At 43.7% G+C, this 261,380-nt stretch overlaps 1 protein-coding gene and 1 pseudogene across 2 annotated transcripts; both read left to right on the plus strand.

The window, feature by feature from the left end:
* Nucleotides 1-3,815: 3,815 nt before the first annotated feature.
* Nucleotides 3,816-151,520, plus strand: LOC122945192 (cytochrome P450 2K6-like). Of its 2 annotated transcripts, XM_044304137.1 has the most exons (15): nucleotides 3,816-4,047; nucleotides 13,481-13,643; nucleotides 14,986-15,135; nucleotides 16,466-16,626; nucleotides 51,075-51,237; nucleotides 52,584-52,733; nucleotides 54,066-54,226; nucleotides 124,808-124,970; nucleotides 133,050-133,199; nucleotides 135,032-135,192; nucleotides 143,537-143,710; nucleotides 144,011-144,152; nucleotides 149,210-149,397; nucleotides 149,559-149,700; nucleotides 150,541-151,520. In XM_044304137.1, the coding sequence occupies exons 1-15, from the start codon at nucleotides 3,853-3,855 to the stop codon at nucleotides 150,726-150,728; spliced, it is 2,451 nt and encodes an 816-aa protein (XP_044160072.1). In that variant the 5' UTR covers nucleotides 3,816-3,852; the 3' UTR covers nucleotides 150,729-151,520. The 2 variants fall into 2 exon arrangements, with proteins under 2 accessions (XP_044160072.1, XP_044160073.1); XM_044304138.1 differs by lacking the exons at nucleotides 124,808-124,970; nucleotides 133,050-133,199; nucleotides 135,032-135,192; ... (3 more) ...; nucleotides 149,559-149,700; nucleotides 150,541-151,520 and adding exons at nucleotides 70,872-71,045; nucleotides 71,357-71,498; nucleotides 82,218-82,405; nucleotides 82,570-82,711; nucleotides 89,619-90,600 and having other exon boundaries at nucleotides 3,817-4,047.
* Nucleotides 151,521-163,498: 11,978 nt separating this feature from the next.
* Nucleotides 163,499-221,275, plus strand: LOC122945193 (annotated as a pseudogene).
* Nucleotides 221,276-261,380: the final 40,105 nt, after the last annotated feature.

Here is a 261,380-nt window from a genome sequence, read left to right on the forward strand (position 1 = left end):
CATATCTGGCATAAGTACTGTAAGGGGGCACATATCTGGGCATAACTACTGTGAGGGGGCACATATCAGGGTATAACTACTGGGAAGAGGGCACATATCTGGGCATAACTACTGTGAGGGGGCACATATCTGGCCATAACTACTGTGAGGGGGCACATATCTGGGCATAACTTCTGTGAGGGGGCACATATCTGGGCATAACTTCTGTGAGGGGGCACATATCTGGGCATAACTTCTGTGAGGGGGCACATATCAGGGCATAACTTCTATGAGGGGGCACATATCAGGGTTTAACTACTGTTAAGAGGGCACATATCAGGGCATAACTACTGTAAATAGGGCACATATCTGTGCATAACTACTGTGAGGGGCCACTTATCTGGGCATAACTACTGTGAGGGGGCACATATCTGGGCATAACTACTGTGAGGGGGCACATATCTGGGCATAGCTACTGTGAGGGGGCACATATCTGGGCATAACTTCTGTGAGGGGGCACATATCTGGGCATAACTACTGTGAGGGGGCACATATCAGGGTTTAACTACTGTGAAGAGGGCACATATCAGGGCATAACTACTGTGAGGGGGCACATATCTGGGCATAACTACTGTGAGGGGGCACATATCTGGGCATAACTACTGTGAGGGGGCATGTGTGAGCATCACGTCTGTGAAGAGGGCACATATCTTGGCATCATTACTGTGAGGGGGCACATATCTGGGCATAACTACTGTGAGGGGGCGTGTGTGAGCATTACTACTGTGAAGATGGCACATATCTTGGCATCATTACTGTGAGGGGGCACATATATTGGCATTATTATTGTGAGGGGGCATGTGATGTATACATGTGTGTAATGTTTGTAGTGCAGTATGTGATTATCACACACTGCACTACATACATTACACACATGTATACATCACATACTGCGCTGTCACCTTCTTCTGCAGGTCTACCTTGATGTCTGGTCTTTAGGCTTCAGTCAGATCTTCCACCGCCATGCTTGCGCCGTGTGCCCAACACCACCAGAATCTGGCCCCTCCTCCTTTCATCTCCTGCTGGCTTTTCCTACAGCAGGGCGCTCTATCGCTCCAGTGCCCGCCCAATCTTACTAATCAGGGGCGTAGCTAGAAATGACTGGGCCCCATAGCAAAAAAATGTATGGGCCTGCCCTCCCGGATCTCCCACTCCCACATACCTATCGGACCTCCCACCCCTTCCAGAGCTCCCACCCAAACACCCCTCCAGGACCTCCCACCCCAACATCCCCAGACCCCTTCCTAGATTCTCCTAAGTGTCTTTCACAGATCCCCCCCTCAGTGTCGTCCACAGATCCCCCCCTCAGTGTCATCCACAGATCCCCCCTCAGTGTCATCCACAGACCCCCCCCCTCAGTGTCATCCACAGATCCCCCCTCAGTGTCATCCACAGATCCCCCCTCAGTGTCATCCACAGATATCCCCCCTCAGTGTCATCCACAGATATCCCCCTCAGTGTCATTCACAGATATCCCCCTCAGTGTCATCCACAGATATCCCCCTCAGTGTCATCCACAGATATCCCCCTCAGTGTCATCCACAGATATCCCCCTCAGTGTCATCCACAGATATCCCCCTCAGTGTCATTCACAGATATCCCCCTCAGTGTCATCCACAGATATCCCCCTCAGTGTCATCCACAGATATCCCCCTCAGTGTCATCCACAGATATCCCCCCTCAGTGTCATCCACAGATATCCCCCTCAGTGTCATTCACAGATATCCCCCTCAGTGTCATCCACAGATATCCCCCTCAGTGTCATCCACAGATATCCCCCTCAGTGTCATCCACAGATATCCCCCTCAGTGTCATCCGCAGATATTCCCCTCAGTGTCATCCGCAGATCTCCTCCCCACCCAGAGCCGCTTCCTAGCTAATTTATTCACTGCACATGCCTCTGTGAAATTGAAGAGAAGCGCCGTAATCTCGTACAGGCACACTGGCAGAGGCAGAGCCATGAAGACGGTGCATGCGTACTTCGATGCCTCTGCCAGTGCGGTTGTGCGAGATTACGGCACTTCTCTTCAATTTCACAGACACAAGTGCAGTAAATAAATTAGCTAGGAGGTGGCGCTGGGCGGGGAGATTGCAGGCACAGGCAGCATCGCTTTGCTGACTGTGCCGTTCGCAGCGCGCCCTGCGCTGATAAAGTCCTGTTACTGCGTGGGCCGCATGACACGGCTTCGCGGGCCGCATTTGCCTGCGGGCCGTAGGTTGGGCATCACTGCTTTAGAACATATAACTGCAACACTAAACAGCAAATACATTTTTCACCTTATACACTCCACAAAAGGCTTTAGAATATATAACTGTACTGCTGAACGGCAAAAATATTTATCTTTTTTCCACTTATACACTCCATAAAAGGCTCTAAAACATATAACTCCACCACTGAACATCAAAAAATATTTTTCCACTTATGCACTCCACAATAGGCTTTAGAACATATAACTGCAACGCTGAACTGCAAATAGGCCCTTATTTTTTTCCACTTATACATGACACAAAAGGCTTTGGAACATATAACTGCAGCTCTGAACGGCAAATATATACATTTTTCCCCCCACTTATACACTCCACAAAAGGCTTTAGAACATATAACTGCACCGCTGAACGGCAAATATATTTTTCTTTTGACACTAATACACAGCAAAAAGGGCTTTAGAACATATAATTGCACCGCTGAATTGCAAATAGACCCTTATTTTTTTCCACTTATACACTACACAAAAGGCTTTAGAACATATAACTGCACCGCTGAATGACAAATATATTTAAATTTTTTCCACGTACAGATGTAGCAGGGTTAGCACTCAAGCTCTTAACTCAAATTTTTTAACTCATCGCGTTATCAACTCTGACCAGCTCCCTGTCCCTGCTGAAGAAAAGCAGCCCCACAGCATGTGACCCTGTGTGTGATATTCTGTCAAGGTTGAGCAGCCTGAAAAGAATGGGGAGCAGGATTGCTCTACAATAGATGCAGATGATGCATTTATTCTGCCCGTTCCTGTCAGGCTGCTTAGCCATGATGGCATATCGCACACAGAATCTCATCTATTACTATCTATTGTTGAGTTGTAATGATGCATCTCTACCTTAGAGAAGTTATAAGGCTGAGCTGCCTGATAAGAATGCTTGACAGTTGGAGATGATGGCAGGTGCTTAAGCATAATGCATAGTAAGCTTCCCCCTTTATCACCCCACGACAGCTCTGCAGTGGGACACAACCTATCCTATTCACATTCTGGGATGGGATGCTGGCAGCTATTTTCAATAATCCCAGGATAGCCCCTTTAAAGAAGTTGTCTGGCATTAAATGGAAGGATTTTCTTTTCCATCGTCTTTATTGGTACAACAGTGACTCTCTTTCTAAAAACAGATGAATTAGTCCTTCAAAACACAGAAGAACTTTAATCTGTAGACAAATAGTTAATTATATTATACCCAGGTATCAATTCACTTACTTGTCCTCATATTACCATGTGAACTTGTGGAAGTGGTACAACTACCTCAATAGATAGTATTATAATTGAAATCATATTCCTTTATGCGGCACTATAATATTGCAATACTTTTTAGCCATTTTTTTTTAAGGTGAACTCGAGCGAAACAAAATGTAATACCTATGTAAATATAACATTGTGGACTAAAAAACAAGAACCACTACCCTGTTGAATGGCCATGGGCCAATCAGTTTGTCATAGGTCATTTGCACCCTAGTAAAGATTAACATGCTTAGTGGCTTAAGTCCATGTGTATAAATATCGTAACCACAGTACATTCAGAACAGATTCCTCACCGTGCTTCACTATGGCTTTTATTGCCTACTTTTTGACTAGAGTCGATGTGTTAATATATTTTGTAATTTGTGTCGCACTGTTCATCTACTGGAGGAATGGATCTAAGAAGAGCACGCCAAACATGCCTCCTGGACCTACCCCTCTCCCTTTCATTGGTAACATTAACCTGTTGGACCTCAATCGGCTACACAACTCATTGATGGAGGTAGGACATTTTGAACCTTAATGGGAACATTATTGTGGATGTTGGGTTGATGAATGAAAAATGAGGTCGGACGTAGACGAAAATATAATCTACAAGATTCCCTGAACCGAACAAAGTTATCACTTCCGCAAAAAACCTATCTGGGAGAGCGACCTTAGGTTCAAGGCTGGCCTGGTTCCCACCAGCGGAGCCAGACGCCAGGAATATCTGACACAGTACAACAGAATTACGGAGGTCAGCTACCTCCCAAGATAATTTCTGAATGCGGTCCACCAGTACATTAACAGCTTCCATTTTTCACAGAGCAAGGAGATAAAAAAATGACAGTATGGGCGGTTTATAATGCAACAAAAAATTTGATTCTCAACTAATTCGAATTTCCTTGCGCTTCGTGGGAACGAGTCATTTTTTTCCTAAAATATATGTTGCACATGTTACAAAGTGAAAGTAAGAAGCCCGGGAACGTAAGATCACCCATAATTCCGTGCAGACAGCCAATCAGCAGCTAGCCAGCCACTGTGAGCAGAGCATAGGGAGAGATGGGACAAGCGCTAGGGATGGTGTTGCTAAAAGCTTTTAATTGTGGAATATTGGATGAGGAGAGTGCAGGGACAGTGTAGGGAGATGGGTGGGAGAGTTTTTACACACTGTAGGGAGAGCATAGGGAGACTGCAGGGACAGTGCAGGGTTTGTAATCTGAAGCTGAAGGGATCAATAGAGAATAAGCTTTTAATTTCACTGTTATTGGGGTGTCCACCTTGTTTAATAGATAAGCAATTTTATTAGGCCTTGGTTCTTAAATTGGGGTGAATACGATTTCTAGTTCTATTGTTATTGGGGTTCCACCTTGTTTACTAGATAAGTAATTCTATTAGGCCTTGATTCTCAAATTGGGGTGAATAAGCTTTCTAATTTTACTGCTATTGGGGTGTTCACCTTGTTTAATAGATAAGCAATTGTATTAGGCCTTGATTCTAAATTTGGGGTGAATAAGATTTATAGTTCTATTTTTATTGGGGTTCCACCTTGTTTACTAGATAAGCAATTCTATTAGGCCTTCATTCTCAAATTGGGGTGAATAAGCTTTCGAATTTTACTGTTATTGGGGTGTCCACCTTGTTTAAAAGATAAACAATTCAATTTTGTCTTGATTCTTCAATGGGGTGAATAAGTAGTGTAATTTAACTGTTATTATGGTTTCCACATTGTTTTATAGAGAAGTCATTCCATTAGGCATTGATTTTCAAATTGGGGTTAATAAGCTTTCTAATTTTACTGTTATTGGGGTGTCCAGCTTGTTTGATAGATAAGCAATTTTATTAGGCCTTAATTCTCAAATTGGGGTGAATAAGATTTCTAGTTCTATTGTTACTTTTTACTAGATTCTATTGTTATTGGGGTTCCACCTTGTTTACTAGATAAGTAATTCTATTAGGCCTTCATTCTCAAATTGGGGTGAATAATCTGTCTAATTATACTGTTATTGGGGTGTCCACCTGTCACGGTAGGAGAGGGAAGGGAAGCGAAACAAATACAACAAAAGCATATAGAGAAGTCATTCCATTAGGCATTGATTCTCAAATTGGGGTGAATAAACGGTGTAATTTACAGTATTTTCTGCCTAAAAGATGCACATCTGTTTACTAAAATAATAGGAAAGAGTTACCGGTAACTGTTATTCTGGTGCCCACCTTGTAAAATAGATAAGCAATTCCATTAGATTACATTAGACCTTGATTCTCAAATTAGCGTGAATAAGCTGTCTCATTTAATAGTTATTGTGGTGCCCACCTTGTTTTACAGATAAGTAATTCCATTAGGCCTTGATTCTTAAATTGGGCTGAATAAACTTTCTAATTTTACTGTTATTGGGGTGTCCACCTTGTTAAATAATTCTATTACGCCTTGACTCTCAAATGAGGGTGAATAATCTGTCTTGTTCTACTGTTAGTGGGGTGGCCACATTGACATTGAATAACTTATTTTACATATAGAGTTACGGTTACTGTACAGTATGTCCAACAGTTGCCCTCCAAAGGAACGGGCAGTGGCTAAAATGTTGCTGGAGCCGAAAAAGTAGCACCAGAGGGAAGGAGGGTGGGGGTGGTAGCCGCAGCAAAAGACGAGAGCTGCCACTGTCTTCCAGAGGTCGTGTTTTGACGACCAATCCCGCTGTCCTGGAATGGTTGACTCGGTCTTCAACTGATCTCAACTGACATCCGACAGCCAGAACTCGATGGGTTCATCTGACACCACACTTAGTTGGCATGGCCCAGGAACAAGCTCTGTGCCCTCACTTATTCTGAACTTGCCTGTTTCTTTGCTGCTCCTTCTGCCAGGCAAGTAATGCATGCCGCCGGCTCTGCTTCATTTTTCAAGGAGTAAGATATTATTTAGGACAGTCAGCATCTACTAGCCAGCCCAGATTTTGAGGAGAGGTTCTTCTGTAGGCATGCAAGTAGCGAGAATGACAATCGCGTGGGAGCAGAAAGACAATCACGTGGCAGCAGGTGTTGTCAGTGGCCAGGGACGTGGCCATAAGACTGGTGAGAGTGGCATAAGTGATGAGCAGACAGTAGTAGATGATTATGTAGTTGATCACTAGGTGAAGATGTGGCTTTATAATTATCATCAAGGAATGAGGGTAGCAGCTTGCCTGCAAGACAGGGGCAGGTTGACAGCGTGCGGCTGAGCCAGTAGGATGCAATTGTGACCGTGAGCCAGCAGTGTGATATCTGGAGCCCAACGTGCCTGAAGTAGACTGTCTGCTAACTGTCTGGAAACAACTAGCGGTGCACAGCTCCATAGAGGCAGTAGCAGGCAGTCAGCACAGAGTTATAAGGGTAAAATGCCATACTCACCAGCATGGGAATTTTTCATCAGTAGTGATGATCAAGAATGTGTTCGGTTCTCGCCGCCATGCTCGTGTCTACTCCTCGCACGTTTCTTGGCTGCTGTGTGCACCCTCACCCTGATGTGTGGCCTAGTGGGAAACATTTTGGAAGATGGTGAAGGAGTACATAGCAGACCGTGTCAGCATCCTCAATGATCCCTCAGTGCCTTACAACTACTGAGTGTCCAAGCTGGACATGTGGCACGAACTGGCGCTCTACGCCTTGCAAGTGCTGGCCTGCCCTGCCACCAGCGTTCTGTCTGAGCGGGTATTTAGTGCTGCTGGTGGCATTATAACAGATCAGTTTTACAGGATCAGCTCACCAGCAGGCCCTCGGCATATAATTTTATAGAGGGTCAGCTCACCAGCAGGCCCTCGCATATAATGTTTTACAAGGTCAGCTCACCAGCAGGCCTTCACCTACAATCTTTTACAGGGTCAGCTCACCTGAAGGCACTCCCATATAATGTTTTAGAGGGTTAAATCACCTGCAGGCCACCAGCCACAACCTTTTAGAGGGTCAGCTCACCAGTAGGCCCGCACCTAAAATCTTTTACAGGGTCAGCTCACCTGCAGGTTCTCAAATAATTATACCTAATTGTGGCGAAACCAACATCGCCACTGGGTTTTGGAGGGGCCTGGCTACCAGTTGGTCCTGCTCCCCAGTGGCAGCATGTTTTGCAGGGAGAGGAGAGCATCGTCTCCATTCCCCAGCGGAAGTGTACCTTGAAGGGAGAGGAGACAATCGGTCTCTCTCCCCAACCACAGGGGGACAGCACCCCTAACTCCGATGGGGCAGATGGGGCCGCAGTCTCTGCACCCGGCCTACCGGCAGGCTGGACGGCCAGTACGGATCCCCCACCAACCCCGCAGGAATGCCAGGAGGAGAAGGTAAGCGATCCCTCCTCTCCACAGCTGATCCGCAACAAGGTCTTGGGGGCAGGATTCCCTGACCCCATCCCAGCGGAAGAGCTGGCATCTGGGCAGAGCGCAGTTGGCCTCTGCCCTCCTCTATCCTCTTCTCCAGAGGCTGACTCCACACCGGCTTCCCCAGCGGAAGAGCTCTCTCACTCTGATTCCCCATTACTCGTAGTCACCATGGTTTGCGCTGACAATAACATCGAAAGTTGATAGGACAGACACCCGAATGGATCGTCGCCGGGGACGTGCGATCGGCCCCAGATTATCTAGAGTCACCAAAGGGGCAGTAGGCTCTCACCCATAATGTTTTAGATGGTCAGATCAGCAGGCCCTTGCTCGAAATGTTTTTGAGGGTCACTAGCAGGCCATCAATCATAATTTTTCAAGGCTGTGTATGATGCTCTCCTTTATTTGTAACAGGTGTATTGTAGTGCCGGTTCCTTGTAATTTTTGAGTGTAGGAGTCGCACTACATGAACAATTGTAGAATGTTTCCTAACAATGTTTCCTCTAAAATCGATTTTATGCGTATTATTGTCAGTCTGTAAAAGTGGCGTACTACTTGGACAACATCGTTCCCAGCAGCGACCTGAGAGTCCAAGATGCATCCAGACATCCTCCCCATGCTGTTCCCTAACCATTTTGGTGGTGTTTCCATCAATTTATGACCTTTTCTTGTGAACCAGACACCCTCCCCTCTTCAGAGCAGGGGGTGCCTAGTTTAATGCTCGGGTTCTCCCGTTGACTTCCATTGCGCTCGGGTGCTAGGTAGAGCACCCGAGCATCCCGAGGTGTTCTACTCGAGCACCCGAGCACTTTGGTGCTCAATCAACACAAGTGGCTAGTCAAGATAGCTCTCTCAGACCAGCCCTGGCAGACTCCTTGTCTGTCTCCTACTTGTATATACTGTAAGTCACTGTATATACTGTTACTGTACGGTATATAATGTTATTGTATAATACTGTTGAGTGGGCCCTGACAATAAAATCTTTTAGTCTTCCTCCTGGGTGGGCCCTTCTGGGGTAGGGCCTCAAGGCAACCGCTTCCCATGCTACCCCTATAGCTACTCATATTGTTGCCATCCCCCCTCCACTCTGTGGGTGTCACCACCAGACATCTGAGAAGCTCAGACGTCCTTCAGAACCTCCTCCTTGAGGTTCCTTTTGTTTTGCTTTCATTTTCTCATCTCGTTAGCCTCTCTAAGCTGTCATGTAGTTGCACTGATTGCATCCCTTTAAATCCCTTCCCATACTGCATCACTTTGCAGTTTATATTACTTTCTGGAGTGTGTGCATGCTGATCCTACTACTGAATCTTCTACAGATAAGTTTTGTTCAATAATTTGTGTTTTCCTGTTTGCTGGATCCCAGGTGACCCTGACTCCCTCCGTATCTAGTGTAGGGAGCCGGTGGTCGTGTCCCCTCACTATTATAGGGTGTTCAGGTGTTATACAGTCGAGGTACGAGGATATGCGATCATCTACCATTGGGATTTTTGCATAGGCTGAGCAGTTAGGGAGAGAGTCAGGTCTGATGCAGGGCTCTCCCTTTTGTTCCTTAGTTTTGGATCCAGTCAGTCGGATCTTCTAGTTTTCTGTACACCTTCCGTGACAGTGGGCCACTAGAGTCCCTGTTTGGACTTCATGACATCAGTTTATTTTACCTTTCTTCTGATCCATCAGAAGAAATGAAAAACACTACAGTTCCTGTCTTTGAAGCATCCATACGGCCTCGATCACACGGTCAGTATTTTGCATCAGGATTTCATCATAATTTGTAAGCCAAAAGATGGAGTGGGTCCAAAACACAGAATATTTCCTTCACGTGTTATCTTTGTTTCGGACCCACTCCTGTTTTTGCCTTACAAATACTGATCAATTAGTGACCAAATACTGACCACATGAAGGCTGATGCTCAAAAGACAGGATCTATTTTTTTGGGGGGGGTTGTTCTTATGACGGATCAGAAGAAGGGGAAAATAACAGGGATGTCAATGCAAACTTAATTCTGCCCCCCCCCCCCTCCCAGTGACTGGGCCACTATTTGTATCAGTGGCTAACAAAATAGGCTATTTATCAATCTATGTGGAAGCAGCAGATGGTGTAAAATGAGACGCTTTCCCACTTTAGTGGAAGCAGTGGCTAATGGAACTGGTTATCTAGCAATTAATGTGGACACCCCACAAACTGTGAAATAAGACAGAACTTTCCCACTTTAGTAGAAACAGTGGATAACAGAACAGGCTAACCAGCAGTCTATGTGGAAATAGCATACTTTTTTTGTCTCAGATGATAACATCCCTTTACATTTCATTGTGGCTGGCCCTTTGGAGTGGTTCAGTCAGATAATGTGGTCCTCTGATCAGATAAGATTCCTGCACTGGAGGATAATTAATATTCAACATCTGAAAATACTTTGGGGCAAAACACATAGGCATTTGATATGACTACATAGTTCATTATCAGTGTCCGTATTTACACTCGTGAACGCAATTAAACTCGAAAAAAATTGGTATGAATCCAAGTCTTAGGGAATTTGTATATTCATAGCAAACAACTCAAGTGCTTTACAGAGTTTCATCAGACTGTAGATTATTTGTTGCTTTTAAATCTTCTTAATGAAGGTGTGTTTGCACTGGATCAGTGAACAGGCACATAAGACAGCTCAATGGAGTACATGCCATTACATGAAACCTTGGAATTATTCATGTTTGATGTTCCTCGCCTTTTAGAGACCTGAAATGCCACTTTCCCACTCATGTGCCCTCACAAAATGTATCATGAAATATAAGAGTAAACAGAATATAGGTAGGAGGAGGAGGGTGCAGCTGCAGCTTCTCTGCTTTTCTTATGTTGTGAGGAGAGGATGCAGAAGCTCATGAATATGGAGGACTATTGAGCTTGTGGACATCATTGACAGGACTCCAAAGGCTTCAGCTTCTTATTTACAGTTTCCCATAAGGAATGTCTGTGAATTTGTACCGTTTTTGCCTTCTCCTATGCCGGTAGGAGATCGTGGAGGAGCGGCCCACCCGCTTCCTCTGTTAGTCCCAACGGTCCCATAACCGCTGGGTGTCTTGGGGCAGGACCAGAGCTGCAGGGTCTAAGAAAAACTAGATCGGCTCTGTCTGTGTGTAATACCCCTCAGGGGGCTGTTTCCCTCTATAACCTGGGGCTCCTGTGAAAACAGTGAATTTTTTTTTTCAGTGTTCTCCAAAGGTCTTCTAATGACCTCCTGGGGGACATATTATGTGCCAAAAATAAATTAAAATATAAGTAAAAAAAATAATAAAAAATACTAATAAAAAAATGATAAAATAATGTAATGCCATTGCTAAAGGAAACATCTCCATAGTCTCCCCGTTCACTCAAACTTATACATGCTATATCAAAATGATCATCACACAATAGGGAATCCATTGCAATAATTCATTTTTGTGTCAGTTGTAATATTTAAGAAATAAAAAGCTATAATAAAAAAATAAATTTTTAATAAGAGCGGTTTTCCTCCAAATTAAACCTAAAAAAACAAAAAATATATATAAAAAATGCTAATATAAGTCGTATGTGTCAAGTAAAAAAAAATGCTAATTTTATTTTGATAATCCAACAAATAAAAAGTTAGGGTCACTAAACCAACACGTGCAGAAAACCACAAAAAAATTGCCTGGACATTCAGGCCTTTAAGCCCGGTCATGAAAGGGTTAAGAGGAACATTTATTAAGACAGGCGGTTTACACACTGGTCTTAATCTATCCCCCGCTGGCGTCAGATGTGCCATATCTGTGCAGGCCTTTGCGCCAGAACAGAAATTTACACGAGCAAGGGAGGGTAGTAAAGAGTTTAAGTAAAATCTATATTCGTTTTGAGAGGTAGAGCATAATAAATGTGCAGGGCTATCTATGCCAGATCTCACACCAACCACTCCCCACCCACTCCCTCTGCTGTTTGAAAAGTGGCAAACAGGGCTGAAATTGCCCAAAAAGCCACAATTATACGGGATGATACATTTCCCTAAGCGTCCATTGTTTAAAGGGAAGATTGTTACTTGGCCCCTTATCAATATTTAGAACAAAGGAAGTGTTACAGTCCCCTGAGCACCATGACCTTCATCTTCTGGCTTAGAGAGCTCTAGATTTAGTCCTTTTCTCTATAGTCTGTGCTTACTGGCCTTAAGGACTATTGAGCTTATCTTTTGCCATGTCCCACTTTTCAGTGTCTCTTGGCAGATCTAGGAGTATTATCTCAGGTGCATGATGACACCGAACACAGTATCTTGCCTCAAATGTATAGTCCGAAAATGAACTTTTACCTGAATAAAATTTTTAACATACTATAGTTTTAAGACTTTGTCAATTTTTAAAATTCCATGTCAGTACCTATAGTTAAATAATCTGGAAATTCAGCAGTTTTCACTCTGCCAATTAAGCCTTCTAATAGGATGACATTTCCTAATCTGTAATATAAATTTTCAGTAGTCATCTCAATATCATCCAAGGCAGGACTACAGTAACAGATATCACCTACTGTATTTATAGGATCCAACATTCACAACAGGGGATGATTGCAGCTCCCCTCCTCTGCCTCCCTGCACAATGACTTCTGCACAGGTCACAGAAGATAGCCACAACACTCTCCTATAGGAGTCAATGAGTCATCTCCAGATTACAGGTTTCAATGGTCCATGTGGTTGCTGTAAAGCATATCTCTAAGCAGCAGCTCGGGTAAGATGGCTACCCTCATAATCTTGTGCAGAAAATTGGGGGAAAAACGACAATTAGAAAATAAAATACTGATTTAAAAAAACTAATATATCAGTATTTCAAGGTTTCTATTATTAAAAGGGTATAAGTGATATATTCCATTTAAAGAGGGGGTGGCCAATTCTTGCAGTTTTTTCCCTAAATGCTGGTAAAATGTCACTAGCAGCTGTTCAGAGGCTTATAAGTGACCTAAAGATCTAAGTATGCTGTGTGAGCCAAAGTTGACTACAATATCCTAACTATATTTGTTTAAGCCAGCTAGGTGATAGACATTCATAGGAATGTATTTTTGGATCATATGCATTGCAGGGGCACAGTAATCTGGGTAGTGTACGGTGTTAAAACACAAATGCAATCGCACTCTGCAACCAGCACTCTGCCCTGCCTCTATGCTGGATGTTGAATGAGGCATTGGTGTACATTTTGGCCAAAGCGTAATAAGCCCCTCACCACGTCAAGGTCACCTCCATGAGTTCCTACCTGTTATGGGCCATGACAGCCACACAAAGTCCAGGGAGCGCAGGTACAGACAGTGTGGCTGTCATGGCCCATAACAGGTAAGAACTAGTGTTAGGAACCACTTATGGAGGTGACCTTGCGTTTGTATCTGTATTTCGACATAGCAATGTGCACCTGCATTCAGTGTTGTGCTGGCTGAACCCCCACATTTTTTCTAGTGTATGGTGTAAGGGACAACTACACAAAGGCTTTGTTACCTTAATGAAGCCCTCGAGAATATATACATATGTCATGCTGAATACATACTGCATTCATCCCACACTTTGTGGACTCCAATTTCATCTTTATGGAAAGCAATTCATATAAATTTATATTTAAATAAAATTATTTTATTTTGCAGCTGTCTGAGAAATATGGGGAAATCTATACTCTGCATGTAGGACCCAGAAAAATAGTGGTACTTTCTGGATATAAGGCTGTGAAGGAAGCACTTGTCACCCGAGCTGAAGATTTTGGAGAAAGAGCAAATACTCCAATATTTGACTTAGCCTTCAACAGACATGGTATTTATATTGTACTTTCCATGAATCCTACAAGTCATCTGCAGAAGCGCGTTATTAGAGTAGGATATATTGCAATCTACTTTTAGATACTCTAGCAACTGTTGCTGATCCTGCTAATTGAAGAATCACATAAATGTCACATTGATGTATGTAATTTTGTGCAAATACTGTAAATAGGAATGAACCGCCCTGAAGAGGAACATCCTACAGATCTTACGTAAAATGTTTTAAATGTTGTGATCCTTCTACAATATAGCCAGTTGTGACCTGACATTGGCCATGGTGTACACGTGTCTCAGATAAAGCCACACCTAAACTGAAAATGTTGGCCACAAGGAGAACACTCCAAACATCTGACCAATTTTTAGAAATGAATTGCATAATAAATGCAAATAGAAAGCAACAGTGGTGATTGTCACTCTTCATTCAGTAACTTCATTTTTCTTCCATTTTGTTCTTTATCTTTTTTTCTTCCTTATCTTCCTTTTCCTTCACTTTCATCTATTTTTTTCTTCCTATACTTTATTATTACCATTAACTTCCCTCTATTTCCTTTTTCTTCTTAACTTTGTTATCATCTTCCTTTTCCTTCTTCTCTCTACTAAATCATCAACACCTTCATTCTACTTTCCTCTTTCTCTTTTCTTCAGTTATTACCTACCTTCTACTTCTTCCTTCTTCGGCCTTCTTTTCCATCACTGTCAATTTAATTATTTCTCCTTTTCTTTTCTTCCTTCCCCACTTCCTTTTTTGTCTTTGTTTTGTTTCCTTCCTCTACTCCTTCTTCATCTTCATTATTCTACTTACTTTAGTCTGCTTTTTCTTGCACAGCTTCTCTTAGTTTTTGTTCCCTCTGCTTCATCATTGTCAACATTTTCTTTCTTCTTCCTTTTTCTTTCTTATGTTCCTTCTTCTTCTTCATTATCTTCCTTCTTCTTCATCATCATAACTCTCCTTTACTTTTCTTTTTTTTCTTTTTCATCTACATTCTCCAGCATTCTTCTTCCTTTTCATTCCTTACTCTGTTTTGTTTGCTTATCTTTCTTTTGCTCTTCTTGGCTTTTCTTCACATTCCTTCATTCACCTTTTCATTGCTTCCTTTCTTCTTTCATTTTTCTCCTTCCACTTTTCTTCTACTTTATTTTAGATATGATTTCCTGTTTGTAGGTCATTTTAAATCCACTTCACTCTCACATTTAAACAAGAATAAAAAAAAAATATAGTTTAGAAATTCATGTTTGATTTCATTTTCTAGTTATATTCCCACAAGGCTATGTTCTGCCCAGTGTGATTGGTTATCTCATATACGTTTTATAGTTGTTCACATATAAAAATATTTCAGGTGTAATATTTTCCAATGGAGAACTATGGAAATCTATGAGGAGGTTCACACTATCAACACTTCGAGACTTTGGAATGGGGAAGAAATCCATAGAAGCCAAAATTCAAGATGAAGTAATTGCCCTTACAGAAAGCTTTAAATCTCACAATGGTAAAATATATGCCTATACCAATCTTACCCTCTGTCTATACTTCCCAAATTCAAAGCCATGAACTGAGTTTTGTTGGGATTGTGGGCCAAACATACACGTACATATTCCACCTTCTAGATTTGATAGGTCTATTTGCACAGAGAATAGTGACTTAGCTTGAATATGGGATTCAATTTTGGACACATTTTAAGTCATTGTTCACATTTCTGTTTTTCACTGACGAGTGCTGTCCGCATTTTCTGTGGACGGCACATGTACCCATTGAAGTTAATATGTTTGTTCACACATCAGTATTTTTTTAATGATCGTGGGTAAGTGAAAGTATCAAGGAGACATGCACTACTTTGGTCCATGATGGCATCTGTGTTTGGCTGGTTTTTCACTGACCACTGATAGGACATGCTCTGGAAATTAATTTTCAGCTGAGCAGTGTTCATGGAATACAGATGGCGAAAAACAGATGCACGGACAAAACACGGATCCTTCATTGACCTCTTTAAGGATGAAACACGGATGGATTTTTACACGGACGTCAAACGGACACGGAAATGTGAACAAGGCCTAAAAAGGATATGGGAATGCTGAGGAGGGTTGAAAGGTAGAAGACTAGATTATTAAATAGAAAAATTTCGATTATTCAGCTTGGAATAGACCCTTAGAGGTGATCTCATTTACATGAATGAAAAAACGTGGTGAATACAGAGAACTGGCACAATATATTTTGATCTAAGACCTGTTCAAATGACCAGGGGATCATTCATTATGTGTGGACTCTGGGGTAAAGATGATTTGGTCACCAATACGGGAAAGGATTCTTTACAGTTACAGCAGTCAGACTATGGAATGCCCTACCCCAAGAGAAAGTAATGGCAGATACTAGGTCAGCATTTAAAAAAAAGACCAAACACTTATCTACTAATAATTGGCCTTGAGTGTTCTAATTAATCTTACAGTTAGATAATCAAGAAATGTAGAACTTGATGGACATATGTACAGTAACTATTTACCCCAAATTGAGAATCTGCAACAGATGTACAATACAGTGCTACAAAACCGCATTCACATGTAGCAGATTTTTCCATTGATGGTTTGCTGTTAGGATTTTCACATCTTCAGCTTGTTTATACTGTTCATTGTGGATACATTATAAAGTTGAAGTCTGCTGCAAATCCGCAACAAAATCTGCATGTAGCACTTTGGAGATTTGCTACAGATTAGCTTTGGAGGTTGGAGAAGAACCCTTCTGTCATAAATTAACAGTAATGACATTTCATAGAATATAATCTTTTTCACTCTTTTTATATGATTTCTATATTTTTCTTATTTTAGGCACACAATTCAATCCACACCTGTTAGTAAACAGTGCAGTATCCAATGTAATCTGCTCGATTATCTTTGGGAACAGGTTTGAGTATGGTGACCCAACATTTGGAAAATTAATCAGATTGTTAGATGAAAATGCCAAACTGTTTGGTACACGCAAAGTGGTGGTAAGAAAACTTACTGATGTTATGTATTCAGTGTTTTAGCATTGGTCTAGGTCTGTGATGGCTAACCTCCGGCACACCAGCTGTAGTAAAACTACAACTCCCAAGATGCACACTTTGCTGCTGTTCTCAGAACTCCATAGAAATGAATGGAGAATGCTGAAAGTTGTTAGTGCCAGCTCTATCAGTCACCAGTCACAGTGCCTGTGGTCTCAGCACCACCAGTCAGTGCCAGCCATATCAGCCACCAGTCAGTGCCAGCCCGATCAGCCACCAGTCACAGTGCCAGTGGTCTCAGCACCACCAGTTAGTGCCAGCTCTATCAGCCACTAGCCACAGTGCCCGCCTTCTCAGCACCACCAGTCAGTGCCAGAAGTCAGTGCGAGCCGAATCACCCACCAGTCACAGTGACAAGCAGTGTCAGCATCAACAGTCAGTGCCAAGCGTATTAGCTACCAGTCACAGTGACAGTGGTTTCTGCACCACCAGTTAGCGCCAGCTCTATCAGCCACCAGTCACAGTGCCCGCCGTATTAGCACCACCAATCAGTGCCAGCTATATCAGCCACCAGTCACAGTGCCAGTGGTCTCAGCACCACCAGTCAGTGCCAGCAGTCAGTGCCAGCTGATTCACCCACCAGTCACAGTGACAGCAGTCTCAGCATCAACAGTCAGTGCCAAGCGTATTAGCTACCAGTCACAGTGACAGTGGTTTCTGCACCACCAGTTAGCGCCAGCTCTATCAGCCACCAGTCACAGTGCCCGCCGTATTAGCACCACCAATCAGTGCCAGCTATATCAGCCACCAGTCACAGTGCCAGTGGTCTCAGCACCACCAGTCAGTGCCAGCCATATCAGCCACCTGTCACAGTTCCAGCAGTCTCAGCACCACGTGTCACTGCCAGTCGTCTCAGCCACCAGTAGGGGCCAGCTGTTTCAGCCATCAGCTGCAGTCTCAGCACCACCAGTCAGTGCCAGCAGTTCGTGCCAGCCATCTCAGGCACCAGTCACAGTGCCCACAGTCTCAGCACCACCAGTCAGTCCTAGCAGTCAGTGCCAGCTGTATCAGCCACCAGTCACAGTGCCAGTGGTCTCAGAACCACCAGTCAGTGCCAGCTGTATGAGCCACCAGTCACAGTGACAGCAGTCTCAGCACCACCAGTCAGTGCCAAGCGTATTAGCCACCAGTCACAGTGACTTCAGCACCACCAGTCAGTGCCAAGCGTATTAGCCACCAGTCACAGTGCCAGTGGTCCTCAGCACCACCAGTCATTGCCAGCCGTATCAGCCACCAGTCACAGTGACAGCAGTCTCAGCACAAAAAATAAGTAGAATACGCCACGGCACTCCAAATGGATCAAATTAACTTCTTTATTACACCTTGTGCAGCACAAGGTGTAATAAAGAAGTTAATTGGATCCATTTGGAGTGGCGTGGCTTATTTTACGTATTTTTTGTGCTGAGACTGCTGTCACTGTGACTGGTGGCTGATACGGCTGGCAATGACTGGTGGTGCTGAATCAACAAAAAGAGTAAGCAAAGAATATATTATATTCGGACATTCCTTTGCATTATGTGTTTGACTCTCAAAATTGTTGTTGGAAATTGCTTCAACGTGGTGCAGAAAAAGTTATTGGACGAATGTATTCTGTCAACTTAATATCAGATGCAGAGCGTTACTGTCTGCGTCTACTATTGCTGCATGTGGCTGGTGCAGTATCCTTTGAAGATCTGAGGACAGTACATGGTAATGTCTATACCACTTTCCAAGAGGCTGCAAAAGCAAAAGGACTTATTAATGATGACGATGTGTGGGAGAACACTCTGGAAGATGCTGTCCACTTTACAATGCCTAAACAATTTAGGAAATTATTTGCATATGTCTGCGTTTTTGCATCATTACAAAATATGATGCACTTTTTCTAAAATATGAGCAATATCTCATTGAAGATTTAGTTCACAAACAACACAATGATGATTGTACAATTTGTCGTAAGATCGCACTTAAAGAAATAGCCAACATTCTGGTAATACATGGCAGAAAAAAGGGGAAGATTTTGGATTGCCTTCCACAATGCCAAATACTGATCAACTTTGGAATATGTATGATAAGGAACTACAAAAATACAGAGCTGAAGAAATGGAGAAAACATTAAACAGAGAACAAAAAAGAGCTTCAGAAAAAATATTGTCTGCAAGCAAAATGACAACCTTTGCAACCATTGTTTTGCTTGGATGGTCCAGGAGGTAGTTCGTGTAGAAGGTAACATTGCACTCCCTGTAGCCTCAACAGGTATAGCAGCCAATCTTCTTGAGGGTGGAAGAACATACCACTCTTAGTTCAAATTACCTGTTCCAATAGTTGAGAACTCAATATCAAATATGCGTCTCAATTCTGCTGATGTTAAAAATTTGAGATCATCTACAGTGCTCATTTGGGATGAGTGTACAATGGCTATTGCTCTTACAGTGGTTGACAAACTGCTAAAAGAAATAATTGATACCCAGAAAACCTTTGGAGGAGAAGTTTTATTACTTGGTGGAGATTTTCAGCAAACACTTCCAGTGGTTCCTCATGGTGACTGGACAAAAATAGTTGAACCATGTATAAAGTATAATAAACCTTACAAACAATATCCGTTCAGTTGATACTGAATTCAGCAATTGGTTGATCCAAGTTGGCAATGGTGATACACCACACATTGACGGTTTGCCTGAAGACATAATTGAAATCCCTTCAAAAATGTTATGTACAGGAAATAGTGTCAACAACTTTTTTGGAGAAAGAATTTTAGTTGCTGATGTCTCAAAGATAACAAAAAAATGTATTCTTTGCCCAAAGAACTCTGATGTTGATAGCATAAATGAAGAGGTGCTAAACATTTTGGAAGGAGATACTGTGACATTCCTTAGCTCAAACTCGATTGATGACTCAACTGAGGAAGATATGCAGAACTATCCTATTGAGTTTCTTGATGAGTTAACTCCAACAGGAATGCTGAGGCATAAACTGAACCTTAAAAAGGGAGCAATAATTATGCTCCTCAGAAATATAAACACTAAAAGAGGATTGTGTAATGGAACCCGCCTCTTTGTTAAAGACTTGAAAAGAAACCTCATTATTGCTCAAGTAATAATAGGTTCAGCGGAATTGATTTATTGAATTATCTCCATCCTCTACTAATTTGCCATTTACCTTAACCCCTTAAGGACACAGCCTTATTTCATCTTAAGGACCAGGCCATTTTTTGCTAATCTGACCAGTGTCACTTTAAGTGGTGATAACTTTAAAACACTTTGACATATCCAGGCCATTCTGAATTTTTTTCCCCGTCACATATTGTACTTCATCACACTGGTAAAATGAAGTCCAAAAAAATCATTTTTATTTATAAAACAAATATAAAATTTACCAATTTTTTTAAAAAATTGCAAATTTCCAAGTTTAAATTTCTCTACTTCTATAATACATAGCAATTGTCACGGAAGGTGTACAGGAAACAAGACAACACAAAATGAATATACGACTCACTGAATCCAAAACTAAGGAACAAAAAGGGAGACCCCTGCATCAGACCTGGCACTCTCCCTGACTGCTCAGCCTATGCGAAAATCCCAATGGTAGATGATCGCATATCCTCGTACCTCGACTGTATAACACCTGAACACCCTATAATAGTGAGGGAACACGACCACCGGCTCCCTACACTAGATACGGAGGGAATCAGGGTCACCTGGGATCCAGCAAACAGAAAATCACAAATGAATGCACAACACTTATCTTGTAGAAGACCGGGAAGTAGGATCAGCATGCACACACACTCCAGGAAGAACTATAAACCGCACACTAATGCACTATGGGGAGGAATTTAAAGGGATGCAATCAGTACAACTACATGACAGCTGAGAGAGGCTAACGAGATGAGGAACTGAAAGCAAAACAAAGGAAGCTCAAGGAGGAGGTTCTGAAAGGCATCTGTCAGAGCTTCTCAGATGTCTGGTGGTGACAGTACCCCTCCTTCTACGAGTGGACTCCGGACACTCAGAGCCCACCTTCTCAGGATGAGACCTATGGAAAGCCTTGATGAGACGAGTGGCCTTAATGTCCGTCACTGGGACCCACATCCTTTCCTCAGGACCATAACCCTCCCAATGAACGAGGTACTGGAGAGAACCGCGGACAACACGAGAATCCACAATCCAAGAGACCTGAAATTCAAGATTACCATCAACCATAATCGGAGGAGGAGGCAAAGACGAGGGTACAATGGGTTGGACATAAGGTTTTAATAAGGACTTATGAAAAACATTATGGATCTTCCAAGTCTGAGGAAGATCAAGACGGTAGGCAACAGGATTGATGACAGACAAGATTTTGTAAGGCCCAATAAACTTAGGACCCAACTTCCAGGAGGGAACCTTCAATTTGATATTCTTAGTAGACAACCACACCAGATCACCAACATTCAGGTCCAGACCAGGCACACGTCTCTTATCCGCCACATGCTTATATCTCTCACTCATGCTCTTTAGATTATCCTGAATATTTTGCCAAATAGATGACAAAGACGAGGAGAATCTGTCCTCATCAGGTAAACCAGAAGACCCCTCTCCCGAGAATGTCCCAAACTGCGGATGAAACCCATATGCACCAAAAAATGGTGACTTATCAGAGGACTCCTGACGACGGTTATTTAAAGCAAACTCAGCAAGGGACTAAAAAGAGCACCAATCCTCCTGATTCTCCGCCACAAAACAGCGCAGATATGTCTCCAGATTCTGATTGACGCGCTCTGTCTGGCCATTCGACTGCGGGTGGAAAGCAGAAGAGAATGACAACCGAACCCACAAGCGAGAACAGAAAGCCTTCCAGAATCTGGAAACAAACTGCGTGCCCCTATCAGAGACTATGTCGGAAGGAATACCATGCAATTGTCACGGACGGTGTACAGGAAACAAGACAATGCAACATGCATATATGACTCACTGGATCCAAAGCTAAGGAACCAAAAGGGAGACCCCTGCACAAAACCTGGCACTTTCCCTGGCTGCTCAGTCTATGCAAAAATCCCAGAGGTGGATGGTTGCATATCCACGTACCTCGACTATATAACACCTGAACACCCTACAATAGTGAGGGGACACGACCACCGGCTCCCTACACCAGACAGGGAGGGAGTCAGGGTCACCTGGGATCCAGCAAACAGAAAATAACAGATAAATGTACAGCACTTAACTTAGTAGCAGACTGGGAAATAGGATCAGCATGCACACACACTCCAGGAAGAAGTGTAAGCCGCCCAGTAATGCATTATGGGGAGGAATTTAAAGGGAAGCAATCAGTCCAACTACATGACAGCTGAGAGAGGCTAACGAGATGAGGAACTGAACACCACAACAAAGAAAACTCAAGGAGGAGGTTCTGAAAGGCTTCTGTCAGAGCTTCTCAGCTTTCTGGTTGTGACAGCAATTTGACAATGTGATCAATAAATGCCTGCGCCAGCGTCTTAGCATTGGGCAAGCCAGGAAAAGGGATGAAATGCACCATTTTGCTAAAACGGTCCACCACCACCAGAATCACAGTCTTCCCCGAGGAACGAGGCAGGTCCGTTATGAAGTCCATGGACAGATGTGTCCAAGGACGGGAAGGAATGGGTAAGGGAAGGAGAGGACCTGATGGCCGTGAATGAGGGACTTTGGCACGAGCGCAGGTCTCGCAGGCTGCCACAAAACCCTCAACCGACTTACGAAGCGCAGGCCACCAGAATCTCCGAGCGATGAGATCCACTGTGGCTCTTGCCCCCGGGTGCCCAGCAAGGACCGTATCGTGGTGTTCCTTAAAAATCTTGTGTCTTAAAGCGAGAGGCACAAACAACCTCCCAGGAGGACAAAGATCAGGAGCCTCTGACTGGGCTACCTGCACCTGTGCCTCCAATTCAGGATAAAGAGCAGAGACCACCACACCTTCAGCCAAAATGGGACCCGGCTCTTCAAAATTCCCACCTCCCGGAAAACAACGCGACAGGGCATCTGCCTTCACATTCTTAACCCCAGGGCAGAACGTGACAATAAAATTAAACCTTGAAAAGAACAAAGACCATCTGGCCTGTCTCAGGTTCAGACGCTTGGCTGACTCCAAGTAGGCCAGATTTTTATGGTCAGTAAACACGGTAATAGGGTGTCTGGCTCCCTCTAACCAATGGCGCCATTCCTCAAAAGCCAACTTGATGGCCAACAACTCCCTATCTCCCACATCGTAATTTCTCTCTGCGGAGGAGAGTTTCTTCGAGAAAAAGGCACACGGTCGCCATTTGGCAGGAGAGGAACCCTGAGACAATACCGCACCCACACCCACCTCAGAAGCATCAACCTCAACTATGAAGGGTAGAGAAATATCAGGTTGTACCAAGATGGGAGCGGAAGCAAAACTCTCCTAGATATTAGAAAAGGCCTTACGCGCCTCTACCGACCAGGAAGAAAAATCTACCCCCTTTCTGGTCATATCAGTGAGTGGTTTAACAACAGAGGAATAATTCAAAATAAACTTCCTGTAATAATTGGCAAAGCCCAAAAAACGCATCAGCGCCTTCTGATTCTCAGGAAGCTCCCACTCAAGCACAGCGCGGACCTTCTCGGGGTCCATGCGAAAACCAGAAGCGGAGAGAAGAAACCCCAGAAATTGAATTTCTGGAACCGCAAACACACATTTTTCCAGTTTCGCGTACAATTTATTCTCCCGCAGGATGAGCAAGACCTGACGTAAGTGTTCCTTATGAGTTTTGAAATCAGGAGAAAAAATCTAAATGTCATCCAAATACACTAATACAAATTTCCCCATTAAATGATAAAAAATGCTGTTCACAAAATGATGAAAAACGACTGGGGCATTTATCAAACCAAAAGGCATAACCAAATTCTCAAAATGGCCCTCAGGGGTATTGAAGGCCGTCTTCCATTCGTCTCCTTCTCTGACCCTGACCAGGTTGTATGCCCCTCTTAGATCTAATTTGGAAAAAACTTTAGCCCCAACAATCTGGTTAAACAGATCCGGGATCAGAGGAAGCGGATAAGGGTCACGAATTGTGATACTGTTCAGCTCCCTGAAATCCAGATAAGGTCTTAAAGAACCATCTTTTTTCTTAACAGAAAAAACCAGCGGCAACAGGTGACTTCGAGGGTCGTATGTGTCCTTTTCTCAGACTCTCAGAGATATAAGCATGCATAGCGACCCTTTCAGGTTGGGAGAGATTGTATAAACGAGATTTAGGCAGCTTGGCACCTGGGATGAGATTAATAGGGCAATCGTACTCCCTGTGCGGGGGCAAATCCTGAACTCCACTCTCAGAGAAGACATCCGAAAATTCAGAGAGAAAGGATGGTACAGTCTTAGTAGAAACCTCATAAACAGATGTCGTGAGGCAATTCTCTCTGAAAAAGTCACTCCAACCATTTATTTGCCTCGCTTGCCAATCAATGGTGGGGTTATGTTTAGTGAGCCAGGGTAGCCCCAACACTAGAGGAGTAGGCAATCTGCTAAGGACGAAACATGACACATCCTCAACATGAGCATCACTCACAATTAAACGGATATTGTGAACTATGCCCTTTAATGATTTCTGAGAAAGTGGAGCGGAATCAATAGCAAAAACAGGAATATCCTTTCCCAAAGTGCATACCTGGAAACCATGAGTTATCGCAAATTGATTATCAATGAGATTGACAGCTGCTCCACTATCTACAAAAATCTCACAAAAAATGTTCTTGCTCTCTAGCGCCACCCTGGCAGGCAGGACAAAACGGGAACTACAAGCAAACGGAAAACCTTCAATTTCCGCCTCAACCCTGCCAATGGTAACAGATGGAACATTTTTAAAGGATTTTTTCCTTTTTGTTTCTTTATTACTCCCAAAAAACTGCCTGAATCTCCTAGAGGGACAAACATTTGCCAAATGATTTATACCTTCACAACAAAAACAAACCTTCCCATGCGGGCTGAATCTTCTATTGTCAGAGGCAATCAACCCCAGCTGCATGGGCTCCTGCTCAGAAGGGGTTGACAGCGACTGAGACCCCTGCGCACAGAAAGAGACCGCTGCACTGTCCTGGGATTGAGTATGACAGGAAGGAGTGATCTCTCCTCTCTCTCTAAGACGCCTGTCAATACGAACAGCCCGAGACATAGCAGAGTCCAGGGAAGTAGGCCTCTCATGAAAGGCAAATGCATCTTTCAATCCCTCTGAAAGACCATGGAAAAATTGACTTCGGAGTGCAGCATCCTTCCAACCAGTATCAGCTGCCCATCTCTGAAATTCTGAGCAGTATATTTCTGCGGATTGTTTACCCTGGCATAACAGACGTAGTCTAGACTCAGCCAAAGCAATACGATCCGGATCATCATATATCTGACCCAGGGCTAAAAAGAATTCATCCACTGAACGGAGGGGCCGTGCCCCCACCGGCAGCAAAAAGGCCCACGACTGAGCGTTACCCCTGAGCAGCGATATAATGATCCCCACCCTCCGTTCCTCCCTCATCACCAGAGGAATGGGGAAGAAGGCGAAAATGGAGTTTGCAAGCCTCTCTAAAACGCACAAAATTCTCACTACCCCCGGAGAAAGGATCCGGGAGCGAGATCTTAGGCTCAGAACAAACTGCATGAACGCAAGCTGAACCGGTCACTTGAAACTGAGAAAGAGTCTTACGGAGATCAGCTACCTCCAATGAAAGACCCTGGAAGCGTTCAGTCAAAAGTGAAACCGGATCCATGCTTGAGACGGTTTTGGCGGTTTATAATGTTATGGAAGGTGTACAGGAAGCAAGACAACACAAAATGAATATACGACTCACTGGATCCAAAACTAAGGAACAAAAAGGGAGACCCCTGCATCAGACCTGGCACTCTCCCTGACTGCTCAGCCTATGCGAAAATCCCAATGGTAGATGATGGCATATCCTCGTACCTCGACTGTATAACACCTGAACACCCTATAATAGTGAGGGGACCACCGGCTCCCTACACTAGATACGGAGGGAGTCAGGGTCACCTGGGATCCAGCAAACAGAAAATCACAAATGAATGCACAACACTTATCTTGTAGAAGACCGGGAAGTAGGATCAGCATGCACACACACTCCAGGAAGAAATATAAACCGCACACTAATGCACTATGGGGAGGAATTTAAAGGGATGCAATCAGTCCAACTACATGACAGCTGAGAGAGGCTAACGAGCTGAGGAGCTGAAAGCAAAACAAAGGAAGCTCAAGGAGGAGGTTCTGAAAGGCATCTGTCAGAGCTTCTCAGATGTCTGGTTGTGACAGTAATACCTACAAATAGTTATTATTTTACATACCCCATATGTCTACTTCATGATTGGATCAATTTGGGAATGATATTTTATTTTTGGGGGATGTTACAAGGCTTATAAGTTTAGAAGAAAATCTTGAAATTTTACAGAAATTTTCAAAAAACCACTTTTTAGGGACCAGTTCAGGTCTGAAGTCATTTTGTGAGGCTTACATAATAGAAACCACCCAAAAATGACCCCATTCTAGAAACTACACCCCTCAAGGTATTCTAAACAGATTTTACAAACATCATTAACCCTTTAGGTGTTCCACAAGAGTTATTGGCAAATGGTGATAAAATTTTAGAATTTAGATTTTTTGCCAAATTTTCCATTTTAATAAAAAAAATTCCAGTAACAAAGCAAGGGTTAACAGCCAAACAAAATGCTACATTTATTGCCTCGATTCTGTAGTTTGCAGAAACATCCCATATATGGCTGTAAACTACTGTACTGGCACACAGTATGGCGTAGAAGGAAAGGTGCGCTGCATGGTTTTTGGAAGACAGATTTTGCTGGACTGGTTTATTTACACCATGTCCCATTTGCAGCCACCCTGATGCACCCCTAGAGTACAAACTCCATAAAAGTGACCCTATCTAAGAAACTACACCCCTCAAGGTATTCAAAACTGATTTAGATAACTTTGTTAACCCTTTAGGTGTTGCACAAGAGTTATTGGCAAATGGAGATGAAATTTGAGAATTTCAATTTTTTGGCAAATTTTCCATTTTAATCCATTTTTTTCAGTAACAAATCAAGGTTTAACAGCCAAACAAAATGCTATATTTATTGCCCTGATTCTGTAGTTTGCAGAAACACCCCATATGTGGCCATAAACTACTGTACGGGCACACAGTAGGGCGTAGAGGGAAAGGTGCGCCGTTTGGTTTTTGGAAGGCAGATTGTGCTGGATGTTTCTTTTTGACACCATGTCCCATTTGAAGCCCCCCTGATGCACCCCTAGAGTACAAACTCCATAAAATTGACCCCATCTAAGAAACTACACCCCTCAAGGTATTCAAAACTAATTTTACAAACTTTGTTAACCCTTTAGCTGTTGCACAAGATTTAATGGAAAATAGAGATACAATTTCAAAATTGTCACGTTTTGGCAGATTTTCCATTTATTTTTATTTTTTCCAGTTACAAAGCAAAGGTTAACAGCCAAACAAAACTCATTATTTATGGCCCTGATTCTGTAGTTTACAGAAACACCCCATATGTGGTCGTAAACTGCTGTACGGGCACACGGCAGGGCGCAGAAGGAAAGGAATGCCATACGGTTTTTGGAAGGCAGATTTTGTCAGACAGTTTTTTTTGGACACTATGTCCCATTTGAAGTCCCCTGATGCACCCCTAGAGTAGAAACTCCAAAAACGTGACCCCATTTTAGAAACTACGGGATAGTGTGGAAGTCTTTTGTTGGTACTAGTTGCTCTATATTATACACTACGTGCAGAATTATTAGGCAAATGAGTATTTTGACCACATCATCCTCTTTATGCATGTTGTCTTACTCCAAGCTGTATAGGCTCGAAAGCCTACTACCAATTAAGCATATTAGGTGATGTGCATCTCTGTAATGAGAAGGGGTGTGGTCTAATGACATCAACACCCTATATCAGGTGTGCATAATTATTAGGCAACTTCCTTTCCTTTGGCAAAATGGGTCAAAAGAAGGACTTGACAGGCTCAGAAAAGGCAAAAATAGTGAGATATCTTGCAGAGGGATGCAGCACTCTTAAAATTGCAAAGCTTCTGAAGCGTGATCATCGAACAATCAAGCATTTCATTCAAAATAGTCAACAGGGTCGCAAGAAGCGTGTGGAAAAACCAAGGCGCAAAATAACTGCCCATGAACTGAGAAAAGTCAAGCGTGCAGCTGCCAAGATGCCACTTGCCACCAGTTTGGCCATATTTCAGAGCTGCAACATCACTGGAGTGCCCAAAAGCACAAGGTGTGCAATACTCAGAGACATGGCCAAGGTAAGAAAGGCTGAAAGACGACCACCACTGAACAAGACACACAAGCTGAAACGTCAAGACTGGGCCAAGAAATATCTCAAGACTGATTTTTCTTAGGTTTTATGGACTGATGAAATGAGAGTAAGTCTTGATGGGCCAGATGGCTGGATTGGTAAAGGGCAGAGAGCTCCAGTCCGACTCAGACGCCAGCAAGGTGGAGGTGGAATACTGGTTTGGGCTGGTATCATCAAAGATGAGCTTGTGGGGCCTTTTTGGGTTGAGGATGGAGTCAAGCTCAACTCCCAATCCTACTGCCAGTTTCTGGAAGACACCTTCTTCAAGCAGTGGTACAGGAAGAAGTCTGCAAGGTAAGAAAAACATGATTTTCATGCAGGACAATGCTCCATCACACAAGTCCAAGTACTCCACAACGTGGCTGGCAAGAAAGGGTATAAAAGAAGAAAATCTAATGACATGGCCTCCTTGTTCACCTGATCTGAACCCCATTGAGAACCTGTGGTCCATCATCAAATGTGAGATTTACAAGGAGGGAAAACAGTACACCTCTCTGAACAGTGTCTGGGAGGCTGTGGTTGCTGCTGCACGCAATGTTGATGGTGAACAGATCAAAACACTGACAGAATCCATGGATGGCAGGCTTTTGAGTGTCCTTGCAAAGAAAGGTGGCTATATTGGTCACTGATTTGTTTTTGTTTTGTTTTTGAATGTCAGAAATGTATATTTGTGAATGTTGAGATGTTATATTGGTTTCACTGGTAAAAATAAATAATTGAAATGGGTATATATTTGTTTTTTGTTAAGTTGCCTAATAATTATGTACAGTAATAGTCACCTGCACACACAGATATCCCCCTAAAATAGCTAAAACTAAAAACAAACTAAAAACTACTTCCAAAAATATTCAGCTTTGATATTAATGAGTTTTTGGGTTCATTGAGAACATGGTTGTTCAATAATAAAATTAATCCTCAAAAATACAACTTGCCTAATAATTCTGCACTCCCTGTAGAGCAGGTAACACATCCCCAGCTCAGTGATGAGGACAGGAACCTATTAGAGGCTGATATCTCATTAGAGGAAAGTCAGATGGCAATGACGGAGCTGCCAACAGGCAAAGCGCCAGGCCCCGACGGGATTCCAGTAGAAGTATACAATAAATATACTGAGGTATTAGAGCCCGAGCTTCTAAAACTATACCAGACTGCACAGCAAAGAAACAGGCTACCAGACTCTATGTATGACGCTACCATAGTGGTGATCTTGAAACCGGATAAGGACCCCCTGGAGTGTGGGTCTTACAGGCCGATATCGCTCCTGAACTTAGATTATAAAAAATACTCACAAGACTACTGGCCTCCAGGCTAAATAAGGTAATAGCTACCATAGTACACAAAGACCAGTCTGGCTTCATTCCCGGAAGATCAACAATCAACATCAGACAACATCAGACAACATCAGGAGGGCGCAGGTCATAGCACAGGTAGGAGTGGCAAGAGATAAGCATTGGGCCCTGGCTTCACGGACACAGCCAAAGCCTTTGACTCAGTGGAATGGGTATACCTAATAGAAGGGTGAACGCATTGCACCTGCACTGAATCCGTACCCATTCACTTCAATGGGGCTGTGCAGATGAGCGGTGTTTTTCACGCATCACATGTGCGTTGCGTAAAAATCGCAGTATGTTCTATATTCTGCGTTTTTCATGCAACGCAGGCCCCATAGAAATGAATGGGGCTGCGTGAAAATCGCAAGCATCCGCAAGCAAGTGCAGATACGGTGCGATTTTCACGCATGATTGCTAGGAGATGATAGGGATGAGAAACCCCGGACCCCATTAAAAGTAAATTCACTGTATTATTTTCCCTTATATTAGTTTCCCCGCAATGCACACGTGACGCATCCAGAGCAAATCCAGGACACACGTGTGAAAGTGGCCTTAGAATTTGCCAGACATTTTGGCAAAAGGTAGCTTTAGAGAGTACTAGCAAGCGGTTATACAATTTACTACTGGGAATAATTACCTGTACAAATGCGGCCAATGCCCGCTTCTGTAATCACCCTAACGGGTAGAGATGCCTGAAGATGGGCGTGCTGCGACTGAGTAGTTAGACATGTGATTATATGCAAGACCAAATATGTTGTATATATAATTCTCTGCAATTGTGGTCTCTACTACGGTATATAGGAAAAACTATTCGGTCAATGCAGATGAGATACGGTCAAAATATGAGATACTTACCCCAGTTTTTTTATGATATGAGAACATTTTATAATGAAGATGCCAGACATATGAAGTTTATGGGCCTTTTAACTGTACAACATTCCATTGTCGGGTGCAGCAGACACTCTGAACTGCTATGTAGGGAAGCTGAATAGATTATCATAGCTCAGGCACTAGGAATGGCCTCAGTGTGTTTCTATTAAACGCTTATACAAGTAGAGCCCCCCGACAGAGTGGAGAGGGTGTCAGCAGTAAGTTTCTGTTGACATCACTGATTATTTTGCCCTTCCTCTGATCCGTCAGAACAATATCCCCAAAAAAGGGATCCTGTCTGTGGAGCATACGCCGTCACTCGGTCAGCATTTGTCCAGTAATCCATCAGTATTGCTAATGCCCAAAAAAAAACAGGATTGGATCCAAAACAGAGATGACACGTGAACGGAATATTTTCATGTCTTCTGTGTTTTGTACCCACTCCTGCTTTTGGCTACCAAATCATAAGCCAATTCTGATGGGACCATAGAGGCCTTACAGCTGTTACATACAGGGCCGGCGCTTCCATTAAGGCAAAGGGGGCAATTGCAGGAAAGTCACACAGGGAAATGAGCGCTCCTCTCCATAGTCATCTGTATAGCCGTCCTCAGGACAGTGATACAGATGCCTGTGCTGTGGGACAGGGGAGGGAGAGGTATGCCCCTTCCCTCTTCCTCTGATAGGCTGCCGGCACTCGGCTGAGTCCTCTTCTGCTGTGGCGTCTGGCTGCACATCAACTGAATCCCCCCCAGCTCCCCAGTGGCTATTCCACATCACGGATACGACAGTGTCACGCTGTCTTGGGGTTGACTTGCCTTAAAGCAGAGAGCCACACCGAACAAGCACTCCTGTCCGCCCTGAACGCACAGGTGGATCAGTGACTGACCCCGCACCAACTGGAGATCGGTAAAGTGGTGTGTGACAATGGAAGCAATTTGTTGGCGGCATTGAATTTGGGCAAGTTGTCACATGTGCCGTGCATGGCACATGTGTTGAATATCATCGTACAACGCTTTGTGTCTAAGTACCCAGGCTTACAGGACGTCCTCAAGCAGGCCAGGAAGGTGTGTGGCCATTTCAGGCGTTCCTACACGGCCATGGCGCACTTTTCAGACATTCAGCGCCGAAACAACATGCCAGTGAGGCGTTTGATTTGCGACAGCCCGACACATTGGAATTCAACACTCCTAATGTTCGACCGCCTGCTCCAACAAGAAAAAGACGTCAACGAGTATTTGTATGACCGGGGTGCTAGGATAGCCTCTGCGGAGCTGGGAATTCTTTTGCCACATTACTGGATGCTCATGCACAAAGCCTGTAGGCTCATGCGTCCTTTTGAGGAGGTGACAAACCTAGTCAGTCGCACCGAAGGCACCATCAGCGACCTCAGCGACCTTTTCTTCCTGGAGCGTGCCCTGCAAAGAGTGCTGGATCAGGCTGTAGATGAGCGTGAAGAGGAAGAGGAAAAGTTGTGGTCACCATCACCACCAGAAACAGCCTTGTCATCATCGCTTGCTGGACCTGCGGCAACGCTGGAAAAGGAGTATGAGGAAGAGGAGTCAGAGGAGGAATGTGGCTTTGAGGAGGAGGAAGACCAACCACAGCAGGCATCCCAGGGTGCTCGTTGTTGTCACCTATCTGGGACCCGTGGTGTTGTACGTGGCTGGGGGGAAGAGCAGACCGTCACTGACATCAGTGAGGACGAGGAACGGGAAATGAGTAGCTCGGCATCCAACCTTGTGCAAATGGGGTCTTTCATGCTGTCATTTCTGTTGAGGGACCCTCGTATAAAAAGGATGAAGGAGAACGACCTGTACTGGGTGGCCATGCTACTAGACCCCCGGTATAAACAGAAAGTGGCGGAAATGTTACCAAATTACCGAAAGTCAGAAAGGATGCAGCAGTTCAAAACCAAACTAAAAAATATGCTTTGCACAGCTTATAAAGGGGATGTCACAACACAACGGGAATCTAACTGGGGAAGAGGTGAAAGTAATCCTCCTCCTACCACGACCACGGCGGCAAGGACAGGACGCTTTACAGACGTGTTGTTGATGGAGGACATGCAGAGCTTTTTGAGTCCTACACATCGCCACAGCCCTTCGGGATCCAGCCTTAGAGAACAACTCGACCGACAGGTAGCAGACTACCTCGCCTTAACTGCAGATATCGACACTCTGAGGAGCGATGAACCCCTTGACTACTGGGTGTGCAGGCTTGACCTGTGGCCTGAGCTATGCCAGTTTGCGATAGAACTTCTGGCCTGCCCCGCTCAAGTGTCCTGTCAGAAAGGACCTTCAGTGCAGCAGGAGGCACTGATAAAAGAAGTCGCCTCGGTCAAAAAAGTGTTGATTACCTGACCTTCATTAAGATGAATGAGGCATGGATCCCGAAGGGACTGACAGTGGGGTATACGTTTGACTAACAAAAGGCCTGATGACGTGCCTTGGCCTCAAAATGGTCAACACGCTGCTGTATTTAATGTCTGCATACCGGATGATTTTTGTGAATTCTCCGCCACCAACTAGGGTTCAAGCCGCAATGTTTTAGTCACCTTTCTGCCTGGAAAACATCAATTTTTCCGGCCGCTGCTACAGCAGCGGCTGCAACAATACCTAGTTTTTCAGGCATGTGTGCATGCCTAAATGTTCTGGTCTCTGGTGCTGCACTGTGGCTGCAAAAACAAACAGGGGACGTAACAGGGATTAAACTGATGAGAAGAGAGAACTACAGGAAATACCACTCATATCGGGTGTGACAGTAAATTGCACGTTGCAGACGCAGTGACCGTGGATTCAAACAAAGGGGAGGGAGCCAGCGGTTTTTTTAACCATCTCCCCGTTCTAAAAATCAGTTCACTTCACCTTTCGGGGACCCTTGGTGTTGTACGTGGCTGGGTGGAGGAAGAAACCTTCAATGACATCAACGGGACATGGCTAGCTTGGTATCCAACCTTGTGCAAATGGGGAGTTTGCGGTTGGGCAAATGGACTGTTTGCGGTTGTTTGCGGTGCATTAAAAGGGGAGTTTGGTCTGTCAATGTCTGTGAAGCGGGCGTAACCCTTACACTACCTGATCGATACAACATCATACCTGATCGTATACACACACTGGATGTTTTAAACCACGTTGTTCAAAATATTTTAGGATTGTTAGGTGATTTATGCCCTTTATGGATTAAAATCCAACTATGTAATTTTCAATGGGAGTTTCGCCATGGATCCCCCTCCGGCATGCCACAGTCCAGGTGTTAGTCCCCTTGAAACAACTTTTCCATCACTACTGTGGCTAGAAAGAGTCCCTGTGGGTTTTAAAATTCGCCTGCTTATTGAAGTCAATGGCGGTTCGCCCGTTCGCAAACATTTGCAGAAATTCGCGTTCGCCGTTCGCAAACGGAAAATGTTATGTTCGCGACATCTCTACAGGTGAATAAAGCTGCTCATCAGTGACTCTAGACTCAAGTTGCTGCTGATGGAGCTGAAACTGCTCCTACCACCCACCATGCCAGAGGAACGTGAGCACAGAGGACCCCCGGTCAGACCTGCGAGAGGATGGACGGTGGTGGAGATAGGCAGCGGCCAACTTACTACATAGGATGTCTCTATAGTAGTTCAGTTTGTTCTCCCTCTCAGCGGGTGTAAAAAGGCCCCCCTATTTGGAGTGGTAGCGAGGGTCCAACAAGGTGGAGAGCCAGAAGTCATCCCTATGCCGAATGGTGACAATTGGGCTGTCACTACGCAAGCAAGTGAGCATGCATAGGGCCATTTGTTCAAGTGACTCGAAGAGACTCCCTGCCTCAATCTCCACTGCATACTGCCACGGTGTGTCTGGGTCCTCTGCCTCGTCTTCCTAATTGCCGTGTAGCTCCTCTGGCTGCTCCTGCTCCTCCTCTCCTGTCACCTGTGTGTAAAAACCACCCATTTCGCTACACATTGCTTGTGCTCCAATGTCCTCCTCCTCCAGTTCATCCCCCACAGGGCTTATGTGGCCGTGAGATAGAGGTGCCACGTCTCCAGTCCACTGACCAGCCAAATTTACCAGCATCTGTTCCAGGACATGAAGCAGTGAAATTACGTTGTTCATCCCGTAGTCCTGGCGACTGACAAATAACGTGGCCTCCTCATAGGGCCTGAGCAAGGTGTCACGCATGAGCTGCCACTGACTGAAATCATAGTTAAACAATGGAGTACTCCTGTCCGCTTGGATCATCAATAAATGGTTTATGGCCTTTCTCTATTCGTATAGTCTGTCCAACATATGGAGGGTGGATTTCCATCGGGTGGGAACATCGCATATCAGCCTATGTTGGGGGATGCCATTCTGCTGCTGCAGATCAAGGAGGGTGTGCTTTGTGGTGTACGAGTGGCTGAAGTGCATGCAAAGTTTCCTGGCAATTTACAGGATGTCTTGCAGATGGGTGGAAGACTTCAGGAACCGCTTGACAACCAGATTGAACACATGTGCCTTGCAGGGCGCATGGCTCAGCCCTCCTTGACGCAACACCATAGTCTTCCCGTTGTCGGTCACCATGGTTCTGATTTTCAGTTGTCGTGAAGGAAGCCAGGATTCAATTTCTTGGTGAAGGACACAGAGCAGTTCCTCCCCTGCGTGATTCCGTTCGCCTAGGCAAACAGGGTGCAAAACAGCATGACACCGCCGTGCCCCGCACATGTGGTATGCTGGAGGGGCACTGTGAGTTGTCCCTGCAGTGAAGGCTGAGGACATGGTGGAGGATGAGGAGGCAGAGGCAGACATTGTCGCAGGACCAACGACGTGAGAACATGGAGGCAGAAGCGCGTCACCTGGCCAAGTTGCTGATGTGGCTGTGCAGGAACCACATCCACCCAGTGGGCCATAAAGGACATGTATTGTCCCTGACTGTGGTTACAGCTTCATACGTCGGCACTGCCGTGCACTTTAGCAGAAACCGACAAGCTCAAGGATTGACCCACCTTCTGTTTTACAGGTGTGTGCAGGGCTGGTACTGCCTTTTTGGCAAAGAAATGAAGGCTTGGGACTCTCCACTTCGGCTCGGCAATAGCCATCAGTTCTCTGAAGGGTGCAGAATCCATCACTTGGAAACGGAGGGACTGCAGTACCAGTAACTTGGACAGGAGCACATTCAGCTTCTGCACCGTTGAATGAGTGCACGCATACTGTTGTCTCTTGGCAATCGCTTCGATGATCGATTGATGGCAGAATGACTGATGAGGAGTAGGAGGAGGAGGAGCAGGAGCATCAGGACCAGCAGATGATAGGAAGGACAGACAGCTATCTTCTGCTGAGATGGTAAAGCCTTGACTACCTGAAACCTGGTGCATGGACCACCACTTCGGAGCCACGATTCTCCCAGGCCATTTAATGGTGACGCTGCATATGTTGACACAGGGCCGTTGTGCCAACATTGGCACCCTGGCCACGCTTCACCTTCTGCCCATGCACTATGCACTGACTCACTGCTACTGCCGCTGCTTTTGTGAACTTGTGCACCACTACTTTCCGGGCAGGTAGGGTCTTGCGAAGCAGGTGGTCTACCCCAGGCTACCGACCTCCCACTGCTGCCACTCTGCTGACTCCCGGCCACTCTAGCGACTTGCTGGCTCCATCGCTGCCTCACGGGCAAGCTGCCACCCTCTTCTCCCGATGATGATGAAGCCCCTTTGTTACCAGGCTCCCAAGCGTGATCAGCTACATCATAATCATCATTGAGTATTGTCTGCACGTCACTTATGTCCTCCTCAACAGTCTCTAGGTCAGGAGTCTCCCCGCTCGTAACACCAGCTCCCACGCCACTCTCCTCATCACTACTTGTCCGCCTAGCGGAGGAAGCGGCGGATGTCTCCTCCACATCTTGGCTGTCCAGTAGCTGCTGACTGTCCGCTAGTAGCTCGTCCTCGCTGTATATAATACTTTTCTGGCTGAGGGAACAGAAAAGGATAGAGGCAGGTTGAGGACAGATCAGGGCACAGGGCCTGCTACTGGGCCATGCCAAATAAGGGTTCTGTCTGAGGAACCCACCTACTCTTTTCTGGGGCTGTCTGATGTCACTTGGGACGAAGTGGATGACCGAGTCAACCATTCAACATTCTGGGTTGCTGGTCAAGACACGACCGCTAGATGACACCAGGAGCTCAGGCCTCTTGCTGCAACTCCTGCTGCCATGCCCCTTACTCTGCTGCGACCTGTGCCTGCACCAGAAACATTTAGGCCTCTGCCACTCCCCTGTTCAGGGCCTGGCACTTCTCTGTCTGACATACTGTTAGATCACATAAATAAATAAAAAAGAAATTAAAACATCCCAAAAAGTCTGTAATTTTCGCACTTCACCACACAACGGCAAATACTTTTTTTGTGCCATTAATGCATTAAAAAAAAGGCTTTAGAACATATCACTGCACCGCTGAATGGCAAATATCTTATCTTTTGCCACTAATACACAAAGGGCTTTAGAACAGTGGTGCCCAACCATTTTTCATCTGAGGGCCGCACTAGACTTGGTATAAATTTTGCGGGCCGGAACCAGGTAGCTTTGCCAGAAAGAAATGCAAACGCTCAAGGGGCACGTGTGAGCATTACTACTGTTAAGAGGGCACATATCTAGCATAACTACTGTTAGGGGGCACATATCAGGGCATAACTACTGTGAGGGGGCACATATCTGGGCATAACTACTGTAAGGAGGGCACATATCAGGGCATAACTACTGTGAAGAGGGCACATATCAGGACATAACTACTGTGAGGGGGCACGAGTGAGCATTACTAGTGTGAAGAGAGCACATATCTGGCATAAGTACTGTAAGGGGGCACATATCTGGGCATAACTACTGTGAGGGGGCACATATCAGGGTATAACTACTGGGAAGAGGGCACATATCTGGGCATAACTACTGTGAGGGGGCACATATCTGGCCATAACTACTGTGAGGGGGCACATATCTGGGCATAACTTCTGTGAGGGGGCACATATCTGGGCATAACTTCTGTGAGGGGGCACATATCTGGGCATAACTTCTGTGAGGGGGCACATATCAGGGCATAACTTCTATGAGGGGGCACATATAAGGGGTTTAACTACTGTTAAGAGGGCACATATCAGGGCATAACTACTGTAAATAGGACACATATCTGTGCATAACTACTGTGAGGGGCCACTTATCTGGGCATAACTACTGTGAGGGGGCACATATCTGGGCATAACTACTGTGAGGGGGCACATATCTGGGCATAACTACTGTGAGGGGGCACATATCTGGGCATAACTACTGTGAGGGGGCACATATCAGGGTATAACTACTGTGAAGAGGGCACATATCAGGGCATAACTACTGTGAAGAGGGCACATATCAGGACATAACTACTGTGAGGGGGCACGAGTGAGCATTACTAGTGTGAAGAGAGCACATATCTGGCATAAGTACTGTAAGGGGGCACATATCTGGGCATAACTACTGTGAGGGGGCACATATCAGGGTATAACTACTGGGAAGAGGGCACATATCTGGGCATAACTACTGTGAGGGGGCACATATCTGGCCATAACTACTGTGAGGGGGCACATATCTGGGCATAACTTCTGTGAGGGGGCACATATCTGGGCATAACTTCTGTGAGGGGGCACATATCTGGGCATAACTTCTGTGAGGGGGCACATATCAGGGCATAACTTCTATGAGGGGGCACATATCAGGGTTTAACTACTGTTAAGAGGGCACATATCAGGGCATAACTACTGTAAATAGGGCACATATCTGTGCATAACTACTGTGAGGGGCCACTTATCTGGGCATAACTACTGTGAGGGGGCACATATCTGGGCATAACTACTGTGAGGGGGCACATATCTGGGCATAGCTACTGTGAGGGGGCACATATCTGGGCATAACTTCTGTGAGGGGGCACATATCTGGGCATAACTACTGTGAGGGGGCACATATCAGGGTTTAACTACTGTGAAGAGGGCACATATCAGGGCATAACTACTGTGAGGGGGCACATATCTGGGCATAACTACTGTGAGGGGGCACATATCTGGGCATAACTACTGTGAGGGGGCATGTGTGAGCATCACGTCTGTGAAGAGGGCACATATCTTGGCATCATTACTGTGAGGGGGCACATATCTGGGCATAACTACTGTGAGGGGGCGTGTGTGAGCATTACTACTGTGAAGATGGCACATATCTTGGCATCATTACTGTGAGGGGGCACATATATTGGCATTATTATTGTGAGGGGGCATGTGATGTATACATGTGTGTAATGTTTGTAGTGCAGTATGTGATTATCACACACTGCACTACATACATTACACACATGTATACATCACATACTGCGCTGTCACCTTCTTCTGCAGGTCTACCTTGATGTCTGGTCTTTAGGCTTCAGTCAGATCTTCCACCGCCATGCTTGCGCCGTGTGCCCAACACCACCAGAATCTGGCCCCTCCTCCTTTCATCTCCTGCTGGCTTTTCCTACAGCAGGGCGCTCTATCGCTCCAGTGCCCGCCCAATCTTACTAATCAGGGGCGTAGCTAGAAATGACTGGGCCCCATAGCAAAAAAATGTATGGGCCTGCCCTCCCGGATCTCCCACTCCCACATACCTATCGGACCTCCCACCCCTTCCAGAGCTCCCACCCAAACACCCCTCCAGGACCTCCCACCCCAACATCCCCAGACCCCTTCCTAGATTCTCCTAAGTGTCTTTCACAGATCCCCCCCTCAGTGTCGTCCACAGATCCCCCCCTCAGTGTCATCCACAGATCCCCCCTCAGTGTCATCCACAGACCCCCCCCCTCAGTGTCATCCACAGATCCCCCCTCAGTGTCATCCACAGATCCCCCCTCAGTGTCATCCACAGATATCCCCCCTCAGTGTCATCCACAGATATCCCCCTCAGTGTCATTCACAGATATCCCCCTCAGTGTCATCCACAGATATCCCCCTCAGTGTCATCCACAGATATCCCCCTCAGTGTCATCCACAGATATCCCCCTCAGTGTCATCCACAGATATCCCCCTCAGTGTCATTCACAGATATCCCCCTCAGTGTCATCCACAGATATCCCCCTCAGTGTCATCCACAGATATCCCCCTCAGTGTCATCCACAGATATCCCCCCTCAGTGTCATCCACAGATATCCCCCTCAGTGTCATTCACAGATATCCCCCTCAGTGTCATCCACAGATATCCCCCTCAGTGTCATCCACAGATATCCCCCTCAGTGTCATCCACAGATATCCCCCTCAGTGTCATCCGCAGATATTCCCCTCAGTGTCATCCGCAGATCTCCTCCCCACCCAGAGCCGCTTCCTAGCTAATTTATTCACTGCACATGCCTCTGTGAAATTGAAGAGAAGCGCCGTAATCTCGTACAGGCACACTGGCAGAGGCAGAGCCATGAAGACGGTGCATGCGTACTTCGATGCCTCTGCCAGTGCGGTTGTGCGAGATTACGGCACTTCTCTTCAATTTCACAGACACAAGTGCAGTAAATAAATTAGCTAGGAGGTGGCGCTGGGCGGGGAGATTGCAGGCACAGGCAGCATCGCTTTGCTGACTGTGCCGTTCGCAGCGCGCCCTGCGCTGATAAAGTCCTGTTACTGCGTGGGCCGCATGACACGGCTTCGCGGGCCGCATTTGCCTGCGGGCCGTAGGTTGGGCATCACTGCTTTAGAACATATAACTGCAACACTAAACAGCAAATACATTTTTCACCTTATACACTCCACAAAAGGCTTTAGAATATATAACTGTACTGCTGAACGGCAAAAATATTTATCTTTTTTCCACTTATACACTCCATAAAAGGCTCTAAAACATATAACTCCACCACTGAACATCAAAAAATATTTTTCCACTTATGCACTCCACAATAGGCTTTAGAACATATAACTGCAACGCTGAACTGCAAATAGGCCCTTATTTTTTTCCACTTATACATGACACAAAAGGCTTTGGAACATATAACTGCAGCTCTGAACGGCAAATATATACATTTTTCCCCCCACTTATACACTCCACAAAAGGCTTTAGAACATATAACTGCACCGCTGAACGGCAAATATATTTTTCTTTTGACACTAATACACAGCAAAAAGGGCTTTAGAACATATAATTGCACCGCTGAATTGCAAATAGACCCTTATTTTTTTCCACTTATACACTACACAAAAGGCTTTAGAACATATAACTGCACCGCTGAATGACAAATATATTTAAATTTTTTCCACGTACAGATGTAGCAGGGTTAGCACTCAAGCTCTTAACTCAAATTTTTTAACTCATCGCGTTATCAACTCTGACCAGCTCCCTGTCCCTGCTGAAGAAAAGCAGCCCCACAGCATGTGACCCTGTGTGTGATATTCTGTCAAGGTTGAGCAGCCTGAAAAGAATGGGGAGCAGGATTGCTCTACAATAGATGCAGATGATGCATTTATTCTGCCCGTTCCTGTCAGGCTGCTTAGCCATGATGGCATATCGCACACAGAATCTCATCTATTACTATCTATTGTTGAGTTGTAATGATGCATCTCTACCTTAGAGAAGTTATAAGGCTGAGCTGCCTGATAAGAATGCTTGACAGTTGGAGATGATGGCAGGTGCTTAAGCATAATGCATAGTAAGCTTCCCCCTTTATCACCCCACGACAGCTCTGCAGTGGGACACAACCTATCCTATTCACATTCTGGGATGGGATGCTGGCAGCTATTTTCAATAATCCCAGGATAGCCCCTTTAAAGAAGTTGTCTGGCATTAAATGGAAGGATTTTCTTTTCCATCGTCTTTATTGGTACAACAGTGACTCTCTTTCTAAAAACAGATGAATTAGTCCTTCAAAACACAGAAGAACTTTAATCTGTAGACAAATAGTTAATTATATTATACCCAGGTATCAATTCACTTACTTGTCCTCATATTACCATGTGAACTTGTGGAAGTGGTACAACTACCTCAATAGATAGTATTATAATTGAAATCATATTCCTTTATGCGGCACTATAATATTGCAATACTTTTTAGCCATTTTTTTTTAAGGTGAACTCGAGCGAAACAAAATGTAATACCTATGTAAATATAACATTGTGGACTAAAAAACAAGAACCACTACCCTGTTGAATGGCCATGGGCCAATCAGTTTGTCATAGGTCATTTGCACCCTAGTAAAGATTAACATGCTTAGTGGCTTAAGTCCATGTGTATAAATATCGTAACCACAGTACATTCAGAACAGATTCCTCACCGTGCTTCACTATGGCTTTTATTGCCTACTTTTTGACTAGAGTCGATGTGTTAATATATTTTGTAATTTGTGTCGCACTGTTCATCTACTGGAGGAATGGATCTAAGAAGAGCACGCCAAACATGCCTCCTGGACCTACCCCTCTCCCTTTCATTGGTAACATTAACCTGTTGGACCTCAATCGGCTACACAACTCATTGATGGAGGTAGGACATTTTGAACCTTAATGGGAACATTATTGTGGATGTTGGGTTGATGAATGAAAAATGAGGTCGGACGTAGACGAAAATATAATCTACAAGATTCCCTGAACCGAACAAAGTTATCACTTCCGCAAAAAACCTATCTGGGAGAGCGACCTTAGGTTCAAGGCTGGCCTGGTTCCCACCAGCGGAGCCAGACGCCAGGAATATCTGACACAGTACAACAGAATTACGGAGGTCAGCTACCTCCCAAGATAATTTCTGAATGCGGTCCACCAGTACATTAACAGCTTCCATTTTTCACAGAGCAAGGAGATAAAAAAATGACAGTATGGGCGGTTTATAATGCAACAAAAAATTTGATTCTCAACTAATTCGAATTTCCTTGCGCTTCGTGGGAACGAGTCATTTTTTTCCTAAAATATATGTTGCACATGTTACAAAGTGAAAGTAAGAAGCCCGGGAACGTAAGATCACCCATAATTCCGTGCAGACAGCCAATCAGCAGCTAGCCAGCCACTGTGAGCAGAGCATAGGGAGAGATGGGACAAGCGCTAGGGATGGTGTTGCTAAAAGCTTTTAATTGTGGAATATTGGATGAGGAGAGTGCAGGGACAGTGTAGGGAGATGGGTGGGAGAGTTTTTACACACTGTAGGGAGAGCATAGGGAGACTGCAGGGACAGTGCAGGGTTTGTAATCTGAAGCTGAAGGGATCAATAGAGAATAAGCTTTTTAATTTCACTGTTATTGGGGTGTCCACCTTGTTTAATAGATAAGCAATTTTATTAGGCCTTGGTTCTTAAATTGGGGTGAATACGATTTCTAGTTCTATTGTTATTGGGGTTCCACCTTGTTTACTAGATAAGTAATTCTATTAGGCCTTGATTCTCAAATTGGGGTGAATAAGCTTTCTAATTTTACTGCTATTGGGGTGTTCACCTTGTTTAATAGATAAGCAATTGTATTAGGCCTTGATTCTAAATTTGGGGTGAATAAGATTTATAGTTCTATTTTTATTGGGGTTCCACCTTGTTTACTAGATTAGCAATTCTATTAGGCCTTCATTCTCAAATTGGGGTGAATAAGCTTTCTAATTTTACTGTTATTTGGGTGTCCACCTTGTTTAAAAGATAAACAATTCCATTTTGTCTTGATTCTTCAATGGGGTGAATAAGTAGTGTAATTTAACTGTTATTATGGTTTCCACATTGTTTTATAGAGAAGTCATTCCATTAGGCATTGATTTTCAAATTGGGGTTAATAAGCTTTCTAATTTTACTGTTATTGGGGTGTCCAGCTTGTTTGATAGATAAGCAATTTTATTAGGCCTTAATTCTCAAATTGGGGTGAATAAGATTTCTAGTTCTATTGTTACTTTTTACTAGATTCTATTGTTATTGGGGTTCCACCTTGTTTACTAGATAAGTAATTCTATTAGGCCTTCATTCTCAAATTGGGGTGAATAATCTGTCTAATTATACTGTTATTGGGGTGTCCACCTGTCACGGTAGGAGAGGGAAGGGAAGCGAAACAAATACAACAAAAGCATATAGAGAAGTCATTCCATTAGGCATTGATTCTCAAATTGGGGTGAATAAACGGTGTAATTTACAGTATTTTCTGCCTAAAAGATGCACATCTGTTTACTAAAATAATAGGAAAGAGTTACCGGTAACTGTTATTCTGGTGCCCACCTTGTAAAATAGATAAGCAATTCCATTAGATTACATTAGACCTTGATTCTCAAATTAGCGTGAATAAGCTGTCTCATTTAATAGTTATTGTGGTGCCCACCTTGTTTTACAGATAAGTAATTCCATTAGGCCTTGATTCTTAAATTGGGCTGAATAAACTTTCTAATTTTACTGTTATTGGGGTGTCCACCTTGTTAAATAATTCTATTACGCCTTGACTCTCAAATGAGGGTGAATAATCTGTCTTGTTCTACTGTTAGTGGGGTGGCCACATTGACATTGAATAACTTATTTTACATATAGAGTTACGGTTACTGTACAGTATGTCCAACAGTTGCCCTCCAAAGGAACGGGCAGTGGCTAAAATGTTGCTGGAGCCGAAAAAGTAGCACCAGAGGGAAGGAGGGTGGGGGTGGTAGCCGCAGCAAAAGACGAGAGCTGCCACTGTCTTCCAGAGGTCGTGTTTTGACGACCAATCCCGCTGTCCTGGAATGGTTGACTCGGTCTTCAACTGATCTCAACTGACATCCGACAGCCAGAACTCGATGGGTTCATCTGACACCACACTTAGTTGGCATGGCCCAGGAACAAGCTCTGTGCCCTCACTTATTCTGAACTTGCCTGTTTCTTTGCTGCTCCTTCTGCCAGGCAAGTAATGCATGCCGCCGGCTCTGCTTCATTTTTCAAGGAGTAAGATATTATTTAGGACAGTCAGCATCTACTAGCCAGCCCAGATTTTGAGGAGAGGTTCTTCTGTAGGCATGCAAGTAGCGAGAATGACAATCGCGTGGAGCAGGTGTTGTCAGTGGCCAGGGACGTGGCCATAAGACTGGTGAGAGTGGCATAAGTGATGAGCAGACAGTAGTAGATGATTATGTAGTTGATCACTAGGTGAAGATGTGGCTTTATAATTATCATCAAGGAATGAGGGTAGCAGCTTGCCTGCAAGACAGGGGCAGGTTGACAGCGTGCGGCTGAGCCAGTAGGATGCAATTGTGACCGTGAGCCAGCAGTGTGATATCTGGAGCCCAACGTGCCTGAAGTAGACTGTCTGCTAACTGTCTGGAAACAACTAGCGGTGCACAGCTCCATAGAGGCAGTAGCAGGCAGTCAGCACAGAGTTATAAGGGTAAAATGCCATACTCACCAGCATGGGAATTTTTCATCAGTAGTGATGATCAAGAATGTGTTCGGTTCTCGCCGCCATGCTCGTGTCTACTCCTCGCACGTTTCTTGGCTGCTGTGTGCACCCTCACCCTGATGTGTGGCCTAGTGGGAAACATTTTGGAAGATGGTGAAGGAGTACATAGCAGACCGTGTCAGCATCCTCAATGATCCCTCAGTGCCTTACAACTACTGAGTGTCCAAGCTGGACATGTGGCACGAACTGGCGCTCTACGCCTTGCAAGTGCTGGCCTGCCCTGCCACCAGCGTTCTGTCTGAGCGGGTATTTAGTGCTGCTGGTGGCATTATAACAGATCAGTTTTACAGGATCAGCTCACCAGCAGGCCCTCGGCATATAATTTTATAGAGGGTCAGCTCACCAGCAGGCCCTCGCATATAATGTTTTACAAGGTCAGCTCACCAGCAGGCCTTCACCTACAATCTTTTACAGGGTCAGCTCACCTGAAGGCACTCCCATATAATGTTTTAGAGGGTTAAATCACCTGCAGGCCACCAGCCACAACCTTTTAGAGGGTCAGCTCACCAGTAGGCCCGCACCTAAAATCTTTTACAGGGTCAGCTCACCTGCAGGTTCTCAAATAATTATACCTAATTGTGGCGAAACCAACATCGCCACTGGGTTTTGGAGGGGCCTGGCTACCAGTTGGTCCTGCTCCCCAGTGGCAGCATGTTTTGCAGGGAGAGGAGAGCATCGTCTCCATTCCCCAGCGGAAGTGTACCTTGAAGGGAGAGGAGACAATCGGTCTCTCTCCCCAACCACAGGGGGACAGCACCCCTAACTCCGATGGGGCAGATGGGGCCGCAGTCTCTGCACCCGGCCTACCGGCAGGCTGGACGGCCAGTACGGATCCCCCACCAACCCCGCAGGAATGCCAGGAGGAGAAGGTAAGCGATCCCTCCTCTCCACAGCTGATCCGCAACAAGGTCTTGGGGGCAGGATTCCCTGACCCCATCCCAGCGGAAGAGCTGGCATCTGGGCAGAGCGCAGTTGGCCTCTGCCCTCCTCTATCCTCTTCTCCAGAGGCTGACTCCACACCGGCTTCCCCAGCGGAAGAGCTCTCTCACTCTGATTCCCCATTACTCGTAGTCACCATGGTTTGCGCTGACAATAACATCGAAAGTTGATAGGACAGACACCCGAATGGATCGTCGCCGGGGACGTGCGATCGGCCCCAGATTATCTAGAGTCACCAAAGGGGCAGTAGGCTCTCACCCATAATGTTTTAGATGGTCAGATCAGCAGGCCCTTGCTCGAAATGTTTTTGAGGGTCACTAGCAGGCCATCAATCATAATTTTTCAAGGCTGTGTATGATGCTCTCCTTTATTTGTAACAGGTGTATTGTAGTGCCGGTTCCTTGTAATTTTTGAGTGTAGGAGTCGCACTACATGAACAATTGTAGAATGTTTCCTAACAATGTTTCCTCTAAAATCGATTTTATGCGTATTATTGTCAGTCTGTAAAAGTGGCGTACTACTTGGACAACATCGTTCCCAGCAGCGACCTGAGAGTCCAAGATGCATCCAGACATCCTCCCCATGCTGTTCCCTAACCATTTTGGTGGTGTTTCCATCAATTTATGACCTTTTCTTGTGAACCAGACACCCTCCCCTCTTCAGAGCAGGGGGTGCCTAGTTTAATGCTCGGGTTCTCCCGTTGACTTCCATTGCGCTCGGGTGCTAGGTAGAGCACCCGAGCATCCCGAGGTGTTCTACTCGAGCACCCGAGCACTTTGGTGCTCAATCAACACAAGTGGCTAGTCAAGATAGCTCTCTCAGACCAGCCCTGGCAGACTCCTTGTCTGTCTCCTACTTGTATATACTGTAAGTCACTGTATATACTGTTACTGTACGGTATATAATGTTATTGTATAATACTGTTGAGTGGGCCCTGACAATAAAATCTTTTAGTCTTCCTCCTGGGTGGGCCCTTCTGGGGTAGGGCCTCAAGGCAACCGCTTCCCATGCTACCCCTATAGCTACTCATATTGTTGCCATCCCCCCTCCACTCTGTGGGTGTCACCACCAGACATCTGAGAAGCTCAGACGTCCTTCAGAACCTCCTCCTTGAGGTTCCTTTTGTTTTGCTTTCATTTTCTCATCTCGTTAGCCTCTCTAAGCTGTCATGTAGTTGCACTGATTGCATCCCTTTAAATCCCTTCCCATACTGCATCACTTTGCAGTTTATATTACTTTCTGGAGTGTGTGCATGCTGATCCTACTACTGAATCTTCTACAGATAAGTTTTGTTCAATAATTTGTGTTTTCCTGTTTGCTGGATCCCAGGTGACCCTGACTCCCTCCGTATCTAGTGTAGGGAGCCGGTGGTCGTGTCCCCTCACTATTATAGGGTGTTCAGGTGTTATACAGTCGAGGTACGAGGATATGCGATCATCTACCATTGGGATTTTTGCATAGGCTGAGCAGTTAGGGAGAGAGTCAGGTCTGATGCAGGGCTCTCCCTTTTGTTCCTTAGTTTTGGATCCAGTCAGTCGGATCTTCTAGTTTTCTGTACACCTTCCGTGACAGTGGGCCACTAGAGTCCCTGTTTGGACTTCATGACATCAGTTTATTTTACCTTTCTTCTGATCCATCAGAAGAAATGAAAAACACTACAGTTCCTGTCTTTGAAGCATCCATACGGCCTCGATCACACGGTCAGTATTTTGCATCAGGATTTCATCATAATTTGTAAGCCAAAAGATGGAGTGGGTCCAAAACACAGAATATTTCCTTCACGTGTTATCTTTGTTTCGGACCCACTCCTGTTTTTGCCTTACAAATACTGATCAATTAGTGACCAAATACTGACCACATGAAGGCTGATGCTCAAAAGACAGGATCTATTTTTTTGGGGGGGGTTGTTCTTATGACGGATCAGAAGAAGGGGAAAATAAACAGGGATGTCAATGCAAACTTAATTCTGCCCCCCCCCCCCTCCCAGTGACTGGGCCACTATTTGTATCAGTGGCTAACAAAATAGGCTATTTATCAATCTATGTGGAAGCAGCAGATGGTGTAAAATGAGACGCTTTCCCACTTTAGTGGAAGCAGTGGCTAATGGAACTGGTTATCTAGCAATTAATGTGGACACCCCACAAACTGTGAAATAAGACAGAACTTTCCCACTTTAGTAGAAACAGTGGATAACAGAACAGGCTAACCAGCAGTCTATGTTGAAGTAGCATACTTTTTTTTGTCTCAGATGATAACATCCCTTTACATTTCATTGTGGCTGGCCCTTTGGAGTGGTTCAGTCAGATAATGTGGTCCTCTGATCAGATAAGATTCCTGCACTGGAGGATAATTAATATTCAACATCTGAAAATACTTTGGGGCAAAACACATAGGCATTTGATATGACTACATAGTTCATTATCAGTGTCCGTATTTACACTCGTGAACGCAATTAAACTCGAAAAAAATTGGTATGAATCCAAGTCTTAGGGAATTTGTATATTCATAGCAAACAACTCAAGTGCTTTACAGAGTTTCATCAGACTGTAGATTATTTGTTGCTTTTAAATCTTCTTAATGAAGGTGTGTTTGCACTGGATCAGTGAACAGGCACATAAGACAGCTCAATGGAGTACATGCCATTACATGAAACCTTGGAATTATTCATGTTTGATGTTCCTCGCCTTTTAGAGACCTGAAGTACCACTTTCCCACTCATGTGCCCTCACCAAATGTATCATGAAATATAAGAGTAAACAGAATATAAGGAGGAGGGTGCAGCTGCAGCTTCTCTGCTTTTCTTATGTTGTGAGGAGTGGATGCAGAAGCTCATGAATATGGAGGACTATTGAGCTTGTGGACATCATTGACAGGACTCCAAAGGCTTCAGCTTCTTATTTACAGTTTCCCATAAGGAATGTCTGTGAATTTGTACCGTTTTTGCCTTCTCCTATGCCGGTAGGAGATCGTGGAGGAGCGGCCCACCCGCTTCCTCTGTTAGTCCCAACGGTCCCATAACCGCTGGGTGTCTTGGGGCAGGACCAGAGCTGCAGGGTCTAAGAAAAACTAGATCGGCTCTGTCTGTGTGTAATACCCCTCAGGGGGCTGTTTCCCTCTATAACTGGGGCTCCTGTGAAAACAGTGAATTTTTTTTTTCAGTGTTCTCCAAAGGTCTTCTAATGACCTCCTGGGGGACATATTATGTGCCAAAAATAAATTAAAATATAAGTAAAAAAAATAATAAAAAAATACTAATAAAAAAATGATAAAATAATGTAATGCCATTGCTAAAGGAAACATCTCCATAGTCTCCCCGTTCACTCAAACTTATACATGCTATATCAAAATGATCATCACACAATAGGGAATCCATTGCAATAATTCATTTTTGTGTCAGTTGTAATATTTAAGAAATAAAAAGCTATAATAAAAACATAAATTTTTAATAAGAGCGGTTTTCCTCCAAATTAAACCTAAAAAAACAAAAAATATATATAAAAAATGCTAATATAAAGTCGTATGTGTCAAGTAAAAAAAAAATGCTAATTTTATTTTGATAATCCAACAAATAAAAAAGTTAGGGTCACTAAACCAAAACGTGCAGAAAACCACAAAAAAATTGCCTGGACATTCAGGCCTTTAAGCCCGGTCATGAAAGGGTTAAGAAGAACATTTATTAAGACAGGCGGTTTACACACTGGTCTTAATCTATCCCCCGCTGGCGTCAGATGTGCCATATCTGTGCAGGCCTTTGCGCCAGAACAGAAATTTACACGAGCAAGGGAGGGTAGTAAAGAGTTTAAGTAAAATCTATATTCGTTTTGAGAGGTAGAGCATAATAAATGTGCAGGGCTATCTATGCCAGATCTCACACCAACCACTCCCCACCCACTCCCTCTGCTGTTTGAAAAAGTGGCAAACAGGGCTGAAATTGCCCAAAAAGCCACAATTATACGGGATGATACATTTCCCTAAGCGTCCATTGTTTAAAGGGAAGATTGTTACTTGGCCCCTTATCAATATTTAGAACAAAGGAAGTGTTACAGTCCCCTGAGCACCATGACCTTCATCTTCTGGCTTAGAGAGCTCTAGATTTAGTCCTTTTCTCTATAGTCTGTGCTTACTGGCCTTAAGGACTATTGAGCGTATCTTTTGCCATGTCCCACTTTTCAGTGTCTCTTGGCAGATCTAGGAGTATTATCTCAGGTGCATGATGACACCGAACACAGTATCTTGCCTCAAATGTATAGTCCGAAAATGAACTTTTACCTGAATAAAATTTTTAACATACTATAGTTTTAAGACTTTGTCAATTTTTAAAATTCCATGTCAGTACCTATAGTTAAATAATCTGGAAATTCAGCAGTTTTCACTCTGCCAATTAAGCCTTCTAATAGGATGACATTTCCTAATCTGTAAATATAAATTTTCAGTAGTCATCTCAATATCATCCAAGGCAGGACTACAGTAACAGATATCACCTACTGTATTTATAGGATCCAACATTCACAACAGGGGATGATTGCAGCTCCCCTCCTCTGCCTCCCTGCACAATGACTTCTGCACAGGTCACAGAAGATAGCCACAACACTCTCCTATAGGAGTCAATGAGTCATCTCCAGATTACAGGTTTTAATGGTCCATGTGGTTGCTGTAAAGCATATCTCTAAGCAGCAGCTCGGGTAAGATGGCTACCCTCATAATCTTGTGCAGAAAATTGGGGGAAAAAACGACAATTAGAAAATAAAATACTGATTTAAAAAAACTAATATATCAGTATTTCAAGGTTTCTATTATTAAAAGGGTATAAGTGATATATTCCATTTAAAGAGGGGGTGGCCAATTCTTGCAGTTTTTTCCCTAAATGCTGGTAAAATGTCACTAGCAGCTGTTCAGAGGCTTATAAGTGACCTAAAGATCTAAGTATGCTGTGTGAGCCAAAGTTGACTACAATATCCTAACTATATTTGTTTAAGCCAGCTAGGTGATAGACATTCATAGGAATGTATTTTTGGATCATATGCATTGCAGGGGCACAGTAATCTGGGTAGTGTACGGTGTTAAAACACAAATGCAATCGCACTCTGCAACCAGCACTCTGCCCTGCCTCTATGCTGGATGTTGAATGAGGCATTGGTGTACATTTTGGCCAAAGCGTAATAAGCCCCTCACCACGTCAAGGTCACCTCCATGAGTTCCTACCTGTTATGGGCCATGACAGCCACACAAAGTCCAGGGAGCGCAGGTACAGACAGTGTGGCTGTCATGGCCCATAACAGGTAAGAACTAGTGTTAGGAACCACTTATGGAGGTGACCTTGCGTTTGTATCTGTATTTCGACATAGCAATGTGCACCTGCATTCAGTGTTGTGCTGGCTGAACCCCCCACATTTTTTTCTAGTGTATGGTGTAAGGGACAACTACACAAAGGCTTTGTTACCTTAATGAAGCCCTCGAGAATATATACATATGTCATGCTGAATACATACTGCATTCATCCCACACTTTGTGGACTCCAATTTCATCTTTATGGAAAGCAATTCATATAAATTTATATTTAAATAAAATTATTTTATTTTGCAGCTGTCTGAGAAATATGGGGAAATCTATACTCTGCATGTAGGACCCAGAAAAATAGTGGTACTTTCTGGATATAAGGCTGTGAAGGAAGCACTTGTCACCCGAGCTGAAGATTTTGGAGAAAGAGCAAATACTCCAATATTTGACTTAGCCTTCAACAGACATGGTATTTATATTGTACTTTCCATGAATCCTACAAGTCATCTGCAGAAGCGCGTTATTAGAGTAGGATATATTGCAATCTACTTTTAGATACTCTAGCAACTGTTGCTGATCCTGCTAATTGAAGAATCACATAAATGTCACATTGATGTATGTAATTTTGTGCAAATACTGTAAATAGGAAATGAACCGCCCTGAAGAGGAACATCCTACAGATCTTACGTAAAATGTTTTAAATGTTGTGATCCTTCTACAATATAGCCAGTTGTGACCTGACATTGGCCATGGTGTACACGTGTCTCAGATAAAGCCACACCTAAACTGAAAATGTTGGCCACAAGGAGAACACTCCAAACATCTGACCAATTTTTAGAAATGAATTGCATAATAAATGCAAATAGAAAGCAACAGTGGTGATTGTCACTCTTCATTCAGTAACTTCATTTTTCTTCCATTTTGTTCTTTATCTTTTTTTCTTCCTTATCTTCCTTTTCCTTCACTTTCATCTATTTTTTTCTTCCTATACTTTATTATTACCATTAACTTCCCTCTATTTCCTTTTTCTTCTTAACTTTGTTATCATCTTCCTTTTCCTTCTTCTCTCTACTAAATCATCAACACCTTCATTCTACTTTCCTCTTTCTCTTTTCTTCAGTTATTACCTACCTTCTACTTCTTCCTTCTTCGGCCTTCTTTTCCATCACTGTCAATTTAATTATTTCTCCTTTTCTTTTCTTCCTTCCCCACTTCCTTTTTTTTCTTTGTTTTGTTTCCTTCCTCTACTCCTTCTTCATCTTCATTATTCTACTTACTTTAGTCTGCTTTTTTCTTGCACAGCTTCTCTTAGTTTTTGTTCCCTCTGCTTCATCATTGTCAACATTTTCTTTCTTCTTCCTTTTTCTTTCTTATGTTCCTTCTTCTTCTTCATTATCTTCCTTCTTCTTCATCATCATAACTCTCCTTTACTTTTCTTTTTTTTCTTTTTCATCTACATTCTCCAGCATTCTTCTTCCTTTTCATTCCTTACTCTGTTTTGTTTGCTTATCTTTCTTTTGCTCTTCTTGGCTTTTCTTCACATTCCTTCATTCACCTTTTTCATTGCTTCCTTTCTTCTTTCATTTTTCTCCTTCCACTTTTCTTCTACTTTATTTTAGATATGATTTCCTGTTTGTAGGTCATTTTAAATCCACTTCACTCTCACATTTAAACAAGAATAAAAAAAAAATATAGTTTAGAAATTCATGTTTGATTTCATTTTTCTAGTTATATTCCCACAAGGCTATGTTCTGCCCAGTGTGATTGGTTATCTCATATACGTTTTATAGTTGTTCACATATAAAAATATTTCAGGTGTAATATTTTCCAATGGAGAACTATGGAAATCTATGAGGAGGTTCACACTATCAACACTTCGAGACTTTGGAATGGGGAAGAAATCCATAGAAGCCAAAATTCAAGATGAAGTAATTGCCCTTACAGAAAGCTTTAAATCTCACAATGGTAAAATATATGCCTATACCAATCTTACCCTCTGTCTATACTTCCCAAATTCAAAGCCATGAACTGAGTTTTGTTGGGATTGTGGGCCAAACATACACGTACATATTCCACCTTCTAGATTTGATAGGTCTATTTGCACAGAGAATAGTGACTTAGCTTGAATATGGGATTCAATTTTGGACACATTTTAAGTCATTGTTCACATTTCTGTTTTTCACTGACGAGTGCTGTCCGCATTTTCTGTGGACGGCACATGTACCCATTGAAGTTAATATGTTTGTTCACACATCAGTATTTTTTTAATGATCGTGGGTAAGTGAAAGTATCAAGGAGACATGCACTACTTTGGTCCATGATGGCATCTGTGTTTGGCTGGTTTTTCACTGACCGCTGATAGGACATGCTCTGGAAATTAATTTTCAGCTGAGCAGTGTCCATGGAATACAGATGGCGAAAAACAGATGCACGGACAAAACACGGATCCTTCATTGACCTCTTTAAGGATGAAACACGGATGGATTTTTACACGGACGTCAAACGGACACGGAAATGTGAACAAGGCCTAAAAAGGATATGGGAATGCTGAGGAGGGTTGAAAGGTAGAAGACTAGATTATTAAATAGAAAAATTTCGATTATTCAGCTTGGAATAGACCCTTAGAGGTGATCTCATTTACATGAATGAAAAAACGTGGTGAATACAGAGAACTGGCACAATATATTTTTGATCTAAGACCTGTTCAAATGACCAGGGGATCATTCATTATGTGTGGACTCTGGGGTAAAGATGATTTGGTCACCAATACGGGAAAGGATTCTTTACAGTTACAGCAGTCAGACTATGGAATGCCCTACCCCAAGAGAAAGTAATGGCAGATACTAGGTCAGCATTTAAAAAAAAAGACCAAACACTTATCTACTAATAATTGGCCTTGAGTGTTCTAATTAATCTTACAGTTAGATAATCAAGAAATGTAGAACTTGATGGACATATGTACAGTAACTATTTACCCCAAATTGAGAATCTGCAACAGATGTACAATACAGTGCTACAAAACCGCATTCACATGTAGCAGATTTTTCCATTGATGGTTTGCTGTTAGGATTTTCACATCTTCAGCTTGTTTATACTGTTCATTGTGGATACATTATAAAGTTGAAGTCTGCTGCAAATCCGCAACAAAATCTGCATGTAGCACTTTGGAGATTTGCTACAGATTAGCTTTGGAGGTTGGAGAAGAACCCTTCTGTCATAAATTAACAGTAATGACATTTCATAGAATATAATCTTTTTCACTCTTTTTATATGATTTCTATATTTTTCTTATTTTAGGCACACAATTCAATCCACACCTGTTAGTAAACAGTGCAGTATCCAATGTAATCTGCTCGATTATCTTTGGGAACAGGTTTGAGTATGGTGACCCAACATTTGGAAAATTAATCAGATTGTTAGATGAAAATGCCAAACTGTTTGGTACACGCAAAGTGGTGGTAAGAAAACTTACTGATGTTATGTATTCAGTGTTTTAGCATTGGTCTAGGTCTGTGATGGCTAACCTCCGGCACACCAGCTGTAGTAAAACTACAACTCCCAAGATGCACACTTTGCTGCTGTTCTCAGAACTCCATAGAAATGAATGGAGAATGCTGAAAGTTGTTAGTGCCAGCTCTATCAGTCACCAGTCACAGTGCCTGTGGTCTCAGCACCACCAGTCAGTGCCAGCCATATCAGCCACCAGTCAGTGCCAGCCCGATCAGCCACCAGTCACAGTGCCAGTGGTCTCAGCACCACCAGTTAGTGCCAGCTCTATCAGCCACTAGCCACAGTGCCCGCCTTCTCAGCACCACCAGTCAGTGCCAGAAGTCAGTGCGAGCCGAATCACCCACCAGTCACAGTGACAAGCAGTGTCAGCATCAACAGTCAGTGCCAAGCGTATTAGCTACCAGTCACAGTGACAGTGGTTTCTGCACCACCAGTTAGCGCCAGCTCTATCAGCCACCAGTCACAGTGCCCGCCGTATTAGCACCACCAATCAGTGCCAGCTATATCAGCCACCAGTCACAGTGCCAGTGGTCTCAGCACCACCAGTCAGTGCCAGCAGTCAGTGCCAGCTGATTCACCCACCAGTCACAGTGACAGCAGTCTCAGCATCAACAGTCAGTGCCAAGCGTATTAGCTACCAGTCACAGTGACAGTGGTTTCTGCACCACCAGTTAGCGCCAGCTCTATCAGCCACCAGTCACAGTGCCCGCCGTATTAGCACCACCAATCAGTGCCAGCTATATCAGCCACCAGTCACAGTGCCAGTGGTCTCAGCACCACCAGTCAGTGCCAGCCATATCAGCCACCTGTCACAGTTCCAGCAGTCTCAGCACCACGTGTCACTGCCAGTCGTCTCAGCCACCAGTAGGGGCCAGCTGTTTCAGCCATCAGCTGCAGTCTCAGCACCACCAGTCAGTGCCAGCAGTTCGTGCCAGCCATCTCAGGCACCAGTCACAGTGCCCACAGTCTCAGCACCACCAGTCAGTCCTAGCAGTCAGTGCCAGCTGTATCAGCCACCAGTCACAGTGCCAGTGGTCTCAGAACCACCAGTCAGTGCCAGCTGTATGAGCCACCAGTCACAGTGACAGCAGTCTCAGCACCACCAGTCAGTGCCAAGCGTATTAGCCACCAGTCACAGTGACTTCAGCACCACCAGTCAGTGCCAAGCGTATTAGCCACCAGTCACAGTGCCAGTGGTCTCAGCACCACCAGTCATTGCCAGCCGTATCAGCCACCAGTCACAGTGACAGCAGTCTCAGCACAAAAAATAAGTAGAATACGCCACGGCACTCCAAATGGATCAAATTAACTTCTTTATTACACCTTGTGCAGCACAAGGTGTAATAAAGAAGTTAATTGGATCCATTTGGAGTGGCGTGGCTTATTTTACGTATTTTTTTGTGCTGAGACTGCTGTCACTGTGACTGGTGGCTGATACGGCTGGCAATGACTGGTGGTGCTGAATCAACAAAAAGAGTAAGCAAAGAATATATTATATTCGGACATTCCTTTGCATTATGTGTTTGACTCTCAAAATTGTTGTTGGAAATTGCTTCAACGTGGTGCAGAAAAAGTTATTGGACGAATGTATTCTGTCAACTTAATATCAGATGCAGAGCGTTACTGTCTGCGTCTACTATTGCTGCATGTGGCTGGTGCAGTATCCTTTGAAGATCTGAGGACAGTACATGGTAATGTCTATACCACTTTCCAAGAGGCTGCAAAAGCAAAAGGACTTATTAATGATGACGATGTGTGGGAGAACACTCTGGAAGATGCTGTCCACTTTACAATGCCTAAACAATTTAGGAAATTATTTGCATATGTCTGCGTTTTTGCATCATTACAAAATATGATGCACTTTTTCTAAAATATGAGCAATATCTCATTGAAGATTTAGTTCACAAACAACACAATGATGATTGTACAATTTGTCGTAAGATCGCACTTAAAGAAATAGCCAACATTCTGGTAATACATGGCAGAAAAAAGGGGAAGATTTTGGATTGCCTTCCACAATGCCAAATACTGATCAACTTTGGAATATGTATGATAAGGAACTACAAAAATACAGAGCTGAAGAAATGGAGAAAACATTAAACAGAGAACAAAAAAGAGCTTCAGAAAAAATATTGTCTGCAAGCAAAAATGACAACCTTTGCAACCATTGTTTTGCTTGGATGGTCCAGGAGGTAGTTCGTGTAGAAGGTAACATTGCACTCCCTGTAGCCTCAACAGGTATAGCAGCCAATCTTCTTGAGGGTGGAAGAACATACCACTCTTAGTTCAAATTACCTGTTCCAATAGTTGAGAACTCAATATCAAATATGCGTCTCAATTCTGCTGATGTTAAAAATTTGAGATCATCTACAGTGCTCATTTGGGATGAGTGTACAATGGCTATTGCTCTTACAGTGGTTGACAAACTGCTAAAAGAAATAATTGATACCCAGAAAACCTTTGGAGGAGAAGTTTTATTACTTGGTGGAGATTTTCAGCAAACACTTCCAGTGGTTCCTCATGGTGACTGGACAAAAATAGTTGAACCATGTATAAAGTATAATAAACCTTACAAACAATATCCGTTCAGTTGATACTGAATTCAGCAATTGGTTGATCCAAGTTGGCAATGGTGATACACCACACATTGACGGTTTGCCTGAAGACATAATTGAAATCCCTTCAAAAATGTTATGTACAGGAAATAGTGTCAACAACTTTTTTGGAGAAAGAATTTTAGTTGCTGATGTCTCAAAGATAACAAAAAAATGTATTCTTTGCCCAAAGAACTCTGATGTTGATAGCATAAATGAAGAGGTGCTAAACATTTTGGAAGGAGATACTGTGACATTCCTTAGCTCAAACTCGATTGATGACTCAACTGAGGAAGATATGCAGAACTATCCTATTGAGTTTCTTGATGAGTTAACTCCAACAGGAATGCTGAGGCATAAACTGAACCTTAAAAAGGGAGCAATAATTATGCTCCTCAGAAATATAAACACTAAAAGAGGATTGTGTAATGGAACCCGCCTCTTTGTTAAAGACTTGAAAAGAAACCTCATTATTGCTCAAGTAATAATAGGTTCAGCGGAATTGATTTATTGAATTATCTCCATCCTCTACTAATTTGCCATTTACCTTAACCCCTTAAGGACACAGCCTTATTTCATCTTAAGGACCAGGCCATTTTTTGCTAATCTGACCAGTGTCACTTTAAGTGGTGATAACTTTAAAACACTTTGACATATCCAGGCCATTCTGAATTTTTTTCCCCGTCACATATTGTACTTCATCACACTGGTAAAATGAAGTCCAAAAAAATCATTTTTATTTATAAAACAAATATAAAATTTACCAATTTTTTTAAAAAATTGCAAATTTCCAAGTTTAAATTTCTCTACTTCTATAATACATAGCAATTGTCACGGAAGGTGTACAGGAAACAAGACAACACAAAATGAATATACGACTCACTGAATCCAAAACTAAGGAACAAAAAGGGAGACCCCTGCATCAGACCTGGCACTCTCCCTGACTGCTCAGCCTATGCGAAAATCCCAATGGTAGATGATCGCATATCCTCGTACCTCGACTGTATAACACCTGAACACCCTATAATAGTGAGGGAACACGACCACCGGCTCCCTACACTAGATACGGAGGGAATCAGGGTCACCTGGGATCCAGCAAACAGAAAATCACAAATGAATGCACAACACTTATCTTGTAGAAGACCGGGAAGTAGGATCAGCATGCACACACACTCCAGGAAGAACTATAAACCGCACACTAATGCACTATGGGGAGGAATTTAAAGGGATGCAATCAGTACAACTACATGACAGCTGAGAGAGGCTAACGAGATGAGGAACTGAAAGCAAAACAAAGGAAGCTCAAGGAGGAGGTTCTGAAAGGCATCTGTCAGAGCTTCTCAGATGTCTGGTGGTGACAGTACCCCTCCTTCTACGAGTGGACTCCGGACACTCAGAGCCCACCTTCTCAGGATGAGACCTATGGAAAGCCTTGATGAGACGAGTGGCCTTAATGTCCGTCACTGGGACCCACATCCTTTCCTCAGGACCATAACCCTCCCAATGAACGAGGTACTGGAGAGAACCGCGGACAACACGAGAATCCACAATCCAAGAGACCTGAAATTCAAGATTACCATCAACCATAATCGGAGGAGGAGGCAAAGACGAGGGTACAATGGGTTGGACATAAGGTTTTAATAAGGACTTATGAAAAACATTATGGATCTTCCAAGTCTGAGGAAGATCAAGACGGTAGGCAACAGGATTGATGACAGACAAGATTTTGTAAGGCCCAATAAACTTAGGACCCAACTTCCAGGAGGGAACCTTCAATTTGATATTCTTAGTAGACAACCACACCAGATCACCAACATTCAGGTCCAGACCAGGCACACGTCTCTTATCCGCCACATGCTTATATCTCTCACTCATGCTCTTTAGATTATCCTGAATATTTTGCCAAATAGATGACAAAGACGAGGAGAATCTGTCCTCATCAGGTAAACCAGAAGACCCCTCTCCCGAGAATGTCCCAAACTGCGGATGAAACCCATATGCACCAAAAAATGGTGACTTATCAGAGGACTCCTGACGACGGTTATTTAAAGCAAACTCAGCAAGGGACTAAAAAGAGCACCAATCCTCCTGATTCTCCGCCACAAAACAGCGCAGATATGTCTCCAGATTCTGATTGACGCGCTCTGTCTGGCCATTCGACTGCGGGTGGAAAGCAGAAGAGAATGACAACCGAACCCACAAGCGAGAACAGAAAGCCTTCCAGAATCTGGAAACAAACTGCGTGCCCCTATCAGAGACTATGTCGGAAGGAATACCATGCAATTGTCACGGACGGTGTACAGGAAACAAGACAATGCAACATGCATATATGACTCACTGGATCCAAAGCTAAGGAACCAAAAGGGAGACCCCTGCACAAAACCTGGCACTTTCCCTGGCTGCTCAGTCTATGCAAAAATCCCAGAGGTGGATGGTTGCATATCCACGTACCTCGACTATATAACACCTGAACACCCTACAATAGTGAGGGGACACGACCACCGGCTCCCTACACCAGACAGGGAGGGAGTCAGGGTCACCTGGGATCCAGCAAACAGAAAATAACAGATAAATGTACAGCACTTAACTTAGTAGCAGACTGGGAAATAGGATCAGCATGCACACACACTCCAGGAAGAAGTGTAAGCCGCCCAGTAATGCATTATGGGGAGGAATTTAAAGGGAAGCAATCAGTCCAACTACATGACAGCTGAGAGAGGCTAACGAGATGAGGAACTGAACACCACAACAAAGAAAACTCAAGGAGGAGGTTCTGAAAGGCTTCTGTCAGAGCTTCTCAGCTTTCTGGTTGTGACAGCAATTTGACAATGTGATCAATAAATGCCTGCGCCAGCGTCTTAGCATTGGGCAAGCCAGGAAAAGGGATGAAATGCACCATTTTGCTAAAACGGTCCACCACCACCAGAATCACAGTCTTCCCCGAGGAACGAGGCAGGTCCGTTATGAAGTCCATGGACAGATGTGTCCAAGGACGGGAAGGAATGGGTAAGGGAAGGAGAGGACCTGATGGCCGTGAATGAGGGACTTTGGCACGAGCGCAGGTCTCGCAGGCTGCCACAAAACCCTCAACCGACTTACGAAGCGCAGGCCACCAGAATCTCCGAGCGATGAGATCCACTGTGGCTCTTGCCCCCGGGTGCCCAGCAAGGACCGTATCGTGGTGTTCCTTAAAAATCTTGTGTCTTAAAGCGAGAGGCACAAACAACCTCCCAGGAGGACAAAGATCAGGAGCCTCTGACTGGGCTACCTGCACCTGTGCCTCCAATTCAGGATAAAGAGCAGAGACCACCACACCTTCAGCCAAAATGGGACCCGGCTCTTCAAAATTCCCACCTCCCGGAAAACAACGCGACAGGGCATCTGCCTTCACATTCTTAACCCCAGGGCAGAACGTGACAATAAAATTAAACCTTGAAAAGAACAAAGACCATCTGGCCTGTCTCAGGTTCAGACGCTTGGCTGACTCCAAGTAGGCCAGATTTTTATGGTCAGTAAACACGGTAATAGGGTGTCTGGCTCCCTCTAACCAATGGCGCCATTCCTCAAAAGCCAACTTGATGGCCAACAACTCCCTATCTCCCACATCGTAATTTCTCTCTGCGGAGGAGAGTTTCTTCGAGAAAAAGGCACACGGTCGCCATTTGGCAGGAGAGGAACCCTGAGACAATACCGCACCCACACCCACCTCAGAAGCATCAACCTCAACTATGAAGGGTAGAGAAATATCAGGTTGTACCAAGATGGGAGCGGAAGCAAAACTCTCCTAGATATTAGAAAAGGCCTTACGCGCCTCTACCGACCAGGAAGAAAAATCTACCCCCTTTCTGGTCATATCAGTGAGTGGTTTAACAACAGAGGAATAATTCAAAATAAACTTCCTGTAATAATTGGCAAAGCCCAAAAAACGCATCAGCGCCTTCTGATTCTCAGGAAGCTCCCACTCAAGCACAGCGCGGACCTTCTCGGGGTCCATGCGAAAACCAGAAGCGGAGAGAAGAAACCCCAGAAATTGAATTTCTGGAACCGCAAACACACATTTTTCCAGTTTCGCGTACAATTTATTCTCCCGCAGGATGAGCAAGACCTGACGTAAGTGTTCCTTATGAGTTTTGAAATCAGGAGAAAAAATCTAAATGTCATCCAAATACACTAATACAAATTTCCCCATTAAATGATAAAAAATGCTGTTCACAAAATGATGAAAAACGACTGGGGCATTTATCAAACCAAAAGGCATAACCAAATTCTCAAAATGGCCCTCAGGGGTATTGAAGGCCGTCTTCCATTCGTCTCCTTCTCTGACCCTGACCAGGTTGTATGCCCCTCTTAGATCTAATTTGGAAAAAACTTTAGCCCCAACAATCTGGTTAAACAGATCCGGGATCAGAGGAAGCGGATAAGGGTCACGAATTGTGATACTGTTCAGCTCCCTGAAATCCAGATAAGGTCTTAAAGAACCATCTTTTTTCTTAACAGAAAAAACCAGCGGCAACAGGTGACTTCGAGGGTCGTATGTGTCCTTTTCTCAGACTCTCAGAGATATAAGCATGCATAGCGACCCTTTCAGGTTGGGAGAGATTGTATAAACGAGATTTAGGCAGCTTGGCACCTGGGATGAGATTAATAGGGCAATCGTACTCCCTGTGCGGGGGCAAATCCTGAACTCCACTCTCAGAGAAGACATCCGAAAATTCAGAGAGAAAGGATGGTACAGTCTTAGTAGAAACCTCATAAACAGATGTCGTGAGGCAATTCTCTCTGAAAAAGTCACTCCAACCATTTATTTGCCTCGCTTGCCAATCAATGGTGGGGTTATGTTTAGTGAGCCAGGGTAGCCCCAACACTAGAGGAGTAGGCAATCTGCTAAGGACGAAACATGACACATCCTCAACATGAGCATCACTCACAATTAAACGGATATTGTGAACTATGCCCTTTAATGATTTCTGAGAAAGTGGAGCGGAATCAATAGCAAAAACAGGAATATCCTTTCCCAAAGTGCATACCTGGAAACCATGAGTTATCGCAAATTGATTATCAATGAGATTGACAGCTGCTCCACTATCTACAAAAATCTCACAAAAAATGTTCTTGCTCTCTAGCGCCACCCTGGCAGGCAGGACAAAACGGGAACTACAAGCAAACGGAAAACCTTCAATTTCCGCCTCAACCCTGCCAATGGTAACAGATGGAACATTTTTAAAGGATTTTTTCCTTTTTGTTTCTTTATTACTCCCAAAAAACTGCCTGAATCTCCTAGAGGGACAAACATTTGCCAAATGATTTATACCTTCACAACAAAAACAAACCTTCCCATGCGGGCTGAATCTTCTATTGTCAGAGGCAATCAACCCCAGCTGCATGGGCTCCTGCTCAGAAGGGGTTGACAGCGACTGAGACCCCTGCGCACAGAAAGAGACCGCTGCACTGTCCTGGGATTGAGTATGACAGGAAGGAGTGATCTCTCCTCTCTCTCTAAGACGCCTGTCAATACGAACAGCCCGAGACATAGCAGAGTCCAGGGAAGTAGGCCTCTCATGAAAGGCAAATGCATCTTTCAATCCCTCTGAAAGACCATGGAAAAATTGACTTCGGAGTGCAGCATCCTTCCAACCAGTATCAGCTGCCCATCTCTGAAATTCTGAGCAGTATATTTCTGCGGATTGTTTACCCTGGCATAACAGACGTAGTCTAGACTCAGCCAAAGCAATACGATCCGGATCATCATATATCTGACCCAGGGCTAAAAAGAATTCATCCACTGAACGGAGGGGCCGTGCCCCCACCGGCAGCAAAAAGGCCCACGACTGAGCGTTACCCCTGAGCAGCGATATAATGATCCCCACCCTCCGTTCCTCCCTCATCACCAGAGGAATGGGGAAGAAGGCGAAAATGGAGTTTGCAAGCCTCTCTAAAACGCACAAAATTCTCACTACCCCCGGAGAAAGGATCCGGGAGCGAGATCTTAGGCTCAGAACAAACTGCATGAACGCAAGCTGAACCGGTCACTTGAAACTGAGAAAGAGTCTTACGGAGATCAGCTACCTCCAATGAAAGACCCTGGAAGCGTTCAGTCAAAAGTGAAACCGGATCCATGCTTGAGACGGTTTTGGCGGTTTATAATGTTATGGAAGGTGTACAGGAAGCAAGACAACACAAAATGAATATACGACTCACTGGATCCAAAACTAAGGAACAAAAAGGGAGACCCCTGCATCAGACCTGGCACTCTCCCTGACTGCTCAGCCTATGCGAAAATCCCAATGGTAGATGATGGCATATCCTCGTACCTCGACTGTATAACACCTGAACACCCTATAATAGTGAGGGGACCACCGGCTCCCTACACTAGATACGGAGGGAGTCAGGGTCACCTGGGATCCAGCAAACAGAAAATCACAAATGAATGCACAACACTTATCTTGTAGAAGACCGGGAAGTAGGATCAGCATGCACACACACTCCAGGAAGAAATATAAACCGCACACTAATGCACTATGGGGAGGAATTTAAAGGGATGCAATCAGTCCAACTACATGACAGCTGAGAGAGGCTAACGAGCTGAGGAGCTGAAAGCAAAACAAAGGAAGCTCAAGGAGGAGGTTCTGAAAGGCATCTGTCAGAGCTTCTCAGATGTCTGGTTGTGACAGTAATACCTACAAATAGTTATTATTTTACATACCCCATATGTCTACTTCATGATTGGATCAATTTGGGAATGATATTTTATTTTTGGGGGATGTTACAAGGCTTATAAGTTTAGAAGAAAATCTTGAAATTTTACAGAAATTTTCAAAAAACCACTTTTTAGGGACCAGTTCAGGTCTGAAGTCATTTTGTGAGGCTTACATAATAGAAACCACCCAAAAATGACCCCATTCTAGAAACTACACCCCTCAAGGTATTCTAAACAGATTTTACAAACATCATTAACCCTTTAGGTGTTCCACAAGAGTTATTGGCAAATGGTGATAAAATTTTAGAATTTAGATTTTTTGCCAAATTTTCCATTTTAATAAAAAAAATTCCAGTAACAAAGCAAGGGTTAACAGCCAAACAAAATGCTACATTTATTGCCTCGATTCTGTAGTTTGCAGAAACATCCCATATATGGCTGTAAACTACTGTACTGGCACACAGTATGGCGTAGAAGGAAAGGTGCGCTGCATGGTTTTTGGAAGACAGATTTTGCTGGACTGGTTTATTTACACCATGTCCCATTTGCAGCCACCCTGATGCACCCCTAGAGTACAAACTCCATAAAAGTGACCCTATCTAAGAAACTACACCCCTCAAGGTATTCAAAACTGATTTAGATAACTTTGTTAACCCTTTAGGTGTTGCACAAGAGTTATTGGCAAATGGAGATGAAATTTGAGAATTTCAATTTTTTGGCAAATTTTCCATTTTAATCCATTTTTTTCAGTAACAAATCAAGGTTTAACAGCCAAACAAAATGCTATATTTATTGCCCTGATTCTGTAGTTTGCAGAAACACCCCATATGTGGCCATAAACTACTGTACGGGCACACAGTAGGGCGTAGAGGGAAAGGTGCGCCGTTTGGTTTTTGGAAGGCAGATTGTGCTGGATGTTTCTTTTTGACACCATGTCCCATTTGAAGCCCCCCTGATGCACCCCTAGAGTACAAACTCCATAAAATTGACCCCATCTAAGAAACTACACCCCTCAAGGTATTCAAAACTAATTTTACAAACTTTGTTAACCCTTTAGCTGTTGCACAAGATTTAATGGAAAATAGAGATACAATTTCAAAATTGTCACGTTTTGGCAGATTTTCCATTTATTTTTATTTTTTCCAGTTACAAAGCAAAGGTTAACAGCCAAACAAAACTCATTATTTATGGCCCTGATTCTGTAGTTTACAGAAACACCCCATATGTGGTCGTAAACTGCTGTACGGGCACACGGCAGGGCGCAGAAGGAAAGGAATGCCATACGGTTTTTGGAAGGCAGATTTTGTCAGACAGTTTTTTTTGGACACTATGTCCCATTTGAAGTCCCCTGATGCACCCCTAGAGTAGAAACTCCAAAAACGTGACCCCATTTTAGAAACTACGGGATAGTGTGGAAGTCTTTTGTTGGTACTAGTTGCTCTATATTATACACTACGTGCAGAATTATTAGGCAAATGAGTATTTTGACCACATCATCCTCTTTATGCATGTTGTCTTACTCCAAGCTGTATAGGCTCGAAAGCCTACTACCAATTAAGCATATTAGGTGATGTGCATCTCTGTAATGAGAAGGGGTGTGGTCTAATGACATCAACACCCTATATCAGGTGTGCATAATTATTAGGCAACTTCCTTTCCTTTGGCAAAATGGGTCAAAAGAAGGACTTGACAGGCTCAGAAAAGGCAAAAATAGTGAGATATCTTGCAGAGGGATGCAGCACTCTTAAAATTGCAAAGCTTCTGAAGCGTGATCATCGAACAATCAAGCATTTCATTCAAAATAGTCAACAGGGTCGCAAGAAGCGTGTGGAAAAACCAAGGCGCAAAATAACTGCCCATGAACTGAGAAAAGTCAAGCGTGCAGCTGCCAAGATGCCACTTGCCACCAGTTTGGCCATATTTCAGAGCTGCAACATCACTGGAGTGCCCAAAAGCACAAGGTGTGCAATACTCAGAGACATGGCCAAGGTAAGAAAGGCTGAAAGACGACCACCACTGAACAAGACACACAAGCTGAAACGTCAAGACTGGGCCAAGAAATATCTCAAGACTGATTTTTCTTAGGTTTTATGGACTGATGAAATGAGAGTAAGTCTTGATGGGCCAGATGGCTGGATTGGTAAAGGGCAGAGAGCTCCAGTCCGACTCAGACGCCAGCAAGGTGGAGGTGGAATACTGGTTTGGGCTGGTATCATCAAAGATGAGCTTGTGGGGCCTTTTTGGGTTGAGGATGGAGTCAAGCTCAACTCCCAATCCTACTGCCAGTTTCTGGAAGACACCTTCTTCAAGCAGTGGTACAGGAAGAAGTCTGCAAGGTAAGAAAAACATGATTTTCATGCAGGACAATGCTCCATCACACAAGTCCAAGTACTCCACAACGTGGCTGGCAAGAAAGGGTATAAAAGAAGAAAATCTAATGACATGGCCTCCTTGTTCACCTGATCTGAACCCCATTGAGAACCTGTGGTCCATCATCAAATGTGAGATTTACAAGGAGGGAAAACAGTACACCTCTCTGAACAGTGTCTGGGAGGCTGTGGTTGCTGCTGCACGCAATGTTGATGGTGAACAGATCAAAACACTGACAGAATCCATGGATGGCAGGCTTTTGAGTGTCCTTGCAAAGAAAGGTGGCTATATTGGTCACTGATTTGTTTTTGTTTTGTTTTTGAATGTCAGAAATGTATATTTGTGAATGTTGAGATGTTATATTGGTTTCACTGGTAAAAATAAATAATTGAAATGGGTATATATTTGTTTTTTGTTAAGTTGCCTAATAATTATGTACAGTAATAGTCACCTGCACACACAGATATCCCCCTAAAATAGCTAAAACTAAAAACAAACTAAAAACTACTTCCAAAAATATTCAGCTTTGATATTAATGAGTTTTTTGGGTTCATTGAGAACATGGTTGTTGTTCAATAATAAAATTAATCCTCAAAAATACAACTTGCCTAATAATTCTGCACTCCCTGTACTTTTTGTGAGGCAAGGTAATTTACAACATTCATCTGACAGGTTAGATCATGTGGTATTTTATAGAGCAGGTTGTCACAGATGCGGCGATACCTAATATGTATACAATTTTTTTATTTATGTAAGTTATACACAATGATTTAATTTTTGAAACAAAAAAATCATGTTTTAGTGTCTCTATAGTCTGAGAGGAATAGTTCTTTCAGTTTTTGGGTGATTATCTTAGGTAGGGTCTCATTTTGTGTGGGAGGAGATGACGGTTTGATTGGCACAATTTTGGGGTGCATATGACTTTTTTATCGCTTGCTATTACACTTTTTGTAACATAAGATGACAAAAAATGGCTTTTTTTACACTGTTTTTATTTTTATTTTTTTACGGTGTTCACATGAGGGGTTAGGTCATGTGATTATAGAGCAAGTCGATACGGATGCGGCGATACCTAATATGTATATTTTTTATTAATTTATGTAAGTTTTACACAATGGTTTCATTTTTGAAACAAAAAAAATCATGTTTTAGTGTTTCCATAGTCATACCAAGAGCCATAGTTTTTTCAGTTTTGGGGCGATTATCTTGGGTAGGGTATGATTTTTGCGGGATGAGATGACGGTTTGATTGGTACTATCTTGGCGTACATGCAATTTTTTAAATCACTTTTATTACCTTTTTTGGGAAGTAAGGTGGGCAAAATTTCAATTTCCTCATAGTTTTAATTTTTTTATTTTTATGGCGTTCACCGTGCGGGGAAAGTAACATGACCGTTTTATAAATTACGTCATTATGGAAGCGGCGATACCAAATATGTGTAGTGTATTTTATTTTTATTCAGTGATAAATGTGTGTTTTTTTATCTTTACTTTTTTCAAGTTTTTTATAATTTTTTTTGACCCAGACCCACTTGGTTTTTGAAGATCCAGTGGGTCTGATGTCTGTATAATACAGTACAGTACACTATATAGTGTATTGTACTGTATTTTACTTACACTTTGTCTGAACAGATCTCTGCCTTTAGCACAGATCTGTTCAGCACCATGGACAGCAGGATGCCTGAGAAGGCATCCTGTTGCCATGGGAACCTTCCCCGTCTGCCACAACTGAGCAGATGGGGAAGGGGAAGGAGGGGAGCTCCCTCCCTCTGTGACCCCACCCTGTCTGGGGGCTGCAAAGGCGCAGCAGCCGCCCGATGGGAGAGGGAGGGAGCTCCCTGACTGGTAACCCTTTCCATACAGTGGTCCGTACGGACCGCTGTATGGAAAGGGTTAAATGGCTGACATCACAGCACAGATGTCAGCCATTTATACCAGAGTGTCAGCAATGATTTCAGCGGGCATCCTGTTCCAATTAACCCCCGCAGCGCTGCGATCCCGTTTTAAACTTATGACGTACCGGTACGTTATGTGTCCTTAAGGACTCGGGAAACATGCCGTACCGGTACGTCATGTGTCCTTAAGGGGTTAAGAAGACGATAATTTCCAGTTGCATTAGCCTTTGCCATGACAATTATTAAAGCTCAGGGGCAAACCTTAGAAAAAGTTGGCATTTACTTGCCAGAACCAGCATTCTGCCACGGTCAGTTATATGTTGCATTATCTAGAGTTAGAACTTTTTCAGATGTGGTTGTAAAGGTTGTAGATGGCAAACTGTTGCCAAATTTAGATAGAATATTTACAAGAAATGTTGTGTGTAAAGAAATTTTATAGAAAAATTTCAAGAGGTTAAAAAATTACCTTTTTCCTGAATGTCTGATTCATGTATTGTATATTGCAGATTGTTACAAACTATACTTACTGTATCGTGATATATACGTTTCCATTTTATTTTTATTATTAATTTACTTTTGACTTCTTTCCAAAATATTTTTGACAAAAGAAATATTATATTGTGTGAATTACAACTTAATGTCTTGTCAAGTACAGATGCACAAAATAACATCCAGTTCAGGCTTTATCCATGTCTCGAATTCTAGAAAGATACCTAATGAAGGGCTATCAGCTAAAATGGAGACGTGCGATCTATTCACTGCAGGCCACTGAGGAAGGAACACGTAGTTCCGTAATGCGTATGGTCAGAAGCTAACTGCAGTGAATTGACGTCTATTACATCCCTTGGGGGCAATATACCCCTTTGAAAGTCTCGAGAACCTTCAACCGGTAGTGCTCCGATATCAACGCAACCAACTCCTCCATAGCTGTTGAACGCGACATCCCCTGACCACGTGGGTCGCCACTCGGGGAGACAGCGTGTCACAAACAAAGATGGGGAAATGAATTATAATCTTGAGACACCAATCTCTGTTTGAAAACCCTCCTAGTTATATGAGGAACTACAAGTAAGCGGTCATACTTAACCACACAACGTGACTAATATCCAGCTGTCCCAGCGCAACCATCTACAGGAGGGGTGATGTAATACCTCACAGCTATATTGTTCGCTATCAGTAAGGTAACAGCCATATTGCTACATTGACTACCAGACATATTGGTAGTCAATGTACCAATAATGGTTATATTTTATATTGCAATAATCGCTAAAAGGAGAACACTTGCGAGCATATTATGCCTATTCTACTGCAATTGTGCAGATATCAACCGAACAGTCCACCATTTGAGTAAAACTGTAATATATTCATCAATATCGCAGCATATCAGCAAGACTCCATTATAAAGAACTGTGTGTGGACAAATATAAATGTACAAGATTATACCAATTGCTGTTGGATGTTTGGACTGTGGCCTGATTAAATCACGTATCACTTTTTTAAATATTTAAATTTATATATATATATTTTTTTTTTTAGTTGATCAACTAATGACTATGGGTATTTTATAGTGTTTAGGATCTACAATCATGACTGTTTAGATATTTAGATAATAAATATATCATTTTTCCTTTCACATCTTGTCTATCTATGCATTTGCCAGATATTTGAGCGCCTCCCTAATATATTTATTACTTATCCTCATTTTACTTACGGCGGGTGTACCGTGGGATTGTGCACCGAACCATTGGTGGAGCCACTGTTTTCTTTTCTTTTTTACCCATATATGAAGAATATTAGGTATCACCTTGTCAGTTTCGGCATGGGGTTCCTTGGGCCCACCAGAGGAAATTATTCTTAGGGCCCAACCTCTATATAATCAATAAAGTCTAAAAGGTTTTTAATTAAAGAAATAAACCCTAGCGGTAAGTGATTAGTTCCAAAGGCAGCTCCAAATGGAAATTTTGTCCTGGAACTTGGGGGCCCACTATGGTTTCAGAGACAGGCCCACCAGAGGCTCCTGTGGAGCTCTGGTGGGCCCTTCTGACCTTACACCTTGCAGTGCCTTGTAGGTCAAAGAAACTTTGTAAAATTCCTTAAAGAAATAAATGAATTTCAAGGGGTTGTCTGGAAAGTGATTTTTTTTTAAGGTTCAAAATGGCCCAAAAAAACAAAACAATATATTCTCACTTTTCTGGTCCCCTGCCTTCTGGTCTCTACTTACTGGCCCCTTCTGACACACAGGAAAAGACCACTCAGATCAATCACTGGCAGTTACCTCTGCAAACAGTTTTTGGCTGAGGGGTGATTTAAAGACAATCGGGGACCTGGGTAGCATTGGATTTGGAGCAGGTGATCACTGAGGTATCAATTCTTTGTTATGCCATTTTGATAATTTTGTTTCATTCATTTCTAAAAAAATAAATAAAAATACTGGCCAGATAGACCCTTTAGGTATGTATTTTTTGTGGTACTTTTTATTGTGCTTTTATGGGAATTGGTCAATAAAGATGTTGTGCCTTTTTAAATTGCTCTACATGATTTCTTTACATTTGTGCACATGCAGGTAGTCAACTATTTTAGTTGGTTTTCCTGTTGAATATATAACAACCACTTATTCTATAGCAGCCACATATGCTACAGAGATTGCAATATGTGGCTTACAATCTAATTTTCCTGCCTCTCACCCAAATACATACTGGAAACAATTTCATATGTCTGCAGATCAATATGCTTTTTTAGTGTGGGACGAAAAGTGTAGAATCCACAGGAAAACCGAGCAAAATAGGGAGAACATACATACCAATGTAGATGTTGCACAACAAATAATAATAAAAAAAAAAAGAATAAAGAACGGCTGGTATCTGGGCTCATCCCTGAACCCAGACAACTCCTTTAAATATAAAATTTGACAAATTAGGAAATTAAAAATTTGTGCTACTAATGTGCTCTATATCTGAAGGCAGCTCCAAAAGACACATTTTATTAAACAGGTCTGTATTTATTTATTCTTTTACAATAAGATCTATTTATTCCAACAGCTTTATAATTATTATCCCTTCATTGGATCACTTCTGGGCCTGCACAACAAAATAAAGCAGAACATACAAAATCTAAAAGATTTTATTCTAAACTTTGTAAAGAAACGAAGAGTAGAGTTCAGTGCCAATGACATCACCGGATACATCGATGCATATCTTATGAAACAGGAACAGGTGAGTTATGTTTGATTCCCATAGAAGTGCATGTCAGCACAATCTAACGTTAATAGATCGACATTACCATCACCTCACAAATATTGGCCCATGCTGTATAGCCTTAGTCCTTTGCGCTTGAAGAATCATGAGGAAATTACACTTAAAACCTTACAGTTTTCTGTAAAACACCATAAGAGGTAAAGATTCCAAAAAGCAGAGGAGATAGGTTTTTATTAGTTTGATGCAAAGAATTTACTATACAGCTTTGGAAATGGAACCGACTATGGATAGTGAGTAACATGTAGAATATTCATGTGATGTGTTTTCAGGAATCAACAAAAACTGAGACATATTTTGATGAGAAGAATCTGATTTATACAGTCATGGATCTTTTCGGCGCTGGTACTGAAACGACATCTACAACGATCCGCTGGGGAATTTTGTTGATGATGAAGTACCCGGAGATTCAAAGTACTGTAACTGTTGCTAGATAGTAGCTGTTGATCATTGAATATTACTATGTGAAGCCTCCAGTTACTCTAATAATCCCCTTCTCATTTACTTGCCTTTTTGTGGTTTTGAATTGGTGTGAATTAATATGGGAAAAAAAACATAAAGATAAAAAACTGAATGCATATGTAATTACCTCATACAAGTCAGCAAAGCCACCTTTGGTCATTATGACCTTCAGTTGATGAATCTGCTCCAGCTTTGTATTCCCAAACGTTATCCAAGGCTACTGTCACATCTGTGTTTTTGCTGTCCAGTTTTGAGATCTGGTATGGGATCTCAAAACCAAAGCAAAGCGCTTACATTATAATAATACAATACCGGCTGCATCTGTTCTGAACTGATTCATTGTATTATATCAAAAATTAAGAAGCCGTCACTAAAACCATTGTAAGTCAATGGGTACCATAATTTTTTGTGTCCGAAAAAAAGCTGTTCTGGCACCATTGACTTAGACAGTTTTTGGTGCCACATCCGGCTTCTTCAGTTTCCCATGCCGCACACAAAAACGCTGCTTGCAGCAGTTTTGTGTCCGGCATGGGAAAGCAACAAACCAGAACGGAATGCATTCTGGTGCACTCCGTTACGGTTCGTTCAGTTTTATCCCCATTGACAACGCAGATGTGAAAATAGTCTTAGACTATGAATGAACAGAGGTACCTCTCCAAACGAGCACTTCTTTGATAAGAGCACCCCTTTTTCTTGACTAGATTTACTGTGACATATTCCATGTATAGCATATTGGCCATCTTTATTGAGAAGATAATTTTCTAGAAGACCATTTATCAATACATTTTTGGGTGTGGAACTCCAAGAGATTTCACTGTTTTTTCAGGTCGAGCCACAATTTATCAATTAGAATGAGACCATTCCAGTGTAGACTTGTTCCTTATATTGTATTGTCTACATTTCTAAATGTTCCAGGTCACCACCGTGTTCAGTAGATATACAGTATGTGTGTGTCACAGACGTACTGAGACATACAGACGTCCCGGCGTCAGTGAGTGGCAGGAGATTTGTGAGACTGGCAACAAGTGGTTTAATCTGACAGGTTTTCCTTGTGGATCAATAGGTGTCTGTGTTGTGTCTGGTAATGGCCACACTCCTTGCCTCCAGGTGTTGCTTATGTGGTCATTTAACCTTCCTTATTTATAGTTGCTTCTCCCACTATACTGTGCGCTTTATAGCTTCTGTGCCTGTAGTTTGTTTGTGGTTGGATCTCGGCTGAGTTCCTGGTGCTTTCATAGCCTCTTTGAAGTTAAGTCTTTCCTTTCCCTTTTGTATTTTGTTTGGGTTCTGTGTGTTGCATTTCCCTATTGTTTATATTAAGCATGAAGTAGACTCCTGTTTGTCCTTCCTTTTGGAGGAACAGGTAGTCTCGTCCCTGCCATTAGTACCAGGGTCCTATAGGGCTAGATAGGACTCTAGGTATTCCTGCGTAGGAACTCACCTACCTTTGGGGTCTGTTCAGACTGGTAGTCAGTCAGGACTTTGGTTAGGGTTTTCACTAGGAGGTGTCCATCTTCCTTCCCTAGTTCTCAGGCCTGATTCCCTGTTTTTCCCTTCCCTTCTATGCTCAGTGTGGTGTTTCCCTCCAACACCGAAGCGTTACATTATAAACTGCCTTAACCGTCATTTTTTGTTTGTTTGCGTGCAGCCATGGATCCTATTGCTGCCCTGGCAGGTCATCTGCAAGGGCTGTCTTTGGAGGTAGCTGAACTCCGCACGAACATCTCGCAGATGCGGAGATCAAAGGCTGTTGGTCCTGGTGGTAGTGGTGGAGACCAGGCCTATCTGGAGCCTAAAGTTGCCCTCCCAAACAGATTCTCTAGGGGACATGATAATTTCATTTTGTTTAAGGAGGCGTGCAAACTATATTTTAGTCTACGTCCACACTTATCTGGGGATGAGAAACAGAGAGTCAGTGTGATTATTTACTTTCTTAAGGGGGATGAACAGTCATGGGCTTTTTCTCTACCGACCGGATCGTAGTCTCTCCGGTCGGTAGATTAATTTTTCTAAGCTTTAGGTCTTATCTATGATGATCCAGATTGGACCTCTCTAGCCGAAACCAAGCTGTGCTGCCTTCATCAGAGTGATTGTTCCACTGAGATTTATTGCTCTGAGTTTAGGAGGTGGGCTAAGGAATGATCCTGCCCTCCGTAGCCAGTTTTGTCAAGGGTTATCAGAGAGGCTGAAGGACGCTTTGGCCTGTCATGAAACCCCAGTGTCTCTGGAGTCTGCTATGTCTCTGGCTATACGCATTGATAGACGCCTGAGAGAGAGAGATCTAGGGGCCCCCACTCTCAGGACATACTATCTCCCGGGTTTATGTTTGGGGGCGAACCCATGCAATTAGGGGGAGCTACTCCTGGATCCGCTTTTTAGCATACTTCTAATAGGAAGGTAGTGTGTTTTTTTCTGCGGACAGAAGGGACATTCAACGGCAAAAAGAAAAAAAAGAGGGACATTTAATTCCCATCTGACTCTTGGAGGGGTGAGAGGAGAGTCAGAAAATGTGCATTTGTCTTTGACTTGGTAGTATCCGATTTTTCCTGACTGCTGAGCTGTCGCTAGAGTCAAAAACTGTGAGGATTGAAGTGTTGGGGTGAACTTGATTGATGCTCAGTTCATCTGTATGCACGGGTTGTCACCGAGTGCATTAGAAAAAAACATTTCCATTTTTGCTATTGATTCAGCACCTCTAACTCAGAAGTGTTTATCTGAAGTGGTGCATGATATCAGATTAAGAGTGGGTGACTTTCATCAAGAATTTATCTAGTGTTTTTTGTTGTTCCTGCTCAGTTGGTTCTGGGTTTACTGTGGTTAAGCAAGCACAATCCAACCATCGATTGGCAAGCTAGACAGATTCTAGATTGGGGTAATTATTGCATTGACAATTGTCTGAATACATCTTTTTCTGTTTTAACTACTAAAACTTTGCCCTCTTTTATATCTGATTTTGCCTATGTATTTTCTGAGAGTGGATGCCAGGATTTTCCTCCACATCGGGAATATGTATATAAGTTACCAAAATCTAGATTGTATAACCTTTCTGGACCTAAAAGACTGGCCATGAGAGAATATATTGCCAAGAGTTTGGCTAAAGAACACATAAGACCTTCCAAGTCTCCAGTGGGAGCAGGGTTCTTTTTTTGTTAAAAAAAAGGACGGAGGTCTTCAGCCATGTCTGGATTTCCATGAACTCAATTGGATTACTGTCCGTGATCCTTACCCTCTTCCTTTGATTCCCGATTTGTTTAACCAGATTGTTGGTGCCAAGTACTGATGGACGAACATCAGCCGGGACGGTTCGCAAACACGATCGCACGAAAAACCTTCAGGTCATATTTGCAGCCAGCAAACACTTACTAGAAGTACACAAATAGTCCCACAACATGGACAGTGATATACCAGAGGGGGATTATTGGCAAAAAATTCCCACAAAAAATATGTATTTTATTAGGGGCCATTTTTAAGCATCTTAAAGGGAAACTGTCAAAAATGTGCCCTGCTGGAGCCTAGAAAAATGTTATTTCCTATCGGTTTGATGTATACAAATGTGCAGTACTCCACGTTTTTTTATCCTGCAGAGTCTATTAAAAAAATACATACGTTAACGTAAATTTATTTCCTACCATGGAACTGTTTGGTGAACGGACGCCACTGTACGGCATCTGTCTGAGGCATCTGTTAACGCATACATTTTTGGTATGCATTAAATGGATGGCAAAAATAGGAGTTGAACCCAGCCCTAGTGTCAGAATAACCACCAGTACACAGCGGAGCAGCGTGGCGGATAGGGGAGGCCGCCATGTACTGACAGAGCGCTACTTGGTTCTGGTTGTCAGGGATGAGGACTGTGTTTCTCAAGGATCATTTTCTACTGGGAAATACAGTGCACAGTATAATACACTAGAATCTATATAATATAAAGATATTAGCCCTACCCCTGAATGATAATACAATTAGGTGATCATTTATTATATAGAAATATGTCTATGTTAGGTGCATTTCTGACACAGATTGTGGCACAAAGGTCCTTAGCGCTGCAATCTGCATATTTTTTCCGCTCATGCCAGGTCTAAAACAGGATGGCGTTGGCAGGGAAACGTATACAGTTATGGCCATCCAGATATTGGATACCACCGCCATACATTGACCGGATAACACCTCTGCACAGTGACCGGATACCACCGCCATACTGTGACCAGATAAAAGAGTATAAGAGGGCACAGTACAGGGTATGACTAGGGGCACTGCACAGGGTTTGGTAAGAGGGCACAATGCAGGGTATAGGGGGACACAGTACGGGGTGAGGGGCACAGTACAGGGTGGGGGCACAGTCACATGACCCTGTCACATTAGAAGGTCCTTATGGTGAATGCGGTTCATACGGCACCATAATGAGAGGCAGAGGAGTGAGACAAGGGTGTGATTATGTGGCTAGAGATAAAAAATTACTGTCGGCCTGTACAGGCCCCAAAAATTAGGCAATAGACATTTACCTGACAACACAGAACTTTGGATTCTGTGGCTGGAGGTACAATAGGCGGTCACAGGATAAAAATTTAACTGTCGGCCAGTACAGGCCCCAAAAATTAGCCAATAGGCATTTACCTGACAGCAAACAACTTTGGATTCTGTGGCTGGAGGTACAATAGGCGGTCACAGGATAAAAATGTAACTGCCGGCCAGTACAGGCCTCAAAAATTAGGCAATAGGCATTCACCTGACTTAAAAGAACTTTGGATTCTGTGGCTGGAGGTGCAATAGGCGGTCACAGGATAAAAATGTAACTGTCGGCCAGTACAGGCCCCAAAAATTAGGCATTTAACAGACATAAAAGGCCTTTTATGCCACTGTATTTACCTGAGACAGGGACCATGATTTGTTCTGGGTGGTTGCGGATATTTGTGGGCTTTCATGAGGAAATTCAATCAATCGTGGTCGACTCATCACATGTGTTGAATTCCTCCAAGATCCATGCCTCATTCATTTTTAGAAATGTGAGGTAGTCGTGAGTTAGGCGAGTACGCTTATAGGTCATGGTGGTAACATTTCAGCCATTTTATGTTTGTACCGGGGGTCTAAGTATGTTGCCACCCAGTACTGGTCCTTGCCCTTTATGCATTTTATACAGGGGTCCCTCTTCAAACACTGGAGCATGAAGGCCCCCATTTTCACTAAACTGCAAGCGGTGGAGTGGCCTGGCTCCTGCTCATAATCCAGGATAATGTCGTCCTCGTTCTCCTCCCCCCAGCCACGAACAACACCAGGGATCCCAGAAAAGTTTAAAGCATGCTCTCCTTGCTCATCCTCTGCCCTGGCACCATCCTCCTCTGACTCCTCTTCAGATTCCTGTTGTTGACTTGCTCAGATGGAGTAGCCCCCCCCGGGAATTCATCCAGCATTGCGACTTCCTCATCTTCCTGCTCCAGCTCCTCAACGGCTTGATCAATGACACAACGCAATGCACGCTCCAGAAAAGTATGCATAAGGTACGATGTCACTTATGGCGCCCTGGCTGCGTATGACCAGTTTGGTGATCTCATCAAATGGCCGCAGAAGTCTGCATGCGTCGCACATGAGCAGCCACTGGCGCGGTGAAAAAAAACAAGCTCCCCAGAACCTGTCCTGCCGCAGAGTTCGTACAGGTAGTCGTTAACTGCACGTTTCTGCTGGAGCAGCCTATCAAGCATATAGAAGGTGGAGTTCCATTGCGTTGGGTAGTCATAAATCAGACGTCTGACGGGCAGGTGGTGTCGCAGTTGAATGTCAGCAAGGCGAGCTATGGCAACGTAAGATCTTCTAACCAGAGATTTTCCTGGCCTGCCGCAAGATGTCCTGGACACAGGGGTATTTGACAACGAATCGCTGCACGACTAAATTCAGGACGTGTGCCATGCACGGCACATGTGTCATTTTGCCCTGTTTCAGCACGTTCAGCAGATTGGCACCGCTGTCGCACACCACTTTACCAACTGTCAAATTGAGCGGGGTTAGCCCCTGATCAGCCTGTGACCTCAAAGCTGAAAGGAGTGCAGGACCGGTGTGGCTCTTATCTTCCAGGCACAACAGACGCAGCACAGCATGGCAACGTCTCACCTGGCACGTCGAATAGGTTCTGGGGAGCTTGGGGGCGCAGCAGAAGAGACGGTAGCAGTGTGAAAGGAGGAGTCAGCCGAGGAGGAGAGGGAGGATGGAGGAGGAGAAGAAGAGGCAGGCCTGCATGCAATCCATGGCGGTAACACCAAATCTACACAGGTGCCACGCGTTGCTTGCTTGACGGCCGTCAGAAGGTTCACCCAGTGGGCAGTAAAAGTTATGTACCTTCCCTAACCGTGTTTGCTAGACCACGTGTCTGTGGTCAGATGTATCTTGGCACCGACACTGTGTGCCAGAGATACATTCACTTGCCGCTGAACATGGCCATATAGCTCTGGGATGCCCTACTGGGAGAAATATTTCCTTTCACTGACCTTCCATTGCGGTGTTCCAATGGCCACAAATTTTCTAAAGTCCTCCGAGTCCACCAGTTTATATTGCAGTAGTTGGCAGGCCAGCAGTTCTGACAAGCCAGCGGTCAGCCATTGGGCAAGAGGGTTATCCGGCGTCATCATCTTTTTTCGCTCGAACATTTGGGGCAAGGAAGCCTGCCTTTTGCCAGATGAACGCGACGACGGCACGAATAAAGGTGGAGTGGAGGACAATTGGAAGGAGAGAGGACGGTAAGTGCCGGGAGTGTGGCTTTGTGGGTTCTGAAGGTTTTGCTCCCACTGGGCTCGGTGATGGGAGGCCAGGTGCCTTCTTAAGGCAGTCGTCCCTAGGTGAGTGTTGGGCTTACCGCAACTTATGCGTTGACAGCACAGGCTGCGGATGGCAACACTATTGTCAGCAGCGGACATGTTAAAAAAAGCACACACTGCGGAGTCATGTATCGGCGTCCTGGGAGCGCTGTAAGTTCTGCCTGCTTCTCCTCCTTCTTCTCCCTATCTGCTGCTCCGTCTCTCCCTCTGAACTCCCCTCCTCTTCCTCTCTTGTGGGAACCCATGTGACATCAATCAACACGTCATCATCGGATTCGTCACCTTTACCACCACTGACATCTCGGAGTAGGCAGCAACAGTGGGGACCACCCTCCTTGGGCTGATCTGGGTACTGTAGTCAGACTGCTGGGTGGCGACTGTTGATACCTCCTCTTCCTGATCCGATGCCAATAATGGCTGCGCATCGGTAAGGTCTTGTAATGGATGGGAAAATAATTCCTCTGACTCGAGCAGAGAGGATATGGTGGTGGTGGTGTCTTTGGGGGTGCACACAGCAGAGAGTGAAGAGGGTGCAGATAGAGAGGATGAGGAGGGTGCAGAAGTGGAAGGCTAGTACGTCCTTTGACGTAATCGCACGCACCTTCTGCAACTTCCCACTTAGGCTCCGGCCTGGTGCACCTGCCCGACTCCTACCACCCCTGTGGAATGGCCTGCCTCTTCCTATTGGTTGTTTTCTGGGGCCTGTACTGGCCGACAGTTACATATTTATCCTGCGACCGCCTAATGTTCCTCCAGCCACAGAATCCAATGTTCTTTGCTGTCAGGTGAATGCCTATTTGCTAATTTTTGGGGCCTGTACTGGCCGACAGTTACATTTTTATCCTGTGACCGCCTAATGTACCTACAGCCACAGAATCCAAAGTTCTTTGCTGTCAGATGAATGCCTATTGGCAAATTTTTGGGGCCAGTACTGGCCAACAGTTACATTGTTTACCTCTAGCCACATAATCACACCCCTGTCTCACTTCTCTGCCCCTCATTATGGTGGGGTATGAACCTCATTCACTATAAGGACCTTTTAATGTGACAGGGTCATGTGACTGTGCCCCTCAGCCCGTAATGTGCCCCCTTATACCCTGCATTGTGCCCTCTTATCACACCCTGTGCAGTGCCTCTAGTCATTCCCTGTACTGTGCCCTCTTATACCCTTTTATCCGGTCACAGTATGGCGGTGTTATCCGGTCAATGTATGGCGGTGGTATCCAATATCTGGATGGCCATAACTGTATCCCTTTCCCTGCCCACGCCATCCTTTTTTAGACCTGGCATGAGTGGGAAAAATATGCAGATTGCGGTGCTAAGGACCTTTGCGCCACAATCTGTGTCAGAAATACGCCTAACATAGACGCATTTCTATATAATAAAGGACCACCTAATTGTATTATTATTCGGAGGTAGCGCTAATATCTTTATATTATACAGATTTTACTGTATTATACTGTGCCCTGTATTTCCCAGTAGAAAATGGTCCTTGGGAAGCACAGTCTTCATCCCTGACCACCAGGACCAGGTAGCGCTCTGTCAGTACATGGCGGCCTCCCCTCTCCGCCACGCTGCTCCGCTGTGTACTGGTGCTTATTCTGACACTAGGGCTGGGTTCACACCCTTTTTTTGCCACCCATTTAATGCATACCAAAAATGTATGCGTTAACAGATGCCTCAGACTGATGCCGTACAGTGGCGTCCGTTCACCATACAGTTCCATGGTAGAAAAAACATTAATGTATGCATTTTTTTAATGGACTCTGCAGGATACAAAAACTTGGAGTGCTGCACATTTGTATACATCAAACTGATAGGAAATACCATTTTTCTAGGCAGGGCACATTTTTAAGAGTTTCCCTTTAAGACTCATAAAAATTGCCCCTGATTAAAATACATATTTTTTGTAGAAATTTTTGCCAATGATCCCTCTCTGGTATATCACTGTCCATGTTGCGGGACTATTTGTGTACTTCTAGTAAGTGTTTGCTGGCTGCAAATATGACCTGAAGGTTTTTCAGGTTCGCCTGCCATTAAAGTGAATGGGGCCCGCCGCGAATACATTTGATCGTGAACGTGCGTTTGTGAAAAGTCCCGGCTGATGTTCGTCCATCACTAGTGCTAAGGACTATATGTCAGCTTGTAGTACCTGTGCACGCGCTAAGATAACACATACTCAGCCTTCCCGATCTCTACTTCCATTGCCCATCCTGTACAGACCATGGAATCACTTATCCATGGACTTTATCACTGATCTACCTAATTCTTCAGGAAAGACAAATATTCTGGTGGTAGTTGATCGCTTAAGTAAAATGGTGCACTTTATAGCGTTGCCGGGCCTACCTAATGCTAAAACACTTGCAGAAGTGTTTGTTTCCAGATTCTGGAAGTCATTCTATACTCGACTGCGGGTACACCTGTCCTTTTCTTTGGCTTTTCATCCTCAGTCAAATGGATAGATGGAGCACACTAATCAGAGTCTAGAGACTTAGTTGAGATGTTTTGTCTCTGAGAACCAGGAGGAGTGGTCTTCGTTTTTGTCTTTGGCAGAGTTTGCCATAAATAATCGTAGACAGGAGTCCACTGGGAAATTGCCTTTTTTTGGGGCATATGTGTTTCATCCGCAGTTTTTTGGTTCAGATACTTCTGGTATCCCTGAGGAGTAACATTTTTTGTCATCATTGTCATCTATATGGCGGAAAATTCAAGATAACTTGATGAATATGGGCAACAAGTATAAAGTTGTGGCTGACAGGAAACGTATAAATGGTCTGGACTAGTGATGAGCAAGCACCAAAATATTTGGTGGAAGTTGGAAGTCAATCAGGCACCCCCTGGTCAGAAGAGAAAAGGGTGTCTGGTTTATAAAAAAAAAACAAGCATTAAGAAGATAGCTGGATGTGTCTTAGACTCCCATTATGTACAACATACAATAGACAACCACACAACAGCTGTATGCCAAAAGCCAGGTAGGTGCAAGTCATCAATCTATCCATGAGACAGATGACAGGCTTAGTCAGCATACCTTGCAATGGCAGCCTTGTGCACTATGAGATATTCCAAACCAGCTCTCATCTGACTGAGAACCAGTAAACCTCAAAGTTATTTTGCATCTGTTGGATGGCTTGGGTGGACCTGCACACCTAGATCAATATCATTAGGGTGACAAAAAGTTTAGCGATTGTCCTAACATAATATTCAATAGCATTTCTATACAGTTTTGTCATGTAAAAACTCATTTGCATAAACATGGGCATATGGGAACGACATGCAAATGAGCAGACTCTGCCTTGTTTCTCAGCTGTCATAAGACTATGAAAACCAATAGAGGGAGCTATGCATAACTCAATTGCGCCATCTATTGTTTTCAATACGAATAGATGGAGAGAGTTGGGACCTCATATATGGGGACTCCTGAGCTTGTTTAGCTTGCTGCTAAGCTTGTGCTGGAGATGCAGAAGGGTTATATTGATGATCTATCCTCAGGATAGGTCATCTATATCAGATTGGCAGGGACCCAACTGCCAGCACTTCCACACATCAGATGTTTAAAGAGAGCACATTGCTCATAAAAGCGCTGTGTTCTCTTCTCACTTTACCTGTTGAACTTCAATATTGCAGCAGCAAGCAGGTGAAATTACAGTTCCATCATCCCATTCACTTCAATGGGACAGTTTCCTCCTATTCACTTGAAGTAGACAGAAGGAAACTGAATAAAAACATGGCAGCTTATCCCTTAATTAAGCTATCTCTGGTGTAGTAAGTACACGTTACAGTGGAACACTATGTACATACATTGAATTGTATGGGTATGATTGTGCCAGTATATACCACTATGTAGCAAAATAATTTTACTTTTGCTTTACAGAGAGGGTACAGGATGAAATTAAAACACATCTTAAACCAGGACAGTTGCCGACAGTAGAAGATAGAAAGAAAATGCCTTATACTGATGCAGTGATACATGAACTACAAAGGTTTGGCAATATTGTTCCACTGAACCTGTCACACACGACTCCAACGGATGTGTATTTTCGGGGTTACTGCATCCCAAAAGTGAGTTTAGTAAAGAAAATAACCCTATAATAATACCTCCTAACAAGTATGCAATGAGTGTTAATGAAAGAGACTGCAATGGGGTCCACTGCTATCCCAATAATTACAGAATATGACAATTAAATAGTAAAAAAAAAAGATAACTGATGATTTATTGTTCACAGGGTACAGAGGTTATTCCATTGCTGACATCAGTTCTGTATGACAAGACTCAATGGAAAACTCCATATCAGTTTAATCCCAATCACTTTTTGGATAAAGATGGGAAATTTGTCCGAAATGATGCATTTATGCCTTTCTCAGCAGGTTTGTAATGACCATGAAATAAATAATTGTACAGTTAACTTTCCCTGACCTCATGACTATAATAACAATGAAAATAATGGGGCACATTTATTAAGGCTGGCATTTTAAGAGCAGGTCTTAATAAAGCCTTAAGCTGGTGGTGGTTCTGATGAAGTTATGAAGATGGGCAGGCCTCTCCATAATTGGGTGCATCCAGCGTCAGTTCTAAATGTAAGACAGCTTCCGAGCTGTCTTACATTTAGACCTTGTTCTAAGCCTAAAACAGGCGTAGAAAATGGTAAATAAGACGGGTCTGGTTGGCCCGTCCCCTTCGCTGCCCATACCACATCCAGAATTTTTGACCTGACGTGAGTGGGAATAAGTCGCAGATTGCGCCACAAATAGTAAGGCTGTTAACAGCCTGCGTTTGTGGGAGGGGCGTCTGGTACTTAAACCCCTACCAGCCGCTCAACCCAGCGCCCGAGCCTCACGCATTACTTGCGATTCGAGCTCCCTCCTCTTCCGGCCGATACGCACTTCCGGGTTCGCGCTCACGTGCCGCCGGCGTCCTTCGCAACGCACAGGTAATGGAGGCGCAGCTGGCTCCGTCCTAGCTGCGTCTCTCTCCCGACCGGTCTCTCGCCCCCGGTGGTGCTGTCTTGGTTGCCGCTCTCCCCCAGCGTGATGCGCTCGCACGGGTGCGGGCGTCAGGGCTGGGGGAGCGGCATCCCGGTTTAGTAAACTGCCGGTTACATTCCGGCTCTGCATGAGTGTCCAGCGCACAGGTGGCATTTCAGCGCCAGGATTCTCAGGTCAAACTGTATATGGGGGACAGGACAATCAGCTGCAGCTGATCACCATGACATCACAATATAATACACTGTATACAAGTGTCAGGACAATCCGCTGCAGTTGGTCACCATGTCTCCCTATATGATACACTACATACATGGGACAGCAATCTGCTGCCGCTGGTCATTATGACATCCGCTTTTGGGGGTCATCTGTGGGGAAGGCTATTTCAAGGGCCTTGAGGTATAGTTGGGTTCTGGTTTGGGGATGCAGGCAGCCCTCCCCACTTTTTCAGGAGGGGGCGTAGTTTTCTTTATTTTATCTGCCTTGCATCGTCAAATTAGAATCTGCGGTCTACACCTTACTGTTTCAGGAAGCAGGGGTCTTGTGTCCTAGTTCAGTCCTGCTCCTGTCTCCGGGTTTTGTATGGCCAGGGTCCCCTGGCCCTCCCGGGGGCTCAGGGCCCCCGGGTCACCCAGGTTGCCAGTGTTCCTGGTTCGCCCAGGTTGTCAATGTTCCTGGATCGCCCAGGTTGTCAGTGTTCCTGGATCGCCCAGGTTGTCAGTGTTCCTGGATCGCCCAGGTTGTCAGTGTTCCTGGATCGCCCAGGTTGTCAGTGTTCCTGGATCGCCCAGGTTGTCAGTGTTCCTGGATCGCCCAGGTTGTCAATGTTCCTGGATCGCCCAGGTTGTCAATGTTCCTGGATCGCCCAGGTTGTCAGTGTTCCTGGATCGCCCAGGTTGTCAGTGTTCCTGGATCGCCCAGGTTGTCAGTGTTCCTGGATCGCCCAGGTTGTCAGTGTTCCTGGATCGCCCAGGTTGTCAGTGTTCCTGGATCGCCCAGGTTGTCAGTGTTCCTGGATCGCCCAGGTTGTCAATGTTCCTGGATCGCCCAGGTTGTCAATGTTCCTGGATCGCCCAGGTTGTCAGTGTTCCTGGATCGCCCAGGTTGTCAGTGTTCCTGGATCGCCCAGGTTGTCAGTGTTCCTGGATCGCCCAGGTTGTCAGTGTTCCTGGATCGCCCAGGTTGTCAGTGTTCCTGGATCGCCCAGGTTGTCAGGGTTCCTGGATCGCCCAGGTTGACAGTGTTCCTGGATCGCCCAGGTTGTCAGTGTTCCTGGATCGCCCAGGTTGTCAGTGTTCCTGGATCGCCCAGGTTGTCAGTGTTCCTGGATCGCCCAGGTTGTCAGTGTTCCTGGATCGCCCAGGTTGTCAGTGTTCCTGGATCGCCCAGGTTGTCAGTGTTCCTGGATCGCCCAGGTCGTCAGTGTTCCTGGATCGCCCAGGTTCTGTCTTTGTTTCTAAAAGTTGTCACACATGTTCTGATGTCAGTTGTTCCTTCCCTTAGATTGGGGCAGTTGTTGTTTTCCTTCCTGTCTTTCGTGTCATCTAGGAATTTCAAGGCAATATCAGTTCCATTCAAACGTTCGGGGGTTTTTTGGAGCCGTGTTTCCAATCCGTCCTAATCCAGTCAGGTAGGTTCTCACGTTGGCCTCTGTCACACACGTTCAGTCTCACACCTTCTCTCGACCGCCTTCTTCGCATCGTCTGTGTCTCTCTCCGTTATTTAGGTAGGCATAAGTTCGCTTTTGTTTCTCAGGTCGACATGTCTCATATGTCCGAGTTGGATGACAACCTCTCCTTGCCAGGATCGGCCATTTCGGAGCATAATAGCTGCACGTCTCTAAGGAGTTGGACGGTGCCGAAGTTGATCGCCGAGCTCAGACGCAGGGGGATTCGGCATCCCGCAACTGCCCGCAAGGCTGAACTATATCGCCTGCTGATGACTACTCCGGGTTCGTCAGCTGAGCAGTCCGATAACGACTCCATCCGGCTGGCACTAGCGCAGATCCAGTCATCCATCACCGGACTCGTTAGCTCAGTCGCGGACATTCAATCCAGGGTCGCGGTTTTAGAAACCAGGCCAGCGGCTTCACCGCAATATCCGGGTTCGGCAGTCATCTCTGCCATTCCCCCGGACGTTGCAGGTAGGCCTTCTGCCACCCCCCAAATTGCTCCTTCCCATTTTGTGCCAGAACACATTAAGAAGGATATCCTGGCAGGCAAGGACGTCAATTTGGCATCCATTTTGATTGCCTCCCAGGATATTTCCGAAAACCGGGTGATCAATTGCGGAGAGGTTTCCGTGGTTTTGAAGGCCAAGGATGCTCGTCTAAACAGGAAATTGTCCGTTTCCGAGTTCGTCCTGGCCTTCAGCCTCTACAGGGACGTGGTGTGCTCCGCCCAGCCTAACCGCAGGGAGGAATTGGATACCTACTTGTACCGGATTGCGGATTTAGGGCATAAATACGGCGGCTCGGCATTTTACGATTATCATCGTTCGTTCTCTGCCAAAGCCGCCGCAGCCCTGCATCAGTTTCAGTTCATGTCCAATTGGGCAGACTTGGACATGGAGTTATTCTGCCGGCACTTCGCGGGTCTGAAGGCTCCTTTGTGCGCTATCTGCCAGTCTATCTTTCATTCTACGGAATGGTGTCCCAATCCGGTACAAGATCCACAGTCAGCGGCCAATCCAGGTCCTTCCGGGTCCTCCAGGACTTCCTCTTCAACAGACAAACTGGGCAGGCCAATTGTATATCTCGGCAGTAGCCAGGTATGCAACAATTTCAATGCCAAGGGCTGCGCCTTCAATGCTTGCCGAGCACTGCACATTTGCTCCCTTTGTTTTCGGGCCCACCCTCGCCCTTCCTGTCCCAGGAAGTCAGCCAGGGACTCCTGACTAGCCGACCTCAACTTGGATTTACTGGCTGCTCTCCTGCAGGGCCATCCGGATCGTTCCTTTGTCACCTTCTTGTTGGATGGGTGCAGAGAGGGGTTTCACACCGGCATTATCACACGTCCCCAGGGCTGCTGGCTGGGCCCCAATCTGCTTTCCGCCTCCAGTGACCCTGAGGCGGTGACCACCCTCATTCAAGCAGAGGTTGACAAGGGGTTCGTCATTGGTCCCTTCCTAAAAATCCCGTTCCAGTCATGGCGCATAAATCCCATCGGCCTTGTCACCAAATCTTCATCTAATAAAAAACGTCTCATCTACGACCTCTCTGCGCCTCATATGTCCTCCATCCCCAGTCTCAATTCACTCATTCCCTCTGAGGAATATTCCATGCAGTATTCCTCAGTTGATGAGGCCATCCAGCATATCCTTCAAGCAGGTGCCGGGGCTTGGCTGGCCAAAGTAGACATTGCCGATGCTTTCAAGCTGCTCCCAATACACCCTCAGCTTTGGAAGTACTACGGCATTCAGTGGGCAGACAAATTTTACTTTGCCAACCGGCTCACCTTCGGGTCCAAGAGCAGCCCCTGGCTTTTTGAACAACTGGCCAAGGCCCTGCACTGGATTCTCATCCATCACGGTGGCTTATCCAGGGTCGTCCACTACTTGGACGACTTCCTTCTCATTGAAAGACCCAGTCAGGTCCCGTCCATTCCCCATTCACTCCTGGACATTTTTTCCCGCCTTCAGGTCCCTGTGGCCACGGCCAAGACGGAGGGCCCGGCCACCAAGGTCACCTTCCTGGGCATCATTCTGGACACCATCAAAATGGAGGCTAGCCTCCCCAGCGAGAAGTTGCTCAGGATTCGCTCCGCTATTTCCCGGGCGGTCCAGTCTCATTTCCTTACCAGGGCGGAGCTTCAATCCTTGCTGGGGATGCTCAACTTCGCCTCCAGAATTATGCCTCAAGGCAGGGCCTTCCTTTCCAGGTTGTTGTGTCTCCTGCCCTCTGCCCCAGAGCAGGATTCTGTCGTCCATCTGGACGGCCAGGCCTTTGCAGATCTTGACATGTGGAGTAGGTTTCTCTCTGATTGGAATGGCATTTCTTTGTTCGTTCCTCAGTGGGATTCCTCTTCCCCCATGGTTTTCTCAGACGCCGCGGGTTCCTCCGGGTTCGCTGCCATTTTCAGGTCTCATTGGCTGGCCGCCGGATGGCCGCTAGAATTAGTCGCAGACACAGCAGCGCTCAAATCCTCCCCTCTTTTGGAACTATATCCCATTGTGGCGGCTGCTCAGGTCTGGGGTCACCATTGGGCCAACTCTTCAGTAACGTTCGTTACGGATAGCCAGACTTTGGTGGACATCGTCAACAAGGGCAGGGCCCAGTCTCCCAGGATCATGGCGTTGTTGCGCAAGCTAGTCTGGTTATCCCTCCTCCACAATTTTCACATGCGCTGCGTACACATCTCAGGCGAGCAGAATAGGGCCGCAGACGCTCTTTCCCGTGCTAATTTTGCGTTTTTTTTCCAGGAAATGCCCGACGCGGATCAGTCAAGCACGCCGGTGCCCCAATTCAGCACTCTCATCCTGGCTTAAATTCACTCCTAGAGGAGGCCAAGGGTCTGGTCGCAAAATCTCTGTCGCCCAATACGGCGAGGAACTATCAGGCTGGCCTAAGGGCTTTTGAGAAATTCACTAAGAGTCATCCGAGGGGTCAACACTCCGAAATCTCTCACATCATGGCTTTCTTGGCCTATTGTCACTCGCATCTCTCTCTATCACACAGCACCATCAGACTCTATTTAGCCGGCATTCAACATCACGCCATGCTGACCACTCCTCACCGCAAATCCCTCTTCTCCGTTCAAGCCATCAAGGCCACCCTTCGGGGTATTCAAAAGGAGGGGAAAGGGTCCGTGTCCCTTAGGCAACCGGTATCCAGCAAGTTGTTCAGGGATCTCTCCTCTTCATTGGACGGCAATCCTTTTGGGCCCTCCACTAGCCTGATCCTGAAAGCAGCCATGTATCTGGCGTTTTACGGGTTCCTTCGGCCCGGAGAGGTTTTGGCCGGTCCAAATCGACATAACCATCCTCTGAAGCAGCACCTGTTATGGGGCCAGGGCCATTTCACTCTCCTGCTGCCCTCCACTAAAACCAATCAGACGGGTCCCCCGTCCGAGGTCAAGTTCTATCCAACATTGAACGACTGGTGCCCAGTTCAAGTGCTGCATCAACTGCTGGTACACATCCGTGATTCATCTCCTGACAGCCCGCTCCTGCCACAGGCAGGCAAGCCTCTCGGCGCCTCACAGTTCGTAGCGTACATCCGGGCCCTCGCCCAGGGTCTAGGCTATGATCCCAAGGTCATTTCGGGGCACTCATTCCGCATAGGGGCGGCCTCCGCTGCTTCTCGGCACCGGGTGCCTGCCCACGTCATCCGGTCCATGGGGCGGTGGCGGTCCTCCTGCTTCACCCGGTATATCCCCAATCCTCAGGTAGAGATTTCACGTGCCTTTCGATCTCTGGCTTTGTAATTGTAATAAAGCATTGTACCTAACCGATGGCTTTTTGCCCCCTTTTTCACTGGTGTACCCGCGCCCGTGGCTCCCGGCACAATTCAGCCACTATGTTCAGGGGCAGGTTTCTCTGCGTACGCCGACGTTGTCCTAGCCCTGACCATAAATAGTAAGGCTGTTAACAGCCTGCGTTTGTGGGAGGGGCGTCTGGTACTTAAACCCCTACCAGCCGCTCAACCCAGCGCCCGAGCCTCACGCCCCTCCCTCCCGCCCTTTTTCTCAGGCTTCCATCAGGTATGCCCCCTTTTTCACTGGTGTACCCGCGCCCGTGGCTCCCGGCACAATTCAGCCACTATGTTCAGGGGCAGGTTTCTCTGCGTACGCCGACGTTGTCCTAGCCCTGACCATAACTAGCCGTTGCACCGCAATCTGCACCTGTAATATGCCTAATTTAGTTGTATTTCAGAATGATAAATGACTCCCAATATCTTCATGACATTTTATTTTTACTTCTTACCAATATTTTAGTTTCCAATTACAATCACGTGGAATAGGAACCCATAGTTATAAAATGTCCTTAAATGCATACCCTCAAGTACCTCTATTCATGAAGATCAGCATCAGCGCTGGAGAGCACATTATATCACCCCAACAGAGCAAATATTACAGTCCCTCACAAAATACTGCCGTCAGAAGCATAAAATACATCCCCAAAAACTTCCACTGGCCAGCCATGAGGAGGTCTCAGGCGGCCCCCTGGGCATCTGACCCCGGGAAATTTCCCTATAAGGTCTATGGCCAATCCGCCCCTGCCTACAAAACTAATGTTTTTATCTCAAAATGACATGAAACCAATATGGTTCAGTTATTATATTCTGTTTCTGCAGGAAGAAGAGCTTGTGCTGGGGAAAGCTTAGCCAAGATGGAACTTTTCCTGTTCTTCACTGGACTTCTTCAGGCATTTACTTTCTATCCACCACCAGGAGTTTCCAGAGAAGATTTGAGCCTCGTTCCCGGCATTGGATTCACATTGGTCCCCACACCATACAAGACTTGTGCCAAGCTAAACTATTAGTGCATGCAGAACAAGCAAGACAACACAAAATATAATGCTGCTGTTGATTATATTTTTTCTATCAGATTTTATGTAGTAGTTTTTTAATGTTATTTTCACAAATTTTAGGGTAAAACAGCTATGTTATTCAATCAAACAATGCACGGCTTACAATTTATAGTGGACCAGGGGCCAATGATCAGTTATGAACATTTGTTTGCCCGACCATTGCTGTGTATAATCATGGTGCGGATTACCCAACAAATGTTTGGTCTTTTATTGAGGGAACGACTCTTGTACGTGGTATTAAAAATGTATAAACAGCGTATGTGCTGCAGGCAAACTGAACCTGTATGGGATCGAACAATGGTATTTCCCATTGTTTTTTCTCATACTAACCAGCATCCAGTTATCATAATGTACCTTAATCGGAAGTTGTTGTTTAGTTTCAGTGGCATTGATAGCTTTGCTAAAATGTATCTTCACCCAAAAATAAAAACTGAAATATGTAAGATCCCAGCACGCCCTTTGCTTCTTAAAGTAAATGAATACATACTGGTAAATTCAGGATACATTGAGGCCCATCCACAAGCATCTATTAACCAATATATGATGATATAAAACAGTTGACAAACGTTTATGGGCAGGTAACAATACACTGTGAAGCTAAAGAAGTAAGAAGTGTGTTTCTAGATTGCTTTTCTTGTATAATTCTGTCTTCTGGAGTGTACTCACACTACATTATTACATGTACCACAAATACTATACGGAGTGCTGTCCAATTCTACTAGTTGAGAAATAAAGACTTGACGGTGCTCTTGATTCCTTATGTGTAGTAACTACAGTATGCGTGGTATCAATCTTTTAGGCTCAGGTTTTTATTCTCCAGACTCTTAGCTTCTTAACTTGGGTCCTTCCTCCCCTAGGCTTGCAGTTTCTCTGGAGAGAGGAGCCCTACACAGGTTCATGCCACAGAATAACAAAAGTGAAGAAACAGCTGCCATGGGGTATACACAGAAATCGTGGAAAATTTAGAACGGCCCCACCACAAAGCTAAAGTCAACCTGGAACAGCTTCCAGTGAGCGACAGCGCTCCAAAAAGTTATATAGCTTATATGTTTATTCATTTCTCCATTAAAGTGTGCACTGTGAACAATGTTTCTGGCTCTACATTAAAGGGACACTGACAGGGCCAATAAGCATATTGAAGTATATATGGCACTACAGGTCTTATAATGGGTATTACAATCATATAAGTATCCCCCCTGTCCACATTATACATACAGTAAACTTTAAGTTTTATAACCTGCTCCAACGGTCTTCAATCTGCCCAAGGGGCGGCGTTTCACTTCTCTTGCGCCCAGCCAGCCTCCCCAACTGCCGCTTTGAAGCGCCGCCCAGCTCATGAATATTCAGTTTGCTGGGCGGCTTCTGCGGTCCCCGCTCTGAAGCGCTGCGCTGAACAGTGCCCTGCGCATGCGCAGGATCTTGTGAAGTCTGGGACTGTAAGCACCGCCCAGCGAAGTGAATATTGATGAGCTGGGCGGCGCTTACTGTACCGGACTTCACAAGATCCGGCGCATGCGCCGGGCACTGTTAAGCGAAGCGCTTCAGAGCGGGGACTGCAGAAGCCGCCCAGCAAACTGAATATTCATGAGCTGGGCGGCGCTTCAAAGCGGCAGTTGGGGAGGCTGGCTGGGCGCAAGAGAGGTGAAACGCCGCCCCTTGGGCAGATTGAAGACCGTTGGAGCAGGTTATAAAACTTAAAGTTTACTGTATGTATAATGTGGACAGGGGGGATACTTAGATGATTGTAATACCCATTATAAGACCTGTAGTGACATATATAGACCTCAATATGCTTATTGGCCCTGTCAGTGTCCCTTTAAGCTGAAAATACATCATCACAAATATTTCACATAACATAATGGATATTACAAAGAAAATAATATTAAAAGGGTATAGGTACATGTTAGGGGGGCTGCCGGAGAGTGTGTGGAGGATGGGAGCGGTAGTTGCCATGAAGATGGCAGTGGTACTTACAGATCACAGTGTCAATCTCCCTGTACAAGTCAAATATCAGAATGAGAAAGATAGGGGCCTCCATGGTCGTACACTTACTTGGTTCTAACAACAAAGATAGCCGGCTGAGGTTCCAAAAACTAAAATCTTGCACTGACATAAGTATTCAGACCCTTCACTCAGGATTTAGTTAAAGCACCTTTTTTTTTTTTTTTTAGAAACTACAGCCTCCAGGCTTCTTCGGTATGATACCACTAGGTTTGCACATCTGGATTTGGGGATTTTCTTCCATTCTTCTCTGCAGATCCACTCCAGCTCTGTCAGGTTGGATGGGGACCGTCAGTGGACAGACATTTTTAGGTCTGTCCAGAGATATTTAATTGGGTTCAGTTAGGGCTCTGTCTAGCCCCATCAAGGACATTCACAAGTTGTCCCTAAGCCAATCCCATGTTGTCTTGGATGTGTGCTTAGGGTCATTGTGTTGTTGGAATTAAAATCTTCATACCAGATCTAAAACACTCTGGATCAGGTTTTCATTAAGAACATCTCTGTTCTGTGTTCTATATACAGTTGCAAGAAAAAGTATGTGAACCCTTTAGAATGATATGTTTTTCTGCACAAATTGGTCATAAAATGTGATCTGATCTTCATCTAAGTCACAACAATAGACAATCACAGTCTGCTTAAACTAATAACACACAAAGAATTAAATGTTACCATGTTTTTATTGAACACACCATGTAAACATTCACAGTGCAGGTGGAAAAAGTATGTGAACCCTTGGATTTAATAACTGGTTGAACCTCCTTTGGCAGCAATAACTTCAACCAAACGTTTCCTGTAGTTTCAAATCAGACGTGCACAACGGTCAGAAGTAATTCTTGACCATTCACTGTTTTAGTTCAGCAATAGTCTTGGGATGTCTGGTGTGAATCGCTTTCTTGAGGTCATGCCACAGCATCTCAATCGGGTTGAGGTCAGGACTCTGACTGGGCTACTCCAGAAGACGTATTTTCTTCTGTTTAGGCCATTCTGTTGTTGATTTACTCCTATGCTTTGGGTCGTTGTCCTGTTGCAACACCCATCTTTTGTTGAGCTTCAGCTGGTGGACAGATGGCTGTAAGTTCTCCTGCAAAATGTCTTGATAAACTTGGGAATACATTTTTCCTTTGATGATAGCAATCCGTCCATGATGCCCCCACCACCATACTTCGCAGTTGGGATGAGGTTTTGATGTTGGTGTGCTGTGCCTCTTTTTCTCCACACATAGTGTTGTGTGTTTCTTCCAAACAACTCAACTTTGGCTTCATCTGTCCACAGAATATTTTGCCAGTACTGCTGTGGAACATCCAGGTGCTCTTGTGCAAACTGTAAACGTGCAGCAATGGTTTTTTTTCTGGACAGCAGTGGCTTCCTATGTGGTATCCTCCCATGAAATCCATTCTTGTTTAGTGTTTTACGTATCGTAGATTCGCTAACAGGGATGTTAGCATATGCCAGAGACTTTTGTAAGTCTTTAGCTGACGCTCTAGGATTCTTCTTCCCCTCATTGAGCAGTCTGCGCTGTGCTCTTGCAGTCATCTTTACAGGATGGCCACTCCTAGGGAGAGTAGCAGCAGTGCTGAACTTTCTCCATTTATAGACAATTTGTCTTACCGTGGACTGATGAACAGCAAGGCTTTTGGAGATACTTTTATAACCCTTTCCAGCTTTATGCAAGTCAACAATTCTTAATCGTAGGTCTTCTGAGAACTCTTTTATGTGAGGCGTCATTCACATCAGGCAATGCTTCTTGTGAAAAGCAAACCCAGAACTGGTGTGTGTTTTTTTATAGGGCAGGGCAGCTGTAACCAACACCTCCAATCTCATCTCATTGATTGGACTCCAGTTGTCTGACACCTCACTCCAATTAGCTCTTGGAGATGTCATTAGTCTAGGGGTTCACATACTTTTTCCACCTGCACTGTGAATGTTTACATGGTGTGTTCAATAAAAACATGGTAACATTTAATTCTTTGTGTGTTATTAGGTATTAGTGCATGAGCTGCCACTGGCTTACATCGAAGTTACACAGAATACTCCTGTCCGCTTGGATCATCAAGAAATCGTTTATGGCCTTTCTCTGTTCGTATAGTCGGTCCAACATTCTGCTGCTGCAGATCAAGGAGGGTGTACTTTGCAGTGTACGAGTGGCTGCAGTGCATGCAAAGTTTCCTGGCCATTTATAGGATGTCCTGCAGAAGGGTGGAAGACTTCAGGAACCTCTTGACAACCAGATTGAACACGTGTGCCATGCAGGGTGCATGGCTCAGCCCTCCTTGATGCAGCGCCAACACCATGTTCTTCCCATTGTCAGTCACCATGGTTCCGATTTTGAGTTGTCGCGGAGAAAGCCAGGATTCAATTTCTTGATGTAGGACACAAAGTAGTTCCTCCCCTGTGCGATTCCGTTCGCCCAGGCAAACGAGGTGCAGAACAGCGTGACACCTCCGCGCACTGCACATGTGGTATGCTGGAGGGGCACTGTGAATTGTAGACATTGTAGCACTACCAACTGCGTGAGAATGTGGAGGCGGAAGCAGCGTCACCTGGCCAAGTTGCTGGTGCGGCTGTGCAGGAACCACATTCACCCAGTGGGCCATAAAGGACATGTATTGTCTCTGACCGTGGTTACAGCTCCATACGTCAGAGATGCCGTGCACTTTGGCATACACTGACAGGCTCAAGGACTGGCCCACCTTATGTTTTACATGTGTGTGCAGGGCTGGTACTGCCTTTTTGCCAAAGAAATTACGGTTTGGGACTCTCCACCTCAGCTCGGCACAAGCCATCATTTCTCTGAAAGGTGCAGAGTCCACTACTTGAAAAGGGAGGGACTGCAGCACCAGCAAATTGGACAGGAGCACATTTAGCTTCTGCGCGGTTGAATGAGTGCACGCATACTGTTGTCTCTTGTTAATCGCTTAGGTGATCGATTGCTGATGGAATGACTGACAATAAGTAGGAGGAGCAAGAGCATCAGGATAGCAGATGATGGGAAGCACCGACAGCTCCCTTTGGCTGAGATGGTGGAGCCTTGACTGCCTAAAAACCGGGTGCATGCCACTGAGTGATGCAGAGGTTGGTGTGGCAGGCTGGACCACCACATAAGAGCCACGGTTCTCCCAGGTCATTTTATGGTGACGCTGCATATGTTGATGCAGGGCCGTGGTGCCGACATTCACCTCCTTTGACGGCTTAACAAACAACTGCCACACCGCCGAGTAGGTGATTTTACCCCTAGCACTATGCACTGACTGACTGCTACGGCCGCTGCTTCCGTGAACCCATGCACCACTACTTTCCGGGCAAGTAGGCTCTTGCAAAGCGGTTGGTCTACCCCGGGCACGTTTGGCTACCAACCTCCCACTGCTGCCACCCTGCTGACTTCTGGCCACACTAGAAACTTGCTGGCTCCGCCGCTGCCTCACAGGCAAGCTGCCATCCTCTTCTCCCGATGATTATGAAGCCCCTTCGTCACCCGGCTCCAAAGTGCGATCAGCTACATCATCATCGAGTACTGTCTGCACGTCACTGATGTCCTCTTCAACAGTCTCTGGGTCAGGAGCCTCACCGGTTGCAACACCAACTCCCACGCCACTCTCCTCATCACTACCTGCCCGCCTAGCGGAGGAAGCGGCGGATGTCTCCTCCACATCTTGGCTGGCCAGTAGCTGCTGACTGTCCTCTAGTAGCTCGTCTGCATATAATACTTCTCTGGCTGAGGGAACAGAAAAGGACAGAGGCAGGTTGAGGATATATGAGGGCACAGGGCCTGATCCTGGGCCATGCCAAATAAGGGTTGTGTGTGACAAACCCACCGACTCTTGTCTGGGGGTGTCTAATGTCATTTGGGACAAAGTGGATGACCGAGTCAACCATTCAAGAACCGCTGGGTTGCTGGTCAAGACACGACCGCTAGATGACACCAGGAGCTCAGGCCCCTTGCTGCGACTCCTGTTGCCACACCCACTTACTCTGCTGCGACATGTGCCTGCGCCAGAAACATTTAGGCCTCTGCCACTCCCCTGTGCGGAGCATGGCACTTCTCTGTCTGACATACTGTTAGACCAAATAAATAAATAAAAAGGAAATTAAAACACCCCAAAAAAGTCTGTAATTTTCTCACTTCACCAGACAACGGCAAATACTTTTTTTGTGCACTAATGCACGGAAAAAAAGGCTTTAGAATATAGAACTGCACAGCTGAACGGCAAATATATTTTTCTTTTTTCTACTTTAGAACATATAACGGCACCGCTGAACAACAAATATATTTTTCTTTTTTCTACTTATACACTCCACAAAAGGCTTTAAAACATATAACTGCACCGCTGAAAGGCAAACATATTTTTCCTTTTTCCACTTATACACTCCACAAAAGGCTTTAGAACATATAACTGCACCGCTAAACAGCAAATACATTTTTCTTTTGCCACTAATACACTACAAAAAGGGCTTTAGAACATATAACTGCACCACTGAACGGCAAATAGGCCCTCATTTTTTTCTACTTAGACAAATCACAAAAGGCTTTAGAATATACAACTGCACCGCTGAACGGAAAATATATTTTTCTTTTTTCCACTTATACACTCCACAAAAGGCTTTAGAGCATATAACTGCACTGCTGAATGGCAAATATATTTTTATTTTGCCAATAATACACGACATAAAGGGCTTTAGAACATATTACTGCACTGCTGAACGGCAAATATATTTTTATTTTGCCACTAATACATGACAAAAAGGGCTTTAGAACATATAACTGCACCGCTGAATGTCAAATAAAATTATTTTTTGTGCCACTAATACACAACAAAAAAGGCTGTACTTTTCACACTTCACCACACAACAGCTAATAAGCCCTTTTTCCCCCACTAATACAAGCCAGAAAAATGCTTTAGAACATATAACTGCACCGCACAAGGGCAAATAAGACATATAAATATTTCCTTGTAATAAACCCTGTTAATGGCTGCATCAAACAGCAAACGCACCCCAATAACAAGAACAGTTTCCTAGAATTACAGAGCTGCATATCAGCAATTTGGATCCCCAGTCAGTGCAGCAAGGTGTAATAGGATTGTTCCTATAACTCAGGCTGTAACCTCTCCTACTGAACCCTGTTCTACATAAATGCTCTGCAATGATTACTCCCTATACTTTCCCTACACCTTGAAAAATCTTTCCCTGAACTTGTCAATGTTTTTTTTAGAACAATTAAGTATTTTCTATCACTGTCCCTAGCGCCTGCTGAAGTCTTTCCCTGCACTAAGTACACTGGAAAATGGCAGAATCCAAGATGGCTGAGGCTATTTATAGGGCTGTGACATCACTGGGCTTGCTAGTTCCTATTTGGCTGCAGGCATGGCATTATGAGTGATCCCGCGTTTCCAGAGTTCCTTGCTCCATGTCCTAACATGTACAGCAGCCATTTTAAAATGCAAAAAAATTTGATTTGTTAACACGAAGCGTGAGGAAATTCAGATTTAGTGCCAATCAAATTTTTCCTGAAATTCAGATCGAATTCCGCCACTTTGTCAACTTCAATTCGCTCATCTCTAATTACAATCTGCACTCCAAACCTGCTTATGTAACTAGCATTGCATGAAATTGTGCCCTCTGGACCTGATTGCTTTCCAGGTATTTTGCTATCTACATAAGTAAAGAATCAAAAAGGAGTAGAGGCTATGGCACCAACCCAGTGTGAACTCAGTTGACTTTTAAGGCAAAGTTTACTTTTAAAGGGTACTGTTATAATAATGTATAAAGCTATAAAGTATATCAATCAAGGCATACTTCACTGTACAATAAGTACATATCTGTAAATTCTTTTTAAACGGAAGCAGCGCAGCAGTAACCAGATGAGACCAACACACAATGTACGGAGCTTTGTATTCCAGTGTCTGGTTATGGCGCTACATCTTGTGAAATCAGCTGACTGAGGATGGGGGGGCTGAGAATCGCCCTCCTCACAAATCTGATATTGATGGCCTATCTTAAAGGATTGTATATTATTTTATATTTTTTCTGAACAGGATTATGAGGGCGGGCGGCCATCTTGCCTGAGCTTTTCTTAAAAGCATTTACACAGCATTAAGAGTTGCTTTACGGCAGCCCCATGGGCCATAGACACAATGATAAGGCGGAGACCCTATTGACTTCTATGGGAAAGTTTTCTAGGCATGCTCTGTGACCTGTGCAGAGGTCATTGTACCAGGAAGGAATAGATAAGATTTCACCTATTGTGAATAGTGGAGCCTGTCTTATCTATACACAGATATAAACAGGATAAGAATAAGCTAACTGCAGTAAAGTGATCTGTACAGACCAAGAAGTGGCACCAATTATTAGACATAGCAGCCAGTGCAAAAACTGCAGGATTTTTTGTCTTAGTTTAAATATAAAAAGTGAAATGGAAAATTTAAAATAACATCAAAAATTATTTAAAAACATGTTAAACATAAAAAAAAGTGATTTAAACAGCAGGTCATTTCTGATGACACATTCCCTTTAAGTCCTGAAAAAAACCTTTGATGTTGGAACAAGCCATCTTTTGTAAAACTGAGTAGTTAGAATGTAATGTTTTTCACATTATTTAGAGAAAAAGCCCTGAAGTAATTGAATTTACCGCTACAGCTGGAGGTGTGCGGTAGAGTTTCAGGCTTACCCACTGCTCTGTGTCCCTTAAGGCTACTTTCACACTAGCGTTCGTCGGTCCGCTCGTGAGTTCCGTTTGAAGGGGCTCACGAGCGGACCCGAACGCAGCCGTCCAGCCCTGATGCAGTCTGAATGGAGCGGATCCGCTCAGACTGCATCAGTCTGGCGGCGTTCAGCCTCCGCTCCGCTCGCCTCCGCACGGACAGGAGGACAGCTGAACGCTGCTTGCAGCGTTCGGGTGTCCGCCTGGCCGTGCGGATCCGTCCAGACTTACAATGTAAGTCAATGGGGACGGATCCGTTTGAAGATGCCACAATATGGCTCAATCTTCAGGCGGATCCGTCCCCCATTGACTTTACATTGAAAGTCTGGACGGATCCGTACGAGGCTATTTTCACACTTAGGCTGTTTTATGCTAAAATAATGCAGACGGATCCGTACTGAACGGAGCCTCCGTCTGCATTATTATGATCGGATCCGTTCAGAACGGATCCGATCGAACGCTAGTGTGAAAGTAGCCTTAAAAAGTTGTGTCACAAAACATTTTCTACATTTTTCAAACCAGCACCTGGATCTGAATATTTTTGTAGTTGCATGCAATTAACAATTTTGTATAGCCACTGAGCTATTCAATAAAATGTACAGTGCTTTAAAAAAATATTCATACCCCCTGAACTTTTACACACCTTTTCACGTTACTTCGAACAAACTAAGGCCCCATTCACGTGACCATATTTTTGGTCTGCATCTGCATTTTTTGCGGATAGTATTCATTTCAATGGATCCACAAAAAATGTATGTCTGTTCTGTAGCCTCGAAAAAAAAAGATGTCAACATGTCCTATTCTTGTCTGTTTTATGGACAAGAATAGGCATTGATACAATAAATCCCCCCAAAAATGGATGCAACACAGATGTCACAGGCGGACTGCAAAATAGGTACAGTTGTGTGAATGAACCCTTAAAAGCATTTTATTGGGATTTCATGTGAAAAGTTGTGATACACGGTTTGGTTTTCAAATTTTTTAATAAATACATATTTGGAAAGTGTGGTGTGCATTTGTATTCAGCTCCCCTGAGTCAGTACTTTGTAGGACCACCTTTCTCTGCAATTACAGCTACAAGTCCTTTGGGGTATGTCTCTAACAGCTTTGTGCATCTAGAGACTGACATTTTTGCCCATTCTTCTTTGCATAGTAGCTCAAGCTCAGTCAGATTGGATGGAGAGCATCTGTGAACATCAATTTTCAAGCCTTGCCACAGATTCTCGAAGGGATTTAGGACTAGGCTTTGATTGGGTCATTCTAACACATGAATATGCTTTAATGTAAACCATTCCATTGTAGCTGTGGCTGGATGTTTAGGGTCGTTGTTCTGTTGGAAGGTGAACCTCCGCCCCAGTCTCAAGTCTTTTGCAGCCTCTACCAGGTTTTCCTCCAGGTTTGGCCTGTATTTAGTTCCATCCATCTTCCCATTAACTCTGACCAGCTCCCTGTCCCTGCTGAAGAAAAGCATCCCCACCGCATGATGCTGCCACCACCATGTTTCACAGTGGGGATGGTGTGTTCAGGGTGATGTGCTGTGCTAGTTTTTTTGCAGTGCTAGTTTTTTTTCAATTATGCCAAAAAGTTCAACTTTAGCCTCATCTGACCAGAGCACCTTCTTCCACATATTTGCTGTGTCCCCTACATGGTTCGTAAACAGCAAACAGGACTTCTTATGGCTTCCTTTCAAAAATAGCTTTCTTCTTGCCACTCTTCCATGAAGGCCATATTAGTGGAGTACATGACTAATAGTTGTCCTGTGTACAGATTCTCTCATCTGAGCTGTGAAATTCTGCAGCTCCTCCAGAGTGACCATTGGCCTCTTGGCTGCCTCTCTAATTAGTGCTCTCCTTGTCGGGGTTGTCAGTTTAGGTGGACAGAGATGTCTAGGCAGGTTTGCAGTTGTGCCATACTCCTTCCATTTTTGGATGATGGATTAAACAGTGCTCCATGAGATGTTCTGAGCTTGGGATATTTTTTACAACCTAACCCTGCTTTACCCTTCTCCACAACTTTATCTCTGACCTGTCTGGAGTGTTCTCTGGTTTCCATGTTGTTGTTTGTTCACTAAAAAACTTCTGAGGTCTTCACAGAACAGCTGCAGAAAACCATGTGTCATTTTCTTTTCACTTCACACATACTTGCTATATTGTGTTGGTCTACTGCATAAAATATCGATAAAATACATTTAGGTTTGTGCATTTAACGTGAAAAAAAAGTGGAAAAGTTCAAGGGGTGTAAATACCATTTCAAGACACTGTATGTGTATAGAGCCACCTGCTGTTTGTTCTTTTCCTTATTTTTCGTCCATTTCACTGAGCTGGACGAACGTGCTCAGCTTAAATCTTCAAATTCCACCAACTATATGTTCTGCTAGAAGCTGTGGCAGTTACAGGGAGAGAGCTGCAGCAGAAAGGACACACTTTCTGGGCTGCCGGGCTGAAGATAATCTAGCAGAGAATTTGGAGCAGTGAATGTGGAGATCTCTGGAACCATGTGTGTACAGGGCTGGTTCTAGCTTCGTTAGAAGTGTGTCGTCATGCACTATATGATGTTTGATTTTCATATTTTACATTAATCATGGCATAACCCCTTTAATTGAGACATTGAGATCTTGGTCTTGGTAATACAATGGTACGCTGACTTGCATGTTACTTAATGGCTTCAAAAGGCTGAGCATGGAATCTCCAGCTTTGTGGGTCATAGTCCACAATTGATATCATTGTGCCCAGAGACAAGACAAGTGGAAAATCCATTTCACCCTTATAACAAAAACATTCTGTTTAGCTGACTACAAAAGTCTTCGCTTAAAGGAGTTCTCTGAATATTACTGAATACAGATGCCAACATCTCATCCTAGAATGTGAATAGCCAAAATGGAAAAGAAAATCCACAGCATCACTGCTATCCCAGTATAAAATGTGACCTTTATTAGGGTAATATATATAAAAGTCTGAGATTACGCATTTTGGGAACCAACTAATTCTTTAAATACAGATGAAGGGGCTTGAAAAACAGTCTAATTCCTGGAATGAGTCTGCTCTGATTTTTATCTGTATTGTTCCAACAAACATTGCATTTACTTCTGGGATACAGCTGGTGCCATGGATATTCTTCTCCATGTTGGTTACTGCATTACTATATCTTCATCTAGGTGGCGCTCATCCTGACCCTATCCAAGCTCACAAAGAAAGAGATTGTAGTGGTTGTGGCTGATCACAACCCCAGCAGGTGAACATATTTTTGCTTGCATCGCCATTATCGCTGGTCTCCCAGGTATCACTCTAAGGTGCGCTCTGCCTTCTTTTTTTCTTTAGCATTTGATAAGATGTTAATAGGAGGGGATGCGTCCCACTGCAGAGCAGCCATGAGGTTGTGAGTCAAGGCTTCACTATATATTATGTTTTGGAGCCTGTCGTCATCTGTCGTCACAGTGCTGTGTGTTCCTGTCAAGGTGCCTGATGACTTATGACAGAAAGATTGTATTACTCTACAATAGATAGTAATGATGTGACCCTGTGTGTGATATTCAGTCATGGCTGAGCAGCCTGAAAAGAATGGGGAGCAGGATTGTCCTACAATAGATGCAGATGATGCATTTATTCTCCCCGTTCCTGTCAGGCTTCTCGGCCATGATGGCATATCGCGCACAGAATCTCATCATTACTATCTATTGTTGAGTTGTAATGATGCATCTCTGCCTTAGAGAAGTCATAAGGCTGAGTTGTCTGATAGGAATGCTTAACAGTAGGAGTTGATGGCAGGTGCTGGAGCATAATGCACAGTAAGCTTCCCCCTTTATCACCCCACGGCAGCTCTGCAGTGGGACACAACCTATCTTATTCACATTCTGGGATGGGATGCTGGCAGCTATTTTCAATAATCCCAGGATAACCCCTTTAAAGAAGTTGTCTGGCATTAAATGGAAAGATTTTCTTTTCCGTCGTCTTTATTGGTACAACAGTGACTCTCTTTCTAAAAACAGATGATTTAGACCTTCCCTTCTCCTTCAAAACACAGAAGAACTTTAATCTGTAGTCAAATAGTTAATTATATTATACCCAGGTATCAATTCACTTACTTGTCCTCATATTGCCATGTGAACTTGTGGAAGTGGTACAACTACCTCAATAGATAAGATTATACTTGAAATCACATTCCGTCATGCGGCACTATAATATTGCAATACATTTTAGCCAACGTTTCTTAAGGTGAACTCGAGCAAAACAAAATGTAATATCTATGTAAATGAAACATTGTGGACTAAAAAACAAGAACCACTAGCCTGTTGAATGGCCATAGGCCAATCAGTTTGTCATAGGTCATTTGCACCCTAGTAAAGATTAACATGCTTATCGGCTTAAGTCCATGTGTATAAATATTGTAACCAAAGTACATTCAGAACAGATTCCTGACCGTGCTTCACTATGGCTTTTATTGCCTACTTTTTGACTAGAGTCGATGTGTTAATATATTTTGTAATTTGTGTTGCACTGTTTATCTACTGGAGGAATGGATCTAAGAAGAGCACGTCAAACATGCCTCCTGGACCTACCCCTCTCCCTTTCATTGGTAACATTAACCTGTTGGACCTAAATCGGCTACACAACTCATTGATGGAGGTAGGACATTTTGAACCTCAGTGGGAACATTAGTGTGGATGTTGGGTTGATGAATGAAAAAGGGGATGTAATGGATTAATAACTGGCAGAAAGACAAGATAATAGAAAGTTCCTGTGCACTTGGTCCTAAAAATGGTAATTGGATTTAATTAAATTAATGTGTAGGCTATATGTGTCCAAGTGAGAACTGCTGTTTCCATTGGCTCTTAGCTTTGGCACATACTGTAGAGCAGGGCTGGCCAACCTGTGGCTCTCCAGCTGTTGTAAAACTACAACTCCCATCATGCTTTGCTGTAGGCTGATACCTGTAGGCAGTCTAGGCATGCTGGGAGTTGAAGTTTTGCAACAGCTGGAGAGCCTCAGGTTGGCCAGCCCTGCTGTAGAGGGTGGACCTGAGTGGAAGACCCACACACTTCTATGATATCCATATATCCTAATACAGACACCATAGCAATACATAAACAAGCTATATGTGCCCAAAGAGAGATGCTGTTTGCATTGGCTCTTTGCTCTGGCTCATAGAAGCTGGACCTAAGTGGGGGCCCCCTCTATGATGTTTATATGTCCTAATATTGACATCATGTTTATAGTTTTTGGTGTATTATGAAGTTTTTAATTTAGAATTTGTGTTATGTTTTTTTACTAAGGTTTCTAAGTGCACTATACCATAGGTCTCATAAAAGGCTAGCTCTGCAGCTGAAATAAGCTAATTATCATAAAGCCTCCCTCTTCTTATCAGTTGCTCAACACACATTCTCGGGTAGTTTTCTATATACCAGTGCTTGCTAGCCAAGGGAATCATTTCTGCATTTCTTTTTACACAATATAGAAAACAGTAGTAGTGTGATAAGTGGTGTGTCCTCCTGTAAGGGGGTCAGACTTTTACTAAATACTGTATGTTTTAGGCTCTTGAGTGTTTGTGGCTTCCTACTCTAGCTTACTGGTCTCATGTGGAACAACAAGCTTGATGGTTACAACAATCTTGAAAGAGCCAACAGACTTAGTTTATATTCTCACATGGGGCAATGAGCATATAGTTATAAAGTGTTATAGAGAGGGCACCGCTTTAGCAGCAACAGGCAACAATAATTCAGTTACTTTAAGAGGCAACAGCTTGCTTTCCCTCGGCTTGCAAAGCACCCAACTTCCATGAGAATTAACACTCGGGCTGGAGTCTTTTCTAGGTGGCAGCGGTGAAGATGGAGGTAGCTGCTAAATAGGCTCTCACCTCATTCTCATGGCATAGTACTGCACATTATGCACAGACCATAACAGGCTGCAGTATCTTTGTTCTTGTGACTCATAGTTTGGCAAACTATTGCCAGTAGGTCAGGCTCCTCTGTTTGGCACAACGGGCTTGCTGGTCACTGTCACAGACCTGGCCTGTCTACAGGTCCTTGCTGCTTTTATGGTGTGGAGGCTAGATGGCAACTAGCCCTGAATATAGGATTTGGCACTTCTTTAGCTGTCTTCGGCTGAGATGATATACCTTCTTACATGCACATGTTCTATGAGGTATGTGTGAAAAATTGTCAGGCTGTTCTGACACTGTGTACGTGAACATGTCAATGATGTTTCAAAAGGATGAGAAAAACCCGTGGCAAATCACTTCTTGTACGACTTCATGACAAATGGTAACATGATGTAAGGGGATTTGGTCTCCGCCACGGCCAGTGATTGGCTGCGGTGATGTCAAACCGGATGTTTACAGCAAGGAAGCCCAGTGGAGCAGCCCAGGTCTGAAGGAAAAAGGGGGAGAGCCAGTGGCGGGAAGCAGATAGGTAGTCTACCCTTTACAGGTCCGGCCAAATGGAGGTGGTTGCCAAAACCTACCCCATTGTTGCACAACTCATTTAAGAATAATGAGATGTAACTAAATCTCTATATACTTCTATACTTTTGTCCTGTGTGTTGATTTAGTAGGAATTGCCAATCCCTATACTATCATCTTGATAGGCAGTAATTCATTCTTATCTGAATTGCATGGGACACTTAAGAGTAGGGAGATATAATAGATGCTGATTTGCAGAATGTAATGGCGGTGTGTCCTCAGCAACAGTTGCATAACAGTTCAACATAGATAGTGTTGCCATTGCAACAGGGGAAAAGCTGTTTTCAACCCTCCTACACTCCACTAACTACAAACCGGATTCCAAAAAAGTTGGGATACTATACAAATCGTGAATAAATACTGAATGCAATGATGTGGAGGTGCCAACTTCTAATATTTTATTTAGAATAGAACATAAATTACGGAACAAAAGTTTAAACTGAGAAAATGTACCATTTTAAGGGAAAAATATGTTGAATCAGAATTTCATGGTGTCAACAAATCCCCAAAAAGTTAGGACAAGGCCATTTTCACCACTGTGTGGCATCTCCCCTTCTTCTTACAACACTCAACAGACGTCTGGGGACCGAGGAGACCAGTTTCTCAAGTTTAGAAATAGGAATGCTCTCCCATTCTTGTCTAATACAGGCCTCTAACTGTTCAATCGTCTTGGGCCTTCTTTGTTGCACCTTCCTCTTTATGATGCGCCAAATGTTCTCTATAGGTGAAAGAGCTGGACTGCAGACTGGCCATTTCAGTACCCGGATCCTTCTCCTACGCAGCCATGATGTTGTGATTGATGCAGAATGTGGTCTGGCATTATCTTATTGAAAAATGCACGGTCTTCCCTGAAAGAGATGACGTCTGGATGGGAGCATATGTTGTTCTAGAACCTGAATAACATTTTCTGCATTGATGGTGCCTTTCCAGACATGCAAGCTGCCCATGCCACACGCACTCATGCAACCCCATACCATCAGAGATGCAGGCTTCTGAACTGAGCGTTGATAACAACTTGGGTTGTCCTTGTCCTCTTTGGTCCGGATGACATGGCGTCCCAGATTTCCAAAAAGAACTTCGAATCGTGACTCGTCTGACCACAGAACAGTCTTCCATTTTGCCACACTCCATTTTAAATGATCCCTGGCCCAGTGAAAACGCCTGAGCTTGTGGGTCTTGCTTAGAAATGGCTTCTTCTTTGCACTGTAGAGTTTCAGCTGGCAACGGCGGATGGCACGGTGGATTGTGTTCACTGACAATGGTTTCTGGAAGTATTCCTGAGCCCATTCTGTGATTTCCTTTACAGTAGCATTCCTGCTTGTGGTGCAGTGTCGTTTAAGGGCCCGGAGATCACGGGCATCCAGTATGGTTTTACGGCCTTGACCCTTACGCACAGAGATTGTTCCAGATTCTCTGAATCTTCGGATGATGTTATGCACAGTTGATGATGATAGATTTAAAGTCTTTGCAATTTTTCGCTGGGTAACACCTTTCTGATATTGCTCCACTTTCTTTCTGCGCAACATTGTGGAAATTGGTCATCCTTTACCCATCTTGGCTTCTGAGAGACACTGCCACTCTGAGAAGCTCTTTTTATACCCAATCATGTTGCCAATTGACCTAATTAGTGTTAATTGGTCGTCCAGCTCTTCGTTATGCTCAAATTTACTTTTTCCAGCCTCTTATTGCTACTTGTCCCAACTTTTTGGGGATTTGTTGACACTGTGAAATTTTGAATCAACGTATTTTTCCTTTAAAATGATACATTTACTCGGATTAAACGTTTGATCTGTCATCTACGTTCTATTACAAATAAAATATTGACATTTGCCATCTCCACATCATTGCATTCAGTTTTTATTCACGATTTGTATAGTGTCCCAACTTTTTGGGAATCCGGTTTGTAGAAAGGGTTTTTTAAAGTTCCTCCAAATGCTATGAAGAAGCAGCTTCCTATTATATTATATTATATACTAGTTGTCACTACTGGATTGTAATGCCATTTTGTGCAGCCCCTGACAATATCTCATCTATTTGCCAGTTGCTCACATATAATCTTCCATCAGAGTAAAGAGTAGTGGTAGAAAATGCGGGAGCAGGGGCAGCTCAAGTCTAAAGCCCCTTTCACATGAGCAAGTTTTCCGTGCGGGTGCAATGCATGACATGAAAGCACCCGCACTGAATCCTGACCTATTCATTTCAATGGGTCTGTGTACATGAGCATTTTTTTCATGCATCAGTTCTGCATTGCGTGAAAGACGCAGCATGTTCTAAATTCTGCATTTTTCACTCTGGCCCCATAGAAGTGAAATGGGGCTTCAGTGAAAAAAACATTGAATCTGCAAGCAAGTGCGGATGCAATGCAATTTTCACTAAGGCCTTGTTCACACTTCAGTGTTTAGTCAGTGATTTCCATCAGTGATTTGTGAGCCAAAACCAGGTGCAACTCTAAACACAGAACAGGAGCAGATCTTTCCCTTCTACCTCATGTCTGTGGAGGCTCCACTTCTGGTTTTGGCTCACAAATCACTGATGGAAATCACTGACCAAACACTGAAGTGTGAACGAGGCCTAATGGTTGCTAAGAGATGTTGTTCAGTTTTTTTATCACGTGCGTGAAAAACGCATCAAAATGCATTGCATCCGGCCAGAAAAAAATGAACAACTGAACGCAATCGCAGATGAAAATGGTGCGAGTTTCACTGAACACATCCTGAACGCATCCGGACCTAATCTGTCACGCCCATGTGAAAGAGGCCTAAGGGTCCAGTATGTGGTTATCTCTAGGAGACAAAAGCCTCATTCATACGTCATAGTTTTGGTCTGTGATTTCTATCAGTGATTGTGAGCCAAAACCAGGATTGGAGCCTCCACAGACATAAGGTGTAAGGGAAAGATCTGCCCCTGTTCTGTGTTTAGAGCCACACCTGGTTTTGGCTCACAATCACTGATGGAAATCACTGACCGAACACTGACGTGTGAATGAGGCATAATATTTTGTCAAAATGGAAAACTCCTGGCCCCCCTGTGTGGCACTACTAATGTTAAGAAAATGGAAGCTTCCGAAGTGGAATACGATCCAAAGTTTTGGAAAAATTTGATTATCAGCTAATTCGAATTTCCTCGAGCTTCGTGGTAACGAGTCATTTTTTCCTAAAATGTTGGCTGTATAAAACTACAACAAAGATAAACATAACAATCTGTCAGATAGACTCACGTGTAGCAAGTCTGTCAGATCTTCTCAGGCCTCTCACAGGGCAGGGCGTGACAGTACCCCCCTTCTACGGGTGACCTCCGGGTACCCAGGTCCAACCTTATCTGGGTGTGCCCTGTGAATGGCTTTTACAAGGCGACTAGCATTGACATCGTTAGCCAGAACCCACATTCTTTCCTCAGGGCCGTATCCCCTCCAATGCACAAGGGACTGAAGGGAGCCACGAAGAACATGCGAGTTGAGTATTCTGGAGATCTTAAACTCCAGATTACCATCTACCAAGACAGGAGGAGGTGGCAAAGGAGATGGTTCAGCAGGTTCAACATACTTCTTCAACAAAGACCTGTGAAACACATTATGGATCTTCCAGGCCTATGGAAGTTCCAGGCGAAACGCAACCGGATTAACCATGGCCGAGATTTTGTAAGCCCCAATAAATCTTGGGCAAAACTTACAAGAAGGTATTTTCAACTTAATGTTCTTAGTGGACAATAACACCAAATCACCCACACACAGGTAGGTCTGGACCAATCATACGTCTCTTGTCAGCCATCTGTTTATATCTTTCACCCATTGTTTTTCAAATGAGTTTGAATCTTCATCCAGATTGAAGACAACGAAGAAGAGAATCTCTCCTCTTCAGGTATACCAGAAGATTCAGTCCCAGAAAAAGTACCAAACTGAGGGTGAAAACCATACGCCAAAAATAGGTGACCTATCAGTGGACTCCTGTCTACTGTTATTCAAGGACAAAAACAACAAAACACCTCAGATAAGTCTCCAGGTTCTGGTTAGTGCGCTCAGTTTGTCCATTCGACTGAGTACCCAGAAAAACGCCTTCCAAAACCTAGAAACAAATTGTGTCCCCCTATTAGACACAAAATCAGAGGGGATGCCGTGTAATTTCACAATGTTATCAACAAACACCTGAGCGAGAGTTTTAGCATTGGGCAGACCCGACAATGGTACAAAGTGAGCCATCTTACTGAAGTGGTCCACCACCACCAATCTACTCCCAGGGTGTCCCGCAAGGACAGTATCATGATGTTCCTTAAACACCTTGTTCAGAAAGAACAAACAACTTCCCTGAAGGAGAGGAATCAGGTGACTCACCTTGAGCCCCCGACACTTCCGCCTCCAGTTCGGCATAAGTAGCGGATACAACCACCCCATCAGCCAAAATCGGAGCGGGATCCTCCAAATTTATGCCCCCCCCCCCCCCCCCCGGAAAGCTACGTGACAAAGCATCCAGTTTGATGTTTTTGACCCCAGGGCGATAGGTAACCACAAAATTAAATCTAGTAAAAAAACAATGACCATCTGGCCTGCCTTAGGGTTCAGGCGCTTTGCTGATTGCAGGTAAGCCAGATTCTTATGGTCATAATTACCGTAATCGGATGAATCGCTCCTTCTACCCAATGATGCCACTCCTCAAAGGCCAATTTAATGGCCAGCAACTCTCTATTCCCAACATCATAATTTCTTTCAGCAGCAGAAAGTTTCTTTGAAAAAAAAGCACACGGGCGCCATTTGCTAGGAGAGGGACCCTGCCACAAAACTGCTCCGACTCTTCTGAGGTTGACACTTCTGACGTGTCAACCTCCACAATGAAGGGTTCAGACACCTTGGGTTGCATCAGAATGGGAGCGTAAGCAAAACATTCCTTTATAGCAGAAAAAGCCTGTAATGCTTCTTCTGACCAGACTGAGAAGTCCACACCCTCCCTAGTCCTATCAGTCAAAGTCTTGACAATAGTGCAATAATTCAGGATACATTTTCTGTAGTAATTAGTAAAACTCTGATTCTCTGGCTGATCCCATTCCAGTACCGCACGGACCTTTTCAGGATCCATGCAAAAACCTGAGGCAGAAAGTAAGTAACCGAGAAACTGCAGCCCCTGGATAGCAAACACACATTTCTCCAACTAAGCATACAATTTATTCTCCTAAAGGATCGATAATACCTGTCTTAAATGATCCTGATGAGTCTCCATATCGGGTGAGTAAATTAGTTTTGTCGTCGAGGTAAAAAAAACAAACCTCCCCACCAAATGATGAAAAATGTCATTGATAAAGTGCTGGAAGACTGCCGGAGCATTAGTCAAACCAAAAGGCATGACCAGGTTCTCGAAGTGGCCCTCAGGGGTATTAAAGGACGTCTTCCATTCATCCCCTTCCCTGATACTTATCAGATTATAAGCCCCTCTTAAATGCAACTTAGAAAACATCTTGGTTCTGACAATCTGATCAAATAAATCCGGGATCAAAAAAAGAGGGTAAGGATCACGGACAGTAATGACATTCAGTTCCCTGAAATCTAGACATGGTCTAAGGGTCCAGTCTTTTTTTTTTTAACAAAAAAGAAACCAGCTGCCATAGGTGACTTAGATGGTCTAATATGCCCTTTTGTAAAACTCTCGGCAATATACTTCCGCATAGCTACTCTTTCGGGTTGGGAAAGATTATATAGCTGAGATTTTGGAAATTTAGCTCCGGGAATAAGATTGATCAGACAATCATACTCTCGGTGAGGGGGTAACTCCTGATCTCCATCCTCAGAGAAAACATCAGCAAAATCTGAAAGAAACAAAGGTAAGGCCTTAGTGGAAACCACGGAAATAGATGCGCCAAGACAGTTGTCCATACAAAAATCACTCCAATTACTGATTTGTCTAGTTTGCCAATCAATAGTAGGGTTATGTTTGATCAGCCATGGTAAACCCAGTACCAGAGGAGCAGGCAAACCTTTCAGAACAAAACAAGAAATGGACTCAACATGAGAATCACCCACCCTCAAATAAATATCCTGCACAATATAGATACTTTTGTGAGAGAGGAGCAGAATCAATAGCAAATACTGATATCCCTTTGCTTAATGTGCTTGTTATAAAAGGGTAATGGAACTTGTTTTATTGGAAAGAAACCCTTCTTTTTTTTTTACACTTTCCATTAATGAAATGTCCTTCTTTACCACAGAAGAAACAGAATCTTCTCTGACCTCTAGAGTTCCTATTACCAGGGCAAGAAGAGACCTGACCTAACTGCATAGGTTCATCCCCAGGCACTGGTTCAAGTGTCACTGTGCCCCAAGGGACAGGAGGAACAGTTTCCCCACATGATAGTGCATCCTGGTTTAGGGGAACCTTGCACCTTTCCGTCAGGCGTCTATCAATCCATACGGCTAGGGACATGGCGGCCTCCAAAGAATCAGGGTTTTCATGAAATGCAAGAGCGTCTTTTAGTCTCTCAGACAGCCCCTGACAGAACTGACTATGGAGAGCTGGGACAATCCACTCCGAGTCAGTCACCCATCTTCTAAATTCAGCACAATATGACTCATCAGAACATTCTCCCTGACTCAAGCTACGCAGCTGAGATTCAGCCAGAGAGACCCGATCTGGATCATCATAAATCAGGCCCAGGGCTCTGAAAAAATCATCCACCGATCGGAGGGACTGAGAACCGATCGGCAGAGAAAAGGCCCAAGACTGAGCATCACCTTTTAGCAGAGAAAGGATAATCCCCACTCTTTGATTTTCGTCTCCAGATGAGGTCGGACATAGACGAAAATACAATCTACAAGATTCCCTGAACTGAACAAAGTTATCACATCCCCGAAAAAACCTATCTGGGAGAGCGACCTTAGGTTCAAGGCTGGTCTGGTTCCCACCAGCGTAGCGATGCCAGGAATATCTGACACAGTACAACAGAATTACGGAGGTCAGCTACCTCCCAAGATAATATCTGCATGCGGTCCACCAGTATATCAACAGCTTCCATTTTGCACAGAGCAAGGAGAAAAAAAAATGACGTTATGGGTGGTTTATAATGCAACAAACAATTTGATTCTCAACTAATTCGAATTTCCTCGCGCTTCGTGGTAACTAGTCATTTTTTCCTAAAATGTTGGCTGCACATGTTACAAATTGAAAGTAAGAAGCCCAGGAACGTAAGATCACCCATAATTCCATGCAGACAGCCAATCAGCAGCTAGCCAGCCACTGTGAGCAGAGCATAGGGAGAGATGGGACAAGCTCTAGGGACGGTGTTGCTAAAAGCTTTTAATTGTTGAATATTGGATGAGGAGAGTGCAGGGACAGTGTAGGAAGATGGGTGGGAGAGTTTTTACACACTGTAGGGAGAGCATAGGGAGACTGCAGGGACAGTGCAGGGTTTGTAATCTGAAGCTAAAGGGATCAATAGTGAATAAGCTGTCTAATTTTAATGTTACTCAGGTGTTCACCTTGTTCAATAGATAATAAATTCCATTAGACCATGATTCTCAAATTGGGGTGAATAAGCTTTCTAATTTTACTGTTATTGGGGTGTCCACCTTGTTTAATAGATAAGCAATTTTATTAGGCCTTGGTTCTTAAATTGGGGTGAATACGATTTCTAATTCTATTGTTATTGGGGTTCCACCTTATTTACTAGATAAGTAATTCTATTAGACCTTGATTCTCAAATTGGGGTGAATAAGCTTTCTAATTTTACTGTTATTGGGGTATTCCACCTTGTTTAAAAGATAATTCCATTTTGTCTTGATTCTTTAATTGGGGTGAATAAGTAGTGTAATTTAACTGTTATTATGGTTTCCACCTTGTTTTATAGAGAAGTCGTTCCATTAGGCATTGATTCTCAAATTGGAGTGAATAAGCTTTCTAATTTTACTGTTATTGGGAGTGTCCAGCTTGTTTAATAGATAAGCAGTTTTATTAGGCCTTGATTCTCAAATTGGGGTGAATAAGATTTCTAGTTCTATTGTTACTTATTACTAGATAAGTAATTCTATTAGGCCTTGATTCTCAAATTGGGGTGAATGAGCTTTCTAATTTTACTGTTATTGGGGTGTCCAACTTGTTTAATAGATAAACAATTCCATTATGTCTTGATTCTTCAATTGGGATGAATAAGTAGTGTAATTTAACGATTATTGTGGTTTCTACCTTGTTTTATAGATAAGTCATTCCATTAGACCTTGATTCTCAAGTTAGGGCGAATAAGCTTTCTAATTTTACTGTTTTTGGGGTGTCTACTTTGGTTAATAGATAAGCAATTTTATTAGGCAATGATTCTCAAATTGGGGTGAATAAGATTTTTAGTTCTATTGTTATTGGGGTTCCACCTTGTTTACTAGATAAGTAATTCTATTAGGCCTTCATTCTCAAATTGGGGTGAATAATCTGTCTAATTTTACTGTTATTGGGGTGTCCACCTGTCACGGTAGGAGAAGGAAGGGACGCAAACCAAATACAACAAAAGCAACAAAACAGGGTAGGCCCCAAAGCTAAGGAACAGGGAAAGGTCACCACCTGACAATCCCTGAGCCTTTCCCTGACTGCTGATAACTTAAGCAATTCCTTAGGGTGGAAGTGCTCCTGAGCTGGAACCTAAGCCTAGCTGAAACTGAAACAAACCCTCAGCTAGGGAGCTGGAGATAAGACAACCAGTTCCCAGCGTCTTCCCGAAACCTAGCCAGAACACACAACAAAAGGGAAGGAGTAGGACTTAGCTTAAGACGGACGGTGAGCAGGAGATCCACCAAACACCAGCTGAGAACTCCAGAAGCAAATATAAACTGCAAGGGCTATAGTAAGAGGCGGGTATAAATAGCACCACTAAATAGCTAATGAGCAGAACCTGTGGGGAGGTGGGATCCTGCCCAAAACCACAACAAAGAGAAACAGAACAATCTGTCAGATAGACTCACGTGTAGCAAGTCTGTCAGATCCTCTCAGGCCTCTCACAGGGCAGGGCGTGACACCACCTTGTTTAAAAGATAAACAATTCTAGTATGTCTTCATTCTTGAATTAGGGTGAATAAGTAGTGTAATTTAACTATTATTGTGGTTTCCACCTTGTTTTATAGAGAAGTCATTCCATTAGGCATTGATTCTCAAATTGGGGTGAATAAAATGTGTAATTTACAGTATTTTCTGCCTATAAGATGCACCTCTGTTTACTAAAATAATAGGAAAGAGTTACCGGTGACTTAGAAAGAAAATGATAGGAACCACTGGCGCTATATACTGGTTGCAGCTGCAGTGCCATCGCACTCCCGTAACGTGCTCTAAATCTCTATGCACATACTAAATAATAACATGAGCACCGCGCTTAAAACCCACCTAACACAAAGCCCCTTTAGCTACCAACCTCAAACTATGAAACACCGCAACAGGACTATGGGATGAATGATGTCATTTCACTTGATCACATCCTGGAGCAGATGCTGATAAATCTGGCTGGCCAGGGGACAGGGGACGTGGCGTCTACATTTTACGGCCACCTAAGCTCTGTAAGGGCTGAACTGGCTCAGGAGGAAAACTAGAATGAGGAAATTAACGCCAATTAATTGTATACAGACATAGGTGGTTTATCTACCCAAGCGACAGGAGAGGAGCAGGAGGAACATGAGAAGCTGGAGGTCAATGAGGAAGACCAGGCACAGGACTCCAACAGACTGTGGCAGTATGCAGTGGAGTTGGAGGCAGAGAGTCCCTCTGGTTTCCTTGCACAAATGCCCAGACGCATGCTGAGTTGCTTGAGTAGTGACAGCCGCATTATCACCATTCGTAGAGGAATGACTACTGGCTCTCTACAATGTTAGAACCTTGTTACAGGTCCTTAATGGGGGCCTTTTTTCCACCTTCTGAGAGGGATGGTAAACTCAAGTACAATCAGGATATTCTATGTAGTTGGTTGGCCCATGCGCCCCATTGCCCATCCTCATGAAGGTCTAACTGGTATGGACCCTCTGTGCTCAAGCTCCACTGCAATGACTGCTGGAGGGGGAGGGGCAGGAGCAGCACCAGCTCCATCAACAGCAACTTAAGGCTGGGTTCACACGAGCGTGTCCAGATTAGGTCCGGATGCGTCCCGGTGTATTGCAGCAAACCCGTGAAAGCAGGTACGCATGTGCAGTCAGTTTTTACTGCGATTGCGTTCCGATGTTCAGTTTTTATCGTGCGGGTGCAATGTGTTTTGCACGCGCGTGATAAAAAACCAACTGTGGTACCCAGATCCGAACTTCTTCACAGAAGTTCAGGTTTGGGTTCGGTGTTGTGTAGATGTTATTATTTTCCCTTATGACATGGTTATAAGGGAAAATAATAGCATTCTGAATACAGAATGCTTAGTAGGTGATCAATTGAGGGTTAAAAAAAGTAAAATAATTAACTCACCTTCTCCTCTTGATCGCGTAGTTGCCGGTCTCTTCTTTACTTCTTTAATGATGAGCTGTCGGCTAAATGATGCGATCAAGAGGAGAAGGTGAGTTAATTATTTAATTTTTTTTAACCCTCAATTGATCACCTACTAAGCATTCTGTATTCAGAATGCTATTATTTTCCCTTATAACCATGTTATAAGGGAAAATAATACAGTGAATAGACTGTCACCTAGCAACCATGCATGAAAATCGCACTTGCTTGCGATTTTCACTCAGCCCCATTCACTTCTATGGGGCCTGCGTTGCGTGATAAACGCACAATATAGAACATGCTGCGATTTTCACGCAACGCACAAGTGCTGCGTGAAAATCACAGCTCATGTGCACAGCCCCGCAAACCTCACGCATTGCACCCGCGCGGAAATCTCACCCGTGTGAACTCAGCCTAAGTCTTAAGTCTCTGAGCATATTTCTTCACCAGCCTGCTGAAGAAACCAGCCAGCAGCAGAACATGAAGCAGAACCTGAACCAGCATGTGGTGGCATACATGGAGTGGACTGTGTCACTTGAATTGTGGCCGCAACAGGACAAGCACATTTTTGAATGAGGCTCCCAGCAGCAACTTATTTTCACCCTCTACTCCAATGCAACCCCATCTCTTGTGGCTAGTAATGTTTATCGAGCATGCTCGGCCGAATACCGCGTGTGCTTGAGAGCGATGCTCGAGCCTCCTCCCCGCTATACAGCCAATAAACATGCAGGTAAGTACTGTCACTCACTGTAATGTTGTAGCCATGTTGGTTACTGGCATTACAGTGATTGGCTGGCCGCCACGTGTCATTGGGTGCTATAAAGCACCTGATGACACGTGGTACAGCTTAGTGTTAGTCAGGGATCGCTGTGCTGTAGAAGGGACAGATAGTGTAGGGAATTGATTCAATTGAATTAAATTTTTTTGTTAGGCAAGGTTGGTGTAAGAGACCCAAAAGTCCTTTTAAGGACTAATGTTGTGTCTGCCAGCAATATATATTTTTAGCGCAACCCGCGCTAAATTGCATGCAATTGTAGAAACCCAAAAGTCATTTTAAGGACTATTGTATCTGGCAGCAATATATATTATTAACGCAACCTGCGCTAAATTGCGTGCAATTGTTAGAAACCCAAAAGTCCTTTTAAGGACTATTGTTGTATCTGGAAGCAATATATATTTTTAGCACAACCTGCGCTAAATAGCTTGCAATTGTTTGCCCGCTGCAGACAGCGACATTACCTGCGCTACATCTCCTGTGTTACGTGTGCGCAGCCTAAAAATATCTATGACATCCATTGTACTTTTTCTGTAGACGGTGTCCGGTGTTGTCAGTTACATTACCTGCGCTACATCTCCTGTATAACGTTTGCGTATCCTAAAAATATCAGTGACATCCAGTGTACTTTTTCCGTAAACGCTGCAGACAGCGACATTATCTGCGCTACATCTTCTGTTTAACGTGTGCGCATACAAAAAATAGCTGTGACATCTAGTGTACTTTTTCCGTAGACGCTGTGGACAGCGACATTATCTGCGCTACATCTCCTGTTTAACGTGTGCGCATCCTAAAAATATCTGTGACATCCAAGTGTACTTTTTCCGAAGACGCTGCGGACAGTGACATTACTTGCGCTACATCTCCTGTATAGCGTTTCCGTATCCCAAATATCTGTGACATTGACTGTAATTTTTTCTTAGCCGCTGGTGACAGCAGCGACATTACCTGCGCTACATCTCCTGTGTAACGTCAGCTGCTGGTGACAGCAGCAACATTACCTGCGCAACATCTTCTGTATAACATTAGCCGCTAGTGACAGCAGAGACATTACGTGCGCTACATCTCCTGTATAACGTTAGCTGCTGGTGACAGCAGCGACATTACCTGCGCTACATCTCCTGTATAACGTTTGCGCATTCAAAATAGCTCTGACATTCCCTGTAACTTTTTTATTAGCCGCTGGTGACAGTGACATTACATGCGCTACATCTCCTGTGCCTGCTGCCAGAGCACAAGAAACACACTCATTCACGATACCTAGCTTCATGTCCCAGCTTGCAGGCGGTGCAGGAAACCACTCTCGAAGTCAGACCAGTGCGACCAGGTGGTCGGTTGAATTGCAGCAGATAATGCTTCCAGTCTGTTAAGCACCACCCTGTCTTCCACAAAGTCCAGTCTCAGAAGCCAAGAGTCTGATCAACAGAATCCTCACCCTGATTCTCCTTCCTCCCACCATGAAGAGTCTTTCCAAACAAGTGATCCCACACTCGGATATTCTGAGGAGCTCTTTTCATTGCCATTCCTTGATTTGGGCCTCTCGCCAAGCCCGCTTGAAGAGGGACATGAGGAGATCGTGGGCACTAATGTCCAAACTCTTGAGCATCCACAGTTACAAGAAGATGACGGTGGGGAACGGCAATTAGTGTTTCACGAGGTGGATGATGATGATGAGACACAGTTCTCAATAACTGAGGATTTTGCTAGGTCAACAAGTCAGGAGGATGACCAGAGTGAGGAAGTGGAAGAGGAGGTGGTGGACGATGAAATCACTGACCAAACCTGGGAAGGTGGCAAGCAGAACGAGGACAGCAGTACAGGGGCTGGAAGAGGCAGTGGGATGGCAAAAGGGAGTAGGCGGGCCACACCAAACAGGCCCGCAACTGTTCCCCGGAACACCCTCTTGCGACAACCTCCGTTGCCAATGGGTAGGTGTTTCACAGTCTGGCGCCTTTTTGAGGAAAGTGCGGACGATAAAAGAATTGTCATTTGCAACTTGTGCCATACCAAAATGAGCAGGGGCGTGAACACTAGCATCCTCACCACCACCAGCATGATCCGTCACATGGCATCAAAGCACCTTAATAGGTGTGCCGAACGCCTGGGTCCACAATCAGTGTCTGCGGGTCACACCACTGCCTCCTCTTCTCCTGTGTTTTACGTGCTGGCCAATCCCCTGTCCAAGATGCAGGCCCGGATGCCTCCCGCCATGCACCTGGACCTTTGCAAGCACCATCAGCTAGCACATCCACTTCTGTGTCCCAGCGCAGCATACAGATGTCCATACCCCAGGCTTTACAACGAAAGCGCAAATACCCAGCCACCCACCCACAGGCCATAGCACTAAATGCGCACCTTTCCAAATTGCTAGTCCTAGAAATGTTGCCATTTAGGCTTGTGGACACTGAGGCTTTCCGCAGCCTGATGGCGGCGGCCGTCCCTCGTTACGCAGTCCCTAGCCGCCACTATTTTTCTGGGTGTGCCGTCCCTGCCTTACACCAGCATGTGTCCTGTAACAGCACCCGTGCCCTGACTAACGCAGTTATTGGGAAGGTCCACTTAACGACTGACACATGGACAAGTGCTTTTGGCCAGGAATGCTACATTTCCCTGGCGGCACACTGGGTGAACGCTGTGGAGGCCAGGAGAGAGTCGTACCCTGGGATGGCACAGGTGCTACCAACCCAAGGATTGCAGCCCGACTTCCATCAGGATTTCCCCCACCACCTACATTAGTGGCTGCAACCCCCCTTTCTCCTCCTCCACTTCCACCTCTGAATTCTCATCTTGCAGCACCAGTTAGCCATCAGTCAGTAGCTGGAAGCAGTGTAGCACCGCAGTGGGGAAGCGGCAACAGGCCGCGCTAAAACTAATATTTTTAGGTGACAAACAGCACACTTGCACAAACAGCATACAGAGCTGTGGCAGGGTATAAGGGACCAGACTGAGCTGTGGCTCTCGCCACTCAACCTTCAACCAGGCATGGGTGTGTCTGATAATGGCCGTAACTTGGTGGCAGCTTTGGAGTTTGGCAAGCTCACACACATACCATGCCTAGCCCATGTGTTCAACCTAGTGGTTCAGCGGTTTCTCGAAACCTACCCCAATTTGCCTGAGCTACTAGTGAAGGTGTGCCGCGTGTGTGCCGATTTCCGTAAGTCATCTACAGCTGCCGCCGGTCTGGCAACGTTGCAGCAGCGCTTGCAATTGCCAGATCACTGACTGTTGTGCGACGTGAGCACGGACTGGAACTCCACGTTCCACGTGTTGGCCAGGATTTGTGAGCAGCAGAGGGCAGTAGTGGAATACCAGCTGCAACATGGTCATCGCCTTTCCAGTCAGCTTCCACTCTTCACAAGTGGGCATGGATGCCTGACCTCTGTGAGGTTTTATACAACTTTGAGGAATCAACACAAATGGTGAGCGGCGATGCCGCTATTATCAGCATAACCATCCCACTTCTGTGTCTACTGAAACGCTCGCTGCTCACAATGAAGGCGGACGCTTTGCATGTGGAAGAGGTGGAAATGGGGGAAGACAGTACACAGGGTGATAGCCAGACCACCCTCCGTTCGTCTTCTCAGCGCGAATTGGATGATGATGATGCGGAGGAGCAGGAGACGGTTACCTCCACTACAGAGAGTAGTACCCACAGAAGGTTTATTCATCTGTTCAGCGTGGATGGGCCGAAGAGGAGGAAGAGGATGAGTAGATTGAGAGTCATCCTCCTGATGAGGACAGCGAAGTCTTGTCTGTTGGGACTCTGGCACACATGGCTGACTTTAAGTTAGGCTGCCTTTCCCGTGACACTCGTGTTATACGCATTTTGGCCAACACCGATTACTAATTGTTCACCCGTCTCGTCCCCCGCTACAAAGAGAACTTCTCATCTCTCATTCCTGTGGTGGAGAGGACTAGCAAAATGGTGCAATACCAGAAGGTCCTTCTGGGGTACGTAGTTCCTTAGGCAACCGAGGGGAGATGAGGGGAACACAGAGCAGTTCCAACATAGGCAAGGCAACACTCTCCAAGGCCTGGGACAGTTTCATGACACCCCACCAGCAACCTCACCCTGATGCGCGGCCTAGTTTCACAAGCAGAGAAAAGTTTTGGAAGATGGTGAAGGAGTGTATGATGCCCTCCTTTATGTGTAAATAAGGGTGTATTGGAGTACTGGTTCCTTGAAATTTTTGGCAGTCCTTTCACTTACTGCATAGGCTTTATGAGTATAGGAGTCCCACTACCTAAACAATTGTACCACAATGTGAATGAGGCCCTCCTTTATGTGATATACAGGTTGTATCAGTGTAATAAGTGCCTCTTCCTTGTAATTTTTGGCAGCACTTGCACTTTATATACAAGTTAATATACAGGAAAGAATGTTTCCTAACAATTTTTCCTCTAAAATTGATTTTATCTTGTGCGTATTATTGTCAGTCTGTAAAATTGGCATACTACTTGGACAATATCGTTCCCAACAGCGACCTGGGAGTGCAAGATGCATCCAGACATCCTCCCCATGCTGTTCCTGAACCATTTCGGTGGTGTTTCCATCAATTTCTGACCTTTTCTTGTGAACCAGACACCCTCCCCCCTTAAGAGCAGGGGGTGCCTAGTTTAATGCTTGGGTTCTCCCATTGACTTCCATTGTGCTTGGGTGCTAGGTAGAGCACCCGAGCATCCTGAGGTGTTCTACTCGAGCACCCGAGCACTTTGGTGCTCGATCAACACTAGTGGCTAGTCAAGATAGCTCTCTCAGACCAGCCCTGGCAGACTCCTTATCTGTTTCCTACTCGTATATACTGTAAGTCACTGTATATACTGTTACTGTACGGTATGAGTGGGCCCTGACAATAAAATCTTTTAGTCTTTCTCCTGGGTGGGCCCTTCTGAGGTCTTACATCAAGGCAAACGCTTCCCATGCTACCCCTATAGCTACTCATGCTGTTGCCATCCCCCCTCCACTCTGTGGGCCACTAGAGTCCCTGTTTGGACTTCATGACATCACTGTTTATTTTCATCAGAAGAAGTGAAAAACACTACGTATCCTGTCTTTGGAGCATCCATAAGGCCTCAATCACACGGTCAGTATTTTGCATCAGGATTTCATCATGATTTGTAAGCCAAAAGAAGAAGTGGGTCCAAAACACAGAATATTTCCTTCAAGTGTTATCTTTGTTTTTGCCTTACAAATACTGATCAATTAGTGACCAAATACTGACCGCATGAAGGCTGATGCTCAAAAGACAGGATCCATTTTTTCATTTTTTGGGGGGTTTGTTCTTATGACGGATCAGAAGAAGGGAAAAATAAACAGGGATGTTAACGCTAACTTAGTTCTGACACCCCCCCCCCCCCCCCCCCCCCCTGTGACTGGGCCACTATTTGTATCAGTGGCTAACAAAATAGGTTATTTATCATCTATGTGGAAGCAGCAGATGGTGTAAAATGAGGCAACGCTTTACCACTTTAGTGGAATCAGTGGCTAACGGAACAGGTTGTCTAGCAATTAATGTGGACACCCCACAAAAACTGTGAAATGAGACAGAACTTTCCCACTTTAGTAGAAACAGTGGATAACAGAACAGGCTAACCAGAAGTCTATGTGGAAATAGCATTTTTGTTTTGTCTCAGATGATAACATCCCTTTACTTTTTTTATTGTGGCTGACCCTTTGGAGTGGTTCAGTCAGATAATGTGGTCCTCTGACCAGATAAGATTCCTGCATTGGAGGATAATTAATATTCAACATCTGAAAATACTTTGGGGCAAAACACATAGGCATTTGATATGACTACATAGTTCATTATCAGTGTCCCTATTTACAGTCGTGACCGGAATTAATTAAACTAAAGAAATATTGATATGAATCCAAGTCCTAGGGAATTTGTATATTCATCAGACTGCAGATTATTTGTTGCTTTTAAATCTTCTTAATGAAGGTGTGTTTGCACTGGATCAGTGAACAGGTACATAAGACAGCTCAATGGTTAAGGATCACTAGTACATGCCATTACATGAAACTTTGGAATTATTAATGTTTGATGTTCCTCGCCTTTTAGAGACCTGAAGTACCACTTTCCCACTCATGTGCCCTCACCAAATGTATCATGAAATATAAGAGTAAACAGAATATAAGGAGGAGGGTGCAGCTGCAGCTTCTCTGCTTTTCTTATGTTGTGAGGAGAGCATACAGAAGCTCATGAATATGGAGGACTATTGAGCTGGTGCACATCATTGACAGGACTCCAAAGGCTTCAGCCTATATAATATTTTAAGTTTCCCATAAGGAATGTCTGTGAATTGGTACCGTTTTTGCCTTCTCCTATGCCGGTAGGATATCGTGGAGGAGCGGCTCGGCCGCTTCCTCAGTTAGTCCCAGTGGTCACATGACCGCTGGGTGTCTTGGGGCAGGAGCAGAGCTGCAGGGTCTAAGAAAACCTAGATCAGCTCTGTCTGTGTGTAATACCCCTCAGGGGGCTGTTTCCCTCTATAACTGGGGCTCCTGTGAAAACAGTGAAATTTTTTTTGCATTGTTCTCCAAAGGTCTTCTAATGACCTCCTGGGGGACATATTATGTGCCAAAATTTTTTTTAAGTATAAGTAAAAAAAATAATAAAAAAAATACTAATAAAAAAATGTCAAAAGAATATAATGCCATTGCTAAAGGAAACATCTCCATAGTCTCCCCGTTCACTCAAACTTATACATGTTATATCAAAATGATCATCACACAATAGGGAATCCATTGCAATAATTAATTGTTGTGGCAGTTGTAATATTTAAGAAATAAAAAGCTATAATAAAAACATGAATTTTTAATAAGAGTTAGCGGTTTTCCTCCAAATTAAACCTAAAAAAAGGGAAAAAATATAAAAAAAATGCTAATATAAAGTCCTATGTGTCAAGTAAAAAAACATTGCAAATTTTATTTTGATAATCCAACAAATAAAAAAGTTAGGGTCACTAAACCAACACGTGCACAAAATCACGAAAAAATTGCCTGGAAATTCAGGCCTTTAAGCCCGGTCATGAAAGGGTTAAGAGGAACATTTATTAAGACAGGCGGTTTACACACTGGTCTTAATCTATCCCCCGCTGGCGTCAGATGTGCCACATCTGTGCAGGTCTTTGCGCCAGAAAATAAATTTACACCAGCAAAGGGAGGGTGGTAAAGAGTTTAAGTGAAATCTCTATTAGTTTTGAGAGGTAGAGCATAATAAATGTGCAGGGCTATCTATGCCAGATCTCACACCACCCACTCCCCACCCACTCCATCTGCTGTTTGAAAAAGTGGTGAACAGGGCTGAAATTGCCCAAAGAGCCACAATGATACAGGATGATACATTTCCCTAAGCGTCCATTGTTAAGAGGGAAGACTGTTACTTGGACCCTCATCAATATTTAGAACAAAGGAGGTGTTACAGTCTCCCGAGCACCATGACCTTCATCTTCTGGCTTTGAGAACTCTAGATTTAGTCCTTTTCTCTATAGTCTGTGCTTACTGGCCTTAAGGACTATTAAGCATATCTTTTGCCATGTCCCACTTTTCAGTGTCTCTTGGCAGCTCTGGGAGTATTATCTCAGATGCATGATGACACCAAACACAGTATCTTGTCTCAAATGTATAGTCCGAAAATGACATTTTGCTTGAATCAAAATTTTAACATACTATAGTTTTAAGCATTTGTCAATTTTTAAAATTCCATGTCAGTACCTATAGTTAAACAATCTGCCAATTAAGCCTCCTAATAGGAAGATACTTCCTCATCTGTAAATAGTACTTTTCAGTAGTCATCTCAATATCATCCAAGGCAGGACTACAGTAACAGATATCACCTACTGTATTTATAGGATCCAACATTCACAACAGGTGATGATCGCAGCTCCCCTCCTCTCCCTCCCTGCACAATGAAGATAACCACAACAATCTCCTATAGGAGTCAATGAGTCATCTCCAGATTACAGGTTTCAATGGTCCATGTGGTTGCTGTAAAGCATATCTCTAAGCAGCAGTTCGGGAAAGATGGCTACCCTCATAATCTTGTGCAGAAAATTGAAAATAAAAATACAATTAGAAAATAAAATACTAATTAAAAAAACAAATATATCAGTATAGGGTTTTAATTATTAAAAGGGTATAAGTGATACATTCCATTTATAGAGCGGGTGGCCAATTCTTGCAGTTTTTTTCCTAAATGCTAGTAAAATATCACTAGCAGCTGTACAGAGGTGTATAAGTGACCTAAACATCTAAGTATGCTGTGTGAGCCAAAGATGACTTCAATATCCTAACTATATTTGTTTAAGCCAGCTAGGTGATAGACATTCATGGGAATGTATTTTTGGATCATATGCATTGCAGGGCACAGTAATCTGGGTAGTGTACGGTGTTGTTTGAGCAATGTATGACACTATATTCCTCCAACACAGTAAAGGGAACAAGGGACAACTACAGAAAGGCTTTGTTACCTTGATGAAGCCCTCGAGAATTTATACATATGACATGCTGAATACATACTGCATTCATCCCACACTTTGTGGACTCCAATTTCATCTTTATGGAAAACAATTCATATAAATTTATATTTAAATAAAATTATTATATTTTGCAGCTGTCTGAGAAATATGGGGAAATCTATACTCTGCATGTAGGACCCAGAAAATTAGTGGTACTTTCTGGATATAAGGCTGTGAAGGAAGCACTTGTCACCCGAGCTGAAGATTTTGGAGAAAGAGCAAATACTCCAATATTTGACTTAGCAACAAACAGACATGGTAATTATATTGTACTTTCTATGAATCCTACAAGTCATCTGCAGAAGCTCGTTATTAAAGTAGGATATATTGCAATCTACTTTTAGATACTCTAGTGACTGTTGCTGATCCTGCTAATTGAAGAATCACAAAAATGTCACATTTATGTATGTAATTTTGTGCAAATACTGTAAATAGGAAAAGAACCACCCTGAAGAAGAACATCCTACAGATCTTAAGTAAAATGTTTTAAATGTTGTGACCCTTCTACAATATAGCCAGTTGGGGGCATGGCTTGGCTGCTGAAGGCAATGGCCGCATAGAGGAACAGCTCCTGCACCAGAGCGACATTTAACCAGCGAAATACCTCTGACACCTCGATTTAATTGGTGACCTCACTACCCATGACCCTTCCTGACAACATGGGGAAGACAAAAAAGACCTGTCACGACCATGTTTATGGCCGTGACTCCTTGAGAGCCGCATACAGTTGCCCGCGGTTTTGGTTTGTTGTGTCAACCGCAGCTGGAGGCATATGCTGGTTGCCTCAGGTGCGGTTGCCGCGGACAACAGGAGTGTGTGCGGTTTCCTTGGAGTTAGGTGTGTATGTGTGCACTTGTTTATGTATTGTGTGCACATCCCCTTTAAGTTGGTGTTTCCCTTCCCTGGTGCTGGAAGGGTTAACTCCCTTCCCAGTGTGTGTGTGAGTCACTGGGTGTGTCTGACCGTTGGGTGTGGCCTCTTAGCCCTATAAAGCCTCAGTTTAAGGCAGTAGTCAGTGAGGGTGCTTCAGCTATGCTGGCTGGAGACATCCTCCTGGTTTCTTACCAACTGCCAGTGGGGGCCATCCTTCTGGTCATAGCAATTATAATGTCGTTTGGTGTTTGGAAGATGTGTGTCTCTTAATCCTTCTTTATTGCAGATTATGGATCTGGGTTCCTGTGCGTGGATGTGTGGTTGCTGGGTTCATCTCAGGTTGTGTGGACATCAGCCTGCCAGCACAGGGATCCAGTCAGCAAGGCTGTGGCAGGTAGGTGGAACTAGTACTGTTCACCTGCCATATCCGTAAGTCTGTTGGTGTTCCCCTTTCCTTGCAGCTTGGCCAGTGAGACTCCTGTTCCTCCGTATCCAGAAGGAACAGGTTGTCTTACCCTGACTCCTAGTCCAGGGACCGGTTGGAGGGTGAGTTAGGGCTCCGAGGTTCCTGATCATGGGTCCTCCTACCTTAAAGGTCGGCCCATGCAGCTAGGAGTTAGGGTCAGGTTAGGGACGCGATAGGAGGTGACCTGCTCCCTAATCCTGTTGTCCTGGTCAAGCAGCGACCATCTTCCATCACCGCACGGCTGAGGGTTTCCCCCATCCTCAGCCGTGACAAGACCCTGCCGAAGCTAAACAACGGAAATTTGGCCTTTTACTTCGAGAATGGAAGAAATAAAGATGGCGCTGACTTACTGAGCAAGGAGGACTCTCCCGCCTCCGTCCACAGTGACAATCTGTTAGATCGCTGTCTCCACCGTCAGCACCAAAATCTCCTGTGTATCCGGAACGGGCCCTACCATCTCCCCCTCCTACTCCTGAGGGAATGTGGTCCCCACCGCTACCAGAGGCAGACCCGCAACATAGGGCCCGGAACAACCAGACGGGACGGACACAATCCTCAAGCTATGAGCGGCAGAGCTCGAGAGGAAATAATCCTGAATACCCTCAGGTCAGTGACAAGGTTGCTTTAGAGAGTCCCTTACAACACGATAATCAGGCAGACCCTCTCTCTAACCTATCAACCTCAGACAACCCACCAACAGAGGCGACTTTAAAACACATGCTGCTAGCACTAAAATCTGCTATACAACAGGACATTGTCGCAGTAACCCATCCGATAACTGCAAGATTGCAAGAGATGGAAGACAGAGTGCTGCATGTGGAATCGAAAATGGGCGAGTTCGCCACATCTCAAAATAATGTGATGCTCACAATGATATGGTGGAGGAGGTTGAAGCCATTAAAGGAAAAATGGCGGACTTTGAGAATCGCTCACGTAGAAACAATATTAAGTTTAGAGGCATCCCAGAAGATGTCCCCCCTAAAGACCTTGCCGCTTATATCAAGACTCTCTTCTGTAAATTATTGTCAAAGCTAAAGGAGCAAGACCTCATTATTGACAGGGCTCACAGGGTCCCTAAACCAAAACATCTTGGCCCTGACATACCGAGAGACACTTTTTCCATGTGAAAGAGGCTATAATGTTCGCTGCTAGAAAAGCTGGTACACTGCCTTCTCCTTTTCAGTCCGTGAAAATCTTTGCTGACCTATCGGCAGTGACTTTGCAAAAAAGGCGTGATCTCCTGCCTATTACTGTTTCCCTACGCAATTCTAATGTTCAATACCGTTGGGACTTTCCCCTGAAATTGCTGGTGCATAAAGACGAGAGTATGCATGTGATCCGCACCCTGGAAGAGGACAAGAATCTGCTGCGCGAATGGAGAATCCCGTTATCTCATCCGGATCCTAAGACTTCTACTTCCATACCTGCAATCCCCCTAGATTGGAAGCAAGTTAGCCGAGGAAGAAGCCGGAAAACATGAAGAAACTCATAGAAGCAGAATAACAGCCTTCCATCGGCTATCCGCATTTGTATCCGGAAAGGCTCTCTAACTTTCGGTCCTAATTGTGAAGGTCCTCAGGTCACAGCAGGCCTTATTGTTTATTGCATTAGAGGTTTTCTTCTCTTTACTGTGCTTCCATTATAGGTGCAGGCTCCTCTGTGCCGGCGTTGCAGATGTGTTAACTCACCTTTTTGTTCTGCGATCCTGGTCACTTGCAAGAACTTCTGCCTCACCTGACCCTACATGGGTCATACTGTTCAGGTTGCTATGTTTTTGTTACTGTTAATGTCACTACAATGGCTATGTTATCCCATCCTGCTAACCTTTCTTATAGGTTTTAACTCATACTATGTTAATTTTCTCAGGCAATATCTCATCGCTATTAAGCGGAATAATACTGCATCATGGGGGTTAAGATAGTATCTCTGAACACCAGGGGGTTAAACTGCCCTCAAAAGAGGGCATTTGTTTGGAGAGAAGCGTTGTCTCTAAAAGCTGACATTTTATGTGTTCAGGAATCACATCTTTTAAGTAGTGATGCCCATCGGATCAAACATCGCTTGTTTCCTACCATCATCCATTCGCATCACTCCAAAAAAGCTAGAGGGGTTTTTATTGCAGTTAAAAATACTGTCTCCTTTACACTTATATCCCACCAAGCAGACAAAAATGGAAGGTTTGTCATTCTGGTCTGCACAATCAACAACATTGTATACACCTTAGTTAACCTATATGCCCCTAACATGCGCCAAGTCTCATTCCTCCATAAAGTAATGAGATTGGTGCATTCTTGCAAACAAGGTAAACTGATCCTATGTGGGGACTTTAATTCAGTTATAGACCCTTCCCTAGACTCTACGAATGCGTCTAGACGCTCTTCAGGAGATCTGGTGTCCTTTATCAACTCAGAGGGCCTTATAGATCCTTGGCGGGCTCAACATAGTTTGGAGAAAGACTACACATATTTCTCTCCATTCCATGAATCTTACTCCCGTATAGACCTTTTCCTTGTAGATCAGACTACACTCTTCCATACTGTATCGTTGGCAATTGGCCTTATTAACAACTCAGATCACGCTCCTATCAGTATTATCCTAACAGACAAATATCAGACCACTACAGCCCCTGTGTGGAGAAATAACTCCTTTCTGTTCACCCTCCCTTCTTGTCAGAAAGAAATTGTACAATCACTGCAGGAGTACTTTCTATTTAATGTAGGATCGGTCTCAGACCCTTTTGTGGTTTGGCAAGCTCATAAGGCCTGTATTCGTGGCTAACTTATTAAAATGAACCACATTGAGAAGAAAAGAAAGGAGCAAACAGCTAAAACACTGTTAGAAAAAATATCCAAACTAGAAAAGATGAATAAACAGAAACCCTCCTCCCTCATATCAAAAGAACTGAGAATTGAAAGAGATAAACTAAGAGTGATACTACAACAAGACTACGAAAAAAGCCTACTTAGACTAAGATCTACCTACTATGCACAGGGCAACAAAGCTGGGCGATTATTGGCAAGACAACTTAAAATCCAGCAAACTAAATCTAGGATCCCATATATCACCCATCCTCAAACCCGTGCAAAATCAATGGATCCCAGAGACATTGCTGAAAGGTTTAGGCTGTTTTATTTGGATCTCTATAATCTTAGGGACACTACTCCCTTGCCAGAGAATTATTCCTCTCTGGTTTTGGAATTTCTAGCAAAAGCAGATCTACCCTCACTCACTCAAGCTCAACTAGAAGCTCTAAACTCCCCCCCTACTGATTTGGAGATTCAAAGATTGATATCAGCTCTACCTCTTGGAAAATCCCCTGGGCCTGACGGCTTTTCAAACGAATACTATAAGCAGTTTTACTCTGTTTTATCACCTCACCTTTTATCTATTTTTAAACAGTGTATGTTGGGCACTCCTTTCCCAACGGATATGCTCCAAGCGTTGATTGTAACGATCCCCAAACCTGGCAAACCCAATGACGTACCGCAAAACTTCAGACAAATTTCTTTATTAAATTCAGACATCAAAATATTTGTGAAATTCAAGGCCACTAGACTTTCCCCTATTCTCCCCTCGTTAATAAAAATGGACCAAACCGGCTTCATTAAGGGGCGCCTGGCTTCGGATAACATTCTTAGAGTGATGGACCTTTTCAATTATGCTGAGTCTCATAAACGCCCCTTACTGGCAGTAGCATTAGATGCGGAGAAGGCATTTGACTGCCTGCACTGGTCGTTTGCCTTCTCTTTACTGGAGGTGATGGGGTTTAGGGGCCGCATCTTGAATGCCATATCCAGCTTATATTCCACCCCGACGGAAAAAAGTTTTTGTGAATGGCGTACTCTCTAATAGCTTTCAAATAACTAATGGATCCCGTCAGGGTTGCCCGTTATCGCCCCTCCTTTTTATTTTAGCTCTAGAACCCCTGGCACAACATATTAGACATACAGCCGAGATTCGTGGATTTGTGGTAGGCTCATCTACCCACACTATCTCCTTATACGCAGACGATATTATTCTCACCTTATCAAACCCGACAGAGTCCCTCGGCGTCGCATTAAAAGTTATATCTCACTTTGGGTCCCTATCCTACTATAAAGTAAATGAATCTAAAACGCAAGTTCTACCAATTAATATCCCCCTATCTGAAGTTAGGAAATTAAAAGCTCTCTATCCTCTAGACTGGCAGACCTCAGAACTGATGTACCTAGGCATTAAACTTACCTATCCCTCCTCTTCCCTATACAAACAAAATTATGAACCCCTCTTGTCCACCCTAGCGCAAGATCTCAACAGTTTCTCCATGAAGAAACATATCTTGGGTTGGTAGAATAGCATCACTCCAGATGATGACTCTTCCAAAACAAATTTATGTCTTCCGAGCTCTTCCCATCCCCGTCCCAGAATCCTTCTTCACAAGGGCACAAGCACTCTTAAATAAATTCCTGTGGAGATCTATGCGCCCGCGAATTGCCATTAACCTGATGACTAGGCGGAGGGGAGCGGGAGGTCTGGGACTTCCTTCCATAAAATATTACCATTGTGCAATTGGCCTGTCATTCTTGAGAGAATGGTGGAGTGACACTTCTTCTAAGCCTTGGCTTCAGATTGAATTAGAATCTATTGCAGGGAGCTCCTTAAAAGACTACTTGATTCAACTACTATGGAACCCCAGACCTCCCAAACCCACTCTACTTACGGTGGCTTTTGCAGGATATGTGTGGCACAGATTTCACCATTCTTATGGAGAGATAACTGCCCTCCCGAGCAGGTTAATATCTACCCAGATACTAGAGGGCGGTTCTGATGGCCTGGACCTATCTACCTGGCGTAGGGCGGGTATACTAACCCTCGATCAGATTGTTCAGGGAGGAGTGCTACTTTTCTTTGAAGGAATTCAAGGCAGTTTCCCCATTCCGCATAAAGATTTTTTTAAGTATTTAAGAGTGAGACATTTTTACAATACCTGCCTAAATTCCAAAACCCTATATTGCATAAAAAACATTGCACCAGGCATCTATATGACCTGTTTAACGACAAGGCAACATTTGTGAAGTCCAATCCTATTTTGAAATGGGAATCAGATTTGAGACGGGCTTATTCAGAGGAGGAGTGGTCTCAGGCCATTGGTTTTATGTCATCCAACTTCAAATGTGTCACGCATTTTGAAGCAGGGGTGAAGACTCTATTGAAGTGGTACTTCACTCCAGACAGGCTGAACCAAATGTATCCGGGGGTGTCGGCTTGTTGCTGGAGAGAATGCTGAAACATGGGCACTCTATACCATATTTTATGGTCCTGCCCTAAACTGCATACCTATTGGCAACAAATTTTTAATTTAGTATCCCAAATCTCTGCTACCGTGGTTTCCCCCTCCCCGGAATTAGCGCTTCTGTTTATAGGTATTCATAATCTCCACCCTACCCACATTAATTTACTAGGGCACATACTACTTAGCGCCAAACTGGTCATAACGAGACATTGGAAATCAGCAGCACCTCCCAGTATGCAAGAAGTTATACTTGCTGTAAACAATACGAGTAGATATGAAAGACGTCTTCCTCCTTCTATTATTGATCCTAGAAAGAGAGACAAAACTTGGGGCCCGTGGGTAGCTCACCCCCTTTACACTCCGTGATAAAACGTATCACATGTTGTAGTCCCCCCTATATGCTGTTTTCCGCCTGAGAGAAAATACCCTTTTATCCCTGTTTCCCCTTTTGTTTTCTGTTCATTGATTTAATTTAAACTGATTAAGGATACATTACTTCCATATACAAAAGAGAGTGACTTGTTGGTTTCCTCTTAGAAGCATTATAATTAAGTCGCACTTTATTTGTCAAAGACAACTTGTAGGAATATCTTGTATTTATGGCATTTCTTATCAATATGTATACATGTATGAAGCATATCCTTCCGATGTGCTGATAGATATACTGTATATCCTCTGAACATCTATGTGAAACTTAATAAAAACGATTATTCACAATATAGCCAGTTGTGAACTGACTTTGGCCATGGTGTTTCCAGTTGTCTCAAATAAAGCCTAAACTGAAAATGTTGGCCACAAGGAGAACACTCCAAACTCTGACCAATTTTTAGAGATTAATTGCATAATAAACAGTGGTGATTGTCACTCTTCATTCATCAACTTCATTTTTCTTCCATTTTGTTCTTTTATCTTTTTTTTTTCTTATCTTCCTTTTTCTTCACTTTCATCTATTTTTTTCTTCCTCTAGTTCATTATTACCATTAACTTTACTCTATTTCCTTTTTCTTCTTAGCTTCTTTGTCATCTTCCTTTTTCTCTCTACTAAATCATCAACACCTTCATTCTACTTTCCTCTTTCTCTTTTCTTAATTTTCTTACCTACCTTCTACTTCTTCCTTCTTCCTCAATTTAAATATTTCTCCTTTTCTTTTCTTCCTTCCTCACTTCCTCTTTTTTAATTTTCTTTGTTTCCTTCCTCTACTACTTCTTCTTCATCTTCATTATTCTACTTACTTTATTCTCCTTTTTCCTTTTTTCTTACACAGCTTCTTTTAGTTTTTGTTCCCTCTGCTTCATCATTGTCAACATTTTTTTTCTTCTGTCTTTTTCTTTCTTATCTTCCTTCTTCTTGATCATCATAATTTTACTCATCTACATGCTCCTGCCCTTTTATTAGCATTCTTCTTCCTTGTAATTCCTTACTCTGTTTTACTTGCTTATCTTTCTTTTGCTCTTCTTGGCTTTTCTTCACATTCCTTCATTCTTTTTTTTCATTGCTACCTTTCTTTTTTCATTTTTCTCCTTCCGCTTTTCTTCTACTTTATTTTAGATATGATTTCCTGTTTGTAGGTCGTTTTAAGTTCACTTCACTCTCACATTTAAACAAGAATTTCAAAAGAAACAAGTTTAGACATTCATGTTTGATTTCATTTTTCTAGCTATATTCCCACAAGGCTATGTTCTGCCCAGTTTTATAGTTCATTGTTCACATATAAATATATTTCAGGTGTAATATTTTCCAATGGAGAACTATGGAAATCTATGAGGAGGTTCACACTATCAACACTTCGAGACTTTGGAATGGGGAAGAAATCCGTAGAAGCCAAAATTCAAGATGAAGTAATTGCCCTTACAGAAAGCTTTAAACCTCACAATGGTAAACTATATGCCTATACCAATCTTACCCTCTGTCTATATTTCCCAAATTCAAAGCCATGAACTGAGTTTTGTTGGGATTGTGGGCCAAACATACACGTACATATTCCACCTTCTATATTTGATAGTTCTATTTGCACAGAGAATAGTGACTTACTTATCTTGAATATGGGATTCAATTTTGGACACATTTTAAGTCATTGTTCACATTTCCATTTTTCACTGACGAGCGCTGTCCGCATTTTCTTTGGACGGCACATGTACCCATTGAAGTTAATATGTTTGTTCACACATCAGTATTTTTTTACTGATCGTGGGTAAGTGAAAGTATCAAGGAGACATGCACTACTTTGGTCCATGAAGGCATCTGTGTTTGGCCGGTTTTTCACTGACCACTCATAGGACATGCTCTGGAAATACATTTTCAGCTGAGCAGTGTCCATGGAATACAGATGGCGAAAAACAGATACACGGACAAAACATGGATCCTTCATGGACATCTTCATGGATGAAACACGGGTGGATTTTTACACGGACGGCAAAGGATATGGGAATGCTGAGGAGGGTTGAAAGGTAGGAGACTACATTATTAAATAGAAAAAATTAGATTATTCAGCTTGGAATAGACCTTTAGAGGTGATCTCATTTACATGAATGAAAAAACATGTGGTGAATACAGAGAACTGGCACAATATTTTTTTGATCTAAGACCTGTTTAAAGGACCAGGGGATCATTCATTATGTGTGGACTCTGGAGTAAAGATGATTTTGACACCAATACGGGAAAGGATTCTTTACAGTTACAGCAGTCAGACTATGGAATGCACTACCCCAAGAGGAAGTAATGGCAGATACTAGGTCAGCATTTAAAAAAAAAAGGCTGAACGCTTATCTACTAATAATTGGCCTTGAGTGTTCTAATTAATCTTACAGTTAGATGATCAAGAAATGTAGAACTTGATGGACATATGTACAGTAACTATTTGTCATGCCCGGCTCTGACTATGTGCGGAGGTCGGCCACAATAGCAGCACGTCTTTAGTGTTTGTTTTGGAGTCGTGCTGGATCCGCCTCCCATCAGGTGCACTGGGTGGGGTCATTAGTTTAAATGGCTCTCATTTCCAGTGCTCTGAGCGGGTTATAGAAATCAGTCTGGCCTAGGAAGCAAGCAAGCAAGGAAGGTTTTCTGTCCCAGCTCTGTTAAGATAAGTGTGGTTTCTGTTCTTGTTGTTTGCTGTTTTAGTTGTGTTGATATCTTCTCTCCCATCCAGGTTCTGTGCGAGCAGGCTGCTCCTATTTCCCCTTTTCACCATCTCAGGGAAGTTAGGGTGTATTAGCCTAGGCACGAGGAAACAGCATTCCTACCACCAAGGTCTGCCTGTGGGCTTAGCAGTGCAGAGAGAGATGTCAGGGATTAGCTAGGAGGTGACCCTTCCCCTGCTTCTCGCTCAGAGCCTGGTTGTTGGTTTTTCTGTGTGTCTGAGTGCTTGTGCGCCGTGACACTATTGACCCCAAATTGAGAATCTGCAACAGATGTACAATACAATGCTACAAAACCGCATTCACATGTAGCAGATTTTTCCATTTATGGTTTGCTGTTAGGATTTTCACATCTTCAGCTTGTTTATGCTGTTCATTGTGGATGCATTATAAAGTTGAAGTCTGCTGCAAATCCGCAACAAAATCTGCATGTAGCACTTTGGAGATTTGCTACAGATTAGCTATAGAGGTTGGAGAAGAACCCTTCTGTCATAAATTAACAGTAATGACATTTCATAGAATATAATCTTTTTCACTCTTTTTTATATGGTTTCTATATTTTTCTTATTCTAGGCAAACAATTCAATCCACACCTGTTAGTAAACAGTGCAGTATCCAATGTAATCTGCTCGATTATCTTTGGGAACAGGTTTGAGTATGGTGACCCAACATTTGGAAAATTAATCAGATTGTTAGATGAAAATGCCAAACTGTTTGGTACACGCAAACTGGTGGTAAGAAAACTTACTGATGTTATGTATTCAGTTTTTTTGTGTTGGTCTAGGTCTGTGATGGCTAACCTCCGGCACACCAGCTGTAGTAAAACTACAACTCCCAAGATGCACACTTGGCTGTTCTCAGAACTCCATAGAAATGAATGGAGCATGCTGAAAGTTGTAGTTTCACCTCAGCTGGAGTGTCGGAGGTTAGCCATCACTGATCTAGGTGTTTTATGAATGGAATAATGTTCTGCAGTCGACGGGTGCACAGCTTGGGGTCCCTTAAAGTACATGTTTTTCGTGACGCCAGTTGCAGTGAAGAAACAAGGTCACAGGGCCCCTTTTAGAGATACTGTGGATGGTACCCCAGTGTAGGAATGTCAGAGTGGTGTAGGGTAGCCTAAATGTCCTTTTAAGTGTGCTTGTGCACGTGTCATGGTGCTCCTACCTGGATATGCTGGACTCCAGGCGGTGCACTGCCAAAGCAGAAAAATAGGGTGAACAATTGAGGGATTTGAAGAAATAACTTGAGTCCAGACTTTGTGATGAAGTTGATAACAACTTTACTTTCATTAAATGTTTCTCCAAAAGACTTTGTCTCGGTTCCCAGCAGGCTTTGACATTAACTGTGGCAGGCAAACTTCTCTTTGCTACATCTGTTGCTCTCTGGCTCTGCTGTGCTGACAGGCTGGCTGTATAATTCAGCTTTCTTTCTGGGTGCTGCAACTTCACTTTGTAGTCTGAGAGTCTGTAGTGAGAGTTATGCTATTCCAGGTATTCTCTCTCTCCTGGCTCCTGAGGACCCAATCTGCTGCCTCCATGTCCATCTGAGCTGAAGGTGCTCCAGCTGGCCTGGGCAAGACATGTCCAACAGGGATGTGCACCTGCTTCCTTTTCCTAACAGGGGGTAAAAAAATCCTTTTCCTAAAGGGGGTAAGCTGGACTAACACTCACTGGTCTCCACCCTTCCTGCAGGCAGTAGGACATGCCAACCACACCACAGAGGGAGTTTTTAGAATGGAAGGAAAGCTCCAACTCTCTGTCCCTGTAGCTCTGCCATTTATGCTGCCACCTGCTGGTGAACCAGGCATATTCAGACCTATATTCAGAATTAAATGGTTATATGATCCAGAAAGTGTCACACACAGTTCTTTATAATGGAGTCTTGCTGATATGCTGCAATGTCTATAAATATATTACAGTTTTACTCAAATGGTGGACTGTTCGGTTGAGCTCTACACAATTACAGTAGAATAGGCGTTATATGCTCACAAGTGTTCTCCTTTTAGCGATTATTGCAATATAAAATTTAACCAATCTGGTAGTCAATGTAGCAATATGGCTGTTACCTTACTGATAGCGAACAATATAGCTGTGAGGTATTACATTACCCCTCCTGTAGATGGTTGCGCTGGGACAGCTGGATATCAGTCACGTTGTGTGGGTAAGTATGACCGCTTACTTGTAGTTCCCCATATAACTAGGAGGGTTTTCAAACAGAGGTTGGTGTCTCAAGATTATAATTCAATTCCCCATTGCACTGTATCTTTGGTTGTGACACGCTGACTCCCCGAGTGGCGTTCCACGTGGTCAGAGGATATCGCTTTCAACAGCTATGGAGGAGTTGGTTGCATTGATATCGGAGCGCTGCCGGTTGAAGGCTCTCGACACTTTCACAGGGGTATATTGCCCCTAAGGGATGTAATAGACGTCAGTTCACTGCAGTTTGCTTCTGACCTTACGCATTTCGGAACTACATGTTCCTTCCTCAGTGACCTGCAGTGAATAGATCGCAAGTCTCCATTTTAGCTGATAGCCCTTCATTAGGGGGAGGTATCCTTCTAGAATTCGAGACATGGATAAAGCCTGAACTGGATGTTATTTTGTGCGTCTGTACTTGAGAAGAAATTAAGTTGTAATTCACACAACAAATAAGTATGGAGATATAAAAAGAAACATAGTTATATATTGTAACAGTTGTCACTGTTATGTATCTATGCTTATCATATATCATCAGAAAAATTAAAAAAATATATATAGTTTTAGAATAATGGGAAAAAAATAAAATAAAAATGAAAGTAAAATATATACACTTCGTATATGATTGCACATTATTAGTTTATCTAAGGTATAGAAACCAAACTTTCCATTGTTCCAAAAAACGCACTATTATTGGTGGTGCCTTTTTACATTTTTTTTTTATGGGACCAGTTTTTTTAGGTTTTTAGTTTTTTTTAGGAAATGTATTGAGAAAATATTAATTATTATACATCTATACAAAATGCAAAAAGAACAATAACAGTAATACATCAATAAAATACCAACAGTGTACCAGACCCTGAAAATAGAGGTTATATAGTCTCAGATGGTATTCAATAATTAAAAAAAAAAATTATTTATACAAATTTTTACATTTTTAAATTTTTAGTATTTTTGTGTTTATTTTACTGCTTATATTCGTGCGTTAACTTCATGTTCTTATGTCTTCTTCACTATATAGATGGGACAGTTGTCAGAATTGGTGTGGGGCTGGGAGCCTACCCGGGAGAGGAGATCGAGGTGCTGGTATACAGCCGGACCTCGATGTCCTGTCCCAGATTGGCACCCAGCCCATATCTACAAGAATCCAAATAACTCCATTTCTACATTGAGACCTGTCGGAATTAAAATGTCAAATTCGAAGATCCTTTTTGATTCGGTTCTGGACATGCATGCTATATGGTTTCCACCTCTCCAGGATCTTCAAATTTTTTCAAAGGCTACAAAGGTAAGTGTGGAGGTGTCACTATTGTGATGCTCTCTAAAATGTTTAGATACAGAATGTAATTGAAAGGCTTTTTTTATATTTGCTATGTGCTCAGCTACCCTCTTCTTAAATGGTCTTTTTGTTCTACCTACATATTGTTTGGAACATGGGCACTGTAACAGGTAGATGACGTCTGTTGAATCACAAGTGAGGCCTTCTTTAATTTTAAAATAAAATGACTTTTGTGTCGATCTTACTTCTGTTATCTTCCTTGGAAAAGTAGTGACTTTGCAGTTATTGCACCTGCCACACCTATGGAAGCCTTTTGATATCAGCCAGTTTCATGTATTCCCAATTAGTTTATTTTTTAATTGTTGGTGCCACCTTGAGACCTATATTGGGAGCTCTGGTGTATGTTATCTGCGGGGTGCTAGTAAGCTGGGTCCAATAATCTTGTCCCATAAAAGATGATGCCAGTACTCACGTATTTTTTTTTCAACTGACCTATATTCAGAATTAAATGGTAATATGATCCGGAAAGTGTCATCTTGTTTGCGTTTTTCTTTGTGTGGGTATAAAAAAGTCACTTCTATTCATATCTCTTACTTTACCCAAGGAAATTTCTAACGATTGATTGGGATAGTTTTTTGCTACAAATTGTTCTTTAAGTATTATAGCCTTCGGTCAAATTGTTCCCGGTTCGTGCAGTTACGCTTAATCCTCCTGAATTGGCTTGTAGGATATTTAGAAGCCATCTCGGAAGATGGCAGCTGGTGTAAAGTAATGAGTTGTTTATATACTGCCTCTATCCCCTCTTTATGTTCAGTGATCGTATATAAAGAACTGACATCCATGGTGCTTAAAATCAAATTTTCCTCATAATGTAATTCTTCCAGTGTAGCTATGATGTCTGTAGTATCTTTGTGGATTTTAGGTATGCAATAAAACACAGGTAATCTTTTCTCTGTTTCAACTATATATTTGTGTTCGCATTCAAACATACCTAAAATCCACAAAGATCATTAGAACCCGCCTGGAAGACCCATCATATCAGGCATTGGTTCAGTTTCTTCAAACCTGTTGCAGTATATTGATAAATTACTACAACCGACAGTGAGACAAATACCATTGTATATAATCGTATATATATGATCGTATATAAAAAATTGACATCCATGGTGCCTAAAATCCAATGTTCCTCATAATGTAATTCTTCTCTGTAGTATCTTTGATATACAATGGTATTTGTCTCACTGTCGGTTATAGTAATTTATCAATATACTGCGACAGGTTTGAAGAAACTGAACCAATGCCTGATATGATGGGTCTTCCAGGCAGGTTCTCATGATCTTTGTGGATTTAAGGTATGCAATAAAACACAGGTAACCTTTTCTGTGTTTCAACTATATATCCGTGTTCCTGTTCCAACAAGAAACCTTCTTCATATCCTCTGTTGCAGTATTTCAACTGCTTGTTGGAACGCGAACACAGATATATAGTTGAAACACAGAAAAGATTACCTGTGTTTTATTGCATACCATCGTATATCAAAGATACTACAGACATCATAGCCACACTGGGAGAATTATATTATGAGGAACATTGGATTTTAGGCACCATGGATGTCAGTTCTTTATATACCATCATGGAACATAAACAGGGGATAGAGGCAGTATGTAAACAACTCATCACTTATTTTTTACATAAGGATCAAATTAGTTTTGTGTTGGAGGGGATCAACTACATCCTTCCTCATAATTATTTTGCGTTTGACTCAAAATTTTACCTACAGGAGAAAGGGATGGCCATGGGCACCAGCTTTGCCCCCCAGCTATGCAAATCTTTTTATGGCCCAATGCAAGGAAGATGTCATTTGACCACGGCTGGGGACAAGTCTGGTGCTATGGTGACGTTTTATAGATGATATCATCTTCATCTGGCAAGATGGAGAGGATAACTTAAATACCTTCCTACAGGACATAAACTTATCTTTTGTCATTAAGACAAGTAAAACACAAATTGAATTTTTGGATCTGAACATTAATATAGATCAACATAAGTTAATATGTAGCACATACCGGAAGCCAGTAATGAAAAAGAGCTACATCTTTACACCATGCCTTCTTCCGAGATGGCTTCTAAATATCCCTACAAGCCAATTCAGGAGAATTATGCGTAACTGCACGAACCGGGAACAATTTGAACGAGAGGCTATAATTCTTAAAGAACAATTTGTAGCAAAACACTATCCCAATCAATCGTTAGAAATTTCCTTGGGTAAAGTGCGAGATATGAATAGAAGTGACTTTTTTATACTCACACAAAGAAAAACGTGAAAAAGATGACACTTTCCGGATCATATTACCATTTCATTCTGAATATAGGTCAGTTGAAAAAATAATACGTAAGTACTGGCATCATCTTTTACGGGACAAGATTATTGGTCCCAGCTTACTAGCACCCCGCAGATAACATACACCAGAGCTCCCAATATAGGTCTCAAGGTGGCACCAACATTTAAAATAAACTAATTGGAAATATATCAAACTGGCTGATATCAAAAGGCTAACAAATTAAAAAAATGGTGTGGTGTTAAACAGGCAGGAAGTACTCAAACCCATACGCAGTTGTGCATATATAAACAGGGGAGCAAATCCTGCACTTGTGGCCCATTGCTAATGGCAATCCCAAGCAAAAATGCATACTGTGGAGGATGCCCGCGGCGGACCACAAGTACCACAATAGACATCCTACACAAGATAGCAATTATGTTGATGTTATAATCAATATAACAATATAATAATAGCAAAGACAGGTGCACTCTGCAGACTTACTAAACCCTCAAACTGATGATAAAATTGAGAGATTATCTAGGAGGACATGTCTGAGCCTGAGCACCTCCCTCCTCCCATTGCTAGCATGGTTTCATGCTGGAGGTAACTGGTGAGTTGTCTGTGAGTTGGACCTTTACGCTCCTGTAATTTGCCCACTGGCTCCTGGTATTGCCCATACAGCTTAGGTAGGTGAGTGTTAGGACCCGAGCTACTTGAGAAACCTTGGCGCGGTGCTTGGGCTCAGACATGTCCTCCTAGTAGAACATGTTGGCTAATCTCTCAATTTTATCAACAGTTTGTGGGTTTAGTAAGTCTGCAGAGTGCACCTGTCTTTGCTATTATTATATTGTGACATCAAAAGGCTTCCATTGGTGTGGCAGGTGCAATAACTGCAAAGTCACTACTTTGATAACAGAAGTAAGATCGACACAAAAGTCATTTTATTTTAAAATTAAAGAAGGCCTCACTTGCTATTCAACAGACGTCATCTACCTGTCACAGTGCCCATGTTCCAAACAATATGTAGGTAGAACAAAAAGACCATTTTAGAAGAGGGTAGCTGAGCACATAGCAAATATTAAAAAGGCTTTCAAATACATACTGTATCTAAACATTTTAGAGACCATCACAATAGTGACCCCTCCACACTTACCTTTGTAGCCTTTGAAAAAATTTGAAGATCCTGGAGGGGCGGAAACCATATAGCACGCATGTCCAGAACCGAATCAAAAAGGATCTTCGAATTCGACACTTTAATTCCGACAGGTCTCAGTGCAGAAATGGAGTTATTTGGGTTCTTGTAGATATGGGCTGGGTGCCAATCTGGGACGGGACATCGAGGTCCGGCTGTATACCAGCACCTCGATCTCCTCTCCCGGGTAGGCTCCCAGCCCCACACCAATTCTGACAACTGTCCCATCTATATAGTGAAGAAGACATAAGAACATGAAGTTAACGCACTAATATAAGCAGTAAAATAAACACAATAAACTAAAAATTTAAAAACTGTAAAAATTATTTAAAAAAATTAAATGATTGAATACCATCTGAGACTATATAACCTCTATTTTCTAGGTCTGGTACACTGTTGGTATATTATTGATTTACTACTGTTATTGTTCTTTTTGCATTTTGTATAGATGTATAAGAATTAATATTTTCTCAATACATTTCCTTAAAAAAACATAAAAACCTAAAAAAACTGGTCCCATAAAAAAACTGTAAAAACGCACCACCAATAATAGTGAGTTTTTTTTAAACAATGGAAAGTTTGGTTTCTATACCTTGGATAAACTAATAATGTGCAATCATATACAAAGGGTATATATTTTACTTTCATTTTTATTTAATTTTTTCCCATTATTCTAAAACTATATATATTTTATATTGCAATCATCGCTAAAAGGAGAACACTTGCGAGCAAATTACACCTATTCTACTGCAATTGTGCAGATATCAACCAAACAGTCCACCATTTGAGTAAAACTGTAATATATTTATAGACGTTGCAGCATATCAGCAAGACTCCATTATAAAGAACTGTGTGTGGAGAAATATATATGTACAAGATTATACCAATTGCTGGATGTTTGGACTGTGGCCTGGTTAAATCACGTATTACTTTTTTAATATATTTATATATTTTTTTTATTTTTTATATTTTTATTATTTTTTTAGTTTATCAACTAATGACTATGGAGATTTTTTTATAGTGTTTGGGAACTACAATGATGTCTGTTTAGATATTCAGATAATAAATATATAATTTTACCTTTTACATCTTGTCTATCTATGCATTTGCCAGATATTTGAGTGCCTCCCTAACATATTTATTACTTATCCTCATTTTACTTTCGGCGGGTGTATTGTGGGACTGTGCACTGAACCATTGTTTCTTAAATTGGTGGAGCCACTGTTTTCTTTTCTTTCTTACCCATATATGAAGAATATTAGGTATCACCTTGTCAGTTTCGGCATGGGGTTTCTTGGGCCTACCAGAGGAAATTATTCTTAGGGCCCAACTTCTATATAATCAATAAAGTCTAAAAGGTTTTTAATTAAAGAAATAAACCCTAGCGGTAAGTGATTCGTTCCAAAGGCAGCTCCAAATGGAAATTTTTTCCTGAAACTTGAGGACCCACTATGGTTTTAGAGACAGGTCCACCAGAGGCTCCTGTGGTGCTCTGGTGGGCCCTTCTGACCTTCTGACACCTTGTAGTGCCTTGTAGGTCAAAGAAACTTTGTAAAACTCCTTGAAGAAATAAATGAATTTAAAGGGGTTGTCTGGAAAGTGATTTTTTTTAAGGTTCAAATGGCCAAAAAAAAACAACAATATATTCTCACTTTTCTGGTCCCCTGCCTTCTGGTCTCTACTTACTGGCCCCTCCTGACACACAGGAAAAGACCACTTAGATCAATCACTGGCAGTTACCTGTGCAAACAGTTTTTGGCTGAGGGGTGATTTAAAGACAATCGGAGACCTGGGTAGCATTGGATTTGGAGCAGGTGATCACTGAGGTATCAAATGGGGAGAACATAAATACCAATGTAGATGTTGCACAACAAAAGAAAAAAAAAAAAAAGAATAAAGAACGGCTGGTATCTGGGCTCATCCCTGAACCCAGACAACTCCTTTAAATATAAAATTTGACAAATTAGGAAATTAAAAATTTGTGCTACTGATGTGCTCTATATCTGAAGGCAGCTCCAAAAGACACATTTTATTAAACAGGTCTGTATTTATTTATTCTTTTACAATAAGATCTATTTATTCCAACAGCTTTATAATTATTATCCCTTCATTGGATCACTTCTGGGCCTGCACAACAAAATAATGCAGAACATACAAAATCTGAAAGATTTTATTCTAAACTTTGTAAAGAAACGAAGAGTAGAGTTCAGTGCCAATGACATCACCGGATACATCGATGCATATCTTATGAAACAGGAACAGGTGAGTTATGTTTGATTCCCATAGTAGTGCATGTCAGCACAATCTAACGTTAATAGATCGACATTACCATCACCTCACAAATATTGGCACATGCTGTATAGCCTTAGTCCTTTGCGCTTGAAGAATCATGAGGAAATTACACTTTAAACCTTACAGTTTTCTGTAAAACAACATAAGAGGTAAAGCAGAGGAGATAGGTTTTTATTAGTTTGATGCAAAGAATTTACTATATAGTTTTGGAAATGGAACCGGCTATGGATGGTGAGTAACATGTAGAATATTCATGTGATGTGTTTTCAGGAATCAACAAAAACTGAGACATATTTTGATGAGGAGAATCTGATTTATACAGTCCTGGATCTTTTCGGCGCTGGTACTGAAACTACATCTACAACGATCCGCTGGGGAATTTTGTTGATGATGAAGTACCCGGAGATTCAAAGTACCGTAACTGTTGCTAGATAGTAATTGTTGATCATTGAATATTACTATGTGAAGCCTCCAGTTACTCTAATGGTCCTCTTCTCATTTACTTGCCTTTTTGTGGTTTTGAATTGGTGTGAATTAATATGGGAAAAAAAACATAAAGATAAAAAACTGAATGCATATGTAATTACCTCATACAAGTCAGTAAAGCCACCTTGGTGGTCATTATGACCTTCAGTTGATGAATCTGCTCCAGCTTTGTATTCCCAAAAGTTATCCAAGTCTACTGTCGCATCTGCGTTTTTGCTGTCCAGTTTTGAGATCTGGCATGGGATCTCAAAACCAAAGCAAAGCGCTTACGTTATAATAATACAACCGGCTGTATCTGATTCATTGTATTATATAAAAAATTAAGAAGCCGGCACTAAAACCATTGTAAGTCAATGGGTACCATAATTTTTTGTGTCCGAAAAAAAAATGATCTGGCACCTTTGACTTACATAGTTTTTGGTGCCACATCCGGCTTCTTCAGTTTCCCATGCCGCACACAAAAACGCTGCTTGCAGCAGTTTTGTGTCCGGCATGGGAAAGCAACAAACCAGAACGGAATGCATTCTGGTGCACTCCGTTCCGGTTCGTTCAGTTTTGTCCCCATTGACAACGCAGATGTGAAAATAGTCTTAGACTATGAATGAACAGACAGAGGTAAAACCTCTCCAAACGAGCACTTCTTTGATAAGAGCACCCCTTTTTCTTGACTAGATTTACTGTGACATATTTCATGTATAGCATATTGGCCATCTTTATTGAGAAGATAATTTTCTAGAAGACCATTTATCAATACATTTTTGGGTGTGGAACTCCAAGAGATTTCACTGTTTTTTCAGGTCGAGCCACAATTTATCAATTAGAATGAGACCATTCCAGTGTAGGCTTGTTCCTTATATTGTATTGTCTACATTTCTAAATGTTCCAGGTCACCACCGTGTTCAGTAGATATACAGTATGTGTGTGTCACAGACGTACCGAGACATACAGACGTCCCGGTGACAGTGAGTGGCAGGAGATTTGTGAGACATGGTTTGATCTGACAGGTTTTCCTTGTGGATCAATAGGTGTCTGTGTTGTGTCTGGTAATGGCCACACTCCTTGCCTCCAGGTGTTGCTTATGTGGTCATTTAACCTTCCTTATTTATAGTTGCTTCTCCCACTATGCTGTGCGCTTTATAGCTTCTGTGCCTGTGGATTGTTTGTGCTTGGATCTCGGCTGAGTTCCCGGTGCTTTCATAGCCTCTTTGACGTTAAGTCTTTCCTTTCCCTTTTGTATTTTGTTTGGGTTCTGTGTGTTGCATTTTCCTATTGTTTGTATTAGGCATGAAGTAGACTCCTGTTCGTCCTTCCTTTTGGAGGAACAGGTAGTCTTGTCCCTGCCATTAGTACCAGGGTCCTATAGGGCTAGATAGGACTCTAGGTATTCTTTCGTATGAACTCCATCTTACTTCCCTAGTTCTCAGGCCTGATTCCCTGTTTTCCCCTTCCCTTCTATGCTCGGTGTGGTGTTTCACTCCAACACCGAAGCGTGACATTATAAACTGCCTTAACTGTCATTTTTTGTTTGTTTGTGTGCAGCCATGGATCCTATTGCTGCCCTGGCAGGTCATCTACAAGGGCTGTCTTTGGAGGTAGCTGAACTCCGCACGACAATCTCGCAGATGCGGAGATCAAAGGCTGTTGGTCCTGGTGGTAGTGGTGGAGACCAGGCCTATCTGGATCCTAAAGTTGCCCCCCCAAACAGATTCTCTGGGGGACGTTATAATTGCATTTTAGTCTATGTCCACACTCATCTGGGGATGAGAAACAGAGAGTCAGTGTGATTATTTCCTTGCTTAAGGGGGATGCGCAGTCATGGGCTTTTTCTCTGCCGACCGGATCATAGTCTCTCTGGTCGGTAGATTAATTTTTCTAAGCTTTGGGTCTTATCTATGATGATCCAGATTGGACCTCTCTAGCCGAAACCAAGCTGCGCTGCCTTCGTCAGAGTGATTATTCCACTGAGATGTATTGCTCTGAGTTTAGGAGGTGGGCTACGGATACGGAGTGGAATGATTCTGCCCTCCATAGCCAGCTTTGTCAAGGGTTATCAGAGAGGCTGAAAGACGCTTTGGCCCTTCATGAAACCCCAGTGTCTCTGGAGTCTGCTATGTCTCTGGCTATAAGCATTGATAGACGCCTGAGAGAGAGATCTAGGGGACCCCACTCTCAGGACATACTATCACATGATGTATCATCTTCCTTTGACACGCTACTCCCGGGTTTATGTTTGGGAACTGTATGGTGAACAGACGCCACTGTACGGCATCAGTCTGAGGCATCTGTTAATGCATACATTTTTGGTATGCAATAAATGGATGGCAAAAATAGGACGTGAACCCGGCCCTAGTGTCAGAATTAGCACCAGTACACATTGGAGCAGCGTGGCGGATAGGGGAGGCTGCCATGTACTGACAGAGCGCTACCTGGTTCTGGTGGTCAGGGATGAGGACTGTGTTTCCCAAGGATCATTTTCTACTGGGAAATACAGTGCACAGTATAATACACTAGAATCTATATAATATAAAGATATTAGCCCTACCCCTGAATGATAATACAATTAGGTGATCATTTATTATATAGAAATACGTCTATGTTAGGCGTATTTCTGACACAGATTGTGGCGCAAAGGTCCTTAGCACAGCAAGATGCATATTTTTTCCGCTTATGCCAGGTCTAAAACAGGATGGCGTGGGCAGGGAAAAAAAGGAAACAGTTATGGCCATCCAGTTATTGGATACCACCGCCATACATTGACCGGATAACACCTCTGCACAGTGAACGGATAACACCACCATACTGTGACCGGATAAAAGAGTATAAGAAGACACAGTACAGGGAATGATTAGGGGCACTGCACAGGGTGTGATAAAAGGGCACAATGCAGGGTAAAAGGGGATACAGTACGGGTTGAGGGGCACAGTACAGGGTGGGGGGCACAGTCACATGACCTTGTCACATTAGAAGGTCCTTATGGTGAATGCGGTTCATACGGCACCATAATGAGAGGCAGAGGAGTGAGACAAGGGTGTGATTATGTGGCTAGAGATAAAAAATGTAACTGTCTGCCAGTACAGGCCCCAAAAAAAATAACTGGATTCTGTGGCTGTAGGTACATTAGGCAGTCACAGGTTTTTCAGGTTTGCCTGCCATTAAAGTGAATGGGGCCCGCTGCGAACACATTTGGTCGTGAACGTGCGTTCGCGAATCGTCCCGGCTGATGTTCGTCCATCACTGGTGTTAAGGACTCTATGTCAGCTTGTAGTACCTGTGCACGCGCTAAGGTAACACATACTCAGCCGTCCGGATCTCTACTTCCATTGCCCATCCTGTACAGACCATGGAATCACTTATCCATGGATTTTATCACTGATCTACCTAATTCTTCAGGAAAGACAAATATTCTGGTGGTACTTGATCGCTTTAGAAAAATGGTGCACTTTATAGCGTTGCCGGGCCTACCTAATGCTAAAACACTTGCAGAAGTGTTTGTTTCCAGATTCTGGAAGTCATTCTGTACCTGACTGGGGGTACACCTGTCCTTTTCTTTGGCTTTTCATCCTCAGTCAAATGGATAGATGGAGTGCACTAATCAGAGTCTAGAGACTTAGTTGAGATGTTTTGTCTCTGAGAACCAGGAGGAGTGGTCTTCGTTTTTGTCTTTGGCAGAATTTGCCATAAATAATCATAGACAGGAGTCCACTGGGAAGTTGCCTTTTTTTGGGGCATATGTATTTCATCTGCAGTTTGTATTTCATCCTGAGGAGTAACATTTTTTGTCATCGTTGTCATCTATATGGTGGAAAATTCAAGATAACTTGATGAATATGGGCAACAAGTATAAAGTTGTGGCTGACAGGAAACGTATAAATGGTCTGGACTAGTGATGAGCAAGCGCCAAAATATTTGTGTGCTTGGCCGAGCACCCGAGTATGTTGGAAGTCAATCAGGCACCCCCTGGTAGGAAGAGAAACGGGTGTCTGGTTTATAAAAATAAAAGCTTAAAAATTGATGGAAACACCATCAAAATGGTTTAGAAATAGCATTAAGAAGATAGCTGGATGCGTCTTAGACTCCTATTATGTACAACATACAATAGACAACAGCTGTATGCCAAAAGCCAGGTAAGTGCAAGTCATCAATCTATCCATGAGACAGATGATAGGCTTAGTCAGCATACCTTGCAATGGCAGCCTTGTGCACTATGAGATATTCCAAACCAGCTCTCATCTGACTGAGAACCAGTAAACCTCAAAGTTATTTTGCATCTGTTGGATGGCTTGGGTGGACCTGCCCACCTAGATCAATATCATGTACAAACTCATTTTCATAAACATGGGCATATGGGAAAGACATGAAAATGAGCAGAATCTGCCTTGTTTCTCAGCTGTCATAAGACTATGAAAACCAATAGAGGGCGCTATGCATAACTCAATAGCGCCCTCTATTGGTTTTCAATACGAATAGATGGAGAGAGTTGGGACCTCATATATATATGGGGACACCTGAGCTTGTTTAGCGTGCTGCTAAGCTTGTGCTGGAGCTGCAGAGTAGTGATTTAAAGGGGTTCTTTACTTTGGATATATTGATGATCTATCCTCAGGATAGGTCATCTATATCAGATTGGCAGGGACCCAACTGCCAGCACTCCCACACATAAGATGTTTAAAGAGAGCACATTGCTCATAAAAGCGCTGTGTTCTCTTCTCAGTTTACCTGCTCAACTTCAATATTGCAGCAGCAATCAGGTGAAATTACAGTTCCATCATCCCATTCACTTCAATGGGACAGCTTCCTCCTATTCACTTGAAGTAGACAGTAGGAAACTGAATAAAAACATGGCAGCTTATCCCTTAATTAAGCTATCCCTGGTGTAGTAAGTACACGTTACAGTGGAAGAATATGCATACATTGAATTGTATGGGTATGATTGTGCCAGTATATGCCACTATGTAACAAAATAATTTTTCTTTTGCTTTACAGAGAGGGTACAGGATGAAATTAAAACACATCTTAAACCAGGACAGTTGCCGACAGTAGAAGATAGAAAGAAAATGCCTTATACTGATGCAGTGATACATGAACTACAAAGGTTTGCCAATATTGTTCCACTGAACCTGTCACACACGACTCCAACGGATGTGTATTTTCGGGGTTACTGCATCCCAAAAGTGAGTTTAGTAAAGAAAATAACCCTATAATACCTCCTAACAAGTATCCAATGAATGTTAATGAAAGGGACCGCAATGGGGTCCACTGCTATCCCAATAATTACAGAATATGACAATTAAATAGTAAAAAAAAATGATAACTGATGATTTATTGTTCACAGGGTACAGAAGTTATTCCATTGCTGACATCAGTTCTGTATGACAAGACTCAATGGAAAACTCCATATCAGTTTAATCCCAATCACTTTTTGGATAAAGATGGGAAATTTGTCCGAAATGATGCATTTATGCCTTTTTCAGCAGGTTTGTAATGACCATGAAATAAATAATTGTACAGTTAACTTTCCCTGACCTCATGACTATATTAACAATGGAAATAATAGGGCACATTTATTAAGGCTAGCGTTTTAGGAGCAGGTCTTAATAAAGCCTTAAGCTGGTGGTGGTTCTGATGAAGGCCTCTCCATAATTGGGTGCATCCAGCGTCAGTTCTAAATGTAAGACAGCTTCCGAGCTGTCTTACATTTGGACCTTGTTCTAAGCCTAAAACAGGTGTAGAAAATGGTAAATGAGATGGGCCTGCTTGGCCCGTCCCCTTCGCCACCCATACCATGTCCAGAATTTTTGACCTGACGTGAGTGGGGAGAAGTCGCAGATTGCGCCACAACTAGCCATTGCACCGCAATCTGCACCTGTAATATGCCTAATTTAGTTGCATTTAGAATGATAAATGACCCCCAATATCTTCATGACATTTTTTTTTACTTCTTACCAATATTTTAGTTTCCAATTACAATCACGTGTAATAGGAACCCATAGTTATGAAATGTCCTTAAATGCATACCCTCAAGTGCCCCTCCTCAGGAAGATCAGCATCAGCACTGGAGAGCACATTATACCAAACCAACAGAGCAAATATTACAGTCCATCACAAAATACTGCCGTCAGCAGCATAAAATACATCCCCAAAAACTTCCACTGGCCAGCCATGAGGAGGACTTAGGCGGCCTCCTGGGCATCTGACATCGGGAAATTTCCCTGTAAGGTCTATAGCCAATCCGCCCCTGCCTACAAAACTAATGTTTCTATCGTAAAATTGCATGAAAACCTATATGGTTCAGTTATTATATTCTGTTTCTGCAGGAAGAAGAGCTTGTGCTGGGGAAAGCTTAGCCAAGATGGAACTTTTCCTGTTCTTTACTGGACTTCTTCAGGCATTTACTTTCTATCCACCACCAGGAGTTTCCAGAGAAGATTTGAGCCTCGTTCCCAGCATTGGATTCACATTGGTCCCCACACCATACAAGACGTGTGCCAAGCTAAACTATTAGTGCATGCAGAACAAGCAAGACAACACAAAAGACTATGCTGCTGTTGATTATAATTTTCTATCAGATTTTATGTAGTAGTTTTTTTAATGTTATTTTCACATATTTTAGGGTAAAACAGGTATGTTATTCAATCAAACAATGCCTACAATTTATAGTGGACTAGGGGCCAATGATAGTTATGAACATTTGTTTGCCCGACCATTGCTGTGTATAATCATGGTGCTGATTACCCAACAAATGTTTGGTCTTTTATTGAGGGAACGACTCTTGTACGTGGCATTAAAAATGTATAAACAGCGTATGTGCTGCAGGCAAACTGAACCTGTATGGGATCGAACAATGGTATTTCCCATTGTTTTTTCTCATACTAACCAGACACCAGTTATCATAATGTACCTTAATCGGAAGTTGTTGTTTAGTTTCAGTGGCATTGATAGCTTTGCTAAAATGTATCTTCACCCAAAAATAAAAACTGAAATATGTAAGATCCCAGCATGCCCTTTGCTTCTTAAATAAAATTAATACATACCGGTAAATTCAGAATACATTGAGGCCCATCTATAAGCATCTGTTAACCAATATATGATTATATAAATCAGTTGACAAACGTTTATGGGCAGGCAACAATACACTGTGAAGCAAAAGAAGTAAGAAGTGTGTTTCTAGATTGCTATTCTTGTATAATTCTGTCTTCTAGAGTGTACTCACACTACATTACATGTACCACAAATACTATACGGAGTGCTGTCCAATTCTATTAGTTGAAAAATAAAGACTTGACGGCGCTCTTGATTCCTTATGTGTAGTAACTACAGTATGCGTGGTATCAATCTTTTAGGCTCAGTTTTTTTTTTCTCCAGACTCTTAGCTTCTGAACTTAGGGCCATCCTCCCCTAGGCTTGCAGTTGCCACAGAATAACAAAAGTGAAGAAACAGCTGCCATGGGGTATACACAGAAATCGTGGAAAAATTTAGAACGGCCCCACCACAAAACTAAAGTCAACGTGGAACAGCTTCCAGTGAGCGACAGCGCTCCAAAATGTTATATAGCTTATATGTTCATTCATTTCTCCATTAAAGTGTGCACTGTGTACAATGTTTCGGGCCCTACATTAAGCTGAAAATACATCATCACAAATATTTCACATAACATAATGGATATTACAAAGAAAATAATATTAAAAGGGTATAGGTACATGTTAGGGGGGCTGCCGGAGAGTGTGTGGAGTATGGGAGCGGTAGTTGCCATGAAGATGGCAGTGGTACTTACAGATCACAGTGGCAATCTCCCTGTACAAGTCAAATATCATAATGAGAAAGATAGGGGCCTCCATGGTCGTACACTTACTTGGTTCTAACAACAAAGATAGCCGGCTGAGGTTCCAAAAACTAAAATCTTGCACTGACATAAGTATTCAGACCCTTCACTCAGGATTTAGTTAAAGCACCTTTTTTTTTTTTTTTAGAAACTACAGCCTCGAGGCTTCTTGGGTATGATACCACTAGGTTTGCACATCTGGATTTGGGGATTTTCTTCCATTCTTCTCTGCAGATCCACTCAAGCTCTGTCAGGTTGGATGGGGACCGTCAGTGGACAGCCATTTTTAGGTCTGTCCAGAGATATTTAATTGGGTTCAGTTAGGGCTCTGTCTAGCCCCATCAAGGACATTCACAAGTTGTCCCTAAGCCAATCCCATGTTGTCTTGGATGTGTGCTTAGGGTCATTGTGTTGTTGGAATTAAAATCTTCATACGAGATCTAAAACACTCTGGATCAGGTTTTTATTAAGAATATCTCTGTTCTGTGTTCTATATACAGTTGCAAGAAAAAGTATGTGAACCCTTTGGAATGATATGTTTTTCTGCACAAATTGGTCATAAAATGTGATCTGATCTTCATCTAAGTCACAACAATAGACAATCACAGTCTGCTTAAACTAATAACACACAAAGAATTAAATGTTACCATGTTTTTATTGAACACACCATGTAAACATTCACAGTGCAGGTGGAAAAAGTATGTGAACCCTTGGATTTAATAACTTGTTGAACCTCCTTTGGCAGCAATAACTTCAACCAAACGTTTCCTGTAGTTTCAGATCAGACGTGCACAACGGTCAGGAGTAATTCTTGACCATTCACTGTTTCAGTTCAGCAATAGTCTTGGGATGTCTGGTGTGAATCGCTTTCTTGAGGTCATGCCACAGCAACTCAATCGGGTTGAGGTCAGGACTCTGACTGGGCCACTCCAGAAGGCGTATTTACTTCTGTTTAGGCCATTCTGTTGTTGATTTACTTCTATGCTTTGGGTCGTTGTCCTGTTGCAACACCCATCTTTTGTTGAGCTTCAGCTGGTGGACAGATGGCTGTAAGTTCTCCTGCAAAATGTCTTGATAAACTTGTGAATTCATTTTTCCTTCGAGGATAGCAATCCGTCCAGGCCCTGACGCAGCAAAGCAGCCCCAAACCATGATGCCCCCACCACCATACTTCGCAGTTGGGATGAGGTTTTGATGTTGGTGTGCTGTGCCTCTTTTTCTCCACACATCTGGCCACAAACTATTTTGCCAGTACTGCTGTGGAACATCCAGGTGCTCTTGTGCAAACTCTAAACGTGCAGCAATGGTTTTTTTTGGACAGCAGTGGATTCCTATGTGGTATCCTCCCATGAAATCCATTCTTGTTTAGTGTTTTACGTATCGTAGATTCGCTAACAGGGATGTTAGCATATGCCAGAGACTTTTGTAAGTCTTTAGCTGACACTCTAGGATTCTTCTTCACTTCATTAAGCAGTCTGCACTGTGCTCTTGCAGTCATCTTTACAGGATGGACACTCCTAGAGAGAGTAGCAGCAGTGCTGAACTTTCTCCATTTATAGACAATTTGTCTTACCGTGGACTGATGAACAGCAAGGCTTTTGGAGATACTTTTATAACCCTTTCCAGCTTTATGCAAGTCAACAATTCTTAATCGTAGGTCTTCTGAGAACTCTTTTATGTGAGGCGTCATTTACATCAGGCAATGATTCTTGTGAAAAGCAAACCCAGAACTGGTGTGTGTTTTTTATAGGGCAGGGCAGCTGTAACCAACATCTCCAATCTCATCTCATTGATTGGACTCCATTTGTCTGACATCTCACTCCAATTAGCTCTTGGAGATGTCATTAGTCTAGGGGTTCACATACTTTTTCCACCTGCACTGTGAATGTTTACATGGTGTGTTCAATAAAAACATGGTAACATTTAATTCTTTGTGTGTTATTAGGTATTAGTGCATGAGCTGCCACTGGCTTACATCGAAGTTACACAGAATACTCCTGTCCGCTTGGATCATCAAGAAATCATTTATGGCCTTTCTCTGTTCGTATAGTTGGTTCAACATATGCAGGGTGGAATTCCAACGAGTGGAAACATCGCATATCAGCCTATGTTTGGAGATGCCGTTCTGCTGCTGCAGATCAAGGAGGGTGTACTTTGCAGTGTACGAGTGGCTGCAGTGCATGCAAAGTTTCCTGGCCATTTAGAGGGTGTCCTGCAGAAGGGTGGAAGACTTCAGGAACCTATTGACAACCAGATTGAACACGTGTGCCATGCAGGGCGCATGGCTCAGCCCTCCTTGATGCAGCGCCAACACCATGTTCTTCCCATTGTCAGTCACCATGGTTTCGATTTTGAGTTGTCGCGGAGAAAGCCAGGATTCAATTTCTTGATGTAGGACACAAAGTAGTTCCTCCCCTGTGTGATTCCGTTCGCCCAGGCAAATGAGGTGCAGAACAGCGTGACACCGCCGCGCACTGCACATGTGGTATGCTGGAGGGGCACTGTGAATTGTAGACATTGTAGCATCACCAACTGCGTGAGAATGTGGAGGCGGAAGCAGCGTCACCTGGCCAAGTTGCTGGTGCGGCTGTGCAGGAACCACATTCACCCAGTGGGCCATAAAGGACATGTATTGTCTCTGACAGTGGTTACAGCTCCATACGTCGGAGATGCCGTGCACTTTGGCATACACTGACAGGCTCAAGGACTGTCCCACCTTATGTTTTACATGTGTGTGCAGGGCTGGTACTGCCTTTTTGGCAAAGAAATTACGGTTTGGGACTCTCCACCTCAGTTTGGCACAAGCCATCAGTTCTCTGAAAGGTGCAGAGTCCACCACTTGAAAAGGCAGGGACTGCAGCACCAGCAAATTGGACAGGAGCACATTTAGCTTCTGCGCCGTTAAATGAGTGCACGCATACTGTTGTCTCTTGTTAATCGCTTAGATGATCGATTGCTGATGGAATGACTGACAATAAGTAGGAGGAGCAAGTGCATCAGGATAGCAGATGATGGGAAGCACCGACAGCTCCCTTTGGCTGAGATGGTGGAGCCTTGACTGCCTAAAAACCGGGTGCATGCCACTGAGTGATGCAGAGGTTGCTGTGGCAGGCTGGACCACCACATAAGAGCCACGGTTCTCCCAGGTCATTTTATGGTGACACTGCATATGTTGATGCAGGGCCGTGGTGCCGACATTGGCACCCTGGCCATGCTTCGCATTCTGCCCACAGATATTACATATGGCCATGTTCACCTCCTCTGACGGCTTAACAAACAACTGCCACACCGCCGAGTAGGTGATTTTACCCCCAACACTATGCACTGACCGCTGCTTCCGTGAACCCATGCACCACTACTTTCCGGGCAGGTAGGCTCTTGCAAAGCGGGTGGTCTACCCCGGGCACGTTTGGCTACCAACCTCCCACTGCTGCCACTTTGCTGACTTCTGGCCACACTAGAAACTTGCTGGCTCCGCCGCTGCCTCACAGGCAAGCTGCCACCCTCTTCTCCCGATGATTATGAAGCCCCTTCGTCACCCGGCTCCAAAGTGCGATCAGCTACATCATCATCGAGTACTGTCTGCATGTCACTGATGTCCTCTTCAACAGTCTCTGGGTCAGGAGCCTCACCGGTTGCAACACCAAATCCCACGCCACTCTCCCCATCACTACTTGCCCGCCTAGCGGAGGAAGCGGCGGATGTCTCCTCCACATCTTGGCTGGCCAGTAGCTGCTGACTGTCCTCTAGTAGCTTGCCTGCATATAATACTTCTCTGGCTGAGCCAACAGAAAAGGACAGAGGCAGGTTGAGGATATATGAGGGCACAGGGCCTGATCCTGGGCCATGCCAAATAAGGGTTGTGTGTGACAAACCCACCGACTCTTGTCTGGGGGTGTCTAATGTAACTTGGGACAAAGTGGATGACCGAGTCAACCATTCAAGAACCACTGGGTTGCTGGTCAAGACACGACCGCTAGATGACACCAGGAGCTCAGGCCTCTTGCTGCGACTCCTGTTGCCACACCCACTTACTCTGCTGCGACATGTGCTTGCGCCAGAAACATTTAGGCCTCTGCCACTCCCCTGTGCGGAGCATGGCACTTCTCTGTCTGACATACTGTTAGATCAAATAAATAAATAAAAAGGAAATTAAAACACCCTAAAAAGGTCTGTAATTTTCTCACTTCACCACACAACGGCAAATACTTTTTTTGTGCACTAATGCATGGAAAAAAAGGCTTTAGAATATATAACTGCACAGCTGAACGGCAAATATATATATATATTTTCCACTTATACACTCCACAAAAGGCTTTAGAATATAAAACTGCACAGCTGAACAACAAATATATTTTTCTTTTTTCTACTTATACACTCCACAAAAGGCTTTAGAACATATAACTGCACCGCTGAAAGGCAAACATATTTTTCTTTTGCCACTAATACACTAGAAAAAGGGCTTTGGAACATATAACTGCACCAATGAACGGCAAATAGGCCCTTATTTTTTTCTACTTATACACATCACAAAAGGCTTTAGAATATATAACTGCACCGCTGAACGGAAAATATATTTTTCTTTTTTCCACTTATACACTCCACAAAAGGCTTTAGAGCATATAACTGCACTGCTGAATGGCAAATATATTTTTATTTTGCCACTAATACATGACAAAAAGGGCTTTAGAACATATAACTGCACCGCTGAATGTCAAATAAAATTATTTTTTGTGCCACTAATACACAACAAAAAAGGCTGTACTTTTCACACTTCACCACACAACAGCTAATAAGCCCTTTTTTTTCCACTAATACAAGCCAGAAAAATGCTTTAGAACATATAACTGCACCGCACAAGGGCAAATAAGACATATAAATATTTCCTTGTAATAAACCCTGTTAATGGCTGCATCAAACAGCAAACGCACCCCAATAACAAGAACAGTTTCCTAGAATTACAGAGCTGCATATCAGCAATTTGGATCCCCAGTCAGTGCAGCAAGGTGTAATTAGATTGTTCCTATTACCCAGGCTGTAACCTCTCCTACTGAACCCTGTTCTACATAAATGCTCTGGAATGATTACTCCCTATACTTTCCCTACACCTTGAATAATCTTTCCCTGAACTTGTCAATGTTTTTTTTAGCACAATTAAGTATTTTCTACCACTGTCCCTAGCGCCTGCTGACGTCTCTCCCTCCACTAAGTACACTGGAAAATGGCAGAATCCAAGATGGCTGAGGTTATTTATAGGGCTGTGACATTACAGGGCTGGCTGGCTGCTGATTGGCTGCAGGCATGGCATTATGAGTGATCCCGCGTTTCCAGAGTTCCTTGCTCCTTGTCCTAACATGTACAGCAGCCATTTTAAAATGCAAAAAAATGTGATTCATTAACACGAAGCGTGAGGAAATTCAGATTTAGTGCCAATTAAATTTTTCCTGAAATTCGGATCGAATTCCGCCACTTTGTCAACTTCAATTCGCTCATCTCTAATTACAATCTGTACTCCAAACCTGCTTTTGTAACTAATATTGCATGAAATTGTGCCCTCTGGACCAGATTGCTTGCCAGGTATTTTGCTATCTACAAAAGTAATTAATCAAAAAGGAGTAGAGGCTATGGGCACCAACCCAGTGTGAACTCAGTTGACTTTTAAGGCAAAGTTTACTTTTAAAGGGTACTGTTATAATAATGTATAAAGCTATAAAGTATATCAATCCAGGCATGCTTCACTGTACAATAAGTACATATCTGTAAATTCTTTTTAAACGGAAGCAGGGCAGCAGTAACCAGATGAGACCGACATACACTGTACGGAGCTTTGTATTCCAGTGTCTGGTTATGGCGCTACATCTAGCAAAAACAGCTGACTGGGGATATGGGGGCTGAGAATTGCCCTCCTCACAAATCTGATATTGATGGCCTATCTTAAAGGATTGTTTATTATTTTATTTTTTTTCTGAACAGGATTATGCGGGCGACCATCTTGCCTGAGCTGTTCTTAAAAGCATTTACACAGCATTAAAAAATTGCTTTACGGCAGCCCCATGGACCATAGACACAATGATAAGGCTGAGACCCTATTGACTTCTATGGGAAAGTTTTCTAGGCATGCTCTGTGACCTGTGCAGAGGTCATTGTACAAGGAAGGAATAGATAAGATTTCACCTATTGTGAATAGTGGATCCTGTCTTATCTATACACAGATATAAACAGGATAAGAATTAGTTAACTGCAGTAAAGTGATCTGTACAAACCAAGAAGTGGCACCAATTATTAGACATAGTGGCCAGTGCAAAAACTGCAGGATTTTTTGTCTTAGTTTAAATATAAAAAGTGAAATGGAAAATTTAAAATAACATCAAAAATTATTTAAAAACATGTTAAACATAAAAAAAGTGATTTAAACAGCAGGTCATTTCTGATGACACATTCCCTTTAAGTCCTGAAAAAAACCTTTGATGTTGGAACAAGCCATCTTTTGTAAAACTGAGTAGTTAGAATGTAACGTTTTTCACATTATTTATGGTGAAGAAGCCCTGAAGTAATTGAATTTACCGCTACAGCTGGAGGTGTGCGGTAGAGTTTCAGGCTTACCCACTGCTCTGTGTCCCTTAAAAGTGTTGTGTCACAAAACATTTTCTACATTTTTCAAACCAGCACCTGGATCTGAATATTTTTGTAATTGCATGCAATTAACAATTTTGTATAGCCACTGAGCTATTCAATAAAATGTACAGGGCTTTAAAAAAATATTCATACCCCCTGAACTTTTACACACCTTTTCACGTTACACCCACAAACTAAGGCCCCATTCACATGACCATATTTTTGGTCTGCATATGATCTGCATTGTTACAATGGATCCCACAAATGGATGCAACACAAACATCACAGGCGGACTGTAAAATAGGTACAGTTGTGTGAATGAACCCTTAAAAGCATTTTATTGGAATTTCATGTGAAAAAAAGTAGTGATACACGGTTTCGTTTTCAAAATTTTTAACAAATTCTAATTTGGAAAGTATGGTGTGCATTTGTATTCAGCTCCCCTGAGTCAGTACTTTGTAGGACCACCTTTCTCTGCAATTACAGCTACAAGTCCTTTGGGGTATGTCTCTAACAGCTTTGTGCATCTAGAGACTGACATTTTTGCCCATTCTTCTTTGCATAATAGCTCAAGCTCAGTCAGATTGGATGGAGAGCATCTGTGAACATCAATTTTCAAGGCTTGCCACAGATTCTCGAAGGGATTTAGGACTAGGCTTTGACTGGGTCATTCTAACACATGAATATGCTTTAATGTAAACCATTTCATTGTAGCTCTGGCTGGATGTTTAGGGTCCTTGTCCTGTTGGAAGGTGAACCTCCGCCCCAGTCTCAAGTCTTTTGCATCCTCTACCAGGTTTTCCTCCAGGTTTGGCCTGTATTTAGTTCCATCCATCTTCCCATCAACTCTGACCAGCTCCCTGCTGAAGAAAAGCATCCCCACAGCATGATGCTGCCACCACCATGTTTCACAGTGGGGACGGTGTGTTCAGGGTGATGTGCAGTGCTAGTTTTTTTGCCACACATAGCGTTTTCAATTAGTCCAAAAAGTTAAACTTTAGCCTCCCCTGACGAGAGCACCTTTTTCCACATATTTGCTGTGTCCCCTACATGGTTTGTAAACAGCAAACAGGACTTCCTATGGCATCCTTTCAAAAATAGCTTTCTTCTTTACACTCTTCCATGAAGGCCATATTAGTGGAGTTCATGACTAATAGTTGTCCTGTGTACAGATTTTCTCATCTAAACTGTGAAATTCTGCAGCTCCTCCAGAGTGACCATTGGCCTCTTGGCTGCCTCTCTAATTAGTGCTCTCCTTGCCTGTGTTGTCAGTTTAGGTGGACAGAGATGTCTAGGCAGGTTTGCAGTTGTGCCATACTCCTTCCATTTTTGGATGATGGATTAAACAGTGCTCCATGAAATGTTCTTAGCTTGGGATATTTTTTATAACCTAACTCTGTTTTACCCTTCTCTACAGCTTTATCTCTGACCTGTCTGGTGTGTTCTCTGGTTTCCATGATGTTGTTTGTTCACTAACAAACTTCTGAGGTCTTCACAGAACAGCTGCATTTTACTGAGAACAAATCACACACAGGTGTACATGCCATACATTCCAGAATTGTATTTATTAAAATTTTTGAAAACCATGTGTCATTTTCTTTTCACTTCACTCATACTTGCTATATTGTGTTGGTCTACTGCATAAAATCTCGATAAAATACATTTAGGTTTGTGCATTTAACGTGAAAAAAAGTGGAAAAGTTCAAGGGGTGTAAATACCATTTCAAGACACTGTATGTGTATAGCGCCACCTGTAGTTTGTTCTTTTCCTTATGTTTCGTCCATTTCACTGAGCTGGACGAACATGCTCAGTTTAAATCTTCAAGTGTCACCAACTATATGTTCTGTTAGAAGCTGTGGCAGTTACAGGGATAGAGCTGCAGCAAAAAAGGACACACTTTCTGGGCTGCCAGGCTGAAGATAATCTAGCAGAGAATTTGTGTAGTGTCCCACTCAGTAAATGTGGGCACTACACAAGGGTCAATTGGGCCACGTTGTTCCCCACTTTCTGTGGAACATTATCATTGTATTTTATATTATGTTTTTATGTGTTTTCCCTGTTATTTGTGTATCAGGCCTGTCAGGGTGTAGTTCCTCCTCCTAGACAGTAGAGGGAGCTAGGGAACCCCTAGTATAAATAGTCAGGTACTGTTCAGGGAAAGTAGTGTAGAGTCAGAAGTCAGTGTGGACTTTAGCTAGGCAGCAGCTGATGTGGAGCTTCTGACATGCAGCTAGATAGCCCAGGCTCCTAGCTTGCCACCAGGAGAAGGGTTTGCCTCCTGAGAAAACAAGTTCCTTTAAAGGTGCAGTGCAGAGCCAAGTTTATTTCCAGCCAAACAGAGAGCTGAAGGGCAGAAGGATATTTCTACAGCAAGGAGACATATACCAGAGGAAGGTTTTCCTACCCAAGGATAAAGCCAGCAATAGGGCATACGGGCCTTGGAGTAAGCCAGACAGGATCTGAGGAAAAGTGCAGCCTGATCTGTAAGTGTTTATGCCCTCTGAGTATCTTGCAAAGACTTTGCCTGCCATTATTGTAAGGCCTGCCTGTATCCAATCTTTCTAAATGTGGAGCTAACCAAAGACTTTAAATAGTTGAACTGTTTCAGTAAAAGGAAGTTCTGGTTCACTGCAACTTGTCAATTGTTCCTACAATAAATTGCTGTGCCACCGTTACCGGCACTGGCGTCACAAACTTAAAGGGATCTTGCCACCGGCACATTAAAAACCTGCAACATCCAGGGCACCTCACCTACCATCAGGCCTGGTCCCTATACACAGAGAGTGCCCCAGAGGACCCCTGTGCCAGCCTCTCCATCACTGCTGTACGCCTGCCCAGGGTATATAAAAACTGTGAGTACCAAAAACACCCTCGGTTAGTAACTACCCCTGTGACCTCACCATCGCTCACCCTGCAGGGCTGCATACTGCATATTGAGCAGTGAATGTGGAGATCTCTGGAACCATGTGTGTACAGGGCTGGTTCTAGCTTCGTTAGAAGTGTATCGTCATGCACTATATGATGTTTGATTTTCATTTTTTACATTTGTCATGGCATAACCCCTTTAATTGAGACATTGAGATCTTGGTCTTGGTAATACAATGGTATGCTGACTTGCATGCTACTAAATGGCTTCAAAAGGCTGAGTATGGAATCTCCAGCTTTGTAGGTCATAGTCCACAATTGATATCATTGTGCCCAGAGACAAGCCAAGTGGAAAATCTATTTCACCCTTATACCAAAACAATTCTGTTTAGCTGACTACAAAAGTCTTTGCTTAAAGGAGATCTCTGAATATTACTGAATACAGATACCAACATCTCATCCTAGAATGTGAATAGCAAAAATGGAAAAGAAAATCCACAGCATCACTGCTATCCCAGTATAAAATGTGACCTTTATTAGGGTAATATATATAAAAGTCTGAGATTACGCATTTTCGGAACCAACTAATTCTTCAAATACAGACGAAGGGGCTTGAAAAACAGTCTAATTCCTGGAATGAGTCTGCTCTGATTTCAATCTGTATTGCTCCAACAAACATTTTCTTCTGGGATAGAGCTTGTTCCATGGATATTCTTCTCCATTTTGGTTACTGCATTACTATATCTTCATTTAGGTGGTGCTAATTCTGACCTTATCCAAGCTCACAAAGAAAGAAATTGCAGTAGTTGTGGCTGATCACAACCCCATCAGGTGAACATATTTTTGCTTGCATCGCCATTATCGCTGGTCTCCCAGGTATCACTCTATGGTGCGCTCTGCCTTCTTTTTTTCTTTAGAATTTGATAAGATGTTAATAGGAGGGAATGCGTCCCACTGCAGAGCAGCCATGAGGTTGTGAGTCAAGACTTAGCTACATATTATGTTTTGGAGCCTGTCGTCATCTGTTGTCACAGTGCTGTGTGTTCCTGTCAAGGTGCCTGATGGCTTATGGCAGACAGATTGCATTATTCTACAATAGATAGTAATGATGTGACCCTGTGTGTGATATTCTGTCATGGCTGAGCAGCCTGAAAAGAATGGGGAGCAGGATTGCTCTACAATAGATGCAGATGATGCATTTATTCGCCCCGTTCCTGTCAGGCTGCTCAGCCATGATGGCATATCGCACACAGAATCTCATCATTACTATCTATTGTTTAGTTGTAATGATGCATCTCTGCCTTAGAGAAGTCATAAGGCTGAGCTGCCTGATAGGAATGCTCAACAGTTGGAGTTGATGGCAGGTGCTGGAGCATAATGCACAGTAAGCTTCCCCCTTTATCACCCCACGACAGCTCTGCAGTGGGACACAACCTATCCTATTCACATTCTGGGATGGGATGCTGGCAGCCATTTTCAATTATCCCAGGATAGCCCCTTTAAAGAAGTTGTCTGGCATTAAATGGAAGGATTTTCTTTTCCATCATCTTTACTGGTAAAACAGATGAACTAGACCTTCCTTTCTCCTTCAAAACACAGAAGATCATATTATACCCAGGTATCAATTCACTTACTTGTCCTCATATTACCATGTGAACTTGTGGAAGTGGTACAACTACCACAAAGATAAAATTATACTTGAAATCATATTCCTTCATGCGGCACTATAATATTGAAATACATTTTGGCCAACGTTTCTTAAGGTGAACTCGAGTGAAACAAAATGTAATATCTATGTAAAGCTAAAATTGTGGACTAAAAAACAAGAACTGTTGAATGGCCATGGGCCAATCAGTTTGTCATAGGTCATTTGCACCCTAGTAAAGATTAACATGCTTATCGGTTTAAGTCCATGTGTATAAATATTGTAACCACAGTACATTCACAACAGATTCCTGACCGTGCTTCACTATGGCTTTTATTGCCTACTTTTTGACTAGAGTCGATGTGGTAATATATTTAGTAATTTGTGTTGCACTGTTCATCTACTGGAGGAATTGATCTAAGAAGAGCACGTCAAACATGCCTCCTGGGCCTACCCCTCTCCCTTTCATTGGTAACATTAACCTGTTGGACCTCAATCGGCTACACAACTCATTGATGAAGGTAGGAAATTTGGAACCTCAGTGGGAACATTTGTGTGGATGTTGGGTTATTAAATGAAAAAGGGGATGTAATGGATTAATAACTGGCAGAAAGATAAGATAATAGAAAGTTCCTGTGCACTTAGTCCTAAAAATGGTAACTGGATTTATGAAATTAATGAGTAGGCTATATGTGTCCAAGTGAGAAATGCTGTTTCCATTGGCTCTTAGCTTTGGCACATAGAGGGTGGACCTGAGTGGAAGACCCACACACTTCTATGATATCCATATATCCTAATACTGACATCATAGCAATACATAAACGAGCTATATGTGCCCAAAAGAAAGATGTTGTTTGCATTGGCTCTTTGCTCTGACTCACAGAAGCTGGACCTAAGTGGGGGACCCCCTCTATGATATTTATATGTTATAATATTGACATAATGTTATAATTAGACTTGAGCAGACACCTGGCTGTTCGGGTTAGACAGGTTAGCCCGAACTTCACAAAAAAGTTCGAGTTCGGGACCCGAACTAGACCCGATCTTGACCCCGAACCCGAACTCCAGTGAAGTCAATGGGGACCCGAACTTTGGAGCACTAAAATGGCTGTAAAAAAAAAGTAATGGAAAGTGCTAGAGGGCTGCAAGTGGCATAAAACTGAGTTTAAGAGCATGGCAAGTGCTCTGCAAAGAAATGTGGATAGGGAAATGACTTAAAATACCATAAAATACGTAAAAATAAAAAATAATAATCCTGATCTTGGAGAACGAGGTCCATATGGAGAAGGAGATTGAAGAGGCGGTGGATGTGGTGGTGTAGGTGGAAGCGGCGGTGGAGGATGAGGAGGTAGTCTACACTGCTTTTTGGTTTTATTTTTTTTGTTTAAATTAGGGTACACCCCAAAACATTGGGAAATATAACCTGTGATAACCCCCTTTAGCTGTGCTAAACAAACAATCAGACAATACACTGGCTGCAGGGCAAGCCAGCACCTCCAAGGCGTAAAGGGCAAGCTCAGGTCATATGCCAAATTTGGAGACCCAGAAGTTGAAGGGGGCAGACCCATCAGTCAGTATGTCTAGGCATGTGCACAGATACTGCTCCACCATGTCGCACGTCCCTGTGATGTCCACGATCCAATTGGATATCTGCTCTATCAACTTTCAATGTTCTTTTCTGCGCCTACCATGTTGATCATGGTTAGCAGGGAATCAGGGTTCCATGTCAGAGAGGGAGCGTGAGAAAGGGATACCTCATCCAAGGGAGGTCAATGTATGAAATTAAATGTGATTGAGCGGAAAGATCGAATGAAAGGAGGGGGTACTCGGCAATTACCCACTCCCGACTTGGGGAGGAAGTGACGATAAATAACAATACAGGACTCTTAAGATGCCCTGTTATTGAAATGATTAATAAAAAATTATAGGGAATGTCACTGGGGTATTTTGGATTTGGAAATGTTAGACAGGAGAGGCCCTGCTGCCGCTTTGTTAACTCTAGATAACTTCTGCCTGATCGCACGTCCCCGTGACGTCCACAATCCAATTGGATATCTTCTCTATCAACTTTCGATGTTCTTTTCTAGCCTACCATGTTGATCACGGTTAGCGGTGAATCAGGGATCCACGCCAGAGAGGGAGCGTGAGAAAGGGAGACCACATCCCAGGGTGGTCAATGGTTGCAATGTGATCGAACGGAAATGTTTAATTTAAATAAAATTATTATATTTTGCAGCTGTCTGAGAAATATGGGGAAATCTATACTCTGCATGTAGGACCCAGAAAATTAGTGGTACTTTCTGGATATAAGGCTGTGAAGGAAGCACTTGTCACCCGAGCTGAAGATTTTGGAGAAAGAGCAAATACTCCAATATTTGACTTAGCCTCAAACAAACATGGTAATTATATTGTACTTTCTATTAATCCTACAAGTCATCTGCAGAAGCTCGTTATTAGAGTAGGATATATTGCAATCTACTATTAGATACACTAGTGACTTTTGCTGATCCTGCTAATTAAAGAATCACAAAAATGTCACATTGATGTATGCAATTTTGTGCAAATACTGTAAATAGGAAAAGGACCTCCCTGAACAGGAACATCCTACAGATCTTACGTAAAATGTTTTAAATTTTGTGATCCTTCTACAATATAGCCAGTTGTGAACTGACATTGGCCATGGTGTACACGTGTCTCAAATAAAGCCACACCTAAACTGAAAATGTTGGCCACAAGGAGAACACTCCAAACATCTGACCAATATTTAGAAATGAATTGCATAAAAAATGAAAATAGAAAGCAACAGTGGTGATTGTCACTCTTCATTCATCAACTTCATTTTTCTTCCATTTTGTTCTTTTATCTTTTTTTCTTTCTTATCTTCCTTTTTCTTCGCTTTCATCTATTTTTTCTTCATATACTTCATTATTACCATTAACTTCACTCTATTTCCTTTTTCTTCTTAACTTTGTTATCATCTTCCTTTTCCTTCTTCTCTCTACGACATCATGAACACATTCATTCTACTTTCCTCTTTCTCTTTTCTTCATTTTCTTACCTACCTTCTACTTCTTCCTTCTACGTCCTTTTTTTCCATCACTGTCAATTTAATTATTTCTCCTTTTCTTTAGTTCCTTCCTCGCTTCCTTTTTTTATTTCCTTTGTTTTGTTTCCTTCCTCTACTCCTTCTTCTTCATCTTCATTATTCTACTTACTTTATTCTCCTTTTTTCTTGCACAGCTTCTCTTAGTTTTTGTTCCCTCTGCTTCATCATGGTCAACATTTTCTTTCTTCTTCCTTTTTCTTTCTTATGTTCCTTCTTCTTCATTATCTTCCATCTTCTTCATCATCATAACTCTACTATAGTTGAGTGGACACCTGGATGTTCGGGATCGACGGGTTCGGCCAAACTTCGGAAAAAAGTTTGAGTTCGGGACCCGAACTTGACCCCGAACCTGAACCCCGTTGAAATCAATGGGGACCCGAACTTTTGAGCACTAAAATGGCTGTAAAAATGTCATGGAAAGGGCTAGAGGGCTGCAAATGGCGTCAAAATGTGGTTAAGAGCATGGCAAGTGCTCTGCAAACAAATGTGGATAGGGAAATGACTTTAAATAACATAAAATACGTAAAAATAAAATAATAATCTTGATCTAGGAGGACCAGGTCCATATGGAGTAGGAGGTTGAGGAGGCGGTGGATGTGGCGGTGTAGGTGGAAGCGGCGGTGGAGGAGGAGGTAGCCTACACTGGTTTTTGTTTTAAATTTTATTTTTAAAATTAGGGTACACCCCAAAACATTGGGAAATATAACCTGTGATAACCCCCTCCAGTCATGCTAAACACACGTTCAGACAATACACTGGCTGCAGGGCAGGCCAGCACCTCCAAGGGGTAAAGGGCAAGCTCAGGCCATGTGCCCAATTTGGAGACCCAGAAGTTGCAGGGGCTGACCCCTGTCAGTCAGTTCGTGTAGGCGTGTGCACACTTACTGCCCCACCATGTCGCACGTCCCCGTGATGTTCACGATCCAATTTGATATCTGCTCTATCAACTTTCGATGTTCTTTTATGCGCCTACCATGGTGATCACGGGTGGCGGAGAATCAGGGTTTCAGGCAAGACAGGGAGCATGAGAAAGAGAGACCACATCCAACGGAGGATCCATTTTTTCAAATTTAAAATTAGAGTTGAAATATGGGAGAAATTATTAAAGCATAAAAGTGTGACAACTTTTCAAAGTTTAAGCATTGAATGTAAGGATGTGGTGCGCATTAATTACTGAATAATTTATTAAATTTTATTCCCTGTCACCTATGCATAGCAGGTGTTTATTCATATCTAAAATTGTATAATGTCAACCCAAGAATGAAATTTATTAAGCTGTCAACTAGGTAGAGGAGGGCTATATTACACCCAAAAATGTGTTTATTTCGCCAGAAAATGTAACTGACAATTATTTATTTTTTATTTTTATTTTTTTACCTTTCCACTAGGTATAGCAGTGGTACTATACACCAACAAATTGGTTAATTTAACCTGAAAAAGTAAATGCCAATTTTTTTTTTGTTTAACCTGTCTACTAGGTATAGCAGTGGTACTATACACCCGAAAATTTGTTAATTTCGCCATAAAATGTAACTGACAATTTATTTTTATTTTTTTACCGGTCTACTAGGTATAGCAGTGGTACTATACACCCAAAAATTGGTTAATTTCACCTGAAAAAGTAAATGACAATTTTTTTTTTGTTTAACCTGTCTACTAGGTATAGCAGTGGTACTATACACCCGAAAATTTGTTAATTTCGTCATAAAATGTAAATGACAAAGCAGTGAAATGATATAAAATAAAACACATACAAAAAAAAAAAATGGATTCATGAGGTGGAGTTCCATGTGGAGTAGGAGTTTGAGGAGGCGGTGGACGTAGCGGAGTAGGTGGAAGCGGCGGTGGAGGAGGACGAGATTGCCAACACAGGTTTTTGGTTTTAATTTAATTTTGTAAAATTAAGGTACATGCCAAAAGAGTGTGAAATATCCAAAATACAAACATGAGCAATTGCGCTGCAGTATAACAATGGCTGCTTAGTGCCGGTATACATGTCTATTCTGCACAAGGTACGGACAAGTCCTGAGGGATCCATGCCTGGTTCATTTTAATGAACGTGAGCTTGTCCACATTGGCTGTGGACAGGCGGCTGCGCTTGTCTGTGATGACGCCCCCTGCCGTGCTAAACACACGTTCAGATAATACACTGGCTGCAGGGCAGGCCAGCACCTCCAAGGCGTAAAGGGCAAGCTCAGGCCATGTGCCCAATTTGGAGACCCAGAAGTTGAAGGGGGCAGACCCGTCATTCAGTACGTGTAGGCGTGTGCACACATACTGCTCCACCATGTTGGTGAAATGCTGCCTCCTGCTAAGACGTTCCATATCAGCTGGTGGTGCTGGTTGTTGTGGCGTGCTGACAAAGCTTTTCCAGATTTCAGCCATGCTAACCCTGCCTTCTAAGGTGCTGGCGGTGCCCCATCTGCGTTGGCGACCTCTTCCTTGTCCTCTGCCTTTGCCTTGTGTTTTCACTGTGCCCCCGCTGTCAGGTGAGAATGCCACCAGCAGCGCGTCTACCAGCGTGCGCTTGTACTCGCGCATCTTACGATCACACTCCAGTGACGGAATTAAGGATGGTACGTTGTCCTTGTAACGGGGATCCAGCAGCGGGGCCACCCAGTAATCAGCACAAGTTAGAATGTGGGCAACTCGGCGGTCGTTGCAGAGACACTGCAGCATGTAATCGCTCATGTGTGCCAGGCTGCCCAGAGGCAACAAAAAAGCTGTCCTCTGTGGGAGGTTTATCGTCTGTGTCCTCTGTATCCCCCCAGCCATGCACCAGTGATGGCCATGAGCTGGTCTGGGTGCCACCCTGTTGTGAACATGGCTCCTCCTCCTCCATCTCCTCCTCCTCATCCTCCACCTTGTCATCCTCCAGAACTGTGCCCTGGCTGGACAATAGTGTACCTGGCGTTTGTGGGTGCAGGAACCCACCCTCGGAGCCACTTGGGAATGACTGGCCGGAAACCCTACGAAATTATCCCTCTTCCTCCTCCTCCTCCTGTGCCACATCCTCTTCCATCATCGCCAGGAGCGTTTTTTCAAGGAGACATAGAAGTGGGATAGTAATGCTGAGAACGGCGTTATCGGCACTGACCATGTTGGTGGAGTACTCGAAACAGCGCAACAAGGAACACAGGTCTCGCATGGAGGCCCAGTCATTGGTGGTGAAGTGGTGCTGTTCCGCCGAGCGACTCACCCATGCGTGCTGCAGCTGAAACTCCACTATCGCCTGCTGCTGCTCGCACAGTCTGGCCAGCATGTGCAAGGTGGAGTTCCACCTTGTGGGCACGTTGCATATGAGGTGATGAGGCCGAAGTTACGCTGCAGCGCAGACAGGCAAGCAGCAGCAGGGTGAGAACGCCGAAAGCGCGCACAAATGGCCTGCACTTTATGCAGCAGCTCTGACATGTCGGGGTAATTTTTAAGGAATCTCTGCACCACCAAATTCAGCACATGCGCCAGGCAAGGGATGTGTGTCAAACCGGCTAGTCCCAGAGCTGCTACGAGATTTCGCCCATTATCGCACACCACCAGGCCAGGCTTGAGGCTGACTGGCACAAACCACTCATCGGTCTGTTGTTCAAGGCCCGTCCACAGCTCCTGCGCGGTGTGGGGTTTGTCCCCCAAACAGATAAGTTTTAAAACTGCCTGCTGTCGTTTACCCCTGGCTGTGCTGAAGTTGGTGGTGAAGGTGTTACGCTGACCGGATGAGGAGCTGGTAGAGGATGAGGAAGCAGAGTAGGAGGAGGAAGCAACAGGAGGCAAACTGAAGCGCCCTGCAATCCTCGGTGGTGGAAGGACATGCGCCAAACTGCTATCCGCCTCAGGCCCAGCCGCCACTGCATTTACCCAGTGTGCTGTTATGGAGATATAACGGCCCTGACCGTGCTTACTGGTCCACGTATCCATAGTCAGGTGCACCTTGCCACAGATGGCGTTGCGCAGTGCACACCTGATTTTGTCCCCTACTTGGTTGTGAAGGGAAGGGATGGCTCGCCTTGAAAAGTAGTGGCGGCTGGGCACGACGTACTGTGGGACAGCCACCGCCATAAGGCCTTTAAAACTATCCGTCTACCACCAGACGGAATGACAGCATTTCAAAGGCAAGTAATTTAGAAATGCTGGCATTCAGGGCTAGGGATCGTGGGTGGGTAGGGGGGTACTTCCTCTTCCTCTCCAGCATTTGGGATATGGAGAGCTGAACGCTTCCGTGGGACATTGTGGAGATGCTTGGTGACCCAGGTGTTGGTGTTGCTGGCAGATACTCTGTTCGTGGGGTGCCAAGTGGCACTTTCACTCCAGAGGTGGATGAAGAGGCCGCGACTGCAGCAGAAGAGGAAGCAGGAGGAGCCAGAGACCTTTCTTGGTTTTTGAGGTGTCTACTCCACTGCAGCTCGTGCTTTGCACTTAAATGCCTGGTCATGCAGGTTGTGCTCAGGTTGAGAACGTTTATGCCTCGCTTCAGGCTCTGATTGCACAGCGTGCAAACCACTCGTGCTTGTCGTCAGCACATTGTCTGAAGAACTGCCATGCCAGGGAACTCCTTGAAGCTGGCTTTGGTGGGCTCGGTCCCTTGCTGCGGTGGGCAGTAGGAGGCGTACTGTCTAGTGGACATCCGCTTCGCTTTTGCACCCTGCTCCCTCTTATGCTGTGCTGGTGGCTCTGTGCGACCACCGCCTCTTCCTCCGAACTACATCGGTCACTCGCATGACCTTGATTCCATGTGGGGTCGAGGACCTCATCGTCCTCCACATCATCTTCCACCCAGTCTTCACCCCTGACATCCTTGTCCGTCTGCACACTTTCGAAAGCCCCAGCAGTTGGCACATGTGTTTCGTCATTATCCGAGACGTGCTGCGATGGTCCTCCCATGTACTCATCTTGAAAAATAAGTGGTTGGGCATTGGTGCACTCAATCTCTTCCACTTCTGGGGCAAGGCTAGGTGGAAGGCCCTGGCAAACCCTGCTAACAGAGTCATCAAAAAGCAGAAGAGACTGCTGCATGACTTGGGGCTCAGACTGCTTGGCTGATTTGCAAGGGGGTGAGGTGAAAGACTGATGGACATCGGCTGCAGGTGCCAACTGTGGTCTTTCAGCAGGAGACTCCGTGGGAGACAATGTGAAGGAACTGGATCCACTGTCAGCAACACAATCTACTATCGCCTGTACTTGTTCAGGCCTCACCATTCGTAGAGCAGCATTAGGCCTGACCAAATACCGCTGCAGGTTTTGTCGCCTACTCGCACCTGGATAAGGGGTTTCACTTGTGCGTGTAGCTGGCACAGATCGACCACGTCCTCCCCCTGCAACAGGAGCTCCACCAGCAGCACCACGACCTGGGCCATGCCCCTTATTTGACGCTCTCCTCATATTTTTTAATTTAGGATCTTGCCCTAAATGGGTGTTTAATTAATAGTAGAATAAAACGACAGTATGTAAAGGGTGTACCTGAACCAGTGTAGGCCTCAATAAAATATTTTTTAGCACAAAATGGCTGTATTTCAAATGCCTAATTCAAACCCCTGTATGTAGAGGTAGTATCTCAGAGGTCCTGAACCTCTGTAGGCCTGAAGTAAATATATCTTTGCACAAAAAAGTCTGTATTTCAAATGGCTGTATTTTAAATGCCTAATTAAAAACCCCTGTATGTAGAGGTAGTATCTCAGAGGGCCTGAACCTCTCTAGGCCTGAAGTAAATATATCTTTGCACAAAAAGGCTGTATTTCAAATGGCTGTATTTCAAATGCCTAATTCAAACCCCTGTATGTAGAGGTAGTATCTCAGAGGGCCTGAACCTCTGTAGGCCTGAACTAAATATTTATTTCCCCAAAATGGCTGTATTTCAAATGGCTGTATTTCAAATGCCTGATTCAAACCCCTGTATGTAAGGGTGTATCTCACACGGTCTGAACCCGTGTAGGCCTGAAGTAAATATATCTTTGCACAAAATGGCTGTATTTCGAATGCCTAATTCAAACCCCTGTATGTAGAGGTAGTATCTCAGAGGGCCTGAACCTCTGTAGGCCTAAAGTAAATATATCTTTGCAAAAAATGGCTGTATTTCAAATGGCTGTATTTCAAATGCCTGATTCAAACCCCTGTATGTAGGGGGGTATCTCACACGGTCTGAACCAGTGTAGGCCTGAAGTAAATATATCTTTGCACAAAATGGCTGTATTTCAAATGCCTAATTCAAACCCCTGTATATAGGGCGGTATCTCACACGGTCTGAACCAGTGTAGGCCTAAAGTAAATAAATCTTTGCACAAAATGGCTGTATTTCAAATGCCTAGTTCAAACCCCTGTATGTAGGGGGGTATCTTACACGGTCTGAACCAGTGTAAGCCTGAAGTAAATATATACTTGAACAAAATGGTTGCATTTCAAATGGCTGTATTTCAAATGCCTAATTCAAACCACTGTATGTAGGGGGGTATCTCACACGGTCTGAACCAGTGTAGGCCTAAAGTAAATATATCTTTGCACAAAATGGCTGTAATTTAAATGGCTGTATTTCAAATCCCTGAATAAAACTCCTGTATGTAGAGGGAGTATATCACACGGTCTGAACCACTGTAGGCTTGATTTAAAGAGGACCTTTCACTAGTGTACAAACTAAAAACTAACTATATCAGTGGGCAGAGTGGCGCCCAGGGGTCCCCCTGCACTTACTAGTATGTCTGGGCGCCGCTCCGTTCGCCCGGTATAGGCTCCGGTGTCTGCAGCTCCGTCTGTTGTACTGGACTGATTTTTTGTATGAGGCGTGTCCCTTGCTGCAGCGCTGGCCAATCGCAGCGCACAGCTCATAGCCAGGCTTAGTTTGTACACTAGTGAAAGGTCCTCTTTAAATATATCTTTGCACAAAATGGCTGTATTTTAAATGGCTGTATTTCAAATGCCTGATTCAAACCCCTGTATGTAGAGGAAGTATCTCACACGGTCTAAACCACTGTAGGCCTGAAGCAAATATATATTTGCACAAAATGGCTGTATTTTAAATGCCTGATTCAAACCGCTGTATGTAGAGGGGTATCGCACACGGTCTGAACCAGTGTAGGCCTGAAGTAAATATATCTTTGCACAAAATGGCTGTATTTCAAATGGCTGTATTTCAAATGCCTAATTCAAACTCATGTATGTAGGGGGGTATCTCAAACGGTCTGAACCAGTGTAGGCCTGAAGTAAATATATCTTTGCACAAAATGGCTATATTTCAAATGGCTGTATTTCAAATGCCTAATTCAAACTCCTGTATGTAGGGGGGTATCTCAAACGGTCTGAACCAGTGTAGGCCTGAAGTAAATATATCTTTGCACAAAATGGCTGTATTTCAAATGGCTGTATTTCAAATGCCTAATTCAAACCTCTGTATGTAGGGGGGTATCTCACACTGTCTTAACCAGTGTAGGCCTGAAGTAAATATATCTTTGCACAAAATGGCTGTATTTCAAATGCCTAATTCAAACCCCTGTATGTAGGGGGGTATCTCACACGGTCTGAACCAGTGTAGGCCTGAAGTAAATATATCTTTGCACAAAATGGCTGTATTTCAAATGCCTAATTCAAACCCCTGTATGTAGAGGTAGTATCTCAGAGGGCCTGAACCTCTGTAGACCTGAAGTAAATATATCTTTGCACAAAATGGCTGTATTTCAAATGCCTGTATTTTAAATGCCTAATTCAAACCCCTGTATGTAGAGGTAGTATCTCAGAGGGCCTGAACCTCTGTAGGCCTGAAGTAAATATATCTTTGCACAAAATGGCTGTATTTCAAATGCCTGTATTTTAAATGCCTAATTCAAACCCCTGTATGTAGGGGGGTATCTCACATGGTCTGAACCAATGTAGGCCTGAAGTAAATATATCTTTGCACAAAATGGCTGTATATCAAATCCTTGAATAAAACCCCTGTATGTAGAGGGAGTATCTCACACTGTCTGAACCACTGTAGGCTTGAAGTAAATATATCTTTGCACAAAATGGCTGTATTTCAAATAGCTGTATTTCAAATGCCTGATTCAAACCCTTGTATGTAGAGGAAGTATCTCACACGGTCTAAACCACTGTAGGCCTGAAGCAAATATATATTTGCACAAAATGGCTGTATTTTAAATGGCTGTATTTCAAATGCCTGATTCAAACCCCTGTATGTAGAGGAAGTATCTCACACGGTCTAAACCACTGTAGGCCTGAAGCAAATATATATTTGCACAAAATGGCTGTATTTTAAATGCCTGATTCAAACCGCTGTATGTAGAGGGGTATCGCACACGGTCTGAACCAGTGTAGGCCTGAAGTAAATATATCTTTGCACAAAATGGCTGTATTTCAAATGGCTGTATTTCAAATGCCTAATTCAAACTCATGTATGTAGGGGGGTATCTCAAACGGTCTGAACCAGTGTAGGCCTGAAGTAAATATATCTTTGCACAAAATGGCTATATTTCAAATGGCTGTATTTCAAATGCCTAATTCAAACTCCTGTATGTAGGGGGGTATCTCAAACGGTCTGAACCAGTGTAGGCCTGAAGTAAATATATCTTTGCACAAAATGGCTGTATTTCAAATGGCTGTATTTCAAATGCCTAATTCAAACCTCTGTATGTAGGGGGGTATCTCACACTGTCTTAACCAGTGTAGGCCTGAAGTAAATATATCTTTGCACAAAATGGCTGTATTTCAAATGCCTAATTCAAACCCCTGTATGTAGGGGGGTATCTCACACGGTCTGAACCAGTGTAGGCCTGAAGTAAATATATCTTTGCACAAAATGGCTGTATTTCAAATGCCTAATTCAAACCCCTGTATGTAGAGGTAGTATCTCAGAGGGCCTGAACCTCTGTAGACCTGAAGTAAATATATCTTTGCACAAAATGGCTGTATTTCAAATGCCTGTATTTTAAATGCCTGATTTAAACCCCTGTATGTAGAGGTAGTATCTCAGAGGGCCTGAACCTCTGTAGGCCTGAAGTAAATATATCTTTGCACAAAATGGCTGTATTTCAAATGCCTGTATTTTAAATGCCTAATTCAAACCCCTGTATGTAGGGGGGTATCTCACATGGTCTGAACCAATGTAGGCCTGAAGTAAATATATCTTTGCACAAAATGGCTGTATATCAAATCCTTGAATAAAACCCCTGTATGTAGAGGGAGTATCTCACACTGTCTGAACCACTGTAGGCTTGAAGTAAATATATCTTTGCACAAAATGGCTGTATTTCAAATAGCTGTATTTCAAATGCCTGATTCAAACCCTTGTATGTAGAGGGAGTATCTCACACGGTCTGAACCAGTGTAGGCCTGAAGTAAATATATCTTTGCACAAAATGACTGTATTTCAAATGCCTAATTCAAACCCCTGTATGTAGGGGGGTATCTCACACGGTCTGAACCAGTGTAGGCCTGAAGTAAATATATCTTTGCACAAAATGGCTGTATTTCAAATGCATGATTCAAACCCCTGTATGTAGGGCGGTATCTCACACGGTCTGAACCAGTGTAGGCCTGAAGTAAATATATCTTTGCACAAAATGGCTGTATTTCAAACGGCTGTATTTCAAATGCCTAATTCAAACCCCTGTATATAGAGGTAGTATCTTAGAGGGCCTGAACCTTTGTAGGCCTGCAGTAAATATATCTTTGCACAAAATGGCTGTATTTCAAATGGCTGTATTTCAAATGGCTAATTCAAACCCTTGTATGTAGAGGTGGTATCTCACAAGGGGTTGATGGGTGTATTTCTACCTTAAATTGCACACTGACTAATCCAGACGTTATAGTTTGCCCCCAAAAAATGGTGATTTGCAATGTCCCAAAAGCTCAGATGCAGTGCTGGTGCACTGACCATGCATAAAATGGCCGCCGCCACCCACCTAACTAACAGAATTCTAAAAGTTAGTATTTTTGGGTCAATGAGCTCAGGGCAGGGTAAAACGATAGTGCCCTGCACCCACACAACTATTTGTCTGTAGATCGCTGAGTTAGATTCTCTCCTATTCTCTCCCTGAAATCACAAGTCCAGCAGCATCCTCTCCCTACACTTTTAACAGCAGAGGGACCTGCAGTGCTACGTGACTCAAGCTTATATAGAGCCTGGGTCACATGCTGCTCTGGCTATTTACAGCCATGCCATTAGTAGGCATGGCTGTGATGGCCTCTTGGGGCAAGTAGTATGACGCTTGTTGATTGGCTGCTGTGCACCGAACACGAACCCAAATTTTTATGGAAATGTTCGGGTTCGGGTCCGGGGTCCAAAAATCCTAAAGTTCGGTACGAACCCAAACTTTACAGTTCGGGTTTGCTCAACCCTAAACTCCACTTTACTTTTCCTTCTCTTTTCTTCTTTTTCATCTACATTCTCCTGCACTTTTATCAGCATTCTTCTTCTTTTTCATTCCTTACTCTCTTTTATTTGCTTATCTTTCTTTTGCTCTTCTTGGCTTTTCTTCACATTCCTTCATTCACTTTTTTCATTGCTTCCTTTCTTCTTTCATTTTTCTCCTTCCACTTTTCTTCTACTTTATTTTAGATATGATTTCCGGTTTGTAGGTCATTTCAAATCCACTTCACTCTCCCATTTAAACAAGAATAAAAAAAAAAAATAGTTTAGAAATTCATGTTTGATTTCATTTTTCTAGCTATATTCCCACAAGGCTATGTTCTGCCCAGTGTGATTGGTTATCTCATATACATTTTATAGTTACTTGTTCACATATAAATATATTTCAGGTGTAATATTTTCCAATGGAGAACTATGGAAATCTATGAGGAGGTTCACATTAGCAACACTTCGAGACTTTGGAATGGGGAAGAAATCCGTAGAAGCCAAAATTCAAGATGAAGTAATTGCCCTTACAGAAAGCTTTAAATCTCTTAATGGTAAAATATATGCCTATTCCAATCTTACCTTCTGTCTATACTTCCCAAATTCAAAGCCATAAACTTAGTTTTATAGTTCTATTTGCACAGAAAATAGTGAGTTACTTATCTTGAATATGGGATTTCATTTTGGACACATTTTAAGTCATTGTTCACATTTCCGTTTTTCACTGACGAGTGCTGTACGCATTTTCTGCGGACGGCACACGTACCCATTGAAGTTAATATGTTTGGTCACACATCAGTATTTTTTTTTTTCATTCAATATATATTTATTGAGGATTTTTTCATTTATCAGAGAAAGACAAAAGGATACACTATACAAAATCAGTGCAAAAAGTCCATACACCATAGTGTAATATGGGAGTCACATCAGTATTTGTTTTACTGATCGTGGATAAGTGAAAGTATCAAGGAGACATGCACTACTTTGGTCCATTATGGCATCTGTGTTTGGCCGGTTTTTCACTGACCACTGATAGGACATGCTCTGGAAATAAATTTTCAGCTAAGCAGTGTCCATGGAATACAGATGGCGAAAAACAGATACACGGACAAAACACGGATCCTTCAAGTTCATCTTCATGGATGAAACCCGGATGGATTTTTACACGGACGTCAAACGGACACGGAAATGTGAATAAGGCCTAAAAAGGATATGGGAATTCTGGGGAGGGTTGAAAGGTAGGAGACTAGATTATTAAATAGAAACATTTTGATTATTCAGCTTGGAATAGACCCTTAGTGGTGAGGAATAGACCCTTAGAGTTGATCTCATTTACATGAATAAAAACATGTGGTGAATACAGAGAACTGGCACAATAATTTTTTGATCTAAGACCTCTTCAAAGGACCAGGGGATCATTCATTATGTGTGGACTCTGGAGTAAAGATGATTTGGACACCAATACGGGAAAGGATTCTTTACAGTTCCAGCAGTCAGACTATGGAATTCCCTACCCCAAGAGGAAGTAATGGCAGATACTAGGTCAGCATTTAAAAAAAGACCAACCGCTTATCTACTAATAATTGGCCTTGAGTGTTCTAATTAATCTTACAGTTAGATGATGAAGAAATGTATAACTTGATGGACATACAGTCAGGTCCATAAATATTGGGACATTGATACAATTCTAACATTTTTGGCCCTATACACCACCACAATGGATTTGAAATGAAAAGAACAAGATGTTCTTTAACTGCAGACTGTCAGCTTTAATTTGAGGGTATTTACATCCAAATCAGGTGAACGGTGCAGAAATTACAACAGTTTGCATATGTGCCTCCCATTTGTTAAGGAAACAAAAGTAATGGGACAGAATTATGATCATAAATAAAACTTTCACTTTTTAATACTTGGTTGCAAATCCTTTGCAGTCAATTACAACCTGAAGTCTGTAACGCATAGACATCACCAGAACCTGGGTTTTATCCCTAGTGATGCTCTGCCAGGCCTCTACTGCAACTGTCTTCAGTTCCTGCTTGTTCTTGGGGCATTTCCCCTTCAGTTTTGTCTTCAGCAAGTGAAATGCATGCTCAATCGGATTCAGGTCAGGTGATTTACTTGGCCATTGCATAACATTCCACTTCTTTCCCTTAAAAAACTCTTTGGTGGCTTTTGCAGTTTGCTTTGGGTCATTGTCCATCTGCAGCACCGTCCAATGAGTTCTGAAGTATTTGGCTGAATATGAGCAGATAATATTGCCCGAAACACTTCAGAATTCATCCTGCTGCTTTTGTCACATCATCAATAAATACAAGAAAACCAGTTCCATTGGCAGCCATACATGCCCACGCCATGACACTACCACCATCATGCTTCACTGATGAGATGGTATGCTTAGGATCATTAGCAGTTCCTTTCCTTCTCCATACTCTTCTTTTCCCATCACTCTGGTACAAGTTGATCTTGGTCTCATCTGTCCATAGGATGTTGTTCCAGAACTGTGAAGGCTTTTTTAGATGTTGTTTGGCAAACTCTAATCTGGCCTTCCTGTTTTTGATGCTCACCAATGGTTTCCATCATGTGGTGAACCCTCTGTATTCACTCTGGTGAAGTCTTCTCTTGATTGTTGACTTTGACACACATACACCTACCTCCTGGAGAGTGTTCTTGATTTGGCCAACTGTTGTGAAGGGTGTTTTCTTCACCAGGGAAAGAATTCTTCGGTCATCCACCACAGTTGTTTTCCGTGCTTTTCCAGGTCTTTTAGTGTTGCTGAGCTCATGGGTGCCTTCCTTCTTTTTAAGAATGTTCCAAACAGTTGTTTTGGACACGCCTAATGTTTTTGCTATCTCTCTGATGGGTTTGTTGTGTTTTTTCAGCCTAATGATGTCTTGCTTCACTGATAGTGACAGCTCTTTGGATCTCATCTTGAGAGTTGACAGCAACAGATTCCAAATGCAAATAGCACACTTGAAATGAACTCTGGACCTTTTATCTGCTCATTGTAATTGGGATAATGAGGGAATAACACACACCTGGCCATGGAGCAGCTGAGAAGCCAATTGCCCCATTCACCTGATTTGCATGGAAATACCCTCAAATTAAAGCTGACAGTCTGCAGTTAAAGCAAATCTTGTTTGTTTCATGTCAAATCCATTTTGGTGGTGCATAGAGCCAAAAATGTTAGAATTGTGTCGATGTCCGAATATTTATGGATCTGACTGTATGTACAGTAACTATTGACCTTAAATTGAGAATCTGCAACAGATGTACAATACAGTGCTACAAAGCATTCACATGTAGCAGATTTTTCCATTGAGGGTTTGCTGTTAGGATTTTCACATCTTCAGCTTGTTTATACTGTTCATTGTGGATACATTATAAAGTTGAAGTCTGCTGCAAATCCGTAACAAGATCTGCATGTAGCACTTTGGAGATTTGCTACAGATTAGCTATGGAGGTTGGAGAAGAACCCTTCTGTCATAAATTAACAGTAATGACATTTCATAGAATATAATCTTTTTCAATCTTTTTATATGATTTGTATATTTTTCTTATTCTAGACAAACCATTCAATCCACACCTGTTAGTAAACAGTGCAGTATCCAATGTAATCTGCTCGATTATCTTTGGGGACAGGTTTGAGTATGATGACCCAACATTTGGAAAATTAATCAGATTGTTAGATGAAAATGTCAAACTGTTAGGTACACGCAAAGTGGTGGTAAGAAAACTTACTGATGTTACGTATTCAGTGTTTTAGCGTTGGTCTAGGTCTGTGATGGCTAACCTCCGGCACACCAGCTGTAGTAAAACTACAACTCCCAAGATGCACACTTGGCTGTTCTCAGAACTCCATAGAAATGAATGGAGCATGCTAAAAGTTGTAGTTTCACCTCAGCTGGAGTGGCGGAGGTTAGCCATCACTGGTCTAGGTGTTTTATGAATGTAATAATGTTCTGCAGTCGACGGGTGCACAGCTTGGGGTCCCTTAAAGTACATGTTTTTCATGACGCCAGTTGCAGTGAAGAAACAAGGTCACAGTGCCCCTCTTAGAGATACTGTGGATGGCACCCAGGTGTAGGAATGTCAGAGTGGTGTAGGGTAGCCTAAATGTGCTTGTGCATGTGTCACAGTGTTCCTACCTGGATATGCTGGACCCCAGGCGGTGCCCTGCCAAAGCAGAAAAATAGGGTGAATAATTGAGGGATTTGAAGAAATAACTTGAGTCCAGACTTTGTGATGAAGTTGATAACTTATTTACTTTTATTAAGGGATTCTCTCTCTCCTGGCTCCTGAGGACCCAATCTTCTGCCTCCATGTCCATCTGAACTGAAGGTGCTCCAGCTGGCCTGGGCAAGGCACATTCAACAGGGATGTGCACCTGCTTCCTTCCCCTAACAGGGGGTTAAAAAAAATCAACTTTCCCTAGCAGGGGGTAAGCTGGACTAACACTCACTGGTCCCCACCCTTCCTGCAGGCAGTGGGACAAGCCCACTACACCACAGAGGGGGGTGTTAGAATGAAAGGAAAGCTCCACTCTCTGATATTAGAGATAGTAGTGAGGTGCAGAAGTGGTAATGCCACTCTGGGACATTACAATTCACTTTACCATATATGAAGAATGAGGATAAGTAATAAATATGTTAGGGAGGCACTCAAATATCTGGCAAATGCATGGATGGACAAGATGTAAAAGGTAAAATTATATATTTAGATATGATTGTAGATCCTAAACACTATAAAATCCCCATAGTCATTAGTTAATCAACAAAAAAAATCTGAAAAATATAAAAAATATATATAATTATATATAAAAAAAAGTGATACGTGATTTAACCAGGCCGCAGTCCAAACATCCAGTAATCAGTATAATCTTATACATATATATTTCTCCACACACAGTTCTTTATAATGGAGTCTTGCTGATATGCTGCATAGTCTATAAATATGTTACAGTTTTACTCAAATGGTGGACTGTTGATATCTGCACAATTGCAGTAGAATAGGCGTAATATGCTCACAAGTGTTCTCCTTTTAGCGATTATTGCAATATAAAATATAACCAATCTGGTAGTCAATGTAGCAATATGGCTGTTACCTTACTTATAGATAGCGAACAATATAGCTGTGAGGTATTACATCACCCCTCCTGTATATGGTTGCGCTGGATATCAGTCACGTTGTGTGGTTAAGTATTTTTTTTATGTTTTTATGTGTTTTTTTTTTTATGTATTAATAAAATATTAATTCTTATACATCTACACAAAATGCAAAAAGAATGATTACAGTAATAAATCAATAATATACCTACAGTATGGTATTCAATCGTTTAGAATTTTTTAACAAATTTTAAAAAATTTAGTTTTTTGTATGTTTATTTCACTGCTTAAATTTGTGCGTTAACCTCATGTTCTTATGTCTTTTTCAATATATAGATGGGACAGTTGTCACAATTGGTGTGGGGCTGGAAGCCTACCCGGGAGAGGAGATCGAGGTGCTGGTATACAGCCGGACGTCGATGTCCCGTCCCAGATTGGCACCCAGCCCATATCTACAAGAATCCAAATAACTCAATTTCTGCATTGAGACCTGTCGGAAACAAAGTGTCAAATTCGAAGATCCTTTATGATTCGGTTCTGGACATGCGTGCTATGTGGTTTCCGCCCCTCCAGGATCTTCAAATTTTATTAAAGGCTACAAAGGTAAGTGTGGAGGGGTCACTATTGTGATGGTCTCTAAAATGTTTAGATACAGAATGTAATTGAAAGCCATTTTTTTATATTTGCTATGTGCTCAGCTACCCTCTTCTTAAATGGTCTTTTTGTTCTACCTACATATCGTTTGGAACATGGGCACTGTAACAGGTAGATGACGTCTGTGGAATCACAAGTGAGGCCTTCTTTAATTTTAAACGACCTTCCTACAGGATATAAACATGAATGACAGTAACTTAGCTTTTGTCATTAAGACAAGTAAAACATTGATCTGAACATTAATATAGATCAACATAATCGGAAGCCAGTAATGAAAAATAGCTACATCTTTACACCAACTGCCTTCTTCCAAGATGGCTTCTAAATATCCCTACAAGCCAATTCAGGAGGATTAAGCATAACTGCACTAACCGGGAACAATTTGACCGAGAGGCTATAATACTTAAAGAACAATTTGTAGCAAAAAACTATCCCAATCAATCGTTAGAAATTTCCTTGAGTAAAGTACAAGATGACACTTTCCGGATTATATAACCATTTAATTCTGAATATAGATCAGTTGAAAAAATAATACGTAAATACTGGCATCATCTTTTATGGGACAAGATTATTGGGCCCAGCTTACTAGCACCCCGCAGATAACATACACCAGAGCTCCCAATATAGGTCTCAAGGTGGCACCAACAATTAAAACTAAACAAATTGGGAATACATGAAACTGGCTGATATCAAAAGGCTTCCATCGGTGTGGCAGGTGCAATAACTGCAATGTCACTACTTTGATAACAGAAGTAGGATCAACACAAAAGTAATTTTATTTAGAAATTAAAGAAGGCCTCTCTTGCGATTTAACAGACGTCATCTACCTGTTACAGTGCCCATGTTCCAAACAATATGTAGGTAGAACAAAAAAGACCATTTAAGAAGAGGGTAGCTGAGCACATAACAAATATAAAAAAAATGCTTTCAATTACATTCCGTATCTAAACATTTTAGAGAGCATCATAATAGTGACCCCTCCACACTTACCTTTGTGGCCTTTGAAAAAATTAGAAGATCCTGGAGAGGTGGAAACCATATAGCACGCATGTCCAGAGCTGAATCAAAAAGGATCTTCGAATTTTGACACTTTAATTCCGACAGGTTTCAATGCAGAAATTGAGTTATTTGGATTCTTGTAGATATGGGCTGGGTGCCAATCTGGGAAGGGACATCAAGGTCCGGCTGTATACCAGCACCTCGATCTCCTCTCCCGGGTAGGCTCCCAGCCCCACACCAATTCTGACAACTGTCCCATCTATATAGTGAAGAAGACAAAAGAACATGAAGTTAACGCACAAATATAAGCAGTAAAATAAACACCCAAAAACTAAAAAAATTATTAAAAAAATTAAAAACAATTGAATACCATCTGAGACTATATAACCTCTATTTTCAGGGTCTGGTACACTGTAGGTATATTATTGATTTATTACTGTTATTGTTCTTTTTGAATTTTGCATAGATGTATAAGAATTAATATTTTCTCAATACATTTCCTAAAAAAACATAAAAAAAACTGGTCCCATAAAAAAATGCTGTAAAAATGCACCACCAATAATAGTGCGTTTTTTGGAACAATGGAAAATTTGGTTTGTATACCTTGGATAAACTAATAATGTGCAATCATATACAAAGGGTATATATTTTACTTTAATTTTAATTTAATTTTTTCCCATTATTCTACAACGATAAATTTTTATAATTTTCCTCATGATATATTACAAGAATAGATACATAACAGTAACAATATATAACTAAGTTTCTATTTGTATCTCCATACTTATTTGTTGTGTGAATTACAACTTAATGTCTTCTCAAGTACAGACGCACAAAATAACATCCAGTTCAGGCTTTATCCACGTCTTGAATTCTGAAAGGTACCTCCCCCTAATGATGGGCTATCAGCTAAAAGGGAGACTTGCGACCTATTCACTGCAGGCCACTGAGGAAGGAACATGTAGTATCGAAACACATATGGTCAGAAGCAAACTGCAGTGAATTGACGTCTATTACATCCCTTAGGTACAATATACCTCTGTGAAAGTGTCGAGAGCCTTCAACCGGCAGCGCTCCGATATCAATGCAACCAACTCCTCCATAGCTGTTGAACGCAATATCCTCTGACCACGTGGGTCGCCACTCGGGTTGTCAGCGTGTCACAAACAAAGATACAGTGCAATGGGGAAATTAATTATAATCTTGAGACACCAATCTCTGTTTGAAAACCCTCCTAGTTATACGAGGAACTACAAATAAGGGGTCATACTTACCCACACAACGTGACTGATATCCAGCTGTCCCAGCGCAACCATCTACAGGAGGGGTAATGTAATACCTCACAGCTATATTGTTCGCTATCAGTAAGGTAACAGCCATATTACGAGCATATTGCGCCTATTCTACTGCAATTGTGTAAATATCAACCGAACAGTCCACCATTTGAGTAAAACTGTAATATATTTATAGACTATGCAGCATATCAGCAAGACTCCATTATAAAGAACTGTGTGTGGAGATTTATATATGTATAAAATTATACTGATTGCTGGATGTTTGGACTGCGGCCTAGTTAAATCACGTATCACTTTTTTAATATATTTATTTATATATATATATATTTTTTTAAATATCTTTCAGATTTTTTTGTTCATCAACTTATGACTATGGGGATGTTATAGTGTTTAGGATCTACAATCATGTCAGTTTAGATAATAAATATATAATTTTACCTTTTACATCTTGTCTATCTATGCATTTGCCAGATATTTGAGTGCCTCCCTAACATATTTATTATTTATCCTCATTTTACTTACGGCGGTTGTGCGTGAGATTGTGCACTGAACCATTGTTTCCTAAGTTGGTGGAGCCACTGTTTTCTTTTCTTTCTTACCTATATATGAAGAATATTAGGTATCACCTTGTCAGTTTCGGCCGGCTGGGGTTCCTTGGTCCCACCAGAGGAAATTATTCTTAGGGCCCAACCTCTATATAATCAATAAAGTCTAAAAGGTTTTTAATTAAAGAAATAAACCCTAGCTGTAAGTGATTAGTTCCAAAGGCAGCTCCAAATGGAAATTTTGTCCTGGAACTTGGGGGCCCACTATGGTTTCAGAGACAGGCCCACCAGAGGCTCCTGTGGAGCTCTGGTGGGCCCTTCTGACCTTACACCTCGTAGTGCCTTGTAGGTCAAAGAAACTTTGTTAAAACTAATTAAAGAAATAAATGAATTTAATCTATTTATTCCAACAGCTTTTTAATTATTATCCCTTCATTGGATCACTTTTGGGCCTGCACAACAAAATAATGCAGAACATACGAAATCTAAAAGATTTTATTCTAAACGTTGTAAAGAAACGAAGAGTAGAGTTCAGTGCCAATGACATCACCGGATACATCGATGCATATCTTATGAAACAGGAACAGGTGAGTTATGTTTGATTCCCATAGTAGTGCATGTCAGCACAATCTAAAACTAATAGATCGACATTACCATCACTTCACAAATATTGGCCCATGCTGTATAGCCTTAGTCCTTTGCGCTTGGAGAATCATGAGAAAATTACACTTAAAACCTTACAGTTTCCTGTAAAAAAAAACACAAAAGAGGTAATGATCCCATAAAAGCAGAGGAGATAGGTTTTTATTAGTTTGATGCAAAGAATTTACTATACAGTTTTGGAAATGGAACCGGCTATGGATAGTGAGTAACATGTAGAATATTCATGTGATGTGTTTTCAGGAATCAACAAAAACGGAGACATATTTTGATGAGGAGAATCTGATTTATACAGTCCTGGATCTTTTCGCCGCTGGTACTGAAACTACATCTACAACGATCCGCTGGGGAATTTTGTTGATGATGAAGTACTCGGAGATTCAAAGTACCGTAACTGTTGCTAGATAGTAGCTGTTGATCATTGAATATTACAATGTGAAGCCTCCAGTTACTCTAATAATCCTCTTCTCATTTACTTGCCTTTTTGTGGTTTTGAATTGGTGTGAATTTATATAGGAAAAAAACATAAAGATAAAAAACTGAATGCATATGTAATTAACTCATTCAAGTCAGCAAAGCTACCTTTGGTCATTATGACCTTCAGTTGATGAATCTGCTCCAGCTTTGTATATTTGTATTCCCAAAAGTTATCCAAGGCTACTGTCACATCTGCGTTTTTGCTGTCCGGTTTTGAGATCCGGCATGGGATCTCAAAACCACACCAAAACGCTTCCTTAAGGCTACTTTCACACTATCTTTTTTTGCGGATCCGTCATGGATCTGCAAAAACGCTTCCGTTACATGAATACAACCACATGCATCCGTTTTGAACTCCATTGAAATTCAATGGGAGACGGGTCCATTTTCTATCGTGCCAGACTGTGTCAGAAAAAATGGATCCATCCCCATTGACTTACATTGTATGCCAGGAGGGATCTGTTTGGCTCTGCTTCGTCAGGCGGACAGCAAAACGCTGCAGGCAGCGTTTTGGTGTCCACCTCCAGAGCAGAATGGTGACTAAACGAAGTCAAACTGATGCATTTCTTCTCCATTCAGAATGTATTAGGGGAAAACTGATCCATTTTGGAGTGCTTTGGAGTGCTTGTGAGAGCCCGGAACAGATCTCAGAAACGGAAAGCCAAAACGCTAGTGTGAAAGTAGCCTTATAATAATACAACCAGATGTATCTGTTCAGAACTTATTCATTGTATTATAAGAAACTGGCACTAAAACCATTGTAAGTCAACGGTTGCCAAATTCGTTTGCTTTTTTTTGTCCGAAAAATACTGATGCGGCACCATTGACTTAGACAGTTTTTGGTGTTACATCCGGCTTCTTCAGTTTCCCATGCTGCACACAAAAACACAGCTTGCAGCAGTTTTGTGTCCGGCATGGGAAAGTAACAAACCGGAACGGAATGCATTCTGGTGCACTCCGTTCCGGTTCGTTCAGTTTTGTCCCCATTGACATGAATGGGGACAAAACTGAAGCGTTGTGCGGCGCTTTTGAAAGCCTGTGCCGGATCTCAAAACCAGACAACACAACGCAGATGTGAATATAGTCTTAGACTATGAATGAACAGAGGTGAAACCTCTCCAAACGAGCACTAGTGTTGAGCGAGCAGTTCGGCTCGAGCATCACTATGCTCAGCACATCACAGTGTTCGGCCGAATACTGTGTATGCTCGAGCACAATTGAACACAATCAATGGGAGACCCAAGCATTAAACCAGGCACCCCCTGCTCTGAAGAAGAGAGGGTGTCTGGTACACAGAAAAGGTTAGAAATTGATGGAAATGCCACCAAAATGGTTTGAAAACAGCATGGGAAGGACGTCTGGATGCATCTTGGACTCCCATTATCTATGACATACAATAGACGGGTATGAGCAAGCCAATAATCTATCCATGAGACTGCTACAGTCAGCACACCTTACAATGGCAGCCTTCTGCACTATGAGACATTCAAAACCAGCTTCCCCCCCTAAGATGGGAATATTTATGATCTATCACTCATAAACGTTCCATCCCATAATCGTCTGACTTTATTGCATATTTTCTTATCAAGTTGCTAACTTTACATAATATATAATATATAATATAACAAGAACAAAGACAGGTGCACTCTGCGGTTTTACTAAGCCCTCAAACTGGTGTTAAAATTGAGAGATTAGCCAACATGTCCTATTTTAACACCAGTTTGAGGGTTTAGTAAAACCACAGAGTGCACCTGTCTTTGTTCTTGTTATATTATATATACTGTTTATCACATCCACATATTTGCTATCTTGTGTAGGCTGTCCATTGTGGTATTTGTGGTACGCTGCAGGCATCCTCCATTGTATGCATTTTTGCTGGGGATTGCCATTAGCAGCGGACCACAAGTGCAGGATCTGCCCCCCCGGTATAGATGTACCACTGCATATGGGGTTGAGCACTTCCTGCTTTTTAATACCACGCCAATTTGTAGTTTGTATTTTAACTTTACATAATCAATTAACAATCTTATCCTACGACCAATCCACCAGGTCTGTCCAATTTTTCACCTTCTATATTCCTTCTGCATTTACAGCCCCCTTTTTTTTAGCATCCCGCAAGTAGCACATATACAATTTCCTTAATACCACCCTTACACTGTCTTTCACACTTACCTCTTTCCCTCTAAACACATACACATTCCTCACATCTAGGGATGAGCGAACCCGAACTGTATAGTTCGGGTTCGTACCGAATTTTGGGGTGTCCGTGACACGGACCCGAACATTTTTGTAAAAGTCCGGGTTCGGTGTTCGTCGCTTTCTTGGCGCTTTTTGAAAGGCTGCAAAGCAGCCAATCAACAAGCGTCATACTACTTGCCCCAAGAGGCCATCACAGCCATGCCTACTATTGGCATGGCTGTGATTGGCCAGTGCAGCATGTGACCCAGCCTCTATTTAAGCTGGAGTCACGTAGCGCCGCACGTCACTCTGCTCTGATCAGTGTAGGGAGAGGATGCAGCTGCTGTTAGGGCGAGATTAGGCAGTGATTAACTCCTCCAAAAGACTTCATTCAGAGATCGATCTACAGCTGTGGATCATTGAACTGCTGCTATTTAATTGCTCACTGTTTTTAGGCTGCCCAGAGCGTTTTTCAGTTACTTTTTTCTGGGGTGATCGGCGGCCATTTTGTGTCTTGTGGTGCGCCAGCACAAGCTGCCACCAAGTCCATTTAACCATCAATAGTGTGGTTATTTTTTTTGCTATATCCTACATCAGGGGCTTGGCTGTGCTTGCTATTTTATTAAGGGGTGAAATACAATTGCCAAAATAGCAGTACCCTAAATCTGGTGTTTCAGCTGTGGCTAGCCAATTGTAATACTGTCTGCTGTCTGGCAAAGGATATATTTTTGTTCTGGGTTGAAATACAATTCCCAACTTAGCAATTCCCTAAATCAGTGGTTTCTGCTGTATCAGGCCTACTTTAAATCTATCCATAAAAGGGTATATTAGATTGAAGGTGCGGATAGGGTCATTCTCAATAACTTCACACGCTACCGTGCATTTTCAAGTCTAATTCTGTCCGTAAACGTATACCTGTCACCCAGCGCCTAAATAATAGGCCTAAAATTTATATTCAGCTAAATCTGTGTTTATTGCTGAGGCTGGTCAATTCATTTAGTGTCCGCCAAAGCACAGTTTTTGTTCTGGGTTGAAATACAATTCCCAACTTAGCAATTCCCTAAATCAGTGGTTTCTGCTGTATCAGGCCTACTTTAAATCGATCCATAAAAGGGTATATTAGATTGAAGGTGCGGATAGGGTCATTCTCAATAACTTCACACGCTACCGTGCATTTCCAAGTCTAATTCTGTCCGTAAACGTATACCTGTCATCCAGCGCCTAAATACTAGGCCTACAATTTATATTCAGCTAAATCTGTTGTTACTGCTGTGCCTGTATTAATGTAATATGGTACCTAAATAGATAGCCAGATACTGTTAGATGTCTGTAAAAAAAGGCCTGAATTTGAATTCAATATATTGGGCCAAATATTTTTTTTGTAACAATGAGGAAAACATCTAGTAAGGGACGCGGACATGGTCGTGGTGATGTTAGTGGACCCTCTGGTGCTGGGAGAGGACGTGGCCGTTCTGCCACATCCACACGTCCTAGTGTCCGAACTACCTCAGGTCCCAGTAGCCGCCAGAATTTACAGCGATATTTGGTGGGGCCCAATGCCGTTCTAAGGATGGTAAGGCCTGAGCAGGTACAGGCATTAGTCAATTGGGTGGCCGACAGTGGATCCAGCACGTTCACATTATCTTCCACTCAGTCTTCTGCAGAAAGCGCACAGATGGCGCCTGAAAACCAAGCCCATCAGTCTGTCACATCACCCCCATGCATATCAGGGAAACTGTCTGAGCCTCAAGTTATGCAGCAGTCTCTTATGCTGTTTGAAGACTCTGCTGGCAGGGTTTCCCAAGGGCATCCACCTAGCCCTTCCCCAGCGGTGGAAGACATAGAATGCACTGACGCACAACCACTTATGTTTCCTGATGATGAGGACATGAGAATACCACCTCAGCACGTCTCTGATGATGACGAGACACAGGTGCCAACTGCTGCTTCTTTCTGCTGAACAGGAGGTCAGGGAGGAAGACTGGGTGGAAGACGATGCAGGGGACGATGAGGTCCTAGACCCCACATGGAATGAAGGTCATGCCACTGACTTTCACAGTTCGGAGGAAGAGGCAGTGGTGAGACCGAGCCAACAGCGTAGCAAAAGAGGGAGCAGTGGGCAAAAGCAGAACACCCGCCGCCAAGAGACTCCGCCTGCTACTGACCGCCGCCATCTGGGACCGAGCACCCCAAAGGCAGCTTCAAGGAGTTCCCTGGCCTGGCACTTCTTCAAACAGTGTGCTGACGACAAGACCCGAGTGGTTTGCACGCTGTGCCATCAGAGCCTGAAGCGAGGCATTAACGTTCTGAACCTTAGCACAACCTGCATGACCAGGCACCTGCATGCAAAGCATGAACTGCAGTGGAGTAAACACCTTAAAAACAAGGAAGTCACTCAGGCTCCCCCTGCTACCTCTTCTGCTGCTGCCGCCTCGGCCTCTTTTGCTGCTGCTGCCTCGGCCTCTTCCTCCACCTTTGGAGGAACGTTGGCACCTGCCGCCCAGCAAACAGGGGATGTACCACCAACACCACCACCTCTGTCACCAAGCATCTCAACCATGTCACACGGCAGCATTCAGCTCTCCATCTCACAAACATTTGAGAGAAAGCGTAAATTCCCACCTAGCCACCCTTGATCCCTGGCCCTGAATGCCAGCATTTCTAAACTACTGGCCTATGAAATGCTGTCATTCAGGCTGGTGGACACAGACAGCTTCAAACAGCTCATGTCGCTTGCTGTCCCACAGTATGTTGTTCCCAGCCGCCACTACTTCTCCAAGAGAGCCGTGCCTTCCCTGCACAACCAAGTATCCGATAAAATCAAGTGTGCACTGCGCAACGCCATCTGTGGCAAGGTCCACCTAACCACAGATACGTGGACCAGTAAGCATGGCCAGGGACGCTATATCTCCCTAACTGCACACTGGGTAAATGTAGTGGCGGCTGGGCCCCAGGCGGAGAGCTGTTTGGCGCACGTCCTTCCGCCGCCAAGGATCGCAGGGCAACATTCTTTGCCTCCTGTTGCCTCCTCCTCCTACTCGGCTTCCTCCTCCTCTTCTTCCACCTGCTCATCCAGTCAGCCACACACCTTCACCACCAACTTCAGCACAGCCAGGGGTAAACGTCAGCAGGCCATTCTGAAACTCATATGTTTGGGGGACAGGCCCCACACCGCACAGGAGTTGTGGCAGGGTATAGAACAACAGACCGACGAGTGGTTGCTGCCGGTGAGCCTCAAGCCCGGCCTGGTGGTGTGCGATAATGGGCGAAATCTTGTTGCAGCTCTGGGACTAGCTGGTTTGATGCACATCCCTTGCCTGGCGCATGTGCTGAATTTGGTGGTGCAGAAGTTCATTCACAACTACCCCGACATGTCAGAGCTGCTGCATAAAGTATGCGGCCGTCTGTTCGCGCTTCCGGCGTTCACATCCTGCCGCTGCTTGCCTGTCTGCGCTACAGCGTAACTTCGGCCTTCCCGCTCACCGCCTCATATGCGACGTACCCACCAGGTGGAACTCCACCTTGCACATGCTGGACAGACTGTGTGAGCAGCAGCAGGCCATAGTGAAGTTTCAGCTGCAGCACGCACGGGTCAGTCGCACTGCGGAACAGCACCACTTCACCACCAATGACTGGGCCTCCATGCAAGACCTGTGTGCCCTGTTGCACTGTTTCGAGTACTCCACCAACATGGCCAGTGGCGATGACGCCGTTATCAGCGTTACAATACCACTTCTATGTCTCCTTGAGAAAACACTTAGGGCGATGATGGAAGAGGAGGTGGCCCAGTAGGAGGAGGAGGAGGAGGAGGAGGATGAAGAGGGGTAATTTTTAGCACTTTCAGGCCAGTCTCTTAGAAGTGACTCAGAGGGAGGTTTTTTGCAACAGCAGAGGCCAGGTACAAATGTGGCCAGCCAGGGCCCACTACTGGAGGACGAGGAGGACGAGGATGATGAGGAGGTGGAGGAGGATGAGGATGAAGCATGGTCACAGTGGGATGGCACCCAACGCAGCTCGGGCCCATCACTGGTGCTTGGCTGGGGGGAAAAAACGCAGGACGATGACGATACGCCTCCCACAGAGGACAGCTTGTCCTTACCTCTGGGCAGCCTGGCACACATGAGCGACTACATGCTGCAGTGCCTGCGCAACGACAGCAGAGTTGCCCACATTTTAACGTGTGCGGACTACTGGGTTGCCACCCTGCTGGATCCACGGTACAAAGACAATGTGCCCACCTTACTTCCTGCACTGGAGCGTGATAGGAAGATTCGCGAGTACAAGCGCACATTGGTAGACGCGCTACTGAGAGCATTCCCAAATGTCACAGGGGAACAAGTGGAAGCCCAAGGCGAAGGCAGAGGAGGAGCAAGAGGTCGCCAACGCAGCTGTGTCACGGCCAGCTCCTCTGAGGGCAGGGTTAGCATGGCAGAGATGTGGAAAAGTTTTGTCAACACGCCACAGCTAACTGCACCACCACCTGATACGCAACGTGTTAGCAGGAGGCAACATTTCACTAACATGGTGGAACAGTACGTGTGCACACCACTCCACGTACTGACTGATGGTTCGGCCCCATTCAACTTCTGGGTCTCCAAATTGTCCACGTGGCCAGGGCTAGCTTTTTATGCCTTGGAGGTGCTGGCCTGCCCGGCGGCCAGCGTTTTGTCTGAACGTGTATTCAGCACGGCAGGGGGCGTCATTACAGACAAACGCAGCCGCCTGTCTACAGCCAATGTGGACAAGCTGACGTTCATAAAAATGAACCAGGCATGGATCCCAAAGAACCTGTCCATCCCTTGTGCAGATTAGACATTAACTACCTCCCCTTAACCATATATTATTGTACTCCAGGGCACTTCCTCATTCAATCCTATTTTTATTTTCATTTTACCATTATATTGCGGGGCAACCCAAAGTTGAATGAACCTCTCCTCTGTCTGGGTGCCGGGGCCTAAAAATATCTGACAGTGGCCTGTTCCAGTGTTGGGTGACGTGAAGCATGATTCTCTGCTATGACATGAAGCCTGAATCTCAGCTATGGGACCTCTCTCCTCTGTCTGGGTGCCGGGGCCTAAATATATGACAATGGACTGTTGCAGTTTTGGCTGACGTAAAGCCTGATTCTCTGCTATGACATGAAGACTGATTCTCTGCTGACATGAAGCCTGAATCTCTGTTATGGGACCTCTCTCCTCTGTCTGGGTGCCGAGGCCTAAATATATTACAATGGACTGCTGCAGTTTTGGCTGACGTGAAGCCTGATTCTCTGCTATGACATGAAGACTGATTCTCTGCTGACATGAAGCCTGAATCTCTGTTATGGGACCTCTCTCCTCTGTCTGGGTGCCGGGGCCTAAATATATGACAATGGACTGTTCCAGTTTTGGCTGACGTGAAGCCTGATTCTCTGCTATGACATGAAGACTGATTCTCTGCTGACATGAAGCCTGAATCTCTGTTATGGGACCTCTCTCCTCTGTCTGGGTGCCGGGGCCTAAATATATGACAATGCACTGTTGCAGTTTTGGCTGACGTGAAGCCTGATTCTCTGCTATGACATGAAGACTGATTCTCTGCTGACATGAAGCCTGAATCTCTGTTATGGGACCTCTCTCCTCTGTCTGGGTGCCGGGGCCTAAATATATGACAATGGACTGTTCCAGTTTTGGCTGACGTGAAGCCTGATTCTCTGCTATGACATGAAGACTGATTCTCTGCTGACATGAAGCCTGAATCTCTGTTATGGGACCTCTCTCCTCTGTCTGGATGCCGGGGTCTAAATATCTGACAGTGGCCTGTTCCAGTGGTGGGTGACATGAAGCCTGATTCTCTGCTATGGGACCTCTCTCCAATTGATATTGGTTAATTTTTATTTATTTTATTTTTATTTTTATTCATTTCCCTATCCACATTTGTTTGCAGGGGATTTAACTACATTTTGCTGCCTTTTGCAGCCTTTTTAGTGCCGGAAAGTTTGGGTCCCCATTGACTTCAATGGGGTTCGGGTTCGGGACGAAGTTCGGGTCGGGTTCGGATCCCGAACCCGAACATTTCCGGGAAGTTCGGCTGAACTTCTCGAACCCGAACATCCAGGTGTTCGCTCAACTCTACTCACATCCCATAATACTTATTTCAAACACGCCATAAACAGCCACAGCACTCTTTCTCTCTCACCTCTAATTCCTAACCCAAACATCATTACTTCAAAGGTCAAACACGTCACTCCAGTAAATTCTTTACATAACTTTCCTAACTTCTTAAATACTTCTCTAGCATACAAACAATTCCAAAAAGATGTACTATGTTCTCCTTCCCTCTACATTCATATCTTGGACAGTCCTCGCTCCTTACTAGTCTTCTCTTCTTCTGGAATTCTCTCACTGGTAGCACTCCATGTAACGTCTGCCACACTATGTCACTCTGCCTGTTTGTCATACCATTCATTCTCACCTTTTCCCATACCTTCTTCACATCCTCTCACCAGATTTATATCACATTCAATCTGTTTTCCCTCAATCATTCTTGTCACTATTTTTTTTATCCTTTAACACTCTAACCTCCTCATCACACAACTTGTCAGAAACTTCACAACCCATACATACCATACAGGACTTTAAAATCTTTCACCCCACTTTAATCTAAGCCAATAATTCCCAAATAAATATCTGCACATACAAGCATACTTACTATCAATAGCGCTCAGAATAATATTTACTATATTCACACCAAAATAAATTTCTAAGTTTGAGAAACCCAAACCTCCCTTCTCTCCTTGCTCTCTCTGACCTAGAATTCAAAAAACAAGACAAACAATATCCAATTTAGCTGCCTCACACACATGTATCCTGAAGGGAAAACATATGCTGTGTACAAAAAAATTGGCAATGCTACACTCTTAATTACTAAAATCTTTCCAAAAAAGGACAAACTACGCATTTTCCAAAAGTTCAGTTTTTTCTCTACTCTTTCCTTTACATCATTCCAACTTTCTTTACCATCAAGACTTCCTGTAAATTTCACCTCAAGCACCATAATTGGTCCAGTCACCACATTCACACCTATATCCACACTCAAGTCCCTACCTCCAAAACTTTTACACTCACTTTTATCCCAATTCACTCTGAAAGCTGACGCTCCGCAAAAAATGTAAACTAATAACTTAACTCTTCTAATAGCACATTCAGAATCACATACAACAAATATATCATCTATATAACCACTCATTTTCCATTCTCTTCCTCCACCTCCTGGTACCTGTTCTCCTCTACATACTTTATCTTTACGTATCAGCCCCAATAAAGGTTCAATCACACAAATGAAAGCCACTGGCGAAAGTGGACATCCCTGATGCACTCCTGAATGGACCTGCACGCTTGGACTTACCTTCCCATTCGACAACACACTACTATATATTCCTTCATACAAACTTCTCACTCTCCATACAAAATCTGAAGGAAACCCTAATTTTAATAACACCCTAAACAAAAACTTATGCGATAACCTATCGAATGCTTTCTCAAAGTCCAAACTCAGCACATATATTCCACTTTTCCGACTTTTGCAATCCCACAAACAATCTCTTAACATACATATACTATCATGAATTCTTCTACCAGACACTGCACATGTCTGTTCCTCTCCAATCACGCTTTCCATCTTTGCATATATCTTATAATCGCTGTTTAACAGCGTAATGGGCCACCAATTCTTTAAATACTTCAAATCTCCTTTCTTAGGAATCAATACAACCAATCCTGCTTTCATACTTTCAGCTTTCACCACATTCTTCCACATATACTCATACAATTCTACCATATAATTTGCTATCACTTTCCACATTCTACTATAAAACTCCATTGGCAATCCATCCTCACCAGGTGTTTTGTTTTCCGCCCCTCTGCTAATCACTTCCCATATCTCCTCTTTTCTCACATTCTTCATCACACAGTCTCTCTCTATTTCACTCAGCTTCTTGTCTATTACACTCAGCACATCTTCCTCCAAAACCTCATCCCTCCATTTTTCTGCATACAGTTGTTCATAAAATCTCACTACCTCTTCTTCTATTTCATCTCCACTCACTTAATTTCCATTTCCTCCATATAATACATCTATACCCTGTTTGTTCCCGAACACTTTTTGGAAAAAAACAAAAACGTGAGCACTTTTCATCGAGCTCCATCTTATCTAACTTGGCCCTGTACATGATGGCCTTGGCCCTGTACATGAAAGGAGGAGAGCATATTTAAAAGAAGAAAAACTACCACAAGAGGACACAGTTTTAAATTAGAGGGGCAAAGGTTTAAAAGTAATATAAGGAAGTATTACTTTACTGAGAGAGTAGTGGATGCATGGAATAGCCTTCCTGCAGAAGTGGTAGCGGCAAATACAGTGAAGGAGTTTAAGCATGCATGGGATAGGCATAAGGCTATCCTTCATATAAGATAGGGCCAGGGACTATTCATAGGATTCAGATATATTGGGCAGACTAGATGGGCCAAATGGTTCTTATCTGCCGACACATTCTATGTTTCTATGTTTCTATGATACTCCTTCCTTTTTCTAACAGCATCTCTTTAATCTCTCTCTTAACTAAAATGAAATCTTCTTACACATCCATACCTTCACCTCTCAACTTATATAAAAAGGCTAATCGAGCATTAAGCTTAACAAAAAAATTCCTGTTTCGTGCTGCTACTAAAATTTAGTTTTTTTTCTTCACCCAGTCCCACCACATACATACTTTCTCAAAGTCGTTCCTCTTTCCGCACCACCATTCCTACTGTCTTGCATACTCTGTTCGTACTTCCTCATTTTCCATCAGGCTTACATTTAACCTCCATACCCCTCTTCTGTATTTTATTTTACTATTCATATCAAACTAACACATTCATGGTCTGAGAAAATAAGTTTATTTTGAGATTACCTTTTTGGAACTATGTTTTGTAACTGTCACGACCATGGTCATGGTCGTGACTTCTTGGGACCCTCATGCATTTGCCCGCGGTCTGGTATTGTTGTCAACCACAGGTGAGGGCTAGTATCTTGCCTTACGTGTGGTTGCCGCTGGCAACTTGTGGTTGTTGGGCAGTGGAGCAGCCTGAGCTGGTTGCTGGGCGGCTCGCTGTCCATGCATGCGGTTGTCTTTGGCAACGTGTGTTTGTGTGTGCACTTTCCTTGTCTGGTGTGCACGGGGTTTATTGTGTGTATTCCCCTTTTAGTTGCTGTCTTCCCTGGTGTGTGAAGGGTTAATTCCCTTCCTAGTCTGTGAGCACTGGGTGTGTCTGCGTGGATGTGGCACCATGGGCTATTTAACCTCAGTTGAGACCTGAGTTCTGAGGGGTACTCCAGCCTTGTAGTAAGCTGGAGGCACTCTCCTGGTCCCATATACCATCTGCCAGTGAGGGCCCCCCTTGTGGTCATAAATTGTGATACTATATGTTTATGTGATGTTAAGTTTATGTCTATGTGGTGTCTGTTATTATTGCAGCTATGGTTCTGGGTCCCTGTGTGTTTGTGTGTGCTGTGTCATTTTATGTTTGTGTGTGGACAGCCAGCACTTGTTTCCAGGGATCCAGTCAGTGTGTCTGTGGCAGGTAGAGGTGGAAGTCTTTCACTCTCCTGCCATATCCATAGTCTGTTTATGGTTACATCCCATTGCAGCTCGGCCAGTATTAGACTCCTGTTTCTCCGCATCCAGGATGAACAGGAGGTCTACCCAGCTCCTAGTTCAGGGATCGGCGGAGGGTGAGTAGGGATCCGAGGTTCCTGAGCATGGGCCCTCCTACCTTCAAGGTCGGCTCATGCAGCTAGGAGTTAGGGTCGGATTAGGGATGCGTTAGGAGGTGACCTGCTTCCTAATTCTGTCGTCCTGGCCGAGCAGCCACTAACATCTTCCGTCATCGCACGGCTGAGGGTTTTCCCCATCCTCAGCCGTGACAGTAACACAAAACAGTAATCTATCTTAGATTCTACCTCCCTACTTTCTGTATTAATGCTTATGTTACATAATTTCTGCATATCTCCTAAACGAAAATCACTTACCAACCTCAATAAAGCTCACCCTGACACAGCCACTGTTTCTTTACTTATATCACAATTCATATCCCCCATTATTATTACAGGCATTTTCTCAAGCTAAATTTTACGCTCTTCCCACCCGGTCGGTGCATGCACAAAATTTGCTGAAATGCATCTTCTTTCTTCTATAATCAAATAACTACCCAGGGATATCTGCTTTCCTTTGATCAAAATGCTCCATCATTCTTATTTACTGAGCTTCCTGACCATATGGACCTCCCATATGACCATTCTTGCTCCTTAATCAGCTCATTAAGCCCGCATTCTTGTAAAAAAATTATAGAAGCATTCTCCTGTGCTAAAAAATTCAAAATGGCCATCATCCTTGCTTTATTCTTGAACCTTCTTACATTCTGTGATACAATGGCTAAACTCATAATAAGAACTGAATAATAAACCAACCAAAAGGTCATTTGTTTCCATATTTTTTTACGACTTTAACAATTGTCCATAGCCTCTCCATCCTTTTCTTCCAATACTCGGTAGCGATTTTGGCTTTCGGTACCACTTTCTTCACTCTGCCCACATCTTGTTTTTTTTTATTGGCTTCTCCTGACGGGGACCTCTTCCATTTCTTCCTCCTCATCGGATTCTGACCCACTTCCTGCTCTTCTGCTCTTTCCACCCCCAGCATCACCGGAATCCTCCGACGGAAAAGTACCAATATTGGCAGGGTCTCAAGGATGCACAGGACTGACTGCCTCCTCTATCACCTCCTCTAGCTGTCTCATGGCTGGTGTCTTAAACCCATATTTTTTTCCTCTCTGGTCTTCTGCCAAGCAGCTTTACTTTCTTCCTATCCTCCTCCACACTCCTGCCACTACTTTTTTATAACTCCTCCCTTCCACCTCCTGTCTCCTGAATCTCTCCTGCCTCATGGAGATCACCAGAGGGCAGTCCTTGTACTTGTGCTTGTTATCACCACACATATCACAGGTTTTAGGTTGAGGACAATCACCTGCTGTGTGCCCCTCCTATTTACAATTCCTGCAAACGACCCCCTTTTTATACTCAAATGCAGTGTGGCCAAACACATAACATTTTCAGCAATATTAAGGCTGTCCTGGGTAAAACAGAAAGCCTCTGTTCCAATATTTCCAGCATCTCTCCTCAGTTTGACATTAAACTTATATTTGCAGTTAAAGATGCCCAACACATTTTTCTGTTGCTCAATGCTCACCTTTACATACTCACAATACTGTTCAAGATAGTTTATCAGCATGTTTACATCCATGAAGGGGTTATACACATAACATGCACTAATATTTATTTTTCAAGCATTGAAAACAAGTCTTCAGTTATTATGTTACTCATCATAGGATCTGTTGCATTGTTCTTCATCCACTCACTCATACACAGTCAAAGCAACACCCTCTTCAGCAAAAGTAACGTCATATGTTCCTTGTTTCTGAAAATCTTGGACACTGAAAATGTCTTCTCTTACCACACCAGCTTTCCCTTCAATGAGGTCCCGTACAACATACACAACGTTGTTATTTTCACTTCTGGTATCCACCTTCACATGGATTGTGTTTCTCAAAGCCATCTTCTTTCTTCAATTGTTCTATTGGTATGAAACCACAGCAAAGCGTGGTCACAAGCCAAAGCCAGACCAGCCTTTTTTTTTTCCTAAGATAGGAATATTTACGATCTATCACTCATAAACTTTCCAACCCATTATTGGACTTTATTGCATACTTTCTTATCAAGCTCTATAACTCCTAAAGGTTCCATCCCGTCTGAGACATTCCAAACCAGCTTTTGAATTTTTTTCCTCAACCAACTTTTGAATATTTACGATCTATCACTCATAAATGTTCCATACCATCTTCATCTGACTTTATTGCATACTTTATTATCAAGTTCTATAACACCTAAACGTTCCATCCCGTCTGAGACATTCCAAACCCGCTCTCATCTGACTGAGAGCCAGTAAGCCTCAAAGTTGCTTCATAACTGTTGGATGCCTTGAGTAGACCTGCGCACCTGGATCATTATCATTAGGGTGACAAAAAGTTTTCTGATTGTCCTAACATAATATCAATAACCTTTCTATACAGTTTTTTCATGTAAACGTATTTGCATAATCGTGGGCATATGCAAATTTGTTGAATCTGCTTGTTTTATAGCTGAAACACCATTTGCATGGAACATTGGCATTAAAAATGTGGGATTATAATATTTGCGATCAACATTACTCATGAACAGCACCGTCTATTGGTTTCATAGTCTTATGACAAGACTATGAATCCTTTAGATGGCGCTGTATATGACTCATGAACAGCACAATCTATTGGTTTCAAGTAGTATAGGGACCCATGTCTCGTCAAACTCAAAGTGACAGGTGCCCAGCCCCTTTTTCACACTATAACCCCTCCCATAAACGCCCGAACACCGCCCAGATCCGCCCATTTCTCTCCCCTCGCCCGTCCCAAACCACTCCTAAATGCCGCCCACTTTGATATACTTTGATATACTTTTCATATCATTTTATACAGCTTAATATAAATTTTATATCGAATGATAAGCTTTTTATATCACTTTATAAGTCCTTATCAAATGATTTTGATACGATTTTGTGCATTGATATCAAAATCATATCATTTTGATATGCCTTTTATATACCTTTTATATCATTTTGTGCATTCATATCACTTTAATATCACTTTTATATATGCCCATGCTTTTTTCATTTTACTTTATAAGTCCTTATCAAATGATAAGCTTTTTATAATCACTGCCTTACAGACAATGACATGTCTGGACAAGCCTTTTTGGTTTAACCCCCACCACACTGGACAACTGAGTCAACACACTGAATTTGAATTAAAAACCTGAAATGCCACATTTCTACCCCCCCCTCGCCCATCCCAAACCACGCCTAAATGCCGCCCACTTGGATATGCTTATCATATAATTTTATATGGCTTAATATAAATTTTATATCAAATAATAAGCTTTTCATATCATTTTAGAAGTCCTTATCAAATGATAAGCTTTTATTAACACTTTTTATCCCATTTATAAAAATTTGATACAATTTTGTGCATTGATAGCACTTTGATATGACTTTATATATCTTTTATATCATTTTGTGCTTTGATATCACTTTGATATCACTTTTATATATGCCCATGCTTTTTTTCATATCACTTTACAAGTACTTATCAAATGATAAGCTTTTTATAATCACGGCCTTACAGACAATGACATGTCTGGACAAGCCTTTTTGGTTTAACCCCCACCACACTGGAGAGTCAACACACTGAATTTGAATTAAAAACATAATGCCTTTTATATACCTTTTATATCATTTAGTGCTTTGATATCACTTTGATATCATTTTGATATGAATTTTATATATGCCCATGCTTTTTTCATATCACTTTATAAGTCCTTATCAAATGATAAGCTTTTATTAACACTTTTTATCCCACTTATAACATTTTGATACGATTTTGTGCATTGATATCACTTTGATATGCCTTTTATATACCTTTTATTTCATTTTCTGCTTTGATATCACTTTGATATCATTTTGATATAAATTTTATATATGCCCATGCTTTTTTCATATCACTTTATAAGTCCTTATCAAATGATAAGCTTTTTTTTTATAATCAATGCCTTACAGAAAATGACATGTCTGGACAAGCCTTTTTGGTTTAACCCCCATCACACTGGACAACTGAGTCAACAAACTGAATTTGAATTAAAAACCTGATGTCTTTTATAAACCTTTTATATCACTTTGTGCTTTGATATCACTTTGATATAAATTTTATATATGCCCATGCTTTTTTTCATATCACTTTATAAGTCCTTATCAAATGATAAGTTTTTATTAACATGTTTTATCCCGTTTATAACATTTTTATACGTTTTTGTGCATTGATAGCACTTTGATATGACTTTATATACCTTTTATATCATTTTGTGCTTTGATATCACTTTGTAGTTAAACACAACCAAGTCAAGATGTTCAAACTATTGTTATCAATTGTAAGCTAGACCCTTTAATCCAATAATATTTCACAAATAGTGGGTAGCTTTAGTAAAACTTAACATTTAATGTTTTCTAATAAAATAATAGGCCCATAAAGTAAAAAAATGTTGCATTGAATACAACTGAAGAACTGCATATGTATGTTAAACTGCAGTATAGTTGTAAATGAGGAATGTGGCATTTCAGGTTTTTAATTCAAATTCAGTGTGTTGACTCAGTTGTCCAGTGTGGTGGGGGTAAACCAAAAAGGCTTGTCCAGACATGTTATTTTCTGTAAGGCATTGATTATAAAACACTTATCATTAGATAAGGACTTATAAAGTGATATGAAAAAAGCATGGGCATATATAAAAGTGATATCAAAGTGATATCAAAGCACAAAATGATATAAAAGGCATATCAAATTGATATCATTTTGATATCAATGCACAAAACCATCAAAATGTTATAAATGGGATACAAAGTGTTATTAAAAGCTTATCATTTGATAAGTACTTATAAAGTGATATGAAAAGCTTATCATTTGATCAAATTTTTTATATTAAGCCATATAAAATTATATGAAAAACATATCAAAGTGGGCGGCATTTAGGCGTGGTTTGGGACGGGTGAGAGAATTGGGCGGATCTGGGCGGGGTTAGGGCGTTTCTGGGCATTTCGGGGAGGGGTTATGGTGTGAAAAAGGGGCTGGGCACCTGTCACTTTGTGTTTGACAAGACATGGGTCCCTATACTACTGTTTCATAGTCTTATGACAAGACTATGAATCCAATAGATGGCGCTGTTTATGAGTAGTGTAGATCGCGAATATTGTAATCGCAAATTTTCCATGCAAATGGTTTTTCAGCTGAAAAACAAGGCAGATCATGCTGTTTCCAAACCATTTTGTTGGAGTTTCTATCAATTTATAACCTTTTTCTTTAAACCAGACATCCTCTTCTCTTCAGAGCAGGGGGTGCCTGGTTTAATGCTTGGGTTTTCCCATTGAATTCCATTGTGCTCGGTCAACACTAACAAGACCCTTTTTAATAAGAGCACCCCCTTTTCTTGACTAGATTTACTGTGACATATTCCATGTATACCATAATGGCCATCTTTATTGAGAAGACAATATTCTAGACCATTTATCAATACATTTTTGGGTGTTGAACTCAAAGAGGTTTCACAGTTTTTTCAGGTCGAGCCACAATTTATCAATTAGAATCAGACCATTCCAGTAACATAGTAACATAGTACATAAGGCCGAAAAAAGACATTTGTCCATCCAGTTCGGCCTGTCATCCTGCAAGTTGTTCCAGAGGAAGGCAAAAAAAAACCTGTGAGGTAGAAGCCAATTTTCCTCACTTTAGGGGAATAAAAAATTCCTTCCCGACTCCAATCAGGCAATCAGAATAACTCCCTGGATCAACGACCCCTCTCTAGTAGCTATAGCCTGTAATATTATTACACTCCAGAAATACATCCAGGCCCCTCTTGAACTCTTTATTGTACTCACCATCACCACCTCCTCAGGCAGAGAGTTCCATAGTCTCACTGCTCTTACCGTAAAGAATCCTCTTCTATGTTTGTGTACAAACCTTCTTTCCTCCAGACGCAGAGGATGTCCCCTCGTCACAGTCACAGTCCTGGGGATAAATAGATGATGGGATAGATCTCTGTACTGACCCCTGATATATTTATACATAGTAATTAGATCTCCCCTCAGTCGTCTTTTTTCTAAAGTGAATAACCCTAATTTTGATAATCTTTCAGGGTACTGTAGTTGCCCCATTCCAGTTATTACTTTAGTTGCCCTCCTCTGGACCCTCTCCAGCTCTGCTATGTCTGCCTTGTTCACTGGAGCCCAGAACTGTACACAGTACTCCATGTGTGGTCTGACTAATGATTTGTAAAGTGGTAGGACTATGTTCTCATCACGGGCATCTATGCCCCTTTTGATGCAACCCATTATCTTATTGGCCTTGGCAGCAGCTGCCTGACACTGTTTTTTGCAGCTTAGTTTGCTGTTTATTAAAATTCCTAGATCCTTTTCCATGTCAGTGTTACCGAGTGTTTTACCATTTAGTATGTACGGGTGACTTGCATTATTCCTTCCCATGTGCATAACTTTACATTTGTCAGTGTTAAACCTCATCTGCCACTTATCTGCCCAAGCCTCCAATCTATCCAGATCCCTCTGTAGTAGTATACTGTCCTCTTCAGTGTTAATTACTTTACACAGTTTAGTGTCATCTGCGAAAATTGATATTTTACTATGCAAGCCTTCTACAAGATCATTAATAAATATATTGAAGAGAATAGGGCCCAATACTGACCCCTGAGGTACTCCACTAGTGACAGTGACCCAATCTGAGTATGTACCGTTAATAACCACCCTCTGTTTTCTATCATTGAGCCAGTTACTTACCCACATACAGACGTTTTCTCCCAGTCCGAGCATTCTCATTTTATATACTAACCTTTTATGTGGTACAGTGTCAAATGCTTTGGAGAAGTCCAGATACACGACATCCATTGATTCGCCGCTGTCAAGTCTAGAACTTACCTCCTCATAGAAACTGATTAAATTAGTTTGACATGACCGATCCCTCACGAAGCCATGCTGATATGGCGTTATTTGCTTATTTCCGTTAAGATGCTCTAACATAGCATCTCTCAGAAAACCTTCAAACAGTTTACCCACAACAGATGTTAAACTTACCGGCCTATAGTTTCCAGGCTCTGTTTTTGGACCCTTTTTGAATATTGGCACCACATTTGCCATGCGCCAATCCTGTGGGACATTCCCTGTCAGTATAGAATCTGCAAATATCAGAAATAAGGGTCTGGCTATGACATTACTTAATTCCCTTAGGATACGGGGGTGTATGCCATCCGGTCCTGGCGATTTGTCTATTTTAATCTTTTTAAGTCGCTGTTGTACTTCTTCCTGGGTCAGACAGGACACTTTAATGGGGAATTTATTTCAACATTCAGCATTTCATCTGACAGTTTATTTTCCTCAGTGAATACATTGGAGAAAAAAATATTTAATAGCTTTGCTTTCTCCTCGTCGCTCTCTGCGACTCCCCCCTCATTACTCTTTAAAGGGCCGACACCTTCAGATTTATACTTTTTAACATTTATATAATTGAAGAACATTTTAGGGTTAGTTTTACTCTCATTGGCAATTAATCTCTCGGTCTCTAGTTTGGCCGCTTTTATTTGTTTTTTACATGTTCTATTTTTTTCCTATAGTTTTTCAGTGCTTCCGTGCTCCCCTCCTGTTTTAGTGATTTATATGCTTTCTTCTTGTCATTTATTGCTTTCTTTACAGTTCTGTTTATCCACATTGGTTTCTTTTTGTTCCTTAACCTTTTATTCCCATACGGTATGTACCTCTCACAATGAGATTTTAGGATGCTTTTAAAGATATCCCATTTTGTGGCTGTATTTTTATTTGTGAGGACTTTATCCCATTTAGTTAGGCCTATGGCCTCTCTTAGTTGGCTAAATTTAGCTTTTTTGAAGTTTGGTATTTTTGTTCCTCCCTGTAGAAACGCTCTTTTGAATGATAATTGGAAGGTTATTACTTTATGGTCACTATTTCCCAGGTGTCCCCCAACCTGCACGTCTGTTGTTCTGTCAGGCCTATTGGTTAATACTAAGTCCAGTATGGCCGTCCCTCTAGTCGGGTCCTGAACCAGTTGGGAGAGGTAATTGTCTTTGGTTATTGCCAAGAACCTGTTTCCTTTATGAGATATACAAGTTTCAGTTTCCCAGTCTATATCTGGGTAGTTGAAGTCCCCCATAATAACCACCTCATTATGATTTGCCGCCTTGTCTATCTCATTTAGTAGTAGATTTTCTGTGGACTCTGGTATATTAGGTGGTTCATAGTAAACTCCTATTAGTATTTATTATTGATTTTAGCTCCATGTATCTCTACCCACAGTGACTCCACATGTTCATGTCCCTCACTTATATCTTCACTGAGTGTGGACTTTAGACAGGACTTTACATAAAGGCAGAACCCTCCCCCTCTCCGGTTTTGACGATCCTTTCCAAACAGACTGTAACCTTGCACATTAACTGCCCAGTCATAGCTATCATCCAGCCATGTCTCAGTTATTCCCACTATGTCACATAATCCTCCTCACACATCACTAATTCCTGTTCACCAGTTTTATTAGTCAGTATTCTGGCATTAGTATACATATATTTGAGAGGTTTATGTATATTTTTTACCCTACACCTTTCCTTCTGAACTGTTCTAGTCCCTCCTTTCATTCCTCCCCCAGTCCCACTACCTTGCCCCCGGTCTCTATCTGCACTATCTTCCCCTCCCATAACATAATTACCCTCCCCCAGTCCCTAGTTTAAACACTCCTCCAACCTTCTAGCCATCTTCTTCCCATACACAGCTGCCCCTTCCCCATTGAGGTGCAGCCCGTCCCTACGATAGAGCCTGTAGCCAATAGAGAAGTCAGCCCAGTTCTCCAGCAACCCAAACCCCTCCGTCCTACACCAGTCACTTGTTAATCTCCCTAATCTCCCGCTGCCTTTCTTGTGTGGCCCGTGGTACAGGTAGTATTTAGGAAAATACTACCTTTGAGGTCCTTGCCCTAAGCTTTTGACCTAAATCCCTGAAATCATTTTTAAGGACTCTCCTCCTACCCCTAACTTTGTCATTGGTTCCGATATGGACCATGACCGCTGGATCTTCTCCAGCCCCTCCCAGTAATCTGTCAACCCGATCTGCGATGTGTCAAACTCTAGCGCCAGGAAGACAGCACACTGTTCAGCGATCACGGTCTTTGTGACAGATTTCCTATCTGTTCCCCTAATAATTGAGTCTCCCACTACCAGCACCTGTCTAGCCTGCCCTGCTCTCCTGGTCCCCTGCTTACCGGAGCTGACATTCCCCTGACTGGCAGAGGAAGTGTCCGGCTGCGGCAGTGCCGTCCCTGGACTGACATCCCTCTCATCTGCCAAACGTGCAAACTTGTTGGGGTGTGTCAGATCAGGACTAGCCTCCCTGGCACTCTTCCCTCTACCCCGCTTTCTAACTGTTACCCAGCTAGCTACCTCACTTTCCTCAGCCTAGTCTCTGTCACCCTCCCCCTCATTTACCCCAAAGAGTGCTTGCTCGGTGAGAAGCAAACTCTTTTGCAAATTGTCCATGCCTCTCAGTGTTGCAACTTGCCCATTTAAAGACTCGATTTGCGATTCCAAACGGGTAATTTGCTCACATCTTAAACAAAGATATACACCCTTGAACGGCTGTTCCAGGACTGCATACATCATGCAAGATGTGCACTGGACTGCGTTGTCAATTGTGCAACACATACTAAATGGGGATTACACCACAAAAGTGAAAAATACAATATAATGTAGTACTAAGAAACTGGCTAATTGCAGTCCCCCACTGAAGTCCCTGAATCTAAAGTCACTTAATCTTAAGTCACACACTTAATCAACCACGCGTCGCGGTCAAACTCGCGTTATATATCTCCTTATATAAATATAAATGCAGCTCACTACACCAGCCAGGTTCCCTCTGGATTCAGTGTAGAATTGTTCCTTATATTGTATTGTCTACATTTCTAAATGTTCCAGGTCACCACCGTGTTCAGTGGATATACAGTAGGTGTGTGTCACGGAAGTCTTTCCTTTCCCTTTTGTATTTTGTTTGGGTTCTGTGTGCTGCATTTCCCTATTGTTTGTATTAGGCATGAAGTAGACTCCTGTTCGTCCTTCCTTTTGGAGGAACAGATAGTCTTGTCCCTGCCATTAGTATCAGGGTCCTATAGGGCTAGATAGGACTCTAGGTATTCATGCATATGAACTCACCTACCTTTGGGGTCTGTTCATACTGGTAGTCAGGATTTTGGTTAGTGTTTTCACTAGGAGGTGTCCATCTTGGGACTCTTATTTCCAGATTCTGGAAGGCATTCTGTACTCGACTGGGGGTACAACTGTCTTTTTCTTTGGCTTTTCATCCTCAGTCGAACGGACAGACGGAGCGCACTAATCAGAGTTTGGAGTTTTACTTGAGATGTTTTGTCTCTGAGAACCAGGAGGAGTGGTCTTCGTCGTCTTTGGCAGAGTTTGCCATAGGAGTCGCCTTTTTTGGGGGGCATATGTATTTCACCCACAGTTTGGAACATTTTTTGGTTCAGATACTTCTGGTATCCCTGAGGAGGAACGTTTTTCATCATTGTCATCTACGTATATGGTGGAAAATTCAAGATAACTTGATGAATATGGGCAACAAGTATAAACGTATGGCTGACAGTAAACGTATGAATAGTCTGGACCTAAGAGTTGGTGATTCTGTGTGGCTGTCCACAAGAAACATTAAGTTGAAGATACCTTCTTTGAAGTTGGATCCAAGGTTTAATGGTCCATATAGGATCACTGCCATTATTAATCCTGTAGCTTTTTGTCTTGAACTTTCTCAGGCCCTGAAAATTCATAATGTGTTTCATAAATCTTTGTTGAATAGATATGTTGAACCTTTGGAGCCGTCTTCCTTGCCACCCGCTCCTGTCATGGTGGACGGCAGTTTGGAATTTCAGATCGACAAGATAATTTACTCTCGAGTTCTCTGTAGAACTCTTCAGTATCTTGTTCACTGGAAGGGTTATTGACCAGAGGAGAGGATGTGGGTACTGGCATCTGATGTGAATGCCAGTCGTTTGGTGGAGGTCACCCGTAGAAGGGGGTTACTGTCACGGACGTAACGAGACATACTGAAGTCCCGTCAGTGGTAGGAGATCTGTGAGACTGGCAACACGTGGTTTGATATGACAGGCTTTCCTTGTGGATCAATAGGTGTCTGGTGTTGTTTCTGGTAATGGCCACACTCCTTGCCTCCAGGTGTTGCTTATGTGGTCATTTAACCTTCCTTATTTATAGTTGTTTCTCTCACTATGCTGTGCGGTTTTTAGCTTTTGTGCCTGTGGATTGTTTGTGGTTGGATCTTGGCTCAGTTCCTGGTGCTTCTATAGCCTCTTTGAAGTTAAGTCTTTCCTTTCCCTTTTGTATTTTGTTTGGGTTATGTGTGTTGCATTTCCTTATTGTTTGTATTAGGCATGAAGTAGACTCCTGTTCGTCCTTCCTTTTGGAGAAACGGGTAGTCTAGTCCCTGCCATTAGTACCAGGGTCCTATAGGGCTACAAAGGACTCTAGATATTCCTGCGTATGAACTCACTTACCTTTGGGGTCTGTTCATACTGGTAGTCAGGATTTTGGTTAGTGTTTTCACTAGGAGGTGTCCATCTTCCTTCCCTAGTTATCAGGCCTGATTCCCTGTTTCCCCCTTACCTCCTATGCTCGGTGTGGAGTTTCCCTCCCACACCAAAGCATGACAGTGTGTTTTTGGTGGAGAATTTGGCTTTTTGCTAACATATTAACATCACTTTAAAGGATGAAACAATACATAAGTCCATCTTGTTTAGCCATATTAGTCTGCAATGTTAATCCAGAAGGAATACGTTTTTCCAACTCCAAACATGGCAATCAGAATAAAGGGCTCCTCTCCAAAGATCTAGCAACCCTGACTTGCAATATTGCTAAACTCAAGAAGAAAGAAAACTGTCAATCATCCGAATGGGTGGAGAGAGTTGGGACCTCATATATATGGGGACTCCTGAGCTTGTTTAGTGTACTGCTAAGCTTGTTCTGGAGCTGCAGAGTAGTGATTTAAAGGGGTTCTCTACTTTGGATATATTGATGACTCTTAATATAGGTCATCTATATCAGATTGGTAAGGACCCAACTGCCAGAACTCCCACCGATCAGATGTTTAAAAAGAGCACATTGCTTATAAAAGCGCTGTGTTCTCTTCTTATTTTACCTGCTCAACTTCAATATTGCAGCAGCAAGCAGGTGAAATTACAGTTCAATCATCCCATTCACTTCAATGGGACAGATCCTCCTATTCACTTGAAGTAGACAGTAGGGAACTGAATAAAAACATGGAAGCTTATCCCTTAATTAAGCTATCCCTGGTGTAGTAAGTACATATTACAGTGGAAGACTATGCACTATGCATACATTGAATTGTATGGGTATGATTGTGCCAGTATATACCACTATGTAACAAAATAATTTTTCTTTTGCTTTACAGAGAGGGTACAGGATGAAATTAAAACACATATTAAACCAGGACAGTTGCCGACAGTAGAAGATAGAAAGAGAATGCCTTATACTGATGCAGTGATACATGAACTACAAAGGTTTGGCAATATTGTTCCACTGAACCTGCCACACACGACTCCAAAAGATGTGTATTTTCGGGGTTACTGCATCCCAAAAGTGAGTTTAGTAAAGAAAATAACCCTATAATAATACCTCCTAACAAGTATGCAATAAATGTTAATGAAATGGACCGCAATTGAGTCCACTGCTATCCCACAGAATATGAAAATGAAATAGTAAACAAAAAAAGAGATAACTGATGATTTATTGTTCACAGGGTACAGAGGTTATTCCATTGCTGACATCAGTTCTGTATGACAAGACTCAATGGGAAACTCCATATCAGTTTAATCCCAATCACTTTTTGGATAAAGATGGGAAATTTGTCCGAAATGATGCATTTATGCCTTTCTCAGCAGGTTTGTAATGACCATGAAATAATTTATTGTACAGTTAACTTTCCCTGACCTCATGACTATATTAACAATGGAAATAATAGGGCACATTTATTAAGACTGGCGTTTTAGGAGCAGGTCTTAATAAAACCCTAAGCTGGTGGTGATTCTGCCGAAATTATGAAGACGTGCAGGCCTTTCCATAATTCGGTGCATCCAGCGTAAGTTCTAAACGTAAGACAGCGTCCAAGCTGTCTTACATAGAGATGGCCTTGCGGTTCGCCCGGCGGTCGTTTCGCGGCAAACTTTACTCGTTCACGGTTCGCCAAACATGTGAACATATGGCGATGTCTGCCGGCGCCATATTCTTTTCCATTGTGCTGAAATTTGACCCATGAAGCATCCATCAGGTGGGACAGGACAGGCAATTGAGACAATTCAGCACATGGACGCACCCCCTACCCTATAAATAAACCCGATCTGGCAGCCATTTTACATTCTATATTTTGCCAGTGTAGGGAGAGGTTGCTGTGTGAAGCAGGGACAGACTGTTAGGGACACCAAACAATAGCTAATAGGGCCACAAAAGTCCTTTTAAGGACTGGTATAGGTGTGCTATCGATAGGTGTGACATACTGAGGGATGTGATATACTTATAATATACTTTCTAACATATAAAGTATATTATAGTGCATTTGTATTGTGCAGAAGTTGTGTGCGGTTCTGCTGTGATACTGCAGCTAGATAGAGGAACAAACACTATTAGAATAACTAATTGCAACTGGTGTGATATACCTGTTGACCATAAAAATAAAAAATGATTGAGGGGTGTGATATACCTATAATATACCTTCTAACATAGAAAGTATATTATAGCGCATTTGCATTGTGCAGCAGTTATGTGCGGTTCTGCTGAGATACCGCAACTAGATATTGGAATAACTAATTGCAACTGGTGTGATATACCTGTTGCCCCCCCAAAAAAATATTACGGGGGGGGGGCGATATATCTGCTTCCACAAAATAATGATTAAGGGGTTTGATATACCTGCTTCTACAAAATACTGCTAGAGGGGTGTGAAACAACGTCTTCCACAAAATATTGATTGAGGACTGCGATACACCGGCTTCCACCAAATATTGATTAAGGGGTTTGATATACCTGCTTCCAGCAAATACCGTATTTTTCGCCCCATAAGACACTGTTTTTCCCCCCCAAAGTTACAGAAAAATGCCCCTGCGTCTTATGGGGCGAATACTAATGAAGCGCTTCTATTTTGGAAGCTCTTTATTAGTACCGGAGGACCGGGAAGCGGTGAAGGATCTGTAATCACCGCTTCCTGGTTCTCGGCTCAGCTGTTTGCTGTTTAGGGCTGCGCACCATGTGACCTCACTGTGCGCAGCCTTTACAGCTGACAGCCAAGAACCAGGAAGAAGAGAGAGAGCACTGATGGTGAGGAGCGGCGGCATCCAGAAGCAGGAGAGGTAAGATTTTTTTATTATTATTATTTGCGCTCATGGCTGACATGGGGGGCATGATGGCTGACATGGGGGCTTTATGGCTGACATGCAGGACTGATGGCTGACATTAGGGGCTGATTGCTGACATGCGGACTGATCTGAGGCATTGGGGGTCTGATCTGAGGTCTGATTAACATTGGGCCTCTGATTGCTGGTCTGACCTGAAGTCTAATGGAAAATATTTTTATCCTCCTCTAAAACGTAGGTGTGTCTTATGGGCAGGTACGTCTTATGGGATGAAAAATACGGAACTCATTAAGGGGTTCTATATAACTTTTTCCCCAAAATACTGATAGAGGGGATTGAAATACCGGCTTCCAACAAATATTGATTGAGGCCTGAGATACCCCAGCTTCCACTATATATTGAATAAGGGGTTTGATATACCTGCTTCCAGCAAATACTCATTAAGTGGTTCTATATACCCTTTTCCACAAAATACTGATAGAGTGGATTGATATACTGGCTTCCACCAAATATTGATTGAGGCCTGCGATACAACAGCTCCCACCTAATATTGATTAAGGGGTTTGATATACCTGCTTCCACAAAATACTGATTGAGGGGTGTGAAACACCGGCATACTGATCGAGGGAATTGATAGACCAGCTTCCACCAAATATAGATTAAGGCCTGCGATACACCGGCTTCCACCAAATATTGATTAAGGGGTTTGATATACTGGCTTCCAGCTAATACTCATTAAGGGGTTCTACAGGGAGTGCAGAATTATTAGGCAAGTTGTATTTTTGAGGATTAATTTTATTATTGAACAACAACCATGTTCTCAATGAACCCAAAAAACTCATTAATATCAAAGCTGAATATTTTTGGAAGTAGTTTTTAGTTTGTTTTTAGTTTTAGCTATTTTAGGGGGATATCTGTGTGTGCAGGTGACTATTACTGTACATAATTATTAGGCAACTTAACAAAAAACAAATATATACCCATTTCAATTATTTATTTTTACCAGTGAAACCAATATAACATCTCAACATTCACAAATATACATTTCTGACATTCAAAAACAAAACAAAAACAAATCAGTGACCAATATAGCCACCTTTCTTTGCACGGACACTCAAAAGCCTGCCATCCATGGATTCTGTCAGTGTTTTGATCTGTTCACCATCAACATTGCGTGCAGCAGCAACCACAGCCTCCCAGACACTGTTCAGAGAGGTGTACTGTTTTCCCTCCTTGTAAATCTCACATTTGATGATGGACCACAGGTTCTCAATGGGGTTCAGATCAGGTGAACAAGGAGGCCATGTCATTAGATTTTCTTCTTTTATACCCTTTCTTGCCAGCCACGTTGTGGAGTACTTGGACGCGTGTGATGGAGCATTGTCCTGCATGAAAATCATGTTTTTCTTACCTTGCAGACTTCTTCCTGTACCACTGCTTGAAGAAGGTGTCTTCCAGAAACTGGCAGTAGGACTGGGAGTTGAGCTTGACTCCATCCTCAACCCAAAAAGGCCCCACAAGCTCATCTTTGATGATACCAGCCCAAACCATTACTCCACCTCCACCTTGCTGGCGTCTGAGTCGGACTGGAGCTCTCTGCCCTTTACCAATCCAGCCATCTGGCCCATCAAGACTCACTCTCATTTCATCAGTCCATAAAACCTTAGAAAAATCAGTCTTGAGATATTTCTTGGCCCAGTCTTGACGTTTCAGCCTGTGTGTCTTGTTCAGTGGTGGTCGTCTTTCAGCCTTTCTTACCTTGGCCATGTCTCTGAGTATTGCACACCTTGTGCTTTTGGGCACTCCAGTGATGTTGCAGCTCTGAAATATGGCCAAACTGGTGGCAAGTGGCATCTTGGCAGCTGCACGCTTGACTTTTCTCAGTTCATGGGCAGTTATTTTGCGCCTTGGTTTTTCCACACGCTTCTTGCGACCCTGTTGACTATTTTGAATGAAACGCTTGATTGTTTGATGATCACGCTTCAGAAGCTTTGCAATTTTAAGAGTGCTGCATCCCTCTGCAAGATTTCTCACTATTTTTAACTTTTCTGAGCCTGTCAAGTCCTTCTTTTGACCCATTTTGCCAAAGGAAAGGAAGTTGCCTAATAATTATGCACACCTGATATAGGGTGTTGATGTCATTAGACCACACCCCTTCTCATTACAGAGATGCACATCACCTAATATGCTTAATTGGTAGTAGGCTTTCGAGCCTATACAGCTTGGAGTAAGACAACATGCATAAAGAGGATGATGTGGTCAAAATACTCATTTGCCTAATAATTCTGCACGTAGTGTATATACCTGTTTCCACAAAATACTGATAGAGGGGATTGATATACCGGCTTCCACCAAATATTGATTGAGACCTGCGATACACCAGCTTCCACCAAATAATGATTAAGGGGTATGATATACCAGCTTCCAGCAAATACTCATTAACGGGTTCTATATACCTTTTTCCACAAAATACTGATAGAAGGGATTGATATACAGTCATGTGAAAAAATTAGGACACCCTTTGAAAGCATGTGGTTTTTTGTAACATTTTTAATAAAAGGTTATTTCATCTCCGTTTCAACAATACAGAGAGATTAAAGTAATCCAACTAAACAAAGAAAACTGAAGAAAAGTCTTTTCAAGATCTTCTGTAAATGTCATTCTACAAAAATGCCTATTCTAACTGAGGAAAAAGATAGGACACCCTCACATGTATTCCCTCTTAAATTGGCTCAGATCTCACACAGGTATATCACACCAGGTGCACATAATTAGTAGATCGTTACTCTGCATGTTGAATGAGGCTTGCCCTATTTAAACCTCAGACATTTAGTTTGGTGTGCTCCTGACTGTTGAAGTGAGAGTGAGCACCATGGTGAGAGCAAAAGAGCTGTCAGAGGACTTCAGAAAAAAGATTGTAGCAGCCTATGAGTCTGGGAAGGGATTTAAAAAGATCTCAAAAGATTTTGAAATCAGCCATTCCACTGTCCGGAAGATAGTCTACAAGTGGAGGGCTTTCAAAACAACTGCCAACATGCCCAGGACTGGTCGCCCCAGCAAGTTCACCCCAAGAGCAGACCGCAAGATGCTAAAAGAGGTCTCCAAAAACCCTAAAGTGTCATCTCGAGAACTACAGCAGGCTCTGGCTACTGTTGATGTAGAAGTACATGCCTCTACAATCAGAAAGAGACTGTACAAGTTTAACTTGCATGGGAGGTGTGCAAGGAGGAAACCTTTGCTTTCCAAGAGAAACATCGAGGCCAGACTGACATTTGCCAGAGATAAAGTTGACAAATACCAGGACTTCTGGAATAATGTTCTTTGGACAGATGAGTCCAAAATTGAATTATTTGGACACAACAGCAGAGGACATGTTTGGCGTAAACCAAACACAGCATTCCAAGAAAAGAACCTCATACCAACTGTGAAGCATGGAGGTGGAAGTGTCATGGTTTGGGGCTGCTTTGCTGCAGCAGGACCTGGTCAGCTCACCATCATAGAATCCACGATGAATTCTACTGTGTATCAGAAGGTGCTTGAAGAACATGTGAGACCATCAGTTAGAAAATTAAAGCTGAAGCGGAACTGGACCATGCAACATGACAATGACCCAAAACATACTAGTAAATCAACCAAAGATTGGCTGAAAAAGAAGAAATGGAGAGTCCTGGAATGGCCAAGTCAAAGTCCAGATTTGAATCCCATTGAGATGCTGTGGGGTGACTTGAAAAGGGCTGTACGTGCAAGAAACCCCTCAAACATCTCACAGCTGAAAAAGTTCTGCATTGAGGAGTGGGGTAAAATTTCCTCAGACCGATGTCGAAGACTGGTAGATGGCTACAAGAACCGTCTCACTGCAGTTATTTCAGCCAAAGGAGGTAACACTCGCTATTAGGGGCAAGGGTGTCCTATCTTTTTCCTCAGTTAGAATAGGCATTTTTGTAGAATGACATTTACAGAAGATCTTGAAAAGACTTTTCTTCAGTTTTCTTTGTTTAGTCGGATTACTTTAATCTCTCTGTATTGTTGAAACGGAGATGAAATAACCTTTTATTAAAAATGTTACAAAAAACCACATGCTTTCAAAGGGTGTCCTAATTTTTTCACATGACTGTACCTGCTTCCACCATATATTGATTGAGGCCTGCGATACAGTAGCTTCCACCAAATATTGATTAAGGGGTTTGATATATCTGCATTCAGCAAATACTCATTAAGGGGTTCTATATATCTGTTTCCACAAAATACTGATAGAGGGGATTGATATACCGGCTTCCACCAAATATTGATTGAGGCCTGCGATACAACAGCTTCCACTAAATATTGATTAAGGGGTTTGATATACCCGCCTCCACCAAATACTCATTAAGGGGTTCTATATACCTGTTTCCACAAAATACTGATAGAGGGGATTGATATACCGGCATCCACCAAATATAGATTGAGGCCTGCGATACACTAGCTTCCACCAAATATTGATTAAAGGATTTTATATACAAGCTTCCACCAAATATTTATTGAGGCCTGCGATATACCTGCTTCCACAAATACTGCTCTTCTATAGGGACTTTGTCACAGGGTCATTTGGAAAATGACAGGCAGAGGAAGCGGCAGGCTGTTCCGCAGGGGTGGTAGGGGTACGGCAGGTGCACCAGGCCAGAGCCTAAGTGGGAAGTTGGAGAAGGTGCGTGCGATTACGTCAAAGGATGCACCAGAGTTGGTTGAGTGGCTTACTCAGCCTTCCGCTTCTGCACCCTCCTCATCCTCTACATCTGCACCTTCCTCACTCTCTGCTGTGTTCACCCCAAAATACACCACCACCACCACCACCACCACCATAGCCCCTGCACTCGAGTCAGAGGAAAAATTTTCCCATCAATTTCCAGACCTTACCGATGCGCAGCCATTCTTGGCATCGGATGAGGAAGAGGAGGGCATCCCAGAGATATACGGCCATGTTTAGCGGCAAGTGAATGTATCTCTGGCACACAGTGTCAGTTCTAAGATACATCTAACCAAAGACATGTGGTCTAACAAACACGGGCAGGGAAGGTAAATAACTTTTTCTGTCCACTGGGTGAATCTTCTGACGGCTGTCAAGCATGCAACCTGTGGTACCCGTGTGGATTTGGTGCTACAGCCACGGATTGCATACAGGCCGGCCTCTTCTTTTCCTCCTCCTACTCCGTCCTCCGTCTCCTCCTCGGCTGACTCCTCCTTTTCCACTGCTACCGCCTCTTCTACTGCACCCTCCAAGCTCCCCAGAACCTATTCGACGTGCCAGGTGAGATGTTGCCATGCTTAGCTCCGGCTGTTTTGCCTGGAAGCCAAGAGCCACACCAGCCCTGCACTGCTTTCAGCTCTGAGGTCACAGGCCAATCAGTGGCTAACCCTGCTCAATTTGACAGTTGGCAAAGTGGTGTGACAACAGTGCCAATCTGCTGAGAATGCTGAAACAGGGCAAAATGACACATGTGCCGTGCATGGTACACGTCCTGAGCTTAGTCGTGCAGCGATTCATTGCCAAATACCCTGTGGTCCAGGATGTCTTACGGCAGGCCAGGAAAATTTTCCTGGCAATTTTAGAAGATCTTACACGGCCATGGCTCATCTTGCTTATGTTCAGCAGCGACACCACCTGTCCATCAGACCTCTGATTGGTGACAGCCCAACGCGCTGGAACTCCACCTTGTATATGCTTGATAGGCTGCTCCAGCAGAAATGTGCCATTAACGACTACCTGTACGAACTCTGCAGCAGGACATGTTCTGGGGAGCTTGTTTTCTTTTCACTGCGCAAGTGGCTGCTTATGCTCGACGCATGCAGACTTCTGCGGCCATTTGATGAGATCACCAAACTGGGCAGTCGCAGCCAGGGCACTATCAGTGACATCGTACCTTACGACTTCTTTCTGGAGCATGCATTGCGTCATGTCATTGATCAAGCCGTCGAGGAGCAGAAGCTGGAAGATGAGGAAGTCACAATGCTAAATGAATTCACGGCTACTCCATCTGAGACAAGTCAGCAGGAGTCTGAAGAGGAGTCAGAGGAGGATGGTGGCTGGGGGAGAAGGAGGAGGAGGAGCAAGAAGAGCAGGCTTTAAACTTCTCTGGGATCCGTGACTGGGTGGGAGGAGAACGAGGACGACATTCTCCTTGGCGATGAGCAGGAGCCAATTTAGTGCAAATGGGGGCCTTCATGCTCCAGTGTTTGAAAAGGGACCCCCGTATAAAAAGCATAATGGTCAAGGACCTGTACTGGGTGGCAACGTACTTAAACCCCCAGTACAAATACAAAATTGCGGACATGTTACCAGCATCACAGAGGGCTGTCAGAATGCAGCATTCCCAGGCCTTGCTGCGAGAGATGCTGCATTCTGCTGCCAGCAGAGGGTGCCAGCAGAGGAATTTCCACCCACAGAGAAATAGGTGCATGTACAAATCCTACCGCACATGCAAGAAGAGGGCAGTTTGATCAGATCATTCTTGCAGCCAACCCCTCGACAGCTGTTCTCCAGATCCAGCCTCAGGAAACGCCTAAACCGTCAGGTGTCCGACTACATCGGGTTAATGGTCAATGTGGACGCTCTGAGAAGCGAGGAACCCCTAGACCATTGGGTGTGCAGGCTTGACCTGTGGCCAGAGCTGGCACAATTTGCCATGGAACTCTTGACTTGCCCCGCGTCCAGTGTCCTGTCCGATAGGACGCTCAGCATGGCAGGGGGGATCGTGACCGATAAGCGCACTGGCATAGCTCACGACAGTGTGGACTACCTCACAGTTCTAAAAATGAATGAGCCATGGATCTCGGAGGAATATAACACCTGTTACCACCACGTTTAATAGAATTTCCTCATGCCAGCCCACACATTTCCACCACCACCCAGAACATAGAATGGTCCTTGTCTTATGTAAATACAGCGGCATAAAAGGCCTTTTCTGTCCGGTGAATGCCTAATGTTTGGGGCCTGTACTCCACTGGCCTGCAGTAAAATTGTTATCCAATGACCGTCTAATATACCTCCAGCCACATAATCACTTGATCTTTTCTGTACGGTGAATGCATAATGTTTGGGGCCTGTACTCCACTGGCCTGCAGTAAAATTGTTAACCAGTGACCGTCTAATATACCTCCAGCCACATAATCACTTGATCTTTTCTGTACGGTGAATGCATAATGTTTGGGGCCTGTACTCCACTGGCCTGCAGTAAAATTGTTATCCAATGTCCGTCTAATATACCTCCAGCCACATAATCACTTGATGTTTTCTGTGCAGTGAATACCTAATTGTTGGGGCCTTGGAGGAATTCAACACCTGTGACGACCACGTGTTATCGAATTTCACCTATTATTATTTGGGGTTTATTCTACAGAGGGGATTTCATTAGCCATGCTATTAATCCAATTTAATATTTTTAGTTCTTTTAAACATATGTATTTGACATGTATTTGTACTGGCCTACAGTAGAATTGTTATGCAATGACCATCTAATATACCTCCAGCCACATAATCACTTGATCTTTTCTGTACGGTGAATGCATAATTTTTGGGGCCTGTGATCTAACTGGTCAACAGTAAAATTGTTATACAGTGACTGCCTAATGTACCTTTTAGTCATTGATCCCCCTCCAGTATGTCACTGTCCATGTTGTGGGACTATTTGTGCACTTCTAGTAAGTATTTGGTGGCTGCAAATATGTCCTGAACGTTTTCCAGGTTCGCCTGCCATTAAGGTGAATGGGGCCCGCCGCAAACTTGATTACATTCGCAAACCGTCTCGGCCGATGTTCGTCGATCAGTAGTCTTACATTTAGACCTTGCTCTAAGCCTAAAACGGGCGTAGAAAATGGTAAATGAGATGGGCCTGCTATTCATGAAGATCAACATCAGCACTGGAGAGCACATTATACCACCCCAACAGAGCCAAATATTACAGTCCATCACAAAATTCTGCCGTCAGAAGCATAAAATACATCCCCAAAAACTTCCACTAAGGCGGCCCCCTGGGCATCTGCCCACCGGGAAATTTCCCTGTAAGGTCTATGGCCAATCTGCCCCTGCCTATAAAACTAATGTTTCTATCTTAAAATGACATGAAGCCCATATGGTTCAGTTATTATATTCTGTTTCTGCAGGAAGAAGAGCTTGTGCTGGGGAAAGCTTAGCCAAGATGGAACTTTTCCTGTTCTTCACTGGACTTCTTCAGGCATTTACTTTCTATCCACCACCAGGAGTTTCCAGAGAAGATTTGAACCTCGTTCCCAGCATTGGATTCACATTGGTCCCCACACCATACAAGACTTGTGCCAAGCTAAACTATTAGTGCATGCAGAACAAGCAAGACAACACAAAATATAATGCTGCTGTTGATTATTGTTATTTTCACAAATTTTAGGGTAAAACAGGTATGTTATTCAATCAAACAATGCACGGCTGTATAATCATGGTGCTGATTACCCAACAAATGTTTGTTCTTTTATTGAGGGATCAACTCTTGTTTGTGGTAATAAAAATGTATAAACAGCGTATGTGCTGCAGGCAAACTGAACCTGTATGGGATCGAACAATAGTATTTCCCATTGTTTCTTCTCATACTAACCAGCCTCCAATTATCTTAATGTACCTTAATCGGAAGTTGTTGTTTAGTTTCAGTGGCATTGATAGGTTTGCTAAAATGCATCTCCACCCAAAAATAAAAACGGAAATATGTAAGATCCCAGCACTCCCTTTGCTTCTTTAAGTAAATTAATACATACCGGTAAATTCATGATACATTGAGGCCCATCCACAAGCATCTATTAACCAATATATGATGATATAAATCAGTTAACAAACGTTTATGGGCAGGTAACAATATACTGTGAAGCAAAATTAAGAAGTGTGTTTCTAGATTGCTTTTCTTGTATAATTCTGTCTTCTGTAGTGTACTCACACTCCATTACATGTACCACAAATACTATACGGCAGGGGTGTACAACCTGCGGCCCGGGGGCCACATGCGGCCCTCGATACCATTCTGTGCGGCCCCCAATCATCTGGTAACAGACAAGTATGTCTATGTCTTGTGACTGCTCCAATGTATTGTTCATGTATTTTCCCATTAAATGGGAGTACTAGAAGTGTAACTAGACATTTATGATATATACTGTATGTTCAATATGCCATAAAAATAGTATTTCAGTTGGTATCACCCCTTTAAGTTTTGATTTCGGCCCTTGGAATTGGTTCACGCTCACAACGTGGCCCCCAACCAGAAAAGGTTGTGCACCCCTGCTATACGGAGTGCTGTCCAATTCTACTAGTTGAGAAATATAGACTTGACGGTGCTCTTGATTCCTTATGTGTAGTAACTACAGTATGCGTGGTATCAATCTTTTAGGCTCAGGTTTTTATTCTCCAGACTCTTAGCTTCTTAACTTCCTCCCCTAGGCTTGCAGTTTCTCTGAGAGAGAGAGAGGAGCCCAACACAGGTTCATGCCACCGAATAACAAAAGTGATGAAACAGCTGTCATGGGGTAGACACAGAAATCGTGGAAAAATTTAGTACGGGCCCCACCACAAAACTAAAGTCAACATGGAACAGCTTCCAGTGAGCAACAGCGCTCCAAAATGTTATATAGCTTATATGTTCATTCATTTCTCCATTAAAGTGTGCACTGTGTACATTAGTGGCAAAGTTTTGGGCCCTACATTAAGCTGAAAAATCATCATCACAAATATTTCACATAACATAGTCGATATTACAAAGAAAATAATATTAAAAGTGTATAGGTACATGTTAGGTGCCACGCTGCTGTGAACACGGTTCCTCCTCATCATCATCTTCCTCCTCCTCATGCTCCAGAACTGTGCACTGGCTGGACAGTTGTGTACCTGGCCTCTGTTGGTGCAGGAACCCACCCTCTGAGCCACTTGTGAATTACTGGCCTGATAACCGTGTAAATAATCCCTCTTCCTCCTGTGCCACATCCTCTTCCATCATCGCCCGAAGTGTTTTTTCAAGGAGACATAGAAGTGAGATAGTAACGCTGAGGATGGCGTCATATCCCGCATGGATGACCACTCATTGGTGGTGAAGTAGTGCTGTTCTGCAGAGCGACTCACCCGTGTGTGCTGCAGCTGAAACTCCACTATCGTCTGATGCTGCCGACACAGTCTCTCCAGTATGTGCAAGGTGGTGTTCCACCTTGTAGGCACATCACATATGTGTGGGCACATCGCATATGAGGCAGTGAGCAGGGAGGCCGAAGTTACGCTGCAGCGCAGACAGGCAAGCAGCAGCAGGGTGAGAACGCTGAAAGCATGCACAGATAGCCCCCACTTTCTGCAGCAGCTCTAACATATTGGGGTAATTTTTCAGGAACATCTGCACCACCAAATTCAGGACATGCAGGAAAAACATGTGCGTCAAACCGGCTAGGCCCAGAGCTGCTACAAATTTTGCCCATTATCGCACACCACTAGGCCAGGCTTGAGGCTCAGTGGTACCCAAACACTCATCGATCTGTTGTTCCATGCCTGTCCACAGCTCCTGTGCAGTGTGGGGTTTTCCCCCCAAGCAGATGATTTTCAAAACAGCCTGCTTTTGTTTCCCGCTGGCTGTACTGAAGTTGGTAGTGAAGGTGTTATGCTGACTGGATGAGGAGGCAGTAGAGGAGGAAGCAGAGTAGGAGGATGAGGCAACAGGAGGCAAAGAGAAAAGACTTGCAATCCTCGGTGGCGGAAGGACATGCGCCAAACTGCTATCTGCCTCAGGCCCAGCCGCCACTGCATTTACCCAGTGTGCAATTAGGGAGATATAACGTCCCTGCCCGTGCTTACTGGTCCACGAATCAGTGGTTATGTGGACCTTGCCACAGATGGCGTAACGCAGTTCACACCTACGTTTGTCCGCCATTGGTTGTGCAGGGCAGGGATGGCACGCATGGAAAAGCAGTGGCGGCTGGGTACCACGTACTGTAGGACAGCCACCGCCATAAGGTTTTTAAAAGTCTCCGTCTCCACCAGACCGAATGAAAGCATTTCAAAGGCCAGAAATTTTGAAATACTGGCATTCAGGGCCAGGTATCGCGCTTGGGTAGGGGGGTACTTCCTCTTCCTCTCCAGTGTTTAGGAGATGGAAAGCTGAATGCTTCCATGGGACAGTGTGGAGATGCTTGATGATGGGGACAGAGGTGGTGGCATTGCTTCCACATCCTCTGTTTGTGGGGTGGCAGGTGCCACTGTCACTCCAGAGAAAGAGAAAGAGGCCGAGACTGCAGCAGAAGAGAGAGCAGGAAGAGCCTGAGATCTTTCTTGGTTTTTAAGGTGTTTACTCCACTGCAGCTCGTGCTTTGCATTTAGATGCCTGGTAATGCAGGTGGTGCTCAGGTTTAGAACATTTATGCCTCGCTTCAGGCTCTGATTTCACAGCGTGCAAACCACTCGTGCCAGGGAACCCCTTAGAGCTGGCTTTGGTGTGCTCAGTCCCTGGTTGCGGTGGGCAGTAGAAGGTGCACTGGCTATGGGAAATCTGCTTTTGCACCCTGATCCCACTTTTGCTGTGTGGCTGGCACTGTGTGACCACCTCCTCTAACTCCGAACTGCACATGTCACTCGCAAGACCTTGATTCCATGTGGGGTCTAGGACCTCATCATCCTCCACATCATCTTCCACCCACTCTTCACCCCTGCCCGTCTTTCCGGTCTGCACAATGCAGAAAGCCACAACAGTTGGCATCTGTGTTTCGTTATCATCAGAGACGTGCTGTGGTTGTCCTCCTATGTCTACATCCTGAAACATAAGGGGTTGGGCATCGGTGTACTCAATCTCTTCCACTTCCGGGGCAGGGCTATGTGGATGGCCTATGGAAACCCTGCCAGTGGAGTCATCAAAAAGCATAAGAGACTGCTGCATGACTTGGGACTCAGACTACTTGGCTGATTTGCAAGGGGGTGAGGTGAAAGACAGATGCCCATGGGCTGCAGGTGCTAACTCTGCGCTTTCAGCAGGGGACTGGGTGGGTGACAATGTGAAGGAACTGGAGGCACTGCCAGCCACCCAATCTACTACCGCCTCTATTTGTTCTGGTCTCACCATTCGTACACGGGCCTACAAAATAACGCTCAACATTCTGTCCCCTACGTGCACCTGAGGAAGGTGTTTCATTTGGGCGTGTAGCTGGCACAGATCGACCACGTCCTCTCCCTGCAACAGGAGCTTCACCAACACCATCAGCACCACGACTGGGGCCTCGTCCCTTATTTGATGCTCTCCTCATTCTTTGAGTTCATCCAACGAACAGACGGATTAACTATATTAATTTCCCTGTCAGGTATGCAATGCAGGTGTACCTCACACAAAAATTGGGTATATTTCACCCATCAAACAAACAGACGGATTAACTATATTTACTTCCCTGTCAGGTATGCAGACCCAAGGACGACTCAAAAGAACCACCCTATAAATGCACATCCAAAAATATTCATAGATAAAAATATATAAAGTTTATTAAATCACACCGAAAGACAGACACCAAATAATTGTATACAATATAAACAGCATGTCGGTAACAAAATAGGACCGACACATACAGACTCCACTGAACGTCCACAAATAAGGACATACAATTAATACCAGCTATATGAGATATGCACCTATAAATAACATACAGAAAATGCGAAGTAAGATAAGGCCACTAATAAATAAAAGCAGACCACAATGGGGTAAAATGATAAGAGCCAAACCCTGTATGAGCAGCTGGTGCAGTGGATCTGGAGAGATGATAAATGCCCAATGCGTATCGCTAGCGCAGTCTCACATGCGGACCGCCCCAGGAAAGGAAGACCAAGAGTCACCTCTGCTGCGGAGGATAAGGTCATCCGAGTCACCAGCCTCAGAAATCGCAGGTTAACAGCAGCTCAGATTAGAGACCAGGTCAATGCCACACAGAGTTCTAGCAGCAGACACATCTCTAGAACAACTGTTAAGAGGAGACTGTGTGAATCAGGCCTTCATGGTAGAATATCTGCTAGGAAACCACTGCTAAGGACAGGCAACAAGCAGAAGAGACTTGTTTGGGCTAAAGAACACAAGGAATGGACATTAGACCAGTGGAAATCTGTGCTTTGGTCTGATGAGTCCAAATTTGAGATCTTTGGTTCCAACCACCGTGTCTTTGTGCGACGCAGAAAAGGTGAACGGATGGACTCTACATGCCTGGTTCCCACCGTGAAGCATGGAGGATGGAGGATGATGGTGTGGGGGTGCTTTTCTGGTGACACTGGTGGGGAATTTGTTCAAAATTTAAGGCATACTGAACCAGCATGGCTACCACAGCATCTTGCAGCGGCATGCTATTCCATCCGGTTTGCGTTTAGTTGGACCATCATTTATTTTTTAACAGTACAATGACCCCAAACACACCTCCAGGCTGTGTAAGGGCTATTTGACCATGAAGGAGAGTGATGGGGTGCTGCGCCAGATAACCTGGCCTCCACAGTCACAGGACCTGAACCCATGGTTTGGGGTGAGCTGGACCGCAGAGTGAACGCAAAAGGGCCAACAAGTGCTAAGCATCTCTGGGAACTCCTTCAAGACTGTTGGAAGACCATTTCAGGTGACTACCTCTTGAAGCTCATCAAGAGAATGCCAAGAGTGTGCAAAGCAGTAATCAAAGCAAAAGTTGGCTACTTTGAAGAACCTAGAATATGACATTTTTTCAGTTGTTTCACACTTTTTTGTTATGTATATAATTCCAAATATGTTAATTCATAGTTTTGATGCTTTCAGTGTGAATCTACAATTTTCATAGTCATGAAAATAAAGAAAACTCTTTGAATGAGAAGGTGTGTCCAAACTTTTGGTCTGTACTGTATATACCAAACATCCAATCAGACAATTAAACATAATAGAATTCACCTGTGCAATGGAAGTGTGTGAACTCAGCAGTGGCATATGCAAGCAAATCGCGGACCGGAAGTGCAAACATCACGTGCCCGGAAGTGGGAGGCTGTAATGGAACGCAAAATGCGTTCCACCGGTGAAGGCACCCACCGTGGAACACATACTGCGCTGGTAAATGTAAGAGGTATGACCGCCTTGCGACGCATACTGCACTCACTTGTAGCATGAAAATTCAGAGGACCAGTACTGAACATGGATCGCATGCCAGAGAAGTATGCGCCAAGGTCCAAGGACCGGAAATACAGGCGGTCACATGACCGTAAGTGAAAGGCCGTGGAACGCATCTTGCGTTCCATCAACGAGGAAAGCCACCGTGGAACGCATACTGCACACATGATCACCATAGCTGACTCAGGTGCCAATATATAACACAAGTTAAAACATGTAGGTACATAAGTATAACCATGATTCAAGCAAGCACTCAATCAGAAATAAAACCGGGAATAATAATTCATGTATTAATAAATAAATGAAATAAGTTAAAATACATTAAGTGATAAAATAAATGACTTGTTAAAGTGTATCAAGACACATGCAAAATCAGTGCAGGGAGTGATGGGGAAGGAGGTGATAGTGCAAAACTAAGTGAAAAATATATAGTGAAAAAACTGTAAAGGATTAAATGTATAATTATGAACAATTCATGATAGGTGAACCTAACCAAATCAAAATTGATTATATACACTCCCATGAACACGTGCGTCCAATGTGTATATAACCCGACACAATAGTGCCGTCATATTGCCGAAAAAATATGAATATCTGCAATGATGACCTGTGTGCTGCACTGCACTATAGTAACCATGAAAGAACATTATTAATACTGTAGACTATATGAGGTGCATAGTTATACGAGACATTATTAGTTAATAAATAAATAGTTACATGTATAAATACAATGTGTAAATGACCCGTCATAACTCTGCATATAATAACAATGCTAGATAAGTGTTGGCCCTGGTGATATATGTACAGAGAAGCCATATGCTAAATACATCAAGTGTAAAAAACTGTAAATGTAAGTTCTTCATTTAATCCATGGGGGGGCCACCGTATCCAAAGAAAAAATCCATTTGGATTCCAGACAAAGTATCTGAGAGGTGGCCGAGCCCCCCTCACGGTTTTGCGTACCAAATAAAGTCCAGCGATCCTAAGTCCAGATGTAATACATTGGTGGCAGTCCAGAAAATGTGCGGCTACGGAAGTCAGAGGTTTCCTGGCTTGGGTCCGATCTCGTCGAGCCAAAGCAATATTCGATCGGTGCTGTTGAATACGCTTCCGTACTTCCTGGCCAGTCTTGCCAACATAGATTTTATCACATTCACAAATCAGTGCATAGACCACATTCTGAGACCGACAGTTGATGTAATGTCCAAGGGAGACCTCATCTGGGTGCCAATTTGTCCCGTAGACTTGGAGCTCGTCGTGCAATGATCTTTGGGCTTGAATTAACATTGTCTCGGATCTTGGGGTCTGAGTGCTCCGAGGCCTTGATTTGGGTTTAAGCAGTTCCAGACAATCAGCCCCCCTTGCCATTTCATATGCTTCTGATATCACTTTTTTGGGGTAACAACGTGATCGAAATCTGGTTGTCAGGTCCCTTGAAGCTTCACTAAAACCCGAGTTGGTCGTACAGTTGCGGCATAATCTCAGGAACTGTCCTTTAGGGATGCCTTTCCGTAAATGAGCCGGGTGGAAACTATTAAACTGTAACAGGCTATTAGTTGCCGTTTCTTTGCGGAACAATGATGTCCGTATGCCCTGATCATCCAATTGTAATCGTAAATCCAAGAAGTCAGCACTGGTATCTGAGATCCAGAAATGTATGATGCGCCGGATCTCCATGGGTGGATCTTTAAAGAAAGTATTGGGTCGCCCGTATACCATCCGTATGCGAAATATTTGAATAAAGAGACTCAACGTCACAGGTCAGAATCAGTGTCCCCGGAGGCAGTTGAATCTCCTGCAGATGTTGCACCAGCTGCATAGAATCCCTGAGATGTGACTGAAGACCTAACAACACACGGCAGGGCGCAAAACATTTTAATGCGTTTCGCACGCGCTTGAGAAAAATCGGCATGTTTGGTACCCAAACCCAAACTTCTTCACAGAAGTTTGGGTTTGGGTTAGGTGTTGTGTAGATTGTATTATTTTCCCTTATAATATGGTTATAAGGGAAAATAATAGCATTCTTAGTACAGAATGCTTAGTAAAATAGGGCTGGAGGGGTTTAAAAAAATTAAAAATAATTTAACTCACCTTAATCCGCTTGTTCGCGCAGGTTCTCTTCAGATGAATGTTGCAAAAAAAAATATACAAACGGTTCCAAACAGCCATTTTTTGGTTACCTTGCCTCACAAAAAACGTAATATAGAGCAATTAAAAATCATATGTACCCCAAAATAGTACCAATAAGACTGGCACCTTATACTCTAGTTTCCAAAATGGGGTCACTTTTTGGGAGTTTCTACTGTAAGGGTGCATCAGGGGGGCTTCAAATGGGACATGGCATCTAAAAACCAGTCCAGCAAAATCTGCCTTCAAAAAAGCATATGGCGATCCTTTTCTTCTGCGCCCTGCCGTGTGCCCATACATCAGTTTACGAGCACATGTGGGGTGTTTCTGTAAACCACAGAATTAGGGTAATAAATGTTGAGTTTTGTTTGGCTGTTAACCCTCTATGTGTTAAAGAAAAAAATGGATTAAAATGGAAAATCTGCCAAAAAAGTTAAATTTTGAAATTTCATCTCCATTTTCCTTTAATTCTTGTGGAACACCTAAAGGGTTAACAAAGTTTTTAAAATCAGTTTTGAGTAACTTGAGGGGTGTGGTTTCTGCAATAGGGTCATTTATGGGGGTTTCCACTGTGTAAGCCCCACAAAGTGACTTCAGACCTGATCTGGTCCTTAAAAGTGGGTTTTGGAAATTTTCTTAAAAATTTTAAGAATTGCTTCTAAAATTCTAAGCCTTCTAACGTCCCAAAAAAAAGAAAATGACATTTACAAAATGATGCCAACATAAAGTAGACATATGGGGAATATTAAGTAATACATATTTGATGAGGTATCATTTTCTGTTTTAAAAGCAGAGAAATGTAAATTTAGAAAATTTGGGATCTTTTCACAAATAAAGGGGAACTGTATTGACTCAAATTTATGACTACCATGAAGTACAATGTGTCACGAGTAAACAATCTCAGAATGACTTGGATAAGTAAAAGCGTTCCAAAGTTATTACCACATAAAGTGACACATGTCAGATTTGCTAAATTAGACGTGGCATCAATGACCCTTGGTCATGAAAGGGTTAATTTCCCTGTCACGTATGGAAAGCAGGTGTACCTCACCCACTGAACTAACAGTGTGCAGGCCCCCCAGAGCGTTTCGCTTGGGGGACACATGGGGGAAATGGCACCATATAGGTTATGTATACTGCTAGGATGGTTTTCTCCCCCCCCCCCCCCGTTCTTTTTTCTTGCTCCTTCTTTTACAGATTTTACTGCAAGTTGTGTTTATCCGGTATCAGCTGGTTTTTGTTTTCGTTTACCTGTGAGCCGTAGTGACAGCCAGGATCACAGCTGATTGGTTGATGCTGTTGCTGAGGGTGATTCCAGGGCCCTGGTTGGTGCCTGTATCTGTGGCGGGAAATTTCTGGTCCTTAAATTGCGGGTTCGGCAACGCTTTTGGGCCAGTGTTAAGAAGACTGGATCGTTGCTGGATCTGCAGGATGGATGTCTTACTGCGTCAGCTGTTAGAGAAAGCTGAAATTGCTGGAGGAGAAGATTGGTTGAGAGCCTGTCTGGAGATGCCGCCGTGTCAAGTACCGCCGCCTTCTCTGCTTCTTTCACCTCTACATATGCCACTGGCTGCACCACCTCTGCCTTCATCGCCGCTGCCTTCACCATTGCTGCCTCCACGACAGCTGCCTTCACCGCTGCTGCCTTCACAGCCGCTGTCCCAATCTGGAGCGACATCGTCAAGGGAGAGAGGACAGCGCAGAGTTCTCAGCGCAGGTCCAGACCTTTGTGCGCAAGTCCCCGTGGCTGGTCTGAGCGGAGAAGAGGGGTCAATTGTGCGCCCATGCAAAAGAGCTTGCAAAGCTAGGGCTGCCTATACCCCTCCCCCTGATGCTGGCCGCAGGAGGAACAGCTTTCGCAAGGTCTTGGCTCCTTCCTTTCGCCGCCAGAGGCAGCGGTCCTCCAATACCATAGAAGAAGTGGTACAGAGCGTCCGGAACCAGAGAAGAGCAGGCACCAGTACAGGAGGATCCATCAGCAGCGGAGCCAGGATGCTGAATGCCCCATTGGTACAGCGTAAGAGGATGTCAGCCGGCGTCAGGATGTATTGGGGTTGCCTGTTGAGGGGTTCCCACAGGTCTGTGGTTGAGCCTTCTTCCGGGCCCCCATGAAAGTTTCAAGCCATCCAGTAGACTCAACCTTCTGGTAGCTTCCAGGAGGATTCAACAGAGTGGTAAGATTGATTTCCTGTGTCTGACACATTAAATGGTTTTATTAAGTTAGTTATAGATTGGGCTGACAGATAAGGGGTTAAAGCAGTGAGCAGTCAATCAGTTAATGCTGCTGCAGATGTATGGAGCTCAGGCTCCAAATCTCTTAATGCTGATGTTAATTTTCCGCTTTTGGATAAAGGAATTGGAGTCAAGGAAACTTGTGTTAAAGAGGCATTGGCATGTAAAATTTCGCCTCTGGGATTTCATTTAAATATCAGCATTAAGGAGAGGATTTGGTGGTCTGAATATGTGGACATTATGTCGCTACTGCTGTCAGTTAAAGAGCAAGTAGCTAGACTAGAGAAAAAGGATGATAAAGTTGATGAGGAAAGGAGACGTACCATGCCTAGGACAATTAACAATTGGATTCAGGCGTTTTGTATATTTTCAACAGTCTTGGGAGAGAAGCATCTGGAATTTTGTTTTGGATTATTCCAACATCTGGATATCATCATTGAGGCATATCGCAATTTTGTGGGCCTAGCTTGGTTTTATTATTATGAAACCTTTTGCAAGAAACTAGCGGTTCACCCGTCTCTTAAATGGGGTGTTAAGGACATAGGTCTGAGTGTGAATCTAATGTTACCACAGAAATCTGCTCCCGTTAGATCTGCAAATGCATCTCAGCTTGCTATAAAAAAAGAAGGTCTTTGCTTTGTATTTACCGTATTTTTCGCCCCATAAGATGCACTTTTTCCCCCCAAAAAATGGGGGGGGGGGGAATGCCCCTGCGTCTTATGGGGAAAATGCTGACAGTTTAACATCGCTGGCTGCGATGTATGCGAGAGCGGGGAGGGACTGGGAGGAGGAGCTGGGAGCCGGCAATTGCGGCGGGGCGGTGCAGTCACTGTACTATAGCCCAGCCGCTCCAGTGCTGCACAAACTGCACAAATATAGAATGTCTTATTCAATTAAAAGTGATTACACATGCCTCCTCACTCCTATTAGTACCGTACATCCTAACAGCCTCAGTAGAATGCGGCAGGCAGGCCGGCGGGCGGCAGCGTAACTCCTTGATGTCACGTGCCTGCGCCGCCTACTTTATGAATGAAGCAGGCGGCGCAGGCAAGTGACGTCAGTGAGTGACGCGCCGGCCGTCCGGCCTGCCTGCCGGCATTCTACTGAAGCTGTTAGGATGTACGGTACTAATAGGAGTGAGGGGGCATGTGTAATCACTTTTAATTGAATAAGACACTTTATTTTATATTTGTGCAGCACTGGAGCAGCGGGGGGGGGGGGGATCTGTGGATAACATCCGTGGATGGCACAGTTAAGGGGTGGGAGCCTGTGAATGGCACTGTTATGGGCTGGGGGGTCTGTGGACGGCACTGTTATGGGGTGGGGGGTCTGTGGATGGCACTGTTATGGGGTGGGGGGTCTGTGGATGGCACATATATAACAGTGCCATAAACAGATCCCCCTGTAACAGTGCCAGCCACAGATCCCCCTGTAACAGTGCCAGCCACAGATCCCCCATAACAGTGTCCGTCATCCACAGATCCCCCCATAACAGTGTCCGTCATCCACAGATCCCCCCTGTAACAGTGTCCGTCATCCACAGATCCCCCCTGTAACAGTGTCCGTCATCCACAGATCCCCCTGTAACAGTGTCCGTCATCCACAGATCCCCCTGTAACAGTGTCCGTCATCCACAGATCCCCCCTTAACACTGTCCGTCATCCACAGATCCCCCATAACACTGTCCATCATCCACAGATCCCCCCATAACACTGTCCGTCATCCACAGATCCCCCCATAACACTGTCCGTCATCCACAGATCCCCCATAACAGTGTCCGTCATCCACAGATCCCCCCATAACAGTGTCCGTCATCCACAGATCCCCCCATAACAGTGTCCGTCATCCACCGATCCCCAGTAATAGTGCCATCCACAGACCACCATTAGTTCCAAACCCACAAAAAGCACACCTTTTGGTTAAAAATATTTTTTTTCTTATTTTCCTCCCCAAAAACCTAGGAGCGTCTTATGGGCCGGTGCGTCTTATAGGGCGAAAAATACGGTAATGAAAGCTCATGCAAATGGTCAAATAATTGTTGTTACAAGCACGAGTGCTCCTTTTGTGGGGGTGCACACCCCATGGTACGTTGTTGCAAAAGGAACTCTCAGTCGAGTCAACAGCAGTCTGGTACCAAGGAACAGTTACTTAAAAGCATTGAGTCCAGTGAAACTATCCGCAATGCTCCCATGGTTAGAACATTACCCAGAGCGACAGAAAGCTAAATTGATTTCAATGAAAGGTTTGTCATTCCTGAATTCCTTGGTACGGGCTGTTGTTGGGTTAATAATTTAAAATCGGTTTCTATTCATAGTGACGTAGTTAGAACAAAATTGCAAAAAGAATTAGATATGGGTAGAATTGCAGGTCCATTTAGAAATCCGCCATTTAAAAATTTTAGGCTATCTCCGTTAGGAATTGTGCCAAAGAAAGAGCCAGGAGAATTTAGGTTGATACATCACTAGGGATGAGCGAACCCGAACTGTATAGTTCGGTTTCGTACCGAATTTTGGGGTGTTCGTGACACGGACCCGAACCCGGATATTTTCGTAAAAGTCCGGGTTCGGGTTCGGTGTTCGTCGCTTTCTTGGCGCTTTTTGAAAGGCTGCAAAGCAGCCAATCAACAAGCATCATACTACTTGCCCCAAGAGGCCGTCACAGCCATGCCTACTATTGGCATGGATGTGATTGGCCAGAGCACCATGTGACCCAGCCTCTATTGAAGCTGGAGTCACGTAGCGCCACACGTCACTCTGCTCTGATCAGCATAGGGAGAGGTTGCAGCCGCGACGTTAGGGCGAGATTAGGCAGTGATTAACTCCTCCAAAATACTTCATTCAGAGATCGATCTGCAGCTGTGGATGATTGAACTGCTGCCATTGAATTGCTCACTGTTTTTAGGCTGCCCAGAGCGTTTTTCAGTCACTTTTTTCTGGGGTGATCGGTGGCCATTTTGTGTCTTGTGGTGCGCCAGCACAAGCTGCCACCAAGTGCATTTAACCCTCAATGGTGTGGTTGTTTTTTGGCTAAAGCCTACATCAGGGTCAAGCTGTCACACCAAGTGCATTTAACCAGCAATAGTGTGGTTATTTTTTGGCCATATACTACATCAGGGGCAAGCTGAGCCTGTCACCAAGTGCATTTAACCCTCAATGGTGTGGTTGTTTTTTGGCTAAATCCTACATCAGGGTCAAGCTGTCACACCAAGTGCATTTAACCATCAATAGTCTGGTTATTTTTTGGCCATATACTACATCAGGGGCAAGCTGAGCCTGTCACCAAGTGCATTTAACCCTCAATGGTGTGGTTGGTCAAGCTGTCACACCAAGTGCATTTAACCATCAATAGTGTGGTTATTTTTTGGCCATATCCCAGTCTAATTCTGTCAGTAAACGTATACCTGTCACCCAGAGCCTAAATACTAGGCCTCAAATTTATATCCAGCTAAATCTGTCGCTACTGGTGTGGCTGGTCAAGTTATTTAGTGTCCGTCAAAGCACAGTTTTTGTTCTGGGTTGAAATACAATTCCCAATTTAGCAATTTCCTAATTTAGTGGTTTTTGCTATATCAGGCCTACTTTAAATTTATCCCTAAAAGGGTATATCAGATTCAAGGTGCACATAGGGTCATTCTGAATAACTTCACACACACGCTACTGTGCATTTCCAAGTCTAATTCTGTCAGTAAACCTATACCTGTCATCCAGCGCCTAAATACTAGGCCTCAAATTTATATCCAGCTAAATCTGTCGATACTGGTGTGGCTGGTCAAGTTATTTAGTGTCCGTCAAAGCACAGTTTTTGTTCTGGGTTGAAATACAATTCCCAATTTAGCAATTTCCTAATTTAGTGGTTTTTGCTGTATCAGGCCTACTTTAAATTTATCCCTAAAAGGGTATATCAGATTCAAGGTGCACATAGGGTCATTCTGAATAACTTCACACACACGCTACTGTGCATTTCCAAGTCTAATTCTGTCAGTAAACCTATACCTGTCATCCAGCGCCTAAATAATAGGCCTCAAATTTATATCCAGCTAAATCTGTCGTTACTGGTGTGGCTGGTCAAGTTATTTAGTGTCCGTCAAAGCACAGTTTTTGTTCTGGGTTGAAATACAATTCCCAATTTAGCAATTTCCTAATTTAGTGGTTTCTGCTGTATCAGGCCTACTTTAAATTTATCCCTAAAAGGGTATATCAGATTCAAGGTGCACATAGGGTCATTCTGAATAACTTCACACACACGCTACTGTGCATTTCCAAGTCTAATTCTGTCAGTAAACCTATACCTGTCACCCAGCGCCTAAATAATAGGCCTCAAATTTATATCCAGCTAAATCTGTCGTTGCTGGTGTGGCTGGTCAAGTTATTTAGTGTCCGTCAAAGCACAGTTTTTGTTCTGGGTTGAAATACAATTCCCAATTTAGCAATTTCTTAATTTAGTGGTTTCTGCTGTATCAGAGCTATTTTAAATCTATCCCTAAAAGGGTATATCAGATTCAAGGTGCACATAGGGTCATTCTGAATAACTTCACACACACGCTACTGTGCATTTCCAAGTCTAATTCTGTCAGTAAACCTATACCTGTCACCCAGCGCCTAAATAATAGGCCTCAAATTTATATCCAGCTAAATCTGTCGTTACTGGTGTGGCTGGTCAAGTTATTTAGTGTCCGTCAAAGCACAGTTTTTGTTCTGGGTTGAAATACAATTCCAAATTTAGCAATTTCTTAATTTAGTGGTTTCTGCTGTATCAGGCCTACTTTTAATTTATCCCTAAAAGGGTATATCAGATTCAAGGTGCACATAGGGTCATTCTGAATAACTTCACACACACGCTACTGTGCATTTCCAAGTCTAATTCTGTCAGTAAACCTATACCTGTCACCCAGCGCCTAAATACTAGGCCTCAAATTTATATCCAGCTACATCTGTCGTTACTGGTGTGGCTGGTCAAGTTATTTAGTGTCCGTCAAAGCACAGTTTTTGTTCTGGGTTGAAATACAATTCCCAATTTAGCAATTTCCTAATTTAGTGGTTTCTGCTGTATCAGGCCTACTTTAAATTTATCCCTAAAAGGGTATATCAGATTCAAGGTGCACATAGGGTCATTCTGAATAACTTCACACACACGCTACTGTGCATTTCCAAGTCTAATTCTGTATGTAAACCTATACCTGTCACCCAGCGCCTAAATAATAGGCCTCAAATTTATAGTCAGCTAAATCTGTCGTTACTGGTGTGGCTGGTCAAGTTATTTAGTGTCCGTCAAAGCACAGTTTTTGTTCTGGGTTGAAATACAATTCCCAATTTAGCAATTTCTTAATTTAGTGGTTTCTGCTGTATCAGAGCTATTTTAAATCTATCCCTAAAAGGGTATATCAGATTCAAGGTGCACATAGGGTCATTCTGAATAACTTCACACACACGCTACTGTGCATTTCCAAGTCTAATTCTGTCAGTAAACCTATACCTGTCACCCAGCGCCTAAATAATAGGCCTCAAATTTATATCCAGCTAAATCTGTCGTTACTGGTGTGGCTGGTCAAGTTATTTAGTGTCCGTCAAAGTACAGTTTTTGTTCTGGGTTGAAATACAATTCCCAATTTAGCAATTTCTTAATTTAGTGGTTTCTGCTGTATCAGGCCTACTTTAAATTTATCCCTAAAAGCTAAATCTGTGGTTACTGCTGTGCCTGTATTAGTGTAATACGGTACCTAAATAGATAGCCAGATAGTGTTAGTTGTCTTTAAAAAAAGGCCTGAATTTGAATTCAATACATTGGGTCAAATAATATTTTTGTTGTTGTGGTGAATGATAACAATGAGGAAAACATCTAGTAAAGGACGCGGACATGGTCATGGTGGTGTTAGTGGACCCTCTGGTGCTGGGAGAGGACGTGGCCGTTCTGCCACAGCCACACGTCCTAGTGTACCAACTACCTCAGGTCCCAGTAGCCGCCATAATTTACAGCGATATTTGGTGGGGCCCAATGCCGTTCTAAGGATGGTAAGGCCTGAGCAGGTACAGGCATTAGTCAATTGGGTGGCCGACAGTGGATCCAGCACGTTCACATTATCTCCCACCCAGTCTTCTGCAGAAAGCGCACAGATGGCGCCTGAAAACCAAGCCCATCAGTCTGTCACATCACCCCCATGCATACCAGGGAAACTGTCTGAGCCTCAAGTTATGCAGCAGTCTCTTATGCTGTTTGAAGACTCCGCTGGCAGGGTTTCCCAAGGGCATCCACCCAGCCCTTCCCCAGCGGTGGAAGACATAGAATGCACTGACGCACAACCACTTATGTTTCCTGATGATGAGGACATGGGAATACCACCTCAGCATGTCTCTGATGATGACGAAGCACAGGTGCCAACTGCTGCGTCTTTCTGCAGTGTGCAGACTGAACAGGAGGTCAGGGATCAAGACTGGGTGGAAGACGATGCAGGGGACGATGAGGTCCTAGACCCCACATGGAATGAAGGTCGTGCCACTGACTTTCACAGTTCGGAGGAAGAGGCAGTGGTGAGACCGAGCCAACAGCGTAGCAAAAGAGGGAGCAGTGGGCAAAAGCAGAACACCCGCCGCCAAGAGACTCCGCCTGCTACTGACCGCCGCCATCTGGGACCGAGCACCCCATAAGGCAGCTTCAAGGAGTTCCCTGGCATGGCACTTCTTCAAACAATGTGCTGACGACAAGACCCGAAATGGTTTGCACGCTGTGCCATCAGAGCCTGAAGCGAGGCATTAACGTTCTGAACCTTAGCACAACCTGCATGACCAGGCACCTGCATGCAAAGCATGAACTGCAGTGGAGTAAACACCTTAAAAACAAGGAAGTCACTCAGGCTCCCCCTGCTACCTCTTCTGCTGCTGCCGCCTCGGTCTCTTCTGCTGCTGCCGCCGCCTCGGCCTCTTCTGCTGCTGCCGCCTCGGCCTCTTCCTCCGCCTCTGGAGGAACGTTGGCACCTGCCACCCAGCAAACAGGGGATGTACCACCAACACCACCACCTCCGTCACCAAGCATCTCAACCATGTCACACGGCAGCGTTCAGCTCTCCATCTCACAAACATTTGAGAGAAAGCGTAAATTCCCACCTAGCCACCCTCGATCCCTGGCCCTGAATGCCAGCATTTCTAAACTACTGGCCTATGAAATGCTGTCATTTAGGCTGGTGGACACAGACAGCTTCAAACAGCTCATGTCGCTTGCTGTCCCACAGTATGTTGTTCTTAGCCGGCACTACTTCTCCAAGAGAGCCGTGCCTTCCCTGCACAACCAAGTATCCGATAAAATCAAGTGTGCACTGCGCAACGCCATCTGTGGCAAGGTCCACCTAACCACAGATACGTGGACCAGTAAGCACGGCCAGGGACGCTATATCTCCCTAACTGCACACTGGGTAAATGTAGTGGCAGCTGGGCCCCAGGCGGAGAGCTGTTTGGCGCACGTCCTTCCGCCGCCAAGGATCGCAGGGCAACATTCTTTGCCTCCTGTTGCCTCCTCCTCCTACTCGGCTTCCTCCTCCTCTTCTTCCACCTGCTCATCCAGTCAGCCACACACCTTCACCACCAACTTCAGCACAGCCCGGGGTAAACGTCAGCAGGCCATTCTGAAACTCATATGTTTGGGGGACAGGCCACACACCGCACAGGAGTTGTGGCGGGGTATAGAACAACAGACCGACGAGTGGTTGCTGCCGGTGAGCCTCAAGCCCGGCCTGGTGGTGTGTGATAATGGGCGAAATCTCGTTGCAGCTCTGGGACTAGCCGGTTTGACGCACATCCCTTGCTTGGCGCATGTGCTGAATTTGGTGGTGCAGAAGTTCATTCACAACTACCCCGACATGTCAGAGCTGCTGCATAAAGTGCGGGCCGTCTGTTCGTGCTTCCGGCGTTCACATCCTGCCGCTGCTCGCCTGTCTGCGCTACAGCGTAACTTGGGCCTTCCCGCTCACCGCCTCATATGGGACGTGCCCACCAGGTGGAACTCCACCTTGCACATGCTGGACAGACTGTGCGAGCAGCAGCAGGCCATAGTGGAGTTTCAGCTGCAGCACGCACGCGTCAGTCGCACTACGGAACAGCACCACTTCACCACCAATGACTGGGCCTCCATGCGAGACCTGTGTGCCCTGTTGCGCTGTTTCGAGTACTCCACCAACATGGCCAGTGGCGATGACGCCGTTATCAGCGTTACAATACCACTTCTATGTCTCCTTGAGAAAACACTTAGGGCGATGATGGAAGAGGAGGTGGCCCAGGAAGAGTAGGAGGATGAAGAGGGGTAATTTTTAGCACTTTTAGGCCAGTCTCTTCGAAGTGACTCAGAGGGAGGTTTTTTGCAACAGCAGAGGCCAGGTACAAATGTGGCCAGCCAGGGCCCACTACTGGAGGACGAGGAGGACGAGGAGGAGGAGGATGAAGCATGGTCACAGCGGGGTGGCACCCAACGCAGCTCGGGCCCATCACTGGTGCGTGGCTGGGGGGAAAGGCAGGACGATGACGATGTGCCCACCTTACTTCCTTCACTGGAGCGTGATAGGAAGATGCGCGAGTACAAGCGCACGTTGGTAGACACGCTACTGAGAGCATTCCCGAATGTCTCAGGGGAACAAGTGGAAGCCCAAGGGCAAGGCAGAGGAGGAGCAAGAGGTCGCCAAGGCAGCTGTGTCACGGCCAGCTCCTCTGAGGGCAGGGTTAGCATGGCAGAGATGTGGAAAAGTTTTGTCAACACGCCACAGCTAACTGCACCACCACCTGATACGCAACGTGTTAGCAGGAGGCAACATTTCACTAACATGGTGGAACAGTACGTGTGCACACCCCTCCACGTACTGACTGATGGTTCGGCCCCATTCAACTTCTGGGTCTCTAAATTGTCCACGTGGCCAGAGCTAGCCTTTTATGCCTTGGAGGTGCTGGCCTGCCCGGCGGCCAGCGTTTTGTATGAACGTGTATTCAGCACGGCAGGGGGCGTCATTACAGACAAACGCAGCCGCCTGTCTACAGCCAATGTGGACAAGCTGACGTTCATAAAAATGAACCAGGCATGGATCCCACAGGACCTGTCCATCCCTTGTGCAGATTAGACATTAACTACCTCCCCATAACCATATATTATTGTACTCCAGGGCACTTCCTCATTCAATCCTCTTTTTATTTTCATTTTACCATTATATTGTGGGGCAACCCAAAGTTGAATGAACATCTCCTCTGTCTGGGTGCCGGGGCCTAAATATATGCCAATAGACTGTTCCAATGTTGGGTGACGTGAAGCCTGATTCTCTGCTATGACATGCAGACTGATTCTCTGCTGACATGAAGCCAGATTCTCTGTTACGGGACCTCTCTCCTCTGGCTGGGTGCCTGGGCCTAAATATATGACAATGGACTGTTACAGTGGTGGCTGACGTGAAGCCTGATTCTCTGCTATGACATGCAGACTGATTCTCTGCTGACATGAAGCCAGATTCTCTGTTACGGGACCTCTCTCCTCTGGCTGGGTGCCTGGGCCTAAATATATGACAATGGACTGTTACAGTGGTGGCTGACGTGAAGCCTGATTCTCTGCTATGACATGCAGACTGATTCTCTGCTGACATGAAGCTAGATTCTCTGTTACGGGACCTCTCTCCTCTGGCTGGGTGCCTGGGCCTAAATATATGACAATGGACTGTTACAGTGGTGGCTGACGTGAAGCTTGATTCTCTGCTATGACATGCAGACTGATTCTCTGCTGACATGAAGCCAGATTCTCTGTTACGGGACCTCTCTCCTCTGGCTGGGTGCCTGGGCCTAAATATATGACAATGGACTGTTACAGTGGTGGCTGACGTGAAGCTTGATTCTCTGCTATGACATGCAGACTGATTCTCTGCTGACATGAAGCCAGATTCTCTGTTACGGGACCTCTCTCCTCTGGCTGGGTGCCTGGGCCTAAATATATGACAATGGACTGTTACAGTGGTGGCTGACGTGAAGCCTGATTCTCTGCTATGACATGCAGACTGATTCTCTGCTGACATGAAGCCAGATTCTCTGTTACGGGACCTCTCTCCTCTGGCTGGGTGCCTGGGCCTAAATATATGACAATGGACTGTTGCAGTGGTGGCTGACGTGAAGCCTGATTCTCTGCTATGACATGCAGACTGATTCTCTGCTGACATGAAGCCAGATTCTCTGTTACGGGACCTCTCTCCTCTGACTGGGTACCTGGGCCTAAATATATGCCAATGGACTGTTGCAGTGGTGGCTGACGTGAAGCCTGATTCTCTTCTATGACATGCAGACTGATTCTCTGCTGACATGAAGCCAGATTCTCTGTTACGGGACCTCTCTCCTCTGGCTGGGTACCTGGGCCTAAATATATGCCAATGGACTGTTGCAGTGGTGGCTGACGTGAAGCCTGATTCTCTTCTATGACATGCAGACTGATTCTCTGCTGACATGAAGCCAGATTCTCTGTTACGGGACCTCTCTCCTCTGCCTGGGTGCTGGGCCTAAATATATGACAATGGACTGTTACAGTGGTGGCTGACGTGAAGCCTGATTCTCTGCTATGACATGCAGACTGATTCTCTGCTGACATAAAGCCAGATTCTCTGTTACGGGACCTCTCTCCTCTGCCTGGGTGCTGGGCCCAAATATATGACAATGGACTGTTACAGTGGTGGCTGACGTGAAGCCTGATTCTCTGCTATGACATGCAGACTGATTCTCTGCTGACATGAAGCCAGATTCTCTTTTACGGGACCTCTCTCCTCTGCCTGGGTGCTGGGCCTAAATATATGACAATGGACTGTTACAGTGGTGGCTGACGTGAAGCCTGATTCTCTGCTATGACATGCAGACTGATTCTCTGCTGACATGAAGCCAGATTCTCTGTTACGGGACCTCTCTCCTCTGGCTGGGTGCCTGGGCCTAAATATATGACAATGGACTGTTACAGTGGTGGCTGACGTGAAGCCTGATTCTCTGCTATGACATGCAGACTGATTCTCTTCTGACATGAAGCCAGTTTGTCTGTTACGGGACCTCTCTCCTCTGGCTGGGTGCCTGGGCCTAAATATATGACAATGGACTGTTACAGTGGTGGCTGACGTGAAGCCTGATTCTCTGCTATGACATGCAGACTGATTCTCTGCTGACATGAAGCCAGATTCTCTGTTACGGGACCTCTCTCCTCTGGCTGGGTGCCTGGGCCTAAATATATGACAATGGACTGTTACAGTGGTGGCTGACGTGAAGCCTGATTCTCTGCTATGACATGCAGACTGATTCTCTGCTGACATGAAGCCAGATTCTCTGTTACGGGACCTCTCTCCTCTGGCTGGGTGCTTGGGCCTAAATATATGACAATGGACTGTTGCAGTGGTGGCTGACGTGAAGCCTGATTCTTTGCTATGACATGCAGACTGATTCTCTGCTGACATGAAGCCAGATTCTCTGTTACGGGACCTCTCTCCTCTGGCTGGGTACCTGGGCCTAAATATATGCCAATGGACTGTTGCAGTGGTGGCTGACGTGAAGCCTGATTCTCTTCTATGACATGCAGACTGATTCTCTGCTGACATGAAGCCAGATTCTCTGTTACGGGACCTCTCTCCTCTGGCTGGGTACCTGGGCCTAAATATATGCCAATGGACTGTTGCAGTGGTGGCTGACGTGAAGCCTGACTCTCTGCTATGGGACCTCTCTCCAATTGATATTGGTTAATTTTTATTTATTTTATTTTTATTTTTATTCATTTCCCTGTCCACATTTGTTTGCAGGGGATTTACCTACATGTTGCTGCCTTTTGCAGCCTTCTAGCTCTTTCCTGGGCTGTTTTACAGCCTTTTTAGTGCCGAAAAGTTCGGGTCCCCATTGACTTCAATGGGGTTCGGGTTCGGGACGAAGTTCGGATCGGGTTCGGATCCCGAACCCGAACATTTCCGGGAAGTTCGGCCGAACTTCTCGAACCCGAACATCCAGGTGTCCACTCAACTCTATACATCACCTGTCATTTCCAGAGAAGAATTCATTGAATGATATGGGTGGATAAATCTTCTGCTACAGTCGATTATTCTTCCTTTGATGATGCTTTAGTGTTGCTCAGGCAATATGGAAAAGGGGCATTATTAGCTAAGGCCGACATTAAATCGACCTTCCGTCTTCTACCTGTGAAACCGTCTGGTTTCAGTTCGTTAGGTTTTCAATTTGACGGGTTTTATTTTTTATCTTGCTATTATTTTGAAGCATTTTCTTGCTTTATTCGCTTTTAATCTTTATTAGCTTTTATCATTTTCATTCTAGTAACAACAACAACATGTCACAATAATATGGCAATTTGACAGGTGTTAACACATGAGGTACAGTACATCTGGGGACAGATAGACATAATTATATATGCATGTAACTGTATAGCAATAGGTATTACTTGCATACTGATAGAATGATCAGTCTATTCAAATTGTGACGTCCAAAGCCAAACATCTAGCTCATAACAAATGAAACAAATCAAACTCCTTGTCCCCCCCCCCCCTCCCGTCCCACCCTCCCCTCCCCTCCCGTCCCACCCTCCCAGAATGATTGATTCCCCCCAGTATACCGGAGTTCAGTAAGTACTATACTTCAATCAGCTAGCAACCTTCCCGGGGTTCCCGCTATCTTGCGCTTTAAATACCACTCAGAGGACACAAAGGGTGACATTAACTCCTTCAGCTCCAGGTTGGAGTAGGCAACCAACATAAAACTTTCCCATCTTTTGAAAAAGACCTCGATACATTTTCCTCTGAGGGAGTTCACCTCTATTCTCGCCATATCAAAGCATTTTTTGACATGCTGAAGCACTTCATTCATTGTAGGCAATTGTGGTCGGAGCCAGCTGTTTAATATACATCGCTTAGCTGCCAAGACAACAACGTGAATAATTGGCTGCATGTGCCTATTTTCTGGGAGAGCATGAAACAGAATGAACTCAGGAATAATAGGAATATTCACTTCCAAGTAATTTTTAATTTGTTGTTTCATGGATTCCCAGAATCTCACTGTCTTGGGGCAAGACCAGATTCTGTGTACCATATCTGAACCATCTAAGTGACAGTTTGGGCAGCACGTCAGTCTGTCCTGCTTTTGAGACTGAGAGGAGAAGCGAAAGCCGTATATTGCCTTGTGCATTAATCTGAACTGTGTTTCCCTCCAACCCTCGTTAAAAACTACCTTTCTAATTTTTTCCCATCCTTGTAGTATTTTTTTCTGCCCCCCTATGTCTGGGAAAACTTTATTCCAGGATGAGAAGAGAGTCTCCTCAAGAGGTTTTTGCTTGGTTTCACTGATCCCTTGGTACAGCTCTGATAATGACTTTTTTGTTGTTCCCTGCCCTATAACGCGATCAAAGTCACTCATAGATAACACCGTCCTGGGGTCTTGTATTCTAGTGTATAAAAAGCTCTTTACTTGAAGAAAAGCAAAAATATGCTGAGGGCCTCTCAAGGGAAGCCTCTCACTTAGCTCAGCATATGTATAAAAACGCTGGTTTTGTGTATGCCATAAGTCTGAAACCTTCATGATCCCCGTATCTTTCCAGGCCTTAAAGTGTTTAAGTTGGGTACCCACTGGAAATTCCGGATGGCCCCATAGCGGCATATATTTGGAGAGGGAAAAGGGCAATTAAAAAATGTTGCGGATTTCCTTCCAAGTGGCAATAGTGTCCCTTATTAGTAGACTCGGTCTTATTAAAGTGGGTTGGGCCGAGTGTTTGGTGTGTAATAGGGCCTTTAGGCTCCAAGGATGTACAAGCTGGGATTCCAACGACCCATTGGTATAAAAATTGGTATTAAAGATCCAATCAATACAGTGTCTCATGAGACTCGCCAGATTGTACAGTCTTAGACTAGGGAACGCCATACCCCCCTTCATTTTGGGCAGCTGTAATTTTGACAGCGCCACTCTAGGTCTTTTTCCTGCCCATAGGAATGTACTAAAAGCTCTTTCCAGCATCTTGATGTCAGAGTGCTTGAGGAGAAGTGGTATTGTCTGCATGGGGTAGAGGAGTTTTGGGATGGCGATCATTTTCAGAAGTTGGCATCTGCCTCCCAGGGAAAGGGGGAGGTTCATCCATCTCTCCATATCCGAGAGAATTTTCTTAAAAAGTGGTGGATAGTTCAAGCAATAAAGCGACCCTGGTTGCTTGCCAATATGAATTCCCAAGTATTTGATGGATATTGGGGCTATCTGAACAGGGACACTAAGGTTATGGAGATTTTTTCTGCGAGGGTTGTTCCTCAGGATTTCAGATTTAGTGACGTTGACTTTATATCCGGATACTGTCCCAAAGTCCTCCAATAGTTTAAATACTTTGGTTAGATCTCTCTCGGTGTTTTCTAGAAAGACTAGTAGATCGTCAGCAGTGGCGTACACACAATCCATGGGGCCCCGGTGCGAAACTGATCTATGGGGCCCCCTCCCCGTCGCCCCCCCCCCCCAACCTGCCTCCTAGCCCCCCCCCCCCACTACCTCCCCTACCAGTGGTGTAACTATAGTGTTATGGGCCACAGTGCAAAAAAATTTTCAAAGAACCGGCAGATTTTTTTTACTAAGGGCTCTTTCCGTGCGGCTAATCCGCGGCGTGACTGAGTGCCAAGCCCCATTCTAGACAGCAGAGACACGGAGCAGTGACATGATTGACTGTGATCTTTTTACTACAAAATCACGGTGACAACTTTATGTCTCTGTGATTTTGTAGTAAAGAGATCACAGAGAGGCACGGAGCGTTATCAATCATGTTACTGCTCCCTGTCTCTGCTGTCCGGAACGGGGCTTGGCTCTCATTTACGCAGCGGATTCCTCGCACGGGATCCGCTTGTGTTAAAGAGCCCTAAGCCCAATGCATGGCTACACTCACCTAGTCCTAATAAAATCTGGTCCTACCTCATCCAGGGTGTCGCTGGCGTCGGCGTGATGTCCGCTGGATCCAGAACAAGGTCCCTGTGGTGAGAAAAAAAGAATAATCACATAAGGATGGGATGGTGACTGCCCCTGTGAAATCACCAGCTGGCCTGTAAGACTGAGCCATGCCAATGTGTAGCAGGGTAATCTAGGACATTTCCCCTAAGTGCAACCACACGGTACTAATGCCCACCTTGTGGCCCCTCACAGTAGTTATGCCCACCTTTGTTCCCGTCACAGTAATTATGCCCAGATATGTGCCCCCTCATAGTAGTTATGCAAAATATGTGTCCCCTTACAGTAGTAATGCCAGATTATGTGCCCCCTCACAGTATTAATGCCAGACTATGTGCCCCTCACCTAGTAACACCAGATTATATGCCCCTTACAGTAGTAATGCCAGATTATGTGCCCCTCACAGTATTTATGCCCGGTTATGTGCCCCCTCAAAGTAAATTTGCCCAGATATGTGTCCCCTCAGAGTGGTTATGCCAGATTATGTGCCCCTCACATTAGATATGCTCACATATGTGCCCCTCACATTGGTTATGCCAGATTAGGCTCCTTTCACACTAGCGTTCGTCGGTCCGCTCGTGAGCTCCGTTTGAAGGAGCTCACGAGCGGACCCGAACGCTTCCGTCCAGCCCTGATGCAGTCTGAATGGAGCGGATCCGCTCAGACTGCATCAGTCTGGCGGCGTTCAGCCTCCGCTCCGCTCGCCTCCGCACGGACAGGCGGACAGCTGAACGCTGCTTGCAGCGTTCAGCTGTCCGCCTGGCCGTGCGGGGGCGAGCGGATCCGTTCAGACTTACAATGTAAGTCAATGGGAACGGATCCGCTTGAAGATGAGCCCATATGGCTCAATCTTCAAGCGGATCCGTCCTCCATTGACTTTACATTGAAAGTCTGAACGGATCCGCTCAGGCTGCTTTCACACTTAGAATTTTTTCTAAGTTATTAATGCAGACGGATCCGTACTGAACGGAGCCTCCGTCTGCATTAATATGATCGGATCCGTTCAGAACGGATCCGATCGAACGCTAGTGTGAAAGTAGCCTTACATGCCCCGTCACAGTAGTTATGCCTTCATATGTGCCCCCTCATAGTTATGCCTTTATATGTGCCCCCTCACAGTATTTATGCCACATTAGGTGCCCCCTCAAATTAGTTATGGCCCCCCTCAGTAGAGATGCCAACTTTTGTGCCCCCTCACTCTAGTTGTTCCCATCAATCCCCCCCCCCCTCTGCCCCTCTGCCCCCTGCCCCTCTGCCCCCTGCCCCTCTGCCTCTCTGCCCCTTTGCCCCCCTGCCCCCAGTCTGCAGCATTAGAAAAAAAAAATCTTACATACTTACCTTCTTCCCTGAGGAGAGTAGCCAGCTTGCCGGGTTTTTAGGTCTCCTCCCACAGTGACAGGCAGCAGCGCGATCTGGGGCCAGCAGCGGGAGCTCCTGAGCTCTGAAGATCAGTGAAGCAGGGAGCAGAGAGGTTTCCCTGCTTCACTTCACTATAGAAACGGAACTGCCGGCCCTGTGTGTGTGAGTGCGTGCCCCCCCCCCTTACTTGACCCTCCGGCCCCCCCACCCCCCATATTATACATGTAATGGTGGCATGGAGCGCTCTGATGGGGCCCGAAATTGCCACTGTACTTCATGCCGGGCCCCACCAGAGCGCTCCATTACATCTGAGTACAGCGGGAGCCCTGCCAGCGGCCTGGGGGGGTCCACAGGCGGCCGGGCCCCCTGGAGTGCCGGGCCCGGTCGCAACTGCGACCCCTGCGACCCTGGTATGTACGCCACTGATCGTCAGCAAAAAGCGCATGTTTAATGGAGATTTTGCCTATTTTAATACCCTCTATGTCTTGGCTAGCGATGAGCTTACGCGACAGCGGTTCTATTGCAAGATTGAACAACAGGGGAGAGAGCGGACAGCCTTGTCTAGTCCCTTTATATAGCCTAAAAGAGGGTGAAAGGAAACCTGGCCTGTATATCCTGGCTTGTGGGTCAGTATATAAAGCCGTTATGTACCTATGGAAAGGTCCTTTGAAGCCCATATGATCTAGCACTGCCCCTAGCCACCTCCAATTGACATTATCAAATGCTTTTTCAGCATCTATTGAGACTATGGCCGCAGAAGGGTGCGCCAGGGGGTGCATTTTCACCTCATCTAGTACTGTTAAAACTTTTCGGAAGTTAGTTACTGCCGCTCTCCCTTGTACGAAGCCCACTTGGGACGGTGAAATTAAAGAAGGCAATATACATGCCAATCTATCAGCTAAAATCTTTGAGATTATTTTTAAGTCCACATTAATTAACGATATCGGTCGGTATGAAGTCGCCAACAGGGGATCCTTTCCTGGTTTCGGGAGGACCTTTATGTGGGCGGTATTAGTCTGTAGAGGGATATCCGACCCTTGCATGTATCCCATGTAAACCTGTGACAAAGTTGGGGCAATATCTTGTGCTAGAGCACGGAAGAATTCCCCCGTGTACCCATCAGGTCCTGGGGCTTTTCCTAATGCCAAATTCTTAATAGTATATGTGTTTTCCTCCACTGATACTGGCGCATTAAGTGCTTCTCTGTCTAGATCTGAAAGTGTGGGGAGTTGAGTCCCATCTAACCAGTCTCCTACTTTACAGTTTTGTTGCTCTGGGCTCTTATATAGTGTTGCATAAAAGTCTTTTAATATGTTATCTACTCCCTTGGGGTCGGAACAAAGGGTCCCTGAATCATCTCTAAGGGTGGTGATATTAGTCACTGATCTATGGCCTTTCGCCAAGGCCGCCAACAATTTGCCAGCCTTGTTGCCATGCCTAAAGAGATGTGCCTCCCATTTAGACTGAGCCATGTGTTCCCAACTTCTAAGAGCGTTTTCATATTCCCGTTTGGCTGCTTGCCATTTATACATTAAGGACTGAGAGGGAGTATTTTTTAAAAGTGTATAGGTGGTGCTTAGATTGTCACTTAGTTGGCTAATCTGTTTTTTTAGGGCAGCTTTCTTACTGAACACATATGCCATAATGCGGCCCCTAACCACTGCCTTTCCCGCCTCCCATAATAGCTGATGACTAGTAGAGGACTCATTATCAGACTTATACTCAAGCCACCAACCCCTGAGTAGATTCCTAAAATTCTCATCCTTGGTTAAGGCAGAGGGGAACCTTCACAAAAAATCGGTACCCTTCGGAGATTTCCGGTGTAATAAAAGTGAGACTCGTGCTTGATCGGAAATCACCATCTCCTCTATGGTGGGTCTGGAGCAAAGGCCTATGTTGTCCCTATTAGTTAAAATATAGTCGATACGCGACCAGGACCCATGTGCATGAGAATAGTGGGTATAATCCCTACCTTCAGGATTAAAAGACCTCCACAAGTCCCTTAGTCCAGCATCCCTTAATAAGGCAGCTAATCTGTCATCTCCTTGAGGCGCTCCTCCGCATGACGCAGTCCCACGCTGTCTATCCTCCAGGTGATTGAGGACCGTATTCATATCGCCACCAATGATCTTAACACTAATCGGATCCTGTAATATTTGATGTGTTAGAGCTCTAAAAAATCTAGCGTCAATAGTATTAGGACCATATATATTATATAAGCTCAAATCGCCTGCCGGAGATGAATATGCAATACTCGTCCTTTCTCATCACTATCATGACTCACCACTCTGTATGGGAGACCCTTTTTCAGTAAAACAAGCACCCCTGCCTTCTTACCTTCTGCAGGGGAACCTAGGAGTTCTCCCACCCACAAGCGTTTCATTCGTGGAAAATCAGAGAGAGTCAGATGCGTCTCCTGCAGTAAGGCGATATCTGTATGGAGGCGTTTCAAATGCTTCAAAATCATCATTCTTTTGCACGGAGATCTGAGGCCCTTAACATTCCACGAAACAACTTTGATATGGTCAGCCATTTATACTATGCAAGGAAGAGGAATATAATAATCCGGTATTTCTTGCTTTATTCACTGGGTTTTGCACTCTCAGAGCTGTGTGGGTAGTATTTTACATTATCTAGATGATTTTTTGTTTGTAGGTCCCCCTAGTTCAAGTATTTGTTCTGAATTATTGTTAAAAATTGTGGGTGTTTGCAGTTTGTTTGGTATTCCAGTTGCTGATGAAAAAAATGTCATTGCCTTGAATTTTTAGGAATCACTATCGATTCAGCTAGGATGGAATTTCGGTTACCAGAAACTAAATTAGATAAATTGAGGTATTTATTAGTCTCATTGTTGAGGAAGAAGAAATGTACTCTGAGAGAGATGCAATCGATTCTGGGTTCGCTTACTTTTGCTAGTAGAGTTATCCCGATAGGTAGAGTCTAGAGTTGAGCGAACACCTGGATGTTCGGGTTCGAGAAGTTCGGCCGAACATCCCGGAAATGTTCGGGTTCGGGATCCGAACCCGATCCGAACTTCGTCCCGAACCCGAACCCCATTGAAGTCAATGGGGACCCGAACTTTTCGGCACTAAAAAGGCTGTAAAACAGCCCAGGAAAGAGCTAGAGGGCTGCAAAAGGCAGCAACATGTAGGTAAATCCCCTGCAAACAAATGTGGATAGGGAAATGAATTAAAATAAAAATTAAATAAATAAAAATTAACCAAAATCAATTGGAGAGAGGTTCCATAGCAGAGAATCTGGCTTCCCGTCACCCACCACTGGAACAGTCCATTCTCAGATATTTAGGCCCCGGCACCCAGGCAGAGGAGAGAGGTCCCGTAACAGAGAATCTGTCTTCATGTCAGCAGAGAATTAGTCTGCATGTCATAGCAGAGAATGAGGCTTCACGTCAGCCACCACTGCAACAGTCCATTGGCATATATTTAGGCCCAGCACCCAGGCAGAGGAGGGAGGTCCCGTAACAGAGAATCTGTCTTCATGTCAGCAGAGAATTAGTCTGCATGTCATAGCAGAGAATGAGGCTTCACGTCAGCCACCACTGCAACAGTCCATTGGCATATATTTAGGCCCAGCACACACACAGGCAGAGGAGAGAGGTCCCGTAACAGAGAATCTGGCTTCATGTCAGCAGAGAATCAGTCTGCATGTCATAGCAGAGAATGAGGCTTCACGTCAGCCACCACTGCAACAGTCCATTGGCATATATTTAGGCCCAGCACACACACAGGCAGAGGAGAGAGGTCCCGTAACAGAGAATCTGGCTTCATGTCAGCAGAGAATCAGTCTGCATGTCATAGCAGAGAATGAGGCTTCACGTCAGCCACCACTGCAACAGTCCATTGGCATATATTTAGGCCCAGCACCCAGGCAGAGGAGGGAGGTCCCGTAACAGAGAATCTGTCTTCATGTCAGCAGAGAATTAGTCTGCATGTCATAGCAGAGAATCAGGCTTCACGTCAGCCACCACTGCAACAGTCCATTGTCATAAATTTAGGCCCAGCACCCAGGCAGAGGAGAGAGGTCCCGTAACAGACAATCTGGCTTCATGTCAGCAGAGAATTAGTCTGCATGTCATAGCAGAGAATGAGGCTTCACGTCAGCCACCACTGCAACAGTCCATTGGCATATATTTAGGCCTAGCACACAGGCAGAGCAGAGAGGTCCCGTAACAGACAATCTGGCTTCATGACAGCAGAGAATCAGTCTGCATGTCATAGCAGAGAATCAGGCTTCACGTCAGCCACCACTGCAACAGTCCATTGTCATAAATTTAGGCCCAGCACCCAGGCAGAGGAGAGAGGTCCCGTAACAGAGAATCTGGCTTCATGTCAGCAGAGAATCAGTCTTCATATCATAGCAGAGAATCAGGCTTCACGTCACCCACCACTGTAAGAGTCAATTTTCATAAATTTAGGCCCAGAACCCAGGCAGAGGAGAAAGGTCCCGTAACAGACAATCTGGCTTCATGTCAGCAGAGAATCAGTCTTCATATCATAGCCTAGAATCAGGCTTCACGTCACCCACCACTGTAAGAGTCAATTTTCATAAATTTAGGCCCAGAACCCAGGCAGAGGAGAAAGGTCCCGTAACAGACAATCTGGCTTCATGTCAGCAGAGAATCAGTCTTCATATCATAGCAGAGAATCAGGCTTCACGTCACCCACCACTGCAACAGTCAATTGTCATAAATTTAGGCCCAGCACCCAGGCAGAGGAGAGAGCTCCCGTAACAGAGGATCTGGCTTCATGTCAGCAGAGAATCAGTCTGCATGTCATAGCAGAGAATGAGGCTTCACGTCACCCACCACTGCAACAGTCCATTGGCATATATTTAGGCCTAGCACACAGGCAGAGCAGAGAGGTCCCGTAACAGACAATCTGGCTTCATGTCAGCAGAGAATCAGTCTGCATGTCATAGCAGAGAATGAGGCTTCACGTCACCCACCACTGCAACAGTCCATTGGCATATATTTAGGCCTAGCACACAGGCAGAGCAGAGAGGTCCCGTAACAGACGATCTGGCTTCATGTCAGCAGAGAATCAGTCTGCATGTCATAGCAGAGAATCAGGCTTCACGTCAGCCACCACTGCAACAGTCCATGGTCATAAATTTAGGCCCAGCACCCAGGCAGAGGAGAGAGGTCCCGTAACAGACAATCTGGCTTCATGTCAGCAGAGAATTAGTCTGCATGTCATAGCAGAGAATCAGGCTTCATGTCAGCCACCACTGCAACAGTCCATTGGCATATATTTAGGCCTAGCACACAGGCAGAGCAGAGAGGTCCCGTAACAGACGATCTGGCTTCATGTCAGCAGAGAATCAGTCTGCATGTCATAGCAGAGAATCAGGCTTCACGTCAGCCACCACTGCAACAGTCCATGGTCATAAATTTAGGCCCAGCACCCAGGCAGAGGAGAGAGGTCCCGTAACAGACAATCTGGCTTCATGTCAGCAGAGAATTAGTCTGCATGTCATAGCAGAGAATCAGGCTTCATGTCAGCCACCACTGCAACAGTCCATTGGCATATATTTAGGCCTAGCACACAGGCAGAGGAGAGGTTCATTCAACTTTGGGTAGCATCGCAATATAATGGTAAAATGAAAATAAAAATAGGATTGAATGAGGAAGTGCCCTGGAGTCCAATAATATATGGTTATGGGGAGGTAGTTAATGTCTAATCTGGACAAGGGACGGACAGGTCCTGTGGGATCCATGCCTGGTTCATTTTTATGAACGTCAGCTTGTCAACATTGGCTGTAGACAGGCGGCTGCGTTTGTCTGTAATGACGCCCCCTGCCGTGCTGAATACACGTTCAGACAAAACGCTGGCTGCCGGGCAGGCCAGCACCTCCAAGGCATAAAAGGCTAGCTCTGGCCACGTGGACAATTTAGAGACCCAGAAGTTGAATGGGGCCGAACCATCAGTCAGTACGTGGAGGGGTGTGCACACGTACTGTTCCACCATGTTAGTGAAATGTTGCCTCCTGCTAACACGTTGCGTATCAGGTGGTGGTGCAGTTAGCTGTGGCGTGTTGACAAAAGTTTTCCACATCTCTGCCATGCTAACCCTGCCCTCAGAGGAGCTGGCCGTGACACAGCTGCCTTGGCGACCTCTTGCTCCTCCTCTGCCTTGGCCTTGGGCTTCCACTTGTTCCCCTGTGACATTTGGGAATGCTCTCAGTAGCGCGTCTACCAACGTGCGCTTGTACTCGCGCATCTTCCTATCACGCTCCAGTGCAGGAAGTAAGGTGGGCACATTGTCTTTGTAGCGTGGATCCAGCAGGGTGGCAACCCAGTAGTCCGCACAGGTTAAAATGTGGGCAACTCTGCTGTCGTTGCGCAGGCACTGCAGCATGTAGTCGCTCATGTGTGCCAGGCTGCCCAGGGGTAAGGACAAGCTGTCCTCTGTGGGAGGCGTATCGTCATCGTCCTGCCTTTCCCCCCAGCCACGCACCAGTGATGGACCCGAGCTGCGTTGGGTGCCACCCCGCTGTGACCATGCTTCATCCTCATCCTCCTCCACCTCCTCCTCATCCTCGTCCTCCTCGTCCTCCAGTAGTGGGCCCTGGCTGGCCACATTTGTACCTGGCCTCTGCTGTTGCAAAAAACCTCCCTCTGAGTCACTTCGAAGAGACTGGCCTGAAAGTGCTAAAAATGACCCCTCTTCCTCATCCTCCTCCTCCTCCTCCTGGGCCACCTCCTGTTCCATCATCGCCCTAAGTGTTTTCTCAAGGAGACATAGAAGTGGTATTGTAACGCTGATAACGGTGTCATCGCCACTGGCCATGTTGGTGGAGTACTCGAAACAGCGCAACAGGGCACACAGGTCTCGCATGGAGGCCCAGTCATTGGTGGTGAAGTGGTGCTGTTCTGTAGTGCGACTGACCCGTGCGTGCTGCAGCTGAAACTCCACTATGGCCTGCTGCTGCTCGCACAGTCTGTCCAGCATGTGCAAGGTGGAGTTCCACCTGGTGGGCACGTCGCATATGAGGCGGTGAGCGGGAAGGCCGAAGTTACGCTGTAGCGCAGACAGGCGAGCAGCGGCAGGATGTGAACGCCGGAAGCGCGAACAGACGGCCCGCACTTTATGCAGCAGCTCTGACATGTCGGGGTAGTTGTGAATGAACTTCTGCACCACCAAATTCAGCACATGCGCCAAGCAAGGGATGTGCGTCAAATTGGCTAGTCCCAGAGCTGCAACGAGATTTCGCCCATTATCACACACCACCAGGCCGGGCTTGAGGCTCACCGGCAGCAACCACTCGTCGGTCTGTTGTTCAATACCCCGCCACAACTCCTGTGCGGTGTGGGGCCTGTCCCCCAAACATATGAGTTTCAGAATGGCCTGCTGACGTTTACCCCGGGCTGTGCTGAAGTTGGTGGTGAAGGTGTGTGGCTGACTGGATGAGCAGGTGGAAGAAGAGGAGGAGGAAGCCGAGAAGGAGGAGGTGGCAACAGGAGGCAAAGAATGTTGCCCTGCGATCCTTGGCGGCGGCAGGACGTGCGCCAAACAGCTCTCCGCCTGGGGCCCAGCTGCCACTACATTTACCCAGTGTGCAGTTAGGGAGATATAGCGTCCCTGGCCGTGCTTACTGGTCCACGTATCTGTGGTTAGGTGGACCTTGCTACAGATGGCGTTGCGCAGTGCACACTTGATTTTATGGGATACTTGGTTGTGCAGGGAAGGCACGGCTCTCTTGGAGAAGTAGTGCCGGCTGGGAACAACATACTGTGGGACAGCAAGCGACATGAGCTGTTTGAAGCTGTCTGTGTCCACCAGCCTAAATGACAGCATTTCATAGGCCAGTAGTTTAGAAATGCTGGCATTCAGGGCCAGGGATCGAGGGTGGCTAGGTGGGAATTTACGCTTTCTATCAAATGTTTGTGAGATGGAGAGCTGAACGCTGGCGTGTGACATGGTTGAGACGCTTGGTGACGGAGGTGGTGGTGGTGGTGTTGGTGGTACATCCCCTGTTTGCTGGGCGGCAGGTGCCAACGTTCCTCCAGAGGCGGAGGAAGAGGCCGAGGCGGCAGCAGCAGAATAGGCCGAGGCGGCAGCAGCAGAAGAGGTAGCAGGGGGAGCCTGAGTGACTTCCTTGGTTTTAAGGTGTTTACTCCACTGCAGTTCATGCTTTGCATGCAGGTGCCTGGTCATGCAGGTTGTGCTCAGGTTCAGAACGTTAATGCCTCGCTTCAGGCTCTGATGGCACAGCGTGCAAACCACTCGGGTCTTGTCGTCAGCACATTGTTTGAAGAAGTGCCATGCCAGGGAACTCCTTGAAGCTGCCTTTGGGGTGCTCGGTCCCAGATGGCGGCGGTCAGTAGCAGGCGGAGTCTCTTGGCGGCGGGTGTTCTGCTTTTGCCCACTGCTCCCTCTTTTGCTACGCTGTTGGCTCGGTCTCACCACTGCCTCTTCCTCCGAACTGTGAAAGTCAGTGGCACGACCTTCATTCCATGTGGGGTCTAGGACCTCATCGTCCCCTGCATCGTCTTCCACCCAGTCTTGATCCCTGACCTCCTGTTCAGTCTGCACACTGCAGAAAGACGCAGCAGTTGGCACCTGTGTTTCGTCATCATCAGAGACATGCTGAGGTGGTATTCCCATGTCCTCATCATCAGGAAACATAAGTGGTTGTGCGTCAGTGCATTCTATGTCTTTCACCGCTGGGGAAGGGCTAGGTGGATGCCCTTGGGAAACCCTGCCAGCGGAGTCTTCAAACAGCATAAGAGACTGCTGCATAACTTGAGGCTGAGACAGTTTCCCTGGTATGCATGGGGGTGATGTGACAGACTGATGGGGTTGGTTTTCAGGCGCCATCTGTGCGCTTTCTGCAGAAGACTGGGTGGGAGATAATGTGAACGTGCTGGATCCACTGTCGGCCACCCAATTGACTAATGCCTGTACCTGCTCAGGCCTTACCATCCTTAGAACGGCATTGGGCCCCACCATATATCGCTGTAAATTCTGGCGGCTACTGGGACCTGAGGTAGTTGGTACACTAGGACGTGTGGATGTGGCAGAACGGCCACGTCCTCTCCCAGCACCAGAGGGTCCACTAACACCACCACGACCATGTCCACGTCCGCGTCCCTTACTAGATGTTTTTCTCATTGTTATGGTTCACCACAACAACAAATATATTATTTGGCCCAATGTATTGTATTCAAATTCAGCGGGATATAAATTTGAGGCCTAGTATTTAGGCGCTGGGTGACCGGTATGGATTTAGTGACAGAATTAGACTTGGAAATGCACAGAAGCGTGTGTGTGAAGTTATTCTGAATGACCCTATGTGCACCTTCAATATTATATACCCTTTTAGGGATAGATTTCAAATAGCTCTGATATAGCAGAAACCACTAAATTATGAAATTGCTAAATTGGGAATTGTACTTCAACCCAGAACAAAAAATGTGCTTTGACGGACACTAAATATCTTGCCCAGCAACAACAGTACAGCGGTGGGTAACGAGAGATTTAGAGGGATTTAAATTTGAGGCCTAGTATTTAGGCGCTGGGTGACAGGTATGGGTTTAGTGACAGAATTAGACTTGAAAATACACAGTAGCGGGTGTGTGTGAAGTTATTCTGAATGACCCAATGTGCACCTTCAATATTATATACCCTTTTTGGGATAGATTTCAAATAGCTCTGATATAGCAGGAACCACTAAATTATGAAATTGCTAAATTGGGAATTGTACTTCAACCCAGAACAAAAAATGTGCTTTGACGGACACTAAATATCTTGCCCAGCAACAACAGTACAGCGGTGGGTAACGAGAGATTTAGAGGGATTTAAATTTGAGGCCTAGTATTTAGGCGCTGGGTCACCGGTATGGATTTAGTGACAGAATTAGACTTGGAAATGCACAGAAGCGTGTGTGTGAAGTTATTCTGAATGACCCTATGTGCACCTTCAATATTATATACCCTTTTAGGGATAGATTTCAAATAGCTCTGATATAGCAGAAACCACTAAATTATGAAATTGCTAAATTGGGAATTGTACTTCAACCCAGAACAAAAAATGTGCTTTGACGGACACTAAATATCTTGCCCAGCAACAACAGTACACCGGTGGGTAACGAGAGATTTAGAGGGAATTAAATTTGAGGCCTAGTATTTAGGCGCTGGGTCACCGGTATGGATTTAGTGACAGAATTAGACTTGGAAATACACAGTAGCGGGTGTGTGTGAAGTTATTCTGAATGACCCTATGTGCACCTTCAATATTATATACCCTTTTAGGGATAGATTTCAAATAGCTCTGATATAGCAGAAACCACTAAATTATGAAATTGCTAAATTGGGAATTGTACTTCAACCCAGAACAAAAAATGTGCTTTGACGGACACTAAATATCTTGCCCAGCAACAACAGTACAGCGGTGGGTAACGAGAGATTTAGAGGGAATTAAATTTGAGGCCTAGTATTTAGGCGCTGGGTCACCGGTATGGATTTAGTGACAGAATTAGACTTGGAAATGCACAGAAGCGTGTGTGTGAAGTTATTCTGAATGACCCTATGTGCACCTTCAATATTATATACCCTTTTTGGGATAGATTTCAAATAGCTCTGATATAGCAGGAACCACTAAATTATGAAATTGCTAAATTGGGAATTGTACTTCAACCCAGAACAAAAAATGTGCTTTGACGGGCACTAAATAACTTTCCCAGCTACAACAGGACAACGGTAACGAGAGATTTAGAGGGATTTAAATTTGAGGCCTAGTATTTAGGCGCTGGGTGACAGGTATGGGTTTAGTGACAGAATTAGACTTGGAAATACACAGTAGCGGGTGTGTGTGAAGTTATTCTGAATGACCCTATGTGCACCTTCAATATTATATACCCTTTTAGGGATAGATTTCAAATAGCTCTGATATAGCAGAAACCACTAAATTATGAAATTGCTAAATTGGGAATTGTACTTCAACCCAGAACAAAAAATGTGCTTTGACGGACACTAAATATCTTGCCCAGCAACAACAGTACAGCGGTGGGTAACGAGAGATTTAGAGGGAATTAAATTTGAGGCCTAGTATTTAGGCGCTGGGTCACCGGTATGGATTTAGTGACAGAATTAGACTTGGAAATACACAGTAGCGGGTGTGTGTGAAGTTATTCTGAATGACCCTATGTGCACCTTCAATATTATATACCCTTTTTGGGATAGATTTCAAATAGCTCTGATATAGCAGGAACCACTAAATTATGAAATTGCTAAATTGGGAATTGTACTTCAACCCAGAACAAAAAATGTGCTTTGACGGGCACTAAATAACTTTCCCAGCTACAACAGGACAACGGTAACGAGAGATTTAGAGGGATTTAAATTTGAGGCCTAGTATTTAGGCGCTGGGTGACAGGTATGGGTTTAGTGACAGAATTAGACTTGGAAATACACAGTAGCGGGTGTGTGTGAAGTTATTCTGAATGACCCTATGTGCACCTTCAATATTATATACCCTTTTAGGGATAGATTTCAAATAGCTCTGATATAGCAGAAACCACTAAATTATGAAATTGCTAAATTGGGAATTGTACTTCAACCCAGAACAAAAAATGTGCTTTGACGGACACTAAATATCTTGCCCAGCAACAACAGTACACCGGTGGGTAACGAGAGATTTAGAGGGAATTAAATTTGAGGCCTAGTATTTAGGCGCTGGGTCACCGGTATGGATTTAGTGACAGAATTAGACTTGGAAATACACAGTAGCGGGTGGGTGTGAAGTTATTCTGAATGACCCTATGTGCACCTTCAATATTATATACCCTTTTTGGGATAGATTTCAAATAGCTCTGATATAGCAGGAACCACTAAATTATGAAATTGCTAAATTGGGAATTGTACTTCAACCCAGAACAAAAAATGTGCTTTGACGGGCACTAAATAACTTTCCCAGCTACAACAGGACAACAGTAACGAGAGATTTAGAGGGATTTAAATTTGAGGCCTAGTATTTAGGCGCTGGGTGACAGGTATGGGTTTAGTGACAGAATTAGACTTGGAAATACACAGTAGCGGGTGTGTGTGAAGTTATTCTGAATGACCCTATGTGCACCTTCAATATTATATACCCTTTTTGGGATAGATTTCAAATAGCTCTGATATAGCAGGAACCACTAAATTATGAAATTGCTAAATTGGGAATTGTACTTCAACCCAGAACAAAAAATGTGCTTTGACGGGCACTAAATAACTTTCCCAGCTACAACAGGACAACGGTAACGAGAGATTTAGAGGGATTTAAATTTGAGGCCTAGTATTTAGGCGCTGGGTGACAGGTATGGGTTTAGTGACAGAATTAGACTTGGAAATACACAGTAGCGGGTGTGTGTGAAGTTATTCTGAATGACCCTATGTGCACCTTCAATATTATATACCCTTTTTGGGATAGATTTCAAATAGCTCTGATATAGCAGAAACCACTAAATTATGAAATTGCTAAATTGGGAATTGTACTTCAACCCAGAACAAAAAATGTGCTTTGACGGACACTAAATATCTTGCCCAGCAACAACAGTACAGCGGTGGGTAACGAGAGATTTAGAGGGAATTAAATTTGAGGCCTAGTATTTAGGCGCTGGGTCACCGGTATGGATTTAGTGACAGAATTAGACTTGGAAATACACAGTAGCGGGTGTGTGTGAAGTTACTCTGAATGACCCTATGTGCACCTTCAATATTATATACCCTTTTTGGGATAGATTTCAAAGAGCTCTGATATAGCAGGAACCACTAAATTATGAAATTGCTAAATTGAGAATTGTATTTCAACCCAGAACAAGAAATGTGCTTGAACGGACACTAAATAACTCGCCCAGCTACAGCACTAGGGACAGATTTAGCTGGATATAAATTTGAGGCCTAGTATTTAGGCGCTGGGTGACCGGTATGGATTTAGTGACAGAATTAGACTGGGATATGGCCAAAAAATGAACAGACTATTGCTGGTTAAATGCACTTGGTGTGACAGCTTCACCCTGATGTAGGCTTTAGCCAAAAAACAACCACACCATTGAGGGTTAAATGCACTTGGTGACAGGCGCAGCTTGCCCCTGATTTTGTATATGGCCAAAAAATGAACAGACTATTGCTGGTTAAATGCACTTGGTGTGACAGCTTCACCCTGATGTAGGCTTTAGCCAAAAAACAACCACACCATTGAGGGTTAAATGCACTTGGTGACAGGCGCAGCTTGCCCCTGATTTTGTATATGGCCAAAAAATGAACAGACTATTGCTGGTTAAATGCACTTGGTGTGACAGCTTCACCCTGATGTAGGCTTTAGCCAAAAAACAACCACACCATTGAGGGTTAAATGCACTTGGTGACAGGCGCAGCTTGCCCCTGATTTTGTATATGGCCAAAAAATGAACAGACTATTGCTGGTTAAATGCACTTGGTGTGACAGCTTCACCCTGATGTAGGCTTTAGCCAAAAAACAACCACACCATTGAGGGTTAAATGCACTTGGTCGCAGCTTGTGCTGGCGCACCACAAGACACAAAATGGCCGCCGATCACCCCAGAAAAATGAGACTGACAAACGGTCTGTGCAGCCTAAAAACAGTGAGCAATTGAGGATCAGCAGCTCAATGATCCACAGCTGCAGATCGATCAGTTAATCAAGTCCTTTGGAGGAGTTAATCTGCCTAATCTCGCCCTACTGTCGCAGCCGCAACCTCTCCCTACGCTAATCAGAGCAGAGTGACGGGCGGCGCTATGTGACTCCAGCTTAAATAGAGGCTGGGTCACATGGTGCTCTGGCCAATCACAGCCATGCCAATAGTAGGCATGGCTGTGATGGCCTCTTGGGGCAAGTAGTATGACGCTTGTTGATTGGCTGCTTTGCAGCCTTTCAAAAAGCGCCAAGAAAGCGTCACAAAAGCGCGAA

This window comes from Bufo gargarizans, chromosome 8, assembly GCF_014858855.1.
Source record: "Bufo gargarizans isolate SCDJY-AF-19 chromosome 8, ASM1485885v1, whole genome shotgun sequence".
Taxonomy (NCBI): Eukaryota; Metazoa; Chordata; class Amphibia; order Anura; family Bufonidae; genus Bufo; species Bufo gargarizans.

What these genes read in the sequence shown, in the direction of transcription:
- LOC122945192 (XM_044304137.1), top strand. Translation starts at nt 3,853, where the DNA reads ATGGCTTTTATTGCCTACTTTTTGACTAGAGTCGATGTGTTAATATAT. An exon ending in CTTAGCCTTCAACAGACATG is followed by an intron (nt 13,644 to 14,985) that starts GTATTTATATTG and finishes AAAATATTTCAG; the next exon opens with GTGTAATATTTTCCAATGGA. An exon ending in CTTAGCAACAAACAGACATG is followed by an intron (nt 124,971 to 133,049) that starts GTAATTATATTG and finishes AATATATTTCAG; the next exon opens with GTGTAATATTTTCCAATGGA.